At 36.2% G+C, this 288,358-nt stretch overlaps 1 protein-coding gene across 2 annotated transcripts; it reads left to right on the top strand.

Annotated features, from left to right (window-relative positions):
* The first annotated feature begins 61,684 nt into the window (after positions 1-61,684).
* Hs3st5 (heparan sulfate-glucosamine 3-sulfotransferase 5) lies at positions 61,685-223,650 on the top strand. Of its 2 annotated transcripts, none has more exons than XM_058573253.1 (4): positions 61,685-61,951; positions 109,904-110,012; positions 217,033-217,171; positions 221,063-223,650. In XM_058573253.1, exons 3-4 carry the CDS (start codon positions 217,065-217,067, stop codon positions 221,994-221,996), a joined length of 1,041 nt encoding a protein of 346 aa, XP_058429236.1. In that variant the 5' UTR covers positions 61,685-61,951; positions 109,904-110,012; positions 217,033-217,064; the 3' UTR covers positions 221,997-223,650. The 2 variants fall into 2 exon arrangements, with proteins under 2 accessions (XP_058429236.1, XP_046282401.1); XM_046426445.2 differs by having other exon boundaries at positions 109,904-110,016.
* Positions 223,651-288,358: the final 64,708 nt, after the last annotated feature.

Genomic DNA, 288,358 nt, shown 5'->3' with positions numbered 1-288,358 from the left:
CTTCTTTTTAGGCAGATGTGACAGTACTAACACAAATGTCACCTAGTAATTGTTAGGTTATAATTTTAGAAATAAAAAGTGCATTCCCAATGAGCCTATGTTTCAAAAGAAAAATTTAGCAGCCACTGTGATAGACCATCTGGTATTCAAATCACTTTGGAAAAAAAAGCATTTGTAGTAGTGTGAATTCTCCTAGGACAAGGCTGGTGAGAAACAGGAGACTGAATTGAACAACCTTGAAGGAAATGAAATCCCTTTTGGCGTTATCTCTTTCTGTGTGATCTCCTGTCAGTAGTCCAGTTTTAGTCTGATCTTGATCAGAAGGGCATAATTAATAGAAAAGATTTCAGAATGGGACTTCATCTTCTTAGTGTTTTTTTTTTCCCATGATATATTTAAAGAAGGTCTGAATTCTCCACTTAAATCTGGCCAACTACTGATTATTCTGAAGCTCCAAAAAAAACCATAGATCAAATCCTTTGTCTTCTTTCTGCACTCCTGAGAGCAATAGCCAATGCATTTATTAAAGTGTACACTTGTAAAGAAGCTGATTCGTGATGTATTTAATATCTTTCAAAATAGGGCTTTTAGCTTGTTAACTAGATTCTTAAAATGTAATTACAATAATTATAATAGAAATTTTTAAAACCTCATAGTATAATACTTTTATATTTATTAATCATTTTGAAATATTACACAAGTATGAAACTTACAAAAAAAATGTTGTTCATAACTATGCTGTTTTTCAGTGACTATTGAGGAAAGAATTATTACATAATAACTTGATATAGCCTTTTTGGCTTCTCAGAACTTATTATAATCATTATTATAAAAGAAACATCACTTTTCATTTTCATGAGAGGTACATACTCACTGTTATGTTACCCATGGCACATTTTGTTCTTAATTAAGAACTGTAGTCAAAGAGTATCAGGACCCAAAATGTTGAACTTGGATTACAAAGCTCCTAGAAAGATATAGTTTGTAAAATTTACCTTTTTTAACTTTTCTTATTTCAATTCTCTCTATCATTTTAGTAATGACTACAAAGTATAAAATTTGTACTTGTAGAACATGTTTCAATGAAAAATTCAAAGTGTGAGTGGTTCTGGAAAGCACTGTTTTTCACAGTCTTCTGAGGAAGACACCTAACAAGTATTATTACAATCTTCAGCTGAAACAAACTGCAATGCAGTGTGATGGGCTCAACCTTTCACATCTTCAGGTTTGTAAGACCACCAGCCACTTGGAATGGTTTCTCTGCCACCTTCCCAGGTGGGAACAAGGTGCTAAAAATAAGTAAGAGTATTTGGTGAATTAACTCCAAAGTGCTTGTTTACTTAGGACATTTTATTTTTTTTTATCTTTTTTTAAATTTTTTTATTGTTGGTTGTTCAAAACATTACAAATTTCTTGATATATCATATTTCACACTTTGATTCAAGTGGGTTATGAACTCCCATTTTTACCCCATATACAGATTGCAGAATCACATCAGTTACACATCCATTGATTTACATATTGCCATACTAGTGTCTGTTGTGTTCTGCTGCCTTTCCTATCTTCTACTATCCCCCCTCCCCTCCCCTCCCCTCCCCTCTTCTCTCTCTACCCCCTCTACTGTCATTCATTTCTCCCCCTTGTATTATTTTTCCCTTTCCCCTCACTTCCTCTTGTATGTACTTTTGTATAACCCTGAGGGTCTCCTTCCATTTCCATGCAATTTCCCTTCTCTCTCCCTTTCCCTCCCACCTCTCATCCCTATTTAATGTTAATCTTCTTCTCCTGCTCTTCGTCCCTACTCTGTTCTTAGTTACTCTCCTTATATCAAAGAAGACATTTGGCATTTGTTTTTTAGGGATTGGCTAGCTTCACTTAGCATAATCTGCTCTAATGCCATCCATTTCCCTGCAAATTCTATGATTTTGTCATTTTTTAATGCAGAGTAATACTCCATTGTGTATAAATGCCACATCTTTTTTATCCATTCGTCTATTGAAGGGCATCTAGGTTGGTTCCACAGTCTTGCTATTGTGAATTGTGCTGCTATGAACATCGATGTAGCAGTGTCCCTGTAGCATGCTCTTTTTAGGTCTTTAGGGAATAGACCAAGAAGGGGAATAGCTGGGTCAAATGGTGGCTCCATTCCCAGCTTTCCAAGAAATCTCCATACTGCTTTCCAAATTGGCTGCACCAATTTGCAGTCCCACCAGCAAAGTACAAGTGGACCCTTTTCCCCACATCCTCACCAGCACTTATTGTTGTTTGACTTCCTAATGGCTGCCAATCTTACTGGAGTGAGATGGTATCTTAGGGTGGTTTTGATTTGCATTTCTCTGACTGCTAGAGATGGTGAGCATTTTTTCATGTACTTGTTGATTGACTGTATGTCCTCCTCTGAGAAGTGTCTGTTCAGGTCCTTGGCCCATTTTTGATTAGGTTGTTTGTTATCTTATTGTCTAATTTTTGGAGTTCTTTGTATAGTCTGGATATTAGGGCTCTATCTGAAGTGTGAGGAGTAAAGATTTGTTCCCAGGATGTAGGCTCCCTATTTACCTCTCTTATTGTTTCTTTTGCTGAGAAAAAACTTTTTAGTTTGAGTAAGTCCCATTTGTTGATTCTAGTTATTAACTTTTGTGCTATGGGTGTCCTATTGAGGAATTTGGAGCCCGACCCCACCGTATGTAGATCGTAACCAACTTTTTCTTCTGTCAGACGGCGTGTCTCTGATTTGATATCAAGCTCCTTGATCCATTTTGAATTAACTTTTGTGCATGGCGAGAGAAAGGGATTCAGTTTCATTTTGTTGCATATGGATTTCCAGTTTTCCCAGCACCATTTGTTGAAGATGCTATCCTTCCTCCATTGCGTGCTTTTAGCCCCTTTATCAAATATAAGATAGTTGTAGTTTTGTGGATTGGTTTCTGTGTCCTCTATTCTGTACCATTGGTCCACCCGCCTGTTTTGGTACCAGTACCATGCTGTTTTTGTTACTATTGCTCTGTAGTATCGTTTGAAGTCTGGTATCGCTATACCGCCTGATTCACACTTCCTGCTTAGCATTGTTTTTGCTATTCTGGGTCTTTTATTTTTCCATATGAATTTCATGATTGCTTTCTGTATTTCTACAAGAAATGCCGTTGGGATTTTGATTGGCATTGCATTAAACCTATAGAGAACTTTTGGTAATATCGCCATTTTGATGATGTTAGTTCTGCCTATCCATGTACAGGGTATATTTTTCCATCTTCTAAGATCTTCTTCTATTTCTCTCTTTAGGGTTCTGTAGTTTTCATTGTATAAGTCTTTCACCTCTTTTGTTAGGTTGATTCTCAAGTATTTTATTTTTTTTGAAGATATTGTGAATGGAGTGGTTGTCCTCATTTCCATTTCAGAGGGTTTGTCTCTGATATACAGGAATGCCTTTGATTTATGCGTGTTGATTTTATATCCTGCCACTTTGCTGAATTCATTTATTAGCTCTAATAGTTTCTTTGTAGACCCTTTTGGGTCTGCTAGGTATAGAATCATGTCACCTGCAAATAGTGATAATTTAAGTTCTTCTTTTCCTATTTTTATGCCTTTAATTTCTTTCGTCTGTCTAATTGCTCTGGCCAGTGTTTCGAGAACTATGTTGAACAGAAGTGGAGAGAGAGGGCATCCCTGTCTTGTTCCAGATTTTAGAGGGAATGCCTTCAATTTTTCTCCATTCAGAATGATGCTAGCCTGAGGCTTAGCTTAGATTGCTTTTACAATATTGAGGTATGTTCCTGTTATCCCTAGTTTTTCTAGAGTTTTGAACATAAAGGGATGCTGTACTTTGTCGAATGCTTTTTCTGCATCTATCGAGATGATCATATGGTTCTTATTTTTAAGTCTATTGATGTGGTGAATAACATTTATTGATTTCCGTATATTGAACCAGCCTTGCATCCCAGGGATGAATCCTACTTGATCATGGTGCACAATTTTTTGGATATGTTTTTGTATCCGTTTCGCCAGAATTTTATTGAGGATTTTTGCATCTAGGTTCATTAGAGATATTGGTCTGTAGTTTTCTTTCTTTGAAGTGTCTTTGTCTGGTTTAGGTATCAGGGTGATGTTGTCCTTGTAGAATGAATTTGGAAGTTCTCCCTCATTTTCTATTTCCTGAAGTAGCTTGAAAAGTATTGGTATTAGTTCCTCTTTAAAGGTTTTGTAAAACTCTGCTGTATTTAGGACATTTTAAAGTAATAATAAGAGGAAGATAATTGTTAGAATGTCTTTAAATTTTGTATCTTCAAGTTAAAAGCATATATCCAGGCTGGGCATCGTGGTGCAAGCCTGTAATCTCAGCCATTCGGGAGACTGAGACAGGAGGATCAAGAGTTCAAAGCCAGCCTCAGCAAAAACAAGGCACTAAGCAACTCAGTGAGACCCTACCTCTAAATAAAATACAAAATAGGGGTGTGGATGTGGCTCAGTGGTTGAGTGCCCCTGAGTTCAATCCTCAGTAACCCCCCCCCAAAAAAGCCCAAATATCCAGAGTTATTTGCCCTCATAGGCCATATGATATCTCATGTTTCTTGAATTATTGGCTGTACGTGTTGTTGATTTGGAAACAGCTCCAACATCTCTGTTCTTACCAAGGAAAAATTTATATACAGTACTGATCAGTATCCAATGTGCATTAATTTTTAAAGCAGTGACTGAATTGTCTTTGACAGATGTATATTTGGTGTAAAAACTACAATGTGGTATCATATCTTTTGTGTCATAGATTTAAAAATCTATATATTCCAGATTGAAACATATAATATTGCTTAGAAACACAGTCACTGATTAAATGTATTTGTTAATTCTTTCAAATATTTCACCAGCCAGCATTTATTGACATCCTACTGTGTATCAGGCATTCTTCCAGAAAGAATGGCTTGAATGTCTTTCCTGTTACAGTAGTTTTGTGAGGCATTCAGAATGCAAAGTTCATAAAGCAGTCTGCTTTCTTAGGGACCTAGGGATCTTTGCTATGGGGCAATTAGAGACACTTAGTACCTGATTATATCAAGTAAAACAAAATTTAAAAATGCCGAGATTATGAAGCAGTGGTCCCATTATTGTTGAACTGACTTACCTTCATTCAATTCCTTGGGCTGACTACATCTTACATCCTGGTCATTTGGGGGTCAAAAAATGACAGGAGATTCTGGAAGGAGTTGGAACAGACATAGTATAAATGCTTTCTCGATGAAACCGTTAGTGCTCTGCCCAGATAATCAATCACTCAAACTCACAAAGCTTATGGCTCTTATAACTTCTATTTTTGTATCTGTGTCAATGTATCTGTCTGTCTGTCCTCTGTCTCTGCATGGCAGCTCTGGGCTCTAAGAGCAAGGGTAACAGAAAATAGGAAGTGAAAAGTATGAGTCATTTATGTTCCTTTGCCCTTTTTATTAATAAGGGCAAGATTTCAGAGAATTTTTAGGAGCCCTCTAAAATGTTGGTGTCTGCCTGGCTACCAAGCCAACATACTAGTGATATTTTTAGACCCATACTCAATTCCAAATATAATACAATATACCAGTGATTGGTGGAACTTTCAGTATATATATGAAACAGAGTAAAATGTGTCATTGTATTGATTTTCTGATTTATACTGCATAGAAACACACCTAGTGAATTTGGCCATTCAGTAATTGCCCTTTGGTTACCTCTCCTGAAGAGCACATTTCATAATACACTGTTAGGGGAAGAAAGGATTGCTTTATCAAATAGTGTTTACGTGTCTGTTTTATTGCTACTGAACATACTTGACAGAATTATTGCATAATTCTAATGGATTAATTATGTCTGTATATTCTATGTATTATGTATTTATAGAGATATCTATAATAATTCCTGACTTTCTAAAGTTACAGAGGACTAGAACTAATTTCTTCACATTTATATAGTACATCATGTGAGTATGTGTTGTGTGTGTGTGTGTGTTAAGATAACATTTTTCACACATTACTAGTTTCAAGGACTATTCCCTCTGAAGCTTTTAGGTGGGAGTCAATGAGACTTTGGGCAAAGGGGGAAATTTTCATCTTACTGCAGTGTAGCACACAATTAGGTGCTTTATGAGGGGTTTTATGTCTTCTACTAAAATAGCCAACATTGGCCATTTTCAGAAATAGGATACTGGAATGATCAGATCATTGGTCAGTTCTGCCATGGTAATTTCTGTTGTCTAAAGAGAGTGATATTTGCTTGATTAGAATACATGTCAGGAAGTAGAGAGTGTTTTTTGTGTAGGCTTCCTGAATCATGTTGTTAGCAACAGCCATCCTATAAGATTTCTGATTTATCAAAATGCTTCCTGAAATTTCAAGTGTGTGGCAGGAAATTACTTAATGACATGAGAAGGGGTTCCTAGGACGTTACCTGGCTTTGCAAAGGTTACAAATGGTATATCAGTTACTCCTGTATTATACCCACAGAGGAAGCTCTTTTGGAATAGGTTTGTGGTTACAATACCAGCAGTCTCTGACTTAGTTCAGAGGCCCAAATTCAAATCCCAGCCTCTCAACTTACTCACTATGTGAGGCCTGACCCTGAGCAAGTTACTAAACATCTCTGTGTGTTGATTTTCTCATTTTCAAAATGGAGACAGTATGAGGATTTGTACACTAATGATTAAGTATTCCCAAAGTATTAAGAGCAAAGACAGGTACAGAGCCAATGCTCAGTTATGTTAAAATTACATTTTATATTATATTTTATAATTTGCCGTTAATAAATAATACTGATAATGTTTATCTCTGGATAATAAGCTTAAAATTGTTTTCTATTTTCCTCTTCAATTTTCTATATTTTTTAAATTATCTAAAACACACATGAATTAAAGTTAAATGTTATTTAAATGAGAGAAGGAAGCTAATAACTCTAACTTATAACCAAAACCTTCAAGTACAGTCCAGTCATCTTTAACATCTTCTGCACAGAAATTGCTTTGTTTCACTCCATTTTTCTTTCTTTCTTTCTTTTTCTTTCTTTCTTTCTTTCTCTCTTTCTTTCTTTTTTACTTTTCTTCTTAAAGCATTAATGTTAGAATGTTACTAAGTTACTGAGATCACAACAGTTCCACAAAAGTAAGCAACATCTAATTTTTCAAACAAAAATTAGAGTAGCTTTTATCCTTAAAAAATTATTATTTAGAATAAATATTAAGACAGACTTGGGGCTTGGGTTGTGGCTCATTGGTAGAGTGCTCGACTAGCATGTATGAGGCACTGGGTTCGATCCTCAGCACCACATAAAAGTAAAATAAAGATATTGTGTCTACCTAAAACTAAAAAAAAAAAATTAAAAAAAAAGACAGACTTAAAAATGTGTTGTATTTTTTAAATTCTTTCATAAATTTAATTAGTGTTTATATAAATTAAAATAAATCAAAAGAAAATGTAAAAAGCAAAATTGTATACTAGAAGAAAAAAGAATTTAGGAAGTCATTCTTTGTTAATTCAAGGTTGGTCCATAAGAGGGAAGAATGGAAGTTGAAAATGATTTCATACATTTACTTGGGAAGAAAATTAAACTTCTTCATGGTAGAACATAAGCTTGCTATTTTAGTCAGCTTTTGTGTTGTTGTTAACAAAATACCTGACAAGAACAATGTGGAGGAGGATACGTTTATTTGGGGCTCCTTGTTTCAAAGGTTTCAGTCCATAGATGGCTGAGTCCATTGCTCTGGGCCTGAATTGAGGCAGGACATCAAGGGTGTGGTGGAGAAAACCTGTTCATTTCATGGTGGGGTCAGAAAGTGGGGGTGGGGCCCAGGGCAGATGCATCCTTCCAGGGCATGCCCCCAGTGACCCACCTTCTCCAGCCATACTCCACCTGCCTATAGTTACCACCCAATTCTTTCAAACTAAGATGGACTAATTAGGTTATAGCTCTAATAATCTAATCATTTACCTATGAATATTTCTGCATCAATATTCCACAGGAGCTTTGGGGAATACCTCATATCCAAATCATAACACTTGCCTATTTTATTAAACCAAATTTATCAATATAATATGATATATTTGGCTAATAACAATTTGAATCTTTTAACATATTAACACATTAAATCTATTTTTTTCAAAGAATTTTGTAGTGCACAGTACATATTGTAGACTAAAGTAAAATGTACATCAGATCTCTAAAGTGATTTATCTTATTTGAGTGAAACTATGCCTATCAATTAGTAACAATCCATTCCCTTCACTCCCTAGCTCCTGGTAACCATCTTTCCACTTTTATTCTAGGAATTTGACTATTTTAGATACATTAGTGGAATGGTGGTATTTATCTTTCTGTGATTAATTTATTTCACTTAGCATAATGTCCTTAAGGTTCATTCATGTTGTCACACATCATAGAATGTCCTTCTTTTTAAAGGCTGAATAGTATTTCACTGTGTAGATGATTATACCACATTATATTTACCCAATCACCTGTTATGTGGTTTCTGCATATTGCCTATCATGAATAGTGCTGCAGTTAATAATAGAGTGCTAATATCTATTTGAGATTTTAATATCAATTCTTTTGGGTAAATACTTAAAAGTGTGATCTAAAATTCAAATATTTACAAGTCAATCTATGATACTTTGAAAACTATTTGCGTGAAAACATTGTGTGTATATAATAGTGCTTTAGAGAACTTATCATATTAAATAAGAATGATCTTAAGAACAATTTGGATTTTAGTTTGGGTATTTTCTCTTTTTCCTCCTAATTTAATTTTATTAAATTTAGTAATCTCTCTCTCTCTCTTTTTTTTTTTTGCTGGGAGATGAACAATAATATATATATATATATATATATATATATATATATATATATATATATATATATATATATATTTTATTTATTTTTATTAGTTGTTCAAAGCATTACATAGCTCTTGATATATCATATTTCATACATTTGATTCAGGTGGGTTATGAACTCCCATTTTACCCCCGTATACAGATTGCAGAATCACATCGGTTACACATCCACATTTTTACATACTGCCATACTACCTTTTTTTAAATTTGAAGCTTATATACTCAGAGTAGATAACTGTACATACAGGTATCTACTCTGAGCTATATACCTTGAACTGTATATACACAAAATACTATCATAGTGTCACTTGATGACAGACATACATTCTGAGAAGTGCATTGTGAGACTAATTTGTCAATGTGTGAACATTATGGAGTGTACTACACCTACCTGTATTAGGTCAGTTGCTCCTCATCACCCTCTTAATGCAGACAAGAAACACGGCAAGCACAAGACCTTTGAGGCTGCTGCTGGTATAACATGGCACATGGTTTTGTAGTAAAAGGAAGCCTACATTCTGAAATGATTAAAATTATAGTATGGTAAATACATACATCAACACTATAGTTGTTATCATTATCTAGTATTATGTACTGTATATAATTTTAGGTGCTATACTTTTATAGCACCTTATTGCAATGCTTAACTGCAATAAGCTTGTTTATACCAGCATCACTACAAAAATGTGAATGATATGTTGCACTCCACCATTATGATAGTCACAGTGTCACCAGGTGATAGTAATTTCCAGCTCCATTATAGTCTTAGGGGACCACCATCATATATGTAGCCATAATTAAGGGAAACAACATTATGTGGTACATGATTATACATATGTGCATGTTGTTTACCTCAGAAAGAGAAGTTTAGAAATTCACTCTTTATCTCTATAAGTCTATTCTGGTTGAATACTCTTATGTTGCGATTTTATTTTCCATAAACTTTTGTGGAAAACATAAATATTTGCAATATTGATATTAAAGGAGGGTTTTGCTCTTGTTTTCCATGTGTTCTGTAGTTATAGGCCCAAATTTTTAGGGTCTAGAATATTCCATGCCCTTTGGATTGTTCTGGAAGTGATGCACAGCAGAGATCAAGTGCAGGGCTGTCTGGTGCCAAGTTGTGACTAAGACTAGGTCTCCTGGCTGGGACTTGCTTCTCAATTTTCAACACAATTATTTGAGAAAGAAAGCCCTCACAACTGGTTTCTTTAAAAAAAAAAAACAAAGAAGAAGGAAGAGGAGGAGGAAGAGGAAGAGAAGGAGGAAAGAAAGAAAGAAAAGAAAATACACTAAAAGGAAAAAAAAACATTTTTAAAAAGAGATAATTTTTAAATAAGCACTGAAAATAGACTATGTAAAACAATGGTTTAGTGTGGTTGAAAGCCTTCAAGTCCGTACATTATGAGTGGGTTTTTCAATGAAGAATGGATTGCTCAATTTGGAAAAATGAAGCCAATATAGGTTAATATTTAGCTTTGTAATACTTCAAAATGGGTTTTAAGTTTCTTCTGTAAAGTAGCTGAACATTTTCTAACTAATGGTGTATGATCACACATTTATTGTCACCTTTAAAGGAGAGTTTAGAAGTTTTCTTTTTTTTTTTTCTGCTTTCTTTTTCCTTGATGCTTGATGTTTAAGACTAGATTCCTGGTCAATAACAAATCAGAACTGTAATTAAAATCCAGTGATTAGACCTGCAACCTACGTAGAGGCAGGCTTGGCTGAGAGCATCAATTTTTCACCCAGAGATATATGCAGTGTTATTATAAATAAGTTCTTCCTGTCTGTATTTTTGGCCTGAATAACCCACCTACTTCTGGGAAAGTGTCATGGGGTTCATTTTGCAGATATATCACTTTTTGATATCCAGAGACAGTTTCCTATAGCATTTCTCATCACAAACAATAACATTCACAAATGCTCTAGCTTGTTAACAAGGAAATTTATACATCTCTTTAGGAATTTTCCAGGAATATGTTTTTCTTATGTCTTTTTCTTTCTCTTAAAAGAACAAATTCAATTTGTAGGAAGGAAAAAGAATTCCACTCTCTGCATTATAAATTCACTATTTTCAAAACTTTTTATTCAACTGAGTAAATTCAAATATAAACTAAAGATAGTGTTTATTTTATGACATGCAAAACGATAGCAAAATATTTTAATTTCTATTGATAATCTTGAAAAAATTATTAAATATACTCCTATTTGATTTTCTTGATAGTGTTTGTTCTGTTACTCCTATTTTATATGTAAGAATTAAGCCTCTGAAAGGCTTTGCAGATGATAAATGAAAAACCACACCCAGAAACAATGGCGACTCTTACCCACTGAAGCCATATTATCTTGACACTGATTTTCTTTACACAGAAATCACAATGACAACTCAAAATGTAGACTGGAAATTGGAATAAAGGAGAACTAAAATTGATATATCAACCAAATGCCTAAGGAACTAACAAAGATTGAACTCTAGAATTTTCTATTTAAATGACATTCAATTTAGAAATGATAAAAGTCATTTTTAAAGCCAGTATTCAAACGTATATTTTTTAGCTCTTTGTAACTTAAGTAGGAAAGATCAAGTTTTTGCCTATCAATTTTATTTTAGAAAGAAAATCATATTTGTAGTTCAGGTTTAGAGGAAACATATTTAAAAGTCCTAGACTGCTTACCAAAGTATTATAAATGATATCACCTCTTATGGAAAGAGTTGAGGGAAAAGAGGTTTATACTTGAAGAAGTTTAGTTGAGAGATTACTTTGCATAGATTTTACATAATTTCTATCAGAAATGAGCTGTACTAAAATCCATGAATCTCTCTGTGTTAAATGTTCCTTGGTTCCTGTTTTTAATAGCAGAACAAAAGACAAATGGAAAGGATAAGAAAAAGGAGGGAGAGAGAGAGAGGGGAAAAAAATAAAATCTGTTGAAAGAAAATAGTTCCAAATGCACCTCAGTGGGCCAAACAGAGCATTCAGTGTGGTATATTAGCATGGGCTTGAATAATTCAGATTTCCAAACCACAGGAAGAGGCTTTCCAGTGGGAGAAAAAGTCACCATAATTAAAGCTTCCCTGGCACATGGAGGCAGCTGTATCCTCCGATAGACTCAGAAAATTGGACGTGGCCTAATAGCCTAGAGAACAAGGATGCTGTGGTATAGCATTGTTTGAGAAGTGTTAGGTTTATTTTGGTGTTCTCCAATTATAAAGTCAATTCTCTGGATACCAGCTTCTTTTACATATTAATGCCCTAACCCCTGGCATATGGCAGGAATGCAGGATTCAACTCAGAGATTGCTGAGAAAGGAACAGTGGGTTCGAAAATGCCAGTGGCTGCAGATCACAATTTTGAAAGTTAGCCTTCAAAATAAACAAGGAGATGAGATGTTTTAAAAAATATGTAACTCATTTTAGAAAGAATTATTTCTTCACATATTAAACTTATGGGTTTCAAAACATTGAGATATATTACATATCTATAGATGTAGATATAGATATAATATATCTCACATTTACACACATTTGCTAAATATGTTGCTTAAGTTTTTACAATAAAGATTATATCATACCAAATCTAAAGTCCTACCTAAAATCATTCTTTTAAAGCATTTAAAAATCCCATTTGGTATTAATTTCCCAACAGCCAACACTCATCAGCACCTTGTTTTTTTGTTTGTTTGTTTGTTTTGGGGGTTTTTGGGTTTTTTTTTTTTTGTTGTTGTTGTTTTTTTTTTTTTTTTTTTTTGGTAAAAGGTGCTATCTTTCTAATTTCCTTCCATCTCCCAACATCTTCAGCAAGGATGCTAATTGTCATGCTTGTTTCCTGGGGGTTGGTAGCAGCAAAGGACCTATATGAAATAAACAATTCAGTGTTTTCCCAGAGGCCTTGGGACTGAGAGAAACTAAAACATACTGTGGTGTTCCCTGGGGGACTTCACACTAGGCCATGGCTAAGGAAAGTGGAAGAAAGAAGGTAGCGGCAGTATTTTTTCCTCCTCCTCCTCCTCCTCCTCCTCCTCCTCCTCCTCCTCCTCCTCCTCCTCCTCCTCCTCCTCCTCCTCCTCCTCCTCCTCCTCCTCCTCCTCCTCCTCCTCCTCCTCCTCCTCCTCCTCCTCCTCCTCCTCCTCCTCCTCCTCCTCCTCCTCCTCCTCCTCCTCCTCCTCCTCTTCTTCTTCTTCTTCTTTTTTAAACTACAGGGTTGACAGCTTACCTCCCATGACTTTGATTTTCCACTCTCCTTCCATTCCTAACGTCCGGCAGTGGTGAGATTTTTCCAAGTGGCCACAGGAGATTAGAAAATAGAAATGGAAAGCAAGGAATCTGATGTTTACTGCTCCAGGGAGAAAAGAATTTTATTGTTGTCAAGCTATTTAAAAGCTGACCAGAAAGCTTCTGTGGCCTTTCAAAGGAACTCTTCATTTCTTTTAGGGCAACTTTTCAAATTTTCTTGGTAAACCTCTGTTAGACAGGACTATTTTTCCAAGAAATAGTTCTACTATTTTAGGACCACACTGGTATACTTCACAAAGTATAACCTATTTTAAATTAGTTATTTTAATTAAGGGACTATAAGACATATCACTGCACCAGTCGTGCAACTCACTAAAGGATGCAGTAAAATAAAATGAAACACTGAGATACTTTAGATGAGACCACTGGGACAAAGATGTAATATGTTATTTGAGGAAACGATCGTCCATAAACAAAAATATTTTTCTGACTCTGAATTCAAAAATTAAATAATATCTCAACTCTGATTTTCAAGCTGAAAATTTACTGTTACTAAGGACTTTGCCAAGCTTAGGAGGCTACTTTCTTACTTAACAAAACAAAAATGCATGGCCTCCTTGGGTCCCACCAGCCCATTGACCTGAAACCCATATTTACAGATTGCACTGTTAGTCTAATGATAATTCAAGGTTTTATGATTTTATTACTTCTCAGTTTTTATAGTTCCTAAAGGCTCTGTCTACCGCTAAAGGCGCCCTACTTTAGTTTTAATGCTGAATTGTGAATAAGCAGGTCAGATTATCTTCAAAGGCATACAAATTGAAATCAGATCTCTGAAGGCTCATTCAAAAGGGAAGAGAGAGAATGTAATATTTCCTGCCTTCAAAAATATCATACTTTAGAACTTTTTTGAAAATAATTATACTGAATAAACTTTAAATATATCATTTACCATATGGAAGACAGGAGAATATCGTCAGAAATAATTGAATAGTTCAACTCTCAGAAGACTCAGTAACAATCAACTGTGCAACCAGAACAAGTCTGATCCTGAGATATTTTATTAAGTGTATTTGGATGACATCTTCTGTATTCTTCTTCCCCAGAAGATGTCTGGGTCCTCTTACCTCTGGTTGGTGAAGGGAGTCTACCTCCTGAATCAGCCTTGATTCAAAGCCCTCTCTTATCTGTGAAAGGCTCTGTGATGCTGGCCCATCACTGTTCAGGTTTTGCTAGCCATATCCCAGCTAAGCCTTTCTTAACATTCTTAGCTGCCAACAGCTGACCTGTATCAGCACTGGGGTCCTGCAGTGTAGTATTCCATCACCCTCAGGAACAAGTGAAGCCGGCTTCACCTGGCCAAGAATAGCCCTTCCTAAGCGGGCCTCTGTTTCTGTCGCCTCATCTTTCCATGTCCCACCACACATCACTCGCCTTGTATAACTCCCTCCTTCCCACACCTTTCTTTCCATGTTTTCTTTCCCTCTTTCTGAAATACTTTAACAACCCCCACCCCCGCGCCCCTACACACACACACCTCTATCCTACCCAACTCCCACTCTTCTCAGGTCTCAGTTAGATCGCACTTCTTTGGGCAGCCCTCCCAGGCTGGGTTGGCCTCCTTCCTATATTCTTGCCTAGTTCCAATACCATATACTTCTGCTTTGATCCTTTTTATTATTCTTCATTTAAATCTCTTGCCTTTCCTCTTTTGTGTAGGAACCCTTCCTAGCTGCTCCTAAGCTATCTGAGGCGAGGGACCAGGACTCACCCTGATGTTATAAGACCTGCCCTACTGTCTCTACATAATAATTTCTCAGTAAACACTCATTGAAGGAATCAGCAAACAGCTTGGAGCCAGCTCATCCAAACTCTCCCAACTCTCGAAAGACTGCCTTCTCCCTTCCATCAGGCCACTGCAAGAAACATGTCTACTATTCCCATTCTACCCCAACCCTTCAAGGTAAATCCTGTCATACTGAGCTATGTCCCAACCCTAATGAGGAGGTTTTCAGAAAGCAATAAAATGAGGACAGGCTTCAGGAACTAATAGATAGGTGCAAGCTGTCCAGAATAGAGAACATCCTTATTTAGTGTTTTATCATTTAGATCTCACTGCAATTGCAACAAAAATCTGGAACAGCTTTGTAATACACCCTCACCACATAGTCTACATTTAGAAACTTGTATAACACATAAAGCACAGATTCCACCTATTTTCTCCTAAATAGAAAGAATAGGTTATACAGTTAATGTTGAAATTATGCTTCCATTGCAGAAACCCAGGGTACAATTTGCTGCTCTTTATTTCTCTTGTACCATGTTAAGAACAAGCATAAATTATAGGGTATTTTCTGAAGGTGTAGTTTCACATTTAAATATTATTACATTTACATTCTTGCTTTCCATTGTGCAAACAGAAATGCATTGTTCCTTTCAAGTCAATGCAGGTAAATACAAACAGATACATTAAATATTGACTTAGGTGCTGATTTTTCTTTTAAAGAAATAGAATAAAACTTCAGAATAATCCTGAAGTTTTACCTTTCTTAAATAGCTCCAGATTTCTTTGTCTAATAGTCAACTAAAAAGAGAGGTTATTTCTTGCCATCAAAGTTTGTCTGATATTGATTAGCAATCCTATAGGAACTACCTGTTTTTCTATGTGGAATAGATGTAGTAGAGTAGAAACAGAATGGGAAAAAAATAGAAATTATTCTTCTTGGAGTGGTTGATAGGAATTTTCCTGAATGGGGACTTACTGATAAACTGAGCTAGTTAGCTGCATTCTGTCATGTGCTGTGGAGAACACATTTCCATCTGGTTTTCAAAATGAATCTTTTGAGAACTGCATGTGTGCATGAAATTTTATGCAGAGCAAAAAAAAAAAAAAGTATGTTCCCCTAGACATCGTCTTTTTTAATATAAATAACTCAGATGTTCTTATCATTGCCTGTTTGTTTAATCGCTACCTCAACTCTGTGCTTTCTCCCACCCTGCATCAGCCCCCAGCTTGCCCCTGGAAATTGGTATGCAGTGATTTGAATATAACTGACCAACAATTAAAACCTTGGAGATTTGTTATAAGAGTTTGTGTTCCCTCACTAATTTTTAAAAGAACATGAAAATATCCACATCTTAAGTGAATATAAAAAAAGCCTTGTATTGATTACTCACAATTTTCTAAATTCCCCTTGACGTTTATTTTATTTTGCTGTATTTTACTGTTTATTTGAGGGGAATTTGGGGGTTTATTTTTTTTTACTTGAATTTTTAAGACTTAAATTTGCAGGTAAAATTATACAGAAAATGTAACCCTTAATATAGATAAAGTAGTAATAGTAATAAGAAAAAGAATAATGCTTTAAATTGCTTACATTCAAATTCAAGAAGAAGAAAAATGGAACAGCAAGAATTTCTATTGATTTTGACATATTTTTTATTACAGCATGGTGTTCATTTATGGAGCTATATAAATCTCATAAGAATACTAGAAGAGCACATGTAAACCTGCTCCTTTGCCCCTTTTAGGTCTCCTTTCCTCATGATTTAACCCAAATGTCAAGAAGCAGCTGTCAGTCATGGGTGGCTGTGTTTAATCATCTATTGTTTTTCCCATTGACCCGTCCTTCTCAAATCCCATCCCAGGTGACTTCCCCAAAGGTAAGAAATACTCTCATCAATGATAATTAGGGTGACCTTTTCATGTTTGGAGAATTTTTAAATAAAATTTAAAAGAGCAGAGTAAAAAAAAAATGGTCATCTTTTCGTTCCTTTGTAATTACAACTATAACCTAGCATAGGCAACCTTTAATGAGAGCATTTTTGCCCAAGAAGAGATATGAGAATAAACCTCTGGAACTAACCTTCTAAAACATCCTTGAATAATATCTGCATATGACTTTTCCTGGAGTCAATTTCCACAAGTGTACTCAAGCATGGGGCAGTTTAGAATGAATTCCCTTATCAGGAACTGTTCACCACCTTTCTTTACCTAGGAAATGTTTTGTGCAACAAAATCATAACCCAAGAATGTATCTGTTTATTCAGCAGATAGAAATGATAAAGTTGCAACACCTAAAAGAAAAAAAATTGAGATTTGCATGTATATAAACTTTTATTGTTATAATTACTATTGCTGTTTATATAACTGCTTTTAAAAGCAGAAGTGTATTTCATATTGCAAAGAAGTAAAAGAAACAGGATTCATTTTTTTCCTTTTTCTAGTCCTGTTTATTTCTTATCCATCACTGACAGTCAATGCGCTATGGAAGATCTGTCTATTCTGTGCATTTCTTATAAATACAGTCGTACTGTGTGTGGCCTTTTTTTAATCTGTCTTCTTTCACTGGTCGTCATGTAAGTGTTAGTGACTTGGGAGTTTCTTTTTAAGGTGATGAAAATTTTCTTAAATTGGTATGACATTGGTTGTACAACTCTATGAATATATAAAAACCATTTAATTGTACATTTTAAATGGTTGAATTGAAAGGTACATAAATTATATCTCAATAAAGCTTTTTTAAAAATGCTCTATTAATACTATAAGCCAGAGGAGCCACCCATAAGTGACAGAATTCTAAAAAGGATTAAATCAAGAATTAAAAGAAAAAAAAACTTAGATGATATGTCATCTTTATTTTGGCTGGAAATGATTTTGCAAATATTTGAGACCTTCAGCTGTATAACTACGAACCTCTTGTATTTCATTATATCTTTCAGCATGGTTTTAAAAACAGCACAAATAAAACCCCAGACACTCTGAATATAGGCTTTCCATTGATGTAAAGGAAAGTCAAACTGGGGAAAGGGCAAAGCCAAAAGGTCACATTGACGTTCATTCTTTGCCAAATGCACCAATCACCTCATATTGCGGCTCTGTAACTGGAGATTTGTCCTAATGCAGCCAGAAGATCATGATGCCTCCCAACAGTATCTATGCTCATCTCATGCTGAGCAGCATCCCATTTCACTATTTCCTTACACAAACAGAATACAGGAAAGAAGGAAGACTTCATCCAAAGGGAGTTAGGTGGTTCAAGTAGGAACAAATGCATGTGCTTGGAAAAAAACGCTTATTTGTGTCCATTAGATCCAATCTTAGTTGTAGAGATAGTCTTATTTTATAAAGTGTAAGCTTGAAAAAAGAAACTTGAAAATGTTGTACTGAGGTAATTTAGTGTATTTCACCTGGGAACTTTTCACTGAAACCTGATATTTTTTTTTTCTGTCTATTCTCAGAGCTTTTGGAGACTTAGCTGCCTATAGCAGAACATGGGTTAATTTACCTAAATGGAATATGTACTCATACAAAAAGAGGCTTTTGTCCCCTTTAATGGCTAGTCAGAAGGTTACCCTTATCTTAAAGTACAGCATAAGTTACCTGTTGATTATAATCATTCAGAATACTTATTATCATGCCATGCCAATAAACCAGTGTTAGTTAATCCATTCTGTCAAATCCCAAACAAGAAGCATGAAAGCAAGAAGGATTTTCAGCTTGAGTTTCCATTGACATTGAAAACTGAGACCACAGCTGGGATCACAAAGACATTTCCTGTCATAGAAGTCAGCAAACTACAACCTCTGGGCCAGCTCCCTGCCACTAGTTTTATCTGACCCATGACTGAAAATGATTTTTATTCTTTCAAATGGTTGAAAATTTTTAGAAAGGAACAATATACTTTGACATGTAAAAACTATATGAAATCCAAATTAAATATCCTTAAAGTTTGATAACAGCCACACTAGTTTATGTATGGCATGTGGATAATTTCACACTATAATAAAAGAATTGAGAAATTGCAACATAGTCCAAATGGCAAAAAATCCTAAAATATTTACTAAATGGACTTTTACAGAAGTTTACTGGTTCTTAACCCATGCTATAACCTTAACTTGTTTCTGCTGGAAGACACACCCACCAACTAAATCCACCATGAATCACTTAAGCCATCCTCATTTCATGGTTTCTGTATATATAGTACAAGTATAAATAATCTACAAGATAGATGTTTTTAGTGACCTTGAAAGAGCCATCCCAGGAGAGTGGTGACTAATGCAAAATATATTGATATTATATGAATTGATAGGAAGAATGCTTAGAACAAAGAGACAATGTTACTTACCACTGTTGTTATTATTATTTACATAATTATGTACATGTTTATTTAATAACATGAATAAAATGTACATGTTCATTTAATAAACACATTGTTCTCTTATTTCGTAGAGTCACATAGAGTACTATTAGATACCAAAGAGCATGAAGGTAACTTTGACACCTTTGCAGAGGTCAAGACACTTATTCTCCAAAACATACCTCAGCAATAATACATGCAAAGTAGAATATCAAGTCATAAAGAAGTGTGGAGAAAGTTATTTTAAAATTCAGAAACCAAGAAGGGAGGAGAGATGAAATCAAGGAATGCCTTTACAGAAGGAATTTTTTCACCTTTCTACACTACTCTTAAGGTTGTAATATAAATCTTAACATTACCAATAGCTGTAGCCCCTTCAAACTCCCAGTTTCAAGTATTGCCTCTACAGCTGTCACTCGTCTTTCTATCCTGCACCAGTCCTAGAAATTCACAGGGACTGGCAATACATCCATCACTCCACCTTCTCACTGACCCTCTATTTTCTCATATCTTTGCTTCCCTCCTACCAGCTTAAGTGTGTCCTCCTTCATTGAAATTATTCCCTTGCTTACAATCTCACCTCCATCAATGATGCTAGCCAAGCCTGCTTCTTGGCAGCCCCACGTTTCCAGAGAAAAACACAACCATGCTGATGGTGCTTTGAATTTGTGATTTCTAACCTCAAGTGGTCCTTAGTGCTGCTATTTCCCTAGGACATCACCACCCTCTCTTCTCAAACCTTCACTTATCTCCCTACTGCCTTCCTAAGCTTATCATCTTACTTCTTATTTCATTAAAAATAAAGGAGAAGGTGTCCAGAGTACACCAACTGAGCCATGTGGCCCCAACCCTTTAGGCCACATTTTCTGCACCTCCCCCTTATTCCATATGAACCACCTGTGTTCTTATCAAAGGCCACTGTGTGGTCACTAGGCCCTTTTTCCCCCCCCCCCGCTTTCTCCTGGAGCATTTAAACAGACATTAGGAGTCAAGCTCCAGTTCCTCTTTTCAGCTTTCTCTTTCGAGGTCACCAGTAGTCTCACGCGGTGCATATATGGCCAATTCTCTCCCTTCATCCAACTTGACCTATTGGCATTTGACACAGTCAATTACTTCATTTTCCCTGAACTTCTCTTGGTTTGCACTGGCTTTCAGGGGGCCAACCTTGAAGCTTTCCACCTTTCTCACTTCCTCACTAGTATTCCTCTCGTATCCTTAGCCACTTGATTTAAGTACCATAAATCTCAGACCCTGGGTCTTTTCTCTTTTCTATTTTACTCCTTTTACAATTTAATCCAGTCTTACAACTTTAAACATCATCAGTGAGCCAATAATTCATACCTGAACTTTACCCTGGAGATCCAGACTCAAATACAACATATCACATCACTTAGATTTAATAAGCATCATAGATGTAAAGACCCACAACTGATTCCAATTTTCCACTTAATTCTTTTCCTGCACTTTGTCCCATGTCAGTAGATGACAAGGCTACCCTTCCAACGGCTCAGGATAGAAAGTTCCTCCTCTCATACTCCACATCTAATCCATAAAGATTACTTGTTGGCTCAATCTTCAAAAAAACCTCTGACCACTTCCCATCTTCCCTGACATTCATAACTATTTTATTCAGCTTTTTCACTGTTGTGACTAAAAGACCTAACAAGAACAATTAGAGGAGGAAAAGCGTATTTGAGGGGCTCACGGTTTCAGAGATCTAAGTCCAGAGACAGCCGACCCCATTCCTAGGGAGCAACATGAGGCAGAACCTCATGCCAGTAGGGTGTGATGAAAGGAAGTAGCTCCGGACATCACATCACTGCTTTCAGGAAGCAGAAAGAGAAAGAGAAAGAGAGCTTGGCTCATGAAGAACAAAATATATACCCCAAGAAATGCCTCCAGTCACCCACCTTCTTCAGCCACACCCTACCTGCCTTCAGTTACTACTCAGTTAGTCCCTATCAGGGGATTAATTCACTGATTGGGTTAAGGCTTTCATAGCCCAATCATTTCATCTCTAAACCTTATTTCATGGTCTCACACATGAGCTTTGGAGGACACCTAGTATTTAAACCCTAATAAAGCCCTGTTCATGCCACAGCAATCTGTCAACTGCTTTACTTTTGATATCTTTCTCACTGTCTCCCTTCCCCTGCTCTTGTTCCCCTGAGTTAATTTTCAACACAGCAGCCAGAATGATCCTTTTAAATTTTGAATTTCATCATATCACTCCTCGCAATCCTCCAGTGACTGGCCATTTATTCAGAGTAAAAGCCCAGTCCTTGCCGTGATCTGCATAACAGTTCTTAGTCTCTACACCTGCACCAATATGTCCCTGAATGCATCTTCTGTTATGCTTAGTTCACTCCAATCTAGTTATACACTGGCTACATTGTAGCTTCTCAAATTCACTTCATTCTGCTGATACTTACATAGCTTGCTCCATCACTTCATCGGTCAAATGTTATCTCAGTAATTGTACTTCCCCAATGTACAGCAACATAGGAGAAAGTTTGCAGAGGGAGCCTCAGAGGTCTTCGTGAGAGTCCATCTGAAACTGTGGCTCAGGAATGAACTCAGGGAGAAGTCCCCAAGGCTGACCTATAAGCTATTCTTATGGTGTTGAGAATTGAATGGAAGTGCTGGAAAACTATGATGTTCCATCCTAGCCAGATTAGCACCTTTTTCTCTCCTTCTTCTTACCCTCAATACTGATACAATTGTAAAAAGTTGGTGCCTTCCATTTAGGACCACGCCCTTCTCTGCAAAAGTTTAAAAACAGGTGTGAAAAGATTTGCAGAGAGATAACATTTCAAAGTTAAGTTTTCTCCAGTTAAAGGGGTTTGAGAAACACCTATGAGTGTTTCACTCATCTGCCCTACACAAATGTTAAGGTGATCATTCAGCAATTACCTACATACAAGAATAAAATCAACACTCCTCAGAGGGAGAAAACAAACTCCAATAATATATATCATCTACCAAATCTAGTGTTAATCCAAAATTATTATGCACTTAAAAGAATAGGAAGATGTATCCCATAGTAACAACAACAAAAAATAGGAGAGAGAGAGAGAGAGAGAGAGAGAGAGAGAGAGAGAGAGAGAGAATAGAAAGGGACTGTTGGATGATCCAAATGTAGGATTTAACAGACTTCAAAGAACCTGTAATAAGCCAAGCATGGTGGCACATGCTTATAATTCCAGCTACTCTGGAGGCTGAGGCAGGAAGATCACAAGTTTAAGGTCAGCCTGGTCTATTTAGCAAGACCCAGTCTAAATAAATAAATCTGTGATAAATACACTCAAAAAATTAAATAAAAAGTGTTCAAAGACTAAAATACGCTTGATTCAATGGTTCTCCAGTGTCACCCATTATTCATCTAACACTCTGTCATTTTTCTGCTTTGTTAATATATTGAGAACATATTTATAGGCTGCCAGGAAAGATGGAAGATTTGAGAGAAAGAAGGAGGTCTTAGTAGACCAATGTCCTGCAGGCAGGTGGGAGAGTAATTAAGTGTAGGATTCCTTTCCTTCAAAAGATGGGAAAGAATTCTTCCTCTCAGGTAGGAAAGATGGAGAAAATGAATCTAAGCTTATCTTAAGATAAATATTCAGCTTAAGGCAGAAAGATTAATTAGAACTCCATATTAGATGTGTTCAATCATACAGCAGGCAAGATTACAGACAATTATGGAGTAAAATTTAATGAAACTGGAAAAAAAAATAGGATGCAACTATAGGGCAAGAGATAATGAGTCAGCAATAAGTAAACGAGAGTTTTACTTTAACTCAAAGTATATTTGGCTTGTTAAAAATAATACATATGTGCTAAAGTTAAACTTCTCCAAGACTGGATTAATTGATTTATAATTTATATTATCTGTTCATGAATGGCTAGGAGATTACATTTCTTAAGATCTACTTTATTTCTCTTCTATAGCTTTTTACCAGTTTATCAACTCATTTATTCTAGTTATACATGATCTTATTTATTTTGTCTCAGAAGCTCCAAAATTTTTAGATGGTAATCGAGAAATGGCAAGATTTAATAAGAACAGGGAGAAGAACAAAGGGACTAGGCATCATGAGATGGAAAACTTTGGACTTCAGGGTCAATTCAGAATGCACACCAGAACTGAGTTGAATGGATAACTAAAGGTAACTGGGAGCCAGATTTTAATTACTATAAAGAACTCTCTAACAATGAGACCTGTCCAAGTAGACTTTCTCATATCATTAGTTAATAGAAATATTCAAGCAACAGATAAATATCATGTCTTTGTGAACTTTAGAGGAAAATTTTATTGCAATTGGTATCCAGTGAGAGCCTCTAAGATCCCCTCTGATCCCAAGATTACAATATGTCAACTTGAAGTATACCTCTACATCTGTACAATCATAACCAAAATACAAATACAGTGTTTTAATTTCTTTCTCTGTGACCATTGTTAATTCTTTACAATATTTCTTGGTCATCTAGCTTAAATGCCACTGGTATAGTTAACTTTTTTTTTTTTTAGAAGCATAAGCTTCTTGATTTCAAATTGAATATTATGCCAGTATCACACTTATAATTTTAGAGTTAGAGCAAGCCTTAAAAAGTCACACAGACAGATTTCAAGACTTTGCAGGAATCAAAACTAAGGCCCCAAAAGGACAAGCTCCCCACAGGCAACCTGCATAGAACTTTCTGGATACCCTTCCAGAGCAGCTTCTAGTATACATGTTGCCACCTGCCCCTTAAGTCATTTTAAATGAAACTGTCTGCAATGTTTTTATTTCAAATATGTAATTTATTTCAGTAATTTAGGACCGTGCCATATGACCAGGAGTATGAATCAAATTGTACCAAGATAAAATGCAGTCTAAAAATGCAATTTATTTTAGTACTTCCCTCTTATACAAAGTCTAAAGATTTTAAAATGCACTTTTTAAAAATATTTCTTTTTACATTTTCACTGCAATGGAAATCAATAGAATCATAATGCTTTCAAATAGTGTGGATGGAATGTTTTCATTTGCAAGAGACTAATTAAATTACTGATTTTATCATTATGACTTGGCTGATATTAGTACAATTGGCAAATTCTGCCTCATTAAGCTGCATTTGAGAAGGGCATTTTTTTTTCTGGTTTACTAATTCAGAATACAGGAATTCTCAGCATCATGTCAACATTTCCTAACATTGTCCACAGACCATTCTGGTGCCAGACAGCTGTGGTGCCACCATAGCTAATCTGATTAGAGCTCAAATGCTAAATAGTGTCTGGTTATGCTGGATCAATACAAGAACTGGAAGGGTCGATCTGAGCATGAGTTCAATGTTTTCTCTTTCCAATGCCTGACCATGGAGGCACAGATGATGGCCCAAAGTGACTGACTGCTGGGTAAATATAAAATCCATCATCAAGCCATGAAAGATTTTGTGGCAGTATGTGAGTCACTTTGGCCCTCTGGGTCTTGGTTTTGTCATCTATAAACTGAGGAGATTGGACAATATGATCTCCAAGGATCTTCCAGTCTAAAATTATATTAATGTGCCTACAACAGCCCCTTGGGTATGCTGATAGCCAGAAATTATGTGGGCAGCCGCCAAACAGCACACATAGCTAAATGGACCTTTGTATATTTCATTATTATTTAATCTCCTTCTTCTTTCTAAGGTTTCCACTCTTCCTCCAATTATTGGAGAAAATTGAGCATGTTGGGAATAAGCTTAGGATACCATATGGTGGAACTGAAGGGGAAGATGGCTGTTATTTTCTTAATACACTAAGTGCAGTGTCTTCAAATTTTATATGTTAACCCTTTGAGAATGTGATGAAAATTATAGACTGTTCCTTCACAGAAGAACATACAAACACCAAAAATTCTGTTTTAATTTCAGAGCGATCATGAGCCTTACTAGAGGTGTATTTCCCTTCAACTATGTCTGATATGATGGGTGGTATTATAATCTGGGCTTTTCATAATGGCACCATGAAGCAATAGAAGGAATGTCAGCTTTGAAATCAGACCTTCAAGCTTGTAATAGAGCTGTGAAATATCAGAAAAGATGGTTAATCACTGAATTAATTTTCTCACCCTTAAAATAGAACACTAACTCTTCATAGGACTGTGGGGTTGTGAGAGATGAAATATATACATTACCTAACACCATACTTGATGCATACTAGTCATGCAACAAATCTGTTTTCTACTTCCTTTCTAATAATGAGGCTACTTTACATTTCAGGCAAAGTTTTGAAAAGCAACTAATGAAATTTTAGAATCATATTGTGTTGAAAGTTACTAGCCCATAAAATTGGTAATCCTTATACCATAACCTCTACAACTTGAGATATGAAGAGCTGGCAGGTCTTCAGAACCGTGGGCAAGTCTGTCCAGTCCGGGGCTCTGTCCTGATCAGGAACTGTCCCTGGCACCAGCCTCTTGTCCTTTCTCATCAAAATCCATCTATCTTGTGTTTTTATCTCTCAATGTCTTGCTCCCTTCTAAGTTCTCCTCAACTACTTTGAACTCAATTAACCATGAGGGATAAAATATTCCTTACTATATGCCTTTACTACAGGTGTATTACAACTTTTTAACTGCTGTCTTCAGCACTTGTTACCCAAATAAATGACTAATAGAAGGAAATGAAATTGAGTGATTCACTTCTGAATCATTGCTTGTCAAGCAAGTAGCTTTGGGTATTCGTTAGTTTTGCTTTGGGAAAGGGAGACTGCTAGTGACCAGAGTAGGGCATAAATTGCATCAGATAAGCCACTTATTGTTTTGGTAAAATAAAAATTCAAAAGAAAATTGCCTATACAATATCTGGCATGTGCGTAAGGAATGGGTACTGTTTCCAGAAAAGCAACAATGGCAGAGAGACAATGAAATAGAGCAGAGTGGCTTTCCTCTTTTTTTTGTATTAGTACTTCTTTTTTTTTTTAGAGAGAGAGAGAGAGAGAGAATTTTTTAATATTTATTTTTCAGTTTTTGGTGGACACAACATCTTTATTTTGTTTTTATGTGGTGCTGAGGATCGAACCCAGCGCCCTGTGCATGCCAGGCAAGAGCTTTACTGCTTGAGCCACATCCCCAGCCCCATATATTAGTACTTCTTACTCCAAAAGTAGCAAAAATCCCTTCTCAGAGATTTGAGTGAACCCACAGACCTGATGCATTTACCCTGGGTTGAGGAGTAATGCAAATGTGCACATTCAGTGACATCAAAAGCTGCATAAGTATTTGGAGTGTGGTATGAGTGACTGAGCCACAGATAGAGCCATGAAACTGAGAAGCTAGAGAGGGAGATTTCTCACCCCAATCACAGTGGCTATGCTGAAGAAAGTAGATGTTCATGATTGATTATCTCACAGAAGTTGAAGACCTAGAGACAGTTATGGACACAAGGTTATATGCCTATACACAGCTAGAGATGGTAAAATTTGCAAGTAGGTAATTATTTCCTACTCATTAATCATGTCCATAGAACCTTGTATTATAAGACCTAAAAGATAGGTGGGTGGTAACCAAAGTTTTTCTAGGAAAAAATGTCCAAGAAATACACATTTTCTAAAACCAAAGACTTAGAACTCATGAAAAAGTATACTGACATAGTTAATATACTATGAATGAATGAATGAATGAATGAATAGCTTACTGCTTTTTTGGTCTGGCTTCTGTATCTCACGACTCTATCTCTCCCAGGCCCTCTAGAATTCTAAGGACCAATGGTAGCATGCCCTACGTGGTTGTTCAGTTGGTCCTGCTTTCTAAATCCAACAGCTGTATTTTTGCTCCAACCTTTGACTTATAAAATTAGATACATCAGAAGATACGCCAGTTTCAAAAACTGATATTACACCTGCTGCCATGATCATAGGGTTGCTGTGCCTTTTCCTCTCTTTATCTGAATCTCTGCTCAGTCCTCTGCAATCTGTTGTCACCCTCAAGATCCAGAGCACTACTCTAATTCCAGTGTACTGGGAAATTCTATTTTCAATATCCTGCATAATGGTGAGAAAGGGTAGGTGGTAGGTGAAAGATACAAGTTATTTATAGCTGTACGTTAATTTTTCTTTGATGCTGCCTTTCATGGAAAGTATAACCAACCCTGATCAAAGATTTTAACCTTTCTATTAAAAAGTCCAGCTTAAATGCAAATTGATTTCCTAAAAATAATGCTTTTCTTATTGAAGTAGATAACTGTATTATTGCAAAAACAATTTCATCACACTTCCTCATTTTGATCACTTTCATTCTTATTATTAAATTATGCAACAATGAATCTTTAATTATTTGATTTTTTTCATGGTTTTTGATTGACCAATTTATTCTGTGTCATGTTTGCCATGTCTGAGCTTCCACATCAAAACACAAGTGACTGTGTTTTGGTTAATGGCCAATACTTTTTATATAGAGACAAGACAATGAAGATGCAATAAAATGTGAGAGCCATTATTCTCTGTGGACATGAGAACAATAGGTAACCAACAGTGCATTTAGCAGACAACTAGAAGCACTCTTTGCAATTGAAACTGAATTTTCTTTCATGTATATTTGAATTCAAACTAATATTTATATATTGAGAATGGTCCAAAAGTTTAGCTTTGCCAGCCACTTTAATTTAAATCCAGATGTTTTGTATACTGTTTTAGTACCTTTTAATCAACAAAAGTTGGAATGAATATTTTTGCTTAAAAGAATTGGTGGTACATGTTACCTAACATATCTTGGTAATATGTCTATGATGTGGAAAAATACTGACATGAATACTAGTAAACTAATGTTCTCAAACCTGTATGATGATAATTATTAATGTTATTTTTAGTTCTTCATAAATTGATGCACTCTAGGATTTTGGGGAAAGAAACCTACACATTACATTTTAAAATAAAAAATGACTATTGGTAGTTGTTTTTCTTGCTTCTCTCATGAAAAGACCGTATACACACATACACACACACACACACACACACACACAGTTAGCTAATATCTCTTCATTTAGATTTAATATCTCTTCATTTGGTCCTGCTTTCTAAATCTAACAGCTATTTTTTGCTCCAACCTTTGACTTATAAAATTAGATACATCAGAAGATACGCCAGTTTCAATTAAAGGATAATATCAATTTCAAAGCAAAAAGAGAAATTTTTACTCTACTTGTATTTGAAAACTAACTTTTTTATGCTTTTATAAGTTCAAATTTTTCTAAATGTGCCCTAATTCTTAAATTCTATCTTTGAATTCAATCATTTTCCCTTCAAACAAATGTAGGGGACAAACAATCCTAAGAAAAGGGATACTTCAGGCAAGTAAACTCCTAATACTTGAGAAATCAAACTTCTTGATTTTCCCACAAATAGCATTGACATTGCCTCTGGGCAGGCTTTCTGCATTTGAGACTGACAACCTGAGCAACAAGGCAGAGCTCAGAGCTCCAGTATAATTGATCTCACCTATAACCCATTCTCAGAGTAAGTACCAGAGAGTGTCCAGTGCATTTTAGAAGGTACCAGAGGATAACATTCATTTTTAATTTTGTTATGAATTAAAGGATAATATGAATAAAAGTTCCTTCCACCACTGGTCCCAATATGATCTCAGCGTTAACTATCCTACTATGCTTTCCTACACAACTTTCTTTTAATTCTCTGTAACAATTCTCAAACCTATACTCCTCTTCAGCCATCACGTTCCAATTCTATTCCTCAACTCCACCTAAATGATGAATGATATTCATCTTTGGTTCTTCCTTTAAAAACACAATCAAATTTTCATTATTTTCACCTTTTTCTCTTTCATGATACCTTCAAGCCAGCAACAAAATATGGCTAAGCTTTGCATGTGAATAGTGGAAGCAGGTATTGTTAGGGTTTCTGAATATGGCATCTAGTAGTTGACAGTGTCATTAACTAAAATAACATAAAATAACAACTGAATCTTGAGAGAAAGAGAGAAATTAATTCAGTTTTAGGTTCTTGTGGGAAATTCAAGTAAAAATCTCTATTAAACCATTGGATGTAATATATATTTGCATACATTAGAACTAGAATTTAACCTGGGTGCCATTGACATATAAATGACAATTTATACATTAAGAAAAAAGATCACCTAGGGAGAACCTATACTTAGAAGTAAAATGAAGAAAGAAAATGGAATCTTGAAATTCAAGAATGGATGGGCAGGGAAGAAATGTCCCCAAAAGAAATGAAAGAAGAATAGAAAAGAGAGGTGTCATAGAAACCAAGAAGTAGAGAGTATAGTGATCAGTTGTTTTAGCTGTGTCTAGTAAAATGAGAATTGAAATGCTCATTAGATTTGGCATGAAGGCCATTGGTGATGACCCTGACCAGAGATTTTCATAGGGGTCAATCCTTTTACTAGAATGCATTGCCTCTTGGTTTTCTTAACTTACCTCCTTAGGTTTTCCCATCATACTCTTGCAACTGAGCCTATCTTCTATTGGATCATTTCCATCAAAGTGAACTGGCATTTCTAAACTTGACACAGAATCTCCCTCCAATAATGACTCAGTGTTTATGCTCTATCTTGCATCTACGTTATTTGAAAGAAATATTTGTTTATGTTGTCTCTGCCATTTGGAATGCAGTTTACTCACTAACTCATTGCAGGTCAACTTTTGCAACATTGTCTCCTGCAGCTTTCTACCAATAACCTCCTGACAGCTAAACCCAACAGACCTCTCAGGAGGATTGCATATTATCTACCATCTTGATAACATTCTTTTCTATTTTCATAACACCATACATTTTTGGCAAAATTTCTATTTTATTAACAATTCTTGTTTTTAGTCTTTGCTGAGTTCTTTTCTTCTTCCCCACTATTGAATGTCATGGTTTTCCTGATTTTGTCCTATACCCTCTCCTCTTTGTTTTCTAAGCTTTCTTCATGAGTCATCACATCCATTACTGGGCTTTGCATACCTCCCATACGTTACAATTCTCAGTTTTACATCTCCAGCCCAAGTTTTTCACTGGACATTTGATACACACATATGTACAGAATGAAATGAACTTGGAAAATGCTGACAAGTCTGTGTCAGAAGACAGAGAGAGAGAGAGAGAGAGAGAGAGAGAGAGAGAGAGAGAGAGAGAGAGAGAGAGCTTTAGGAAACTGAGAGGACAGGAAAATAGTGAAGAAGTGGATGAAAATATTTTCAACTTTGCTAGTAATCAAAAATCAAGTTAAAACTAAATTCTACTAAGCAAGATGAAGATGAATTATAATATCATAATGAGTAATGTTGAAGAAATGGACATTTCTATATAACATTGGAAGAATTTCTTGACACATTTAGAACTACAGTTTGTAAATACATATTAAACAGCAGCTTATAAACATTCTTTGACACATTACCACTTCCAGAAATGCATTCTGAAATAATTCCACAAATGTTCAGTATTTAGATGCTGTTTTCATCATAGATTTTTCTTAATAGCAAAAGTCTGGAAACCATCTAAATATTCAATAAAGAATGAGAAAAATGTATTATGTATCATCTGCATATGAGTATATCATGTGTATAATAATGTGACTCTGTATTTGTTTTTAGAAACAAGAGCAATATTATGCTAAAATTTTCAAAAAGAATGCATTATGGTTCTTAAAAAAAAAAAGGTGTTTGTTAGGGCTGAGGGTATAACTAAATGGGATAACACTCATGCCTAGCATACCTGAGGCCCTGGGTTCAATCCCTAGCACATTAAAAGCAATTAAATAATAAACATTTGTCTAGGCTTGCCCAGAAAAAGTCTGAAAACCATCAAAACACAATGTTGATATTGAATATTTTGTGAGGATGCTTTATGTACTTTATATATTTCAGATTCTTTCACCATGACCATGTTATTTGCTTTTACCCTATTGATCAGAGTGTCAATCAAAGTTTTGACACTGTGAACAAAATACCTGATAAGAATGATTTAAAGGAGGAAAAGGTAATTTAGATTCTTGGTTTCAATCCATGGTCAACAGATTCCATTGCACGAGGACCAAGGTGAGGCAGAACACCATGGTGGACAGGCATGGTGGAAGAAATCTCAGTTCATGGTAACCAGGAAGCAAAGAGAGAGAACATGAGAAACTGGGAACAAGATATAATTACCAAGGGCATGGCCCCAGTGACTTACTTCCTCTAGCCTTGCCCCATTTGCCTCTAGTTGCCACTCATTAGTTCATTCAAATTATTATTCCCTCAAGTGGTTTAATTCACTGATCATGTTACTTCTCTCATAATCTAATCCTTTCATCTCTCAACATTCCTGCATTTCCTAATACATGAGCTTTCCAGGGGACCCAAACTTTAACATTATAAAAAGCTATATTCCTGCAAATGAATATGGGTGTCACATTTTGGTTCTTAACTGATATTTATCCTTGACAACTTTGGGGTAGGGGGAGATTTGTCCCCATAATACATCTCCCCTAGGCACCAACACCAATTTGAAAGAAGATATGTAGACATGTAATGCTGTGTCAGCCATTCCTCAGTCTTTCCCAAGAGTGGTTAGGGTTCTACTGAGTACGTATTTTGTGGTCCACAAGGGAACACCTTCACACTACTTCATCTAGAAACTGATTACCAGCAAGCTTTCGATTTTGCTTTCAAGTCAGAAATCAGTAATAGAAACTTTAAAAGAAATGCACCTCCATCTAAAACTTGGTTGACAGAGAACTACCTGAAAATAACTAATTTCAAGGCTTTGAAGATTAGGAGATATGTTAGAAGTTCAAATAGCTTTTTTCTTATCTAGAGAATTGGATGATTCGCTGCTAACTAGCTAACGAGATTGTTTTTTTAATTTAACTAGACTCAAAGAGAAAAGATAATATATAAAATAATAGTGAAAAGCACAGAGAAGATCTTTGTTTTCCAAGCTTTTTTTTCTGTTTTTGAATAATAAGATGCATGCCATAATTGTCTAAGTGCAAGTGATTAATAGATTGATAAAGATCTTGAAGCATTTTACTAAAAAGTATGTATGATAGTCCCAAGTCCAGAAAGAAAATGACAATTTAGATAGTTATTAAATTCTTATCTGTGGAAAATAAAACAGTTTAATTATTTCAAGTCTTATTTTTTTTCAAATCTTAGTCTCTTAGAGTCCAACAAAGGTATTTATGCCTCTAACCCCTTATTTCCAGACTTACATTAAGAATAATTGAAAGAAAACAAGCTTAAATAAAAAATTTACTGAAAACAATAGAAACTTGATACCACTATATGTTCATTTTAATTTCCTATACAGTCCATATTTTCAAGTATACTGCTAATAATATTCTGATTATTTTCATAAAGATAATAAAATCCTTAATTATCAGAGAGATTAATTTGAAGACAAGTGTTTTTGAAGTAACATTTCCCCAACACAAACTTATTAAACAAAAGATTCCTGGATCACCATCAATTAATCAGGAATATAACAATTCAGTCTCTCATGTATGCATGCCAAATAATTGAGTTTTGAATTTCCTTTGACTTTTATCTTTATTGTTAAATAATATTGCTGTTTTACTATTTCATTAGTTTATTTTTAAAGTATATATATATATATATATATATGTATATATACACATATATGTGTGTGTGTGTGTACACACACACACACACATACATATATATAATGTAGAAAGTATTTGTAATATACTAAAACCTTTCCATTTCATTTTAAAGCAAGCGGAAGTATGTTAGTACAACTTCATCAATAATATGTGTTTTTTAGATATTTTTAAGATGATAATAGTCTTATCCAAAGACAAGACAGTGTTGACAGGTCTTAGAATAGATTTGCACAGTTTGATTCATTGATCACATCTTATTAGTCTAATTATACAGAGAAATAGTCTGTGAAATAGGACAATGCAAAATAGAGAAATTCCAGTGTTTTGCCATATTATATGAGGCAATAATGCATGAAACCCACTTAATGGGGGTTCATGGAAAAGAATACTAATTTTCCATTAAGAGTAGAGAAACTGTGTGAGGAGAGGGCCTGCTGAATAGGAGGATCCAGTGGACAGTGAGTCCTATAAGGGCAGAAACTGTCTTTCTCATTTTAGCGTCATGTCTGTACCATGTGTTCAGTGAATCGGTGAGGAAGCAGATAACGTCTCTTACAGGCCTTTGACATGGAGGGGCACGCTGGGAATGGGGCTGGCAAGGGGGGTTTTTTTCTGCTTAAGTGTTCCAAAAAAGCAAAAATGTTGGAAGGCCTATGTAATGCAAGAACATTAATCAGTAACTAAGACTTTATATTAATGATTTAATAACAGAATATACTATAAATGAATTTGGGAAAAATGTTAAGTAAGGCATATATTTATTTCCTCCATGCTGTGTTCATATTAAAAATAAAGAGAGAAATCAAATCTTGATTTTCCTGTCCCTTTGATAAACAATATGAAGGTTGACTTTTTTGCTCCTGTTTATAATGACTGATTATTGCCACACTCTCTTTAATACTGAGACTTTACATACAGAGAAAACAGAAACTGTCAGGTGTATACTCAGCCATCTGAAGTGACCTTCTTGCCTTCCCCTTAAAGAAGAATTGCTTGGTCTCCTGCCATGGTTAACTCCTCTAGTTGTGATTGTACCCAGCCCCTCAACTTCCCATGATAGCATCTCATTGGTTAATACTCCCCTCTTCTCCATTCGTTTTTGTTCTTTCACAAGGTTGTCCTTTCTCTTATCCCGCAGTGGAAATTTTCCCATCCTAAAGAATGACCAAATGACCTGTCTTGATGTTTTTGACTATTGCCCAGCTTCCCTCAGTTCCTTTACCATCCTGCTGCACACTTCTCAGGCATCACTTAAGCTGCTGAGTCCAACTTCTGTCCCAGCACACAAGTGAGATGCTGGGATAGCTGCCTTCCTCTCTGTCTGGACCTTTTGCCATCCTGTATCCCAGTCAAAGGAACCACTTTTGGTTTCTTGAACAGATCATGTTCTTTCAACTCTGGACTGTTACATGTGCTGGTCCTGTTTCTAGAACACCTATCTTCCCCAGGCCATTGGAGCCTTTAGAAGTTGAGATTGATGGAAAAGCAACAATATCATGGTTAAGAGCAGTTTTTTAGTCTTTTAGATTAAGAAAATATAGAATCTGTTCACTTATATTATCCTAAATTCAGGAAATGACACCAGTAGCTATGGCTGTCAAAAAGGTCATAGGATCCTATGACCTTTTCTCTATATCTCCCAAAGGAAACTATACACTCTAGTTATAATACACTGGGTTTTTTTTCCCTAAAAATCTATTAATACCTTTTGATATCTAATTACAGATGTCACATCTTTAAGTTAGTATATTAATAATAAAGAGCAACTTGAATTAAGAAAAATTCTTGATATAATAATTAGGCATATTTTTATAGATAAATATGACAAAAAATTTTAGTGATTTCAAAATTTTAACAGTAAACATTTATTTATCTCTGGAGAAAATGTGTGTTGAAGATTAGTTTCAACAGATTTAAAACATTTCTAAAGTTTTTATTACTTTGATTATGTATATTGAAGTTATATATGGTCTTATATATTATAATGGATGATATTTTAGAATAGATGATGGCAAAATAATGCTCAGTTTTGCTGTTTCCTATTTCTTTAGTGAGAAAAACATGATGATATTGAAATTATTAAGGTTCTTAGTATAAATACACAATTCAATGTTAACTTGTTTTGTGACACAAATTGTCATCATTAACCTAGATGTGACATTTTAAACTATTAATCCCGCATTTAATTTTATGTTATGACATTTTAAACTATTAATTCCACATTTAATTATTATGTTCATTATAAAAGGACATTTTAAACTATGTCCTTTTTATAATGAACATAATACACATAATAAAGTGTAATAAACAACTGAACTTATTTTTGAAAATTTTATCATGAAATATTGCTAGCATAAGTGATACATCAAAATAAGAAATTAAATTTTGAAAAAATTAAAACCGTTTATTAAAAGAATTTTTATTGCCATTGGTGCTTTTCAGTAAATTGATGCTAGCTTTCTGTTTGAGATGTTTATAGAAGGCTATGCATTGTGGATTAATGTTCTAAATCCTTCAGATATATATAAATGTCTATAGCTACATCTGTTCAGTGTCTTTGCATTTAAGGATTCCATCAACAAGGTCTAGAAATCATAGTGATATCCTTTCCAATAAGTAAAACACGTATCAAAGTATCACACTGGTTTTTTAACTTGAATGTTTAGCAGCTTAACCACTTGAATATTATCTATTTAAAAAAAAAACTATAGTGCCTAGTTTTAAAACAGGATAAATTTTACCCTGTGTATGGCACGCATGTCCTCTGGTTACTTAAAAGAGATCCATCAATGCTGTGGATATAGCTTAGTAGTAGGGCACTTGCCTACACTGTGTGAGGTTCTGGGCTCAATCCCTAGCACCACAAAGAAAAAGAAACAGGAAGACATTAACTTAGTTGCTACCATATGTAGAATATGAAGATGTGTGGAGACACAAAGCACCAAGAGAAACAGTCCTGTGTCCTTTATATAAGTGTATGAAGAAAAGCAAGATGTATATTTATGAAAGTCAAACTTTCAATGATGCCACATGACTATGAAAAGAATTATAAAAATGGTAACTAATATATGGAAGTTGAGATTGATGAAAAGACAACGATATCATTTTGTGAAAATAATGTCACAAAAATTCAGACATCTCATGTGGAATTATTAATTGCTCATGTTCTTTTTTTTATTATTTTGCCATAGTATTTTATTCTTGCCATAAATGCACTAATAATACAGAGGCATCTCTTTTCCATTCCACAGAGTTTGTTTCTTTTTTTTTTATTTTGATTAGTTATATACAACAACAGAATGCATTACAATTCATATTACACATATAGAGCACAGTTTTTCATATCTCTGGTTGTACACAAAGTAGAATCACATCCTTCGTGTCTTCTTACATGGACTTAGGGTAATGATGACCATCGAATTCCATCATCTTTCCTACCCCTGTGCCCCTTCCCTTCCCCTCCTTCCCCTTTTCCCCTTTGCCCTTTCTAGAGTTCATTTAATCCCCCGCCACCACCACAAACACAGCATATTATGGATCAGCATCCCTAAATCATTCAGCATTTGTTTTTTTTGTTTTTTTTTTGGGGGGGGGGTTGGCTAATTTCACTTAGTATTATATTCTTCAGCTTCATCCATTTACCTGTAAAAGCCATGATTTTATTCTCTTATTATTTAATGGTGAATAATATTCCATTGTGTATATACATGACATTTTATTTATCCATTCATCTACTGAAGGGTATCTAGGTTGGTTCCACAGTTTAAATTGCTCATGTTTTTACCGACTACCTAGAACTGATTTCTAATTAGTCAATAATATGCAATAGTTCACATTCTTTAAAGGGCATTGAGGAGACTGGAGAAAGGGAAGGTAATCTGAAGGTTCAAATCCATAACAACAGCAGCAACAATACTAGTAGCTAGATTTAACCCCCTACTGAGGCCAGATACTGTGGTGTGACACATGTATGGATTATACAATGAGAAACTTTTTCCAGCTGAGAATCTGAGCCACAGTGATAAAGTTCTCTGCCCAAAGCCTTGCTTCAAATATTTTTCTGCATCATCTGCACTTCAACCTCATCTTTATTTGCTTTATTGTTTCTTTGATTTTAAATAATCTGGACTTGGTAATTCAGCTGGAAAAAAAATTCTTATTAAATAGAAAACAACATGAGAACAGAACAGAGCTGAGAAGATCAAAACCAGGGGCTCTGGGTCATTAGAACTCAGGAAGAGGTCAGAATGGACCACGGTTTTTAAGTTGGGAGAAAATTACCTGCCAGCAAGGATCAAGAGCCAGGGCAAGGAGACAGGGCAAAAAGAGATTCACTTACAAGCGCAGGGGCACTGCTGAGGCATGCCCTGCCCCGGCATGCCCACTGATGCAGAAGCCTGAGGACAAGCCCATGAAGCTTACCCCACACCATGGTCACAGCAGCAAACACCTTCCTCATCTGCCTTTCCTGCCTTTAGCTCCTCCTACCCACAACCTATTCAGAGACTTTGGGCTGGCCCTGCTGTGTTTGTTACCACCCTGCTGTTTGTCAGGAATATGCTGCTGCTGTTGCTGTAGGGTTGGTATTTTCAATGGAGCCTTTTCTTTTTTTCAGAATTCAGATTTATGTGAGAACTGGTAGGGACACGGAATCCCAGCAGGGAAATCCTGAGGCTTCAAGAATCTGAAACAGGAGAGGAACTTTCATGCTCTCCCCAAAGGTCAGATCCTCACTCCAAAGGAAGGCACATGTAGATGAAGGCAAACACCCACATGCCATCACCATCTTTTATTTTGAATAAGGAAAGTCAGTTGGGAGCCTCTGCATTTAGTAATTCGGTTGCTAAATTTACAGGAAGAGAGACTCAAGAACATTTATATTTGAAGTCCATAATCACTTATTTAAAAGAGATTCATCTATAATACATATACAAATAAAAGGATAAAGACAAACATGGAGTATGAACAAATGTTATTGAATATCCTTGACCTACATAACAAAAATTCAGGGTTGCATTAACCAGGGTATTCTTATAGGTTTCTTGATAATGTTTTGTTATTATGTTTCTTTTTTCTTTCTTTTTTTTTTTTCTAGTGCTGGAGATTGAACCCAGGGGCAGGCTTTTCCACAGAGCTATATCCAAGCCTTTTTCATTCTTAATTTTGATACATTGTCTTATTAACTTTGTAGGCTGACCTCAAACTTGTGATCTTCGTGCCTCTGGCTTCCAAGTAGCTGGGGTTACACATGTGCACCACCATGCTGGCTTCTGTGAGTTTGAATCAGTCTCTCAGATGGGTTTAGCTTATTATCTGACAGGAATATAGATCTTTGAGCTAGATGAAGGACTCATCCAGTTTGGGTTCAAAATCATCCTAGCTCTGCTCTTCACAAGCTATGAATTTGGGTAAATTACCATGCCTCTCTGAACCTTGATGTCCTTTATCTATAAAAATAGGGATAAAAATAATTGTACCCACTGCGTTGGGTTATTGTATGGACTGAACGAGTTATTTGTCAAGAGCTAAGAACAGTATCTAGTATTTGGTTAAGAGTCTTGTAATTTTTCTTCTCTTTCCCCAATCCTATCTTTGAAAAATTCCCGCCAGTTCTACCCCCTCAGCAGAACTTGACACCATCTCCTCTTTTGGGAAGGGCTGATAAGACTTAACCTCTCTTCCTTGACTTCCAGTATCCTCTTCAGTGGACTCTGTAATCTCATTCTAGCACCCCTCCTGGAAGGAATCAAAATTCACAAACTTGGGTTTCTAAGCAGAAAATCATACTTTTTCCAGAGCCTGAACAATTGATTATTTTTGAATCCATGTTGAACCTGTTAGGATGGGCAGAAATTTGAAAACATTCATTTGGAAAATTCAGGGTCTCCCACAGTGTCAAATCATTAGGTGGGACAGAAAAAAAAGGCCATGTGATCTGTGATCCACACTGGCAGCCAGGAGGCATCCACCATTGCAATGCATGTGGTTCTGCCAGCTCCACTTCATCCACCACAATTTGGCACTAAAGTCTATTTGGAACTGCATATGGTCTTATCTACCTTTTTGCAGCAGGAAATCCTTTTCTTCTTGGGGTGTTCCCTCTCCTTCAGAGAACTGTTCAAAGGGAAGCTCTTCTTCAAGAAGCAGAGCTCTGAGATCCTGTGCACTGTAACTTCTTCATCTTCTCTCTGGCCTCTCCTCTCCCTGCCTGAAGGACTGCTATTCTTGCTTTGCATTTCTGTCCAAAACATTTTCCCTACACTTCCACATTTCTCTTCCTGTTCCTTATCTCACACAATTTCTAAAAGGCCCTAAGGCAATTTTGGATCAAAAGAGCTCAAAGGACATTTCTACTTTTCACCTTGCCGTATTCCTTTCCTGAGGCATTGAGCAGAAGAGGGTCTGTCCTCTGCTTAAATGCAGAAAGAATGACAGAACAAACTGATTAATATCTGAAAGAGCCTCTCACCACACATTCAGTGCACAAAAGTCAAGTTCACTGCTATGAGATCTAAAAACGCTAATTGAATCTCACCATTCCCATGTGTGGATATTTGTGGGCTCCTAATTGTGCTCAGTGACATATGGAAAAGGTCTGGACCTGGTTTACAAGCTTAGGCAAGTTCCTGTTAAGCTCACAGCCTCCTTCACTCTTGTTTCCTGCCATTCCCTCTGTCTTCCCCAGTGTCAGACCATATTAAATTTTATTCCTAGGGAGAAAAGATATTCTGGCTCTTCAGACATGAGCTATAGCCTTTGATAGTATCTGCATTTAAAAGACTCCAAACAAATTGAAACAAAAACCCCAAAGGATGCAACTATTCTCTGGATCTTTGTTGACCTACAGAGTACATGTGGCTATTAAACATTTGGAATGTACTTCAATTTCAGATTTTCAAGCTTAAAGCTGAAAAAGATACCAAATAGCTCATTAATATTTTTCTCTATTTATTTATTTACTTTAGTAGTGCTGGGGTTTGAACCCATGGCCTTGCACGTGCTGAGCAAGTACTCCACTACTGAGCTATAGCCCCAGTCCTCATTAATATTTTTATAATGTTTATATGATAATATTCTTATTATGATAGGCTGAAAAATAGAAGATTATTTTTAAAATTTCACCTATTTCTTGAAACCTTTAAAAATGAGCCATCAGAGTATAAAATTCTGTATGTGGCTCACATACATATATTTCTGTCAGACAGCCCTGCTCTAGGTTCTGATGACAAAAGAAAACAACCTTGACCATAGAAATGTGTAAAAGAAAGGCAGAGTTTCTGCTCCCATCTTGTCCTCAAGGTCAAAGATGGTGGTGCTTTGACAGCCTCAGACTGGGTCAGCCTTAAATTAGATCAACTCTATAGGTAGATCTTATTTTTTTCCAAAAGCAGTATTTTCCTCTTTTATTTTTGTATTTTTTACTTTCTTTTAAATTTTTATATATTTATTTGTTTCTTTATTTATTAATGTTTTCAGTACCGTGGTTGAACCCAGGAACACTCTACCACTAAACTATACCCCATCCCTTTTTATTTTATTTTGAGCCAGGGCCTTGATAAGTTTCTGAGGTTTGTCTGCCTCATCCTTCAGGTCCCTCAGATTATAGGTGTGTTCCACCATAACCCTTATTCCTTTCCATTTTAAAACTCATTCTTCTCAGAGTTTCATTAACATCCTGAAATTTTGACTCAAGAGTTCTAGGTACTCCCTAGAAAACAATTTTCTCTTGCACCCATCTAGTTGTTCAGGAAACTGTTAAATAGTGACAAGCCCACTTTATCTTCCACGAATTATTCATTCCCAGTGCTTCTTGTTCTTCAGTCTCCTCTGTCACTGTAATTTTATACTCAGGCCATCAGCTAAGGGAGGAATGTTGCTGCCTTAACCCTGGGCCAATGGCAAATTCTCATTGTGTACAGAATTCCTGTGCATCAAGCAACTCTCAAACTTCTGCATGTTGACTGAGATGCAAACACATGAACGATAATCTGCACAAAAGCATAGAGAGATTTACTGTGTTAGAGTAGGGATGGAGTTTGGAAATGAATCTGAGAAACTTTTGTTTTACAAATAAAGAAAATAAGAGTTGCCTTTTGGGCCAAATTTAAAATTAGAACCAGTACTCCCTACCTCTTGGTCATTGGATACTGAGCTACCCCTTATGTGCTGGGTACTCTTCCTCAATTCTAGTTCCATTCTTGTAAGCCTCTTCCCTTATTGTCACAATATAATAATCAGCAGCTCCTGGGGTTATGTGTTTTCAGAGACAAATCTAGAACAGAAGAGAGTGCGCAAACACCTTGGAATTGATTCTTGCAGCTCTGACCTGCAAGTTGAGTCCTATGTTCGACCCTGAACCAATTAGAGTGAGCTGGAGATGAGATTTGCTCTCTGGCTTAAGCCAATCAGGGCTACTCCCAGAGATAAAAAAAAAGGAGTCGATTCCACCAAAATCATGTGCTAGGTAGGAATTTGGAGGTACTGTTAGGAATGGAAGGGGGAAAATAAATGTGAAGGAAAAAATAAATAAATATAACGCATGTCCTCAAATGCTCACTGTTGAGAATTTTTAATACTTCATTTGATTTTTAAACTTTTTTCCATGGAGGCCCAGAAGTTCTTTAGGGATATCTCAAGGTCTGAGGGGCTAGAAAACATTATTTACCCCCAATTTATATCTCCAACATTAAAGAGCTAGTCCTTTTGTCTGACTCATCATCAGGATTCTGTATAACATTTCATCAGCAGAGAGTGCTTTGTTTCCAAAACGCAGTTTTAAAACCACTCTCTTATGTAATGTGATTGCAAAGCCAAAATTATTTACATTAGTTTTTATATATCATTTTTTCTTTATTCAGTAATTTATCCCTTTTTTCAAGGTGCCTCTTCCAGTACTAATTGGAATGTCAGAATGTTGTGGAGGCATTTCTCTGAATGTAGGTCTTAGTGCTGAAAATTCCATTTCATGGCCTCTTTTTTTCTTGCTTCTGATATTTTGCTGATGGTAGTCATTTGATAGATATTCCTCCAATTCCCTGCTCAATGTATTCACTCAAAATATTTAAGAACAGTTATTTTTCCTCTGTAAGACTTCTAAACACCTAACTTAGAGGCTATGACTTAGCAGTCAAAGTGCTGAACAAAGAAGTAAATCTGCCATGGGTTTCCTTAGTGAGGATGCTAAGCAAGCTTCATGCATCTCTCCTTCCAATAATCTTGCAGCTTACCTCCAATGGAGCTGTCATGGAATTTGAAAATTAACACTAAAATCAACAGAAAGCCAAACTGACCCAAAACGAAGCCAAAATGTCTCTTTCTTCATGTCATATTTGGCCATGCTTATTATAGTCATATATTTGGTAATTCTCTTTCTTTACCCATGTTTTTAATCTCCTTTATATAATAATAAATGAAAACATAAAATTTTCAAGGTGCCTTTGTTAACTCAAAGAATTCAAGTCTGCATTTGTATTCAATTTACTTTTATCCCATTTCATTATAATGATATATTTGGTCAACAAAAAATATCCCTAAAAATATTTTAAAAGATATTTATTTGGGAAATTCAAAACATTTCTTAAAATTTGGTCTTGAACAGTGAGTAATACTCATTTCATAACTTTATTTAGAGGATCTTTATTTTATAACTAATACTATTTCTTTACTCAAAAATTATGTGGTTAAAAAGAATGAAAATAGGATATACGAATATGTCAGATTCATAATGATTTATTTTAACATTAACTATCTTTGTCTTTAACTCCTGGAATATTCAACAGTTCCCTGGAAAACAGATTCCTTGGAAATATGTGTGCATGGAATTTTGCTCAATGTTGGGAACAACAACTGTAAAGAAACCAGGGAAGCAAGATTGGATAGAGAGAGAGCTTACCCTAACATGGTGGCAATGGAACCTCCAGGTCATCATGGGAGCCTTCGATCTAGATGGCTCCTCAGAGGTGTCCCAAATTGGTCTTCATGTCCCACATTGACTAATCTACTGGATGCAGAACACCACTGGAGAAGAGGTGGGACTTGGGATAGGCAGTTCCCTTCAGCCCAGGGCAATGCAGGGAGCCTGTGAGGCTCTGAGCTGCCTGCAGCCAACATGGCTAGCAGTTGGGGAATATTTCAGATCTGAGCAAAATGTCCATTACAGCACAGTGTCCCGGCCTCATCCCCAGAGAGGGGCTTGTAGAGGTAGTTTGACAGGTGTGTATTTGAAGAGTGACAAGGACTACTTAATGTTCTGTCTCACAATTCATTTGTCAGTCACACAAACTATTTCTAGTAATTTGGTACATGGTTGAATAAAGTAAAGAACGTTTGTTGATACAGTGAAAGTAAAAGTAGTGAATGTTGAAAGAATAAGAAAAACATGTAAGAGGTTTCCCTAAACCAAAAAGAGTAATTATTAATCAGTATGTGTAAAGCTTAATAAAAGAAGCACAGATATAGGCAGTTAATTTTTAGATTTTTTTACAATTTTAGGTATACAATACATTTCTTTATTTCATTTTTGATATCAGGGATTAAACCCAAGGGAAAGTAATTATTGAGCCACACCCTCAGCCCCTTTTTATTTTGCTGAGTTGCTGAGACTGGCTTCGAACTTGTGTTCCTCTTGCCTCAGCTTCCCAAACTGCTGGATTATAAGCACACCTGGCAATACATTTCTTAAGCAGGGAGAAAAAAAGAGGAAGTCATAGGAAATTACTTTGTTTTTCTTTTCTTTTTTCTTTTTTTTGAAAGAGAGAGAGAGAGTTTTTTTAATACTTATTTTTCGGTTTCCAGTGGACACAACATCTTTATTTTTTTTATTTTATGTGGTGCTGAGGATCGAACCCAGCGCCCTGCGCATGCCAGATGAGCTCGTTACCGCTTGAGCCACATCCCCAGCCCAAAATTACCTTGTTTTTCACTGGTGACCTACCAAAATTTTCAAAAGTTGGATAGCATCCTTTTTCATTAACAAGAACCACCCAACTATAGCACATGCCTTCAAAAACATACCCACAGAAAAAATATTAAAAAAAAGAAAAGAATAGACAAAAGATTAAAAAAAAAGAAGAAAAGAAAAAAAAAAAAAAAAAAAACCAATACCCAGAGCCTAAAGATTCTGCTATTGGACTGAAATGGCAAATGTTGTACCACAGACATTACTTGCTTTGCACAATGCCGTGTCAAACAAAACGAATACACATTGGAACCATGGAAGATAAATAGTGTCATACCCAATTTTTATTTCAAATATTGCAAATTTGATTTTCCCCTATCTTGAAAATTATTGAACTATTTTTTAATCATTAGACTTTAAGCTCCATGATTTTATGTGTTAATTTTAACCCTAGGGCCTAACATAGTGCCTGGCCCTATAGTAGACATTCAATAAATATTTGATTTGTGTATAGGTAAACCATCAGCCAAATAAAGAAATGTACAACAATCTAGTGACCATGCACTTTTTCCCCAGACTACTGGGGAAAAATGTCTTAATTATTTACAGGGTAAATCTCAAAAAGCTACAGAACTTTCTGTAGTAAATTGCTAGTGTGTGCTTCTTATACGGAGAAGCAAATTTTTATAGAATCCTTTATAATCTTGTACTCTAAACAAAGATATTAGTTACTCTCCTATTTTTAACAATTCTCCATAGGTCTAGCTCCAAAAATGATTGTCATCTATGTGTATGTGCTAATAGTGAATTCAATTTATTTATTAATAAAGCAAATGTAGGCTTTTAAATTCAGCCAGAGAAATAATTTGTCTGTAAACGTGAAAACAAAGAAGTTTCTAACTGTGCTCAGCATTATCCATACTTACCAAGTATTTGGAACTGGGGGAGAAAAAAATACTAAGTAAAGAATGCAAATTCTGAGATGTAGCGATGTTCAAGGGCACCAGAAGACTGAACAATGACTGGAAAACAAAGTACTGAATGAACCCCAAGGAGTTTCTCAAGTTTGTTTTTAACTAGAAGCTTTTTAAAAGGTGAGACAGTAACTTCTTTACCTTTATGAAAACTATGCCCTACTACTTTGGAATTGCCACATCTGCAAATTGCACACTGAATTATAGAAGCTCTGGTGTTTTCTTCCAAGTCACATTTCTGCCAAAAACCTGTTTTTTTGGACTAGACTCAATCCTCAAATCCACTCATTTTCTACTCTGTTGAAGTTTATCGATCATTCTTTCTTTTTCTCCTCTCATTTCTCATGAAGATACACAGTTAGGGGGTTTTATCACAAAGGTACAAATAAAAAACGGCCCAATATGTTGGTGGCCACATGGTTAACTCACTGCTTGAGTGGCTGGTATCCCTGATCCAATCTGACATCTCTGCAAAGTTCCAGAGCTCTCACCATGTGGTCCCTTGTATTAAATTCATGAAAGCTGAAGAACTTCTTGCTGAAGCAAGAGTAATGGCAGAAAGGACTTAGCTGAACATAGAAGGCTATTCCAAGAGATGAGAAACAAACATGCAGTCTGGTGAACCATCAATTCCACTGTGATGACAAAAGAAGCAAAATTAAGGAACATACAAAAAACAACTTCCTTAGGGATAGGAACTTTGTTTAAAAAGAAAATAAAATTAGAAAAGAGGAAATTTTTGTTTTAGTGTATCCTTACTATTCTTTTTCCCCCCATTATCAGAATAAATGAAACTAGACTGTAGTGGAAGAGTGAAGTTAATTTTTTCATTTAAAGTAGTGATGAGTTACTTTTTTGTATTGTTTTATCTGTAAAAATAAAGTGACAATTTAACCACAAGGGAAATCTTTTTCTGAAGGAGCTCCTATGATATGGGTAGAGCATACCCAAACAAAATTCTTTTCAGTGACTACAAGTTGTTAAACAATGCCAGTCATTAGTACAGTAGTCGTGTAAGGTCTAAACAAACTAACCAACATAAAACTCAATTTTGAGTGGGAAGATGGCTTTCCTAGGACTATTAAGAAGACAAGAAGAAGAGGAGAGATTTTGTCCCTTTGCTTTGGAAATGCTGCCTAACCTATTATTAAAGCTGCTTTTTTATTTGCCTTAGCTGAGAGACTGGCAAACTACATTATTGTCTTTTAAAGCTGAAATGAATAGAAGATTCAGTTGTAACTCTACTTTGAACATGGCTGTGGAAGCCCTCTTGGTTATACTTTCAGGCTTGCAGTGTGTGGATGGTGCTGTATGCTTTACAAATTATATCTATGTCTTTTACCAATTTCAATCCTCACAAAAACAGTGTAACTTAAACAGAGATGATAGCTGACAAATCATAAAACTCATATATGGCTCAGCCGTGCCTGCCTGTTTTCAGTAATTCCCCCTGGTAATTTCTTTCACGGAATATGGCTCTGTGACATGTTTCCCTGTGCCAGTAATCATGGAAATAATTAACGCTAGATAAGCACTCTTCCTACAAAGTTATAGCTAAATGTTTTATTAACAGGGAATATAATACAGCTCATAGATCAAACATTACATATATGTAGACTGCCAAACACTGGGTTATAGTTTTATTTTGCTGAGAATGTGTAGGCTAGGTAAGTTTGTAAAAAGTCTTACTGAGTTTGTCTACATAAAGCCTGAAGACCTATACTTCTCCATCATGTGAGCTTCAGTTTCTATGGGGTCAGGAGAAGTGACTGAATTTTTTTTTCCTGGGCCCTTTCCATAAAAACTTGCATCTTTGTATCAATATAAAGCACAGTGTTTTCCTGGGTATTTGGCTCTAGTGGAATTAATCTGCATGGACAACACAGATGCAGCTTTTCTTTCCCACCTATGTTTGTAACGATTGTTTTGCTTGTTGGAAGCATCTGCTGGTGTTGTTGGAGCCTGGCACTCTGGGAATCTGCTCTTCACATCAGGTTTGATTCATATTTTGCCCTGAAAATGAGGTCGCTCCTCCTGATCGCTACGTGTCAGATCCATCTATCAGGCTTTTTTGCTTCCCAGCAGTCTACTGCTCTCCACAGTGTCCGTCAAAATTGTGCTTCGGTGTCCTTGCAGGACTCTATCTGTCCTCACAGCTTGTGGCTGTCCCTACATTAGCTCACCAAACCACATCTGCTCAGTTGTCCTGTTGTCATCTATTCTTCTCACCTGTGGAACTCCAGTGTGACAATCTAGGCTGGCAGGCTGGCTGCATACCAAGACTTTATTGTTGATGATGATCCTGACTTGACATTTAATGTTAAGCATTATTCACAAACACATGGGAAGAATCAGGTAGGCTTTTCTAATCCATCTCTGTCTCATATCTATGGATGAGGATGCACATTATATATCTCTACACCTTATTTTGTGTAGGAAGAAGGGTGTTGTCTTGGTGTTTCCAATTTTTTTTAAGTATCCTGTTTGTCTTTTAATCTAATTTTCTCCTTTTATTAATTCTGGTCAACTTTAGGCAAAGTGCTACTTATGTAACATTAGCTATAAATTTTACATAGTAGTTCCAAACCTCATATGGAATTACTAATGCTTTTTCTATATAGCTCTTCTCTGCTGAATAGTATCTAAGACCTAAATGCCACCTTGTGAATCACTAGTCGTATTGCTAGTGAAAACTATAATCCTGTCAGGCCATAGTCAATACCCATGCAAAAACACCATGTGTTTTCACATTTCACTACTGAAAGAAATGTGTGAAAAGGAATTAAAATGATATTCCAATCATGGGTAGACCTGTGTTGTCTTCCCTTTGAAAGAAACACAGGATAATGATGGAACCACATATAAATATTGAGTTTTAATTTAAAAGTCCCCATATGTGGTGACTGTCTTTGTTGAGTTTTCCAGCATTTGCATCCTCTTGACCTTGGGAAGCTGCTTATCAATTATGACTGATAGGCAGAGTTTCTTTGGCCTTCTACAAACATAACTGTACAATAAAAAGCTCTGTCAATTAACTGCTGCTTAAGCAGTTAGCTACAGTTACAAACTTGAGCACAACTTGAGGGCACAGGTCAACCTTTAAAGTGATTATAGGCTAAACCTTTATTTTTCATACGGAAAATATGAAAAATAATGCTCTAATATTTCAATTAATATTTATGTCTAAGAAATGTGCTAAATATTTTTGTATTTACTGTCTTATCTAATCCTGAGGATAATCTATGAGCTTTTTTATTTTCTCCATTATATAAATCAAGAAATTGAGTCTTACAATGGTTTAGTTAACTGGATGGTTATATATCTAGTAAGTATTATGGAAAATTAATACCTCTGGAAGGTCCATGTTCCCTCTATTCATGATGCTGTGATTACATATTAAATTTTTTGTAAAAAAAATCATTATAATTGCTCCCCTCACCTTCAGGAGATACAGTCAGGGCTCCCAGTGGATGTCTAAAGCCACAGATAGTACTAAATGCTCAATAAACTTTATTTTTTTTCCTATACGCTCTGCAGCCACATGGTACCACATTAATCTGCCCTTCATGTTATATGTCCTGGTGCCACCTACTCCTATACTTTGTGGCCACTACTTAGTGAAATAAGTGTTACCTGAACATTAAGTACTATATTTTTGTGACAGTCAGTCTCATAACCAAAACAACTACTAAGTGACCTAAGGGTCACTGCATGGATGTGCTTAACTAAGGAATGGTTCACATCCCGGGTAGGACAGTATGAGAAGGTATGAGACTCTGATACTACCCAGAACAACATGCATTTTAAAGCATGTGTTATTTATTTCTAGAATTATCCATTTAATATTTCTGCACCACAATTGACTCTGGGTAACTGAGACCTCAGAAAGCAAAACCAAGGATGGGGTGGGGGACTACTGAACTGCAAAACTGTGCTTGACATAGACCAGTCTCAGAGAGGTGGAATTGTTTAAGAAGTAATATCAAATGAAGTAACTCAACTTTTCCATCTGAAGTTTTCAAATCTTATAAAGAGAATTTAAACACAAAGCCTTCTGGAGTGTTTGGTAAAATCCCCCTTTCCTCTTCTCACTGTAGCTCCTACAATCTCACTTTCTCTGGGTCTCACTTAGAAACTCCATGAGGAATCCCTACTCCTTTCCAGACTAGAGCCTGGGGTCTTATTCAAAAGGACACTGTTCTACTACTCTTGTCCTCCTACTTCTCTAGCCATAATTCCAGTTTTTTCTCATTCTCACTATTATGCAGCATCACAAAAGCCCATGGAATCAATAGACAGCAGAACACCTTCCCAGGAGGGTGTTGGGGACAAAGTAGGAGATAGCCCAAGTGAGTGAAAGCCAGTACCTTCTTCAAAATTCAGCATAAGAGGAAGCTGGAAGTAGGCAAGTCATATTAATTATTTTTTATAATTAAATTAATAAATCATATTAATGATTGTCCTCCAAAACAAAAAGAAATCTAGAAATATTTCTATAAATAAAGACTTTTTAACAAATCAGCACTTGCCTGGAAAAATAATTATGCTATGCATAATATATTATTATTATATATAATATATTATTATATATATTATTAACTTACATTTTACCATCCCCATTGATGGTTGTTTAACCCACCAATACTTGATGGGCTGGGGTGTAGCTCAGTGGTGGAGCACTCAAAGAGAATGTTTGAGCCCTTGGATTTAATCCCCAGCACCCCAAACTAAATAAAACATGGTACCTATGTGATGTACCTCTGGGATAAATTTGTCTAGCTCCTGGTAGAATATTTTTCCTATTTCTCATATTTTTCATCTTGGTCAAAAATAGTTTATCAGATACGGAAATTTTTAAGTACGACTACAAGGTCCCCAATGTTAATTGTAACACTAAAAAATGAAAGCTCAGTTCTGAAGATTTCACTTCCATATCAGAGATGTATTTTGAATGAAGCCCAAATAACAAACAACCACAAAATCTCTGCAGCATACAATAATGAGCATTTATCCAGCTCATGGGTCTGTGGGTCACTTGGGGTCGGCTGGTCTCAGCTGCTTTGCTTCTGTAGATGGGGATAAGCTGGAGATTAGGCAACTGGCTCCACAGCAGTTTAATTTTATTCTATATGTCACTCATCCTACTCCTTGGATAAGCTGGTAAACCTGGGCAAGTTGTCACAACCATTGTAAAAGTGATAGAGAGTAAATTCAGTGGTGCGAACATTGTTCAAACCTTTCATTGCATTATGTTCACGAATGTCTCATTGATCAAATAGGTCATGTGGTCAAACCATACAACCCTCATTTAAAAAAAAAAATAGAAGGATGGGGGAAAACTTTCTATTTCCTTATTGGGACAAACTACAAAGCCACATAGCAATGGGTATGGATAGTGGAGAAGTAATGGATAGTGGAGGAGAATTGGGGACATCAATAAAGTCTACTACAATTGATGACCTATTTTTCTTGATTATCACCACACCAGAAGTTAGTCAGTGTTCCTTTTCGTTATGGTTTGAATATGAGGTGTCCCCCAAAAGCTCACGGGTGAGACAATGCAAGAAGGTTCAGAGGAGAAATGATTGGGTGTAAGGGTCTTAACCTAATCAGTGAATTTACCCCCTGATAAGGATTAACTGAGTGGTAACTGAAGTGGTAGAGGGTGGCTGGAGGAGGTGGGGCACTTGGGGCAGGGTTTGAGGTATATATTTGTATCTGTCAAGTGGAAACCTCTTGCTTTCTAATCATCATGTGAGCTGCTTTCCTCTACCATATCTCCTACCATGTTGTTCTGCCTCACCTCAAGCCCCAAGGAATGGAGCCTGCTGTCTATGGATGGAGACCCCTGAAACCATGAACCCCTGAGTAAACCTTTCCTCCTATACAATTGTTCTGGTCAGATCTTTCAGTCTCTGTGGAGAAAAAGCTGAATAAAACACATTTGATAGTGTCAGCTCTAAGTGCCGGCACCATCCATCCATCCATCCATCCATCCAGTTATCCATTCATTTGTTAATCTTTTAACATAATACTTAGTCCCTAGACAAGTGCAATTTAGTAGAAATATATTGTGAATGACATGGAATTTTAAATTTTCTAGTAGCTGCATTTTGAAAAGGTAAAAGAGATAAAATTAAATATAATAATATATTTTATTTAACCAAGTCTAAAATAGTATCATTTCAAGGTGTAATCAATGTAAAAGTCACTAAGACATTTTACTTTTTTTTACACTAAGTCTTAAAAATCCAGTGAGATCAAGAATAACTCAGTTTGGACCATTTGTCTTTCAAGTGCAAAAACACACAGGTAAATAGAGATTGTTATATTAGTGAAATTTTCAATTGTATACTGAACTTGATGCTGAGCATACAAAACACCTGCCTTTATGGATCTTATAATCTAGTGATAAAGATAGGAAAAGAAAAACCCAAAGCAATAAATAATTGTAACTGATGCTATAACAGACCCAGGTAGAATGGTAAAATGGAAAATGATAAGAGCATCAGTTTAAATAGTACAATCATTATAAATCTGAGTCCACGTTTTAAACTGACTCTTTTTGGGGGAATATTTTGTGTCTATACATCTCAGATCTTGTCAGGGAACTGTGCAGGAGCTCCTCTCCTTATTCTAATAGCTCTCTCTTACATAACCCAACATGAAACTCATCAGATTCCCCAATCTCTCATCATGATTTAGTTAGAAACATTTCAACATGCCTTTTCAAAATCTCTTATAGAGAGCCGTCAGGGTGCTCCTGTCGGCCAACAAAGATGCAATTGGTTGCAAAACCAATATAGTAAGGGGATATTACATGAGATCTTATTACCAGGTGGATAAATTTCCACATTATGACTTTACCTGATAAGAACCTAACTTTTCATGATAGGAAAGTTGAATGGCAAAGTTGTTTTTCCTGGTGCTTATCTGCTTTAAAAAAAAAAAAAAATGTAGGTGGTTATAGAAAGAATGCATAATGAAATTAGATAAAAGGGAGACTATTGCTTCAGAGGTAGTAAAAGGAATAACAAAAACAGAGAATGGAGAAGGTAAGAAAAAAAGAAACATTAACAGTGTTTATCTATTCTTAACCTGATTAAGTTTGAAACCCTTCAAAAAAAGGTTCAACTTTTCCACACTAAACTCTCCAAGCAAGGTTGATCCAAGAGGGTAATTTTTAAAACGCAATTATTGTCTATTGAAGTTGCAGATAAAGTACACTGGCAAGAAGAGGGAGATAAGGTATTTTCTTTGTAGTCTAAAAAAAAAAATTCTGATGTTTCTTTAAATATATAGACTTAGCTTAAAGAACCGAAAGCACTTTTCTTTAAAAGCTGTGAATCACCTTGAGATTTCTTTTTCTTTTAAAATTCTGTTTTGCTTACTGCATGCCTTTTCAGTGGTGATACATTGCTTTGATTGTTTAGCCCACTGATATCAAAACTACTTTGAGCAAATGCACTCACGTGTCATTGTTCCTTGGGCAACAGGGCGTACCCCAGGAAAGGCTCTTGGAATAACATTCTCGGTGAACCCAGAGCTCCCCTGATTTTTCATCTCTGATATAATCAATATTTGCCTCTGAATAGTAAACAATTGAAGTGGCTTGGGGGTCTACAGTATAGAGAGCGTACTAGATTTTAAAAATCTGAGATGCTGTTTTCACAAGAAATTACTGAAAACTACGGTTGTAACTCTGTGTTTTCATACTAGACACTTTAGAAAATGACTATAATTATATAGAGAAGAGAGTCCAGATTACATGGTGGGCTTTTTACACTTTAATTACAAAAATATATTTGTGCATCTACTCCAGTTTTTCGTGAAGGATTTAAACTAGAACAGCAACACTGGTCTTGTGTTTAGCAACAAAGGATAGTTCAGAGTCAACCATTGTCAATAACATTTTTGTTGTTGTTGTTACCAGAAAATGCAGAACAGATACCTCTCTCCCCCCCAGCATTTGACGTTCTGGATTTTAACACTGAAATATTTTGGGTCATCTCATTTCATTGAGATGTTTCCAGAAGGGGATTAAAAAAATTGAGAAGGGTGAAGCCACAGTAAAACTAATGATAGATTAGTGCTTTCTAAATTGGTGTTCTTGAATGAAATAAAAACTGTGATAAGGCAAAACCATCAGGAGGTAGGGAGCCACCTCTTTCTCCTGGGATCGGGAAGTATGCAGGGAACTTTGATTATGATAATAATAGAAAGTTTGGCATTAGAAACATCATCATATACTCAAGGACAGGAATTGGCCCTGTGAACAGGGAGTGCCTCTGTTGATCTAGTTGCTTAGTGAAGAATGAGCAGAATAGCTGGCAAAATAAATAGTAAGGATGTGTGAAACCTTGTGTGTAAAACCTTGAGAAGTGACTTAAAGGAGTTTAAGCTGAAGTCATTAAATAAATCGTTGCTAAAAAAAAATAAGAATTTTATATCACCATCACTTAGGGAAAGGAAAGCATAATCCTAATAAGTTATACTCTGTATATGTATAATATGTCAAAATACACTGTACTGTCATGTATATCTAAAAAAGAACAAATTAAAACACACACACACACGCACATGCACACATATACTCACACATACACACACGCAAAGAAAGGAAGGCACATCATAAATAATCACTGGTGAACAAATGAAGGGATGTTATTTAATTAAACAAATTTTACTATGAGTTCACCTATTTCTGGATATATAAAAAAAGGGATGTTCTAAGAATCAGTCCTTCAAATACAACTATCTGTGCCCCACCTGCATGAGGTTACTTCTGTTCCTCCTGCTGGGTCTCATAACTCAGATGCAGCTAAAGCCAATGGCAGGAAAGTGACAAGAGCTAAATATAGGCAGCCAGATAGGAGCACAGTTCTCACATTCTAGTTTTGAACTAGAACTCTAGCCTTTTAACTGTGGCCTGACAGAGAAGTACAAGAAAAAGAGAGAGAGAGTTTTAATCCTAATATGCTTACGTGAACAGAGTGCAGAGCAGCAGGGCTGTTTCAATACATCTTGTTAACTGAAAATTAATGACAACAGAATCTAAATCAAGGAGGTTTTTTTCCCACATGTTCATTGAGAGCATGAATACTTTGCAAAAGTAAATCACCCAAGAGAGGAAAAAAACTCAGATTTAAAGATTATCATTGAAAGCTCACCTATGACTTCTTTTTATAATCTTAATTCTGATTGCCTTTGACATTTCTGAATTTCCAGTATATATAAAGTATTACAAAAAGAAAGGCATGTTATATGTCTTTGAAGACTAATAATGGAACAAGTTAAACATATTTTCAAATAAATGCACATTTGAAACAGACATCCAACCTAGATTTCATTTATTTACTCAGCAAAGCAGTGATACAGAGGAGCACTAGCAGAAGATAGAGTTGAAAAAAGATATTACATAGAATAATCTATTTATAAATATGGAGAGAGAAAACTTGGACTTTGCCTTTTCTTGAGGATATAGATCATCTAGACAAAAAAATACAAAAGTACAGCAGCTCTCTTCTCATGGTTTCTTTAAGCTCACTTATATTTTTAAAATTCTTTTTAATTTCTTGCATAGTGAAAGAGTGGTCATCCAGCTAAATGAGAAAACTATGCCAAGGCCGATCCTATATGCAGATGTTCTTCCCTTTGGTCAAACTATCAGAAGCTCTGCCAGCCTGAGTTTGTGTGGTCCACAGAAACCCTATTAAGCAAATTCTGGACCAAGCTCTAGTAAAGCAATAGCTACCAATATTTTGCTAGGAATCTTCTGTCCCAATAATCAGATCAATGTAAGATCTACATTTAGACATGGGAAAGTTTTATTCATTCAATAAATAACTAAGCAATTTCTTCATCAAAATATATTTTCCTCCTTTAATTAGACCAACCCTCAATATTTCTATAGTAGTTAACTTTATTTCCACTAATGATTATCATTTATTATCAGTAATGATTATAACTATTTCCACGAATGATTATCATTATGTTTTTGTATTTTTATATTAAAAGTAGAGTTTTTATAAGCTTAGAATTCTAAAGTGTTTTATATAAGTAAACACTCAACATTTTTATTAAAAACTGATAGGCCACTACAATATTGCTTTTAGAAAGTTTATATTTTCACTATGTCTTTATGTATTTCTTTGCTTCTCTGTATCTTGTCTGTTAATTAATACTTTATTTGATTTACAGCAGGGTGCCAGGGATTTTTTTTAGTTGAAAACATAGTTCTCACTTGTGTAGAAAACTGCTATCAGAGTAGAAATGAGAGTGCATATTAATAATAAACTTGGCCTTGGGTGTATGTGCATGCACACACAAATTGCACAAAGAAGGACTTTACCTAGAATTCCAGAATCATATACGCTTAGACATTAAAGGTGCTGGGAAAACATAGGGTCAGTGAATCTCAACCAGGATGAAGATTAAAACCACCTGTGCAACTTCTGGGGCTCAGTTTCTCTACCTCATATAAATTCAACTAGATCTTTGAGGATGGGACCCAAGTATTGGAGGGGTATTTGATTTTTTTTGTTTTGTTTTGTTTTGTTTTAAACCCAGATATATTCTCAAATGAAATGTCTAAAAACTTCTGTTTCAGTCCAAGATCTTTTTATATGGATGTATAATATAAGAATCCTTCAGGAAAAGAATTTATTTCAGGCCATAGGAGAACCTGGATTGGTAGCCACATCACCTGGCCCCAGTCAGAGCTATTTTAATAACAATCTAATACTCATATGCTTTTCATTTTTCATTTATATGAACTTTCCATTGATGAAATAATTAACAGAGAGAACCATGCATTTTTATTATAAATTTGACTGTGAACTAGAGAATTGCTGTCATGCAGTAAGTATATAAAGTAATGTATGAATTTCCTGCACTTTCTAGGATGGTTTACCTCCTTGCCTTCCACTGTAACTAAACAAGTCTTTGATTATTGTGAAGGACTTTTGAGACATATTTATAACCTGGATTTTATATAAAACAAGTAGATATCTTAAGTCAGTTTACCATATGTAAACCCACTTTTAAAGACATCCTATAAACTTTGTGTAACTCACTTTCTGAGAAACATTCTGAGAAGACAGCACCAATAACGTGGGCCCTGAGCCAGCAGAACTGAAGATATAGTTAAACATTTTCCTGTTCTTTGACATCTATCTTTTATGTGTATGTGAATCTGTTGAGCCCATCAAAGTCTAAAATATTTCAATTCAGCATAAAATTGCTGTACCAATTGTTATATGGCATATGTTTTATCTTGTGGAGAGATGGAAAAGCATATCTAAATGCATCGTGTCTAGGCTTAGAAGTAATGCAAATCTTCTGTCTTGCCTATGCCAGAAATAAATGAAAACGATAGCAGATAAAGGCTAGGAACATTTTTCTCTTTTGCACTCATGCAAAATGTTGTGTGAAGTGATCATCATCATGCATTCAGCATCCACTGTAAGCCAAACATTCTGTCATGGGCAGAGCATGCAGAAGTCATAGTCCTTGTACTCAGAAGACTCCCACAAAAAGACAGAAAAATTCAACCATTATTCATCAAAATCAAATAAACGAATATACTTTAGAATAGTTAGGAGTAAAGAACAGACATTACATTTTTTAAAAAACTCATAAGAATAGTCTATGAATTATGAATAGAGCTATGTACATTCACATAATTCTTCAACCAATTACAAGAATTCAATAAAGAATAATTTATCTAATTGCACAGTGTCTTCTCCCCAGAGGGTCTCTTTCTGGCCTACCAGTCACTGTTGAGTAAACACGGATGTTGTGAGGGATACACCAACCAAAGAGAAATCTTTGGAATCATCTGAATAAGTGACTTCTGCAATCACTAGCAGGATGTAGTATCCAAATCAACACAAATGACTTCTGACTCCAAGATTTCCTCTTCATTCTCAAAGCTCCATGTTGCACAGGTCTCTAGGTTTTCTGTAAGAACTGGTTTGTGGGAGACAGATCCTCAGAGAAATGCACATAGGTGAGAAATCATACTACTACTCACATCTATCCATACCTTCCCCTGCAAATTTAGTTTCTATAGTTATATTCCAGTCCTGTCTCCTTGTAATGACCTTATTTTCAGATCTTCTTAATGGAATATTGAGATTTTCCAAGCTCCTCAGTCTCTCACTGGTGGATAAAATCACAGAAGGCTGATCATCTAAGGGTAATTATGGATGTGAATTTTTCACTTGTTTGGTTCTTATCATATACTATTTCTTGTTTCCTTGGCGAATTTTCGAAATTTCAAGGTAAAGTTTACTTTTTATCAATAAGAATTGTCATAGTTGTTCAACATCTGTTAATTAGACTTAGCCAAAGGGGAAAAAATTCTTTCCATTGCCAGGGATGCAAGCCAGGGCCTTGAGCCTCTAGTCAAGCCCTCTGCCACTGACCTATTCCCCCCAGCTGAGCCAAAAGGAAAAAACAAAGCTTAGATTTTTAAATCAATATTGAGAGGTATACCTACACAAAGTAGAAATAAATGAGCAATCTCATACTCTTAACAAAAGAAACCACTAAATAAAAAACCACCAAAAGAAATACCAAAGATTTATACTATAACTATAGAATATATATCAATTTTTGTGCAAGAGGACAAACCCAATTCTGTCAATATATTCAGAAGTTAATAAATTTTTAAAAAGTGTTTACCAAGTGAAATACTCTACACATGAATATCAGTTATTCCCCTACATGAAAGATGCTTGTGTAAAGAAGTACAGCATGAGAATCTGTTCTTCCATCATCTAGTTAACTATTCTCCCTTTCTCTCTCTCTCTCTCTCTCTCTCTCTCTCTCTCTCTCTCTCTCTCTCTCTCTGAGTAGAAGAATATGAGCAAATAAATAGTGCCTCTTCAGCCTACCTTTCAGAATTTAAGTTATGGGGAAAATGAACTCATGACTAACATCCTGGTGGATTTTCTTATTTTGCTTGAAAATCAATTGAGTATTAAATCATGATTCACTGGCTTCCTAAAATATCTGTTAGTACTCTGGAGGGAAAAGTGTAAAATAGCCTGCTCTCTGCTTTTTTAAGAGAAGTATTTTTAGTCACTTTCAAAATGCATTTCACAGAGGATGGTTCCTTTTTATCTTTTATTCCTTCTTTTTTCTTTTAATTTTACAAACTCCTCAACAGATTCAATACCCTGAGAAAACTGGAAAGTATTTATAACTGAACAACAGTCTATGGAAACCCAAAGGCAATTATTTCATGTATAAATGTGTCTCAGGCAAATTTCAACTTGTTTTTAAGAACCAGAAGATGAAGCTTGCTCAAGAATTTTATACAAGTATAAAATTTGCATTCTTTTATTTCCTGGTTTCTCAATTTCTGGATCTCTGCTATCCTAATCATGTCTACCTTTTTCCAGTTTGGAAGCCATTATCTAGCCACAGCTAACATGGAAGCCCTGGAGAACCATGTATGCCTGGTCCTCCTGTGTAGCATAGCACACTCCCACCCCTCTGTCAGCTTGTCTGTAGGCTCCCTTTGCTATTAGACTCCCTTAGGAAATATTCCTCCTATTTTGAAGGTCTAATATCTAGAAATTAATTTGTATTGGGGGTAACTATTTTCTAAAAATAATTGATCCCTACTCAGAAAGGCTTTAGCTGTTAGCTGTTACACCTACTGAATTTTTGCTTCTATTTTGAATATAAATCATTTCTAAAGAGAAATGTAAAATATTTGAAAATATGACAGTGACAATAACAAATGTCATGCATGAGTATTTGTTCATCTAACAGCCCTGTGTATGAAGGTTTTCCATATCATGCAGAACAGCTCCTTTATAATTAATCTGTGCACATTATGTAGAATTGTGATCAGATACCTAGATCCTATTTCCCACAGTTCTGACGGCAATAATATATTTCCTTTTTTTCATTTCTAATCTTATAGAAAAATTGTATCCTAGCCATTGTGAGAGAAAACGAACTTCAACTTTTTAAAAAGGAATCGGAAATGAATTATCAGTATCAGTAAAGTCAGATACTCCTGAACCTCAATTACTTGCATAGCATTCTGCTATAGGATATAAAAGACATTTCTTGCCTTCAATATGCTTATAAGTAATTCAAAAAACAAAATATGAAGGGAAAATTAATAACATGAGCCAGTTCTTGGGTTATTGAAAGACAATAGTTCATTCATTCAACAAATATTTATTGAGTGCCTAGTATGTATTAAGCATGTTGTTAAATGCTGTGTATATAAAAATGAGTTAAACAAAACTGTTTTTGTCATATAGACCAATAAGGCTGAAAAATAATGAAAGGTTTGGATGGTGTCAAACCACTGTATCCTGAGACCAGTGGTAAAGCATTGAAGTTTTTTTTAAACAATTTAATTGACAGTGATTAAATTTGTGTTTTTAAAAGATCACTGTAGATGCTATGAGTAAAATATAATGCAGAGGAAAAATCTATAATGGGAGACTGAAAGAAATCCTACAGTGTTCTGGAAATTAAACATAGTCTTAGAGGTCGTGGTATAAGAGGAAGAAGGAAGAGAGGATGGAGAGAAAAGGATCAAAGTAGAGATTTAAAAATTATTCAGGAAGTAAAATCAAAAGGATTTGAAACTAGATACTGAGCCTCAGGGAGAAAAGAAGGTCAGATCTACTCTGATTCATTATTAAAAGTTTGAAGCCAACTTGGTTGTTGACTTTTCCAACTGACAGCTGATGGTTCTATTTACATGAACATGGAACATTGGAGGGAAGGTGTGTTTAAGGGGAAGGATTTATGGGCTCTATTATGGACAAACTCAGTTTAAAGAATCCTCAAAACATCCAACTTAAGATGTCATCTAGATGTCATCTAGTTAGAAATGACTGGAGACAAGAGGAAAAATATTAAGCTAAGGATAAAATTCAAGAGTCATCAAATGATATCATTATAGACCTTGATGAGTACTCTTATTAGCATATACAGTGGATAACATAGTGGTTTAGATTTGTATCATCTCATTATGAATTATAAGAATCTCAAAATGTTTCCTGAGAGGAGTGCTGAGTCATACTAAATAAATAAATAGAAAAAGATGAAATATGGATAAGAAAGCAGATGATTATTAAAGAATGAAATGTTATTACTGTTGTTTTGTTTGTTTGGGATGTTTGGTTGTTGTTTTTGTGCTGGGAATTGAACCCAGGGCCTTACCCATGCTCGGCTCTACCACTGAACTATGTATATCCCCAAACATTTTTAATTTTCTTTTAAAACTGGGTCTAAGTTGCCCAGGCTGGCCTAGAACTGCCAACCTCCAAGTAGCTGGGAATACATGTGTGTGTATACATAGCACCCAGCAGCTCTTGTGTTTTAAACAGAAGTAGGGTCCAGTGAAATATGTATTAAGAAGTCTTGAAGCAATTACAGGACATTTTGCAGTGTTTAGGAAAGTAGGAAATCTGTTAACAATAGACGAGGAAAAAGATAGTGAGAGCCTGGGGTACAACTGAAGAAGAAATGTTAATGAAAGGGAGATAGTGAAGCAACAAGTGTGAAAAGCATTTTATAGAAAAGAATCCAGGACACAGCAAGATAATAACAAAGAACTCTGGGGTGCTCCAATCTTTTCTACTGAGATTTCAAGTAATGTGATAGTTTGGCACCAAGGTAAAGATGAGATCCTGCTTCTCTCCTTTCTTAACACTGGACCCTCTTTCTTCAAAACTACCCTGACCTTGGCTTTTCACTCCATTTTGTTCTAATTAGTTACCAACACCTCGTGTCTCATTATTCTTCATTTGCACAACTTTTGGGAGAGTCAAAAGAAGGCAGATTCCCACCTCTGTCACATAAAGGCTGTCCTTGACTCTACAGAATGAGAACTTTCCTTATTGTAGATTATATGCCAAGGAGTTAAAAGATAGATGCCACAATAATCTTTGCAGTGACACTTGCTTTTTAGCAATTTTGGGGGGTGTTTTGTCAACCAGAAAATCTTCTCTCAAAAAAAAAAAAAAATAGAAAACTAAGTGGTTTAATTCCAGTAGAGTTCCCAAGTAACTGGTGTTGGTTTAGCTGCTTATCAATAACCAGGGCTGTAGCCTTATTTCTCTGGATATTTATTTACATCATGATGAAAAGACAATAGTTCTACCTATGGAAGAGAAGAGAGAAGGAAGCATCTTTCTGTTTATCTAAAAGCAATATTCTGTCAGGATTTCTTCCCAGCATATTTCACATAATTTATGGGCCAGAATACGACCACTTTGATGTCTCTTTGTGAAACACAGCAAGGAAGAAGGTTAGGAATGGTTTTATGATGGTCAGGAAATAGGTCTTACATGAGAACTATTGTCATACAATGTATTCTGTGCTTGTGTGTGTAGTACATTCTTGTCACTTTATATTTGACATTTTTATTTATTTCTATGTTTTGCTTTCTTCCTACTCTTCAGGAAAATAATTACATGATTGAATACCAATTTTTAAAATAGAAATGTTTTATTCTCTTTTTCTATTAACCACTAACAAATTTCAGCTCAACTCATTCAACAAAGATGCTAGAATTTCAATTTTCCTGAGTAGGCAACACATCTTGGGTAGAAAAAAAAATATTATTCTTGTATATGCCTAATTATCTTGGCAAGTGTTACCCATGTGAAAGACAATATAGCAAAACTACCAGATGATTCCACCGGGATTTAGTAGAGTATCCTATTTTATCTTTTACAGGGTATAATAGTTTCATATGAAGATGTATTTCCAAGAGACCTCATCAACCTTAACTTAGAGAGAAATTCAGCACCAAAATACAGCACCTGCACATCAAAAATAAGTAATCATATCACTTGATGCAATGTTTAGAAAAAAATAGTCAATTAAAGCAATAGGATTTCTACCAGTATTCTCTGCAGGCAGTATCATCATGAAATTCTGACTTCATAATGACATGAAATTTTAAATGACAACTGTGCTAAATCAGGGAGCAGCAAGCCCAGGCCAAGTTTAAATTTAGTAACAGTGCTAGTTTACTGAAAATAACCTTCTCCATGGATGATTCTCTGTGAATTACAGGTGACCTACTGTTGGTTTTTCTGTTCTGTTTAGAGATAATCAGTTATCTACTGGCTTAAGCCTTGGTGGCTTCTCTTCTCATCTGCATTTCTGGTGTCCACCTGAGGAGTCTCCTTGGCCAATCTTAACACCCTTGGAAATTGAAGAATCCACCACATATATTCTTCTTGATTGTCTCTATCGTATGTTCAAAACTTTCTGGATGAGCACAAGGATTTGAAGGTAAGTGAATTTTGGAGGTAACTCACATATCTATGTAACTTTACATCAAAAGTGAAAAACATTTAAAAAAAAAAACATATGAAAGTTAAAAGCAGTTGTTAAAGGTCAGAAATAGAGCTGCCTATGTGCAGTTCTACAGAAAAAAAAAGAGAAAATAAATGAAATATAATGTTTAAATTGTTGAATGTCATGAATACATAAGAAAGGCACAGTGGAAATCATGGAAATCCAATAATCATTCACACAAAGAAGCATGACATACAGTGGTTCTTGGACTTTAATATGCCTAACAGTCACATAAAGGTAAGAGAAAGGTCTTTAAAATGCTGATTTCTGGATATATTTCATGGAAACTTTAATTCACTAGGGCTGAATTATGGCCCAGGAATCTGCATTTTTACAGTTACTTAGCCTTAAGTGATCTTGGTGCATTTGGGTCTAGGACCTTAAAGAAACATGAAATTGGAATTCAGAGTAACATATTTTTCATTTTTAAACTTTATGTTAAATTGGACTTTTATAGTATTTGTTTCCTTTAGTCACAAGAATAAATAAGGAAGGAATGATTTTAGCACAGAAGCACTAAATTAGTGCTCCCTTTTAGCCCTCCAATTTGAAATATTAATTCTCTTTAATATTTCCTCTTTTCTTAGATTTTAGAACCAGTTTAACTTTTTTTATTTTTAAATTCATTTTTGGTGCCTTATAATTAATTATACATAATACAGGAATTCATTATACCATATTCACGTATGCACATAGCATAATTTGATCTATCTCATTTCCTGCACCTTGCCTTTCCCTTTTCTTCTCCCTCCCTAATTTGCTTGGTCTACTCTGCTGATCTCCCTCCTATTATTATGATTATTTTAATTAGTGCAATATATCATATATTTAATAGGACTCATTGTGGTATATTTATACATGGACCTAGCTTAGTTTGGTAGATTTCATTCCCCAGTACTTCCTCATGCCCACCCTCATTCCTCCCTCTACTCTACTGATGTCCCTTATATTTTCATGAGATCCTTTCTTTAAAAAAAATTTAATATTCTCTTTTACAATTCAACATGATGAGCTCATTCCCAATTGCCCCTGTCTTTCTTTCATAGTGATAACCCTGGTATTGTTCTCCTTAGGTATCACTCTGTCCTGTGTAATGTTTTGATTTATTTAGATGCTTAGGGTTATTGAATGTAATTATACGAAATGTCTAGAAGATAAAATACAATGAGTTAGTGCCGGGGTTGGCCAAATATTCTTACATTTTGAGGGTTGCATTTTTTCTCTTCAATTTGAAAACTCAGGCCTAGACTCAAAAAGAACAGATCTGCTTAACACATTTATCATTACTTTTAGTTGTTTGTAGACAAGAACTTAGAAATCATGTGGTATATTTATGACCAGTTACAAGTGCATTTAGTGAATATCACTTTCTTGTATTTCTACTTCCTATCTCAATTAGCAAATTTTTCATCATTGGTGTTTTAAGTTTTTAAAAGTTTTAATTATAATCTACATTCAGATTTTAAACTGTGATTGTTCCTTAAAGGTTCAATGTGATATTATTTTAGAGTAAAAAAATGAAATTTTTAATCCTTTTATTGAATTTCAGGCTTAATGACATTTTTTCTCTAACAGTCTTTGTATGCAGTTCTTCACATTGTGTCAAATTGCTTGGCCATAAACTATCAAAGGCAAAACCAAATCCCTTCATCAGAAGGAAGTGTATCCTTATAGTGTTAATTAAGCTACACATGTTAGCTATTATTATTAAACATAAAAATTGATTATAGTCATCTGCATAAAATAAAAGAGTTTTTGTCAAGTAACAAAAATTAAAGATTTACAAACTTGGATTAACAATACTAATAGTTTCACATGCATTTGTTATCAAAATTGTTCTGAATTACATGATAATTACATGTGAACATAAAATGCTAAAATTTATAGTACAAACATCATAAAAATCCTACAGAGCATAAGTTATGATTGAATAAGTTCCTCAAAGCTTTTAGTGCAACTCTTCTGTAATACTTTAATTTCAGAAAAACAAAGAAACTACTTTTTCTATTTCCTATCTCTCCATATTTCTCTCACACATGTTCTCTGTCTTTTTTTCTCTGTTTCTCTCTTTTTATTACCTTTTTTTCTTTTTTCTTTGCAGAGGAGCAGGTGGACAGAGAGTAGAATTGTGTCCTCAAGCAAGTCATGTTCATTATCACTGGTGTACTTACCAGTGTGTTTTTAAATCGTGGTTCCCTAAAGACACCTTACAACACAGTTTCAGGAATCTTGAGTGAGGCAGTCTAAATATGCAGCACATAAAGTCTACAACATATTACAGAACCTTTATAGAATCATAAAAGCATAAAGTTTTAGATTCGATGAGGATAATTGAGTTCTTGTAGTCTGATCCCCTCATGTATGATGGCATTCTTTTCTCCTTCAAACTTGTCATAAAAAAGTCTCACACAAAGAACAGTAAACAATCTGGTCAGATATGACTGAGCAAGGAAACCTAAGTGAGTATTTTTCAATAATGATTTCTTGGGTAAGAATGGTAGGAGAAAATTTCCCTCCACGACGAAAGTTAAACACATGAAGAAAATACATAAGTACTTATAAATGTAATTGAATTTAAAATTCTTAGTTATTTTCCTTGTCCCTGTGTAATATGTAATGTCATTAATCTAGAAATAGAAATAGCAAGTTTAGCTTTAATTCAGGCTTGGTCAACTTTACCTGAAAATCTGATATTGAAAGTGAAAAAGGACCCAAAGTAAGACACTGCTTTAGAACAGAAGAACTATCTGGGACCATCAGCACAAGAGAAAGTAGACTTACCTATCTAAAAAGCTCTTGGGAACATTGTGAAATTGAATAACAATAAAAATCTGTGGATTATACAAACAGATTAGAATTTGTTTATTATTTTCAATTTAAGTTGAAAAGTTATCAAAATTTATATAGTAAAAGTATAATTTATTACTAACACTGAAAAATAGTCATATTTTATATAAATAAATACAAGAAGCTACAAAAGCACATTATAGTATTGCCCTGTTTTCATTTAAAATGTTAGAAATGAAAAGGGAGAAAATCTAAAGGAATAAAAATTTATTTAATCACAATATTGATAGTTATCCTCAATTGATAAAATTATGGGTGACTTTTTAATCTCCTCTTGGGATTTGTAAAACTTGTTTTCCTAAAGCATAATGGATCCTTTTTTTTTTTTTTTTTTTTTTTTTGGTACCAGGAATCGAATCCAAGGTTGCTTAACCACTGAGCCACATCCCCCTTTTATTTTTTATTTTTTATTTTTTTATTTATTTTGAGAAAGGATCTCACTAAGTTGCTGAGGCTGGCTTTGAATTTGAGATCTTTCAACCTCAGCTTCCTGAGCTACTGGGATTACAGGTATGCAGCACCGTGCCTGGCTTAAAACATATATTCTTAAAATAAGTTTAAAATGTTTCTGAATATGTGGAACAATTCTCATTTATCTGGAAATTTTACTTCTTAGCACTATAAGGAAATCCTACTAGTGGTTGTTTAAAATAACACAGCAAGGCTCTCCTGCATCTTATATTAATATTATTTGAATATAAGAATAGTACTTCTAGTTAGAGCAAAATAATTTTTAGATATAATGTTTTATTTGTAGACTATTGCAGTAGAAAAAAAAGTTTTCTGTTTCCCTCTTCATTAAACACTGATAATATAGCAATTCATTCCTTGGAAATAATCTTTAGTTCGTGGATCTGATAATTCCAATGTGCTTCCAAGAATTTTCTAACCATGGTAGCTTGTTTCATTTGGAAGATAATTTTATGTGTTTGGTTATGTTAGTGTTAATATGTCTTTGTTCTTCAAATCTCTAGTGTAACATACGGTTAGTCTCACCATTATTACTACCAGCTGTGGTTGGCCTACGATTTTGTTCATTCTGTCTGATTCCAAAGTAATTAGCTCTTTAGTTTAATGACAATATTTGTTAATTGGCTTTTAGGGCCAAATTCTGCTGTTAGAGAGTGGGTGGTGTATTTCAAGATAGAATCTGGCTCTTATGTTTTAAGCATAAACTGTCTACTTTTATTTCAAAATAATGGTTGAGAGAGTTTGAGGTAAGAAAGCTAAGTCTGCATTTTCTGAAGTTTCTCCTTTCAAGAAATAGAACATAAAAGTGACAATTTATGTATTTAACAGCAAACCTACTGAAAGTTCTTTGATTCAGCTATCCCAAGTGTGTCATTCCACAGTTGGAATATGGAATGAAATGATAATTATCAGACTCTAGGTACTTTTTTTTTTTGTACTGAAGATTGAACCTAGGGATGCTCAACCATTGAGCCACATCCCCAGCCCTTTTTATATTTGTTTAGAGACAGGGTCTCACTGAGTTGCTAACTGCCTCACTAAATTGCTGAGGCTGGCTTTGAACTTGCATCCTCCTCTCTCAGCTTCCTGAGCCACTGGGATTACAGGCATGTGCCACTGCACCTGGCAAAGTACCTTTTTTAATGTGGGGCATAAACTGAGTCTTTTATGTGCAGAGAAACATTTTGATCTTTGTGTTTTGGGAAGTCCTAGTGAAGTGGACAGTCTTTGCCTGGAAGTCATTAGTGTTCTCAGTCTGACTCACCTTCCTGATGGTGGCCTGACCTTGAGGAAATCTCTTTATGTTTTTCTCTGCACCCCAGTTTCTTCAAACTCATTTGAGGCCCTTGTATCAGGTGATCCCAGGGGTCCTCTCTAGCCATGATATGATAACTACAGGGTGCTATGTGGGATGTGCAGGGATGGTAAGGAGACCACAATGATTTGTACTAACTGAAAGAACAAAACTTTAACAAAATGTTAAGTCTACTGGTAGGTACTTTGGAAATATTTTGTCCTTCTTCTTCAATGACTTGTTTAAATATTTTTTTCAATGACTTGTTATTTTATCCTGGAAAACAAAAAATATTTGAAACATTTTATATAGAAAAGACTACAGGCTACTCGGAAGTTTTCAAGGAGGCACATTTTATCAACTTAAAAAGAAGAGACATCCAACAAAGAATTGGGTGCCATGGTAGATTATAAATTTGCCATCATTATGGAAAAAAAGCATCAATGGCTGCACTTCAGGTATAAAGGATAGAGGCAAATACTCTGCATGCACAAGAATTCAGAAAGTATTCTCCTGAGCTCCTTTTGGAAACAGCTATTAGCCAGACAAACTTGGTCCAACCAAGAAATGACTGTAGAAACTACTACAAAAGAACTGTTCATAAGTGTTAAATGCATTTAACTCTAGAACTAAACATAAAATAAATATGGAGATGAAGGTGACAGACCAGAATGTAAAATCAGAATATCCTGACAATGAAGAACAAGAACAACTAACAAAAATCAGGAGGACACAATAGGAAGAATTTTCTGTAAGGAGAACATTAGCTGATTGCTTTTCAGTATCTGTGAATCACTAGATTTCACTTAAACTTGACAAATCAAATTACAGAAATGTTAAGTGTGCCTAAGAATATGAAAGAAGGTTCCTGGGAAGGTATAGTTATTGCCCAATATTCGCGGGTAAAGAATGGGAGGGAGGGAGAGGAAAATGTGTTACTTTTCCTATTTACTAGTAGGAAAATAATAAATATTCTGAAGATATAAAAGATCAGAGTTATTGTGTAAAGGTATAAATTTCCCACTCACTAAATGTTTCTAAAATCTACAAATGTTGAGAAAGAAAACAGACCCTATAATGAAGTACTATTTCAGAACCTTTTACAGAAAGCCTAAAATTTTGTGAGAGAATATCTTTGTCACCTTTCGTATTGATAAATGTAAAAAATACATTTATTTATTTAAATTTAAGTATTTTCAAACTAGATCACAGTATAAAACCCAATTTTAAATGTATACAAGAATACAACTAAGCCCAGTTATTTAAAATTTTTTTAAATGTAAAGATAGGCAAAGATGTACTCAAAAAAATGCAACCTCAAAATATTAGAACTAAGAATCCTAATATCCAAGAAGGTGAAATTCAGAGCCAAAAAGTATTAACTAAGACTAAAGAGGGACTCTAAAATCAATGCCTGTACATAATGAAGACATATCATAATTTTGTTGGTTACCGTAACAATTTATTCAACAAATAAATTTTACTCCTTAAAACAACACAAGAAATAGACCATTTTTAAGGTAGTGTACTAAGTCAAAATGTTATCTTCTGTATTAAAGCAAAGTATACTGAAATTTTATCTTCAAGACCAAGTATTTCTATATCAAAAATAATTAAAACTGCCTACTAACAAAAATTTCTTGCCTAGTCACTTCTTTTTAAAATTATCTGCAAAAAGGGGTTACAAGCCCCTTCTCTTTTTGAAAAGAAAGATAGCAGCCTTGCACTACTGCTGGAAATGGATACATAAAATTTATTTGATTTGAAGGCAAGTGAAATGTTCAGAATCCCCCCCCCACCCAAACAGGTATTCTTAACAGCAGGATATAATTTCAGAGTTTTTGCAGTCAAGAGTTTTCTGCTGAGCAAAAATTCTCATTCAATTTAGGAATGCAGATTATAATAATTTTCCTATCCTTCTCACAGCAGGTTTCCTGCCTTCATTTTGAAGACTCCTAAGTTCAGTAAGAAACAACTAGGTAACTTCAGGTCCAGGTAGCACATCCTTTACACACAGTCTATTAACTCAATTTACTTACAATGCAAAGCTGCTTGGCTTCACTAGTGAAATGGAATACAGTCAAATTGCTTTGCTAATGTAATACCTATTTGTAATAAATGCAAATTGGTTTATGATGGCAAACTTTGTAGAGCATGAAAAATTATGAAGGAAAAACCTTATTTTTTTCTGACCTAAAACTATGAAGAAATGTCATGTATGTTGGCATGTGACACTTCTATTAAAAGGAAAGGAAAATATATTCAAAAATGAAACCTTAATACATTGACCTTCACAATATATTACTTCAGAAAAAGAATTTAATGAACCTATAATATTTTATCATAGCATTTTTCCTAGATAGCATATTTTTTCTAACTTATATAAATTTTCTCCAGTTTAATTTCTTTCTTTCTATTAGATCTCAACCATGTGGATCAAAATTTCCTTACATTATTTGAGAAAGTAAAGATAGTTCAAATATCATCTTTTTTTGCTATTAGAATATTCATAGTTGTATAAATGCAATTGAATTTACATAAAATACGCAGTACTCTGGCATAGATCACTAAGACATTGGTCTTATCCTTTAGACAAGTAAATTTAAGATGGCTATTTTATCAAGTTGGCTAAAGTCAAATTGATAATATGGATGTCAGAGCCAACATTTTACAACCACAGATTGTTCTCTCCATGACCTTGCTGAGGTCGTTCACTTTGCTCTTCCATCATTCTCTCTTCCTCATGAGTACATCCACATTGTGTCACGACAGCTATGTGTTCACTGTGTCTAACCAATATGGCCAAATGTAATAATTTATTTTTATAGCAGAAAAAATGAATGTCTACCTAAGTTCAGTAGGAACTTTATGAACTATACTGACCTGACTGTGTGTGTGTGTGTGTGTTCCTGTGCAAAGAGCTGTACATATGTTATGCATTGTATAGTGACTTCAGCTAAGAATCAAAGCCCACAGATGGATACATTATAAGTCAATATGTACTTCATTTCTTCATTCATTCAGCAAATGGAACACAAATAGTTAATAACTGGTATGTGCCAGACTGTTCTAGAACTTGAGATTCATCATTGAACAAAACAGCCAAAAACATATCTGTTTTCATGGCATTCTGTTGGGGTTTGGCAGATAGTAAAAGATTATCATAACAAGTAAGTGAGTTGTAGAATATCATAAGGTATAAAATGTAAATAAGAGATAAATAGATAAGGAACAGCACAACAGGATGTGGGAAATGGGATCCACCCATCACGTTTGCACTAACTCTTCTAGCAAATGATTTTCTGTGTTCAGTCTGGTTGTCTTAAAATAAGAATATGTGGATTCAATTTGGAGGGCAGAGTCGTTACTAAATGACTATTGCACAAATTTTTTTTTTAGTGATAATCTTGATGCTCATATTTGAAATTGTTACTTTATAATTTCCCCAAGTTAAATCAGTTAACCACATGCATTTTCTAATGTTAATCTCTGTGTTTATTCATTTTTTTAATAAGTGGTCTATGAAGAATTATTCTCTAAGAAATTCTTTGGGACTTCCAAAGGGATCAGACAATGAAAAAATCATAAATTAATATTTCTTTCTTTTTTCTTATAGTCTATAACTCATGGAGTCATTTTTAATTACCATAGTGTCAGTAAAACTACAGTCCTTGTCAGTAATGTTAAGCTAAGCCCAATTAGTTCCAAATGACCCAAATGGCAGGTAAGAATATGTTATCTTATAGGATTAACTTGGATTTGCAGAAGTGGAACTATTGAATAAAACTCTCAAAAGTGAGGACTAATCTTTAAATTCGAAAACATAGCTTTAAAAAATAATTCCTAAGTTATTTCATTTTATGGTGCCACTTTAGGAAATATTTTCATGCTTGAGCAGGAATTCTAGTTCGATTCCACCCTTATCTTCCAGATGTGAAAACTGAGTCCCAGGGAGGATTATTTTGTGAAGGATCAGTGATGTATGCAGGTACAAGAAGCTAATTAATAGAACTGGGACAGAAACTTGTTTTTGTAAATCTCATTCTCGTCTGTTTTTCATCAGACGATTGAATCACCTTAACCTGAGATTTTCCATGTCCTGTTATCAAAATAACGACCTCCTGAGAAGTAGGAACGGTTGACGATTTCTTTGAATTTCACAAATTGATCTGCTTAGTGAATGTGCCTCATAGATTTAAAGACCTCTTTTGCACTACTGGAATGTTACTTTTTCTTTTTTAATAAGAATGATCTTTTGAGATTTTTTTTCTCTGAAAAATAAATGAAATTTTTAATAAGCCATGAAATGACTTACCCATTAATCAATATATATGGCACACAAATGAAATACAACTATATTATTTTTCAATGAATGATGGGAGGAGAAAATGGTTAATAAACTGCTGAGTTTAGGAAACACCTAAAGTACCATCTGTGCCCTGGATTCCTCAGAGTTCTTAGGAAATGATACAGAGTCATGTGAAAACTCTCTGAACCCTCATAAGGGAAAATTACATAACTCACTGGAAAATAATTTCGGTAGATTTAATAGACCAGAGGGGTAATATATTCAAAACACAAACACTGTCTGCTAAGCCTAGGGAGTTTCATATACAACAAAATTAAACAATTAAAGCAATATCAATTTATTTTCAAAGATGATTTTTAGCTTAAGCATTAAAATACATCTTAAAACATTGTACATTTCTTTCTTATAAATTCTTATAAACAGGTTCTAAATTCTCTTGTAATGAAGGATATAGCCATCGCATTATCTAATGAAATGATGGAGGTTTCTCCCTGCACAGAATAGAATTTTCATATGTATTTCCAGCCCTACCATTTATTAAACCAATAGAATTTAAATTTTTTAAGTAAATTAAAAAGTATGTATAACATTAGACACAGGGCTCCATCTGATTGATGAGGATGATTATAGAAAGCGGCAATGAACACCTAGGGTCCGGAAGACTTAATGAGCACTTTGTGAACTTTTCAAGGTTTTGATGGTTTTGTCCGATAGTGAGAAACAGGAAAATAATCCATCCAGCTTTTACTCCTGTTATTGTAAATCCTATAAGACAGTAAGACTAGAAGCTAAAAACCAGCTCTTCTATCTGTTCCTATATCCACAATGCTCTTTATTTAAAATTTTTTATTAATAGGTAAAGTCAATTGAAATTTATAATTTTAAACTGGAGCTGATTCTTATTAATGCTGTGGCTATTAGCATTCTAGCATTAGGAATGTTAGACAAAATGTTTCTTATTTTCAATAACCAAAAATAAGCTAATATATTTCAGATTACCAATGCAAGAAAAGCTATGAAAATAATTAATTTATGCTTATTTTTGATTGATTGAGTTCATTTTGTCTAAAGCCCTTAGTGATATCCTTGGAAAATTCTATTCTTCCTTTCTTTCTCCCTCTTCCCCTATGAATATGGATGTGATTTAGAAGGCAACAGCATTTTTTGCATATTTCTCCCCAAAGGAACATTGTTTTCCCATTTTCAGTCCCCTCATAGATGAATTGTCCTCTAATCAGCAAGGGGATTAGTGGGCCACTTGTCCCACTCTATCTAAACCTTTGTGGTCCAAGAGTGTTGTAATTTCCTCTTGGGAAGAGTAAAATTGAACATACCTTTGCATTTCACTGTCTTTTCACACATTATGTAAATTGCAAAGAATAAAAATAATGTGATTGGAAGTATGGTTTGACAGACAATATAATGCAATATAACATAAAAATACTTATGAGGTAGAAATAGTGCCTTGGGGCACCACATTTATTGTGAATGACTACTTGCATTTACACCTTTTTGTGTAGAGTTTATACTTGCATAATAAATCATGCACTATGGAGAGTAGAATTGTTTTTAAAACCATCTACTTACCACTTTATGGGTAACAAAGACATGTCAAATGCAGCTTCAATCTTTTTGGAGAAGTAAAACACAGAAGCGTTAGAAGTCAGATTGCACAGGAATTAATAATAACAGAAATTTCTATATAGTGTGACATACCATTATGAATTCTATTACCTTTTATATGTAAATAAATTCAGTGCACTCAGAAGATTAAGCAAAAAGGGAAAAAGAGAATGAAAAATAGAACCAAAAAAAAAGTCTTATTCATGTTTTGACAACAAGAATATATTTCCTAATGATTTGACTTTGGACACTGGAAAGTGAGGTGTTTGATTCTCATCAGTAATCAAACAATACAACCCTTATAGGCCTAACCAGGACACTGCATTTCCCATTTCTTCAGGCTTTTGAAATCTCAGCTCACCCTCAGCTCATCAGGAAAACGCATCTTTCCTCCAAAACTTCACCTACTGATGGGCTTAAGCATCCTTTCAACCAAGTTGTCCCCTTTTCCAAAAGAAACACAATTTTCAATGTTGAGGTTTTGAATATTTTTTAGTTTCTGAAAAAAAATATTCATACTAATGTATGTTTGAGTAAATATCAAAGACATTTGTCACTGAAACAAGAACTAATTAGTTTAGGTAATAAAATTAAAATATTCTTTTTAATTTCATTTTGTATTTTGACATCAAGAACTTCCACTTATAGGAAGTATAACATTTAAATATGTAGCTTAATGTTTGTTAGAAACCTACAGAAAGATAACTTGAATGTTTAGGCTAACCCTAAACTCATTTTAATGCAAAGGGATCAGGAAGTCCCATTTTTTTCTAGGTTGGTGGTACACCAATCCATGGTTGGATTTCCTGGTAACATGCAAGGTGGTATAGGACAGTAATTAAGGATGTAAGCTTTGATATCAGAATGCCTAAATTGAAATCCCCAATTTTGCTCTTTACTGTGTGACCTTGGGAACCCTCAATTTGCTAAGTCTAAATTTCTTCATATGGAAAATGCAGATGTTAATATGCCAATATCAAAAGACTATTGGAATTAGAGATGATTCATGTAAAGTCCTTTGTAAGGCTTAATAGGTCTACACTGCCTTCATTTTTACCACTCTACATGGCCTCTCTTATTTTCACCAAAATGAAGTCATATCATATAGCACTGTAAAATCTAATTTGTTTCATTTAATTGTTTCCATTAACTTGAAAATGAAATCACATAAATATATAACTTTATAAAATGACACATATATATAGTCTATATGTAGACATAGCATACAGATAGTGAAAATATTCAAATGATCTTATTTAATAGAATACTTTCACTCTGCAGACAATGGTTGCTTTATACCTGCAGCTTTGGAATATAATTTAAGTGGCAACCTAATGGTTTTGTCATAATAACCACATAAAAGGTCTGGCAAGAGGCGTAAATTTGCACATATGGGCATCTTTGGCAAGGCCTTCCAGTTGAAATTGAATCCACCCAACAAGTTGTTTCATCAAAACATTGCCTGGAAATGGCTGGGTCTTATTGCATGGTGGCTGGCTTTCCGGCTAAACCCACTAGTGAGTGGAGATTGTGGCCAAGCAGAATAGTGTACATCAGGAAACTCTCTCCCTCCAGATTGTTGAACAGCTGGAGTGAGTGAGTCATGCTTAACTGACACTGGACAGCTGTCCATCAGCTTGTAATCATGAAAAGGCTCTGGGAAGCAGTAGCTGGTTTTGGTACCAGAGCTCCACCAGAGAAAGACCATGCCTCTCTCCACCCTCCAGTGCTCTAAGATTATGTTCACTGCTTCTAGGTAACTAGGAAGTCTTTCTCCAACTAAAACCATGCAGACTTCCAAGTCCACAATAGTATTTCATACTATTGTGCTTTGGTTGTGTTTTTCAAGGGAGGATGATTCCTTTCTTTTCTTTTTTCTTTCTTTTTTTACTGGATACTCACAAAGTTTTTCTGCATCTATCTAACGCATTCATCAGAAGTTCCTTTGGTTAAATAAACCATGGTTGCTAAATAAACTAGCCTGCCTACATATACTAACATTCTCTAGATCATTCTTGACAAATTCCTATAGATAATAAGACAAAGGACATGAGCTGACAGGATATAAGTGTGTTTGTGAGTGTGTGGAATTCTTTTAGCAAAGATTAAAACTATCATTGGAATGTCTCTGGATCAGCATTGGTGAAGGTTTGTTTATTGGTTTGGATCCAGAGAGTGTTAAAAAATTTGACAGTCTGTATCATAACTGAAGGCACATGCATTTATGATATGCTTGTTTTATTTGTGTGCATTGTTGCATTGGGCTTTGCCCAATTGCTGAGAAGAGACTGCTGCAAGTTAACAAGTCACATGGCTACATGTATGATTTGATTTACTTCAAGGTCTAGCCAGTGCATTCAGCTTTATTTGTTAACCTAGCAGAACATTATTTATTAATGAGTTCTTCATGCTTTATTAAGCCTAATGTCAAAACACCTCTGTGGGACCCTAGTTGGCATGTTTTCTCTTTGTGGCGAGGCCTTCCAAAGAAGATGAAAAATTATGCAGCAGTGCTCCCATTAAAACACAGCAGATATCAGTTCAAGTGCTCTTGATCCTGTCAGAAGGTATTTCTGAATTTTTGTAAAAGCTCTAAATCTGATGCAGCATGTAGCTGAAATTATAGAATATCCTCTTTCTGATTCCAGTAATTAGATCCCTCCAAAACAAAGCAAAGCTGCTGTGGCCTCAGAAGACAGGTGTCTTGTTCAGAAGGTCAAAACTAACAAGTTCAGAGAAGGGAAGAGCACAGATCCAGCCTGTGTTACAGTCTGGACTTCAGCAGAATCACTGTGATTTGAGACTCAGAATAAAATAAGGAAGGACAGCTGCGTTGTGAGGGGAAAGGCCACAGTGCTGAAAAGTGCTGGGATACTGGAGTCGGGGGTGTGGGAAAGGAGAGGAAGTCTCAGTAACGCAACAGAATAAGGGTGGGTGGCAACCCACAAAATGCATGGACTTGCCAGCTAAGTCTTTTCCTGCTTCTCGGGGGAGTGTGGGCTTCAGTAGTGATGGAAGGGTCAGAACCAAGGGGACACCCAGGTGACAGAAAACATCATGGGTACAAGAGTGTTGGCATCATGGTTTAAAGCATCATGACACAGTCATCAGTCACTTGTAAGTGGAACCAGAAATTTAACCAACTGGGATTCAGGATTCCAGCCAAGACCAGAGTGCTCTGTTCTGAGTTTTCAACAGAAAGCTATGTTTCAAGGTGTGACATAGATAGGGATGATTACTTTTAGCCCAGTGGTTCGTTGTTAATGAGCAGGATCCATCCCTTTCACGGGATGCCTGAAGTTTGTTGATAATGAGCTCTAACAATTCAGGCCAGTTGCTGAGACTGAGGCTGCCCTTCCTCCATGCACCATGATTAGCTCACATGAGCATTATGATCACTATTCTGGAGATCTAGGGAAAACCTGTCTCAGATCTGCAAAGAGAGTTTTCTGTCTCACAACTTCTCAGTCTTGCTCTCTAATTTTTGTAACAACTTCAAGACTCTAATAACTCACAACTCGGCATTTAATTATGTAGATTTTCTTACTATCCTTTCTAATTGTTTCTGACATGTAGTTAAGTAGTAATTATTGAGCTTCTATCATTTGCTAGACACTTTGGGGAATAAAAACGTGTTGCAATGACAAATCTTACAAGAGACCTAGAGCAAAATGAGAGGAAATAGTCGTAGAAATGAAGTGATATTATAAGGTAAAAAGTCATCAAGGTCACAAAGGAGGAGAAAAGATAGAGCAATCATGGCAGTTTAGGAGAAACTAAGGAGACAATTAGATGCAATGTGGGATCTTAAAAGTGGGTCCTGGAATAGAGAGAGTACATTATTGGAAAAACCAGTGAGATCCAAATAAACTTGAGTTTAGTTTAAAGTATTGCACAGAATTTAATTGCTTAATTTTAAACACTGTGTTGTAGTTAAGCATGATATTAACATTAGAAAGGGTACAATAAGAACGATGTAACTTTTCTGTAATTCTAAATTTATTTCAAAATGAAAGAAGTGATAAATGCTATAGGAAGGTATGGATAAACATCTTTAAGTGTTCTGAAAAAGAAAAAAAAATTCCTTCGGTTGGTGAGATAAAGCTTCACAAAGAGGCAGTTAGATATTCAAGAATAAGATAGGAGGAAATGAGGCAAGCATGATAACAAGAAAATAGAGGACTTTCCCAGAAAAGAAAAACACATTGTGATCCCAGAAAGGACTTGGGATGCAATTCATAAGCAAAGAGAAGGGCAGGAAGGCATAGGGACATATAAGAAGATTAGCAAGCTATTTGATTTACTAGAGTTTACAGTACATAAACTGAGGCTGCTGTTGGGGGACAAAGGTGTATTACAGTGTTAGAGGTGAAATAAAAGATTTTGAATGACAGGTAAGTAGTTTGAGGTATCTCTCCTAAGAAATGAGGTAGCCCTGTATACATTTTGTCTTGTTTCCCAGGAGCCTATGAGAACTTAAAAGTTAGGATTATAACTCATGTTGAGATATCTGGGGACAGGTATACAGGACAAAATATACCAAATGTTCTGAAAAGGCAGGAAACTGCAGAAAATGTTTTAATATGAGAGTCAGAAGACAAATACCTGGGATAGAGACCAAAAAGGCACAAACTGGAATGAAAGCTACTAACCTACTACCATGAGCAACTTACTGTGTTGTAAATACAGGCACCTTTAAACACAGAGTCTCATTTAAAATTTGGGGTAGATATAAAGGGGAGAGAGATAGATTAAATTGCAGAAGTAAACATATCTAAGAAGACTTAAGATGCTAAATCATATAAAGAATTCTTTAAATAAGAAGGCATTTGCCATCAATTAGTGCACTTATTAGGAAGAAATAATTAACTACTTCTCACATTTTGTTTTCTTTATCGGGATTTGTAGAATATAAAGGCTTGTCTCCTAGTTTTAGGGTACAAAATGAGGAAGACAAAGGAATTCTTACTACTTTGAAGCAGCAAGTGAGAAAACACCAACAAAACATCAGCAGCATCATGTTTTCCCACATCTCTTAACTATATGACAGGAGCTCCCCATGGAGAAAATACATCAGGAGTTTGGAATGTCCTCCATCACCACAAGTACCATATTGCACAAGGCCCAATCAGCTCTCATTGGAAGCCACTCTGTATTTCCTAGAGGGGACATTCCTACTAGCTCCCAGTTGATGTCTACTAAGGAGCAGATTGCATGTAAACAGCTTATCTGTTAGCAAGCAGGAGAGACCATGAACAAAACCTCAATCTGGGGTCGTGAGACACAGTTACAGACCACACCCATAGCCATGCTTGAAATACTGTACTCTGACTGCCAATTCTCATATAATCACTCCTAATGACAATATGCCTTTCTATCATATTTCTTGTAAGGCTGCAAAACAGTGTGGAGCACATGTCACTTTAGGATCCTTTTTCACATTCATTATGTTCTAGTCATTAGCTATTACCTTATATGATCTTTCAACAATTCCAAAGCTTCTGAGTATTCAGAGTCTATTTTGAATTCTATTTGATTCTTCTAGCAGAGTCTGTTATGCCAAGTATTTTCTGCTAACTATAGTGTCATAAATAGAAATGGTTTTGAGTCCTACTGTGTAAGATCCAGGAATCTATTAATGAAAGCTGATTTTAACACATTTTTTCTGATATAAAGTTAAACATATCTTAGTAAATTAAGACCTTATTTTAAAGGAATTTGGAATAACTTTAAGTAGTATATTCATGAGACTCATAAAAAATTTCTGAAGTTGCTAGAAATAAAACTCATTTAAAAAGTCATTGTATTTCTATCTTTAATTTTAATACAAAAATGATTTTTGTTTTTAAATTATAGAATTGTTTCTAGAAAGAATCCTAGAAACCAGTGACTCCTGTAAATCAAACTTGCAGATGTCATACTGCTGAGAATTAGCTCACATCAAGGAAGCTAGGATCAAGACTCAGAAACATCTACATGAACTATAACACTGGGCCAAATATGGGGAAATAAATGTAAGGTTTTATCCACCTGTCAAAACCAAATATACAGTCAAAAAAGGTGCATTGGGAAGAACTTGAGAAAAACCACACGTGAAAGATTCTGGATGTTCATTTAATTATTAATTCATTGTTAGAGATGTTATATAATTGCCAAAAACACAAATGTTATATAATTGATCATGATGTTAGTTTATATTTGTAACAAAAACATGTCTAGAACAAAGAGAATGACTGCTTGTCTTACTCTAGGTTGGTTGTACCTGCAGCCATACCCAAAATAGACATCTCTTTTTAAGTGGCACTTAACCAAAGAAGATGCAATGTTCAGGGTAGCGCACCTAAGACCAGAAAAAGGGCAAAGGGGTACATCAAAGGAAGTAAGAATTTTTAGTCTGAATAAGGTAGGATACGGAAGAGGATTGAAAACTGCCCTCATTGTTAAAGGCTATCTTGGGGAAGAGAGAATTTAGACATAGGGTAGAGCACAGAGAACAGAGTGGAAGTACAGGTATGTAAATCTTGTCTCAATTAAAGTAGGATTTTATATTGACTGTAGATAAGATTTCCAGTAGTTACAGGTTGTTCCTGAATTGAGCAAAAACTAATCACTGCTCATTGTGAATACTGAGAGAGATCTAGCAAAATATTGATCTCATCCTAGCTACTACCTAAACCTGGATCTCAGTAACACAGAAGTGACTTTAGTCTTAACAAAGTACATACATATTCTTATGAATTTCATATGTTCTCTGGAAATGTAATGAAACATGTGTCTAGCTTCTACAGTGACTCATTTAATACAGCCCCTAATAATCCAGTTCTTGTCCTATTAGATGATATTCACATTGCCACTGCTTAAGCTGGAGAAGGACTAATAGTTTCCTTGTCCATCGGTTTTTTTTCTTTTTTTTTTTCAGAAATAAGAGCAGATGCTACAACAGCTAAAATAAGTTAAAATCCCTTAAGACATGAATTGTGATCACTATTCTTTTAACTGCATTTTTTGGTTCACATAATTGAAGTCCAAGACTACAACAGTCTTTCGCTTTCAAATTATGCAATGAAAATGTGGAATATACCTAGAGGGGCACACAGATGAATGGAGACACAAAATCACTTCTGCTCACATGGAATTTTTATTTTCTAATTTCAGTTTGTAATTACTACTAGTAATGAATATTTTATTCAAGCATTGTAGCAACCTTTCTATTTTATTCCATCCAGTCTATTCACAGTACAATATTTATGTTTTTGCCTTGTATGCTTTATCAAATTTGCCACCTTGGCTTTTGACAGAAGTGTCAAAGGCCATGAACAATCTGTGAATGATGTCAAAATTGTATTAAAATCATAAACTTCATGAATTAAAACACACACACACATACACACAAGGGTACCTTGAAAGTTCATCTTATACTAATGCCTGAGAAGTCTCTCTCTACATTATCTTGAGAGGGAAACAAACTTGAACTTGATGCCACTGTTGACCAACATTGACATTGCAACATTGACATTGATTGGTGTTTCTTTTCTCCATCTCTTTCTCCTTCATCTCTTGTTTTCTACTTTCATTCATTTACCCAGAACACTCAGTTATACTGTTCAACAGATATAGACAAATTCATTTCTAACCTATTTAAATTCATTCTTACAGGCCAATTCATGGTATAAGGGGTTTCAAAATAAAAACAGAAACAGGAACCAGCAATTTTCTTTTTCTGCTTAACAACTTTCTTCTTATTAAAATGAGTATTCAGAATTTGAATACCAAGTTGTTTATTCTAGGACCACTTAGTGAGTTGGTAAAAGAAAAACAATACTCTTCAATAGAAGAGTTGAAAGAATACAGGAAAGGAAAATGTAGGAAGAGAAGACTTTAGAAAGGAGAACATTAGGTCAGAGAAATAAATTTTGAAAATTATGCAGAGGGAAGTTTTTTTTTAAGTTATAAAAGAGAAGATAATTCTGCAGTAATGAAAAAGGAAACTAGAAATGAATATTTTTAAAAAGATTTAAAAATATATAATTAGTAATTCAAACTAGTGCCAAAATATAGCATGTGCTTAATGAAACTGCTTGATCAAATTGAATTCACCACAGAGTATGTTTGGTTTCACTGACAACACAAATGCGTTTCAGTGTGGTAATAATGAAGTGATTCTGAAAATCTCTATGGCCCAGATGCCCCTCCTATCCATAATTACAATTTACTGTTACTGAGCTAAAGTCTATCATTTCCATGCCAGTAATTTCAGTAGATTTTAACACCTATCCTCCCTATTTGGCTTTAGCTGGACTCTGCATTCGTTGCCCAGGAATATATAATGAAATTTATGGTGTATCCCTGGAACAATTATATTTGAGGATGAACCCCCAATTCAAGGCAATTCCTGATCTTTAAACACTAATAATATTAATAATACTTCTTTTGTTTTGTGATTTACATTTTGCAAAAAAACCTTGCATGAAATTATATAAAGACATTAAAATAAGCATAGTTTTCCTCTTCTTAAAACTGGACAGCAGTGGCTCACAGGTAGAGCCTGTGCTTAGTATTTGCAAAGACCTGGATTTAATTCTCAGCATAAAAAAGCCAAAGCTCAGAAAAAGACAAAAAAAAGTCATCTGGGTTATAAATAAGAGAGGCCAAACAGTTTATCTCCGATATCACCATGCTTAAGAAATTTGAATCTGTAGCTTGTATTAGAATGTGGATTTGTGGACTTGTCAGACTCAGTCAATGAGGACATTGGAGAGGATAGGATCCCCTGGTTGGACACACCACAAGCTTATCCTTTTTGGAATTCTTGTAAGCAGTGTGCTCTTGGCACTATCTCTCCTTACTTGGGAGAATTTGGCCTTGGTTTTCTTTTGGTTTTGCTTGTGTGTGTGTGTGTGCGCGCGCGCGCGGGCATGTGTATGTGTGTGTGCGCGCATGCACTGAGAATTGAACCCAGGGACACTTTAATACTGAACTCCTGTTCCAGCCCCTTTTTACAATATGTTAAGACAGGGTCTTGCTATGTTGCTGAGGCTGGACTTGAACTTTTAATCCTCTTGCCTCAGCCTCCTAAATTGCTGGGATTACAGGCATGCATCATCCTGCCTGGTTTATCCTTGGTCATCTTGATGGTCACAGAGATTAAGTGACATATTAGCATTTACTACTGGGGTGCAAAGGAAGACCATTTATCTAGAGGAGTGGCTTGTGCCACAAATAAAGAGTTCTCCATCCTCTAACATAGGCAAAGCCCTGTTGAAAAGCACTTGGGAGATCAATTACTAAGAGTGGGTGGTAAATATTTTTTATTCAGCACTCCTAACCTAAAGTTGATGAGTCTTAGCATTTACCAAGAACTTGACTAAGAACTTAACCACTGGGCAATGAACATTCAGATGCCTCCTATAAACCCTACACAATTGTGGAATTTTCCAGTGTCCATAAAGAGCAAGTTATCAGTCACACCACAGTATAGTATTTAGTTGGTCAGAGTTTTAATTGCTACAAGGACTGTTTTACTTTACTGTTTATTTTAGTTTATGTTCATCTACTTAGTTTATTATGAGCTATTAACATTGAAGTACTTAATTATAACTACATTCATGAACATTGTTTCTGGCCCATAAATCATACTAACTGTGTATTAAGATATGCTGTATATTGTGGTTCAAAGATGGACCACTCATATTTCTATCACTAAAATAGATATTTGCATAAGCTCCCCTTTAGGAATAGCACAGTATAGTATATAGTATAGTACAAGGTAGTACAGTGCAGTGCAGTAAAGACATTATAGACTATTCTATAATTAGCATATTATCCTATAGTAATACTACAGAACAGTACAATATACTAGAGTGACAGTGTAACATTATATAACATAATATGATATGATATTATCAACAAGATTTTTGGCCTATTTGAAAAGTACCAAAGCACTGTCTCAGAAAGCCACTGAGTTATAGCATAACATACCTTGAGCAGTCTGGAGTCTGGACTTTTAAGGATGTGCAGCTTTAGCAGGGGAGTGGATTATCTCCACTCATACTGTCCTTTGGGGAGCCTGCTAGGCTGCTCTAATGCAGCTCTTTATGCTTCTCTGTTTCTAATGAAGAGCACTGAGACCCTGTAGCAGAGATAGTACTACTTTTATATATTTTTCTGCTTTAATACAAACTAATATCTTCTGTCTACAAGGAAATACACTTTGTCTATAATATTTATCACTTTGTCTTTGGCTTTATTGTTGAAAACTACTTGACTTGTACTTTTTTGACTTTTTTTATTAAGAAAATATCAGGAAGAAAACTAAACTAAATTGCAGAATTACAAAAGGGAAGCCAGTACTGCTAAGTTCTAAGGGACTCTGAAGGAAGGAAAAATAAAGCCACAGATGTTGGATAAGAAAAATGTGTGATAATGGAAGTATGCAGTGTGATTTACTTGGCTGGCTACCATGTAGGAGAATAAATTCTATAATCTTGCCAAAACCTGAGGGAAAAGTGAATTGAATAGCATTAAATAACCTTATTGGAAAGAGTTGATTGTGATATACTGTATCCTTCAGACTTTACTCAGGAAATTCTCCCAATGATTACAGCATTAGACCCAAGTGGAATGAATATGTGGTCATATTTTAATGTACTTCACAAGGTCCTTTCTGCTCCTGTGCCACAGCCTTCTCAAACTTGAGTTGTAAGTTCAGGTTGAGATATGAACATTTTCCGACTCACTCAAGAGTAAATAAAATCTATAACTAATGTTTTTCTCTAAGCTTTTTCAATAATATTCATTTGCAGTTCAGAAGCCACTCTTATATGCTTATGAATATTGTATGTTTAATAACATCTTAATTATTCCTATTTGATAAATGTTTAAAGCTATAAGCACTTACATACATTATCTAACATTACAACATTGCTGTGTGATAAGTGAGGATATAACTTTTCCTTTGTGTTATGGTTGAGAACATTCTAGCTTAGGGTGTTATAGACTCACATGATTTTACATAACAAGTAAGTGGCCAATCTGGGGTTATATACCAAAATTTAGTTAATGAGAATTTTGTCATGTGAATTATCATAATTTACTATGATATTTTTATTTCTGCTGAAATACCTACTTATGTCATATTTTTATTACTGAGCAATGTTATAGACCAATAAAACTCAATTTTCACACTTCATTTCAGGTAATCACTCATTTATTAAAAATATTTTAGTATCATTTTGATGCATCAGGAATGGAAAAGAAAAGCAAATAGAGAAACTGTCCTGGAGAAGTTTAAAATCTAGAAGGGAAGGTAGATAAATATGTTAACTAAAATATCATGATTTGTGTTATAATATTTACTTGGTTTTTGTCCCCCCACCACACAAAGCTACTAAAACCATTGGATTTTGCTGAGTGGCAGAAGTGACTGTTCTCTGCTAATGAATCCTGGGGACTGAGGGAAGGAGGGGCTTGGAAAAGCCAATCATATGATCAGGGGGTTCAAACTTTAGCACCACCAATGATGTCTCAGGAAGGGACAGGGGATAAAGGTTAAGTAAAGCTAATGGCCAATAGTTTAGTCAGTCGTGTCTGTTTAATGAAACTTAAATTTAAAACTGAAACAATGAATCTAAAATCTTCTGATCAGTGAACATGTTGATATGCTGGAAGGGGGGCCCCCCGGAAGAGGATTCTGCCTTCCCCACCCCATACCTTGCTCTATGTGATTTCCATTTGGATACTCCTATGGTGCAGTCTTTATAATAAAATGGTAATCATAAGTATAGCATTGGGACTGTGGGTGTAGCTCAGTGTTAGAGCAACTCGTCTAGCATGCACAAGGTGCTTGCTTTAATAATAATAATAATAATAATAATAATAACATTTTCCTGAGTTCTGAGTTGTTCTAGTGAATTATTGAACTTGAGGAATAGGTTATGGGAACCCCTGAATTTGTAACCAAGTCAAACTTAAGTGCAGGTAGCAGGGCACATAGGACCTGAGATTGGCATCTAAAGTTATGGAAAGTCTTGCAGGCCTGAAACCTTAACTTGTGTGGTATGTGATAGTTCTGGAAAGTTAGTATCAAAATTGAGTTGTTAGACAGCCAGCTGGTGTAAAAGAATGAGAGAAATGGGAAAAGGAGAGACATAAACTAACAATAAACATAATAGATAAATTATCTAGTATATTTGAAGAAAATAAGTACTATGGAGGGAAAAACTGTAAGATGTGGGTGATCAGAGCACCAAGATCTCGGGAATGAGTTGCATTTTTGAGTAAGGTGGGCCATGTAGCCTCACTGAGATGCTGACATTTGGGCAAAGGGTTAAAGAAAGTGAGGAGGATGGCTACATGGGAGGATATTCTAGAGAGAGGGCAAGGAATGCTTTGACTCTAAGATTAGAGGAGTTAGGCACATTTGAACACTAAGAAGGATGAGGTCAGAGATACAACTGTTGAAAGTACCCTAACAGTTACCCTACTAAGGATGACTAGGTAGGACAGGGGAGTGGATGATAATGGCAAAAGCAGAGAGGCTACTAGAATAACCAGGCAAGAGATGACAATAACTTGTTTTTGAGTGGTATCAGTGGAGGGGGTAAGAAGTGGCCAGAGCTGGACATATTTAGATGGTAAAGCCAATGTATTTTCCTTTTTATAGGTAGAAGAGAGAGGTCAGGAATGTTTAAGGTGTTTTTGACCTGACAGCTACAACAGAGTGGCTATCAACTGAGAGAGAAGAGACATTTTGAGGATCCTGTTTATAAGAAAAGATCTAACATAGTACTGGACATATTGAGTTGAGATTTTTATTAAACATATGAACACAAATGTCAAGTCACAATCGCATTTGTAAGTCTAATCTTAGGAAGAAGAATCAGCAGATATATTGCTCTTTTCTTAGAGGAGACCAGAGATCTGCCATTCTCTGTCTCAACTGGAGTTTTATGACAGATGTTTTAATGGCTTAAAGCTTCTCTTCCATGGAATAAAGTTCTCCCCTATTAAATAGATTGGTATTCCTTATATAGCATCCTTGAGAAAATTAAGAAATAACTTTTGGTGTTTTGTGGTTCATAGAAGGATGACCAAAGAAGAAAGAAAGACTACTTGGATGAAAAAAAAAAAAAAAGCTTTTTGGTCTCTTTTTCAGGCATTTTTTAAAATTCCTAATTTTAAAGTTATTGAAATCCTAAGATATGTGGAGTCATTTTATAAAACTTTAAATGACACATTATAAACCAGTCTTTTTCAAAATATGCACAATTTGAATTTGTTTTCCACAAAAGGGAGATATCTCTGGCCTTAGGGATATATAGTTGAAATAATTTTTCCCCAGTCCAGAAATCATTTCCTCAAGCCAATAAAAGCACTTTTTTATTGAAGAAGCATTAAACCAAAAGGTGATGCACACCATAGGTAATCCGCTAAGAAACAACAAAGACAGAAATCTCCCCTTTTATATATTCTTGCATATACAAACCCTTGCATACTTATTTTCAAGATAAATAATAACTGGTCATCAAGTAAGGGAATTGACACCACCTTTTGTCACACATAGTGGTAATTGCAGTGACCGTATGTATTCATTTACTTGTTTTATCCAGAAGAAAAACAAACTTTATTATCTTTATAGCAGTAGGCTTTGCACATTGGAAGAAGATTCTCTCTGAAATTAGGCCCCTCCCTTCTCAGAAGAACTGGAATACAGGGGCACATATCTTTTATGACCTTTGTCTTTCAAAAAGATGGCGCCCAAGACCTTGAAGAAGACATTTTTGGATCATAAATCTGACAAAGGGTCTATCTATTTTTCAAAAGGATAAATATATTTTTTAAAAAAGAGAAATTATGTACAATTGTGCGTTTTCTCAAGTAAATGCCAAAAAGGAAGTCTGTTCCACTATTTTCAATAGGGAGAATTAGCCTCTTATTTTTAATTTTTACTTATTCTTACAATGGTTGACTCTGGATATAAAATAATAGTAAAAATTCCTTTACTATTGGACCTCTCAGAGCTTCTAATTTGCTTGTGTGCATTATCAGTTTGCAAGGGAGAAATGTTTTCCAAAATTTGCAAACTTGTTTGACCATAATTTTTTTACGAAGCATGTCATAGGGCCAATATTCCACAAATTCACATACTAGAAAATGCCACACTGATCTAATACATGTCTGACTAACTCCAGAAAGAGTGAGGACATTTATTTTGTTCCAATGTATTATCCTATGCCTGCATTCTTTATGTCATTGTCACAAAAATTCCTCATTTTTGTACTTGAACTTTTAGTTTATTACTTTCATGTATTTATTTTAGTGTATGACATACCATTTTATGTTTCTATTTGGGTTTTGTTAAAATATAAACATTCCATATTCCTATTTTATCACTTTGATAATAATGGCATGAATAACTTGTGATTTTAATATTTTTACTTCTACCATTATTCCCTCAGTTCCACTTTTGGACAGTTGCCGTATGTCCTAGAAGCACCTTGGTATCTATTTTAAATCACATGCAATAAATGACTCTTTATAGGCCAACTCACAGTTAAGAATTGAGTCTGTAGGTAGCTGCACTTGGGGAATGGAAGCATGAGTGTGTATATTACAGATTTGTGGGTGTGATTTTCCTAAGTCAGCAGCCACCATGAGAATTGGGTATACAACTTAAAATTATCTCATCAATGCATTGATTATTTTAAAAAATAAGTTGGACTAAGTAGAAAAATTTTCATTGATCTCTAATTTCTACTAATAACAGTGTGATTTACAATGTACAGCAAAGTCCATGATGAGTATAGAAAGATTCCCAAGTCAGTTCAACTGTTTCTTTAATTTACATAGTTACACATTAAACTTTGTGCACTTACAGAGTTGTCCTAGGATTTCTTCACACAACATGGCTTGTCACTTCCCATATTAGCTCTGCTGCTGTGCAGGAAAAAGGTGCTAATTTCTCCTTAAGTCCAGCTCTTACTTTTTCTACTAACTGAATGGAGAGGTCACTTTTCAATTCAACTAAAAATGGTTAATTTGGGCCAGCTGGTTGGAGCCCTAGGAACTCAGGATGGCTCTGTCCTAAAGCTAAAATTATCTTTTTTCAAGATAGCAACCCCTTCAAAAAAATTAAAAACAAAAAAACTTTGCATCTTTACTTCTTTTCACTTCAAAAGAACTTTTCCCTCAATTATCACTCCACCCTTCTCCTATTTAATGATTCTTTTTTATGTACAAATTTGTGAAGACTTTAGTTTCTCTTTACTAATGACATCAAATTCCTCTTTTAAAAAAAGTCAAAACTCCATTAAACAAATTAGTAATTTCAAAAAATAATCATATAGTAGTTTATCATCATACATACTAAATTCCATACCAAGTGACTGTCACTGTATAGATTTAGATTCAACTTCTGCAGAATTCTTGGTCTCTTTTTGTGGTGTCCCAGACTGGACGTAAAGTGCTTGGAATGATGCTAATATGGCAAGCTGAGTTTGGGGACCATAAGGGAGGAGACTTCCCAAGGGCAATTCTTTGACATTATCATTAGAATTTGGGCAATGTATCTTTTATTCACCATTTCAACGTAAAGAGTAAACATGAGAAAATAAAATAAGCAAAAAGAAGTCACTTAAAAGATTCAATGTCTCATTCTCCCATATAAGCCCCACTCAGTGGATAAACAGGTTGGAAAAATCTTTATATTCCTTTGTTCACCTTGTTCTACTCCCAGCTCATAGGTAAAAGAGGAGACCCTAAGAATAAACTGGCTGAAGTAGAAATTGTGGGTCCTGATGTTAAATTCATGTTAAATTTTCTAATTTAACATGAATCTCACCAATTCAATGTCACCCTTATCCTAGTTGAGGATATACAACTATAAATGCTATCCCTTCAGTTTTTCTATTATGTTTCATGGAATATTAACAAATGATCTAACCAATTCGGCCTCACAGTGTGGTTTCTACTCTCTTAGCATAGGCCAAAGACCACAAACCTGCAGAACCATGAAACAGAATACTGATCCTGCACACAAGTATGTTGAGTTTGACTCATACAATGCTTTACTTCCTTTTTTTTAGTTTGCATCTTTGATTGGATCAACACTCCAAGCCTGACCACATCACTCTCCATTGACTTTCAGCAGCTGAAATCATACACAACCCACTTTGTGATATGGGCAGTGGGCTTGTGTGTCTGCAGCCCCTCAGTTTGGCTCCTACTTGTAAAGAAAAACAAAAAAAGAGACAGAAGCAAGGTGCAGGGGCAAAGTAAAGAGTGCTGCTCTTCTGAGCTGCCAGCTTTATTTATATCCATAGATTACATTAGGTCACTGGCATCATTAGAACATATTGCTAAGTATAAAGTTACTGTTATGTGGACAGGTTTAGGTGCAGTGACACATTGGTGTTGTCTAAGAGAGTTCCTTTATTTCCAGAAGTTGAGTGTCTGAGGTCAAGGTCGAGGCTGATAAGACTCTAGCATAGAGCCTTCTCACAAAGGACATTACCCTAGCTGCTAGGCATTGAACATGTATTAGTCATCTTACTAGTTCCAGGGAGAAACTGCAGAATATTCCAAGTGTAGAAAACAGGGTGGCCTGTTACCCTCCAGAGTTTGTTCACCAGAGGAACACTGCCTTGTACATTTCCACAACCATAATCCTTACACCAACTTATCTTCAACCCAATTTTCCCTAATATACAGGGTTTCTTTGCCTTTGACTGCTACCTCCACCAAAAGGATCCTTTCTCCCTTTCTTGTATGACCTGGCCTAGGAAACTAGAAAAGATCTCTTAACTATGGAATTCGGTCTGGTATGTTGAATTTCAGCTTTGGAGAAATAAGTCTGTCTAACCCTTGCTGAGGTCACCCAGGTAGCAGATCTTCAGTGTCTCTCTGGACTTCACCATGACTTTAAACTCTGACAAGGAAGGAAAGTAGTGGGAGATGGAATCTAGTGTAAAGATTATGCATTTGCCAACTTCTGTTGTATTTTTAAAGGGTGTATAGTGAAAGTATTATAATTGTTTAATATTTAGCTAAAGTAAATCAGCTTTTAAAAATCAGTTCCTTTGGGTCTTACATATTTGGTTCATATAAAGATAAGATGACTGAGTATATTTAATTAAAATTAGAAGATCCAGTTCTGAGTCATCCAGTCCAAATGAGAACTTGTTTCTCTCAGTATGATTTCCCCCAAAAGACAAATCTCAAATAAGTTGATATAGTCCTTCTCCTAAAGAATGTGCATACGGTATCTAGTAACACTATGAATCTCTTATACTTATTTATCTTCGTAATTTAGGAGATCAGAATGCTCAGATGGGCTATGAACCAGCTGTTCAGATATCACACAGAGTATCTGGGGTGGGAAGTGGCTTTCCAGAATTAGATTTCTGATTTACAGAAGAGAGTAGCTGTGCAAAGGAATCTGGAAACATAATCTAATATAGCATACTGTTAGCATGAAGTAACATTGGGGGGGGATTTCACTCTTTTCTTTTTTCCTTTTTTTTGTAGATAGACACAATACATTTATTTTATTTATTTTTATGTGGTGCTGAGGATTGAACTCAGTGCTTCACATGTGCTAGGCAAGCGCTCTACCACTGAGCTACAACCCCAGCCCCTGGAAATTTCACTCTTAGTAGTCATATTGCTTACCTAAAAATTAGTTGTCTCTTTGGGGTAATAATTGCATTTATTGAGGGCTTTTTGTTGCCATTTACAATCTTATGCTAAGGGCTTTATAATACTACTTCACTTAACCTTTAAAAACCTTGTAGTTTACTGTTATTTTCTCTCTTGTATAGAAAGGGAAATTAAGGCTTAAAGAAGTAATAGGAAATCATCCACGGTCAGTGCCAGGATTCTAACCAGGCAGAATGATGCTAGAGTCAACCATCTAAACTGCCAATCAACCCTGCTTCACTCACATGATTATCCTGCAGCCACTGCCATACCCCCAAACACACCAAGCTCTTTATGTTCCATGAGGATTTTTCTTTACCAACACTTCTACTCACCAGGTACATCCTGTGACTTGCTATTTATCCTTCAAAATATGATTCACATATCACCTCCCTGATTTTTCCCATCAGAATTATAGTTTTATTTCCTCTAGGCTCCCATAGCACTGGGTGTGTGCATGTCTCTGTGCTGTGTGTATCTGTTTATTGCTCATTTGTTTGTCCCTAATACACGAGGACATAATTAAGTCAAGGAGCAGAATGAGGTAGCTTTGATCTCTGGCACATTAGTGACTGAAAGGAGCTTGCTGATTTAATGTGTTCCATGAATGGACAAACAAGGCATTAACCACTTATTCTTGTTCAAGAAAGACTACTGTACTAGTAACGTGACAGAATCTAAAACAAAACAAAACAAACAAACAACAACAACAACAAAAAAAAAACAGACACACATCCATGCTACTATTACATTTTTTAATGAGAGGAATAAAATAAAAAGACTTGAAGTATGATAAACTTTTATTTACTTTTTCAATTAAACTTTTATAGAAACTGTGGAAATAGAAGTTGGAGAAAAATAATACATGATATTCTGTGGCATAGAGGCTCCTGATATGATGTCTTTAAGAGAAATTGTGAGAAGCTACATTTTTCACTGATGTTGGTGTGCTTTATCTTATTTATTTATATACGTATGTTTGTATAAAAATTTTACTTTATATATATGTATATGTGTGTGTATATATGAGTTATATATATGTATGTGTGTATATGTGTGTGTGTGTGTGTGTGTTTGTACGTATTTTTTTAACTTTATAACCCAATGGTAAAAGCTATGACCCTTGGCCCAATTTTCCCAGAATTTTACAGTTCTGGGGTTTCCATCTGAGTAATCTCTAGCCTTCCCTCTGAATCTATAGGCAATCTCCTAAATTTTCAAAGTGGAATGTGTTCCTTGCTCTGGGTTTTGTGTTGTAATTACCACTTCAGAATTAAAAACAAAACAAAAAAACAGGAGTGTAGCTTTAAATGTATCACTATGCAAATTCTTCCCAAAATCCTATGTGGAAGAATTAAATAAAAAAAAAAAAAAGCAGGCCAAAAAAAGGAATGCATCTTAAATAAGTGCACCCTTGTGTCCTTGACACTTAATGTCAGTGTGATATTGGGCAAGATGCTAGCATCCTTAGGAATCAGCTCCCCCATCTGTAAAATGGGATGAAAATAGATGTCCACCTCTTACCATTACCTGGAGGATTTGGTGAGTTCACGAATATCGAGTGCTCACTATAGTGTCTGGCACATAATAAGGACCTTATGAGTGTTTACAATCAACATTAAATTACTTAGAAATCTAAAGGCATACATTCTAACTCAACCAGTATTTCAAAACTGTCACCACTGAAGATGGTGGAAAAATAACCATGAAAAACATTTATCCAGGTTGTTAAACCTTTGTCTGAAATAATATTATGTTACTTAATATTTAGTGTGTTTTTCTTAATATTTAGTGTGTTTTTCTGCATAATAAATTTAATTTTGAAGTTAGTACCAGAAACTATTTTCTATCTGGAAGAACAGGTAATTGTTTCTATAAGATATGAAAAAATCAGAAACCATTTTTCTCAATGGGGAAGAAATTACCAACAGAGTTCAAGATCACAACCTTTGGAAGAACCTGAATCGGAACAACAAGTGCCTATTTTGACAAGGTACATGCGTTTTTATGACCAATCAGATGAAAATAGAGCTAAATTTTGCTCGTAGACATTAGGGAGTCTAGTAAGGAAACAAAGTTAGTTACAGGAGCCAAAGTAGGGAGATGAAGCCAGGGGACCATGGTGGGCAGAGCCAAACTTTTCCTTAGAAAATAATGCTTTCCACACACATCCCAGAAAAATTGTGTAGCCCCATCTCTTGACATCGCAAGGCACCGAGTGAGGAGACATTTGATGGTGCCTGGGGATTGGCTTCACCTCACTTAGTGCTGCCAGTAAAATGGAGACCAATTCTCTACCTCTTAGCATTCATTATTTTATTTTTGAAGCCTGGACATTACCTGTTTCAACATTTATTCTCATAGAGTTTGATTCTCATGTCATTTCCCTTTGCCCCTAATGTGACATTATTTCAAGTTGGAGTTACCTGTTCAAGTATTTCTCCAATGCAGCAAAGACCCTGCTTCATATATTCTCTCTTTAAGAAGATTAAAAGATCTACTTGTATAGCATTGTGTATTAGTAGAAAATAAGGCAGTATTGAGTGACAATAATTATCAATTTTAAGTATGTTTTCATAGTAACTATTACTTTGTGATTGAAAATAACATAAGGAGAGAGAGAAGAGAGAATGCACAGGTGCCTGGATGCACATTTTGAAGTATTTCACAGAACAGGAAGAACTTTCAGGATACATGCCGTGAAACCCTTTTGTGAGTACATGTTTTCCTTTGTCCCTTATTTTCTATATTTAATGTTATTAGGCCACCATTAAGTCTGGACCAAGGGCATTTGTCAACAATTGAAGTCATTTTCTCTTTAGCCACAGCTGCAGTTCGAGGTTATTCATGATGACCCCATAGTTAAAGGGCTGAAATAAAGTGACCTTCACCATCCAAGAATCTATTCAAACAACTAATATACATGTTAAGTGGAAACCAGGACAGATGGCAATATCAGCCACAGAAAAGCCTTTTTTCATTATCAGAGACTGGTATTCTGTTCTAGGCTAGATGGTGCATTTGTACCAAGATATTTTCACAATACCTAAGTTTGAAGATACTGAAGAGCCCCTGCATGGCTTTAAATTAAGATGGCAAAGAACATTTAATTTTATAAAACCTTATAATATTTAACATATTATAATATTAATATCTTGTAATATTTTCGTAGAATCAATACAGCGACTTTGCTTAACTGGAAGATAGTTATTTGTATGGGGGAGACGAAAAGAATTGTCAGTGTGACAATTCCTTCCCTCAGTTAATAGGTACTTACTAGAGACCCTCTAAGTACAGGGCACTGCGTTATCTGTTGAGGATGCTGGTGAGCAAGTAGTCGTGGTATACAAAACCACCAGTGAAATGACTAAAAAACAAGATTTTTTTTAAAAAGAGGCACACACATTTAATGTCAAAAAGCATAGGATAGGAGACAATAATAACAAGTTATTTAAGCTGGAAGGCAGATGGAATCATGGAAACCAACTTAACAAACCCCAAGATACTGAATTCTAAAACCAACAGTGGGTAAAGCCAGAAGCAATCCAGGTTCCACAAAAACATTCCTAAAAGGCACAGGAAATAGCTTTATGGAGTCTCTCTGGAATCACAAAATACAGGTAAGCTAAGTAACAGGAAAAAAAATTGATTAGAGCAACTGGACACCTGCCAGACGCCCTCACTCATTCATACAGTTATGAAACTCAAATTTTATTTATGACTAGGGAAAACAGAGGCCATGGACTTGGGAACACCAGGCAGAAGAGATAACAGGGACACCACACTAAAAATAATAAATTTAGCTAAGCATTTATCTACAGAGTGATGGGAGTCACAGCTGCCTTCTCCACTGGACTCCGAGAATCCTGCAATCTATTTTCTCCAGGAAGGTTACTCAAAGAGTCATCTTAGGGACTATACTCAGACCAAAGTGAAAAACCTGAGAACACTGAGACCAGAGATTCTCTAAAGAAATAGTCTGGCTAGATCACCCTAGAAAGAGGGCACCGTTGATTCTTTTCTTATATACACACAAGCTCTTGGTTCAGAAATGAGTAGACAATAATGGATTCACAACATGTTCCAGAAAGGCATCTAATTTAACAGACACAGAAACAGTAACACCTTGTAGGAAAGAGAGACTAGGTAAAGAGAAAAGATGGAAGAAGAATACACTAAAAGTCAGGCACACTTAGAAAAGAAAAAAAAAGATATGTCTGGAAATTAAAAGTGTAATGTAGAAATGAAATTCAAAATAAAAGTGTATATAAAGGTAAAATCGAGGCATTGTCTCAGCAAATACCCCAAAAATGATAAAGAGATAGAAAATAGGAGAGATTTTAAAAAGTAGTCCAAGAATCTTACTTCTGAATAGTAAGTACCCCCAGTATGAGGAAAATTTTACAAGTGGAAGGGAAATCCATCAAAGAAATATTCTTGGAATTACAGAGCATGAATTTTCTAACTCAGGGTACTATGGAGTGACCAACAAAATGAATAAAAATAGACCATATTTATGAAGAAATTTTACATTACTAGGACCAAAGAAAAATCTTAAAGAACTCCAAAGTGAAAATATAGATTTCATAGTGGATATGAAGTATAAAAATGGTATCAGATTTTTCATTAGCAAAACTGAGTAGCTAAATGATCATAAGTACCTTGAAAATTCAGAAGGACAATTATTTCTAACCCAGAATCTGTACTAAATGACCCTATTAATTATTTGGGAAGGCAAACAGACCTTACAATATAATGTTTTCAGTTTAAAAAGATTAAAATTTTTCTATCTTATCTGTATCCTTTCTTAAGAAACCTTAGAGGATGTACTTCATCCACTAGGAGCAAAGAAAGTAGAAGTATTCTACATCATTTGTAACTACATGATGTAGAATACAGTTATTTTTCTCATTAAAAAAAAGAATACATAGGATTTAAACAAAATGGAATTTTATTCTAAGAGAAAGAAGGGGGCATCCCAGCATTGCACCTGTGCTAGATGAGAATGAACAGGCAAAGCAGTCCAAGAGACTTCTCCAACATAGGGAAATTGACAGAATACATATCATGCAACTCAGCTGAGAATGGTTCTACATAATGTACTAATAATATTTGTGGTGATCATTGTTGGTGTAAGTGTACCAAAAGAACAGGAGGACAGAAAGTATCTATGTGGAAAAGGGAGTACATGTGTGTGAAAAGAGAAGTAAAGCCCTCTCTTCGGAGAGGAAAATCAATAATCAAGGCCTCAAACCAAAAATTTAAGAAAAATTAATGTAAGTGTGGTATTTAAAAGGTAGTAAAAAATGTCAAAATAAAATATGCAGCTAGAAGAACTATAAGTAGTTACTTCTAGGGAGGTGAAAATGATGTTGGAGTAAACAGGTGATTCTAGTGAGGGCTCAGGAAGAAATAAAGAATAATGACATAATTTTGGCAGAAATAGGATAGTAAAGGCCATTACTATCAGATCTCAGATGGAAATGAGGAATATGTTGTTGGGCGATAGAGAATAAGCAAACGTCTTTAAAAGTGGCAAAGAACATGCTGAAATTGCATTCACATTTTAGCATTCTGTGGAAGGTAGAACTTACAAAGCAATTAAATCAGACATTTAACTGGAAATATTTCTAAGAAAAAAAAAACTATAAATAAATAAATAAATGTGTGTGTGTGTGTGTGTGTGTGTGTGTGTGTGTTGGTTCTGTTTGTCTGGGAAAATATGTCTAATATAGAAACTGGTCCTAAGAAATTCAGTGCTATTGTAACAAATAGCTAAAAATATGGAGGTGGCTTTAGAATTGGGCAATAGGTAGAGGTTGGAAGAATTTTGAAGCACTTGCTAGAAGTGCTAGAAATCATCAATCACTTGTCATCAATGGTGATTATATTTTTCAGGCAATTATGTGGTTTGAGAAATCCCACAGTTATTAAGGTAGAGGTATAGAAAGCTGATAGTGAAATTCTAATATGGGTCCAGAGAAGCATCTTCTAAACAGAAGATGATGGTATAAATCCAAATCTAAAAGCAGGAGAAAATCACTATCCCAGATCAAGTAAGCAGACAGGAAGGGAATAACCCTCCTCCCTGCCTTATTCTGAATTTTGTTCTACCCAGATCCTCAACTAATTGGATTATGCCACTGATGTGGGGGAAGGTAATTTACTGAGTTTATCAGTTCAAATGCTACTCTTATCTAAAATCCTCATAGATGCACCCAGAAATAGTATTTAATCTGGGTACCTTGAGGTCCTGTCAAGATGACACATAAAATTCACCACCACAGGCTGGAATAACTGGAGGGTGTCACTTGGGAGTGTGCTTTTTTAATAATGACAAAGTTAGCCACTGTAACCACATGAAGGATAATAGTCATCTGTAATAATCTTTACTGTCTGTTTTGCTCATGAAGAATAGTTCTGTTGACTCTGGTATAGGACTAGGCACTTAGTATCATAAATGGAGAGAGCCTCTAAGGACTTCAAAGATCACCTAATTTCATTTTATCCTCTTCTATTGAAGATGAGAAAACTCAAGCTCTGTGAGGGTAAGCCCAAGATCTCAGAGGTATTTAATGCCATAGCAAAATAAAATCTCAGATCTCCAAGTTCCTTATATAGGACTCTTTATAATATTCCCCTAACAATTCAGCCTTTGGGAGAAAATAAAAAAAATTAAACCAGGTATCACAGTATGTCCCAACAATATAATATTATCTTTACTCAATATTTAAATAAAAATTGCCAAAAATAATTATTTTTTACACTTGAATTTTACATTATTGTCTAGATGTAGTGCTTGATAGCTGTTTAGAATGACCCATCTCTTTTCGGGGGAGGCATAGGGGAAATACTGGGGAATGAAGTTAGGGTTGCTTAACCACTGAACCATATCCCCAACCTTTTTTATTTTTTGAGACAGGGTCTCATTAAGTTACTTAAGGTCTTGCTAAGTTGCTGAGGCTGGCCTCAAACTTGAGATTCTCCTGTCTCAGCCTCCCAAGTCAGTGGGATTGCAGACATGTGCCACCACACCCTTCTTGCCAATCTCTTCTTTTTAATATAAATAATTCATGTTATACTCCTAATTATATGAAAATCCAAAAATGATAACTTATTATAATATTTCCAAGAAATTTCCATTAATAGTGTGATGCATATTACTCCTGCATATTCTCAACTTGTTTTAAATAATAGTTTTGCATTTACTGTGGATATTTACATTTTAGCAATTTTAATCTTATATAAAATAAAATTCACTATTGCTTCTTAAAATTGAGAGCAGATTAAAAATATAGAGAAATATTTCTCCTCAAGAAGAACTTTGAAATTCAAGATAGCATGTATACACACACACATGCCTACACACACACACACACACACACACACGCACACACACGTACCCACATAATCAGACTTCCTTACGTTCCCTGAAGAAGGATTGATCATGAATCAGAAAGTTTATATTTGCCCAAAAAAAGAAAGCTCTTTTAAAATTTTCACATTGTGGTACCAGGACTCTTTGACATTTTAGTTATGTCTACAGTGATGACCAAATTCACATTTTGAAATGTTGGTACAGGTCATGCTGCCACGTTCCCTACCTTTCTACAAGGTTTACCACCATATCACTAGCAGCTTAATGCAAGTTTAGAGAACAAAGCCATTGTTACTAAAAAAAAATACTGTTCTGGGTTTCCTTTTCTTTTCCCGTGGCAAGAAAGCTTTGTAATAACTAGGTCAGAATATATTTCTGATTCTAAGATTCAACTGAAACATTTCAAGAAAAACTTATGAAATCCCAAGGAATACTTTTAGAGTTGTGCTAACTCTGTGCTCCATTGTCTGTTCAGATCAGGGATTCTCAAAGTTACATGTAAGTAACAGCATGTAGATGTGATAATCATTACAAACTATATCAGGCTACATGGTACCTATGAAATTTCCCTTTGGGAAGTAACAGGTATCTATTATTTGGCAGACTCAGGAAAACAATAATTCTAAAATATATTTTATGAATTCCACAATGTTCTCCAGATCACAAAAGTACAAAGAAATATAAGCTTCAAATCCATGACCCTAGTTCTGCAATGCTAACTCCAATCATGGAGTGCCAGAATGAAGGTTTTGAAAAGATCAAGCACCATCTGAAGGATTATTATTGTTTTCCACCATACGATGGCAGAACGACCTAGCTATTGAGAGAGTTTTAACAGTTCTTCAAATCTAATACACATTTATCCTAGGTATGCATACTTAATCTCTAAATTACCGAGGTCCAAACATTGCACAAAATCAAATGGTGAAAAGTTATTCTGGCATGTGTGACAATGACATGTGATTAAAGCTGATAAGTGGAATATATTTGTTACTTCCTAGACAAGTTAGCTCAGAAGGACACTTACTGTTGACTGAATATTGTCCCCCACTGTCAAATCGTATGTTGAAACCCTAGCTCCCCAACTATATCTGACTGTATTTGGAAATAGGGATTTCAAGAGGCTATTAAGATTACATTAAAACATATTGATGCAGTTCTAACCTGATAAATTAGTGACCTTATGAGAAGAGGAAGAGAGACATAGTATCTGTTAGCACATACCAGGGTTAGGCCCCATGAGTACACATGAGTAGATAGTTGTCTACAAGCCAGGAAAAGAATGTGCACCAGAACCCGGTCATGCTGACACTCTGATCTTAGACTTCCAAACCTCCAAAACCATGAAAAAAAAATAATAATATCTGTTCTTTCAGCTACCAAGTCTATGGTATTTTGTTAAAGCAAACTAAGATATCATCAGAAAGATGTCCTGGGGAGACTAAAAAGAGTTAAAGCAGAACTTGCATAGTATGCAGTACAGGATCTCCAAGTCCAGAGTTAGACTAGGGTTTAAATGAAAATATCAGAATCCAAAATGGTTCTGAGATGATGAATGGAGCAGGGTTACTGATTAACCAGGATCAAACCAGTGTTTAGCATAGTAAGAGTTAGGCTTTGGAATTAAACATGGTTACTAGTTACCTTCTACAAGTTCTAAGACTTTATGCACATTACTGACCTCCCTAATGCTATCTTGGATAATATTACTAATAAAATTAAGATACTAATGACTTTATCACATAGATTGAGTATTAATTGATTAATATTAAGTGATTAGCATTTGGCACAATGTTTGGCACATGCTAACATCTCAGTCAGTAACTACAAAGAGTTGCCAAAAGTAAAGAACTTGGGGTCTGCACTGAATTTATTTATTCTTACTCCAAATATTCATTGCACACTTACTAGTGCTAGGCAGGATTTTATGTGCTAAAGAGAGCAGTGAGCAAAACAGGGAAACAAACAAAAAACCAAAAATCTACTTTCATGGAGCTTACATTCTGGAGTACGAGGCTAACCAGGAAATGGCAGGCTCCCAGCCATGTCCCACATCCAAAGAGTTCTGTCCTGGACAACATATCCATCTCCTGGCTGGGAATAACTAAATATGTGGAGGGAAAAAGAGACAAAATGCATATTTGTCAAATATCAGATTGTCATATATGTGGTAAATATTATTTCTTTTTCCAAAAAAAATACATGAAGGACTCTTCTTTGACTGCCTTTTGACCAACTTGGTTTTTATAAAATCCTTTCTTCTTCCTTATCTTTAAAAATATAAGCTTTTCATAAAGACAACAGTCTTAGCTTGAAGGAATTTTTATTTTTTTAATTTAATTTTTTTATTAGCTACACACGACATTACAATGATCTTGGCAATTCACACATTTAAATCATTGGGGTATAATTTCTCATTTTTCTAATTGTACAGATTGCAGAATCACACTGGTCATAGAGTCACCTATATACATACAGCAATCATAATGTCTATTGGAATTTTTCTTTGATTTATCATTGTCTTATAATAATTTATTTGCTTTTTATGAACTTTGTCTCTAAAGAATTTCATTCTGTTCAAAAATTTAAAAAAAGAAGAAGAAGAAGAAGAAGATTCTAAATCACATGGAGCAATTACAGCTTCCCAGTGATTCACTTCTGAATAAGGCCCCGTTCCATTGCCTGCTCTCTTCCTTAATGTTTGTGGAAGCATGAGTAGGGCAGTTCAGGGAACCTTCTAGTGGGGTGTGTGTGTGTGTGTGTGTGTTTGTCTCTTTCTTTTCATCATTCCTGTTTTCCTTCTGTGTGAGAAAGCAAATTGAAATACTAGGTCCTTTCTACATAAATAATTGGAGAGATTTTACTTTGGTTCATGGCCATTCACCGTGTGTGTGAGTGTGTGTGTGTGTGTGTGTGTGTGTGTGTTGGTTATTTATCCCTCTTTTGTTAACACATGCAAAGCTAATTGATAAATGGATTTGGTTATGATTAATCATTTTTCACATCTAAATTATCCATTTCTTAGGAAATGTCTCCATACTGATTATGTGGTAAAACGGGTTGTTCTTTCATTGCTTTAGAAATATACTTTATATTCCTTTACTATTATCAGGCAGCTTATGTTCATGTATATAAAATCTGAAATTAAAACGTCTAAGGGAAGCACTGGTATCAGTTGCCTATGGTTGTACACGTAAACAAAAGAAAGAAAAAGTGTTTTTCTTTTTATATATCAATGAATAAGTAATTGGGTAAATAAATAACCACTAGAAACAATGTTGAAAGCAAATAGGGTTTATTCCAATTTTTTTTTCATGTTCCAACAAAGGTTTGGATGTCTCTCTGTCTTCCCACATAAATGCACCACCTTTGGCCAGTACAGAAAAGCATTCTTATTTCAGTAAGTTTCCTTCTTTGAGGATTCCCCTCCTGCTCATGGAAAAAGTAAGATTTTACAAATCTAATGCACATTTACAAACTTAAAGTGTTGAATAAATACACCTTTTAAAATAGAAAACTTACAAAAATAAATTCTTCTTTTGTAACTAGAACACCTCTCAGAGGACTAAGTTTTTTGTAGTAAAATAAATTCTAGAAATGGATTTCAGAGTAAGGACCTCAGTGTTTGTTTTTATTCTTTTGAAACCAATAAAGTGCTGACAAAGTACACCACCAGGTGCCACAGTAGTTTAGACATAAGGTACATTTAAGAATGTTCTTTATTGTTCTTTGAAGCTTGGATATTGCTAACCTTAGCCATAATATCATAGAATATAATGCTTTACATTAGTAGCAGCAGGGTGGTTGGATCCATTTGAGCCATATTTGAATACTGCACACACTTATAAAAACCTTTAGGAATACCTGAATGATCATAATGCTGTGTCATTACGTACGTTAACTTATGTTTAAGTCTGAAATAGAAGGAATTCAAAGGGATGCCTGGAGATGAGAGGATACATTTTTCCTTCACTAGCTATTTTCAGTAGTAGTCTTGTAAATAATAATCTGAGCCTTATTTTGATACATACTTGTTTCCTTGAACCTGAATGTTAAAATGTCTGATACTTCCATTCAAACTACAGTAAGATTGCATTACAGTTCTAAGGATAGGAGATGGAAATGGAATAGGGAAATTCAGCATAAGTATTGATCCCAGAGAAAGCATCAAGGTTGTGAGGGAAATGAGGTGGTGCCAAGAACAGAATGGAAAATGGGTAGGAGGTGATCACTAAATCATGGTGCAGAAGAAGGTTTTAGAGGAGAATTCTCAACTCTAGCAGCACAGTAGAATCACCTGGGAAGCCTACCACTTCTTGGGAGTGACTAGCATATAAGTTAAGACCACATTAAAGAATTGGTATATAGGATATAAAAATAGATTTATAACCCAGAGTCTTTCTCTATGCTTTTATATATATATATATATATTCAAAAATTATACTTTTTCTTGTTGGGGGGAGCTGGCATGGGGTGAGGGGATGAATGCTTTTCATCATTTACCTTAAGTAACATTCAATAAATGCTTTGCTGACAATCCAACTCCATTTCAAACCTCAGCCCTGTGAAGTTTAGTTGAATGATGTCTATACCTGTGAGTAGGCGTGCATGTACAAATCACTCTCTGTGTGAATGAAAAACAAGATTAGTTCTTTCAAAAATGTTCTCTTGGTTCTGATTAAAGATAAAAATAAAAACTGTAAGTTTCTGCAAATGATACGACTGACTTTTTCTTACAAGACATATATTTATATTTTTGACAGCATTTGTTTGTCTAGGAAAAGTCCTTCATTCAAGGACCACATTGCAAACATGGATCATTTATGTATGATTTGGTAGATGATAGACATTTGAAATTATTGCGACAGGTGTCTTCACATTGTTTCTGCTGATCTGATAAAAAGCATATTGCAGAAAAGACTGTGAAGAACTCGAATTCCTCAAAATCAGTTTGAAGCACTCTTTTGAAATGAGAATTTCAATAAAGAAGTATTCTGGACAGGTGTAGGGGATGGGGAGAACTGTTTTTAAAACAGAAATACAGTTCCATAAGACAAATGCCTTTCTTCAATGGAGACAATGTACTCTATGCTGTAATTTATTCATCATTATTATTGTCCTTGAAATTGTTTTCTGCTACCATCCACATGATTGCCCCCAGGAAGCCTAGAAGAGAGCCAGTGTAAACAACTCCGTGTGTATTCCTGGTGAAGTATTTCAATATATTATGAAATAAGAGTTCTTTTAAGAGACAAAGAAATACTGAAAGCTAAAGACTGAAAAATACCAAGAACGAATCTCTTTTATAGAGAATGGCCCATCCGTGCCAGCACTAATCTGGAAAACGAGGAGCAGCTGTGTTAAGTAATTTATATGGGAATAAAAATCGTTTTTTATATGACTTTTGCTGTGGAGAATAGCATTCTGTAAGCTCATCGTATTTTTAATCTTGACTTAAGAAAAGTACTGCTGAGGCAATTTTTAAAATAAGAGTTCTACTTATCTCCTTGCAAGGAGCTTCTTCCCTTTCTCCCTCCTTCCCCTCACATACCCTCCCCTGCCTGGCTCCATCCAACCTCCTCCTTAGCCAGAGGCACTCATGAAATATGGAAGCAGTTATGTCATGATGTTATTTTGGGTCGTCTTAATAAATGCCTCCTGTATTTCAAAGGTGGTCTGAGGGGGAGCTGATGTAATTTCATTTTGATTACTTATTTGAATTTTGGATGCAAAGAACTCTCAACCAATTCCCCGAATTTGTCATAGCCGTAATTTAGTTATGCACAGCCGCTTCATTAGATTTAAGGCCCTTTCAAGAGTATATTGATTATTACAGCCCTTCATTATGTAATAAAAATATTCATAGGATGGTCTATTCTCTAGCTCCAGTTCTCTGGCCCACTAATGGGTACTGATTTCAAATTTTCTCCTTTTCCAGTCACAGCCTTCCCCTAAAATTTCTCCAGCCATAATGTCATGGAAAGGCTTCAGTGACTTCAGGTGGTATGCCCTGTTCTCCATAAATCTTTTCTGCTCCCGTTCATCCTTGACACCATTGGAATTCTATGTCTCAAACTCAAATCCAAGCATGGCATTCCAGAACTTTACATCCTTCTATACCCAATATTTATATTGTCTACGTTGAGGTGTTCTTTGTAGACAGAGGTAGTATGAGAAAACTAATTTATGAAACTTGTTGTTCCAGTTAAATGCAATAGTCAAATGGGAGCATTAGCACATGTCAACTCAAATTATTTTAAAATGTGGTTAAATTTAACAGTTTTTATTATCACCAAAAGGAAAAAAAGTAAAGGCTTCTGTCATATATGAACTTTTCACCCAAGTGATTCATTTATGTATCTCTCTCTCCCTCTCCCCCTTCATTGTGTGTGTCTGTGTGTGTGTGTGTGTACCCAAATGCACATGCTGGGGATGGAACCCAGAGCCTCATGAATGCTGGACAAGTGGTCTACCACTGAGCTGTGCACCAGCCCTCATTAATCATTCTTAACAAAGTGAGAGTATCTAAAGTAGTCCAATAACTGGTCTAAGCAGTAGAGATTCAACAATAAACAAGAAATATGTGGCTGAGCCCTCAAGAGCTGATAGACTGCCCAGGTGAGTAAATATGCAATCACATCAAGGTGGGACAGGGACTTTGATTGGCAAGAATAGTGTACTAAGGATCTAGAGAAAGGACACAGAAACAAAACTGTCGGAGGAATCTTTCTGACGATAAGACATCCAAGTGAGACCAAGACAAAGAGGAGAAATTAGTCTGACTGAGTGGGTCAGTAATCTGGGCCAACGAGAAGTAGCTTGAATGTTGAAGGAATGAGACTAGGTTCTGGATGAATGAATGAACAAGGGTAGGGTAGAGAGTGGGCAGAAGAAACTCGAGAGCAACCTTCATTCTATAGCATTGCAATACGGGGGACACAGGAGGAGTGGCAATTTGGGGTAGCGGGAGAGGTTTTATAAGTGTTGTCTTGAGGTGCCTATGGGAATCCAAGTGGGGTTTCCAGTAGAGAGACACTGCATTGCCTGTAAACAGAGGATTTTATTTTGAAATTTTTAAGTTAGTAGGTAAATCTAAGTAAGAGGTGGCTGAACTTTTTGAGATTCCTTGGGTAGTTGATTAGAAATTTCTTTGCCTTATTTCCTGTTCCTCATTTATGATTTTCACTTAGGGCTGTATCTGTAGTTCTCTTTCCCAGTAAATTTCAGAATTATATGTTTAAAAGTATTTTATGCTGGGGTTGTAGCTCAGTGGTAGAATGTTTGCCTGGCACATGTCAGGCACTGGGTTCAATCCTCAGCACCACATAAAAATAAATAAATTAAAGTTTTTTATTGATGAGTTGACTTTTCCTGTTCTAATTATTCTTCAATTTTTTTTTCAACCACAATTTGGCATAATTGAAAATGTCATGAAGTGGTACAGAATAGGAAGTATAAAATAGACTACAGCATTACATGGAAAGAGTCAGTCCTATGGAAGTTTAAGCATCCCCATGCTTGTCAAAAGTTGTTCAAACATGACTTGTCTTTTTTTGAATATAAAATGTAGGCAGACATGTACTAATATATCAAAAACTGACACTTTGTCAAAGAGGGCTTTCATTGGAGAATGTTCTGAATAAAATGTTTTCTTTTAAAAAGAACCCAACCTGTTTAACATTCCAAAGGAAACAAAAAAGAACGCAAAATGCCTGAACTTCCTGCCAGTCACAACAGATAGTTTTTTATACCCTTTACTCCCCTTTTTTTTATATTCCAAAAATCATTTTCCCACAAGAATTATCAGTTTTATTCCATGATAACCCTGGTTTGAAGTAAAATAAAAGTAGCCCCGACTCTCCTCGAAATGGTTTCTTTTCAGACTTCCTGGCACTTCTAATAGTGTGACGATGAGATGGTTGGCTATGTCCACCGTCAGACTCAATGTAATTATATGTGAAGCGACAATTCCCTTATCTATTAGGAACACTTGCTGCGGCTAACTGCATTTCAGTGTCTGGCAGATGAAATACAGAATTAAAATCTCAAACTAGTTTCTCAAGAAGTTTTTTACACCCCCACGCCTGACCCCAAATAATTTTTAAAGCTTTTAGCCTAAGGGATGATGTTAGCCAGAGAGGAATGGGAAGACAGGTGGCATTTAAAGACCTTAGCAAGATTAACAAACCAGATGTGCCTCTTCTTATTCCTCAAATGGCCTCTCTTCATTTTGATTGCTCTATGATAGTTCACATCTTTTGGACCTTCTGAGGCTATCCAGAGTTAATATGACAGTGGATACTTCAAATTGTAAAGTAAAAATTAATAGATAATTAGCTTTGTCATAATGTTGTCTTATCTAAAGAGAAGGGATATTTGTATTTGCTACCCACATTCTTTACAGAGACTCACTTAGGTCTAGCTCTTGAATGGGAACCAAAGAGAATGTTTGGAAGAAACAGAAACAGATGGCAGTAGAGAAGATTGAGATACAGTATGACTTAGAGGCATCCAGGAGTGTTACAGATTAGTACTAGTGTGAAAATGAGAGAAGTATTCCACACCACTTTACTTATGGAAGCTGACTGATTTTACAGTCTGATCTCCATTAAAATACCTTATGGTGGGCTGGGGTGTAGCTCAGTGATAGAGCGCTTGCCTAGCATGTATGAGGCACTGGGTTTGATCCTCTGCATCACATATAATTAATTAATTAATTAATTAATTAAAGGTATTGTGTCCATCTACAACTAAAAAAAATTTAAAAATTAAAAAAATACCTAATTGCATATTGGGGGGATGTAAAAAGGTTTGAGCTAATGTCAGAGAATGAGGGAAACAAGTTCCCCCAACCTTTAAGGTTCTTTGGAGACTATAAAGCCCAGGTTTTAACACAATATTAGAAATTCTGCACATACTGGTATGAAAGGAAACATTGAAGCAAAAGAATTTAATTACTAGTGGTCAAACCAAATACGTTGCCTTTGCCTTTCAGTTAACTCACAATATTACTGCATGGAAGAACACTGTGCTGTTGATGTGCTGACAGTGGGGAGGAGGAAGTGGGTGTTTATAAACAACTCACAACAGAGAACGCCTTCCCCAGCCCTTTGGGATGGGAGCTAGGAACACTGAGGTGCAGAGCTGGGACCCAGGGTTTGTATCCATCCTCCATCACTTATGAATTATGTGAGACTGGAAAAGTACCTCAGCTGCTGCAAGCTTCCCTTCGTTCATGTGTAACACAGGCCTAATTCCACCTTATTAGGCATTCATCTCAGGACCAAGTAGTATTCAGTACCTGAACTATGATACCAATCATCATAAGTAGAGAAATGTGCAAAGCTAAGAAACTTTGCCCACTATGCCCACTAAGGATTATACTTAGTGCACCAGGAAACTCTCTTTGAAAGGCTACTGGAATAGCCTCAGATTTTATAGACTAGGAAAAGTTGTGCCTCACAACTTTTTTAGGTTCCTTGTATATAGACCATGCTGTGTTTTTAAGTAGACGTTAAAGTCATAACATGTCCTTGAAAACACTTTCTGGTTCACTTATTTGTCTGACTCACAAGAAATTACATTACACTGATTGTTGCATGTTTATGAATCATTGACTAAAACCAGCAGTTACTCTTAAATGTACTAAAGTCAAAATTAATTCCTAAAACTTAGATCCCTTTAAAATTCAACAATCATATTCTTAGCAATAGACTTAGCAATATTACCCAGAATGTCAAAGTGTACATTCTAAATGCAAAGGAACTGTCAAGGACATGTCAATATTTGAGTCTATTATATATTACCCATGCCAGAGACCCTGTAGTGATACCTAATGTGAACAACTCACTCTGAGTCACCACTGAATCTAACAAAAGGTGCAAATAATCCTGATATGTTGTGATATTTATTTTATAGCACTTTTGAACTATTTTTTATAAATTAATTTTATAAATTAATAAATTTCAAAATGAATGAAGCAATAACATTGAACTTTAGGTAATTATGTTTAAATTAAATATAGGCATTTAAAATAACCATTTTAATTAAGTACAGGGCTCAGGCAACAAATCATTAAAAGTGGAATTGGTAACTTGAGATTTCTCATTCTGAAACCTCTTGTACCACTTTCTAATGAGTTCTTTTCTCTACTTAACTGAAAGACTAAATATATCTTCCTGAAGTGGCAGCTGATAAGAGAAAACCCTTTCTCAGGTCATGGTTATCGATTTGATATTGAATCAGAGCAAAGAAATCTGTTTTACTATAGTCTTTTAGATCCAAAACTGTGTTTAGTGTTTTAGATCTACTTCTAATTTAGCATGTGATTTAGTCTATAAGCACTTAAGATAAACTTCAACAACTGAAACACCATTTAGTATTTTAGTTATAGTCTGTAAAAATGAAAAGCTATGTACTTTATAAAGAAGGCTCTGAGCAAGAAAAGTCTAAATAATTTTGCAATTCAATTAAAAAACTACAACTAGAGAATAATGAAGAATAACTCCAAAAATCTTTTCTTTCATGAAATGTGGATACATGTACCCCAAACTATATAGATTTTTTTTAAATCTTCCAGTTCTTACAGTGCAATGTTAACACTTAGCATAAACTCTGACTTGTAAGAAATATTTTAAGTTAAGTGAACAGCACGTTGATAAAATTTTACAAAATATATTAAAAAGGGCTTTCTTTTAAATCATTTACTGCTACTTCCTAGTTCAAACTACTCAATTAGAATACCTGGTAAAACTAAAGTACATCAACTCAAAGCTTTGAAGGAAGTGTATTTTTCCATTATCTGTTGTTTTCTTATATTCTGGAGTTAGTACCAATGTTAAGAATCTAAAAGAGAGCAGAAGCCTTGCTTCAGAAAGAAGGTAACTTGAAAACAAGTTAGCTTATTTTGTTACTTGATTACTGATTGTTACCTTTATCTTCTGCTGTAAAAGCTGAACTAATTGAAGGTACTACTACTACCCTTGGGGGTTCAAGCTCTATGTGTAACGAATTGTTGAGTGCCCTCTTGAGTTTAGCATTTTAATTACTCACAATTATAATATTTCCATTTATGTAGCGTCTTTGAAAACCATTCTACTTTATCCAACAGATTGAGGGGCAGAATAGTAGGGGCTTGTTTGGTATAATTTTATATTGAAGTCAGGTAGGCTGTGAGTGTACCAGGAGATTTCCACAAGCAATGGATCCAGTTTTCCGGCTAATAATTGGGCAAAGTTGACTTGTGTCATGTCCTGAAATGACTGGATGCGGTATTTTTCTCTCTGGAACCCCGGGTAATATTCGGTTTTGAGATAAAGAATGGACAGGGTCTAAAGTGAAAGAATTGTAAATAATTTATACAAATATATTAATCAGAGAACAGATACAGTAGATTCAGCTGGGTATTAGCCAAGCACACAATTTTTTTTAGGTCTTTTCTGTTTCTTGAAAAAGTGTGTGTATGTGTATGTGTTTCTGCACCACAAACATGTTTGCATCCAATGAACTTAAGCAAAAAGATGGATTTTTTGACTATTTTAGAACGAAAAGTCTTTGTGTCTACTTTTGTTGAATATATATTAGTGATAATGATGTATTAGGTTTCTATAATCTACTTATATGTCATATCTACTCTTAATAGTAGTCTGAAATAGTTTTTAAATATTACTTTTCAAAAAAGAGCTTGGCATTGCAATCTTTTCCATTTTTTCCCATATCCTTCTTGTTTTCTGTCCCTCTAATACAGCACTTCAGTTTTAGATTCAAACATGAACTCTGCAGCCAGAGAATGACTCAGGTCTTCTGAATGTTCTGTATATAACTTAGAAAGAATTAGCAATTGCTTAATATATTCAAATAGCATCCAACATAAGATGATTGATCATAAGATGATCGTCTACATTTGTTAGTTAGTCTGAAGATATGTAATACATAACATTTTAAAGAACACATTTAACCACTCTCACCTAAAAACCTCAGCAGTCAAATATGAAATGAAGTTCTGCAATGAGAACATTCTCTGAAAGTACATGTGCATAGTTCCCAATTTACAAGCTCATTCTTGATTAAGAGAATTAACAATTACATATTCTAGGGTTAAGCTCCAGTGTGATCTGTGTTCTTCGTCAACAATTGTCTAATAAAGGGACTGGAAGTACCATGAAAAAATGTTCTTATCATCTATAATAGGCTTCTTTCCACAATAAACATTTAACTTCAGCTACTAAGGGAAAACAAAAAGGCTAATTTGGAAAATCACTTTGCTTTCAGGTGCTAACAGACAGGGAGCAAACTGAAAAGACAGCCAGGAAGTGAGGAGAGGCCATGGAATGTCCACCAACCAGATAATCGCTGCTGGAATAATGAGAAGTGTCTGAATGTAGGTATGTGTATGGGAGATTTTCACACACTTCAGCAGTTCATTATCTAATTCCCCAACTTCCACTCAGCTCTTGCACCTGCTGTCTCATCAGCCCTTGGAAGCGCTGGTTGGCAGGAGTGAGCAAGCGCACACACACACATGTGCATACGACATGCTGATAACAATGAAATTTATTCTCCAGTGGGCCTCCAACAGGAGATCTTCCATCCTTTTGGACTTCTAAACATTCTACAAAATTGTTTTAAACCTTCTCCTCCCACTCTCAAGTCTCAGTACTCCCATATGGAAATTTTCCCCCGTCACTGAAACTGATGCTTACTCTCTGGATGCAGATATCTCTTGTCTATGCTGTTCCCATTATCTAAAACAACTTTCCCAACTTCTCTTTGCTGATTTTAGTTCTGTTTACCCTTGAAGGCCAAAGTCAAGTTCCACGTTCTAGAATCTTGCTGATTTCCCTCACCCCCATAATTTCCCTTCCTCCAAACTTCTATGTACCTTGTGTTATTACTCTCTTCCAGCATTGACAACTTCTATTACGTATTGTTTTTTTTTTTTTTTTTTTTTTTTTATTCTGCATGCGTGCATCCTATATCCTCAGTGTAACAACTGTTTACTTCCATTTCCAAGGGAAGAGGACACAGGCATGGACTAATCTCTGATGGTGGAGGGAGGCAACATAGGTGAGAGGTTCAGACAGAGCACACATACTCTGGAGCCAGCCTGCCTGAGCTTGAACTCCCTGCTCAGCCAATTACCAGTTGGGTGACCATGACAAAGATTTTTGTTAAAACTTTCTATGCCATAATCTTCTGATCTTCAAAATGAGGATAATAATATTATCTATCTCATTGGGTTATTGTGAAAGACTGAGTTGATAGATAAGAACACTTAAAAAACAATTATTGTAATCTCAATTTTCTCAATATATGCTAGACAGTAGATGGCATGATCTCCATTCTCAAGACAGGAACACGGCGGCCCTGCAATGTCAGGTCACTGCCTAAAAGCACCATAGGAGGTAGAATTAAGACCACAATATCTGACCTTAAACTTTAGGCTGTGTCATTCTGAACATTGCCTCACATGCAGGTGTGCAATAATTAGTTGTTACTGATAATGATGAAATTTATTCTCCTTTATTCAGAGTTTTTTATGTATATTTTTTTATTTATATATGACAGCAGAATGCATTACAATTCTTATTACACATATCAGAGTTTTAAAGTAAATTATGCTGATATTTCACTAGATTTGACCTCTTACAGGACACTTTAAATATGAAATGTTTTTAGTTGACTATAGGTAACTTTTTTAAAATGAGTTAGTCCAAATGGGATAGAATAGTAATTACTTTGTAGGGGTGGTGATTTAGAGGCTAAAATTGTACTCAAGTATTTCTTTTCTGAGGCACTGAAGAGAGAAGAAAATGCTGATGGCTGTTTCTACCCTGGGTTATTTTGTAAACTATGTGATTATAAAATAAGCAATGGAAACAGTAGAAGTACTTACAGGTACCCCTAATTCTTAAGTTCAATGTAAGATTGATCCTTCACCTTCCCTCTTTCACCCCATGTAATAGTTCAGGCTGGATAAAATGCCATTGCCTACAAAAATCGTATCTGGGAATTTTGTGGATTGTGTTATTTAAAAATAAACTATAAAATTGATATGAAGTAGATTTAAAATTGCTTTATTCTCTTTGACATAGTTTTGGAGAATTTGCCAGGGGCTCTGTGAAAAAGGCAGATTGGCCCCTCTTGGAATCTCTTCATTGTCTAGAAAGTCACCAGGTTTTATTGTCACCTGCAGCATTCCTTGGCTTCTACTTCTTTGTTTGTGCATCTGCAGCACTTGGATCTATGCTGGGATATAGTAGATACTTGACAAATCCTTGATTAATTTGGCTTCCCTACTGGCACATTAGGCATACCGTGACTTCCCTACCTACTACAGAATTCCAGGGTAACTTCTAAGATTCTCTGTTGACCTAACAGAACCACCCGTAGGCAAAGAATTGCCAAGGACGGGAACTGGAGATTCTAACATTTTGAACACTTGAATCATTTTAGGTTTTTTTACTTAACATACATCATTTCATTAATCCTTAAAATATCTCTATGAATTTAGTATTGGTATCCCTATTTACCAATAATGATGCTAGAACTCAGAGTTTTTAACATATTTAAAAATCAGACAGCTGGTGAAAAAGGATTCCTAGCACAAACCTAATCAAAGACCAAGCAAATGGTATAGTAGTTATGAGGATTATGAGGGCAAAGGGAGCCTTGATCCAGAGTCATGAAGCAGGTATTATATTTAGCATGAACTTCAAGTGACCTCAGGCATGTCAGATGACCACCTCAATTTCCTCATCTTACATGACATTACAATGAAGATCAAAATATTTTATTGTTAAAATGGCTTTGAAATGATCAGAGATACCATAAATATAAATTATAATTATGAGTCTAGTAAATAGAAATACTGAAATAGTTAAGAAGTTTGTAAATGGTTTAAAATTCCTAGAAGGTGATGGAAGCAATAAAGGAAGACCAAATAGGTAGAAAAGTCATGCCTCTGTAAGGGATTCTGGGAACAGATTTAGAAAAAGTTGCCCCAATTGTCTAGGACCAATGCTATTCCATTCTCAGTTACCAAGTGGCATTCTATGTTTTAAAATCTAGCTACAAGGCCATAATCACTAAACCAAGAACTCTATATAGAATGATCATTGGGAATTAGGACTATTGCACTTGTGTAAGGAATGGTTGTATAGCCAGTGGCTCATTAGGAACACTACCCTTAAATATATGGTTTAAAATTGCATGTGTGCTCCCCAGAGTCCCTGAGACACCCTGGGTGCCTGAGTAGGATCCAGCCTGATGCTTCTTGATAGTCTCTTGAACAGTTTTTCAAAAAGATCAATGGCACTTTAAGTTGTGGCTGATGTCTGGCTTTGACCTTGTAGATATTGAAGGGAAGTAAATGTATTATATGAGTTATTAAGCACATGCTTCAGTTATTATCATAGTAAAAACAGCTCAGTCTCATGAAACTGTGAGGTGCTTTCTGTTTCTTAGCACTTAATTGCTTTCCTACTGAGTTTAGATAACATGTCATTAATCTCACCATATCTCAGTGCATTGATTTAGATTTAAGAAAGTTACCCATGTTTCTTCATAAGCTTTTGTTTATGTGATAAATTTGAGACACCACCTACCAGATTTTTTTAAGCTGACTTTTAGCCTGAATGAGAATAGGAAAATTTGAACAGTATTCTAGAAATCAAAGAGAAATTAAGAAACCACTTTTGTGTGTCTTTTGTCAAAGCCAACCCAGAGGAGGCTTCTGTTTCCAAGATCTACTGCTGAGATGGAGAATCCATGATCAATTGTTCAATTTCATCTGGCCAATTTCAACTGTCAAGTATTTCTAAAAATATAGGCCTATGATAATAACACATTTGAGTTTTTAATAGCTTCCTTAGAATTTGCAGTTTATCATTATTGTTAATTATTAAGCATCTTGATGGTAGAGTGGGATGCAAGCATAATGACTGTAGGATTAGAGCCACCAATGGCTAAGATGGAACATATTTGGACATCTGGTTCTCAGTTATAAAGGTATTTTGTAACTGCAAATCACTATACAAATACCGTTTACAAGAACCATTTTTATAATATTAAATTAATTTTTTCTGAAGCGTTGTGAAACTTAATATAGAAAAAAATTCCTACCTCTTTCACTTAAAATTTATAAGCATGTGTTTACAACAATAGCAGGGTTGTATCTTTCTAATAAAATAGTCAGGAATTATAATATCTGCTATTGATGGAGTGCTTGTTCTATGCTAGACCAGTTATAACAGATCTGTCTTAAGTCTTTAAAGCATTTCTGCAATGACATTTTGTTATTTTCCCATACAGTTGAGGAAACTGAAGCTTGGATATGTTAATAAATAGATTAGTAAGTTAGTAAATGGTAGAGCCACAATTCACATTAGATCTATTTAGACTCTGATGCTCATACCCTTAACTTTTAGGGAAGCCAGAGGTAATGAGTGAAAAGAAACATTCTCAAAACCAAAACAGTAATAATAGCTGCCATTTATTAATGTGCCAGGTACTAGGCTAGGTGCCCTCAGGGATTTAAATCCATCATCCTAATAAACAGCTCAAAAAGGTTCATTTATCTCAGGTTTTTCAAATGAATTAGATATTAATACTATTCCTATTTGCCTTATGAGGAAATTTAAAGTTCAAAGATATTGAGTTCCTGATGCAAGCTATCAAACCTGGTAACAAGCAGAACTAAGTTGTCTGCTCTGGTCTTACTGAGTTCCAAAGCCCATATTCTTTCTATTATAGGGCATTATAAGCTAAAATATGTGTCTGAGTTATAAAATAAAGATTGTAGGCTATGTCATTCTCTTAAATTATTCTTGGAATGATTTTAGTTTTATTTAGAAATTAATGAGATTTATGGTAGTAAGGAACTTTCAGAAAGTAAGTATTAGTTCAATTAATGTGCACTAGTTTGTTTATTCTACTACTGCCCAAGTTTGCCTCAGTCAGATTTAACATTATAAATCCCATGTGCTCAGCTCATATATCATATTCCAGAATTTCACTAAGAACCAAATAGTGAAAGCAAAGCTATTAAACTCAGGAAACTGCATCACAGATCTAAATGGCTGCTCTAAAATACTGCAGGTTACAAACACAACTGAATAGTTTTCATCATCATCTTTCAAAAAGCCTAGAGTGGCACTTTGCCTTCATTCATTAAACAAGTGTCAATTGAGTGCCAAGAGCTTTCATGGCTCTGTGATAGGGACATTGGCAATTAATAAGAACTCAAAGCCCTGCCCTCCAAAAGCTTAATGGATTAATTAGGAAGGAAAGAGTAGCCCCTGAACAACAAAAACCAAAATTATGTAACATCACAATAGCAAAATAAATTCTGTTTAATAACAAACAACAAAAAAAGAGGCTCCCAGCTTCCTGATTGGAAATGCTATGTGCAGAAATGGTCAAAAAAAAAAAAAAAAAGGCCCCACAGAAAGAAGACAGCTCCTGGATGAGCAAAGATGGTGAGCACTGGCCAGGTCAGCACTTGTGGTGGAGGCTGTGAAGCAACAAATACATTTATTGTCCTGAAGGTTTGAGCAGGAAACTGGAGAAGACTAGGAAAGGAGGTGAGGGGGCCAAAGCCTTTCATTCTAGCTAAAGACTCTGGCCTTTGGCCTCCAAGTGATGGGCAGTCATTGAAAAATTTTGAGCGGAGGAGTGGCATAATTAAAATAGTGCTTTAAAAAAGATTAATTTGGCAGGACTAGGCAGGATGGATTGGTGGAAAGAGAACAGAGCAAAGAAAGTGCTGCAATAAGTCAGGTATAAAGTGATGAGGTTCTGGACAGAAGTGACAATGGGAACAGGAAGCAAGAAATGAATGTAAGAAATGGCATAAAGACAGGGGAGAAGGCGATGGCTCGATATGGGAGAGTAAAACAAAAAACATGCTAATTTTAAATTCCATAATAGGAACCTTTTCTACTTAATGATACAGAGTCCATGAAACATTATATGTCATATTCATAGTCAGCCAATGGATTCACGAAAGATCTTGCTTTTTTTATTCAATGCATCATTTCTCTTGACAAAATCTACAGTATGCTCCTGTATTTAAAAAGAAAGTAAATGCTATTATAAAATTGAGACAATAATTTTAGTTTTATGTAGCCATAATGATAATAATAAACTAGTAATCATAACTATAGTTACAGGATGGCAGCACAATAAAATGAGTAAAGAAAAGTCACTCGACAATGATGCTTCATTCACCACTGAATTTCTAATTTCTTAGTTTAGCTGTTATATTTTCTACCAAATTGACTTTTTAAAAACTGTGAATTGATTAAGTGCAGATTGTTTTTATAAATGTAATTGTATGATTCCCTAGTAATTTGGGTTTTGTAATACCTTCCTCCCAAGATTAATTTAATTGTCTTCAAAATGTCTTTGTGTGATTATTTTACTTGTATAGATGGAAAAAACAGAGCCTTAGAGAAAATGAATTAGTGATTTATCCAAGGTAGTGTGAGATTTCAAGAATCTATCTTCTTTCTGTAAGCCCAGGGGACTTTACAGATAAAATAAGATTAAATAGCAAGCATTATTATTTTTAGTTGTCTATGTTTACTAAAAATATTGATTTCCAGGCAAATGCAACCTTCTTCTCCACACACACACACACACACACACACACACACACACACGATTGCATTAGTATATGACATATACTGTCAGCTACTTCAGAAAACAAGTGACATTTTAGTACTACTTAGATGCTGGTTTTAATGCATCAGGTAAAACATATTGTGGCTTCTAATATTAATTCATTCCCCACTTTGCATTGTTCAAAATATTTATGATCTAATATAGAGCAAAACATATTGTTATCCATTTTCCCCAGCTTTGATATAAAAGCATTCTTCAGCTGTTTTCTATGGAGGGATGTTGTCAAAGTTTGATGGTAATTTATGTTGTCAGTCCATTAAGTTGATTTTATGGCAGCCAACACAACTATTGTCCATTTATGAGAAACCTGAGGACCACTCTAGGTCTCCACGAAGGCTCTTTGATACCTGCCCTCTCATATGGCTGACCTTGAGGGTAGTTGAGTTTGGTAATTTATGGCAAACACCATCTAGGAAGACCCATTTGCAAGATTCGCTGTCATTTAGTGCTAAATGATCATTGCTGAGTCCAGAGACAATCTGAGCTCCTGACAGAGCAATCCCATAAAAAATATTGCCTACCCACCCAGGTGTCCTTTCCAATTATCTGGAGTAGAAATTAATACTTTTAAAAGCTGCTAGTTTTTGAAAGGTTATTACAATTTATTCCAGCAGTTTCTTTTGCACATTATGATGAATTAGTTTATTACACCATTATTTTCCATGTCAGCTTTTTAGAAGATTGAACCATAATGTTGAAACATTAGTGTGAATGGCAAACATACTATTTTACAGCTGAGTAATATATTTCTTTGAGAAAAATGTGCTCAGTTTTTAATAACAGGTAATTTTATGTTTATGTTCTCTAATGCTGTTGTCAGGTATTATTTATTTCTGTTTGGTAAGAACTAGAGAACTTTCTTTTAAAATGTTAATGGTGGTTTAGACAGATTTTAGAGTCATAGTAAGAATATATTACTTAAAAGTAGAAAATGTGAATTGGAAGTGTTTTCCCCTAAAAGCTAATATTTTCTAAGGTTTTCCTGACACTGATTTAAAATATAGTTACTGCCAGAGGGAATAATATTTCTGTTTTAATATTTTCTATAAATGTAGTGGGGGAAGGGATATCTTTAATTCATTTTCTGTCTTTTGAATTTTTTAAAAAATGAAACACCATTTTCTTAAATGATTTGGTACTTCATAAGTCATTTAAGTATTCAATAATCTACAGGTATGTTATAAAATAATACTAATTAGAATTAAAGTATTTTTGATCATTATTCTTTATTGTATGCCTATTACGATAGTAAGAAAGCATAATTTTCTACTTAACCAGGTATAAAAAAATTCAATGTACTTCCATATGACAAAGATTGATAGAAAAACCCTTAAGAGTTCTAAACATTATATTCACTTATATAGCAGATTTGTGGTGGTGTTGTTATTGGTACCAGAGATTGAACCCAAGGGCACTTAACCACTGAGCCCGTTTTTTTGTTGTTGTTTTGAGACGGTGCCTCACTAAGTTGCTAAGGGTGGTTTGGAACTTTCAGCCCTCCTGCCTCAGTCTCCTGAGTCACTGGATTGTAACCTTATACCACCATACCCAGCTTAGCAGATGTGTTTTGAAAGCTGATTACATGCCAGACATTATAGAATTATGTGGAGTTGAGGCGTATCCATTGCAATACTTTTTAGAAATTTGTCTTTTTTTCTGTTATTTTTTAATTTTTAAAAAAATATTTTATTTTTTAGTTATAGTTTGACACAATACATTTATTTTATTTATTTATTTTCATGTGGTGTTGAAGATCTAACCTAGGGCCTTGCATGTGCTTGGCGAGCGCACTCTACCACTGAGCCACAACTCCAGCCCCTATCCCTCGGTTTTTAAAAAAGTCATGCAACTCTACCAAATTCTGCCTCTTGTGCAAACTGTGCTCAGAAGCAAAATCAGTGACAGTGAAGATGCTTTACATGTGCCATTTCCAATCTAGTAAATGCTTGCCAACGAAAAAATTATTTTTTGTTTTCTCATCAAACACATTTGTTTCTTGAGCAAACATTTTCAATATTGAAATATTTATTTTTGCTGATATGATTGGAGCAAATGTTAGTTTTAGTAAAATTAAGATTCAAAACATTCCACAAATTTTTCCCATTGTTCCAGACACTCTCTTGATGATGTATTAAGCTGATAATATTAGAGCCAAAGTTTCTTGTATGTAGAAGGAAAGGATAAAAATTTTACTGAAATATACCATACAGAATAATGTACACATCAGAAGTGTTGAAGCCCACTTGACTTTCACAAAGTGCTCACACCTGTGAGATCAGCCCCTGGATCACAAAACAAATCGTAAGTATCTCAGCAGACACACTTGTCCCCTCCAGTTGTTACTCCTGTCCCCCATAACCACACTCCCAATTTATGACAACATAGGTTATGTTTGGCTATACTTTGGACTTTATATAAATAAAACATGACTTCTTTTGCTCAGCACAGTATTTTTGAGGTTCACCCACACAGTTGTATGTTGTATTCGTTTGTTCTCAACAATGCATCATATACTCCATCACTTAAATACATATTTTATGTACCCAGTCCACTGTTGATAATCAATGGGTTGATCCCAGTATGGGGTCATTGCAAAATTAATGCCTCTATGAGCATCATACATATGTTTTGGTGAATGTAAAGCATTTCTATTGGGTCTATTCCTAGAAGTCCCAGGGCTGGGTCATAGGATCCATACAGATTCAACTTTCATAGATACATCCAGCCAATTTTTATAAGACTTGGTAATTCCTTATAGTTGTTAGTTATTTTTATTTAGACTCCAAGATTAAGAATAACTGGGAAGAACTGAATAATTTTTAGGTTTCTCTTGGGCCTAGAATTCTGTAATTCAGTACTTGTTTACAGTGAAGAACATTGGCAGATTTCAACAAAAAGCAAATGATAAGGATCTGCTGTTTGGTTTTCCATCACATTTCTCTATTTGCATTTGAATCTGGATTTGACTATTAATGAACATGAGCATTCACATTTTATGCCAAATAATGAAATTACAGTATCTGATGCAGAAGAGCTGGAAAATTTTTTGCTTTGCCCAATCATAAGCTTTCATGTAATTCAGAACATTTATTTACCATGCTGGTAGAAATAACTAGCCAAATGCAAAATGGGCCCTTTCTTTAATGTTCTGGTTATTTTTACTGGAGTAGAATAGAGACTGTGAATATACATTCTTCAATAGGTTTTCATTGAACATATTTATCCACTTTGATAATTTTTTATAGATTTGGAGGATTGCACAGAATCCTGGTTCTACCAAATTATTCATCTCCCTTAGCCATATTTTCTAAAAATAATAGACTCTGCCTTACAGTTCACTGTGAGAATGAAATAACATAACATGTGAAGCACTTTGCATGATAATAACGAATAAATAAAGGTACATGTGATAAGTGATTAACAAACCTTCAGCGATGTCATTTTTGTTTTTCAATTTTAAGTTGACTGTTCTTCCAATTTCAGTCTAAAGACAGTAAAGGCTCTGCTACTTATAATTACTTAATAGATAGACAGATATTCTTTAAAGTCAATTTGAACTTTGCAAATAGATTTTATTCTTTCTTTTACTTATGTTTCCATAAAATATTTATTTGGTACCTACTACCTACTAAGCACTAGGCAAGTCACTGAAATTCCACCACAAGTAACCCAGACGCTGTCCATGGGCCCATGAAGCTGTTGAGGCTTCCAGGTTTCACAGGCAGGTGGGACCAGACAAGGAGGGAGTGTTCAGTTGCTATGGGTTAGCACAGGAGAAGCTCCTCACTTCAGGAAGGCTTCCTGGAGGAATTGACAGCTCAACTGACAGATGCAAAGGATTAAACCAAGTAAGAGAGGAGTAAGGAAAGTACAGGGACAAGAGGACCTAATTGAGGAAAAGCAAAGGAAATGTGTCAAGAAGTCAGGACAGAGACCAGTCCATTAAGGCTTTATAGACTGGACTTTGCTCTTTATGGCCAGGATAATTAGAAGTCATTGAATGGTTTTTAATTTAATTAGTTGGCAAAAAATTGTGTATATTTGTGGTTCATACGTATGCATTGTGAAATGGTTAAACCATGTTAATCAACGTTTCTATCACCTCGTATTTGTGTTTTGTTGTTGTTGTTGTTGTGAGAAGAGTTAAGATCTTATTTTTTAGCAGTTTTCAAGTATGCAATACATGATTATTAATCATCATTGCCCTGCTATACTATGAATCTCCTGAACTTATTCCTTCTAATTGAAACTTTGTACTCTTTGAGTAACATCTTCCATTCCTCCACCACCATTCCTAAACCCTTTGGAAACTACCATTCTGCTCTGGGAAGCCACAGAATGATTTTAAACTTGAGTATTTTAATCTAATTTGTGTATTAGAAGGTCCAGTGTTGGTACAAGGTGAAAGATTGATTAGATGGAAATAAGACAGGGGGAAAGAAGGGCAGTTAGGCTGGTGTTGAAATCCAGGGATAATGTAACAGCAAGCTGAATGCAGGTTTCATAATGAGAATAGGGAGAAGAAGAGAGATAGATGGCGTTACCCTTGGAGACCTTGATCATATCTGTAATCCTGACTTGGAAAATGGGATGGACACTCACCATGGACACTGAAGGAAAGGATGCAGAAGAAAGAGGCCAAAAGTGGGAAGCATGCATGCCAATGAGGCAGGTGAAATATCAAGGCACCCTTTTTTATCTAAATGTGGAAAACCTTATATATTACCTGAGCAGCTCCAAGTTTAGAAGAGCAATCTTAGCTGAAGATATAAGTAACAGTAACTGGAGCAGCAATGGACATAGGCAAGTTACTTAAGCAGAGCTCAGAGTGGGAAAAGATAGAGCTAGAGCAGAGGAAAATCCTTTATAAGGTAGAGGGTGAAGAAGAGGAATGTCAAAGGGCATTGATAAGGAAAAGCCACAGTAGGAAAATGTGAAGGGCATTGTTATTGTGACGACTAGTGGAATAACATGTTTTAAAAGAAAGAAATGAATAGTCAGTAGTGCCACATGCTGCCAAGATACAAAATAATCTGGGTATTGAGAGTGTAACCACCAGATTTGGAAACAAGGTCTGTGGAAACTTTTCTAAGACGGGTTTAACTTTGAGCAAGCTAGGATACAAGAAATAAGTGGAAACACAAATACAAGTTAATGTAATTCCAGGTAAATGTGATTACTCAATAGCCATTACATGACCACATTATTAAGATAGTTGTACTATTTATGATCCATTAAAATGCACTTTTGCAACTTAACACAGGTACAAAATACATACTACTTTTGACCATAATAGATTTTTTATCACTAGACATTTTTTTACCTTTAAATGTTCTTTAAAATAATATGAATAGCTGGGCATGGTGGCACACATCTATAACCCCTGTGATTCAGGAGGCCGAGACAGGAGGATCACAAATTGGAAGCTAACTGCAGCAACTTAATAAAATCCTGTCTCAAAAAATATATACATTTAAGAAGGACTGGGTTAAAACTCAGTAACAGAGTGCTCCTGGGTTTGGTCCCTTGTACTGCAAATAATAATAATAATAATAATTCATTTAATTTTTAAAAGAATATGAATATATTCTATGAATATACTCTAATCTGGTTGTTGGAAACTTGACTTTTGGTGCACCTCAGTTGAGAATTCTGAGAAAACAGGAATAGAGTGGGGAAGAAGATTCTCTTTGGAGTAATTTTTTTGGAAGACTTTTTTTTTAATATTGGAAAGAACAGGATGCTGATGCATAGCATAAAGGAATTTCAGCAAGAGAAGGATTCCTGTCCTTGCGTATACTTATATGCAGAGTCAAACCCAGGGAATAAACTCTGTACAAGAAAAGACAGTGATTCATTATTGTGAGTTAAGACGGGACATGTTATAAATCACAAGCAGGAGAAGCCCAGTTCTGTTTTCCCTCTCCATTCCACTGAAAATTAATTTTCTTCAGGATTTTTTTCTTGGTAGCTGTTATTTACAGTATCGCCCTCCCAGACTAGCTCATTCATTTCTAAAAGCAGTTCCTGTTGGAACACCAGGGCAAAAACATAGCAAATTAGGGGAACTCTATGAAAGCTTTACCTCCACCTCGTCTATAAATGTTGGGTGTGTTTGTCATCCCATCTCACACCAAGCCTGAGCCCCATTTAACACATGACATTTGTATTCAGAAGAGATTTGAAATGGATAGTGTTTAGGGAATTTTCCTTTTAAAAATATAGAAGGTCACTTGAGTGGATGATAGAATGGGTCCTTTCATGAACTCTGCATCTTCACATAGTGGTTTGTTGCTTCAAGGGCAGACCTAAAAAGCAAGTGGTGTGGACTGTGGCTGAGCTGTACACAGCACCCCCTTGCCCTGCTTTCAACCACCCACAGCAGTGCCCCTCCATTCAGGATTGAGCCTGGGAGCCAGGCCTGGGGCTGAGGACCTACTTGCACATTATGTTCTCATCTGATCTGCATCAGAGACATGAGGCCAACACTCTAATGATATCCATTTGAAAAGCAGGGAAAGTCAGAATCTGAGAAATTAGGTAATTTCCCTTAGTATACAGCTAGTAAGACTTGGATTTAAACTCAGATTTTTCTCCAGTGGCCTGGTGGAACTAAAGAATAATGTGCTTGTATTTACTCTTTCTTTTCTTTCCTTTCCCCCCACCCCCGCCCAAGGTTTGACTAGAGTCCACTGGTTTGATGAACAAAAGAATCATATTTTTGTCGTATAATTCTACCACAAGCTTCACTTTACTAGCTTATTTTTTTTTCCTTTTTATTTATATCTTATTATTTATATCACTGCACACCACTTAAAATTGGGGGAGGGGTTGAAGAAAAGGCACTTAATATTTAGTCACGAGATAAAGCAGTCATTATCAAAATTTAGTATCATGATAAAATACGTTATATAATAAACACATCAGTGTTAAACATAAGAGATATCGTGCTACAAAATAATTAACATAAATTTGTTCCTCAAAGGAAAGGACAAGGCAAAGTCAAGAGGATAGACAGTGCCAAGGGCTTGGGAGGAGAGAGAGGAGCTGCATTCTTTACAGCAGTCATTGGAGATTTTTCTTGTGAGCTGACATTCAACAGAGGTTGCAGGGAGCAAAGCCCACCTACCCCCAGCCAAAGTGCATCTCAGAAAAAGGAAACAGGACCAGCAAATATGAGAGACAGGAACTTTCTATGTGTCTTCCTCAAGTGAGAAGACCAGATGGAGTAGATGAGGGAAAAGCAGAATGGCAAGAGACTAGTTCAGAGATAGTGACCCCGGGTGGTCTGAGTTGTAGGACCTTGTAAGCTGCCCAAAGGCTTTAGTCAAATGTAGTAAGCAAGTCACATTTACAATTGATATTGCTTTAATACATGCAGTCCAAGTTTTGACAGTTTTTGTCTCTTTGGGGGCCCCTTTTACTTATAAAAAGTGCCAACTGAATAATTTGACCTGAAACAAAGATGAAAAGTATCAGAAAATAAGCATGCTTCCACTCCCCCGTCCTCTCCACCACCTCCCAGGGCAGGCAGCAACAGTTGATCATAGATATCTCTAGACACATGGCAGTAGAGTTGTCCAAGAGATGAACAACTCCAGACATGGCCTGTAATACTCAAATAGCTCCATCTTCTTCCACTACTCCATCATTCCTTAATAGACTACCACTCAAAAGCCAAACCTCCACATCTGAATTTGCCTTTGCTTCTGTCCACCTGCCCAGGAACTAAAACTCCCTGGGATCAACACTGATGATCCTGCTCCCTACTGAGCCCTCATGACCCTCTTGCTTCCCCATTCCTCTAGGTAATTCCTCCCTACTCATTTTTTTGCCCATGTGGAAGGGCCTGAACACCCAAGAACACCAAAATAATCTTGATCTTTCCAGATCCTAGTGTCCAAATCTGCAAAATGAGTCTAACTTGACTCAAATTGCAGGATTATCTTAAGTACTGATACTAAAATGTCTATGGCTCATATTATATGAGTCCTTAATCTGATAGAATTTAAAAAAGAGGAAAAGAGGGATCAGGAACTTGAAATAGAAGAACAGAGGTGGAAATTACTTACATTTGGAACTAGTCTCATAGTTTTGCCATAGTGACACCTCTGTCATACCTGTCTAAGCATGGAAGAGTAAACTATATTAAAATAAAAGATAATGATGGACCAGAGCAAAAATTTGATCTCTCTACCAATATGGTGTGATGGGAATCTGCCTTGTTAACATGAAAATGAAGATAAACATCAGGCAGATTTTACTCTGCAGAGGGGACAGAATTTTTCAAGTCAGACAGAAAAGTATATCAATGAAAACATACAAACAGACAACATTTAAAATATTTGGGAGTATAATGGAATTCCAATAGAATGTCAACATTTCAACATATAGTTATTTAAAGGGGATTGCTGAAGATTATTCAGCTATCTGTAGTGAATCAGGAGGACTCAGACCAGGAACTGGCACTTCCCCACCAGCATGGAACATACAGGAGGATATCTACCAGCTATTAGTATTCTAAGAAAGTCTAAACCAGAAGATGGAGCCAGTATCCGAATGGCAGCAATGAAAACGTTCTCACTACCAAGGTTATCAGGGTAATAAAGGGATATATGAATAAACAAGTAAAATAGAGCAACTGGTAATATTCAAGCAGATGTGGAGGGTTCCAACCATGGCTGGGGTCAGAGACAAGATTTCAGTTCCTGGTAGAATCACAAGAGAGGAAAGAGATTGGAGAGACTGGGTTTAGGTGAGCTGGGATTCAATCACTATGACAGCTAGTATTAGGCAACCCAAAGAGCACGCATGTCATTAGGCAGATCTCCAAACAGATTCAGTTAACACAATTGGAAACCAATAAATCAACACTAGGCAAAAGGTTTGCTATCACAATTCAAAGCACAGGCTGAAGCTTCTTGCAGTGAAGGCTCCATGAGGCTTAATTTTTACCTCCCTCCCAAACGGAAGGAACTGACTGGCTAAGGGTACACTCAAGATTGCACCTACACTGGGAGAGTGGACTACAGGAAGAGAAAGTGTGTGGGTGCAGAGAACAGAGTTGGCACTGCTGACCCTCCAGCCTGACAAACTCTCAGCAAATCCATTATAGTCTCTGGATTTCCCTGGGCTACAAGATGTGATTCTGAGAAGAAAGATGAGAAAAATAAATTTGTAAGTTGCCTGGGGGTTCCAAACTCTTTCTTCTTTATAAAAACCAGTTCGTGCTTATCTCGGACAGCAAGAGAAATATTCCTAATCACCTAAAATTTTATCTGTGGCTAAATGTCCATGTAGAATGGTGTCCTCAAATGTTTAAAATTATGTAGTCCTGCTAGGTCGCATGCCTGTAATCCTAGCAACTCAGGAGGCTGAGGCAGGAGGACCAGCATCAGTAACTTAGCAAGCCCCTGTCTCAAAATAAAAAATAAAAAGGGCTGGGGATGTGGCTCAGTGATTAAGTGCCCCTGGGTTCAGTCTGCAGTACTAGAAAGAAAGAAGGAAGGAAGAAATAAAGGAAGAAAAGAAGGGAGGGAGGAAGGAAGGTAGAAGTAAATCGTGGAGTCAAAGTAAAAAAGAATAAATATGTGTTAATAGTAGTGCATTCTTAGAGAGGTGAATGTACAGGTACATTAAAAGAAACACAAGTTTCCACCATCTTCCAGTGAGATTCAAACCCTCATAAATCTTTATTCCCTTAAAAAAAGAAAGAAAGAAATACAAGTATGCACTAGTAAAGAAAATTGCACACTAGTGTTGAGAATTGAAACTGAAATTTTATCTTGAATAAGTCAAGGAAAGTAAATTTAGAATCGCCAGCATACAATTAACCCAACCAAACAGAATAGGATGGAAGAGTATTGGCTGAATGTATTGAATCAGAAAAGAATGACCTTATAAATACTGGCACAAGAACTTATGTTTTTCTATTTTAATTTACAGTTTACAAAGTGTTGATATAATTTTCTACATATTACATAATTTGATTGTGCCTTCTTTCGAAGGGGTTTTGACTATATTGGAATTTATAGGGCAAATGCTTATTCAGAAACAAATTGTTTATCTACTTACTACTGGCTTCCAGAGAGAGAGGTCGTGCAGTCCATTTAGGCAACTGGAATCCTGTCCACCAGAAAGCTAATCAACAAGATGGCTAGTTACATTTATGAGTATTTCTTTTAGAGGCATTTAGTTTCAATCCCACAGATGGTAGCTGCAGTCCATTAGTTTCTGAGCCAAGCTTTTCCGTTTCCTATTGTACTTAGCAAGATTGCTATTGCAGCAACACAATTATTCCAAATTCAGCCCGTCAGAGCGCCTAAAACAAAGCTGTGTCCTAACAATTTAATCCCAGCTCACCTTCCCTTTTACAGGGTAAACAATCAAACACCTGCTGAATTCTGTTCCACATAATGAGAACATCTGAGCAACAAAGATCAAAGAACACTGACATTTGATCTTAAAGCCAATATTGTAGAGCCCCATCACAGAAAAGATTTTTATTACAAGGTTTCGGATAGCTCTCCTGCAGGTCAAATCATGCCGCTCCAAATAAACAATACCAGAAAATTCTGACCTGACATGGTCAACTTGTAAGGCTCACACCAGTCCTTTGCCCAGACATCAACATTTTTTGATACTTTGCTCTATCAAAATCAGCCTTCTTTTGAATGACTTGAAAAATGGTCCTTTGAAATACATAGGGGCAAGAGAATATGTGCCTTCTGGTCTTTTTATTCATACTTTGAACAAGCTGTAAAAGTGTACAGTGAAAGGAAGTTAAGGATGTTTATCTTCCTAGTTAGACTGGCATTCCCACTTTCAAGAACAAGCCAAATATTTTGAGCTTTGAAAATGTCTGAGACACAATTTTCCAATGTAACTCACATAAGACACACCCACTGTCCCTACTGGGCTGTTTATCCTCTGCATTTATAATGAAATAAATGGGACCACAAATGACAATGTGGCAATGCTTTCTTTCAGGGTTCTATTATAATTACTGAATATGCCTCCTACACTATGCTATTACTCCTCTGAGCTTTTTATTTTAACATTGTTACACTATAGAATGAAAATCTCCTTTCCTCTGTCCCATCACATCCAAACTGCTCATGAACCCCCGTATTCTTCACTAAACTATGAGAAATAAAAATGACGTAGGATGTTCCACTTCAGTCTTATCGAGGCCCAATGGTAATAACAGTCCCCAGGATCTCTCTAAAAAGGGAACGTCTACAATTTCTTATTATATGGAGTAAATACTTGTTTGGATATACTTAGTCAAAGGGAAAGGTAGGTCTCTAGTAGTTTATCAGATTGCTTTTTTTGAAAACTTTGAGAAGTCAAACACTGAACACCAGTGCTTTTGTGTTGTGTACAACTGGTGCCTGATGAAGTTTAATAGTGTTTTTTATAATGAAACTCTATTGACAGAGTCTATGTGACATCTAGCTCTGGATGAAGATCACAGCGTACATGATAACAGCACAAGTTAAAACACACTCCTTGGGACATCCAAAGTAATTAATTTTATTGGGACCATTGTTAAATTCTTTCTCTTTGTGAAAATATTGAGCAAAAGACGAGTTTTTAGTAGGAATATTTGATGATAGCCATGAAAATATAGTTAGCCACCCCCACTCCTTATAGAATACAAATCCTTTTAACTAAAAGTAACACTAACCAAGGTACCAGAGCATCCTTCTAACACTAATCAACTCATTTCCCTTTGAGCTAAGGTGTTAATCTAATCAAAAGGAAACTGTATTTTAAGACTGTCACTTTTTAATACTGAAGGGTGTAAATTTGCTACAATTTTGGACAGTGTTTTAATTCATTCAGGGCTACTTTTGATTTAGTGATAAAAGTTAGACTTTCATATGTGTATATTGTGTTTTTATATGTGTGACTTTTTAGGTGTGGTGATAGAACCCAGATTTAAAACTCCTGCTGACCTAAGAATATATAATGTTTAGAAAAGTGACTTTAGGCAACTTAGCACTGAAATTTCAAATTCAAATTATTCTATAGGTAATATCATATTTGTCCTTGTATCAAAGAATAATCATGCTTCGATGCATTGGGATAAAGGAGAATGTATTTGCTATAACAAAGAGACCCAAAAGTAACAGAAGCTTAAATAGAGGTAGAGTAGCCTCTACTATCTGAAACGCTTGAGACCAGAAGTGTTTTTGATTTCAGGTGTTTGGGGATTTTTAAATATTTGCATATATTGAGTGATATATCTTCGAAATGGAACCCAAGTCTAAGCATGAAATCCATTTATATTTCATATATAACTTAGACAAGAATAACAGATAATCACATAATAATTTTGATAATTTTGTGCATGGCACAAAAAGTTTTGTGGCATCAAATTTTCCACTTGTGGCAGCATATGGCATCTAAAACTCAGAAAGTTTCAGATTTTGGAGCATTTTGAATTTTAGATTGTCAGGTTAGGGTGCTCAACCTATAGAAGTTTATTTCTCACTGACCTAACAATTAGGAGAAGCAGAAGTCCAGGTTGGTAGCATAACTGCTATCATTTCAAGAGCCAGAATCTTTCTATGATATTTTCAATCATCTTCATCTTCATGGTTAAAGCTAGGTCACTGCCATACCAATGTTCCTGCCCATGGAGAAGCAGAGATGAAAGGAAAGCAACATTCTTTTCTTATTATTTTAATTATATACATTTAATGATACATCATCATAATTCAATAAATGCATATAATGTGTAATGATCAAATCAGGGTAGTTATATTTCCATTTCCTTAAATATTTTTATTAACATGTATTAATTATACATATTCATGAGGTACAGCATTAAGTGATGTGTAAGTTGCACACAACACTTCAGCTCACATTCTGTTAGTGAGAATTCAGTTATTTGGCTACGTCTTGCTGCAAGTAGGGTCTGGAAAGGAGTTTGTGCCAATTCCCATCTAAGTCTGTGCTTCTGGATAGTAAAATAACTATGTGCTGTCAAAGTCCTACCCAGTCTTTGAATCTTGCAAAAAGGCTCAAACAAGCTTTTCCATCAATGCAGAGATTGCCCTGTGTGCTGGTGACATAAAAGCAGTCGGGTTGTCTGGCTCTAACCGTGTAGACCCAGTGTATACTGTTACTGTGGGAATAGAATAACTGCTAAAATCTCCCATTCAGAAAAGAAAGATGGGAAACACATAGCAGTCCCTGATCCACACCAGTGATGACACCCTGTTGCTCAGGAACTTTAAAAACTCCTGCCCTTCCATGTGGTTCCTCTGCTTAGATCTTGAAGGACCTCCTTGGCCATCGGCCTCAATGGCCTCTAACATTACCATCTGGGATATTCTTCCTTGCCCATTATTCTCCTCAGCTGCATGTGAGGTGTGATAGAATATTCTCCTGTGAGGTCTAACACAGGAGCTGAACAATCACAACTTTTATGAACCAGACTTTTGCTTCCTTTAAAAACATTCTGTCAGCTTAGGCCAGCCAGCAGTCTCTCTGTAAGGGGCAAAGTTAGTTAATTATCTTATTTTCTTTGTAAAGGAATTACTATTCAACAATATTCTGATTTCCACATTAGATATCCTACTTAGCTGTCTTTGTGATTGATCAGTAGGATAGAGCTCTCTACTGTCAAAGACTGCTTCTTGTAAACCATGGTTTAAAGAGGCATAAAGGGAGGCAAGTGAATTAATTTTTTTCAATTTTATGAAAATGCTGAAATAAATCTTATTTCCAAATCAGACTAATTATTTCCCCAAAAAACAGTGAGGCTTTGCACTCAACTCAGTTACCCAGCCTCTAATGACAATCCACCTCAATGCACTGTAGGAGGGCATCTCTTTCTTTCAGGTGGTTAAAGATAAGGAGGCATAAGGTTTCTTTCCACAAATTGTTTTAAATTCAGCTGAGGTAGGTACAACACAATAGTCAGAAATGACCACCCTGGAACAAAAGTATATACCTTGATTGCAGACAGCCTTATCCTGGCTGTGTGAACCTTTCTATGGCACAGCCCACACAATCACTTCCTCTAATATGCAGTTCCCCAAACACCCACGGTTTGGACTCTTACTTCTTAGTTTGTTTGGCATCCTTGACTCTGTATGGTCCACCTAGTCAGCTCTTCCCATTTAACCTTTTCTTAGCATCTCTCATTTCCGACCCATATAAACTACCTTGACAGAAGTAGAACAGAAGAGACTGGACACCTGAGGAATTTTTAGGAAGCAGGTTTATTGACTGCAGGGTTCAAAGGTGGCTCTTCCTCTGAACAAGGATTTTGGAAATTTTTTGAACTTCATACCCAGTGGGGGTGGCTGTGGGAGGCTTGGAGGTTCACATGACAAGTGCTCTCTGTTCCATCCTCTAGACCAGACACAGACCAAGAAAACAGAGATGATGTCTCTGTGCACAAGAAGCTTGTAGACTAACTCACACCTTTTGTGTGCAAACCTGTCATTTACAAAAAAAGAGGAAACTACCAACCACAATAACCTCTGCAGACATCCTGCAGATCTGACAAGAGGAGAAGCTTAATTATGGCAAGGGTCTTTCGGGTGGGGGTATCTGGTCTGCTTCATTGTATGGTCCACCTAGTTAGTTCTTCTCATGTAACTTTTCTTTAGCATCTCACATTTCCTATCCATATAAACCACCATCACCACTCTTTACAGATTCCCTCCTTCTACACCAGAAGCTCTGTGTCCCCACGGTGAGCATTCCCATCATTGCTGTTCTCTGATTTGGGGATCTGACTTTCCAAACCCAACACTGTCATTTTGTTTCAGCCTCTCCTTCATACGGGGCCCAGATAACCCAGGCATACCACTAGGATCATTAGAATATCACATGAGATAAAGCTTGAACTACTAAGCCATTTTAAGAAAGAATCTTCCATAATAAAGAAATTTTTCTTGAAAAAATGATCAAGAATCATTATGAGTTGTTTATTTTTGTTTCAATGAGGCAGCCTTTGAGCCAAATATGAGATAGGACAGGAACGTGCTATTACAACTATTCTTTTTTTATTTTAACTTGGATTTCTTTGTTTTTATTTAATTTTATTTTTTTATTTGTATCTGACAGAAGAATGCATTACAATTCTTATTACACATATAGAGCACAACTTTTCATATCTCTGGTTGTATACAAAGTATATTCACACCAATTTGTGTCTTCATACATTTACTTTGGATAATAATGTTCATCACATTCCACCATAATTTCTAACCCCCTGCCCCTTCCCTTCCCCTCCCACCCTTCTGCTCTATCTATCATTCATCTATTTCTCCCATGCTCCCCCTCCCTACCCCACTATGAATCAGCCTCCTTATATCAGAGAAAACATTCAGCATTTGGTTTTGGGGGGATTGGCTAACTTCACTTAGCATTATCTTTCTAACTCTACCCATTTACCTAAAAATGCCATGATTTTATTCTCTTTTATTGCTGAGTAATATTCCATTGTGTATATATGCCACATTTTTTAATCCATTCATCTATTGAAAGGCATCTAGGTTGGTTCCACAGTTTAGCTATTGTGAATTGTGCTGCTATAAACATTGATGTGGCTGTGTCCCTGTAGTATGCTGTTTTTAAGTCCTTCAGGTATAGACTGAGGAGAGGGATAGCTGGGTCAAATGGTGGTTCCATTCCCAATTTTCCAAGAAATCTCCATACTGCTTTCCATGTTGGCTGCAAGTCCCACCAGCAGTATATGAGTGTGTGTTTTTCCCCACATCGTCACCAACACTTCTTGTTGTTTGTCTTCATAATAGTTGCCATTCTGACTAGAATGAGATGAAATCTTAGACTAGTTTTGATTTGCATTTCTCTAATTGCTAGAGACGATGAACATTTTTTCATATATTTGTTGATTGATTGTATATCATCTTCTGAGAAGTGTCTTTTCAGGTCCTTGGCCCATTTATTGATTGGGCTATTTGTTTTTTGGGTGCTTAGCTCTTTGAGTTCTTTATATACCCTAGAAATTGTGCTCTATCTGATGTGTGAAGGGTACAGATGTGCTCCCAAGATGTAGGCTTTCTATTCACCTCAAAGATTGTTTCTTTTGCTGAGAAGAAACTTTTTAGTTTTAATCCATTCCATTATTGATTCTTGATTTTAATTTTTGTGCTATAGGTGTCTTATTAAGGAAGTTGGGGCCTAATCCCACATGATGAAGATTAGGGCCTACTTTTTCTTCTATTAGATGCGGGGTCCCTGGTTGTATTCCTAGGTCCTTGATCCATTTTGAGTTGATTTTTGTGCATGGTGAGAGATAGGGGTTTAACCTCATTTTGTTGCACATGAATTTCCAGTTTTCCCAGAACTATGTGTTGAAGAGGCTATCTTTTCTCCAATGCATGTTTTTGGCACCTTTGTCTAATATAAGATAATTGTAATTTTGTAGGTTAGTCTCTGTTTCCTCTATTCTGTGCCATTGATCTACCAGTCTGTTTTAGTGCCAATACCATGCTATTTTGTTACTATTGCTCTGTAGTATAGTTTAAGTTCTGGTATAGTGATGCTTGACCCTTCCTTCTAAGGATTGCTTTAACTATTCTGGGTCTCTTATTTTTCCAAATGAATTTCATGACTTATTTTTCTATTTTTATGAGGAATGTCATTGGGATTTTGATCAGAATTGCATTAAATCTGTATAGTGCTTTTGGTAGTATGGTCACTTTGATGATATTAATTCTGCCTATCCAAGAGCAAGGTAGATTTTTCCATCTTCTAAGGTCTTCTTTGATTTTTTTTCTTTAGGATTCTGTAGTTTTTATCAATAAATCTTTCACCTCTTTCATTAAACTGCTTCCCAAGTTTTTGTTTTGTTTGGTTTGGTTTGGGTTTTGGTTTCTTTTTTTTTAACTATTGTAAATGGGATAGTTTTCCTCATTTCCTTTTCTGAGGATTTGTCACTGATATATGGAAATGGATTTGATTTATGGGTGCTGATTTTATATTCTGCTACTTTGCTGAATTTGTTTACTAGTTCTAGAAGTTTTCTGGTCAAACTTTTTGGATCTTCTTGGTATAGAATCATATCATCAGCAAATAGTGCCAATTTGAGTTATTCTTTTCATATGAGTATCCCCTTAATTTCTTTCATTTGTCTAATTACTTGGGCCAGTGTTTCAAGAACTATGTTAAATAGAATTGCCAAAAAAGAGCATCCCTGTCTTGTTCCAGTGTTTAGAGGAAATGCCTTCGATTTTTCTCCATTTAGATTGATGTTGGCCTGAGGCTTAGCATATAGCCTTTATGATGTTGAGATATGTTCCTATTATCCCTAATTTTTCTAGTGTTTTGAACATGAACCATTCTAAAAGTGCAGAGCCAAACACTGGGCTCAGGAATTTGAACATAATACCAAAACCTAGTTTATATAAGTGGTTAGGGTTAGTTCAAAGTTAAAACTTGTAGGGTAAACAATGGGAGCTGTCTACAAGGGAGGATCGGATAAGGGACCAAAAAACAACAAAGAAGTTGGGTAAAAAAGAGGTGGGCAGGTGAGATTCATTTCTATGAGCATCAGTAATCTCCACCAGCATGCTGGGAATTAACTTTGCCTGGTAAAGGCTCCCAACATTCAGATCCTGACTAAGGGTAGAGCAGAGCTAGGCAGACACAAATATTTTCTGAGTAGTTTTCATATGTCAGGAACTGTCACAAGGATACACAAAGATTGCTCATTTAATGCTAAGAACTCCACTTTGAAATAAGTGCCAATTGTTAGCATTTTACAGATGAGGAAACTAAAATGTGGTTCAAGTAAATAAATATTAAAGTGAAGATGTGTACCCAGTCCTACCTGACATCCAAATCTTTGCCTTTTCCATCTACAGGGATTTGCTATGTTTAAAATTATCCACGGATTTTCTGGGATTGCCACCTCCCATTTCCATTTATCAGATTATGGATAGTAAATCCATTTATTTGAGGATTAATCTTTGAATAGAGATTTCTCTCATCATTCAATAACCATGTTTGGTCACAGAGTAGGAAATTTTGGAGAGTTTAATTTTACATCCTTCTATGAGACCATCTGCAGCTTATCAAAGACACTCCCATGGCTGAAACAGATTTTTTTCTTAGTACAATAAACAAGAAGGCCTTCATCAGAGTTTGATTTCATCTGTGCCATTTAAATATTTGAACAGTGACTGGTGGGAAATCCAGTTAGTAATGTGATCATGTCATTAAATATATTGGTCATAGGTCATCCCAAGTGGTGAGACTGTCAGTGTCTGAGAGCGCTGCATGCTGCCTTTGGCTAGCTGAGAACAAAAAGTCTTTCAGTCCACAAATACTGGAGAGTTCTCCTGATGCTCAAGTCATCAATCTCATCAGGAGCAGTTTTGTGCCAGTCTGCTCAGGCTACAGAGCAGAGGGTGGTAAACACAGCTGCCATGGCGAACTACTGGCGTACATGTACATTGCCTGCTGGTTTTACTTTTCTCTTAATAACCTTATGCCCTAAACTTTAGTGTTGGAATAGCAACTATCCAACATATCCGATTGTCTCATATTCTGCAACGGACATGGACAAGTTCCTAAAAGAAACACAATCCAAAAGAAAAAATTCAGCTATGGTTCTATACAGTGATCTCCCATTCAAAGTGACACGTATGTTTATAATGGTGATGATTATTATTACATCAGGCATTTATAGACTGCTTAGTAGGTGCCAGGCATTGTTCTATATGCTTCAAGGATATTAACTCATTTAACCTCTCTAATAATCTTATTAAGTAATTATGATAATTATTCCACTGTTATAGATGAGAAAATGAGGCATAGACCAGTTAAGTAACTTGCCCAAGGCCACATATCTGATGAGAAGCAACCACTGAAATTATTCCCCCTGCTCGAAGGAGCTGCTGATGAAACATTCGAATAACAAGCACTCTACCTGGGAGTCAGTAAAGGGAGAACAGAAACTCAGTCTCTCACACATGGAACTTACTCTGTTTAAGTCACCACTCTCCTCTGTGTAGCCGACATCACTAGAGGAAATGACAGTGTTCTTTACAGCACTCCTTTGCCATTCCTATCCCCTGGGAATGGATGAAGGACATTGGCAGAGGATGTTCCTTGACTGGAGCTCATAAAGTCTAAACCAATTCTGTTCTCTAACCTCTCATCTAGTCTAGAATTATTGTCTCATGCAAAATACTTTCTGTAACAGCATTTACCAGATTAGGATTTTACCTATAAGGGGGAAAAGATGATCATACTTACTGGTGACATAATTATTCATTTTTACACATACCTTTCAGATTGGGTTCCATTTAAATTCTCTTTAGCTCACAAGTTTACCATCCTGCTCCCTTCCCCTCACAGTTTCTGTGCCCTCCTCCCTGCCTGCTGTCCTCACTCCCATGACTGGTGTGCCTGCCTCATGACCACATTGAGAGTTGCCACATGGAATAGAGTATGAATAAAGACAGAGCAAATTGATGGCCTTCCTTTTGAATGTTCCTACATTCTGCTCATTCCTTTCATAGCTTTGCCCATCCTAAACTTTAGACCTCATTTGACCCAGGCCTTTTCCAGTTTTTTTTTTTTTGTTTTTAACCTTAATTATAATGGCACAGCTCCTATAAGTGACTTAAGGTTGTCACCCCTGAAAAAACAAGAGATGCTTCAATAAGAAATGCTTGGAAAATAAGGACGACATCTTATAGAAGCAGTATGACTTAACAATTAATTAGTAAGGTTTTAATTTGTGAGAACAAAAAAAGAAAAAGTGAAAACTAACAAATACCACAATTATTACACACAATCAGCTAAAAGAAATGAAGAAGAAAACATGGGATGGAAAATAAAGTAGGAAAGCATCCATTTTAATCAAATAACATAAGGATCTGAATCACTGAAATATTCTGGCCATCATTGGCATGCATGAATCTTGTGTGCAAAGAACTACATGAACCATCATCTTAGGTGGAGCACAGGGATGGCAAAGTGGCAATATACTGGGAATACTGGACATCCCTGACTGGGGTCCACAGGACAGGAGCCAATAAGCAGGAAGAGGAATCTCACCTTCTCAGCCTCATCTTACCATATCCTCTGCTGCTTTATCATCTTCCTACTGAGTTTCATGCATTTGGAATTGTACATATGGTTAAAATGAAAATTAAAGCTGTCATCCTTGGGTGGCTCAGGCACATTTATAATTTATCACCTTCCTTTATGGTTAGAAAGAACAACCAGGGAAATGCAGCTTAGCTCTCACTCACAAACTCTCAGCACTGCATAAAGCATGCTTGAGCCGCATAGGACAGATATACTGCACACATTTAGCATATTTATTTCTCTCCTTATGGAACTTTTTCTTATCCCTGGTATGCGTAGCTTTAAATATATTCAGAGGCTATAAATATTACATGGAATTTTGAGATCTGAAAAATAACTTCTTCATCACTGATTTACTGATATACTGAAGAACAAATTTAGTGTCTTTATGTACATGATAAAAATTGTCAATTAATACTGGACTGTTTCTAGCCATCTATGGCAGTACTGTGATTACAGTTCAATTCTTGAATGACCAGGAGATAAAGAAGCAACTTAAAATGAACCCAGGTTTCTGTCCATAGTTTCTGGTAAATGGAGATTAACTGAGATTGAGGAGGCAGGGAGAGACAGTTTTCCAGTGATAAAGTTGCTAAGTGCATTTTAATGAGGTAGTGAAGCCAGATGTGTTCATTTGATTGGGAATTGTGTGTGGTGCATTCCTTAGAAAAATGCCATTATGTTTCCATGTGAATAAGAGCTACTGTTTATTGAGAAGCACTTGGTTTATTCCAGACATTGTTGCTCACCCAATTTTATTTAATCCATATAACAACCTTGTGGATTTACAGATGAGGAAATTAAAACAGAGAAATTTTAAAACTTACTAAAAAAATAAAAATCACACAGCTAGTGAATGCAAAGAGTTTCCTAACTCAAAAACCCTTGACTTTGGGGCTGGGGATGTGGCTCAAGCGGTAGCGGGCATGCATGCAGCCCTGGTTTGATCCTCAGCACCACATACAAACAAAGATGTTGTGTCCGCAGAGAACTGAAAAATAAATATTTAAAAATTCTCTCTCTAAAAAAAATTAAAATAAAATAAAAACCTTGACTTTGCTTCTGCCCTATACTGCTTCCCAGTTGGAAAGCAAGATCTAGCCATGTCCTTTCAAAAAAGCCCTTTTTCTTTTTAGTGACCCAAACCCAAAGTAACCCCCATCCACATCCCTCATTGTGCTCTGCATTCCGAGATGCCCTTTGAGCTGATCCAAACATGATATAAACACTCGATGTTGGATTCACAGCCAAGACCATGGTTCAAAATGTTGAAAAGCGAGGGTGGGTGGACATTAGAGGTTTTCTAGTTCATCTCAAACATCTAGTGCATCTCAATTTCCAGCCTGCCACACACCAACTTCATGATTTCAACCAGATCTACCCACCAACAACAATTATACATCATTTAAATAAACTTTTTCTGTAAATTCATGCATTACGAAAGGATTTTTTACATCACCATTATACATGAAAAATCTTTCTATGGATTCAATGTAGCCTTAAAAAATAAAGATCAAGCAGAGTAATGTTATTAAATTCTAGTCTAATGTTATCAGAACTCTTTGAAGTTGAAAGCCACATCTTGCTGTTGTACATATTAAAAAATGTTTGAGAAGTGTTAAAGACATATAATACATCATGGAGACAACCCCCCTTATTAAGTAAATCGAATTAAAAAGATGTTTTTCCTAAGGTAGCTTAGTGTGACTTGATGTCATGTCTGTGCACGTACAGTTTCCAGTAGTTTGCATCTCAGGGTGATTCCAGTCTTGTCTATTCCTCTCCATTACCTAAAGAAAAATACCCAGTGTTTTGTTAGCACTGGAACATGGGACTTAGCCACATGAGGGATCATATCTTCTTTCCTTAACATCCACTCTGATTGCTAAAGCATCATAAATGGAGGAGTTTTGAATGATCACCCGAGAAAAGTTTTATTTTCTGCCACTATTTTGTATGGCTAACAATATTTACTCTATCAATGTAGCAGATACTGTATTTATGGAGCAACACCAAGTCCAAAACCCAGTACCTGGCACTCTAACAATAAGGTATTTGATATTTAAAACTTAGTGCTACAGATCTTATCTCTGTGACATTCATAGGTGTGTATTTCTCTTTTCACTTTAACAAAAGTGGTATTCTTCCATGCTATGGATGTTTCCCAGTACCCAAGAGTTTAAGTCAGCATCCTGTCACTCTTGTACTTTGAAACTGTAAATGGAATATTTGGGAGTGGGGGAAAAGTAGATATTATTTTTATTAGTTTGAAGTAAAAAAATATTTTCCAGATCATCTATTCAAGAAGAGATAATTCTCAGGTTTCTACTTTGAATACTGCCATTATTTAGAAAGCCACTGAAATAAGATTGTATGATGCATTTTATATTGTCATATTCACATATCCATTTAGGAAAAAAATACCTTGGTTATAGTTCCTCAGCAGAATTGTATTCTCAGAATGAATAAGAAGTATCAGAGAATAATATTCTCTCCAAAAGTAACTTTTCATAAAAATACCAGGACTTTTGGCACTCCGTAAATATCATTTTTGTAGCAATTACAATTCAAAAAAATCAAAAAAGCACATCATAAAGCTGTTGAGCCCAGTATAAAAAAAAATGTCTCTATGCCTTACTCTATGAAAACGTCCAGAATGGTTCTAAGTATTTGGATTATGCAAATGAAATGAGCAATAGTCTATAGTGACCTCCTCTTGAACTAAACAAAGCTTTTAAATTACCATAAATTTCTTGAATTATATTCTAAAGTGAGTCAGTGCTGAAAGCATAAAGCAAGGCAGTACACATCATAGTAGCCAAAGATGAAACAAAAAAAGAAAGAAAAAAAAACCAGGTTCCTAAGAAGAAGCTGAAGGATTTCAGGTTAATGCCCAATTCACTTCAATACAATGAAAACTTGTTAACTTTTCAGATGGTATGAGAGACACAAGGGAGACACAGCACAGTGCAGAGCTTTATAATACGATAAGCTACACAGACAAATACTCTACTAATCATAAGGCAAGACGAGATTCATTATTCGTTCAGCCACTATGCACTGAGCACCTGCTATGTGTTGGTCTCTATCCCAGGTGCTGGAGATAAAGCAGAGAACAAAATTCTCTGTCTTCCTGGTGTGGGATTCTGGTATATGGGATTGTAAAATGATGCAGAATGACATGGAGAAAAACAAAGCACAGAAGGGAGATGCAGTGCTGGCTCCAGTGATAAATCAGGTGTCCAGGGGAGTCCTCACTGAGAAGGTGGCATTTGAATAAAGATGAAGGAATAAGTTATTAGGATATCTGGAAAGAACTTTCCAGGCAGTGGAAGAGCAAGGTCAAAGTAAAGAGTATGTCTGGCGTGTGCAGGAAAAAGCAATAAATACGTGTTCCAAAGATGAAAGTCATTTTGACGGTGGAATAGGAGAAAACATCAAAACAAAATGGCATCTGACCTAAACTCTGAAGCCATGCCGTGGGTGGAGAGAGGGAGGAGAGTGGGCATGCCAAGGGCCACATGAGAACTGGAGAGCAGCTTCGGCATGTCATCCCTGCCTGCCTGCCTGTGCCAGCTCAGATTCCAGTGGATTCTTGGTGTTCATTACTTTAGCAACAGCTTCCTGTTGTTTCTTTCTGCCATTCGCATTGTTGTCGATTTCATCTTGATTTTTCTCTACCTGGAGAGTGCCATGGGACTTCCCAGACAGATAAATGCCTTGGCACTATCCCTGTACCAGATAACCCATGTTTTCTCACCTGACTTTTTTTTTTTTGATGTTTGAAAAATAAATAAAATGAACAAAAATGATTTTCTCTTGGGTGTCCCATATTAGAATCTGAACATCATCAAGTCTAGAATCTATATTGCTGTGAAATATGGAAAGAATGGCTGCAATATAGGACACAGTTATCAGGACTCTACAGGAAGCACAGCTGGAAATGGATAGGCCACTGCAGGCTGTACACTTCTTCAGGAGCTCTGAAGAAAGAGCTCATGGTGTCCTTACACCTTTGACTTTCCATCAGTGTAGGCTTTCTTTTTGTTCATGTCTCTCCCAACCTGGTTTTCCAATATTATGGTGAAAAGTACTACCAATTTCAAACATGTCTGTCCCCAACTGCCTCCTGAGGTTTCTGAGCTTCTCACTCTGGACAGCCCTTGAACCTCTACACCTGGATGCCTGGGTGGTTTGCCTGAGAGTAAGCATGGTGTCAGAATTATAAGCAAGGTCTGGCCATGATATGTGCTTAAGGTCACACAAATGTGCACAAAAATCCAAGACTGGAGGAAAAGAAAGAGATTGATGGGGGTCAAGAAGAAAAAGGAACATATATAATACAGAGACCTCATACCCCAGCAGTCCCAGCAAAGAAGCAGCTAGAGCAATGATATCCAATAGCCCTGTCTACTCACCAGAATCATATGAGGCACTTTTTGAAAGCTGATGCTCTGACCCAATTAACTCGGAATCTGCGAGTGAGGTCCAGGTAAATGTTTCCTTGGCGATTTCATGTACAGCCTGGGATGAGAAATACTGAGTTAGAATTAAAGCTGCTTTCTTCCCATTGTGGATTCTTCCCTCCTGCTGTTGAAGGAAGGATTCTACCTACTTGACTGGGTTCAACTCCCTCCATGGCTTCCCTACTGGGCTTCCCAAATGGAACTCCAACCAGATGCCACTTTCCATAAAAAGAAAGGAGGTGACTAAGTGATAACAATGTTCATGTGAGAACCTTGGTCAAATCTTGGGTCAGATCAGCAGTGCAAGATTATGTAACTCCTGGCCTCAGTTACTTCACGTGCAAATAGATGGCACTAACACCCATGGCACAGTGTTGTGATGATTGCATGATATTATATACACAGAGCTTGCCTAGCTGGCCTGCAGCAGGAGGCTGTCCTCACTGTCAGTGTTGCATGTCAGCCTGGCTTGTGTAGGATCTTACCCAGCCCAGTAGCCTTACAATTTGTCAGTTTCTTGACTCAAGGCATTCTCAAATATGAGCTGTTTTCAATTGCTCTTTCCTCCTTTTCTTTTCCTCTCTCATGGTCCAACATACACACATTCTTGATGTCTCTCACATCCATTTCTTGTTCCTTTGCCTCACCTGTCCTCTTTATGCTAGCTTCAGTCAATAGGGACTCCTATGCCCACTTGAGAGTCATTCTTAATCATTTTCCCTCGCAACTTTCTCTGAGGACCCCCCCAACCCTGCTCCAAGCAGAATGATTCCCTCTGTGCTATTGAAATATTTATTTATTTATGTACATGTATGTGTTATAGATTACATATAATTATATATACAATATGTAATATATATATATATATAATATATATGTGTATATGTAATATATAGTGTTATATCTGTCCTATTGTATTTTAACTGTGTATGCACCTCTTGCGTCCACTAGAATTTAGTTCCTTAAAATGCATTATATTGCAACTTTGATGCCTAAAGCAGTGACCAATAGACAATAAGTACTCAATAAATATTGACTGAGTGAGTGAATGTTCTAAAATATCTTTCCTAGTGGCCTAATAAGACACTTATACCCTTCTGCTCTGCTTAAAATTTCTTCCATTGGAGTCATTTCTTGGGACAGAGTCTTTACAGCAATAACAGTTCAAATTCAGCTGTGCTTACACTTACACTTGCACACACACACACACACACACACACACACACACATACATATAATGCATACATATGCATACAAACAAATTCATAGGACTGAAGGGCAGGTCTGGATATAGGGCCTAGAGGAAACCAGAGAGGGTGTGAGAAACAGGGCTGGTAAGAAGGTGGGGTGTCTCCCACCCAGAGTAAGCATGGTGAGTGGATTTGAAGGAGATAGATGAAATAAGAGGGTTGGTTGAAGATTACAGTGACCAAAAAAAAAAAAAAAAAAAAACAGCCCATGGATAAAAGAGCAAAAAGGACAGAATAGTTGAAAATGTCATGTAAGGAAGGCATGGTCTGCATAGACCAGAAAATGTCCTGGAAGAAAGTCAAGCCCAACTCTGAATTCAGATTGGCTTGGAAGAGTACCTGGGCTTCTGGGGGGTGAGTGGGATGGGAGACCAGAGGTGTAGCATTAGCCTGTCTTTCAGAACTACCAGAACTAGCCTTCCTTCACAGAAGATCACATTGTGCCTGAGTGCAGGCCTTATTTAATATTTACAGAGCCTGTACCTATTCAGAAATCTGCCTTCTTCCCTAGAACATGGCCAAACCCTTCCTTAAACTGGGCTGGACCATCTCCATTGCTCTGGGTCCTAACATTGCTCTGTGTACTGTTGGTTTTAGATTTTAGGAGGACAGCATGGAAAATGCTCCATTTGTGACCACAAGCACATTCCTGGAAAATGCTTACCCTGCTGGGTGTTTGGCTGGATTTTGAATAGCTGTCTTTCTAACTACCTTGGCTAACCAGCTACTGTACAAACAAGAGGGTGGTTGTTTCCCTTTCCAGCACCTCTATTCCGTAATGAAATGCAACGAGCATCACGGTGAACACTATTCTCGGTTGGTATCAAAAATTGATATATTGAGTACCTGAAAACAAAATCACATTTGCCAATAAATTTCAACTCATTGTAAGAGCGAGAGAGAAAATGAAGGGTTTGTTTTTGTTTTGTTTTTGGTTTTTGGTTGGCAAAGTTTTACTGGGAATTCATAAAATCATTCAAGTATATTGGTTACAAGTCATCTTTCTATACTATACCACCCACATGTGTGATCATTGCATAATCCTTATTTTCTTATTTTGTTACTTTTAGTACCTGTTCATAGATGGTTATTTGAGAACTTCTTCACAAGGATATAAGTCATAAGAATATTGGAAAGTGATTTATTAATATGCAAGAAGATATCGAGGCATAGAGTACAAATAGGATAAAAATACAAAACATTTATGAGGCAAAATATTTTAAAAATTAAACCTAAGGAGAAAATACTCTAATGTTATAGGACAGGAATCTCCATATGGAAACCATATTACAGTTACTCCCTTGGCATTACTGAAAGGGCATATTGGAATATTAAATGCCCACATGATTATGGTCAAGGCTTATGTTGACCACTGATAATGAATTTTACTAATCAGAAAAAGAAATATAGAGGGAAACCTAGCAAGGAGTAATTTTGAAAAAGTGCAATTCATAAATTTGATTTTTAACATGAAAAGAGAGAATATCAGCTCAAGATATTTGGTAGCTAAGACCCATGAGCAAACCATAAAATAAAATATTTGAGATTTTTCAAAAGTCAACTTCCAGAAAGAATTTAAAAAAATTTTAACCTCAAATTTCCCCCTCCCAGTTTTTAATCATCAGATACATACCATATTCTGGGAAAAGTTGAAGAATATTTGTTTCTCCATGTTATATACTCTTTTAAAACATCTCTTAAGATCTAATATATTGTGTATTTTTAAACAGTGAAAATTATTATCAAAAGAGGAAAAATTATTTGCAATATTTTTACTTCTTATCAAAAAAGTCACTTTTTTAAAGTTTACTTTTGCAACATTTTAATAAAACCTACACTCCCTACTTTGTTTCCTGTTTTACAAATTCATCCTCAAATATGACCTACTTAAATTTTATTTGCTTCCTTGTTCTTCCTTTTGATAATCTATGTAGTAGATATTTGCATTTGATTATTCCTGAAATGTAGGACAACTGGAACATGAAAGTGGTTTTCATTCACATTTCCAAAATTACACACACAACTTTGATGCATCTTTAAAACTATAAATTCTATGATAACATACGCCAATTTTTCCTGTGAAATGTTTGTGTGCTGACTTAGATTTTTCTATAGGCTAGCAATTACATGGGCAAATTTAGAAGTGCATTTGAGAAACCCGGTCACAAAGTTAAATAAGTTTTTTTTATTCATTGTGAACTGTTTTTAATATCAACTGAAAGCTACTTTTCTCTCACTGCATAAGTTAACAATACAATTCAACAGAATGTTGTAGGGTGAGAATGTTCTGTGTGTGTATACTGTTTGGTGAGGGAGCTATATCTGCTAATCACATTGAGCACTTGCAATGTAGTTATTTCAAGGAATGGGGTTTCCAATTTTATTTAATTGCAATCCTTTTAAATTTGAAATTTTCCTAGTGGCCACCATACTGGACAATATAGAACAAACAGGTGGGGACTGTTACCTATGTCCCCTGTTTCATTAAGACAGATTCAGTTTGTGTTCTCACTTATGCTTTGTGCACCTCAGTTTTCTTATTTAGAATGAGAGTGTAAAGTATGTGATTTCTAATGTTCTCGGCAACTCAAAGTTGTCTGACTCTCCATCTCAAAATGTCAACCTCTTTACAAACAGTTTTATTTCTATCAAAGGCCTAGACAGAAAATCTAATCCTATGAGCCTTTAATTATATCTGTGAGAATAATCCTATGCATTTGAGTTTTATACAAAATTTTGATGAGTAATGACAACTTCTCACAAAATGACTGGAAAAAAAAGATTTTTTTTTTTTTTTTTGCTCTGAAACTGCCTGTGTACAATGGCAGTTACGTTGAAAATACCAGCCAAGCCTCCTCCTTAAAGGTTTGACATTCCTCCTTCCCTTCTCTCCACCCTTTTTAGTGATGCTGCTCAGCCCTCTTTCATAGCAGGAATCATGCATCATTCCTTTGGCATCTCTCCCTTGGCTAGATGTTAAGATTCTTGCTGCAGTGGCCTGTCTCAATTGTCTTTGTGTCTCTATGTCCTGGAGAAATGACTGGCCAATGCCAAGACCAATATTCCAATGATGCTGGTTAACATTTCCTGAGAGTTTATTATGCACAGGGCATCATGCTAAGGGATTTATATTCTCATTTGCCCCTCACAAATCCTAAGAGGTAGATATTCTTAAATGGCCCCTGTGTAATAAACATAGGATAAATGGGCAAAGAAACAAGTCAGAGACTTGGCTTCTCCTTCCCTGGAGTTGGTCTTACACGTTACAGACAAAAAGGATTTATCAACAGCTTTTTCTATAATGACAAGGACTTAGCAGCAATTTTTCTTCCCTGGAAAACACATGTGACTGCCTGATATTTGTAACAACTAAGGGTTGAGAGATCAGGGTTGGGAAGCTGTAAAGGGCCCACATTCAATGGTTGGCACCCACGCTGGACTAGAGCTAATTGCTTACTCTATTTTCCGTTATTTTTTTACTCTCAGCAGTTATCTTGCTCAACCAATGCTAAACTTTGGTTCAGCACTCTCAGTTAAACTGTGGGATAAAAATACAAATTAAGCTGTACAGGTTGTTTTAGTTTGTTCTGCTACTTTTATTCTACTGGCCAGAGTCCTTTGAAAAGCTTTTATTTTTTTTAATGAAAACCTGTTTTCAAGGTTTGCACATCATTGGCTTTTCTCTGAGGACCTCCTACTAGAGTATAGGCTTCCTGGGGCAGGGATTATTTCTGGTTGGTCATCTCTTCACATGTCCTCAGATCTTAGAACAGTGCCTGATTTATAGGCATATGACCAACCTTTGTTACATCAACAGCTGTGACCAGAGTTCTCAACACTCATTTGATTGCACTTTGTTTCTCTGCCCCACTAATTTTTTGGCACGATTTTACCTCATTTATAAAATATTCTTGTATTTATACAAAATACCTAGAAAATGCAACAGAAAGGTATGCACACAAAATTTGAAGTGTTTAAAAACCATTTTTTTCTTTTCTTTTTTTTTCCCCCTTTGTACTGAGGATTGGACCCAAGGGAGCTTTACCACTGATCAACTGATCCACATCCCCAGAACTTTTTTTTTTTTAGACAGAGTCTCACTAAGTTGCTTAGGACCTCGATAGATTGCTGAGGCTGGCTTTGAGCTTGTGACCATCATGCCCCCAGCCTCTCAAGTTGCTGAGATTACAGGCATGTACCACCATGCCCAGCTCTTAATAATCTTAAAATTTTTTAACTGGTTCAAGATGTTATTACAGAACCTTTCCTAGTTCTAGAGGTCTGCATCAAAATTATCTGGAAGAGCTTTTTAAAACTACACAAGCTAAGTCTTACCTTAGAGATTCTGATTCAATAAGCCTAGAGTGTGCTCTAAGAATCTAGAGTTTCATAGAGAATCTCAGGTATCTTTCCTTACTCTTTCCTTTATCAATCAACTTTATGGCTATATTAGTTAGGATATTCAGAGAAATAGAACTCTAATAAGAGGTACCCATGTGTATGTGTGTGTGCATGTGCACGCACATGTGCAAAGAGAAAGAGATTTTAAGGAATTGGCTTATGCAATTGTGGGGCCTGACAAGTCTTAAATCAGAAGGGCAGACCATCAAGTTGCAAATTCCAGCAAAAGTTGCCATTGCATCTTGATGCCAAAGGAAAGATTTCTGCCTCTTGAGGAAACCTATTCTTTCCTTTTAAGACCTTCAACTGATTACATGAGCAAATTTACCATTCGTTTTATAGAGGGCATATAAGTCAGGGTTCCTAGAAAAATAGAACCAATAGGATGTATGGGGGGATTTATATATATATGTATGTATATTAGGGGGGAGGGTGTGAATGAAGGATTGATTTTAAAGATTGGATTATGCAGTTATGGACCTGAGAAGTTTCAATAAGCTGGAGACCCAGAGTAGCTGATCTGAAGTTCCAGTCCAAGTCCAAAGGTCTGAGAACCAGGAGAGCCAATGATGTAAGTTCCAGTGTGAAAGCTGGTCCACTTAAGACCCAACAAAAGTCAAGTGCACAGTCCAAATGCCGAGGCTACCAAAGCCTACACAGTCTCATGCAGTCAGGGAGAAGGGTATTCCTCTTCTCAGCCTTCTGTCCTATTCAAGTCTTCAGTTGATTAGAAAAGTCCCACCCACATTAGGGAGGACAATCTGCTTGACTAATCTACTAATTCAAATGTCCTTCTCACCCAGAAAGCACCCTCACTGAAACACTCCAAATAATATTTGGCCAAATGTCTGGATGCTTCAAAGCCTGATGAAGTTGACATATAAAATTAACCATCACAGAGGTAATTCACTTTGCTCAAAGTATACTGATTGAAAAGTGGACTGCAACTAAAAAGTGTCTTTGCAGTTACATCTAGACTGGTGTTTGACCAACTGTGCACTGTAGTCCATAGACAAGTTGTCACAAAATTAACCATCACAAGCAAGTATGATGTATATACAATAAAATACACCCATGTTGAGTATACAGTTAGATGAGTTTTGAACAGTGCTTCAAGATATAAGAAATGTTTCAATATGTAGAATTTTTTTTTAACCTCAGAAAGTTCTCTTTTGGTCCTTTTCAAGAACTGATCTACTTTCTATGACTATGTTTTCCTGCTAGAACTTTCCATAAACTGAGTCTTTACTGGGCCTAACTCTTTTGGGTTTTGTTGTGATAAAATAAGCATAACATAAAGTTTGCCACTTTAACTATTTTTAAGCATGCACTTACATGATTTTAGGCACATTCATACTGTCCTACAACTATCCTCACTGCTCATCTTCAGAACATTTATTCTCCTAACTGAAACTCTGTACCCATTGAACACTAATCTGTATTTTTCCCTCCCCTCAGCCCCTGACAAGTACCATTCTACTTTCTTGTCACAGCCCGGCTGGCTGGGCAAAATAACCGGGGGTGGGGGGGGGGCGGGTGACGAACGACTTGTACAGCACTTTCTGTCTTTATGAATCTAACTACTCTAGGTATCTATAATAATATTTGTCCATTGTGTCTGACTAATTTCTCTTAGCATGATGTCCTCAAGGTCAACTAGTGTTGTAATGTGTGTCAGAATTCCCTTCCTTTTTTAAGGTTGAATGATATTCCATTGCATTTATGTAACACAATTTGTTTATCTGTTAATGTATTGGGCATTCATAAGCCTGTCTTCTTTCACGTGGCACAGTGCTTTTGAGATTCACTCATTTTATCTCATGTATTTTCCCAGAGAATTATGATGATTTTCAAAGTTTGCTAACCAAATGAATGTTGAATACCCGATCAAGATTGTTTTGTGTTCTATTGTGCATGTATTTTTTCTTTCTTTTTCTGACTTATTATTGGCCAAGTGAATTATTATTTGTTTCTCAAAGCTAAAAAATTTCTATCACTCTTGGAGCATGTTTCATGGCAATGGCAAAGAATAGATTATAGCAATTATTTATAGTTGTACAGTACTGACCGTTGACAGAACCCATTTTCATGCCTTGTATCATGTAATCCTCTTAATAACTCTTTGATATATCATTGCCCCACTTCAGTAAGAAAGCCTGAACAATGAAGGATTAAGTAGTAATGTGCCGGAGATAAGTAACACAGTTGGCAAGTGGCAAAACCATCATTTGAACCTAATTCTTCTGGTGCAGGTTCAGTGCTCACAGCTTCCTGTACATTTATTTGAAAGGCACAAAGAATTATCCCATGACAAATAACTTACCCACTAGCCTATCAGGATTTCTGAAATACCAGAAATAAATTGACTTCCTTGAGTCCTGAGAGTTCTTCAGTCCTCTAGAAACCCCTTTTGAAATGAAAGCACTCTAGGGATGAGTTACAGTTACAGCCAGTTTACCCAAGGGAATCAGTTTATAGCAAGAAAAACAACTGCCATTCATTGAATCCAGGACACACCCAGGGTGTGGTGCTTGACCTCTACCTACATTGGATACCTCACATCATTTTCAGAAAAGTCTTAGTTGATACTATCACCATGTTACAGATGAATAATGTGGGTCAGAGAATGCTTAAATGAGTTCTCCAAAGTTATACAACAATTAATTAAGGAGCCTGTTTTCTAATCCCAAAGTTCCTGGCTGTGTAGACAGTGCTCTTTATTGCTGTATTACACTGCCACTTGCAGACCCTCTGCCAAGAAGACACTGGACAGAGAGGATGAGAGGTAGGGACCCCCCAAGACAAATGACTGGAGAAAGAGTCAAGTTGTACTTCTTACCTAAGTTTTCCAAGGCCAACTTGAGTTACAATTTATGAATGCCTTGCTATGAAGGACATATGAAGGCCTCTCTGTGTTTTATTTTTACTCATTTTTTTTAAAAACATATCTCCCTCTACACTAAATGCTTGTGCAGAATGTTTATTTGGCATTTTTTGCTTGGTCTATCCAGGGAATGTTTTTGAAATGTTGTTCCTTAGGGGTGCCCTAAGGAACTGATGTTATTAATTGTGGTGAAGAAAGAACAAGACTATAAGATTCATGCTGCTCTTTGATTAAAGCTTCTTAGATAGAATTTTACCTCAAGAGCTTTGTTGTTTTAATGGCCTCCTATAGGTATTTTTCTGAGCAGTCTCAGAGGGTTTTCTTTCCTAGTTCCTTGTAATACTGCTGTCAGCTTCCAGGCTGTGTGTGTTTTACTTCAAAAGAGAGCTTGGGTAATTTGCCTATTTCTGCATTTTAAGGCAGAGTCAAACAATGCCAAGCAGGCTATCGTGTGTTGACAGGAGTCAGCGGGAAAGGCTATTCAGGTAATCATCAGATTGATATATTTGAGATGCTGTGCAGTGATTTCACCTTTGCATCAACTAAGTACTCTCGCTGCACTGTGTGAATCGGTTAATCAGGAGGAGTTCCATTTAGGGTCCCGGTTATGCCGCTCATTGTGTTAGTGCTGTAAATAGGAATATGTGATATAAAGCTCTAGTATTGGAATAAAATTCCACCTAATTACTAATTTCTGAAGAATTGCTTTAATGCCGATGATGCTGGAAATAGAGTGCCCTTTGATCTTGCTGAATACTTAACAACCTTCGTAAAAAGGTAAAAATTCAGAAAACTGGTTTTCTTGATTTCATTGAATCTTTTGCTGATGCAAAAATCAAGTTATATATATTTAAAATCATTTATGATATATTGCCCTAAACTTTGCAGCTCAATTTCTCAGGATATGCAAATACATCTTTAGAATTTCCCGTGTTGGTAAAGGAAATACTACTGAAAAACATTAAGTTTCCAAATTGTATGTTCTTTTCCCAAATGAAAGAGATATGTTATATTTCTCTTGATATGTGATGTTAGAAAGCTAAAATAGTAATTCTTTCAAAGACATTTCAACTTCAGAAATGTTTGCACTTTAAAAAATAAAATAAAATCATATAATTTGTTGACTGTATTTCCTATTATATATTTCAGTTGAATATCTCATCTTTCAGAGAAAAAGATTACATTGTATATAATGGCGATTTGACATATATAAACTTGTATCTTGGCTCATTTAACAAAATTTCCAGCAAAAGTAGCCACCACAGGGAATCACTTATGCCACACAACTAGACTCACCACATGGTCCAGACTGTGAAATAGTCCAACTTGCTCATTTTGTAAAACATTTTCTGTATTACCAATAAATGATTTTCTGGAGAATAATGTGCCAGAAGGCCCAAGGCAATATAAACATGAAAATTGATAACTGATTATTAATCCTATTACCTTCAAAAAGAGAGATATTTCAGTTACATTGTCTCAAATGTACCAAGAAAGAAGGATAATGAAGTGAAATCTTTTGTGTGATTTTCCCCCCTATATCAAGATTTATTTTCATCAGCACATATCATTTTTAAAAGTCTGCTCTTGGACAGGTTTGCTCACCAGACAACTGAACCATCATAGTGAAAACATGATCTCGAATATTTTCAGAGCTTATTTATCTATAGGTCAGTCAGTTGTAGGCAAAAACAAAAATGAAACAAAACACCTTGGTATTATTATAGTCCCAGGGAATTAGATCACCAGGGAATGAGTACAGTGAGCTGAAGTGCCTACTGAATAAGGACCTATGGAGTTAGAGAAATGAAAGATGCTGTCAATCCAGCCCCAGCAGATTTAGTCTGGCCAAAATATATTCTTGGTATCACCTGCCTTCCTATGTTTCTCATTTCCTCCAGGTGGAGGGGCGGTCTGAGCTGGGCTGGGTCTCAGGATCTGGGATTATAAGGTGTTGTCAGTCCAGTAATAGGAAACGCATCAGGAAGGACTGGGTCCTTAGATAAGAGGTCCACAGTGGACAAGACAATCACAGCAAGAATGAAAAGATTGGGACAGCAATGGGAAAAATCAAAGGACTTCAGAAAGCATTCCAGGGGAAATATGAAGCCATAGGAAAAAGCTCTTTATGGCGGGCTATCTCATTTGGTGGGAAGAAGTTGCTAAGGGCACTTCCAACTTTGATCTCTACTTTAGAGAATGAATGTGACAGTGACCATGGTAAAGATAAGGGAAGCAGCTGGTATCCTCATATAATGCTTGAAAAAAGAAATACAGAAAGCAGTATCAACTTCTCCCTGGTGCATCCTTGCAAGTTCATTAACTTGCATTAACATATGCAAACAGTTAACTAACCTTCCAATGTAAGGTTTTGTACTTGTAAATGAATTTACAACCCTTACAGAGTACATGTGAACCAATGATGCAGAGCCAAGAATATACCCATTTATCTGTAGAAAATTGGGGCTGGATTTCTGAGTTAGGTCTGAAGGAGATCAAGCCTTGAATTAGCAGACTGAATGGTATGATGTATCTACATACTCAGAGCAAAATGTTAATTGTGCTAAAATTTCATTTGGCTGTAAAGAGACAGGGTGATAAGTAGAAAAAAGAGAGAAAGAAAGGAAGGAAGGAACGAAGGAAGGGAGGGAGGGATGGAGGGTGGGAGGGACCTTGAATTTCAGGCAAAAGAATTTGGTCTTTATTTAGTTGGACAAAACTATTAATTTTTATTTTCATTTTCTTGACACTCTTTGAAGAATATTTCTGTTGGATATAGATTTTCTGTTCATGTTTTAGTCAAACAGACTCTGAATTGCTTTTAGATGAACAAAATCTAAAATGAAGGAGCCTTAGGCCATTTAACCTTGACTCAGTTTTCTCATTTCTATAATGAATATTATGAGATAAAAGACTTTCGAGGCCTGGGTTGTATAAATACAATGCTACAATGCTGTCCATCCACACTTGACATTGATGTAGAAATGGGAACAGTTGTTTTCATTGCTTAACGACTCAGTACCTAAAAATATGTATCACTGCCGATTGGGAGTTCAGTGCATCAAATGTTACAATCTTGTGTAAATAATGATAATATTATGACCTTGGTGTCATCCCCATGCTTTTTGCTTCTGTGCCTTCCACTTGGCCTTTGACACACACTCTCCCACATTTAGGAATATGGGCATAGGAGTGGCTTAGTTGCTCCTTCATATTGTAATATTTGTAACATATGTGAACAGAGGTTCAGTTTCAACAGCCTAGGTGATTTATGTTCTTCCAATCTTGAGTTAGTAAGGATCTTCACACATTTTAAAGTAGCACATAGGACTAAAGGCATAAGACATACCTAAACACCAGAACATTCTAATCAGCCACCTGTTGAAAGGAAATCCAGACAAGGTTCTCCAGAGGTCTGCAATAAACGCCTTCTCACCTGGAATTGCCCAGTGGTTCTGAAATACAGACCTGCTCCATGAAGACAGAGTTGGTGTTATGGAAAATTGTATCTCCTGACACATGCGAAATCTAAAGAATAGGACTATATCATGTGATGAGGGAAGAAATAAATGTGCAAATGTGAAATGTTCTCATTTCATTTGAAGCACATCCCCAAACATCAGCCTCAGAGGATGGATGGCTTCTGATGAGCAGCTCCTGAGGGCTCCCAAGTCATGGGATGAGGCCTCCTTTCTAGAAACTGTCATTAGAGAAGCAGGATGAGAAAAATGACAGGGGAACGTGGAAATTTTTTTCACCCTTACAAAAGCCAGGCTCATCCCCAAGAAGAACAGGGATTGATACCTAGAGTGGACAGGGAAAAGCCCCAGTCTCAATAAGGAGAGAAGCGAGGGTGCAGAAGGTAATAAGCCCTGGCATCTGGCCCTGGGCAGCCAGGCTGCCAGCAGGTGGAAGCAGCCATGCTGTCAGTACTGAGATCTGTACTGACTCTCTCATCACCCACCTCCAAAAGGGTATTTTTTTAATATTTTTTAGTTGTTGATAAACCTTTATTTTATTCATTTACTTATATGTAGTGCTGAGAATCGAACCCAGTACCTCATACATATCTGGCAAGTGCTCTACCACTGAGCCACTATCCCAACACCCAAATGGGTATTTTTAACAATAAACATGCAAACAGAAAAACAGATATTACAATATGAATAACTTTGAAATTTCATTTATTTTTAACACAAAAATATTGTGGGGTGCCTTATGATGTTTAATATATGTATACATTGTATAATGAATAACTTTTTAAAAATACATAATTACTTTCCAAAGATCAAGTCAAATATTTTTGAGGAATGATGTTATAGTAGCTAAATTAGGGATGACTCAAATATTTAAATACAATAACTGATTTAAAAACTGTGAGATAGTCATGCATTAAAACTACACGGCTATTTTAACTGACTTGTAAATATTCTTTTAATATGTTAATAAGTGAAAAAAATAAGGTAGTACATCGAAAGTATTTCTTTTTTCTAAAAAGAAAATTTATAAATTTATTTATCTACAAAGAAAAAAGTTTAGAATGTATAAACCAAGATCTTACCACTGCTTTTGGTTAGGTAATTATATTGTTTATTTTTATTATATTTTATTATATATTATATTATTATATTTAATGTATATTTTATTATTTTCATTACATTATTTATGTTTTGGGAAGTTTTAAATTTTTTGTAGTGCAAAAAAATTGAATTAACAAGCAATAAACTTTTCCTTGAAGCACTGGTAGTCAGAGAAAATTCTCTGAGTGGAATGGGAAGAAACACTTGACTCTCTCATGTGCACTTGAGTGAGCATTGTCTCAGAAAACTCCCGCCTGGACATTTGATTGTATCTGAAGAGCACCTGCATTGTATATTACCAGTATGTAAACTGTGGGTCAGAGCAGTAATACAAAAATAACAAGAGTTGTTTTGCTTCAAGGAATCCAACTTATTTTAAAATGACTGAATTCCAATTTATAAGCCTGAGTACATTAGAGTTTGAACACTTTTTGTTTCCTTTTAATTCTACATTAATATTTGGCTCAGTGTTCACAGGGAAGCAATTCAGAACCAAAATGCAATTTCTCTTCCAACGCTAAAATCAATTTAGGTCTTTAGCTTATAGTAAGTAGTGAGTTATATTCTCAGATGCCAAAATTCCTCAAATTTTAGGTGTATAATACTGGGATTTCCAGGAAAAAAAAAATGTAATACCTCTCTTAATTCTTGGAATTCAAGTCCTAAAGAAGAAGAACAAGATGTTCTTTTTAAATTTTTTTTTTTGTAATTTAATTAGTTATACATGACAGTAGAATGCATTTATGCACTTTGATATACACAGATGGGTTATAATTTCATTTTTGTGAGGGTGCATGTTGCAGAATTATATTGGTCATGTAGTCACATATATACATAAAGTAATAATGTCTGTTTCATTCTACTATCTTTCCTATCCCCACATCTTCTCCCCTCCCTCCTATCACTTCCGTCTACCTAATCTAAGGTAATGCTATTCTTCCTTAGTGCCCCCTGCCTTAATGTGAATTAGCATCCACATATTAGAGAAAAAATTTGGCTTTTGGTTTTGTGGGATTAGCTTATTTCAGCTTACCATAATATTCTCCAACTCCAAACATTTAATGGAAAATGCCATAATTTCACTCTTCTTTAAAACTGAGTAATATTCCATTGAGTATATATACTACATTTTCTTTATCCATTCATCTATTGAGGGACACCTAGGTTGGTTCCATAGTCTAGTTATTGTGAATTGAGCTGCTATAAACATTGATGTGGCTGCATCACACAAGATGTTCTTAAAATCAGAAAATGCCTACCCTCCACTATAAATTTGTAAAATTTCATCATTGCTTATATTTTTAGAGAAGAGTTTGTCATTTTCTGAGCATCCTTTTTCTGTACTAAATGAACATTTCTAAACTCTTTACTAAAAGCATAATTTACATGTTGCAAATAACTTATAGAACTCTTTAAGATGTGGCTTATAAATCGTTAATATCCAGTAACTTTCTAAAACCAACCTTTATCTAAACTAAAAAATTATCAAATTATAATCACATAAAGAGGTAATTTTTCCCATGAAATACAACCATTATCCATGTAAACACACACACACACACACACACACACATACACACACACACCCGTACAAACATACACAAACACATATGCACAAAATTAACATTTCAAAAATATAAAAAATATATCACATATCTAAGAGTCAGATATTAAAGGCATAAAAGTATAGATAAAAGAATACAAATGTTGAAATCATACAAAATTGATTTCAACTCCTACTTTGGTCTTTGGTATAAATATAGGGCCATATATTTTTATTTCTCTGGGCCTCACAGTCTCCTATTCACAATAAGGACAATTACCCTTACATAGTTGTTGTGTAATATTAGGGGAGAAGTTATGTAAAGGCCCTGTTATAATCACTAACACTCAATATATAATAAATGCTAGCTAGAGTCCTTTTTCTTATTGTTTACTTGTTTGTTTGACTCAATATATTGTAAGCTCCATGAGTTGGTCAAGAGATATATCCTGTTTACCCTGAACATTTATGTACAATTCCTAACTCTCAGTAGTAACTCAACAAATATTTGTTGAAAGAATGAATGAAGAGATATATAGTTTTCTGCAAGGACTAAGGGTTCTCTGAGTTATTTTTGACTTTATGATAATATACTATACTGTGTCTTCCCATCCTACCAGAGTTCCAGACTCTTAAATTTTATAATTATGGTATAAAATATCTTTTGTATTCACTTCTCTAAAATTCAGAATACATTTTTATGTCCAGTGTTTCCTATTTTGGTTGCTTTTTAATCTCCCATGTTCTCCACGATGTTCTTGACATTAAACAGTTCTTCTTTACTGAGCCAATTGAATTCTGATTTGCAGTTACCCCCACTGCCTCCCCAGTTTCTGAAAGACCACATTGTCACTTTTGAAAGAAAGATCACATTATTTGAGGGTGAGTGAAAAAGTTGTCATATTCTGCCATTTTATCAGGAAAAAAAAAAACTTTTGACATTCATCAGATGGACAGTCTCCCAATAGTGGTCTGTCATAGCAGTTTTGCCACCTGTGTTAGGAAGGCATTTGTCTGATACACTCCAATGCAACCACTTCTCTATGGTCTCATTTCTCTTTTCTCAGACATTTTATGTTTTACTTTTCCCTTTAGGTTTGTGGGCATCCATTCAATATGTACTTCTTCATATGTTTTGCCATTCTCTTCCTTAATGAATCTGATTTTTTTCTGAATGAGGAGAAAAAATTCAAATTAATTCTTTTATGTTTGAATCGTTTTAGTTGGTACAGCGTATGTTATGCTTTGATTATAAACAAACCTCAAGTCAAAGTGGTTTAAAGTATAATTTTTTTCTATTTCAAGCTACGTGTCCATAATAGATTGGCTGCTTTCTCTGTTCCACTTAGCCTCTGTCCAGGACAAGGCAAACTGAACAGCCACATCAGATGCTATGGGAGAGGGAAAGGGACCCCTTACACATTTTGCACTAGTTCTTAAAACTTCCACCTGAAAGTGACATGTGTCATTTATGCTCATATTTCATTGACCAGCGCACGTCATATTCTATTCCTGTCTTTAAAGGGGATGGGGAAGAACCCTCCTACCATCTTTCTAAAAAAAGAACCAGATATATCTGAGGAAAAGATCAATGCCTGAGACATAGATTTCTACCAATTCGTTCTAGTCATGAGTCCTCTCCCACCCAGAGGAGCTTATATGTATTTCATGATTTAAAAATTCAAGTTTACTTACTTTATTAACCATAGACTTTAGAGTAGAAAAATGGGAACCAGTGGCCAAGGTAACTGTCAACCATGTTAATAACCCCTGTACAATTATTTGCTTGTATATAGATTGTTATTAATGCAGTTAACTTTCATTCCTAACAAACACAGAAACTGTATATTATATCCATGTATGAAATGTCACAATGAAACCCATTATTTTCTACAATTAATATCTACTGCTAATTATAATAAACACATCCATACACACAAAGAAATTCAGAAACTCTTAGAAAAATCATTAATCTATTAGAGAGAACATGAAACTTATACAGCAAAACACAGATTTGCCCTCCTGTCTCTTCTTTGTATTTCCTGCCTGACTAGATGAGCTATACATCACTTTTTCCACTGAAAATTGTGCCTCAAGGTCACTGGCCTTGAAGACTTGTTAATATGGTCATAACCTGGACAACCCATAGCTGAAGGAATAAAGGAGTTCTTGCTACACAGAGAAGACCTTCTGAATGTTAAAGGCATCATTAATTCCCTCTGTGACCTGAGGCAAATCACTTAATTGCTAGCTGTCTTTCTTTTCCTATCCAAGGATAATATTAACATCCTTCTCTAGGTCCTTGTGAGGCAACACATGCAGACTCGACTGCAGAGACATTTTCAGAATATGAGACACTGTAGAGACATGTGATGTACTCCAAATTCACTGGTTTGCCTTCAGTGATGTTCTTTGTGGTGGATGTCTGAGTAGAGAGAAATGTATGAGCCAGTAGATGGTTCTGTAGCACAGAAACATATAGTCCTAAATTCCCAACTAGCTGGAGTCATTTTTTCCAGGTGTGGATTACATCTGGCCTGGGCTACTTGATGCACAGATCTTCCTCTTTTCTTGAGGCATTTTTCTGGTTTCTATCCTATCCACTTTCCAGAGAAGATAAAATTTAAATTAATTCTTTTATTCTTGATATAGTAGCTTTTAGAAAAATTTAGATTATGGAGCCATTATAAATAATGCTGACACTTTTGGTTTAGAGTTAGAGTAAATGTTTGTTTAACATTTGGCTGTTTCAAAGTACTTTCACATCACATACCACCTTATTTGAGCATTATCATTCTTTTGTAAGGAGAGTATCATCCTAATTTGTGGAAGACTGAGGCCCAAAAGATAGTATGCTGCCCAAAACTGCCACACTAAGAAACCCATATTTTCTGATTCTTCATGGAGTAATATTTCATTCCATTATTCCAGGTTGCCTCTGTGTTTTCTGTAGAGATAGGTGACACTTATCTGTAAACCATGATCATATGACACTAAGATGGCAGAGGAAAGGGAAAAAATGATTGAAAAAGCAAACATAAAAAAACATGTATCATTTGAAACAAAATTCAAGATTCTTTTGCTTAAGCAGCAAAAGAAACTATTCTTTCAAAATTAATTTCAGTATTCTAATGAATTAAAATTGATTCAGTTAATTAATCAGTTATTCTCCACCAGAGCATTCAGAAGAGGTATTTTTAATTCCCAGTAAAGGTGAGGACTTGATTTTTTGATGACGGTACTGGCCAACCACTCAACTCCATCTTCCCTTCACCCAAAATAATGGGAACACCCAAAATAATGAGAGTTGATTTTCATTCATTCACTATGCAGCCATTCACTACCACCGACAAGAAGCTTTAGTCTAATGGGTAGAAGGGAGAGAACAGAGAAGTAAACCGATGGTTATAATACAATACATATTCAGATATAACAAAAAAAGGGTATCAAACCCAGAAGGAAAGGCAGCCATGAAGGTAAAGTAAACCATTACTTGGACTCCATAAGTAAGATTTAGGTGCTTGGTGAGGGAAACTGAGTTCTGGCAAGTAAGCAGAAATAGAAAGAGATAAGCAAGGTAAGAGGTAAGCAAGGACTAGACTCTGAAAGACCTCTAGGTCTGGTAAGAAAGCTTTATTTTTGCTGCTGTTGGAGCTGGTGACATAACTGACCAAATTAGAAAGGTCCATGAAGATAGATTTGAGGAGGTGCTAGATCTGTCAGCTGACTCAGAAACATTTGAGAAGGTTGTTAGTGAAATCCAAGCAAGAAAAGATCAGGTAAGGAGAAGTCATGGTCTTTGCTGCACACCATTTATCTCATAGTTGGGCAAACTAGAATGCAATCTCCTAGATCCTTGGCTGGCAATGCTTTATTTTTTTCCCCCATCCTACAGTGTCTTCCTGTTTCTTTGGCCTTTTCTTTAGAGAATTTTATTACTTTTGGAATGTGTGCTGAGATGTTAAAACATTTCTTAAGATAATTTTATTCTCCACAAGAACAACTATTTATCATGGTGATGTTAGCGTGGAGACATTCCTCACTAGCAGATCCGTCCATGTGATCTCATTAGGTTTTCCGCTGAGAATGCTAACGTTCTTTTTCCTCCTATGGGCAAAAATAAGGATGTCCTAAATTTCTCTAGTTAAATACGTTAACATTCAAAGTTTGACTTTTCTTTATGTTACAGTTTGGAGAATAAAGCGCTTGTTCTATTCTTTAGTATCAAAAGATAACAACTCATTTTAAATGAGAATTGTGGGAGCAGTTCCAGTGCAGTGATAAGTTCAGAGCATAAAAGATCATATATCAACATGACCTCACTAACCTTCCCTGTACTAAATGACAAACCGCTAGAAATAGCCTTTGGATCAGGTCACAGAGACACTAAAATACACACCCTTTGCTGCAGACTCTATTGAACCCTATCTATCATTTACCACCTTCAAGCACAGAGGTTTGCTTCAATGCTTAACAGATTTTCAAACAAAAAAAAAAAGGAGAGAGAACTTCCTTCTAATAGTTCAACTTCCTGTTTTATTTAACTTTCCTTTGGACATTTGGAATCAGGTGGGGAGAGATGGCACATGTTGAACCTTGTTCCCTGAACGTGTAGGAAGACTGTGGTTTAAGGGGAAATGCAGGGCTTTGGAGCCACTGATTTCCAGCTGGTTCTGTGCCTCTCTTTCCCCATCCATAAAAGGTTAACATCAGATCATTACTATCATGATGGGACAGATAGAGGGAATTCTCTTTTATTTACAACAGAATTAGACTAAGAAATAGTTGCTTAGCTTTTTAAGAGCCAGAGAATACTGGGATAGAGCCAAGGGGTTCTACAATCAGTTTCGTGTTATACATACTTGCTTCCAACACTTATTCCAAAACTTCAAGTAAGTGACATTGTTCCTGGTTTTGAATGTGTATGTGAGAGACTTTTCTGCTTAGAAAGTTAGAATTTAAAAAAAAAAAAAATACCTTTAGAGAAATGAGTACAGCCTTCACTGACATAAAACACATTAACACTCGGGTTATTTTCATGTCTTTTTCAGGTGAGAGAAATATTTGGGAGAGCATAAAAATAAATAAATCCTTGTATGTATGTTATCAAACTTCTTGTTTGCAATTTGATTATCATTGAGATTTTACATTGTACATAGTATATATGCATTTGGGAAAGGCACAGTGACTTACTTGTTATATAAACAAAATAAAGCTATATAGACACTCCCCTTGCATTTATAAAGCTTTACAAGGATAATAGCAAAAATAATTTGCAGAATGAATGAACGGCCTGCATCTTCACATATCCTTTTAACAAAAAAGTAGTGTGTTTTCCTATGGCTACAACTGAATTACAACAAAATGATTTATTAATAAGGTCTTTAAGGGGCTGGGGCTCAGTACTTACTGAGCTGTAGCTCAGTAGTAGTGTGCTTGCCTAGAGTGTGCAAGGCAAGTTGCTATTTTAACTGTAGCTGTTTGTTTAAATTTTTTGTCATCTCAATAATCTCTATCAATTCATTTGCATAGTCTACTATGACTAATTTGTCAAGAAAAGAAAAATCACAACATGAAAATTGTTTCAATTAGAAAAACAGATGTGATAACAAAATGGACCTATTGCTTGCATACAAACAGATTTTAAAAGAGCAGCTTTCTAGGTGTGACAACGCATGCTGTTAATGCCAGTGACATACTGCAGCCTCATGGCATTCCTCACAGCAGCCCATGCTGTGGGCCATCACTTCATTATGTGGTCCCATTGGATCTTCAACAGCTAAGTCTCTGTTGAAAAGCTCTTATAGTTTATGCCATTACCATCAAAGAAACTTCAGTGACATCCTGCTCTGTAAATCAGAAATGGCAATGATTATTCCCCTGTTCACTGCTAACACTTCAAAGTCACAATGTGATGGATAAGGTAGAAGGCAGGTGTGTGGATAGGCATGGAGGAAAAGAAGCCCCAATAAGGCAAGAAATATTCATGACCATAGAAAATCCATCAGTGAATCAGACTATTCATACAGAACCTGCCACATGCTTGGAGTGATGGCGATTTAAAGAACTATAAATTGTTTCCACCATCAAGACATTCAATTTTAGTCTGAGAAACCAAATGAATGCATGTACAACAAACACAGAGAAAGCCCAACAGCCTGTCACTGTAATGGCAGGACAAAAGTTAAAATACAGGTGCTCTCAGTTAGGTATACGCTGTTTATTTGCGGTACATATTACTGTCATTAGTCCTGTCACAGAATCAGTGTAGAAACAAAACAAAAGTGGGTGCTGCTGATGCCCAGCCCAGCCTGATTTCTAACAATGTCTACTTTGGACAGAACTGGTAGGAATCACAAGGATCCTATTTTCATACTGCTTCCAAGGACAAGTAAATGATCACTTAAAAACAAAAAAGCTTTAACAGCAATCTTTCTCAAATTTTGTTTCAACAAAGCTGACTCTGGAGAATTAACTTAGTGACTGAAAGAAGAGTTAGCCTTAAAAATGAATTGAAAGAGTATATTCCATATATGCAGTCTTTTGGGGGCAAGCAGACAATAAATGGATGGATGGATGGATGGATGGATGGATGGATGGATGGATGGATGAATAAGAAATGAGAATTTGATCACTGATAAATGCTATGAAGAAGGTTTTTTTTATAGGTAATGTAATTGAACCACTTCAGGCTTATATAGCTACCATCAAAAAAGCCTTCTTAGAGGAGAAGACATTTGAATTAAAACATCAGTAAAGAGAGAAGCACCCATACATTGATGTGGAGGAAAATCATTCCAAGCAGAAGGAATAGCAAATGCATGGTCTTGAGTTATCTAATGTGTAGGACAGAAAGACAGCCAGCATGGATAGAGTAAATGAAGGGAAGAGTTATAGAAGGCAAGGATAAACTAGACAGGGTTCTGACTATGTAGATTTTTATAGTCCATATTAGAGACTAGATTTTTTGCTGTTTGCAGTGGACAGATTCCAATATTATAGATGAGAGAATGTTTAAATCTTATCTTCACTTTAGGAAAAAAATTACTAATGCTATAGAATAGTGGCGAGTAATGATAGGAAGTTTATTCCATCATCCAAGTGAGAAATAAAGGAGAACTAAACTAAACTCTAGCAACCTTTTCTCTGCAGGATAGAAGTAATTGGATTCAAGGCATATTTTGGTGTAAAGACAATAGGAGATACTGGTGCATTTGGATGTGGTATGTAGCACTAATGCAAAAGTGAAATTAAGACTTCCAGGCATTTTGTCTGAGCTACTGAGTTACTGCCATTAGGAAGCCCCTGAGGTATCAGTCAAGATCCAGGACTCCATGGAAGGGAATGGCTTTCAAATGGTTCATAGACAGTACATTCATTGTAATATGGGGAAGGCAGGGCACATATATAACAATGGAAGTCAACTAGAGAAATAGTAAGAACATGTGGCATTTCCCAACTATGTGTAATTCTTTTCTAAGGTAATAAGCATAAATTCAGAGCAAATTGAGGAAAGTCAATGAAGGAGATTTGAGGAAAGAGAATTTGTGAAATGATCATCTTGAAGAGAAAGAAGCTGACCATTGGGAATATGTCAAGATTACCTGAAAATGTCAAAAGACCAATTTTTATATGAACTCCTCTTTGAAGTGAGGCCAATTTGCATGATTGTATGGTTTCTCCAATGAGAATCTCTGTGGGTGCTGGCATAGCATAAGTAGATAGTTGTGCTATGGACATTAATGCTATGGGCATTCGTTTCTTATACTCCTAAAACATACCCCAAATGAAGTAGCATTAAACAACACAAATTTATTATTTTACACTGCTGGAGATCAGAAGTTCAAAGTGAATATCACTGTGCTAAACTCAGGATGTCGGCAGGGGTACATTCCTTCAGGAAGCCCTAAATAAGAATCTGTTTCTTTGCATTTTCCAGTTTCTAGAGCTCATTTGCTTGCCTGTTTCTCCCACTGATCTTCAAAGCTAGCAAAGGTTGCCATACCTCTACTTCTTCTGCCTCCCATGTTAGTACTCTGGGGCCAGCTGGATAATACAAGATAATCTCTCCATCTCAAGGCCAACTGATAGGTACCATTAATTCCATGTGCATCTTTAATTCCTCTTCACCAAAAAACCAACAAATTCGTATAAGGATTGGTTGCAGATATCTTTGGAGAGCTATCGTTCTGCCTATTGCATCACACTTGGGGTTTTGCTTTTTGCTAGTGAGGTAGAATAGAGAGATTGAAGGACAGTGAGGAAGTTAAGAGTGTGTTCAAGGAATGGTTATGAAGCTGAACCATACACTTCAAGCAATGAGTAGAGATGAGGGTATGAGAAGAACGATTAGGAGGGAGCACACTGGCAATGTCAAGGAGTGATAGGTCTCCATGGAAATTTCTAGAGTGGGAATATTGCAATTAGTGAGCTGAAAGAATAGGAGGTGAAGGTCAGAGGACAGATTTAAAAATGAGATTTCAGAAGTTTGCGAATTATTGGAGATGGCAAGGTTTATGACTTTTGAAATTTAAAAACTCAAAGAAATGATTAATACATTATTTTCCCCTAAAATAATTCAGGAACCCAGAATTGGCTCCAAACTTTTAGTAAGGTATTTTTTTCCCAGGGTACTTATATTTTTAAGACAGTAAGTGCAGATTATCAGTTTCAGAAAGTATACTGAGTTCTTCCCTCTGTTTCTTGCCCCTGGCGGTCTTGGGAGGAAGCCCTCCTCCAGCCTGAGCCCTGTGGAGCTGAGCTACATCAGTGCATGAAGGGAGCTCTGTCACCCAGGGAAGCAGAAGCCAGCAGAGCTGGTCAAGCCATCTGATGATCTTGTGAGGAGGACAGACCATTCTATTTAGAGTCTAGTAAATGGCTTAGAAAATTAAGTGTAAATGATTGCACTAAAGTGTGGAAGAGTGATCTTGGATGTCTTTATAGTACCCAAGGAACATTTTGTATATGATTTGCTAAAGATGTTTCTATTTTGAATTTAAAACTATTTCATGCTTTATTTTGCAATACAAATATGGGTCATCTCATTGCACTGTTCATTGAAAGATCTCTCTTTAGTGTACTATGCCCAAAAAGCATTGAATTTGTTCTGCTCTATTGAAACCAGTACAGAATTGCCTGAAAAGTGCATAGTTTCTATGCGACATTATTAAAATGTCATAATTTTCTTCCAAGTTCATGCATATAGTTTATTTTCAAGACAGTAGAAAATGATAGTTTACTGAAAATGAGAAGCCAGGTTTGCATGTTCTCCATAACATAGGGGTTGCATATGAGCCAGATGAGGAATTTGCTGAGTAAAACTAGAAAAATAAACAAAAAATGGCAAATTACATGTTTCAAGGTCATTAATTGATTCAATGTAATTACTGAAATGATAGTGTCAGAAAATAAGGATTAGCCTTGTGCCTTTTGAAGAGAATTTAGCAATAATGCTCAGTTAGCAACTTGTAAACATATATCTTCTAAATGTTTTATGAAAATAATGGAAGCTGCAACATTGTAGAATATGCAAATTAAAGTGGCAGTTTTAAAAAGATTATATTACTTCCTGAAATTTTGAATAGTTTTATATGTCCTCACCACATCATGCCCTTTAGTCACATTTTCATATCCACCTTCCCAGATTCCTTCTTTCTTTCAACTTTTCAATTTTCTAAACAACCTGTGAAAGCCAACAGAGGTTTCATTAACCATGAGACTCACATATTTCATTTCTTACTTCATTTTTGCCTGGAGATTAGTAATACTGTTCCAAAGCCAAATGGTTTCTATTGGCCAGTTAAAAGTTTAAGGTCTAGAAGGACAAATGAAATTCTTACATCTCTACAGAACCAGCCTGGTGTTGGACAGAGAGACATGTTCAAAAACACATTTTATGGATCAATTGAACGGACAATTGATGCATGCCTCAACTCAACCACCCTACCTCTGTCGACCCCAGCCATAGACAAAATAATGACCATATCCATCACTCTGCTTCCTCCCCAAAATTTTTTTGTACTTCTGTCGTCTCTGTGCCAGTTATTGATTCAATCTCTTCATTCTTTTTGTCTGCTCCATGAAACTGGACCTGGGCCCTTAAAGATTTTTCCTTTGTATCATGTTCAACTTTCTCAGTAAGAGATGCTGGAGAGATATTACCAGAGGAAAGGGTTTTGCTTCTGGGTTCTTGTGTATGCACTGGACAGATACTCTCAGCCTATGTTGCTTTCCAAGTTCCAGGATCCAGCAGCTCCAGGTGGCCAGAGGCATTTTCACGGATGAGTGCCTCTGGGGAAACTCTTTCTAAAGTCAGCTCCCCCATAGCCCTGGGGGTGGATTTTAGGCAATTTGTAGCAGTGCTGTACCAGTGCAACATCCTTTACTGTCCAGCAAGCCAAGGCTATGCCCTCTCCAACAAGGTCTATATTTCAGCTTCATTGGATATAAGGGACAAAGACAGTGAGGCTTTTCCTCGGGTGATCTTTCTCAACTTTCAGGGTAATAGCTGTTTTTTATATCTGTTATTCCTGTAGACTTCTCCTTACCTCTTATTAACCAATTCCTGGTTACTGCAGCCCACTATTGTAGTTAGTAATTCTTCATATTAAAAATTTTCTCTGTTTAAGTTACTGTGATTTTTCTCTGTCTTAATTGGACCTAGACTATGAATCTATACTCTCTCTTATATCTAAATCTATATACACATATATGTATGACACAGAGAGAGATACAAGCATATTTCCATATACCTACATATATACATACCTTCCCACCTCTTCTTGCTCCTCTTCTCTCCCATCCTTCAAACTAGCATTGATCTGATTTCCCCTCACTATGGATTAGAATGCGTTTTCTATAAAGAGAAAATTTCTTCTACGTTTTTTTCTACAGGTTTAGAACTTAAGGTTGTGCATTTGGTCTATGATCCGTTTTGAGATAATATTTGCATATGGCACAAGCTACAGTGCACATTTCTGTTTGTTTTTGCATATCGATATCCAAGTTGTTCCATCACTACCTGATGAAAAGACAATCATTTCTCCACCATACTACCTTTGTATCTTTGTCAAAAAGCAATTGCCCATATAGATGTGTGTTTATTTCTGGACTCTTCTGCTCCATCAATCTATTTGCCCATCCTTATAAAGATGCCACACTCTTACAGCTTTATAATACATCTTGAAGTCAAGTAGTTTAATTCTCCAACTTCATTCTTTTTTAAAAAAAATTCTTTGGTTATTGCAGGTCCTATGAGTTTTCGTATGAATTTTAGAATCCCCTTCTCAATTTCCACCAAAAAAGAAAAAAAAAAGCCTGCTGAGAGTTTAATTGAGATTACATTGAATCTTTGAATGAAATTAAGTACAAATGAAAGCTGAACAATATTCAGTTTTCCAACACACAGACAAGGTATATTACTTCATTTATTATTGGGTCTTCTTAAATTTGACTCAACACGGTTTTGTGATATTTGGTATACAAGTTTTCCATATGATTTGTCAAATTTATCTCCTAAATATTCCATACTTCTATGCTATTATAAAGGCATGAACTTCATATTGATCATTGCTAGTATTGCATATAGAATTTCAGCTGAGTTTCAGGTATTGAACTTGTAACAATTCTGCAACATTATTAAAGTCTTTATTCTAATAGCACTTTTATAGATTCCATCAGTCTTTCTGTAAAGATAATCACATCATCTGCAAATAAAGATAATTTTACTTCTACCTTTCCAATCCATCCTTTCTCTTTCTTGCCTATTACACTGGTTAGAACTTCCAGCACAGTGCTGCTATGTAGATGTGCCAAGAACAGACAATTTTGTCTTGTTCCTGATTTTAGGAGATAAGCATTAAGTCTTTAATCCATATGTATAATGTTAACTGTAGGCTTTTAGGATATGAACTTTATCAGGTCAAAAAAATTGCCTTAATTCCTCATTTGTTTAGTTTCCAATGAAATCAATGCTAGATTTTGTCAAATTCTTTCCTAGTGTCTATTGAAGTGATCATTTGGTTTCTCTCTTTTAGCGTTACTCTGGTGGTGTGGTTTGTATTTGGACTGTTCTCAAAAAGCTCATGTTCCCCATTGCAGCAATGTTCAGAAGGAAGGCTTTGGGGAATTAACTGAATCATGAGGGTTCCAACCTCATCACTGGATTATTCCATTGACAGCTGACTGGACTATTGGAAGTTGGTATAAACTATAAGCAGGTGGAGAACTGTTGGAAAAAATATGTTTCAGGGGCATGACCTTGGAGACTGTATCTTGTCTTTGGCCCCTTTCTCATCACCCTGCCCTCCCTTTCAGTGCCTCTTGGCTGCCATGAGCTGAGCAGCTTTCTTCTTCCATATCTTTCCATCATGATATTGTGACTTTGAGGCCCAAATCAATGAAGCCAGCCAACCATGGACTAAAACCTCTAAAACCATGAGCCAAAATCAGTCTTAAGTTGTTTCTGTCAGGTATTTTGGTCACAGTGAAAAAAGGCTGATTAACAAATCTGGTAAGTTACATTATTTGATTTTAAAATGTGAAAACATCCTTGGGATAAACCTCTTCTGCTCATGGTGTATTATTTTTAAGTGTCTTCCCATTTTTCTGTTTAAAAAAGCAGAAATCGAAACTCAGTAGAAGAAAAAACAGCCAGAAAAATATGACGATGCTTCCTTAATTCCTTATTTAATAAGTAATTTGGGCTTTGGGGAAGAATAAAACCTATGTTTGTTTCCCATTACTTCTCAGTATCATTTCCAACAAGTCTTTTGTGCAATTTCTGAGATGGATTTAATGGAATTTTTTTTAATATGCCATCTGCTGGTCTTCTGATTTTAGTAGCAGTAAAAAATGCTGGATTTGGTAAAGTGCATAACAACTTTATAGAATTTATATATTACATGTTAACTTTTCTACAGATGGAAATAATGTTTAAGTATTTTTTTCATTAATCATTTTCTAGGAATATATTATTATGTACTTTCTCAGAACTTTATCTTGGTTTTAACTTTTGCATTGTTCCTGAAACTTTATAATGGCCACGAACAAGTGATTTCAGTAGTGGTATTATCGTTAACTCTCAAACAGTAAGGGATTTTTCAAAATGAAAAGTTTTAATTCCATCCTAAATGTTTCTCCATGTTCTTAAGACATTAGCTTCTGGATAGCCATTTTACTATACTGCCACAAATTGGTACATCATTTTTACATACTGAATAAAAGAGATAGTTGTAGACATATATGGCTTATGTGCCCATTATATATAGTTTCTTTTTTTAAGAATAATTTTTTAATTTATATATGACAGCAGAATGCATTACAATTCTTACTACACATTCACAGCACAATTTTTCATGTCTCTGGTTGTATACAATGTATATTTACACCAATTTGTGTATTCATACCTGTACTTTGGATAACAATGATCCTCACATTCCACCATCATTAATAACCCCATGCCTCCTCCTTTCCCCTCCAACCCCTCTGCCCTATCTAGAGTTCATCTGTTCCTCCCATGTTCCCTCTCCCTTTCCCACTATGAATCAGCCTCCTTATATCAAAGAAAACATTTGGCATTTGTTTTGGGGGGATTGGTTAACTTCACTTAGCATCATCTTCTCCATCTATTAACCTGCAAATGCGTGATTTTATTCTTTTATTGCTGAGTAATACTCCATTGTGTATATATGCCACATTTTTTTATCCATTCATCTATTGAAGAGCAACTAGGTTGGTTCCACAGTTTAGCTATTGTTTCTATTCTGTACTGTTAATTACAGAAAAGTGTAAATAGAGGATATTATTAGTGGTGAAGGGAGATTCTCTTTGATGCTGGTCTTTTTTATTCATTCAGTTCAAGGAAAGTTTATGGAAAGCCAAGTCTACATAGGGTTTTTTTGTTAATAGTATTTCTTAATTTGTTATCCTTCTTCTAAATGATGGTATTTTATCATTTCATTTGATAGGCCTATTTTAACAAGGAGATGGCTACTCTTTGATTAGTCATATGATAAATGATAATGTAATTTATTTTGTTCAAGTAGGGACAGTTCTTGCATTTCTGGGAATCCCATTATCCTGAAAACTTTGCCCTATTCTCTTCTTTTCACGAAATTACCTCCTTAGCTTAATTACAACTGTAGTGTTTTCCCACAGGCAATATAATATCTACTTACCCTAAACACCTCAAAGTCAAGAAAACTTAAGAGTGTTAAGTAAAATTGATTTGTTCAGACCAGATCGAAAACAACATTACAGCTTACTGGTTAATCAATGTAAATTTCGCTAATGCCATAAGGAGTCAAATCCTTTGTAAAAGAACATGTGGGCAACCTATTTCATAAATCTGTATCTTCCCTGCAATGATAATTTGCTCTTATGAAGATAGTTTTGTGAGACAAAAATAGTATTTTCTCAATATACTCTATTTAATTGCTTTACATGAGTTAAGTTCCAGGAAATGTATACAAAATTATAAAGAAAATTTTGTTGATATAGAAAATCACAAGGCCTATTTGTAAATTTCAAATCTGATCAGCTAGTTATGCTAGCTGATTTATAGCTGCATTCATTTTCCTAAAGAAAGTCTATTCAATAGTAATTACAAGAATAAAAATTTCTTAGTTTTCATCAAATTTCATTCTTGAAAATTTGTTCTAAGGTGACAACAATATTTCTGAATCAGGGGAAAATGTTATTTATGATTACATTTCTTGATCAAGTGACTATTCAATATCAAATAAGTAAAAAAACATAATCAATATTCTATCATGGTAACAAAGATGTGATAAATATAAACTTCTCTGATGAGTTAAAATAGTAAAATTATGCTGTCAATCTTATAAAACAGCACAAATAGACTGATTACTTATTCTTAATTACTTATACACATAACCATACCACTTTGCTAGTGGTCACCTAAGGTAACATATTAGTTAAAACATACTTTGGTTAAAGTCTTACTGATGTTTCCATGGCTCAGATTTTAGGAGGAATTTTGAGGGATTATCGTGCTTTTCAGCTCTCCTGAAGCTGTCCATATATATTTGAGCTGTTTCCTTCTGTTTCCTAGTGTATTCCCCACACCCCTAGCAAGCAAAATCTTTCACTCATAATTATTCTGTTGACCTTAAAATCGCCTCAAAATAATGTAGCCCCTGGTTCCTGGATGGTTCTGTTGACAGCTATGAGAGTAGTTCACACTTCACTGGGAAACCATTAAAAAAAAATCACCAGGTCATTATCGCAAACTCTTTTTTTCTTGTTCTATGGAGCTTTGAAAGTGCTCTTGGGAATTGGTAAGATGAGTAGTAGCCCAGAGTACTTGCTCCAAAATCTGTCAAAGTTTTAAGTGAATGAATAAAAGATGGCAAAAGCTGAGGTTTGGGTATAAACTAAGCCTGAATTGAGGGAGATAATATTCAAAGCCACAAAAGTGAGTCTTGTGACATAATCCTGAATCTATTGGTAACTTAAACCAAAAGTATGCATCTCTCTCTCTCTCTCTCTCTCTCTCTCTCTCTCTCTCTCTCTCGTATTTAGTCCCATATCTCAGTCTTCAAAACTTTTTAAGTAAATAAGTATAAAGCACTCAGGATGACTTTTAGAGAAGCTACATTAACTTTCCAAGGCCACACCTGCATATTTCATACCTAACGTGTAGCTGAACAAAATCCAGTACAGTGTTAATGTAGAAATCAGCCCTGCCCAGGAGTGGCTATTGAGATGAGGTTAAAATGTAGGATTTTGCAGGATCCAGGAAATTGGGGCCAATCCTAGGAAACCCCAAAGCTCAACAGATTTGAGAAACTATCAAGAATACAATGACCATTGGGAGCCTGGACTTAAGGTAACAAGCTCCACTGATATAAACATATACTGATGCTCAGTGAAGGAGAAGGGTGGATTTGTATACTTCTAACATTAGCCTGTAAATTAGTCACCACAGGTAAAAGGCAAGGTATGTCTATTTGCCAGATACCTGAATGTGCACAATTCTCTAGCTGTTAGTATTTTTAACAAATACACCACTCAGAGTAGGGGTCAGAGGAATTGAGTTCAATTGCAGTTCCTGTCACTTGCTTGTCATATGATTTTTATAATTTATAAAAATCTCTCAACTTTAAACATTTTTAAAAACAAAAAATCAAATATTCCTCCTTTTAGATAATATCATTGTTCATATATCAAAAAGAATATAGTATTTGGGGATGCTTTGGAAATGACAACACTAGATATTAAGGATAGTCTATCAATAAGCAATGAATCACTGTATTCTCCAAAATCACCAAGCTGTGATTTTCAACTGTTAAGTCAACCGCTCTCAGTTTTCAAGAGCCTTTCCATATCTTCTTATCATCTCTGCTGCGATTTAGTTTATATTTTTTCTTTAAATCAACTCATTTGTTTTTTTTTCTTTTCAATATTCAAAAAACCAGAGATTAGTATGTGTATTATATAATTTCTTTCTCTCTTTCCTTTCTTTTTCTTTTTTTTTTTTTTTTTTTTTTTGATACCAGGGATTGAATCCAAGGATGCTTAACCACTGAGATACATCCCCAGACCTTTTTAATTTTTTATTTAGAGACAGGTTCTCACTAAGTTTCTTAGGGCCTCGCTGAGTTGCTGAGGCTTGCTTTGAACTCATGATCCTCCTGCTTCACCCTCCTGAGCCTCTGGGATTACAGGCCTGTGCCACTGCATATGGCTTGTAAAAATTAAATACAAATTAAAATGAATTTATATTTATGAAAAGTTTTAAAAGTTCTCTATCTCATTCAGTATACACAGAGAAGAAGGAAGCCTTAAAATATAGGTAAGCAGTTGAAACAGAATGGGACAAGGAATGAAAGCATTCAAAAGTTTTGGCAAACATTTTGATTCTTTTTCAAATACATCACACTTCCTATAAAGTGCAGTATTGTTACTTAATGTGAATTAGAAATTCATTTTGAAAACTCTTCACAATAACAAGTCATCTTGAAGTGTACAGTCACAAGAAAAAAATTTATGTAGGACTTAAAAATATCTATCCAGTCCAGTAACTGGTGTTTTCCAGAGGAAAGAGACACTGTCACATTCTGCAGTTCATACTTTTTTTCTGAAATGTCTATTTAGGAAGCCAGATTTTAAATTTATACACAACCCTAGGTGTGGCTCATCATGTTGGATCATGATGTAATTTCAATGACTCAGTTTAAATAAGAGTATATTGTGTATTTGGGGGCACAAGCATCCAATTCAGTCAAGTATTCTAAAAGGGAAAACAAAGACCACCTTCTGATTCCTGGGGTATAGTTATTATGGCTAATGTTTATTACCTTGAGTCACCCTGGTCTGTATCCCCTTCCATCAAGGCAAAATTCTTCCTAGGCATCAAGTTATAAGGGATCTATCATGTTCATGTCCAAAATCCCTGTAACACCAGATCACATGCTCTGAAGTGGAGGAGATAGACAAATATAGCAGCAGACCCTTCCTCATTTATTCCTCATGCTATTTCAATGCTGAGTGTCAAACCCAGCTTATATTCTGGGAATATCCAAAACCTGAGGCAGCATGCAACTATTCCTAAACTGATAGTGCAATAACATGTAGTAGAATGGGTAGGCAGTGGAAGAAACACTACAGTGAATCCAATTTTCTTTACTAAAGGTATTTTGAGACTTTGGTACAAGCCTGTAAATCTCAAAGAGGAGCTCTCTGAATGCATCATTCCTCAGACTTTTTTATCCATACAGTATTTTTCCAAGGCACATCCGAGCAGATTGGCATCCCAGGGGAGCACTACTCTAAAAAGATATTAATACTATTTAGGAATAATATAAATATAATGCAATATAATATAGAAGGTTGCCTTTTCATATATTTTTAAAACATTTACTTTTGTGCTTTGGAATTGCCCTAGATAAATGTGTTGTATATCTTTCCAAGTCTCTGCTTATTTGGCTTAATAACTCCTTTGTGACTTTTGAATAATGTAAGAATTTGATTCATTATTTAGAAATCTGGGTTGCTACAGTAATGAACTAGATGATACATTTAATTGAGACTGCCTATACTGCAGAGGTTGTCAGTCTCAGCATCAGAACTAACTGAATTTCCATGCCAACTTAAAAATCAAAAGAAGGAAAAAGAATTTATTTGCAAAAATTAGAGAAAACACTTTGGCATTTACTAGTGACCCTTGATGTGACTTTTAGTTTATAGAAAGGAACAGACTATTTTTAAACCAAATGCTGTGATTCTTGGCTAGCACTGTCATTTTAAGCAACCTTGTTTTCCATCATCTGTGACTTCTTACCTACAAGTGATAAGGCTCCTAATGCCTACATGGCACAGAGTCAACTTCAGAAGTCATATACTATATATGTTTAAGAACTAAATATTTATTTTCCCATTGACTCTTGACCCCCTTAGAATAACTGTCACCTTCTGCAAATGCTTTCACTAAGTAAAAAGTCAATTGGTTGTAAGTGGTGATGAGGAAAATGTCATGTGATTAATGCTATAGTTTAGGCTGTTGTGATTAGTCACAGGAAAAACAGTTAAACTTCCTCCCCAAGAAACATGGTATGTTAACGGCAAATGGCCTGCCTGGAGCCCAGTAGGAAGAAATAGTTGGGCAGTGTTAAAAGCTGCCTATTGATTTGTGCCCCAACTGAAAGCCATGTGCTGATGTAAATGAAAATGTGTCAAGAGTTGATATCGATTTTTTTTTAAATCAGGCCATCTCTGGGGAAATACTGCTAGCCATACTACTGCTCTTGTCTATGAGCGAAATAAGTTTCCTTTCCACAAGACTACACATGTCCAGACATCAAATTTTTCTCTTTAAGTGAGGTGTGGTAGGATGCCAGTCCATCGTCTACAATCTCTACCTCAAGAAAATGGCCAAGAGTACCTATTTCCAGGAATAAAATAAGAAAGAGAATGTAAAGTTTGTGTTTAAGAAGAATGTGTATGTATGTTTGAGAGAGTATGGGTCCACGCCCGCTTACCTATATATTGACCTGCTGGTAACCAGCTCATAGTACACATGTAGTCCTAACCTGGGAATTTTCATCCCATGTTTTCCAAAATAAGACATTCTAGAAAAATAACTTTATTTTTAAAAATTCTATCAAAGACAACTATAATACAGGATAAAAAGTGACATATATTAAGATGTGAACCATGAAGTTGGGGCCCTTCTTCTCCTCAACTTATAGAAAAATTACCATGTTTTCCTCCTCTCTCAGGACTATTTTCCAGAATGGTGCTTTATTCATAGACCACAGTGCTTGTAAATATTGACTAACAATATAAGAAAAGGCCAAGAGTCGTAATAATCATGCAGCTTTGGGTCAAATCTGTGGGGATTTCAATGCCTAGGTAAGGCTGCATTTTATGACTCAGCTGGGGTAAGTCCTGGACTCTAATATAAGGCAATCAGAATAGAAAATTAATGTGGAAGAAGAGAGAGGTCACCATCTGCCAATATAGGTGGATTATTTGGAATCAACTATTGTGATTAGAGAAAACCCTAATAAACTGATAAGGAAGTGAATCATTCCCTCCTTGATAGTTTAGAGACCTAAATCCACTTGGTTTGGTTCATTGGCCTTAGCCACAAAAACATGATAAAAACTTCACTTTGCAAATTGCTTAATTTTTTGGTTGATTACTCAACTATGTTTGTTATACTCCAGATTTTATTATATGTATACCTTGTATTTAAATCTAAAGAAAAAACAATGAAAATAGAACTTCAGGGAGTGGGAACTATTATGATGCAGTAACTCTATACTGCATGTCCTGCATTAAAATTTTGGAATATACAGCAGAAACTTCCAGAAGATTATTCATCACTCATAATTGGCAAGACAAATGAGGTAACAAACAATCTATGTAGATGGAACGTTTCAATTAGGGCCACTGCCTTAAAATACTTACAATTCATCTACAACTCTTAAAATGGGAGTAGCTTGCTGGCCCTGTAGCTTGACTAATAAGCCAAGGTTTATGGATGATCCTCTAGGGTATCCCAGAGGCCAAACAAGAGCAGCCCTTCCTGCAGCCCAGAAAAACCAGGACAGACCCAGAGACCTTGATTGCTCTGCTTCCTGTCATTCCTTAGAAGTTGTCCCATGTTGTTATTTAACTTTGAATATATATTGATTAAGCATTTCCAAAGAACAGTAAGCTAAAATTTAATAAATGCTCAAGGAAAAAAATACACAAATATACCTATACCCGTATATATGTACATGTGTGTGTATGAAAGTAGGGATATATGTGTATGTATGTGTGTGTGTGTGTGTGTGTGTGTGTATACAAAATGAGCTAGCCTCTCTATGACACCAAATCATGTAGTCTCTTTTCAGACTGAAATATATACCAATGGCCTTACACAGTTATTCTTTCTAGGACAAGCTCCAAATAACTCAAAAATATCTTACAAAATAAGAGTAAATGATTTTCCTTTTTACTTATGGTTTGTACAGGTGCATAATATATCTATTCATCAAACTAATTCTTAGTTACTCTTCTCTCATACTCAGGCATATAAATGTCATGTTCATATGGGTGTGTATATACACATATACTTGAAACAATAAGAGAAAATCATTTGAAAAAGGACATAAAATCTGAAAACATAGATAATATTAACTTACCATCTATATGTAATATATTACTAAATCATTTGTTAAACCTTTGCCTGTGCCTCCATATTTGGTGGCCATCTAGTTTTTGAAAGATATTATCTAAAAGGCATGCATTTAGCAAACTCACCGATCTTCTGATTTTGATTTGAGTTACCAAATTGAAGGCTTCTATTTGGCTGGAGTTTTATCTTATTGGCTTTAAATAAAAATAAAATAAAAATTTCAACAAAGGAATTGTAACAAAAGTTCTAGTTTAAATTAAAGATTATAACAACTTCATCATGCTGACTACTTACTTGAATGTTTAACAGTTTCTTCACTTGCTTGGTAAAAAGTCTGAGTTAGAAAGTATTGATTACAACTTAATTTCCAGCCTTTTCTTCCAGAACTACCTTTATTTTGTAAAATACCAGAGAAAGAGGCAGACAAGAAAACGACTGTATATGAGTCATTCATTGGCTTTTGTGTGTAAGGAAGAAGCAGAAAAAAAAAACATACACATATATAAGCCTAAAAATATGAATGAATTATTTCCCAGCCCATGGAATTTGTCTGTACTCTTCTATGTCCATTGGATATAAATTCTCAATTTTAGTTGAGAATTAATAGTCTGAGAAAAGCATGAGAATGTAGGCTATACTCTGATTTTTTAAAAAATGGAGAAAGAAAAGAAAAAAATACGAAAGAAAGCAATGGAAAATTCCCTTTGCTTTCTCATATCCCATTCCCAAAATAATTCTGATTATTACAATTCAAAGATTCATATTTTTCAGAGAACAAAATATACTTCAAATATAGCTCTATGTAGAATTTTCAAGCATTTATGCCACAACGTTTGATAAGAATAGAAACAAACAAGAAATATGAAATACAGTACTCTTTATAGTTTGAGCCTGCGTTTGTGAGAATGAACATAGATCACAATATACAATATAAAGGATGCTAAATATCCAATATTTCCTTCCCTAGTAATAATGCTTTTGTTGTAGGGCAAAAGTTTTCAAACAAGTTTTTCATTTTATATGTCTTAGAACAATAAATGAAAATCATCCTAATAACATGTTATTTCTATTAGGACTGAACTTTTCATGAATACATTAATAATCACAATTTAAAATTTTAACTCCATACATACTGCTGAAAAGAGATAAACAATCTAACATCCAATTATAGATATATTTATATGTATCTAAATATAGATGTATTTCTTATACATAAATGTTTCTTTGATATAATAGAATAATTCATGTTGTGAAAAATTTAATCTTTTTGCTTTGTGTTTCTTAGGAAGAAAAGTAATCAAGAAACTATATGAAGTTTTTTTTTTCCCCCTCTTTTATTACACTAAAGAAATTGAGTGCAATGAAGCACATTACGTCTTTCTCTATCAGGTGCTTATTTACATTTGCATTGCTAAATTATTTACCACAAATACATTTTTAACTCAAGCAAACCTTAAAATAATAAAGTTCCATTTCAGGCTTTATACAAATATGCAAATTTTAATGTGAATAAGGCATACTTTATATTACAGAGCATTTTTATTCATTATTCTCTTACCCCTGAGGTGTTACTCGGGTCTCTCAACAATTGTGGAATATTAGGGAGACCTCTAGTGGCACTTACATTCCCAGTAAATTAAAAAAATAAAGAATAGGTGGTTCCTTTTCTTTACTATTTGGACAAGTTTTGATACCTAAACATATTTTATTTGACATTTTTTCTATTTTTTCCATCCAAAGTTTTCTTCCTCTCATATCCCCCATATCTTATGCAAGTTTGGGACATCAAATATGTAATAATAATATCTCCAGTTATTCAAATGCTCAGTTGCTAAACTCTTCATTCTTATGATGTTTCCAGTCATCTCAGAAACCATATTAAAATTCACTATAAAAACCATTTCATGGAAAATGGAATTACTATATTAAATTTTAAAAACCATATACCTAAATAGATATTAATTGTAATAGTATTACAGTAAAGGAGCATATTTTATTATGCTTTCATCTAGCAAAAGAATGGATATATAAATAAGGACTTACTGAAGCATCTCTGTAACATTTAGAACTTTCTAATTTAGTATTAGTTATGGTCAATATTTGAAGACAAGCCTAAGAGAGATGCGTCCCTAGATTAAATGTGCAATTTATCATAGTTCTGATCTTTTTCCAACTGGATCCTCACAAAATCTGTGCCTCAGCCTGGAACTTTCCTCCTTAATTGGTGAGTGAAGACTTCATGGGGATTGTAATACATCGATTGAATCATAAAGGATGTAGTGTAGTTAATCTAAGAAATGGTGAACAACATTCCTCACAGGGTGAACAGCTTCAGCAAGAATATAGATGAAAATAGCATGAATTTGCCCTGGAAAATATACAACAAACTCTGAGTCTTATTGAAATAGAGTGGTAAGCAAGTTCACAGAATGGATGCATCCAGAGATATATCAAAAGGGCAAGCCAGACTATGCAAGGCTTTGGAAGGATTTTAATTTATCCTGAACCCAAGTGGAAAATGTGAGATCAGTCAGATTTGTGTTTTAGGAATCAGTTTGGGAACAGGGTAGAGGATAAATTTGACAGCAAATAAGATCCAAGCCTGAGTGAACATTTAGTTTAGGCAGGAAATGATGAGAGCAGGCATAGAAAGTTATAAAAACTTCCTCTACTATAAAGTGAGGTCATTTATGTGCCCCTGCTGCCCTGAGCAGCAGTGGAATTAACTATAGTCTAAGAAAAGGCCCTGGCACTGCCCTACCTCAGCTCAGCACCCCATCAGGTTATGATGTTCTTTGGGTATTTGACCCTTGCCCTTGGCAATACCACTTCCTTTCTTCCCAGTCCCTAAGAGTGACCTCATGAAAGCATGTAGCCTTCAGCCCTGTAGAAAGGCCTGGGTTGTATAGTCTGAATTTCACTTCTTTGGAAGATATAAAACATGTAAAAGAAGGGGTGGGTAAGAAGTATGATCTTGGACTATGCTAAGTGCTTAGATGATAGCTGTTGGTCATAAGGGACAGGGATTAGCCCGGAATTACCCAGGCTAATTAATCTGTTTATAGAGCCAATAAAAGAAGAGGAGCACAGGCGAGCTGTATTAGTTTTCTATGCCCACAACAAATTCCTACAAATTTAGCAGCTTAAAACAACACACATTTATGATCTCATCATTCCTATGGGTCACAAGTCTGGGCATTGTTTAGCTGGATTCTCCGCTTTGGGGTCTCACAAAGCTGTCATCAAGGTATCAGCCAACACATAGTTTTCATCTGGAAGCCCAACTAAGGGAAAGGCTTGCTTCTCTGCTCAGGGAGTTTTGACAGCATTCAGTTTCTAGCAGCTGAGGATTCTTGTCAGTTTTCTTCTTCAAAGCCAGCAAGAGGGAAAAATACTCTAGAGCAAGTCTACTAGAAAGACAATTTATATAACAGAATAAAATGACAAGCGTGGCATCCAGTCACCTTTGCCATATTCTATTGACTAGTTACAAGTCACAATCTTGCCCATGATCAAAGGAAGGGGCTCACACAAAAGCATGAACATCAGTGGTCAAGGATCATGAGAGCCATTCTAACTGTCCATAGGTCTTTCTACAATGTTTACAAAATGTACAACTTCTGACTGTCTTTATCACCATCGCAAGGAAATTCCATTATACTATAACTTGAACCACTATTGCATCCATATACAGTTATTAGAATAAGAATACATATCCTAAAAACTATATACCATATATGGAGGAGAAAAGGAGTAATTCCCTCCTTTGTAATCTTCAACATCTGTTCAGAAAGGATTGTATTATGTATTTTTAATAATTTTTTTTCTTCAGCATATCATATGCCTCTGAGAAATATTAGCTCATGGTTTGAAAACTATAAAGAGCAAAATACAAAAATATTTAATCCTAAATAGCATTATCATTACATTGTATTGTTGCTGGTTACTTTCTTATCCATTTTGTGTTTTGATTTGTTTCAGTATATTTAGAGAAATATTGGGACTTACTTTAATTCTTCCCTTGTGAAGCTCTTCTTGTATTCCACTCCCCACAAAAATACAATTTTTTTGAAAACTAGAGATAATCCTAAAATGGAATATATTTTATCCATTCTTCTTCCAGGTTCTAATAATATTTTTTAAATATACTTCTATACTCACACTTTTTACTACATTCACACAACTTTTCTTCACTTGTGCAAGCTGTTGCTGTCTCGTGTCTAGATAAATTAGCATTAGTTTCTTCCCTGAGACCCTTATTCCATCTTCCCATCCCTCTGTCATGCTATTTGGGATTGAATTTTTCTTCTACATAAAAAGTATTTAACAGTTCCTTTCTTCAGTCACTTGGGCCTATGCTCCATTCCTTACACTATCATCTCAAATCCATGTTTGCCTTTTTAGGAAATCTATTATCTAATGTTCTTGCATATTTGATCTGATTTCCATTGTTTAGTACAAACCAAGCCATCTTTCCCTCTTCCAAAGAATCCTCTCCTTGTCCGTACATAAGCAGGCTTTGATCTCAACTCAGACTGTACACACAGTTTGGATTGCCCATGCCCCTGTCATCATGCATGGCCTGTCATCATGCAAGGATATTGCAAGATGGGGAGTCCAGGCAAAGAGTGAGAGGAAGCCAGGTGCATGAATATAAAGGGGAAAAGACAAGTGAATCCATAACAGGACTCAGAAAGCAGCTGTCAAGGCCAAGTCAGAAGATTGGCAGAAGACGGGAAAAATGAACAATGATGTTTTCACCTTCTACAAATCAAAACCAATCCAAGTCAGGTAGGTTAGATGGGACAAATGTAAAAACAAAGGGTAAAAGAAAAAAAAAAGGCAGACAGACAAACAGAGAATGTGTATGAAGACAAAATCCTAGAGGACAAAGTGGCATAACATCATGTGTGAGAATGTTTTCAGGCTCTATAAGGATGAGCAAGCAAAGAGGGAATGTGTATTCATCAAGAGCAGCTCAATAGGAGAAGCAGCATTCTACCTGAGACTCAGTTTCTTCAATGACCCAGTGTATTTCCAATTGAAGCAGCATATGGCAGATCATAGCATTTGAGGACACTAAAATTAAGTTCTCATTCCTCTTTCACCATGCTAACTGTGTTACCTTAGACTTGTTATTGAGCTTCCCAAAACCTCAGTTCATTTATCTATAAATTGCAGATAATCATATCAATGTCATAAAATTAAATGTGATCACATATAAATGAAATATCTGGCAGCTGGCAAGTATTATATTTTTTCTTATAATTTTATTTGTATTTTTATTTTTCTGTTTGCCAAAACCAAAATGACTACAAAGGTATATCTATACCTGTGTCTCACCAGGTCTGCATGACCTTCTCTAAATTCATAATCTCCCAAATTTGTGATAAACTTATCACAGAATGTAGTCATGATAAGTTTTGTGTTATTTAAGCTAATTTCCCCAGTGATATTATGAACTCCTTGAGGAGAGACTTTCCAATGCAGAGTTTATCAGAAAAACTCAGCTGGCACTTGTAATTACATAGCATTTCAAGGTCTACCTTTTATTCACTCATTCAACAAGTGCATATTGAACACCGACCACATGAGATGCACTGGGGATCCAGTGAAGAAAGCTTGACTTTCTGCAGTGAATGGACAATTTATTTTTTTTTTTTACCAGAGATAAAGATATTTTATAATAATGAAAATATCAAATTATAAAGAAGACATATAATCATCATAAAAAGGTATGCTTTTAACACATAACATTAAAATTGATAAAGCAAAAATAGAACATAGAGAAATAAACAAATATTCAATATAGTTGGGGATTTCAGTTGGTAGAACAACTAGACATAAAATCAATGAATAGAACAAATCAATAGACATATGGAAAATTTGAAACATCCTATCAATCAACACAACCTAATCCCATATTTATAAAATGCTTCTTCCAATAGGAGAAACGACTTTCTTTTCAAATTATCATAAAATATTCACCAAGATAAATTCTGTGCTGGGCCATAAATGTAAAGTAGTTAAAATAATTGGAATATATTTTTTGACCACAATAGAATTAGAAACAAATTTTTAAAAAATTTGGAAATTCTCATAATATTTGGAAATTAGTTAAAATACTTATTAAACCATATGTCAAAGATAATTTTTTTTTAATTTTTATTGTTGGTTGTTCAAAACATTACATAGTTCTTGATATATCATATTTCACACTTTGATTCAAGTGGGTTATGAACTCCCATTTTTCCCCGTATACAGATTGCAGAATCACATCAGTTACACATCCATTGATTTACATATTGCCATACTAGTGTCTGTTGTGTGAATGGACAATTTCACTAAAGTACATTGTGAATCCACAAAGGGTAAGGACTCTAAGAGATTTTGTGCTCCAGGGCTTTAATTTCAAAAGATTAAGGATCAAAGAACTAACATTGGCTTTTAGTTTTCTTCTTCATTGACCAATTTTTTGGCTATTGAAAAATAAAAGTAAAAAAGTCTAGAATGTTTTTAACTGAGTGGAAGTTTGGAAGTGAATTTTTTATGCTCTCTGCCATGTCACTGTGAAACCAAGCCCACTCAAAGAATGCTGCCAGCAAATATGCATGGCACCACCTCCTGCCAGTCTGTACCAGAGAGCTGACAAGAGTCCTGTATGTCTGCTGTGCTCTGGCCTCTTTTTCTTTCCCCGTGTGAGAAGGGTTAAGTCCATGTTAGGAAGAAAGCAAAGATGCTCTCTGCCTTCTTTGCTGGAGAGAAGAAGATGATGGTTTCCCCCAATGGACATCATAGTGCAATGCTTAGTACATTCAAAAGGACACATCTAAGCATTTGTGTATAGAGCTGCATTTGTCAATAATATGAGATTGACATTAGAAGGCTCACTGGCTTAAATCAAACTGTTTGTTCAACACCCTTCAGTACTTGATCCACAAACTTATTTCAAGATCAGCATGCCAAGGTGAAGATAAACACCTCTAATTCAGTGGAGCTAATGAGACATGACTTATTAATCCTACATGAAAATCCTAATTAGACATTGGAGCATTGCTTGTTTCATTGTTAAAACTACCCAATCCCTGAAGAATTGGAAAATGAATAGGGACTGAAATAGAAAGTGGTGTTATAATTAAGCCCCCTGAAATGAAAGCAATAATTTTTCCCCTGCATGGAAAGCATTTGTTACTTTTTTCCCCCCAAATAACTAAGCATTAGCATTTGTAATAAAAGTTTGGTACAAACATTCTAGAAATAGTTGGTCATGTGGACAGGAGAGAAATAGAACATTATGATTCACCAAAAGATAATTTTATTGTTGAGTTGCAGTTACAGCAATGTTAGTCATGGTGCAAGTTAATTAGGCAGATGACTTCATTACTCTTTAGTACTTATTCACTTAGTAGGTTCGTTTTATAAAGATACACTCATTTTCAGAACTGAGATTTCATGTTGGTAGTCCAAATATTTGGGGCAATCATCAAGAATACAAGTAATTGCGGGACGCAGTGGTGCATGCCTGTAATCTCAGTGACTCAGGAGGCTGAGGCAGGATATTAAAAGCTCAAAGCCAGCCTCAGCAACTTAGTGAGACCCTGTCTCTAAATAAAATGTTAAAAATGTCTGGGAACATTGCTCAGTGGTTGAGCACCCCCTGGGTTCAATCTCCAGTACTAAAAAAAAAAAAAAAAAGAATACAAGTAATAATAAATGGTGGCAAAGATGTAGCAGAAAAAGAACACTTTTGGTGGGATTGTAAAGTAGTAAAACCATAATAGAAATCAGTATGGTGATTCCTCAGAAGACTAAGACTGGAATTACCATATGATCCATCTGTACCACTCTTTGATATTTATTCAAAAGAATTAAAATCAGCGTACTTCAGTGAACCGTGCATACCCATGTTTATACAACATAATTCACAATAATCAAGTTATGAAACCAGCCTAGATGTCTGTCAACAGATGAATGGATAAGGAAAATGTGTTATTTATACACAATGGATTTTTATTCAGCCATAAATAAAAATAAAATTGTGTCATTTGCAGGAAAATTGATGGAACTGGAGAACATGTTAAGCAAAATAAGCCATTCTCAGAAAATCAAGGGTGATGTGTTCTCTCTCATATGCAGAAGCTAGATAGGCAAAAATTTTTAAAAAAAGGTGGGGGGCATGTCATGAAAATACAAAGGAGACCAATAGAGTTGAGGAAAGGGATTTAGGGAGGAGGTGGTGGGGAATTAAATTGATCAAATTATTTTGTGCATGTACAAATATGTCACAATGAATCACACTGTTACATATAACCATAGTACACCAATAGAAAGTCCAAATCATTTGGAAGTCCCTTATTTTATCTCCTTGGCATATATTTTTAATCTGCCCATTATACCCAAAAAGAAAATGAGGAAAGAAGGAACAAAGCTACAGAACAAAGAAAAGTAGACATTTCCTCAAGCTTTCTAACTAAAAGATAGAATATAGCATACTCATGGTAATATGCATGGTCAACAATTTTTCCAACAATATTTGATGTTCTAAACTTTGTTTTCATTAGTGAGTTAAAGATAGGTGTAGAAGAAAGGAAGAAGGAAGGGAAGAAGAGAATCTTTGTGACATTTGTTTGATACTTCAGAGTAAGTCCCCTTGCTAAGATACAGCTGGGAAAATATTGTTAGCATTTTACATATAATTAGTTACCAAGTATACTAATAAACCAGATTGTCAAATTATGTTAATCACATATAAATAACATGAAAATGGCCTTGTACAGATGGAAAATGTGTAAGATAAATAGATCTCCCATGTAAGCAACCTCAACTAAGACTTATTGATTAATTTTGTCCTACTTATTTATTCTGTTTAAAGCATAGACTGCTTTTCTTTCACTTTTTTTTTTTTTAGAAAAATCATTAAAGCCTAAACCTCACGTTTCAAAATCATGAAGATTTTGAAAGTCTCTTAATCTTTGGCAGAGAGGGAATTCCATGTGTAAGAGTTCTCAAAGAAATACCAATGGGTTACTACTTCAGTTACTATTCAGTTAATTCCTATCAGGGAATTCACCATCCCTGGAATTTCATAAATGTATCAAGTATACCCCTGAAATAAAGTTTTAGGGACTCAATTTAGCAGTTATTATAGTTATTATTATATTGGATAAAATTATTAAGTGAAAGGTTGTTTTTTACCATACATACTGAACCTCAAAGTTGTGTTTAAAGAGACTATTAAGAGGAATAAGGGAATTAACTGGTGAAATTAGGATTGTACCATCTACCAGTGGCTTCCCTTTCTTCAGTGGCCACATTATACTCATTGCCTGAGTTATAACAAATGTGCATTCTTATTCACAAGGCATGATTGGAAATAATACAGGCAACAATGCAAATATTTGGAAATGATGAAGAAGACACCTACAGCTCCAATATTTCTTAGCTATTTGATATTGGATAAGTTAACTTCTTTGAATTCTTTTATTTCATAGTTCAAAGTAAGGGAGCTAATACATCCAATATGTTTGCTTTGAAAATTTGATAATTTATGTGGGAGTAGTGTTCTACAAAAGATCAGGCAACAAATAAATATATGAAAGGGACCAGAAAATGAAAGAATGGGGGAACTAATGAAAATTCATTGTTGCTGTGAAGAAGATGACTAAAAGCACACACATACTTTGTTCTGCATAAATGAAGAGTAGCAAGATAAGCACTATCCAACTTGGAGAGGGCCATCTGAATAGGAAATAAAAGTATAATTTGTTCTTATATATCCATATAGGCCTAGATTCTATTGCTAGAAAAATGTTAAATGACTAATTTAATGGTTAGTCATTATTTAAAATGCAGTTTTAAATATGCTATTAATTTTTCCCAACTCTCCTTTCCCTCTTTTTGAGGTAGATAGAAAATATCATCATTGCAGGAACCAGGAGATAAGTGATCTAGTCTTAGTTTACTATGTGTGCTTATTTTTTCATTGTTCATTCATTCATACATACATTCAGCCAATGGTTATTGACTTCTTAAGTCCCGTCCCTGTACTGAGCACAGGATATAGGTAGCACACTCTTATGGGGTTTCCCCCCTAGCAGGGTCACTGAACTTCTCAAGCCTTGCCTCCATCATCTGTAAAAACAGAGAAAAGGGTATAATATTCTCTACAGTCTCTTCCTGTTGCAATGTTCTAGGTCTTTTTCCTCTCTGAAGATTTTCATTTTTTTTCTCTTGTAGAATCTTGCTGAGTCTTTCATTAAGTCATAAACTATTTATGTGAGACTTTCTATATCTTTATATGTATATTTACATACTTGAACATGCTGTTTTAGTCAGCTTTCTCACTGCTGTGACTAAAGTATCTGACCAGAACAACTATAGAGGAGGAAAAGTTTATTTGCGGGCTCATGGTTTCAGGGATCTAAGTCCATAGAAGGCTGGCTCTATTTCTCAGGACTGGAGGTGAGGCTGAACATCATGGCAGGAGAAGGTGCACAGGGAAGCAGCTAACATGATGATCAAGAGGCAGAGAGACACTTGCCAGATATAAATATATACCCAAAGTCACACCTCAATTCCCACCTCCTTCAGCCACACCCTACCACTTCAGTTACTACTCAGTTAATCCCTATCAGGGAATTAAATCACTGATTGAGTTAAGACTATAACCCAATCATTCTCCTCCAAACTTTCTTGCATTGTCTCACATGTGAGCTTTTGGGGGTCACCTCACATCCAAACCATAATGTATCTCCTAAATTAAGCTTATGCATTATTATTTCTGAGAGTCATTGAAAGAAGTCACTTTGCTATTTATAGAGGTACATACAGATGGACGTATTAAACAGACTCTGGCCTCTAAATACTTAGAATGCAACAGAAGAGACAAAATATATTCACAAATAAGTATACATTAGAATTCTTTGTTTAGAAGAAATAAACTCCTTTCAATTGATGAGATCAAAAAAAAATTCTTACAAGCAGTGGAGCTCTCATGGGCCTAGAAGAAGAGACAAGATATTGGTAAACAAAATGAAAAGAGAAAAGATCATCTAGGAAATAGTATGTATAGAAGACAAGAAAAAGAATGCACTGGTTTCTGAGAAAATACTGGCCATTGTGGACATGGTATATGGGACATGAAAGCAGGGGCTAGTAGAGGAGATTATAGTGAGATATGGATCACAGTACCAAATTCAGGTGCTGGACTTTATGCTTTAGGCTAGCACAACCCAATAGATTATAGTGCCAGCCACACATGCAAATCACTTATGTAGCTTAAAAGTTAGGAGCCTCAATGAGAAAAAGGAAAAAGAAACAGATGAAATTAATTTTAGTAATATATTTCTTTTATCCAGTATGGAAAAATTCTATTCCAACATAAAATCAATATATTTGGCATCCTTCACTTTTCTCCAGTACTATGTCTTTGAAATCCAGTGGGTATTTAACACTGTTGGCACATCTTGACTTGTGCTAATGGGTAGTAGCTAGTGACTACCATATTGGACTATGCAGCTCTATGTTATGGAGAAATAGTGCCAGGTTGTAGGTGGACAGTGACTCATAAAAAGCAATTGTTAAGCAGCTGAATGAGGCCTTGGTATTAAGATGTGTATCAGATTGTGAGGATGTTATGGACATAAGACAGAGATGATCTTTTTGAAATAACCTGGATTTGAAATAATGGGAAGTGAACAATGGTGGTTGAAACAAATCATAAAAACTTAGGAGAAACACTGAAACTATATAACCCAATTGAAGGAAAAATTAAGGAGCAATATTCTGACTTGTACTGTATAGTACAAGTACTGTATTGTTGCATCATTCTTTTGTATCCCCAGTTATCTTGCTTATTTCACTGGGTCTGGGCCACAATAGGTTCACTCAATTCCACAAACATGGATCAAACGTCTACTAATGAACTGTTGCCAAGCTTTGGAGCTTTTCTAAGTATGGATAGTTGGTCTTAATAACAATGCCATGGTCTTTACACAACAGAAGGCAAAAAGCTGCTTTTGAAGGCTTTAGAAACACAAAAGAGGAAAAATCCAATTTATCCTGGAAGAAAGGATTCTTGGGGCAAGTGGCATGATCTACATATTGAAGGATAAGTACAGTTTCTACAGGTGGAAATAAAAAAAAATTGGTATCATGAATAGAAAGAATTGAATGGAAATTTGGAAAGTATCTGGCATATTTGGGAAACTGAAAATTTGCTGAATTTAGAGTTCATGTGGACCTATCTTAAGAAATGAAACTGTAAAGGCAATTAAGGAAAAATTGAAGGTTAAGGGAGATAAACACTTATTAGATGCACAGTAACTCGACTTAACTGCAGAGGCCTAGGAGAGAGGCACTTTCAGAGCACTGGAGAAGTTTGGCTGAAGAAAAGATGAAGGAGTCAAGTTCTGAGACAGTAATAATAAAGGCAATGGCCTGCAGATGATAATGCAGGGTGCTGACTTGGTGTCAGATGTAATGATCTGCCTTTCCATTGAAAAGTATTTGACATTTCACTGAATTGACCTTTGCCTGCCAATAGCACAGTCAATTGCATTATCTTCTCTGTTCAAAGTTTAAGCAGAAGAGCTAGTATTGTTATGGGTACAATGTAGTTCTTGAAGGTGAGCTTTTGCTACTGGGCACTTATTATTTGTGAACAAAAAGCTTCAGGGAAAAAAAATCACCTGCATTCATTTTCTACTGATACATAAATGATTACAAACATAACAACTTAAAGCAGCACCCAAGATTCTGCAGTTCATGGTTCTGTAGGTCAGAAATCCAGGCAGGCTGCACTGGATTCTCTGCTGAGGGTCTTACTAGGCTGACATCCAGCTGTCGAGTGGACTGGGCTCTTTCTTTGCTGGAGAAACTAGAGAAGAATCTGCTTCCAAGTTCATTCTTACAGTTGGCAGAATCCAGTTCCTTGTGGTTGTAGCAGTGAGGTTTTCTTGCTGGCTGTTGGCCAGGGATCACTGTCAATTCCTAGAGGCTGCTCTCCAAACCTTTGCATCTTCAAGCTAGCAGTAGTATGTCTTGCTTGAAATCTCTCAAACACACTTGCTGCCAGCTAGAGAAAACACTTTGCCGTTAAAGGGGTCATCTGATCAGATTAGGCCCCCTGGATGATCTCACTGCCTTAAGGTCACTGGTTAGTAACCTTAATTGCAATTTGCAAAATCCTTTTGTCAAGTGACATAATATAATATAACATAGTAATACCAATAGTAACATTTGATATATCAGAATTATTTCAAATAGAACCATTTAATTTTTCCTGGTAAATCAAAAGAAGTTGTTGCTGCTCTATTAACTGCAACAAAAATCAACAGAATTTTTTGAATGTCCATAAAAGCACAAATTCTCTCCTGGCCAAGAAGCTGATTAAATATGGGGATGGGTGAGGGGAGAAATTTATATCAACTTAAGAGTAAAGGAATAATATAAAAGAAACTCTTTTCTGGCTCTATGGTAAATAGTTGGTATACATCACTCTCATTGTTGAAATAACTAAAATGTTTGGTGAATTAACTTAAATGTATCTATGTATCTATAAATACATAACTATATATATAAGGATGTTTGAAAATAAAGAAACAACATAGCCTCCAAATGAAATCAAATTATGGAACTCAGTAAGCCAATTCCAAAATAGGTATTGCTCTGAGAATTTCTGACAAATCTTAGAATCATTTGCTTCTGAGTGGGCCAACCTGTCAGATAAAGCCTCAGATCTGGTTAATGCAAGGAATCTAATAGGAAACCCTCATAAAACCAATCTAGAAGGCTATACCATTGATGCAAGAATAAATTAGAAATAAACCCTGATATTTCAACTACATATAGTGGTGCACACCTTAATACCAGTGACCCAGGAGGCCGAAGCAGAAGGATCACAAGTTTGAGGCCAGCCTCAGCAATTTAGCAAAACCCTATTCCAGAATAAAAATTAAAAGGGCTGGGGAATGTGGCTTAGTGGTAGAGAGCCCCCGGGTTCAATCCCCAGTACTGAGGTGGGGAGAAAAAACACTAACAAATTAACCATGATATTCCATAAGGCAATCAATTTTAGTACAGAATGAGAGGACAAAATTCTCAGAGGATCTCTAATGATAAATTGATTCTCACTTGAGTTTGAGGTTCTAATTCATGCCACAACTGTGATCCAAAAATTTCAAACATGATCCCCTAAGACCATGTCCTAAGGCAACTGGCAGAAGACAATGTATAGCTCCTTTGGAAGAATTCATCTTCAGCCAGGCCTCAAGGAAGACCAACAAAGAAAGTTTATTACAAAATGAACTGTCCCAAGTGGTGGATCACAAAACAAACAATAAAGCAGGTAGTATGAATAGAATAACAGACAACAAAACACACACATAACAACAATTTTTTTAAAAACTCAGAACACAAAGCTTTCAAATACAGAATTTTAAAAATATAAAATAGCTATGTTTAAACAAATTTTTAAAAGCTTGAAAATATGAAGGGGGATCATGAAACCATAAAAAATGACCTAGTATATTAGCACAATGTTATGTGTCATTAAATATTATATGTGTGTGTAGGTAAAGTAAAATGCAATGATATAAAACATTGTGCTAATATACTATTAATATAGCATAGTAGATATAATGAAGATAGTAAACTGTAGGAAAATCATTCCTACAAAACAAATTGGAATGCAATCCATATAGACAATAGATAAAGAACATAAAACATAGTTAAGCATTGTAGAGAATGATATAAGAGTCAGAATATCAGCAGGAGATAGTAGAGAGAATGGAGAAGAGGAACACTCAACTAGGTAATGAGAATGTCCCCCAATTTTCAAAAGATAATAATCCTGAGAACCAGGGAAACTAGTGAATCACAAGCAAAATAAATGAAAAGATGCACACCGAGACCAATTACAGAAAAGCTATAATGCCAAAGTGAGAGACAAGATCTTAAAAGCAGAATGATGAAAAGAAATTCCTTCAAAGGACCAATAGTTAGCTCATCAACTTCTGATCAGCAACAATGGAAGCCAGAAGACTGTGTTGTCACATGTTTAATAGAACATGATGAAAGAAAAAATAAAAACCACTTTCTTTGAATTCCATACCCAGACTATTAAATGAATATGAAAAAAGAAATTTGCTCAAAGATTTTAGTAAAAGATATTATTCTATTCTGAGAGATAAAAGATCCAAACACTTAAATAATAGTAATACTACTATCTAATCAGTAGAGGAAAAGTTTAGGCTAAAGTGAAAATCCGGCCAAAACTAAACAGGCCATAACATAACTGTTAAGAGCCTGGGTTTTGAAATAATAAGATCCTAACTCTTCCACCTATAGTTTCATAGACTTGGGTGTGTTTCCTCATGACTGATGAGTATGGCAATAACTAAACTAAATAAGTTATTAACTGGGATCATATAAGTTAAGCCCTTAATACAAAAACTGTAAATGCCCAATAAATGGTATCTGCCACTATTACTTTAGCACTGTCTACGATAATTTTGGAAACTGTCAGGATTTGCTGGTCAACAAATGCGCCTGGGGTTTACAACAAATGCAGGGTGCAATACCCATTAACTACTCCCTGTTAACCATGACAGTGACTCTCCTTGACCCAACTCTAGTCAGGCTCTGAGGAGCCCTCTTCTCTATGAGGCCTTGACTACAAATTCTGAGCACAAACGTTTCATCCAACAGCCCAAAACACACACTAAGAGATTGGAACAAATTCTAACAATGTTTGCAGAAGGGGTAGACAAAGCCCATGTCCCTAAATGAATGTAGTCCTGCTTAAAATGCCCGCTTGAGGCAGCAAAGTACTGCCAAAGGAGTTGCTCTTTGTTCCAGTCAAAGGCCCACTATAGATTCCTAAACCTTGTCTTAGACCAGTTACTTTAAGAAACTTGCAATTATTTTAATTCTTTCTCTGCATTTCTTCTGTGACCCAAAACTGTGTCCTTCTGGATATGGAACTGTGTGGTGGTGCCTTCTGCACCTGGAACTGTATCTTTGAACTGCGGGAACTTCGGGGAGGAAGTCTCTCCCTCCCTGCCCCAAGTAGGCTGATGAGCCCCTCTCCTCTCACACTTTCACTGGCTCTCCTGTCTTCCTGTATCTGTGGAAGGGTAAAAACCTGATTGCCATAGGTGCCTTGTTCCAATTTTCAAAGCTTCTTTCTATCCTGAAGATAACTTATTTACCCTCCAGATAAGTCCCAGTTAGTATAATAAGTTAGCCTTATTGCACTTTTTGACTGCTAGGGGATCCATTTGGTTCCATAGTATCTCCTTTATTTTCTCTTCAAAACATCTATACACAATAGGAGCAGAGCCCCATTCTATATCAAAGTCCCTCTCTCCCCTACTCTAGTTGTACTACTCAATAAAATATGTGCTTACCACTTTTAACTAGTGTTCAGCTTTGTTTTTCTTCAACACCACTCAATAAATGAGAGCTCTATGATGACAATTCAACACATTTCACTGGTCCCGGTGACACTGTTTTGCCTCCTGGATTCTGTTCCTCTTTACAAACTCTTGTTCTTCTTAGAGTTGTTTGCTAGCTTAAGAAAGTTTTACTGAACACTAAGCATCTTAAAAGCAATTGAAGAAACAGAGTGAGACTAATTTTCTGAGGAGGAAATTTTAGTAACCTTTTTCATTTGAAACAGGTTTCAACTCACTACTGGTCTCAAAAGCTAACAAAACCTTCATGAATTAGATCATATATTGGAGAAAACAGTTCAAAGAAGCCCTACAATTTTTTTTTTCTTCAGGAAAAAGAAGAAATACTTGGTTTGAAATTTTAGAACTTTGGTTTGCTGAGTGGGAAATGGAAGGACTGAGACAGAAATTTTTGGCAGGGGGAAAGTGGAAGGACTGAGCTATAAGAAAGAATAGTGAAACAGAGAAAAGATTAGAGGTAGCCTGGGACTGAGAGAGCAGGATGGAGAAATGGGGTTAGACTGCTAACAGGTACTGCATTAGTTTTGTAATGAAAATGTTCAGAAACTGATTATGGTTATGGTTGCATAATTCCATGAATATATTAATCTATTGAATTGTACATTTTAAATGGGTGAGGTCCCTGTAAATTGTACTTCAATAAAGCTGACATCAATAAAAAGGGATAGTGAAGAATATTGATAAATGTGCAAAAATCTAAACAAGCAATTATTGTGTAAAATAATAACAATAATGTCTAATTTATGGGAGTTTAGAAAATCAGTCTCTAATGAAAATGCTGATCAACATTTGTACATATTAATTGGGAGAGGATATTAGAGTTAATGTTCTGACTTCACAACTGTCATAACAATTGCTGTTCTCAGAAATTATTCAATTAACTGGTTTGTTTCCTCTTTTGCTACCCTTGATGAGTCTATTATAATCCTTGTCATCCTACCAGGATATTTTTCTGAGAGAAACTGATGATCCAGCCAGAGTGAGCAGGAAAATATTAACACTTGTTAATTCCAAATTATTTTACACCTCTTTTGTCTCTTCCATGTTCCATACTTTAACAAAAATTAATTTAGCATTCTTTCAAAGCCTATACTACCCAAGGATTAGATATGTACTAATGAACATGTATCAAGTCCAATAACTAAAAATAATACCAAATCTTCATAGAAGGAGGATGGATTTTTCTGGCACAAACACAGAGGGCAAAAATATCCAGATTGCATTTTGAACTCTGTGGTTATTATCTGTGTAGACTTGGGTACCACAACCAGACCAAGTCTTAGCTGCCCCATCTAAGGGATGGAGAGCCAAATAGGTTCCTCATATCTTTATTGTGAAAGTTCAGTAAAATGTTTAAATTGGAGCTTTAAAACTGTGAATTGCCACACAAATGGCATACTATTATAAAATGTGTTTCTAGAATTAAGTGGGCAAAAAAATATATCTTTCTTTACAGTTTTCAGGAAGTTGTACCTATACAAATTTGCTTGAATTTTATATTTTCACATCAAACTTTCTGGGTCTAATTTGATCATTTAAACATGATATCTTTCTGTGTAGTCAATTTACTAGTGGTTTAATTCTTCACTTAAAATGTTTCACATCTAAATCTGCATTCATCTTCAGTCATTATTAAAATATATATAGCATAGTGTTATGGACATTAAATGAGAGGAAAAAAAGTCACTGCTGAGAATTAATATTGAGAACCACAATCAAATAATTTAATGGAAAAATAAATTAGTGATAAAACACCACCCTACTTTTAATCCATTTGCAGTATTGAGCTATTTTTATATACATTGTTTCTTTCATCCTCACCAAAAACAAACCAAAATAAACTTGTAAAATAGGAAATAAGATTTGAAAGCTGACTTTCTTCCTGGTACTTAATACCATAATTGATTTTAAAATATGTGGATACATTTTTACTGAATGTGGCAAGTAGAATTTATATTACTATAAAATTGACTTTAGAGTAATTTTGTGCAGAACAGACAACTGAGCTGCTGCAGTTTTCTTGACCTCTTTATCTGCATGAGCCTGAGTCACTCAAATGAACTGTTGGCTCATGTTTATTAAGTTAATTACCTGTATAATTGTTATGGTTTCCTATATAAACACAAGACTAGGGTAGGAAAAATTCTGCTTCTGAATCTACCAGCAGGACAAATCTACTAAACTCCAACAACTATTTAATGAAGTGAAAAAGAAATCTTGAAGAGGGATGGGAGGAACACCCTTCGATAACATTAGTCACATATGCCAGTGAGATACTGAGATGAAGAGTAATTGGGATTCCAGGCCAAGACGAAATTCAGTCCCTGTATCTTTCCTTGAGACATCATTCTACTAAATGAGACCCCTGAACAGAAGCAGAATTAACTGGCTCCTTTTAAGTTTGGTAATTACAAATGCAAAATGAGTATGTTCCTGCAGATAGAGCCAGCGGACTACTCAGGCTAACGCAATAATGGAAGCTGTGATAAATAATGTATGCATGATATCAAAAGCTGAATGGCAGGGAAGAAATGGGGAACCATTTGAAAATTTGGAATTCGCTCAAAGCCATTCCTGCAATAACTCCCAGGAGGATAAGGCACAGAGCAGTACTCAACTCTGAAGTTCTGTATAATTTATCAACCCTTTTCTTTTCATTTCTAACATTGTTGACCCTTCATGGTTAACTGAAGAAACAAAGAGCTAAATAGCTTCGTTAGCCATTTGATAGAGCAATTATGAGCATCCTCACTGATGCATTTTCTGTTTAATCTTCTAACAAATGGTGTCTATTTTCCTCTTCTTCTGGATCCCATCTCCACATGTGCCCAACACTCCTGTTCATGCCTGCTCTTATGCTCCTCTGCATTTGTTTCTTTCTCGTTACAGGTTTCTTATGCAATCATAGAACAGAAGAAAAGCGAATTCCTTATGACAATTTTCCTCAGCTGCCCTTGGTTAATTTCTTCAAAATGTGATTCCAATGGGCTCCCTGACAGCAGGGCAGATTGAAAGCTAATCAGTAGAATCTTTTTCAAGTGTCTTTTTTGAAGAAATTTCCTGTCTCAGGAGGAGAGGACTGTTTTTCACAGTAATAGGCAGTATCATGCGGTACAGTCATCTTTAAAGAGGTCAGGACTGTTTAAAACTGGGGGATAATAAGATATTAAATATTAAAATCGACCTCAGGCACTAATTTCTTCCCCACTGCAGTTGTCTTTACTTCCTCGTGGATTGATCTCTCATTATAGGAACATTTGTTTCACACCGATCTGGTAGAATCCCTTAGAACAAGAGAAAATTTTAGGTCCAGAAGCCAACTTACTCCTTCTACGGCCTTTATTTGTTGGGTGAAAAACCAAGTGATTTACTTGGTCACACAGCAGCTGAGTAACATATTCTGAGCTTTATGTTTGGTTTTGCCTTAAAGGGAACAGGGAGTGGGGAGATGGAGTGTTTTGTCCCACAGTAGGAGCACATACTTGTTGTCCTTGGTCTCTGCAGTTTCTTATGTTTGTTAGAGATGCTTCTCTCTTTACTACCCAGTATCCCTTTCTATCACAGCAAATCTCCTGCTGTCCTGTATGTCTGGCAGCACTAACCTGTGTGGCACATGCTGTACCATGGTTATGTACGTAGGACTCTGAGGCTTTGAGGATAGCCATTGTGTTCCTGATAGTAGGCACCATTCTCCTGTTGGGTACCCAGAAAAGAGATGGGACTCAGGAAAGACTGCAGAAGGAAAAGGGAAAAGTAAACAACGGGAGTGGGATTCCCAGTTCTATAAAAGGAAGTGTGCTCCTTTGTGTTGGGGGTAGGGCAGTATCTGTCTCTTAAAGTGTCTAGAAAAGGAAGGGACTACCACTATGAAGAGCCACAACCCACAATGAATAATCCATTCTCAGAAGGCAGGACCTTCTGGCTGCAGGACTGTACCTAATTTGTGGAGCCTAGAGCAAAATAAAAACGTAGAGGCCCTTGTTCTGAAACTCTTTAAGAAATTCAAAACAGTGCCTACTAAGCATTAAGCCAACTCTAGGATTTTCTGAGTACAGAACCCACTGTGAAGGCACAGGTCACCAGCCAAGATCTAGCCACTGTGCTGAACATCTGTCTAAAAGTCTTCACATGGGGTGGGGGGGGGGGTGTGAAGAAAAAAGTCTTGTTGAAGGAATAGTGCTTTTTGGAAAATGGTTTGATTGTGTCTACTTAGGTACGAGTGTTGTAGGGGACAGATGAGGCAAGACACAGAAGACAGCAGGAAACAGTTTTATTTGGCTGCAGCTAGGTTCACAGAGCACAGCTTTTACTGTAATCAATTAATCCCCTGAACCCCAAGTTCAGGTAGTTTCAGAACTTTATACCCAGCATGTAAGAGGAGGGGCTTAGAAGTTCACAGTCTGCAGAAGTTCACATAAAAGCAGCTTTTTCTTTCACTGTTTTGAGCAAGTAAATCCTTCAAGGACAGTGCCTGGGAAGGGGAGAGCTTCTTCTCCCCTTTCTTTCCTCCCCCTGCCAGCTGTTACCATGGAGCCCAATTGGTGACTTCTCTTATCTTAGAAATGTAGACATTTGGGCTGGGGATGTGGCTCAAGCGGTAGCGCGCTCGCCTGGCATGCGTGCGGCCCGGGTTCGATCCTCAGGACCACATACAAACAAAGATGTTGTGTCCGCCGAAAACTAAAAAATAAATATTTAAAAAAATTAAAAAAAAAAAAAAGAAATGTAGACATTTCTGTGAAGCTCCAGCTCAAGGCTAGAGGCCTTGTTAAAGGATCTGTCTTTTTTTTTTTTCAATCATATTTTGCATTTGCAAATGCACTTTTACAAACTACTATACTGGATGTTTGTGAAAAAATAGTAAAGGGGCATTCAGCACCTGGACTGCTGATTTCTTCCAGGACAGTGACCAAATAAGATAGAGTAACAGGAAAATAGGAAGTTTATCTACAGTGAACTCTTTTGTAGCGACTCTTTTGCTGATAGTCCTAGAATCAATTATGGTGAAGATTTCTAGAGAAGCTTAGTTAAGATTTTTCTGTGGAGGAGGGAGCGCCACTACAGGAGGACTCTCTAAGACTGTGTATTTGGGCCAGAGGGCGAGATTCTGAGGTCCAACAGACCCTACCCATGTGGAGCTTCTTTCTGTTCTGACAATATAAGAGGGTCAAGGCTCTTTGTACAGCAGAAGATACTGTTTCTTCACACATCTCTCAAGAGTTGACCTTGAAATGTAGAAGATACAAAAATTATGGGGTAGAATCCGGGTCTCTTGTTCTCCATATTATTTCTCACATTTGCAATGCATGTCCTCTGACATGTGAGAGGAACTCAGTAATAGTACTGGGGTGGTGACTGGTAACATGAGGCACAAAATTTGGAGAAACCCTTCTGGCCCCCAAAAGATCAGAGATTCAGAGAAGAAAGTGGTCTCTGGTAACAAAAACAGAAAACTTTTGAAGCATGTTTACAATACTGACTTTAAAACTATAGTTTAAGAAAATGTTAGCCTGCCTTTGCAAGAACTGAACATTTTTAGCATCATTTTGCATACCAATTAATTATCAACTACTTTATAGATTTATTAAATACTTACAAGCTTTTCTAAGATACTTAGCTGCACTTTTTTTTATCAGTATTACTTAAGAACAGTAGCTCTTCATTCTTATCTTTTTAAGCTCTTTTGTTTAGGAAAATTAATTAGTAGCAGGTTGTAGGAAAAACTGGAGACAGGAAAAAAAAACTGGGAAGAAAGGGACCTAGAAAAGTCAAAACAGAAAGACAGAAAAGGATCACAGGAACCTCAGAAATGAAAGTGAGGCTCTGTGAAAAGTCAGGAGAATGGGAGAGGAAACTAAAAGGAGAAGGAAATGTGAAGGGTAAGCCCATCCTCATTTTTATACAAACACATGGCACCACCTTGCAAACTTGGTGGGCTCTTGGAAAGACCTAGTTAGTGAATGTACAAAAGACAGTTTAACAAGGCGTAATCAGTGGCATGCTGGAGAATGCTTAGCCAGATTTTGGTGAGGGAGGAGAATGGTTTATAACATCGGTTTATTGCACAATATAATAAACATTTTCTGGCCACTTTTAAGCTACCAACATGAATTGGCTGAATGTTAAGCTACCCAGATGAATTCACTGCATGAGGAATTGGAAGAGATGTGTATTATCTCCACAGTACACAGTACAGATACATTAGACTTGATAACCTCAAGAGCATAAATAATTGTAAAATATAGTAAGATAATTAAGAAATCATGAGTTTTTAATATTTATTGCCTTTGTTTTAATTTATTTAATTATAAATGTATCTAATTGAATTTTTAATAATAACTGGATCGCAAAATAGGAGACAACTCTAATACTCTGGATTGTATCACTCATGATCCCATCATTCATGTTAGAATGTAGAGGTTCTCCAATTTTCTTTCTTTAAAGGAATTAAGAAAATAAAGTGGGAGACAAGAAATCTCATAAAACTATTTCCTCCTTCACAATTTTGCTAAAGGTTTGGTTTTCTGTTTTATTGATACTCAGCTCATCCAAATTTACGAGTTGGAAGTTTAAGAAAAGGTAAGGTATACATCTATTTCTACCAATAAAATTCATAGCATCTGCAACTTTATGTGAACTTAAGAGAAAAGCAGGGGAGTACAATGTAGAAAGTCTAAAACTAGTACTCTACAATTCCAGATTTAGTGATTTGAAGCTTTGAGCAGGTCATTTCATCTCCCTAGTCCCCTGGAGCAAGAATGCCACATTCTCCACTAATGTCACAGGCTGTGTGGGCTTCAGCTGGGGGCCTTGTAGGATACTGCCATGCTGATATCTGCCACTTATTTTCAAATGACTTGGTAAAAATAATATGTGTTTATATAGAGATAAATAGATATCTGTAAAGAGAGAAAGCAAATATGGTAAAACATCAATCTAGGTGAAGGATATATGAATATTCAACTTTAAAAAAAAAGATGGAAACGTGAGGCTGCTTATAGACATATAGCACATGGTAAACCTGCAAAGTACTACACAACGGTAAAGTACTACTACTTAGTTAAAGACAGGTGGTGTCCAGATGTTATAGCCATTCCATCTAACTAATTTTTCTATTCAGCAGTTATTTGGTGAACATCTGTGACTCTAAATGCTTGTGATAATTCAATAAGGAAAACACATATTCCTTAATCTCATGGAAGTTATAATTAAATTAGAGGTACACACAAGTAAGCAGAAAATTGCATTTTGGTTTAAGTAAAATTAAATAGAAGATGCTGGGGTGATACAGAAGAGGAACATGTGAGCCAGCCCTAGATGATCAAGAAAGGCCTTCCCAAGGAACCTAAGATGAGACCCTAGGATATACCAAGATAAGATAAATCAAGGCCTGGGAGAAGGAGAAAGGAAAGATTAGTGGACATGGCTAGCTGCTTTAGTCAGCTTTGCATTGCTGTGAACTGCCAAGAATGACATAGAGGAGGACAAGTTTATTTTGACTCATAGTTTCAGAGATTTCAAGCCACAGACAGCCAACTCCATAGCTCTTGGCCCAAGGTGAGGCAGAACATCATGGTGGAAGGGCATGGGGGAGTAAAGCAGCTCAGGACATGACAATAGGAAGCATAGAGAGAGAGCTGCTCACCAGGAACAAAATATAAACCCGAAAGGCACACCCCTAGTGATCTACATTTTCCAGCCACAGTCTACTTCCCTACAATTACTGCCCAGTTAATTAATATCAGCGGATTAATGCACTGCTTAGGTTAAGGTTCTCATAACCCAACATTTCATCTCTAAACTTTCTTGCATTTTCTCAAACATGAGCTTTCAGAGGATACATAATATATAAACTGTAACATTTCATCCCTGGCCCCCAAAAGCTCTTGCCAATCTCACAATTCAAAATACATTTAGTCCATTTCTATATAAGTCCCTATAGTCTTAACAGTACAAGCATTACCAAAAGTCCAACCCAAAATCTTTTCTGAGACTCAAGGCAAACTCATGTATGATTTCCCCCTGTAAATATCAAAAGCAAGTTACATAAATCAAATATGTAATGCACAGAGTAAACATTTCCATTTTCCCTATGTCTTCATATATAGAAGACATGTATAGAAAGAAGGGATGTGACCAAAGCAAGACCAGGATTCAGCTGGGCAAACAAATCCTATAGCTCCTTGTTTAGCATCTGGAGCACATGACATGATGAAATTCTTTTCAATGTACTTACGTAGCTTCACCCCTATGACCTTGCTGATTGCAGCTCACATGGCTTCTCCCTTGGCTTGTTTCTGCTCAATTCTTGCAAGTTCCCTCACCAGACATTCCACATTACTGACATTTCTTAATCTTGGGAGTCTCCAACACAGCTTCTGTTTCCTTCTCACACCTTCAGGCGTCAATTTCTTGGTGCAGTCTATAGGGATTCTTTTTGTTTTGGAGGGGTGTGGCGGGGGTACTGGAGATTGAACTCAGGGGCACTCAACCACTGAGACACATCCCTCATCCTATTTTGTATTTTTTATTTAGAGACAGGGTCTCACTGAGTAGCTTAGCACCTTACTTTTTTGCTGAAGCTAGCTTTAAACTCGAGATCCTCCTGCTTCTGCCTCCCTATCCGCTGAGATTACATGCATTTGCCATGATGCCTGACACAGTCTTTAGAGATTTTCACTTCACTGCACTTTTCCTGGCTTCCCAGACCTTCCTTTAAAATCTTGGTGGAAGCCTCTATGATTACCTAACTCTTGTATCCTACATTCCTCCAGAACAGCACCACGTAGTTGATGCAAAAATCTACCACCATCTCAAACAGTAGTCAAGTCTCTTAGAATCATGACTATAGCAGTCTCTGAGTGTCTGAAAGGCTGAGCATGGTGTAACAATTTACTAGACATTCCTCTGCAGGCAAAGCATTCCAATGTTCTCTTAATTTTTACTTTTAATACCCTTGAGTCTGAAATGGATGTGGTCTTGCTAATTCCTGAGATGCCCTCAATCCATCTTTCTTATTGCTTCTGGGTAAAGTATTTAGCATTTTTTTAATGGCTGTAATCTCTTTAATTCCTTCGTTAGCCCCAATTTTACTCACTTTTCTAGCCAAACTGCAAGTTTTCAAAATATTTCTGCTTTGCTTTCTGCTCCTGATTATCACAGTAAACTTTGCTAAAAGCTACCAGAAATATCCACACCATTACTTGAATGTTGTGCTGCCTTGAATTTTCCTTCACCAGATTAATTAGTCCATCATCTTTAAATTCCCTCTCACAAAAATAAAGTCTCAGAACATGGGCAAAATATGGACAACTTCTTTGCCAGAATATAACATGAATGGCCTCAAATAGAGTCCTTCTCTTCTGAAATCTCATGAGCCCGGTCTTACTGTCTGCAGTCCTATTGACTTCTGAGCTCACACCAGAATTGCCCATTAAGCTCTGCTTAAAACATAGTGATGCTTTTCCAGCTTTCATATCTAAACTTTACAAAATTTCATACCCAAATTCCAAAAAACTCCAAAAGCTCTGAACCACATGGTTAGGTTAGTCACAGCAATGACCCCACTTCTGGTACCAATTTCTGTTTTAGTCAGCTTTGTGTCATTATAATGAAAAGACCGGACAAGTACAATATAGAGGAGGAAAAGTTTATTTTGGCTCATGGTTTCAGAGGTCTCAGTCCATAAACAGCTGATGCCATAGCTCTGGGTCCAAGGTGAGGTAGAACATCATAGCAGAAGGTGATGTCAGAGTAAAACATTAGTTCAAGACATGGCAACAGAAAAAAAGAGAGAGTGCTTCTCACTAGAGACAAAATATAAACCCTAAAGTAATGCCCCCAATGACCTACTTCCAGCTACACTCTATGTACTTGCAATTACCTTCTGTTAATCAATATCAGTGGATTAATATACTGAATATATTAAGGTTATCATAACTCAATAATTTCATATATAAACTTCCCTGCATTGGCTTACATATGAGATTTTTGGAGACACCTCCTATCTAAATGATAACACTAGCATTTATTGAGCATTATTATGTGCTTAACAGTACATGTTCATTTATTCCTCTTTATAGCACTATGGGGCAGGCTGTTGGTCTCATTTTACAGACCTTATTTATCAATGAGGCACAGAGTTAGTATTTTGATACTACAGGATCCTTATGAAGAAAAACCTTGAAGCAAAACTGACCATAGCTCTTCAAAAGAACTGCAAATTGTTTTGCATACTGAAGTTTGTTTATGTAGATATTGAGGGGTATGTGGAATGGCAATGGAAAGGGACAAACGGTGTTTTAAAACCATGTGGCTGAAAGGAACTCATTAAAGGATATTAAACCTGGAGAAAATGTGATCAAATTTTCATTTGGAAACAATACGTTATTGCAATGAAGAATAAATTAAGGTTTGAACAAAACTAATAGTTGAGAGACCACTTAGAAGCCCATAAACATTAAGATAAACAGGGATCTGCATCTATATAGTCACAAATGACAGTGCAGAGAAATGGGTGGATTCTAACAGAACTTTGCAGGTGAAGTCTTACTAGCTGACTGGACATGGGGTGGGAGATGAGGGGAAGTGGAGTCAAGAATGATGAATCCAAGGTTCCTGGATAGGGCAAGTGGATGGTTGGATGGGGAGCCATTTACTGAGATACTAAGGGAAAACCTGTGGGGAGGGGAGGAAGTGATAATAGAAAGGCAATATACAGGTTTAACAAAGATCTTATAGAAAACAGCTCATAAGAACTTAAGTGAGTGACAGGTGGCAGTCGAAATCAATGTTATTTTGATCATCTACTATAAAATCTTCCAAAGGGAAAGTAGTTATTGAACTATGGGTAAAAGAAATGAGATTATCATGATTCTGATCAGTTCTAAGATTAAATGGTATAGTGAATATGAAAAATCACTTTGTCAACTATGAAAACATTACCTTTTATGGTTATTATTACCATTACTTTTTAATATTTCCCCTATTCCCCACCCCTTTATTAGACTGAACCTATTCAAATTGTTCCTTTTGCCTGTCCTTCCATGAATGTTTTTTCCTCTTACTTTTTTGCACCTCCCCATTCTCTACCTCAAGGCTCAAAGACAAGTTATCTGGATGGAGTTAAGTGGGTTTTGTTTGCTCTTATCAATCAAACAAGTATTTGTTAAGTGCCTCTTAAGTGAGCATCCAAAGCTCTACGAATATCATTGTAATCAAGGGTCGATCAAGGAACCATATCCTTTGGGGTCAGATAGTTTTGAATTTAAATCTTCCTCTGCATTTACTAGCCACTTGTTCATCTCTCTGTTCCTTAGTTTCCATAAGAAAAAATATATATATAATAGATAATACAAGTCAGTTTATTATATCAACTAGTAAATGTGAAGGAACAGACATTAGTATGTAGTTTCTGTCCATCTCATAAGGCTAATGTCTGGAATAAGTGAGCTAATTCTCCTAAGAAGGTTACTATTTTCTGGAATAATTTTGCTGTACAAGTTCAGTCATTTTTAATAAATTTTGTATCTATTGTTCCTGCTGCTGTTTTTACTGGTACTGGGGGCTTGCAGTAATAGTGTCTACAAGCCTGTGAGAAGCACTTGAACATATCTTTATTATTATTTTTTAATCCCTTTATTTCTTTGTTTCAGCTTGGGAATCATTTCTTTTGTTTGCTTAGTGCTGTTTCATTGAAATAGCCAGATGTCTTTACACCTTGTTTCTGGCCATTTACTCTGTTTTCTTCAGCTAAGATAGCATGTCTGTTAAAGTTTTACCAGTCTGGAGAAACTGTAATTGTGCTGTTCTTGGCACATGACATGAAAGGCACTGGAAGATTAAAAACCAGAGAACTGGAGGTGAGGGAGGGCTTAAATGTCACTGTAGGTCTTTAACCTTTTTATATCTAAAAATAAATTACAGACTTTTCAAAAACTATATCTAAATTGCCTATTACCCATATGACTGTTCTAATGAAAGATTATTAAAATATCCATTAAAGTTGGCACAGCTGAAGGGAAGGGACTCTGGGGTTGAAGAGGCAGTTAACCTTCCAACCAATTTGACTGCACTGTGCCTGAGGATTGAATCGCGTGCTTCTTTCTCTGACATACCCAGAACAAAAGTGAGAACTTCCAACTTTTGAGGTTCCATCCTGGCAAGCTCTTAAACACTTTATGATGCTATAGAAAAAAACAAAGAGTCATCTTGAATCTTACTTAACCCATTACCTTTGGTTTTCTCTGAGGAAGGTTTATGCAGAAGCTGCTCTGGTCTTGTATCTTAGCATATAGTTAGAGACTGTACAAAGCAGAGTGATATTTCACTTCCTGTCTCAAAGGAGCCTCGTTAGAAACTGCTGGCATGTCCTCCTCATTTATCAAAAGTTTCAAGAGATTTCAGCTCAAAAAGAGAAGCATTGCATCTATCTGTGTGTGCATGTACACACATGCATGCACCTGCCTAGCATCTTGCTTTGAACAGAAATTATGGTGTTAGTATATTATTGTTTAACAAGAGTTTCCATTAAAAATGATTTATACTTAAAAATGGACTTCTATTTTTTCACAATCCAATTACATTATTCATGAGAATTGCACTTATTTTATTCTTTACCTCTTTAAAATGCATTGCATGAATTAATTCATCTGCCTCCTGAAGATATTAATTACACTTCATTTTTGTAAAGTACTCAGCTGTTCATGAAGTTCTATCCTGCAGTGACTTAGTGTTCATGTCATGACAACCCTGTGAGATGGGCACTGTTATCTTCACTTCACAGATGAGGAACAAAATTCAGATGGTCCCCATAACAAGACTAAACCAAAATATGACATGAGTTCTTTTGACTCCTTGTAGAGTAGTCTTGGAACTTCACCATGGGCAACTTACTAATATTAATTTAATTCTCCTCAGCACCACAGTAGACATGAAGTACATCAGAGGGTGCAATAAGAATGAGCCAGACACAGCATAAGAGAAAGCAATGGAAGGAGCTAGGTCAACTCTACAAATAAAAGGCTGGATAAATTAGGTTTCCAAAGAAAGAAAACCCCAGTGAGCATATTTAAGATATCTCCAGCACAGGGCAGCTGAACCCATAGTAGCAGCTTATCCTACAGGGCAAAACCTCTATGGGAATAGCTGAGCTAATCAGAAAGAGTCTATAAGGACAATATTGGAGTATTGGAGTCTAAAAATTCTCAGTGGCAATAGAAAAAATTACGACCTCATATTCAGCCCAGTTTAATAGCCAACTGTATACAGATGACGTGAGCATTGAAATAGGAGGCCGATAGTATTACCATGATAGACCCCTAAATCTTGGACTACTTCAGCAATCTTCACACTATCACTTTTCCTTCCTCACTCTGCCCGCTAAGCAGAGTACAACCATGAGGACACTTCATCACTTTACTCACTCAATCCTAGGATGCAATTTTCTTCCAAACTTTATTTCCAGGCCCACACTTTGGCCTTATAATTATCTACATGGCAGACCTGATCCACTTCTAGCTACCAATCTGAAGTATATTGGGCATGTTTTCCCTCAAATTCCACATCCAGTAGAATCACCCTTCCTAGGAAGATATCAGTAGGATCTGGGAGCGCTGAAGGAGGGGACATACACTGTCTAGGCCAGAGAGGAAGCTGACAAAAGCATGGAGATGAGACTGAAGACATTAGGAGGAGCGGTAAAGAGGTTGAGCTGACAGGCACAGATGCGAGTGTGGTTGACTCTAAGAGAGAGCGAAGCTGACTACCATGCTGGGACCATGGAAGGAAGGGCCTATGCTCTCAAGGGGAAGGAACTGGACTTGGTCCAGTGAACAACTAAAACAGACAAAATAACTCACATTAAGAAGATTAATCCAACTACACAGACCTATAGGAAACCAACACAAAGAATATACCCAAATGTTAAGAAATAAGGGAGGCACTAAGTACCAGACAGAACAAGGCAAAAAGAAATTAACAGAGAAATAGTTTACTGGCATGGGTGACAAAGAGAAAAATAACGGTAGAACATGATATTAATTTTTTTAACTTTCTTCTAGTATTACAAGGTTAATGCAGACCCATTGAATTAGAATCTCTGAGGATAGTATGAAAGCCTACCATAGAGAACCCCAGACCTTTGCATCGTGACAGACAGATTGTGGGCTCAATGCCTTCAGGTTGCTTTCTAATACTTCTGAACCAGCCAGCAGGCTTAGCCTATTGCCAGGAGGTGGTAGTAACAGACACAGAAGGCAGCAACAAGCACAGATGTGGTGCTGGCTGATGGGAACAAGAGTTTAGTGGAGGTGAGCAAGACTGAGGACCAGAGCATCAGCTGGAGAACACTTCATGGAGGAACTTGGATGTCGCCTAGACCTTGAAGGATGAGTGGTCTCTAACTAAAGAAAAATGGGTGGACCAATGAGCGGATGAAGTGGATAGAAAACTGTAGCACAGTTTTAAGCAGGAGGGTATGAACCCTGCTTTTCAATAGCTGAGAAAGCCAAATGACTTGTCTCCAACTTGGTCCTCTGTATGAGGCTGGTGATTTTTGTCAAACCCACATTTTACCTTTGTCTACCCATCATCCCCATTTCCATTGCCTTTCCTCAGCCATAGAAGACCTTTATTCTCGCATGCCATTTGTCTGTAAATGCACATTAAATTCATTCACATTAAGATACAAAGAACAGAGGAGGGAAGATGGCGGCGAGGGGAGTGCATTACCCCCGTGTGCTGCTTCACTGTGTGGGAGTATGACAAGTCAGGACGGCTAAAGGATATCTTGTTAGGAATTTCCAGCAATAGTGGGGTGCGCCGGAACCTGGAGGAAGGATTTCCATCGCATGAGGATCGGCTACGGGGACTCAAACGCGAGAGGTTTGTCGCACGGAGGGTAATACTGCTTATTCAGCAAATCGCCCCGTGGCTAGAGTCTGCAAGGCGCGCTGGGATAGAGACGCAGGGTTACAGCGCTGCAGTTTCTGCCAGACGCGCAAGCACCGCACTCAGGGCTGAATTCTGGGTTCGAGACGGGGAAGGAAGCGGTCCATCTCGGTTCTCCACACGGGTCAGACCACAGAGGAGGCCAGCAGCCACCATGTTGGTAAACTGACGTCACCACACCTGTTTTTGACTGACCGCAGCTCATTCAGCCATAGAACAGGTAATTTCAGGCTGCAATTCGCCTGCGGCTTGCAGACAGATTGCTAGGGTTCAGCGCCTGGGTGCTTCTTAAAATCTGATCTTATCGGAGTGAACACGGAGCGCGGGGCGGCCAAGTCCCGGCTCCCGGAACCGTCCCGGAACCGCCCTGGCTCCGGGCTGCGGAGCCTGCGGAGGCTGCTTCTTGGACCCTGCTAATATCAGAGCAAACACGAAACACCAAGAAGCCGAATTCCAGCTCCCGGAACTGAGCCCGCGGGGACTGCTTCTTGGAGCTTACACTTATAGGAGCTTACACCGAGCACAGAGCGGCCGAGTTCCGGCTCCCGGAACCGTCCCGGAACCGCCCTGGCTCAGGGCTGCGGAGCCCGCGGAGGCTGCTTCTTGGACCCTGCTACTATCAGAGCATACACCAAACACTAAGCGGCCGAATTCCGGCTCCCGGAACTGAGCCCGCGGGGGCTGCTTCTTGGAGCCTACACTTATAGGAGCTTACACCGAGCACGGAGCGGCCGAGTTCCGGCTCCCGGAACTTCCCTGGACCGGGGCTAGGAGCCCGCGGAAACTGTGTCTCGGTCCGGGTCCTGCTGAGGGCAGGTCAGGACTCACCCATTGCTTGGGTTGCCTGGCAAGGGGAACGAAATGCTGCCATTCGCATAGGATACCAACATGGCAGAGATCTGATGTCAGCAGAAAGCGGTGGAGGAGAGATCTTCATCAATACCAGCGGTGACATAAGCAGTTGGTCTTCTGGTAAGGGGGGTGAGGCTCAGTCACCCGAGTCTCCTCAATTTGTCCTCGAGCCGGAGGGAAGGAGCCGGGCCGCCGCCAGCCCCCGGAGCAGGCCCAGCGGCTCGCCAGCGTGGTGACCGCGTGACCCCAATTGGAGAGGGGGCGGAGCGGAGCCGCCACCCACACCCGCCAGGTGGGCAGACCCACGACCCAGTAGTACATGGGCGTGGTAGGAGGGGCAGGGCAGAGCCGCCCTTCGCGCTTGCAAGGTAAACAGACCTGTGACAGCCTGGCGGGTCAGGCCCAGTGGCCTGCCAGTGTGGTACACACGTCACCCCAACTCGAGTAGGGGCAGAGCAGATCCTTATCCCACGCCCGGATCAGGCCCTGCCGGTGTGGTGGTCACGTGACCCCAATTGGAGTGGGGGTGGAGCGGAACCGCCACCCGTGCCCGCAGGGTGAGCAGACCAGTGATCAACCTGCAGATCAGGCCCAGGGGTCCGCAGGCGTGGTAGGAGGGGCAGGGCAGATCCGCCGCCAGCGCCTTCAAGGTAGGCAGACCTACAACAGACCGGCGGATCAGGCCCAGGAGCCTGCCGGCGGGGTACAAACACCACCCTAATTGGAGTAGGGACAGAGCAGAGTCGCCTCCCTTGCCAGGAACAGACCCAGCATCCTGCAGGCGGGGTAGTCACGACACCCCAATTGGAGTAGGGGCAAAGCAGAGCCTCCACTCGTGCCCGAAAGGTGGGCAGATCTGCGACCGACCAGCAGGACAGGCCCAGTGGCCTGCTGGTACGACAGACACGACACCCCAATTGGAGTAGGGGCAGAACAGAGCCGCCACCAGCTCCCAGAACAGGCCCAGTGACCTGCCGGCGTGGTAGCCACGACACCCCAATTGGAATAAGGAGAGAGCAGAGCCGCCGCCCGCACCTGCAGGAAAGATACGCAAGCAGTATGAAAAGACAAGGAAAGAAAGGACCACAAGCAATGCAGGTCAACGCAACTTTAGAAGAGGTAACAGCTGCAGCAGATGGAATGTCAGATAAAGAATTCAGGATATACATGCTTCAGATGATCTGGAGTATCAAGGAAGACATTAAACAGCAAAATCAGACAATGAAAGATCACTTCGACAACGAATTACGCAAACAAATCCAGGAAGCAAAGGATCAACTATACAGGGAGATAGAGGTTATAAAAAACAAGCAATCAGAAATCCTAGAAATGCAGGAAGCAATAAACCAACTTAAAAACTCAATGGAGAATACTACCAACAGAGTAGAACACTTAGAAGATAGAACATCAGACAATGAAGACAAAGTATTTCAACTGGAAAAGAACATAGACAGCTCAGCAAGACTGTTAAGAAACCATGAGCAGAACATCCAAGAAATATGGGATAACATTAAGAGACCAAACTTAAGAGTCATTGGGATACAGGAAGGTACAGAGCTCCAAACCAAAGGAATGAGCAGTCTATTCCATGAAATAATACAAGAAAACTTCCCAGACTTGAAGAATGAGACAGAATCCCAAATCCTAGAAGCCTACAGGACGCCGAATGTGCAAAATCATAAGAGATCCACACCTAGACACATTATAATGAAGATGCCCAACATACAGAATAAGGAGAGAATTTTAAAAGCTACAAGAGAAAGGAAGCAGATTACATTTAGGGGCAAGCCAATCAGGATAACAGCTGATCTTTCAACACAGACTCTGAAAGCTAGAAGATCCTGGAATAACATATTTCAAACACTGAAAGATAATGGGTTCCAACCAAGAATTGTGTATCCAGCGAAATTAAGCTTCAGGATGGAGAATGAAATTAAAACCTTCCACGATAAACAAAAGTTTAAAGAATTCGCAGCTAGAAAACCATCTCTTCAAAACATCCTAGCCAAAGTATTACAGGAAGAGGAAATGGAAAATAACAATGAAAACCAACAGTGGGAGGTAGGACAGTAAAGGGGGGGGGGAAACAATCAAAGAGGAAAACAAACAATGTTTAGTAACAGAAATAAACAAATATGGCTGGAAGAACAACCCATATCTCAATAATAACCCTAAATGTTAATGGCTTAAACTCACCAATTAAGAGACACAGGCTAGTAGAATGGATCACAAAACAAGACCCAACAATATGCTGCCTACAGGAGACGCATTTGATAGGAAAAGACATACATAGGCTGAAGGTGAAAGGTTGGGAAAAATCATATCACTCATATGGACTTCGGAAACAAGCAGGCGTGTCCATACTCATATCAAATAAAATAGATTTCAAGCCAAAGTTAATCAAAAGAGATAAAGAGGGACACTACATACTGCTTAAGGGAACCATACACCAACAAGACATAACAATCATAAATATTTATGCCCCAAACAATGGTGCAGCTATGTTCGTCAAACAAACTCTTCTCAAGTTCAAGAGTCTAATAGACCACCACACCATAATCATGGGAGACTTCAACACACCTCTCTCGCCACTGGACAGATCTTCCAAACAAAAGTTGAATAAGGAAACTATAGAACTCAATAACACTATTAATAACCTAGACCTAATTGACATATATAGAGTATACCACCCAACATCAAGCAGTTACACTTTTTTCTCAGCAGCACATGGATCCTTCTCAAAAATAGATCATATATTATGTCACAGGGCAACTCTTAGACAATATAAAGGAGTAGAGATATTACCATGCATCTTATCTGATCATAATGGAATGAAACTGAAAATCAACGATAAAAGAAGGAAGGAAAAAGCATACATCAATTGGAGAATGAACAATAGGTTACTGAATGATCAATGGGTTATAGAAGACATCAAGGAGGAAATTAAAAAATTCTTAGAGATAAATGAAAACACAGACACAACATATCGGAATCTATGGGACACATTGAAAGCAGTTCTAAGAGGAAAATTCATTGCTTGGAGTTCATTCCTTAAAAAAAGAAAAAACCAACAAATAAATGATCTCATACTTCATCTCAAAATCCTTGAAAAAGAAGAGCAAAACAACAGCAAAAGAAGTAGAAGGCAAGAAATAATTAAAATCAGAGCTGAAATTAATGAAATCGAAACAAAAGAAACAATTGAAAAAATTGACAAAACTAAAAGTTGGTTCTTTGAAAAAATAAACAAAATCGACAGACCCTTAGCGATGCTAGTGAAGAGAAGAAGAGAGAGAACTCAAATTACTAGCATACGGGATGAAAAAGGCAATATCACAACAGACACTTCAGAAATACAGAAGATAATCAAAAACTATTTTGAATCCTTATACTCCAATAAATTAGAAGATAGTGAAGGCATAGATAAATTTCTTAAGTCATATGATCTGCCCAGATTGAGTCAGGAGGATATAGAAAACCTAAACAGACCAATATCAATTGAGGAGATAGAAGAAACCATCAAAAGACTACCAACTAAGAAAAGCCCAGGTCCCGATGGGTATACAGCAGAATTTTACAAAACCTTTAAAGAAGAACTAATACCAATACTTTTCAAGCTACTTCAGGAAATAGAAAAGGAGGGAGAACTTCCAAATTCATTCTATGAGGCCAACATCACCCTGATACCTAAACCAGACAAAGACACTTCAAAGAAAGAAAACTACAGACCAATATCTCTAATGAACCTAGATGCAAAAATCCTCAATAAAATTCTGGCGAATCGGATACAAAAACATATAAAAAAAATTGTACACCATGATCAAGTAGGATTCATCCCTGGGATGCAAGGCTGGTTCAATATACGGAAATCAATAAATGTTATTCACCACATCAATAGACTTAAAAATAAGAACCATATGATCATCTCGATAGATGCGGAAAAAGCATTTGACAAAGTACAGCATCCCTTTATGTTCAAAACTCTAGAAAAACTAGGGATAACAGGAACATACCTCAATATTGTAAAAGCAATCTATGCTAAGCCTCAGGCTAGCATTATTCTGAATGGAGAAAAACTGAAGGCATTCCCTCTAAAATCTGGAACAAGACAGGGATGCCCTCTCTCTCCACTTCTCTTCAACATAGTTCTCGAAACACTGGCCAGAGCAATTAGACAGACGAAAGAAATTAAAGGCATAAAAATAGGAAAAGAAGAAATTAAATTATCACTATTTGCAGATGATATGATTCTATATCTAGCAGACCCAAAAGGCTCTACAAAGAAACTATTAGAGCTAATAAATGAATTCAGCAAAGTGGCAGGATTTAAAATCAACACGCATAAATCAAAGGCATTCCTGTATATCAGCGACAAATCCTCTGAAATGGAAATGAGGACAACCACTCCATTCAAAATATCTTCAAAAAAAATAAAATACTTGGGAATCAACCTAACAAAAGAGGTGAAAGACTTATACAATGAAAACTACAGAACCCTAAAGAGAGAAATAGAAGAAGATCTTAGAAGATGGAAAAATATACCCTGTTCATGGATAGGCAGAACTAACATCATCAAAATGGCGATATTACCAAAAGTTCTCTATAGGTTTAATGCAATGCCAATCAAAATCCCAATGGCATTTCTTGTAGAAATAGAGAAAGCAATCATGAAATTCATATGGAAAAATAAAAGACCCAGAATAGCAAAAACAATGCTAAGCAAGAAGTGTGAATCAGGCGGTATAGCGATACCAGACTTCAAACTATACTACAGAGCAATAGTAACAAAAACAGCATGGTACTGGTACCAAAACAGGCGTGTGGACCAATGGTACAGAATAGAGGACACAGAAACCAATCCACAAAACTACAACTATCTTATATTTGATAAAGGGGCTAAAAGCATGCAATGGAGGAAGGATAGCATCTTCAACAAATGGTGCTGGGAAAACTGGAAATCCATATGCAACAAAATGAAACTGAATCCCTTTCTCTCGCCATGCACAAAAGTGAATTCAAAATGGATCAAGGAACTTGATATCAAATCAGAGACGCGCCGTCTGATAGAAGAAAAAGTTGGCTACGATCTACAGTCGGTGGGGTCGGGCTCCAAATTCCTCAATAGGACACCCATAGCACAAAAGTTAATAACTAGAATCAACAAATGGGACTTACTCAAACTAAGAAGTTTTTTCTCAGCAAAAGAAACAATAAGAGAGGTAAATAGGGAGCCTACATCCTGGGAACAAATCTTTACTCCTCACACTTCAGATAGAGCCCTAATATCCAGAGTATACAAAGAACTCAAAAAATTAGACAATAAGAGAACAAACAACCCAATCAACAAATGGGCCAAGGACCTGAACAGACACTTCACAGAGGAGGACATACAGTCAATCAACAAGTACATGAAAAAATGCTCAACATCTCTAGCTGTCAGAGAAATGCAAATCAAAACCACCCTAAGATACCATCTCACTCCAGTAAGATTGGCAGCCATTAGGAAGTCAAACAACAACAAGTGCTGGCGAGGATGTGGGGAAAAGGGTACACTTGTACATTGCTGGTGGGACTGCAGATTGGTGCAGCCAATTTGGAAAGCAGTATGGAGATTTCTTGGAAAGCTGGGAATGGAGCCACCATTTGACCCAGCTATTCCCCTTCTTGGTCTATTCCCTAAAGACCTAAAAAGAGCATGCTACAGGGACACTGCTACATCCATGTTCATAGCAGCACAGTTCACAATAGCAAGACTGTGGAACCAACCTAGATGCCCTTCAATAGACGAATGGATAAAAAAAATGTGGCATTTATACACAATGGAGTATTACTCTGCATTAAAAAATGACAAAATCATAGAATTTACAGGGAAATGGATGGCATTAGAGCAGATTATGCTAAGTGAAGCTAGCCAATCCCTAAAAAACAAATGCCAAATGTCTTCTTTGATATAAGGAAAGTAACGAAGAACAGAGTAGGGACGAAGAACAGGAGAAGAAGATTAACATTTAACAGGGATGAGAGGTGGGAGGGAAAGGGAGAGAGAAGGTAAATTGCACGGTAATGGAAGGAGACCCTCAGGGTTATACAGTGGAGGGGGTAGAGAGAGAGGAGGGGAGGGGAGGGGAGAGGTGGGGAGGGGGGAGGGTGGATGATGGGAAAGGCAGCGGAGCACAACAGACACTAGTATGGCAATTTGTAAATCAATGAATGTGTAACTGATGTGAATCTGCAATCTGTGTATGGGGTGAAGGTGGGAGTTCATAACCCACTAGAATCAAAGTGTGGAATATGATATGTCAAGAAATTTGTAATGTTTTGAACAACCCACAATAAAAAATTAAAAAAAAAAAAAAAAAAAAGATACAAAGAACACATAATCCTTTAGTCTGGAAAGCTATAAAGCTCTGTAGAGTGATGTTACGTGTAGAATTGTATTTCATTCTGACAGCATTTCAACAGGGATCAAAGCCCCATGCTAAAAGCATGTGGTCCTAACTGAGGACCTTGGACATCAACCTAGAGTAAGGAGATTGATTCTCCATGAAGCTTGAATCACATTCCAGAGGTTTCTGACTTTGCCTTCACCTTACCTGCCAGTTGTGTGAACACAGGCAAATGAGAAAATTGTGAGCTTCCCTTTACCCATCGACAAAATGGAAATAACACTTTCTACTTCATAGATGTTTTTGAGAATTTCCTGAAATACCACCTGAATAATGTGCTTACCACATAGTGGACCTCAATATGCCTCACTCTCTCTCTCTTCTTTCTGCCCCCTTTTACTGCCCCTAGGGAAAACCCTGCTAAGTTGAAAACACGGGCCCACCCAGACCCCTGAAATACTTCTTTACTACTTGCTCTTTGCTTTTACACTTCACCTTTTTTCTTTCCCCTTTAGTCCCTGTGTACAAATGCACCTGCCATATTAGGCAAAAGTTATCCCTCCTCAGTCTCTTTGTGCATCATCATGCACCACTGCCCTAAATCCACTGTGTCCTACTCCTGCCTCCTGCTTTTCCTCCAAGTATGAGTCCTGGGGTCACTTCTTCAGGGAGAACTGAGGTGGACTCCCAGTTATTCTTTCTCTTATGTAATTATCCTCTGTTACATTTCATACCATTTGTAAGTGTACATATTAATCCTCTATATAGAATACACTGGCTCACACTTGTTACGATGTGTCATGTATTAATCCTATATAGGTTTTCTGGCTTCATGTCTGTCTTTTATATTAGATTGTGGATTCCCATGGGGCAAGAACCATGTCTGTTTACTTGATGGAGGAAAACTAGTGGAGAGATTTCAAGTTATAGCCTAAGGAAGTTTAAATTAAAAGACACTTAAAGTCTCTGAAGCAACCAATATAGAATCCAGCTCATAGGACATGTTCCATAAATGTTTTCTGACTATGTGTTAGATTAATACTGCTCTTGTATCCCCCTCTTCAGATGCCCTCCTATATTCCACAATCAACAACACCACCAAGGAACTCTCCAGGAGCCTGTATTCTTTGATCTTTTCCATAATTTTCTTCCCCCACATTTATTCACACACTATTGCCAATTGGATTTTGTTCTTTTGCACAAAGAAAATCTTCACATAACAAATATGGAGATACACTGCAGCAAAACAATTTCTAACCACGTCTCTCAGCTTCCTTCTTCTTAGCTTACTATTTTGAGCTTCAATAAGAAGCAAACAATCTTATCTTGAAAGAGATTGGATTTATTTTTAATAAAAAAGACTGAATTGGGAGCTTGCATTTTTTTCCTCAAGTTTAATATCAGCACAAGAAAAGCCCTTCTCTCTTCCACTGGCCTTATTTCAGATACAAGAGAACAAAGCTTCCAAGTAAACTTCTTTTGTGATGTAAGAGCAAGACTGATATCACCAAAAACTATTCCAATTCACTGAGTGTCAGAGGAGGTCACATATTAGGAGCCCCTAGTCAGAGCATGTTTTCAGAATCCAAGACCTGGAAGAGGACATAAAGAGAAACAGCAGGTTCCTCAGAGCCACTATTCCAAATATGCAAGGTCCTGAAAGTTATCACTGATAGCCTCAGCAGGTAAAGAAATCACTTTTTCCTTCACTCCCTTCCTCCATTCACAACTAAAACAAAAGATGTATAAATGTTATACATCATTTCATATGCCCAAAATTATGGTTAACTGAACTGGAATTTCAACATTTCACTCTGGTGAACCTGCCATTACCAGTAAACCTCATGTTGCTCGTTTTTTCAAAATTCTTTGAATTATTTAGATATACATATGATATGTTATAATCTATGCATATTAATTTGTTTTGGCAATTGTCTGGCAGGCACTATCTAGTAAATGTCTTCCTCCTAAACCTAGTAGATGATTTTTTAGCACCAGCCAGGTTGAAAAAAAAAGGTAAGTTTGGCTAAATACCTGTTGCACCTCAAAAATTGACAAGGTTGCTATAGGCACTGTTCTGCATGCGACATCTCTTTGTCCCCAGTCCCCTCTGGTTGACTTGGTAAAACTCAACAGAGCCTGTAAGCAACAACTACTAATGAATGCCTTCTCTCCCCTCTCTTAGGCTGCAGCAGTTCTGAAGGTTGATGGAGGGCCATGCTATTCAAACAGCAGGCGTGGCTGAGACAGAAGCTCCTGGTGCTGGGAAGCCTTGCTGTTGGGAGTCTCTTGTATCTAGTTGCCAGAGTTGGGAGCTTGGATAGGTGGGTGATTAAACATATACATATGCCCATATGACTTTAGGTGTCTTTTAATTTAAATTCCTTAGGATATAACTTTAAGTCTCTCCATTAGTTTTCCTCCTTCAAAATTCCCAAGAAAAATACTTTTCTGCATCAATTTTGATTTATTAAGACTTTAAAAGGAGGCGATCCAAGTTGCTCAAACCAAGGTATTCTGTCAAGATCCATTTGTATTCTGTGTGCACTGACACTTGTTTTCAGAGAAGGGATAAAGCTGTGTACAGTTAAAAAAAAATGTCATTTACTAGAGCACACTCTGGTCTATGAGTATCTGGTGTTGACCCCTAGCTATAGCAAACAGTGATGATATAGTTAGGCCTCTTCATTTTGAAATTTATGAGTGGACAATTAATGTGTTATCAGGAGCATTAAAATTATGTATGAGCCTGTAAAGGATCTCATCAAGTTTGCAATCCATTGCCCTGGAAAGATGGCTGCAGGCGTAGATTTTTAACTATGTTAATTAGCTCTGGTTTTCAGGAACTGAACAGGCCAGACAAGGAGGCTGTCACTCAGAGTAATTGCCCAGAAGGCAATGGAAAATCCATGGAGAGGAAATTACACAACTAGTGTTTGGCTCCAAATAGGCAAACAGTTAAGAGGTACTGGACCTTCAGAAGTCCCAGAATATCAGCTGACTAAACAATAAATGCTTCTGGACAGGTCTACATCCAGGATGATTGGCAAGTACAGAGGAGTTGATTTCTGAAATGTGAAACTTCTTTTTTTGCCCTTTAAAATTAATTCTTATAATGGGAAGAGTGAAATACTTTTCTAAGTTCAATTCACACTGCAAATGCAGCCACACTTAAAAATAAAAATACCTTCTTTTGAGTTCTATTTCCAAAATTTAAGCGTATCAGTAGAACTTATCATTTGGTGGCCCTTGTTTTTCTTCGGCTAGTCTTATTTTTTTTTGCGGGGGGGGGGGGGGAGTGGGTACCAGGGATTGAACTCAGGGGCACTCAACCACTGAGCCACATCCCAGCCCTACTTTTCATTTTATTTAGAGACAGGGTCTCACTAAGTTGCTTAGCATCTTGCTTTTGCTGAGACTGGCTTTGAACTTGAGATCCTTCTGCCTCAGCCTCCTAAGCCACTGGGATTATAGGCATGTGCAACCACACCTTGCAGCTAGTATCATTTTTGACTGATAAAAACACATCCCTTTGAGGATTTTCAATTCAAAATTCCTGAGTAAACTTTTTACTCACTAGTCATTACCTATAAGAAAAGTGCAATTAAGAGCTTATCACTTAAAGGTCAGCACTTCAAGATATTTTACTTGGTTATTAGTGAAAATCCTTGAGGTGGTACCATTTTCCCATGTCCATATTATAACTTTTGTAACAAGTTTTTCCTAGCACCTTTAATTAACTTCTAATCATTTTTTAATTGAGTAACAGATACTAGAACATTCATTATTTGGTTTATGATTTTATCATTTTTAACCTGTTCTTTACTCTCTAATAGGATATCTTTTATAAGGAATTGGATGTTTTAGTAGGCTTTCTCAAAACCCCTCACTTGAAAGTTTGAACAAATTTTGTCTGAAATTGATATGACTTACTTAGGCTTCTGCTTTACTAACCTAAGACCCTGCTATCTGGAAAAGAGACTGAAGTGACTGATTACTGTTCCTTCCAGTCTTAGAATTCTATCTTTTTTGGTCAGAACCCATGATCAGAATCTGCTCTTCAAGAAGTGGAAAAAAGTGTAATATGTTCTCCTATCTTTACATATTCTCTTGAGTTAGAGTATCCTAAAAGCAATTATTTGGAAAAGTATGATGTCCCAGGTGAGAAAGTAGAAAGAAAGGAAGTAAAGGAGGAAAATGGCCCTTTCTAAAGGTAGGGAAATTTTATTCTAGTTCAGTCAAGGCAAAGATACTTGTGTCATGCTCTTAGCCAGATTTCTGTGAGAGAATTAAATACCACAGAAAAAGACAGGATGACTATCCTCATCCCAAGTACAGAGTGTCATTCTAAATGATCAAGAGAGAAGTCCACCAATGGATATTGTGAATTAGGGCTTAATTCTTAACCAGAACCAAAGAAGAACCAAAACATGAAATTATTATATCCCAATCAATGTCACAATTAAAAATATCTCTATATATCTCTTAATAATTCTATTTGTTCTCTTAATAATTCTATTTCTTCCATTAGAACACTAGTATATTAATCCCATTAACAAATTTATAAAAATAAAATTCATATTTTTCTAAAACATTAACTATGGTAAATCCTGTGTTTCTAATAGTTTTATTTTTTGTTGTTCTAAATTAGTTATACATGACAGTAGAATGCAACGTGATACATCATACATAAATGGAGTATAACTTCTCATTCTTCTGGTTGTACATAGCATAGGATCAATCATGTAGGGTATTATTGTCCAACTGATTCTACTATCCTTCCTACCCCTCTAATTATTTTCTATATTTTCATACTTTCAATAAGCATGGACTGTTTTAAAGATAATAAAAAACAAATACTATGAAAAAATAACATGTTTATATTGTTCCTTAGGCATTATGATAGAAAACTGTTAGAGCATTCACCAAGATCATTCTCCTCAGTACCACAGAGCAAACTGGCATGACTCTGAGATGTAACAAGGTCTTTTGGGAAAAGCAAGTGATATCTCATTGCCAGAGAGAGAGAGATGGATTCCAGATTACTGGGATAACCAAAATTTTTCAGTTGGAGGAATTGGTTTGATAGCCATTTTAACCACTATCTGCCCTTTTCCCAAGTAGGCTAAAATGCCTTCCCCAACCAGCTTAAGAAAATTATAATTAATTTCAGTTAAGTTTCAGTCTATATGTACAAGGAAACTGTATTTGTTAATCACATATATTGACCATGCCAAATTAAACAGCCATTCCTGTCTAATATTATCGTGACTATTGCCACATCTTTCTATCTGAGAAAAATAGAAGTGCTTACTCATTATTCAGGGTAATATTAAAGTGGAAATCCTCCTTTCTGGCTCTGTCCATTGCATTCCTTCCCTCATGAACTCCAGTCTTTTACTTAAATGTACTTAGCAGTGAGGAGCTGAGGTTTCTGGCCCCATCAAGGTCTTGTTGATTTCTGGTCACAGTTGTGGTAGATGATATACAGCACTCGCTGATGGTAGGTAATTGGGTTTGTTCCCACATTCAGCAAAGTGAAAACATACTCCTGACCTCTTTAAATAGAAAGAGAAAGAGAGGCAGAAGAAATATAGTACTCTTCTGGTTATCAAGGCCAAGGGCAGAAATTCCTCATAGAATGAAAAGCCCAGCAAGTACCAAGACTGGAATTTTGCAGGTTGATGATGCAGACAGCCAAGGATAGAGAGTGAGACTTCTTTTCAGATTCTATCTCAAAGATTTTTAAGAGCCATGTAAGTGTTGCTAAGCTGCAAGAAAATAACACCATGTGAAACCAGAAACAAATGGCCTCCTCTCTGCCCTTCAGCCTCCCAACTGAAGATTATAATCTTCTCCCTTTCACATTTTCTAAATGATTTTAACTGGTGAGCTGTTGAAAAGCTATTAGTATGGCTGGTGTCACTTATCTGTCCTGTACTATGAGCATAAGTACATGCTGGAGTCAATTAAGTGCTTGGTGAATAAAAATTTTAAGGAGTGCTAATAAAAAAAATCCCATCAATTATATATGCTCCATTTAATACAGGGTTATTTAAAATAAAATTTTCCAAACATATGTTCATTATGGATTGCAGCAGGCTGGGCACCAGTGATTTTATTTATGCATTGAAAGTCTTAGTCTGACTGGTGAAGTAGAAAAATGAGAAGTTAGTTACAATGAGCTTCTTACAGTGTGTCTCTGTTGCTTGCAGGCTACAACCTCTTTGCCCCGTTGAAGGCCGATTTGGTGGAGCCCGCAGTCAGGTTGAACTGCCACTCCGCGCCCTACAGTTTAAGCGTGGCCTGCTCCATGAGTTCCGGAAGGGCAACACTTCCAAGGAGCAGGTTCGCCTCCATGACCTGGTCCAGCAGCTCCCGAAGGCCATTATCATTGGGGTGAGGAAAGGGGGCACAAGGGCCCTGCTAGAGATGCTGAACCTCCATCCAGCAGTGGTCAAAGCCTCTCAAGAAATCCACTTTTTTGACAATGATGAGAACTATGCCAAGGGCATTGAGTGGTATAGGAAAAAGATGCCTTTTTCCTACCCTCAGCAGATCACAATTGAAAAAAGCCCAGCATATTTTATCACGGAGGAGGTTCCAGAAAGGATTTACAAAATGAACTCATCCATCAAATTGTTGATCATTGTCAGGGAGCCAACCACAAGAGCTATTTCTGATTACACTCAGGTGCTAGAAGGGAAGGAGAGGAAGAACAAAACCTATTACAAGTTTGAGAAGCTGGCCATAGACCCTAATACCTGTGAAGTGAACACAAAATATAAGGCAGTAAGAACCAGCATCTACACCAAACATCTAGAAAGGTGGTTGAAATATTTTCCAATTGAACAATTTCACATTGTGGATGGAGACCGCCTCATCACGGAACCTCTGCCAGAACTTCAGCTCGTGGAGAAGTTCCTAAATCTTCCTCCAAGGATAAGCCAATACAACTTGTATTTCAATGCTACCAGAGGGTTTTACTGCTTACGATTTAACATTATCTTTAATAAGTGCCTGGCGGGCAGCAAGGGGCGCATTCATCCAGAGGTGGACCCCTCTGTCATTACCAAATTGCGCAAATTCTTTCACCCTTTTAATCAAAAATTTTACCAGATCACTGGGAGGACATTGAACTGGCCCTAAAACAATACCCTACAACACTATGTGTTGTGCCTGGGGACACACAATGTCTCCTCTAGATTAAAATATGCACTTTTCTTAGACACAACTATCCAAGTCATTTTTCCGTGTATACTTGTACATAATACAGTGTGTGACCAAATATGATATCAATTTTTTTCTACTGAAAATTTACAAAAATAAATAAGTAAGTTGATGTCTGCAAAGTTGCATCTTTTAAGCTATTTACAAAAAAAAAAAAAAAGAAGAAGAGGTGGTGGTAAAGGAAAAAGTGACTTCAGCTATTCTCAAAGAGTTAGTCTTCCTTTGATTCAGAATTTGTCACCTGCCATTTTCATAGATTAAGCCAAAAGATGAATGTGTGAAAATGTACCAATAGCTGTGAAGCTTCAGGAAGTAGAGGATTCAGTTATGCATTCTTTTTCCTAAGGGAAAGCCGGCTTTATTCAGACACTGAATTGGTGCCATGAAAACAAAACAAAACAAAAATGCTATTTTCTTATTATTTAAAAAAAAAAAAATGTCTTATCTCATAAAATTGACATTGTTCCAAAGTTCTTGTGGTGATTTTGCACTATTGTTTTCTTGTATGGGCCATGGTGTCACTTGTAGCATGTCAATCACACATTGGAAACTCAAGTCCTTTACTTCCATGTTGTATGTCAAGAAAGAGAAATGTCATGTATATAGTGTATAATGCTGTAAATACCGGTTTCACACTAAGTAATTCTATTTTGTAAACTGAATATGGCTATTTAATTTATTGTGAAAATTAAATTTATTGTGGTATTTAAAAATGGAATGGATTAAAATTACTCTATGTGCACATTTTTTAAAACTCATTTTGTCTTATGTGCCCCCTGCTGGCTTCCAGAATGGAAGCTATTTATGTGCATCCAGGGCACTTGGAAAGGATGCTTCTCTATTGGATTCCTATACCCTTGTGAAAAGATATTACCAAGTGAGGCTGAGTATATATTTTTAAAAATCTCAACAGTCTGAAAATCAAGTAATAATAGCCACCTCAAAGAACCCTAATGCTGCTATGCTACAACTTTGTAACAGTTAATCTACTTGCAGTTACTGCCTTGCCAGAGTGAGATGAGGAATATATTAACAGAACTGAGGCACAGAAGAATCACAATTTTACCTGAGACTCAAATCAGAATCAAAAAGGTAGAGAAATGAAATAAAATAAGATTAGAAAACTTGTGTGGCCTCTATACTGAAAAGCTGCTGGTGCTCCAAAATGAATATGAGTTCTCAGAATTCTCTTGGAGATGAAAATATATCAATCTGCTCAGAAATGATCGAATTGCTTAATGTCGCTATGACTAACATAAACATATGGCTCCTATTTCCACCCAGAGAAATTAATGCTAAATTAGGTGTCTCCCTAATATCAGGTACACTATTATTATGCTTAGATGTAATTCAGAGAAATGTAGAAAGAAGTGTAACAGGCACAACAAAATGATTGGTTTTTCACCATCAAATTTGCTTATCCAGTGGAAAACATCTGGGAGGGCTTTGTTCAAAACCATTTAGAGAGTGCTAGAGAAATCAGCCAATTATAATGGATCCCCCTTTGTTGTAAGAAGTGTTGATTTTCTCTATGAGTTGTTTCTCTTGTCCAGTGATTTGAAGGTGGACTTTTCTAAATAAATAGCCCTTTCCCCTCCAGTGTCAGTGTATTTTGCTTCTCAAGCCACAGCCTTGGTAATTATCTCTTCTGTTTGAGTTAGCAATGATGCTGTGCTCTCAGCATGATACAGGCATGACACCAACAGGCACTGGCAGGTGGCTGCTCATTCAGTGCAGTGACTCCAGAGGGGGAGCCTTAGGTCTAAGGATCAGTCGCTTTTTTCCTAAGCCAAGAATGATGTCAACAGGAGCCTGGTTCCTCAATTCCCTCATCTCACAGATAACCATCAGAGTACTCTTTGAATACCACATTTCATGACATAAACACAGTCCTATCATTAACTTCATAAAAATATTCCTAGAGCTCTGCACAGCTAACACAGTTTCCTACCAGTGACTGTCAAAGTATGGCCCATTGGAATACTGATGCTTCAAAAATTCAACCAAGTTAATGAGTTGAAACTTCTCAGTCATTTTTATATTCCAAATTTTTCTTTTTTTATTTCTAAGTTTTATAGTTGATTATATTTATGAAGTAATTTTATAATATAAAGTGTAAAAGTTCATTAATATATATATCACCTCAAACATTTAACATTTTTGTGATCAAAACCTTAGAGATTTTCTTTGTGATATTGAAATGTATAGTACTCAATTATCAGCTTAGTCGGCAGACATCCTTGATTAAAAAAAAAAATCAGACTTATTTCTCCTACCTAATGAAGGCTTTGTACTGTTATGAACAATGCATATTAGAGTTTATCCAAGATTTTATTTAACTATGTCAACAACTATAATTTGTTATTTTCAGTTCAATAAGCCAGTATTTCCTCATCATATCCAGGAAAACAGAAAGTATTGTGATTTCCAGGTGTTCTCTTTCCTAAATAAGTTTGAGAATTGTTTCAAATCTTGAAACCTCTGCACAGAAACCCAAAACAAGAGACCTCATGTGGGAGAATTTGGGGTGGCATGTTTCATTTCAATGGAAAAACAGTTACCACCTCTGCTGATTAAGCCAGATAGGGGGAAATAAAAATCCTACAATTTAATAGCACACCTCCACTGTAGATTGTAAACCTCCTGGTTTAGAAAAATGTTTCCTGTTGTCATCAGACAGGCAACAGGCCTCTGGAGAAATCTTCAGTTCATTACAAGTGCTCCACTGGGGATCTCTTTAATAAGTTTACCCCTTGCTTTCCTTCCAGGCCCTTGACAGCACCATACAGTTTTGTCAAGCAGTTCCAACTGCAAAAAGAAAAACTGTTTAAGCAGTGGTGACATTTCTGAGGAATGATAAAGCTGAAACAACACCATCTTGGTAGTCAAGAAATTCAAACTGTGCTTGTATAAACCGCTCAAGTTAGAGAAAAAGACTAGGAAACAGAGAGAAAAGGGACAAACCTATACAGATGAACATCCTCAAACTCCAAATCCATCATGTACCCAACCTGAAACCACCATATATACATAAACCATAAATTAATTAAGGTACTGACTTTTTCCACTAATTATAACATGGCATAGGAGAAGTCTAAGATATTTTGATCCGTTGTTAATACATGATAAGTCAAAGGCTTTTAATCTTGTCTGACCTTAGATTTGGCACATTTTGTGTTGATGGGCTACCAAAAATAGCCACCTGCCTACCCAGGTCCTACTGACAAAGCTGAGGCAGCCTTGTGAGAGCTTGTGCACCTGGCACAAGGGCCTTCCTGGAGGGCAATCTCAAGGACCCAATGAGAGGATTACCTGGGACACTGAAGACATATTGCTGCTAAGAGAATGTGGGAACAAGTGCAGTCCAAATCCAGGCTTGCTGATAAGCTTTTGCTTTGTTCAATTAGCTGTTTGCTAAATCCAATTGCTTTCATAAGCCTAATTTGAGAATTTTGCAGAGATGGAGAATTTCAAATGATCCAGCATCTTTATGCTAAAATCTTTTGTACTGTTTTCGCACACTCAGCAGCCATTTTCCACGAAGGAGAACAGTCTACAGTTTAAGGAAACAGAAAACTTTGCAGAACGGTTATTCCTCCTAAAATGACTAAGTGCAGCAAAATCCTCAATTTGAGCTAACAAGGTGGAAATATAGAACATTTTAAAGCAAATCCATTGCAATTATTGCCAAGTAGACAAAGTGACAAACAATAGTAACAATATGATAAAAAGCAAATACTCAGTTGCACCTCTTTCACTAAATAAACACCTATTAATTGGCTTGTTGGATTTCTTTTCCAAGTTGGTATTTATCAAGTATTTCACAATAATGTCTTTTTAAGTTGGTTATTCAAGCTCCCTAGCATCTGCTTATTAATTTGTGTAGTAAACTTTTATAGCTAATGCAAGAATAAAATCTAGGCCAAAATATCATTGTTGGGTAAAGTTCCAATTACAGCACTTTACTACACATCTTACAAAAACAATTCCCCCACATTTTAAGATTCCTTTCCAAGTAAATTTTATTGCCCCTTTTATTAGTAAGAGTGTTATGGCATAACAATTAGAAGTGGATTGGGGGAGTTGAAAGGCAGAATCAAACTGATAGCAATATGCATTTCCAATAGAAATTATCTGATTGATATTCCAAGAGCAAGTGTCTCTTATTTAAAGGCAGCTAAGTTGAAAGGCAAGTCTCATCCAGACATATCAAGTAGGCAGGAGCACGCTTGGTACCTTATCAGGCAGGTTCTATCGTGAATTTGTGAACCATATCAGTCTGCTAGATTTGGGGAAGCTGTTGGTGAAAAGATTTATTATTTCTAAACATATGTGTCATCCCCCTTCAAAAAACAATCTGTCAACAAGCTTGTGAGTCACTCCCTATAGACTAGAACCACTTCAGAGAACTAGCTTACCTTGTGCATTCCTAAATGCACACACCTCTGCTTTGCATTTCCTTTCTCCTAAAGAGAAAGAGAACCATCTTTAAGACCAACTGCAAAACTGCTCGTTTCTTTGGGAAGAACAAATAAAATTCACCTAAAGATTTATACCATACAGTATCAAGGGACTTAGGATTGCTGCATGTCAGGTAAGCTAACAACACTAGGTCTTAAAATTAACTTTAATTCAACTGTTTAAAAGTGAAACTTTCTGCAACCCAAGATGACAGTGTGGCCAAACCAATCAGAATTAGTAGTGTGAGAAGGTGAGTCAAAATTCAGAAGTTGCAAAGGAAAACAAACTGGTCAGCCTGGAGATGGGAAGGAAGGCTTCAGTGGGGCCATGCGGGAAGCTCACAGCTTTTCTCCAGTGTCTGGATAAGCAAGCTTCTCACCAAGCAGGAAAAATGCACTTGGAGGATAAGGGAAACAACAGAGGAAAAGCATAGGTGTGAGGAAAGACTGGCAAATCAAGGGAAGCTGGAAGGCAGATCATATGTAAGAAAAGGTAGAGAACAAGATAGAAGACGGTGCTAGAGGTCCCCAGGACCTAGGGAGTCCACGTACCACATCCTTGAAGGGATCCTGCCAGTAAGCCTGGATATCCTGCCTCCTGAGGTCTGTGCCCAGCTGATCCTCAGAAACTAAGGACTTAACAATGGAAAAATTTATCTCCAAAGTTTTCTTTAGAAGAGAAAATGATCAAATAATCAGTGTACCATAGAATAACTATTTTCCTTTCCACCTTTCTTTAATTTGGTTCTCTCACTTGTCATCACAGACAGTAGCTTGGTTGAAGTTGATGGTATCTTCATATCTGACTCATTTCCCCTCCAGGACTGAGGAAAAGTGTCTTTTCAAAGTCAACTCTAGGTGTATTGACCATGGGAGGGACATATTTTCTTCTTACCACTGAGCCTCTTTCTATAGCTCTACCCACTTTGAGATTCAATTCAAGAAACACAGGAATGAAAAGAAAACTAAAGATTCTTCTGCAAGGGAGTTAAAATCGTGTTTTCAAAACTCATCAGGAAATTTATTAATTTCATTAAAAACAAAGAAAATATGAGCTAAATTTCTGGGTGAATTGAACAAGCCAATTTGTCTCCCATTTAATGGGAGGATTAGACTGGGACATTTAAGTTCTTTCATACAACATTGGGCCACTCCATGAAAGTGATTACCGAGGCATTCCTTGTGACCCTGAACATTCAGAATCAGGGAGATGAAAGTAGAGGGGAAAGGAGGTGTTGACTCTAGGAACTTTACCACCCTTGTGCACACAAGTTCTCCAAAAACCTATATGTCTGAATTCTGTCTTTGAGAGATATTATTTATTGTCATTCCCTTACAACTGAATTTCCTTCAACTCAAACTTACTCTCAACTTTGCCTTTCATTTTTCCTCTCCCTTCCTGCATTAATCAACTTTTGCACAAGGACAAACCACCCTCAAAACTATTGCTCAGCAGAACAATTCTGTTCTGACCCAGCTTAACTCCTCTCTGCTGGCCTCTTGCTTACTTGTGGTTTGTCATCAGTTAGTGACCAGATGATCAAAAATGGTATCTCTTAAATATCTGGTATCTTGAGCTTCTTGATTGGTGCTGTGTTCCAGTGCTGGCTATTGGTTTGGTGACAAAGGTTCCTGGGCTGTTGTGTTTCTTATCCCAGAGCAGACTCACTCACCTGGGCTTCTTCTCATGGTACTCGGAATGAATGAGAACAGCAACAGAGAGAAAGTCCCAATGCACAAGCTCTTTTTAAGAATCTATTTTAATCATGTTTGCAATTGTCCCATTGGCCAAAGTATGTTACAGGACCAAGTCCAAAGTTGGCATGAAAGGAGATTCTATAAAGGTATGAATATGGAAAAGGAATTAATCTCTTTAAAATAATATACCACATCACTCAACCTTGACTTTATCTTGATGAAAATTGTAGTAATTTTAGTTATGATTTACTGAACTTCATTTGTATTAATTCCTAAAGAAACATATAATGGATATAAGAATAATGGCAGAATGATACCCTTGTTTTAGTCAGTTTTTCCATCACTGTGACCAAAATTTTAGAAGAGGAAAAGTTTATTTGGTACTCAAAATTTCAGAGGTCTCTGTTCATAGATGGCCAACTCCATTGCTCTGTGCCTGAGCTGAGTCAGAACATCATGGCAGAAAGGTGTAAAGTAGGAAAGTAGCTCAAAACATGAGTTCAAGAAGCAGAGAGATACTTCTCTTCTCACCAGGACAAAATATAAACCCCAAAGGAAAGCCCTAGTGGCCCACCTACTCCAGCCACACCCTGCCTTTCTACAGTAAATACCCAATCCTATCAGGGGATCAATGCACTGATTAGGTTAAGACTCTGATAACCCAATCTTTTCACCTCTAAATCTTCTTATGTTAGCTCATACATGAGCTTTTGGGTGACACCTAATGTCTAAACCATAACACCCTTCTTCCAAATATATATTTCAGGCACATATAAATATATTACCTACACATTCTGGAAGGCTGAAGAGCTTCATGAATGCAGACAGTGAAACTCCAAGAGACAAAGCCGCAGTGATAAAAACTCAAAGCAAGCCTTTTTTCTTCTGAACATCTCCACTGAAGCTCAAAGTATGTTTAAAAAATAGCTTTAATGATAAGTTATACATAAGTGTATGGCAAAGTATAGATTATATGACATTTCAAAATGTCTTTAACATATGGTTTTTATGCTGAAAAAAAAAATCCTGACTTCTTTCAAGACCATAGAATCTAGCTTTTTTGTTCGTTCCTTTGTTTGTTTTGCTTTTGGAACTAAGGATTGAACCCAGGAATGCTTTACCACTGAGCTATAACCAGTTCACTTTTATTTATTTATTTATTTTAATTTTGAGTCAGAGTCTTGCTAAATTACTGAAGATGCCCTCCAACTTGAGATCTTCCTGCCTCAGCCTCCCAAGTCACTGAGATTACAGGCATGCAACACCACACTGTCTAGAATCTAGTTTTGATTTAGAAAATCTGAAGTCCCCAGGAGTCTCTGTTTTGTCTCAGATTTGTCTCAGGTTCTCCTTCAAAAGCCTCAAATACCATTCTTCAGGAAAACAAAGATTTGAAATTCTTTTTTCTAGGCTTGAAGGAATTCCAAGGCACTTATTGATCATCTAATATGTTCCTAGCTCCTAAAGGATCTATAAAGCAATTACTAAAGGTCACTAGGAAAGCCAGAGTTGAGGATATGAGCCGAATACAGCTCTCCAGAATTCCAGCCCAAGGCCACTTGTCAAGAAAAGCCTCTAAATGGTTCTATTTATTATTTATATCTGCCTACTTACTAAAAGGGTTTGAGGCAGCCATTTTCTAATTAAAATTGGTTTCTAATCTCTTTCTAATCTTGTTTTATTGGATTCATTTCAACCTCTTGAATTTAATCAACCTTGAATAGTAACATGTATTGAGTTTGTATAAAAATGTGAATTAGCATTATAATTAAAATATGCATACATTTAATACACATGTAATATGTATTGACATATGTATTTGTGTTTCTAATCCTGTTGAAAGAAGCTAATGATAATGGTTCATTATGGGTCTAATCCAAAGCATTCTTTTACTAGTGATTATCTGCCAAATTTGCACAGCTGCCCTTTAAAAATTACATTCCAAAGCTGTCACAGTCTTGCCAAAAAAAGTGAGCACATACAGAAAGAAAAAGAAAAAACTCAACAAGTTAATATTTTGAAACCACAGTAACCAATCAAGAAGCAAATATTTTGATAAGAGAACACAGCCTGCCTACAGTTTCACTCCATATGGTACAAGAAATTTCAATAGTAAAAGGATACGTGTTTTGTAATCCAAGGATATTGAATTGAAGCCACTTTTATATGAACATGCAACCACTGTGTACATATACATGTGGATGCATGTTCTTCTGTTGTCCATGTGGTGATTCTCAGCAATCCCATAATGGTGGCTCGCCACCTTGTGATGGTCACATCATCTTTCATTTTGGCCATCACTAGGAGTCTTCCACCTTGGAAGGTATCAGGTTTCTCTGAAAACACAATTAAATTTAAAGATCAGTTTAAGAACAAAGTGTTCACCCGGCATAATTATCATCATTTATTGTGTTTGAGATTTCCCTCTGTCAATAATGAAAAAATAGTGTTAAAATAATAATAAAATAATAAGTACACAAACCCAAATCTAAAGTTCCAAAAGGATGGAACTGATCATTCTTTTCTGGGATACTGAAATGGCTTTAGGAACTATAACCATTACTGAAAACATAAGGTATTTGAAGTGAGCATTCAAAATCATAGTGACAGAAGATTCCCAACACAGACACCCACTGAACATTAGCCATGTCTATACCCACAGACTAAACTGATAATTCAATCACACAAATTATTTTTTGTGTGGAGTTTGTTGAAGTTTGTCCAAGCATTGATTACTATGTGAGTGTGATTGTCCTCCAAAAATTATTTGAATCTTTCCAATTTCTCCTTCAAACAATGTCTTTGAAACATTTGGAGAAAGAATTGAAAATTCTTTATTTGAAATTAATTCTTTTTCAGTCTCTTCTGCTGGCTCATACCCCCACATAAGCCCAGTCCCTGAAGCATGCTCCCAAGGCATTCCCAAAAGTTCTCGGAGCTTCTTAGCTCTGCTGACACCCAAGCCTCCAATTCCCAGGGGCTGGTAGTTGTGTTCACACACATGGAGGACAGCCAGAAATCACTTCTCTCCTTGTGTTATGCTCTATTTTGGAAAGCACCAAAGCCATCTAAAGAAAAAAAAAAAAGCATTTTTTTAGAGCTTCATTTTTCTTATTTGTTCTTTTTAATTATACATGACAGTAGAATCTATTTTTGATATATTTATACAAACATGGGATATATATATAGTTGCCAAGACTACATTGAATTTGCTATCCTGCTTAGCCTCCCAAGTCTCTAGGATTATAGATGTTTGCCACACAGGCAAATCTTTAGGAAAGTATTTGGATGCATGTGTGGTTTTGGGATATTCACTGAAGAAGAATTAGCTGCTGTGATTAGATGAAAAATTCTTGGCCTCAAGATCCACCTAAACCAACAGAGCTACATGTATTAAGACATGATGGATGATAAGGTTAACATCTACTCACTGAATCATTATTTCAACATTTCATAGGTAATACTAGAAGAAACTCAAAACAAATGTTTATGTCAGTTCCTGCCTCTCATACAACAGAGGAGAAAACTTGAGATTCCCAGAGGCTCAACAATGTGCCTTTTGTACCCACAAAAGGAAACAGTGGAGTTAGAGCCAGATCTCAGAATTTGGATCCCCACCACTCCTGGAACCCAGCTCTTCTTATTGTGTTTAGCTCATTGTTGGGATAATATTCAGAAAGGGCTGCTTCATGGCAGCTTACAGTGAAGAAAGATAGAGAGCAGGAAGGAGGGCCATATTCATAACCCAGAAGGACTAAGTAGAATACACCAAAGTCTGGGTTCACAAAGGCAAGAATCAGGACTTCTCATGCTTTTTAATATCAATAACACACATATAAAATGATAACATTTGTTTGGTATCCTGGAGTGCATATCAAAACTCTTATTACTGGCCCTGAGACTCATTGTCTGCCTGACACTGCCCAGCGGCTCCAAGGGCATCGATTTATCTTCTGAGGAAAACAATTTATCTTGGTAAGTCGCTAACCCATTTACAAATCATCCGGGCACTTTGGCCAATAGATGGGACAGTCTACTTTTTTGTAAGTTTCCTTTTTAGTTATTGAAATTGAATGTGAAAATTGAAATTACCATAGCTTTTTCACTTAATGTCCTTTACTGTAAAGGTAAAAAGTAAAGAGAAAAAAATACAGATACTAAAAATATAAGGGTGTACTTGATTTACACAGAATTAGGAAATGAGAGCTTTAAGTTGCTCAAGGGTAAGTCTTTTTTCTTCCAACCCATGCCAGTTAAAATTGTTCTAAAACTCAGGCTACATGTGAAAATCACCTGTGGAGTATTGAAAAATTGATGCCTCAATTTCATCTCCAGAGGTCCTGATTTAATTATCTAGGGAGTAGTCTAGATATTTGGATTTTTATTTTTTAAAGTTTCTACGATGATTCTGATATGAAGTCTGGGCTGAGATACACTACTCTAAAATGAATGTGTTCACATTATTGCTTTGGTAAATGTAGTATAGTTAAGAGAATGATATCTTTGACATTTCTTCTGTATAGCAAGCAACTTAAGAAAACTATGTTATCTATACCTTCCTATCCCTTGAAACCTCTAGTTGCATACTTCACATCATAGAAAATTATTAAAAAACTGCAAATGAAAAAATTTATTTATTAAATATCAAGAACCTCTAAAGTTCATTATTTACTAAAAAATAACTTCTGATGTACAATAACACTCACAGACCACCAATTATGAATGATCTTACGTATATGCATTTAGTGCAGGGCCCACCGTAATGAGGACCATTTGCTCCAAGCATCACATTGACAAAGAGGCCAAACTTAGACTACTGACATTACCTCCAAGTGGGATTAGATTGCTGTCCCCAAAACATACCACACATCTTGACATCTCATTTTTGTAACACACAGAACCTCAGAAAATAGTCATTTGCCCCATGATCTCTGAGAATCAACAATCTCACATGTGGTCCAAAGCTCACTCAGAACAGGATTGCTAGGTTGGGGGGTGGGGGGTTCCCCTTTAGTGTATTTACTTTGTCCATCCTTGTCAATTCTATTGAAAAACAAGTATGGGATCCCCAGGTCTGCAGGAGAATTCACTTTTTAACAGAGCAAGTGCAAGCAAGAGAAAAAGCTCAAGAACACTAATCCATATTCCCATGGAGATGCTCTAGTTTCAATATTCCTTTTGAAAAAAATGTAGCTTCTCTAGTAAGTTGGTCACACTCCAAGAGGAATTAAGCTTGAAAGATAACAGAACTTCAAAAGTCAATTTGAAAAGACCAGACCTGAGGCTGCAAAGGGCATTCAGAAGAGAGAAGGGTTTTAACTAAGCTTTCAAAGCATGTTCTCCTTTCTCTTTGAAAGTTTCTGACAGGTTGGGGGTTGCTGAAGATTTTCCCACCTGCGACATCTTTCATCAGAAAACCATGAAATAACAAAAATCTCTCTCAGGGTAGAATAGGGAGAAAAATGTGAAATAAGTTCAAGTAAGGTGTTTCTGTACTACTTCTTCCTGAGTCTATGAAGTCATCTTTGAGAAAGTTGCTTGAACCTTATCTCACTGCAAATTAACACGAAATACATTCTCCTGGAAGGCAACTTGAGGTCCTACAATGGTTTGGATGAAATCTATCCCCCAAATGTTTCTGTATTAAGGCTCAATCCTCAATGTAGTGATGCTAGGAGGTGGTGAATCTTTAAGAGCTGGGGCCAAGTGGGAGGTCTCCTTAGGTCATGAGGGCATCAATCACAATGATTGCAGCTGTAACTAGCATATTAAACACAGTGACTTCAAACACCCCAAACCAGTGCCACTAATGACAACACAGATCTGTGTGACAGTGGACCAGATTACTAAATTTCTGCTCAAAAACCTCAATGAAGTTTTAGGAAAGCATTTTCTTTGCTAATATTCTATTTAGTACATTCACATCATTGTTCATAAGTGATCTTGGTCTGTGATATTCTTCCTTTGTGCTATCCTTATCTGGCTTCAATATAAGTTTTATACTTGTTCCATAAAAGGAGTTAGAAAGTTTTCCTTCCTTTTCAGTGCTCCAGAACAGGTGAAATTACATTTTTTTCTGTAATGGACCAGATAGTAATTATTTCAGTCTTTGTGGGCCACATGATCTCTGTTGCAATGATTCAACTTGGTCTGAAAGCAGTTATAGTCAATGAAGTATGGCTGTGTTCCAACTAAACTTAATGAAAAAAAAAAAAACTCGTGGTTGGAGCTGAACTATAATATGGTTTAGTTTGCTAACACCTGCTCTGGAATAATTTGTATTGCATGTGGGCTGAGTGGTCTTTGAAGAGTTGAAAAGTGCTAGAGACTACGTGTATAGGTTCACCCCAAATTCATCTACTGAAACCTAATCCCCAAGGTGATTGTGTTAGAAGAGTTAGCCCCTGGGAGATGATTAAGGATTAGAATCTGTATAAGTGACACCCCAAAGAGCTCCTTGCTGCATCTGCAATGTAAGGGTGCAGAACCGCATAGAGCCAGGAAGTCGATTTCTCCCCAGACACCTAATACACTAGGATATTGATCTTGAACTTCTCAGCCTCCAGAACTGTGACAAAGAGATTTGTATTGTTCATAAGCCACCCAGTGAGTAATTCTATTGTAGAAGACTGAATGCATGCCTGGTCTTGATGGAGAAGCCTCTGGTATTTCAACATTAAGAAAGACCATAATATATGCTGGGTGTGATGGTACACGCCTGTAATCCCAGCAGTTCAGGAGGCTGAAGCAGGAGGATTGCAAATTCAAAGTCAGCCTCAGCAATTTAGCAAGGCCCTAAATAAATCAGTGAGATCCCATCTCTAAATAAAATACCAAAACAAAAAGGGGATGGGGATGTGGCTCAGTCATTGAGTGCCCCTGAGTTCAATCCCTAGTACCAAAACAAAACCGTAATACATGATAATTTTAGCTTGTGTTTTCCCTGCCCGTCCTGGAATGAGCCTTATCTCCTAGGAGTCAGTACCACACAGTTTTACTTATAGAGGCTTTGTAGTAGGTTTTAATGACTGGTCGAGGTATTACCACCTTGTACTTTCACTTTTGTGGGAGGATCTTCCTTGATTGAGCCATTCATCCAAGGACAGAGAAGTCCAAGATGGTGCATGACCGAGAACCTACAGTAAGACTTGCTCAGAGGGACAGAGAATGAGAGAATAAAGCCCAATTCATCAGGCCACATGAGGGAGCTAGTAGCTGAGTGTGACATTATTGTACCCATGAGTCCTGGCATGTCTTCAATTCAGCCTTAGAAGCTGAGACATGACATATGGATCTAGCATACATCACTGGTGTTAGAATTCAGCTGCAAGGGAAGTTCTGAGATTCACTCATGCTAGATGGCAGCTGGTAGCAATTATCTCTACAGAAGAAGGTTGACCTAGTAAGATCTAGGCAAAACCCTAACTGTAGAGGCTCAGGCTCCGGAGACAGCAGTCCCAGGAGAAGAAACAAGCGAGAGCCCTTCAGCATACTTACCAGGTATCTGAGGAGACTACAATGCCAGAATAAGGATCAAGATGAGTTACCAGAGCTGGAGTACAGAGCAGAGGTGGACGTGAACCATGGAGAATCGAAACTGAACTCCAGATCTTACACCAGAGCTCCTAAATCCTCCTGGTTAATGTTCCAATTACTCCCAAAGCCTAAGAAGTGATTACTCTGGCTTTGAAGAAAAGAAGGAGAGTGATCTTGGAAACATCAAGGTCAGAAACTAGACTTTGAGTTTGGGGGTTGTTATTAATTAGCCAAAATGATCTTGGGCAGGCTACTTTACCTCTCTGGGCCATTGAAGGAATTGAATCTAAGGCTTCTTCCACTCTTAAGAGTCTAATGAACTTATCAAAGAACAAGAGGATCTTATATCTAACCAGCATATTCTGTGTGTCATACTTTTTTTGACATACTTTACCAGATACTTTGCATACATTAAAAGGAAGGAAACTGGTTTTGTTACCAGTAACATGATGGTAAATGTCAAAAAAACCAGCTAACTTAGTGGAGAGGTTTGATTTGCAACTTTTGCTGGCATCAATGGTGTAAATACTTCCACCATAGTTTCAAGTTACTACCATGTAGTCAGTGAATGGAGTTGGGATGAAATGTACAATGAAGCAGCATTACTTCTGTCACACAGACAACAGACATAAGTAACCTCAGAGTGTAGCTAATAGTAAAATGTGTTAAAATTATTAAAAAGTGACAAACTTTTGGTCTTTATTTTATTTTAATAATTTACTTAATTATAAGTATGTACAATTTAATGGCAATATGTAAAACAGTGGATGTGTAACCGATGTGATTCTGCAATCTGTATACGGGGTAAAAATGGGAGTTCATAACCCACTTGAATCAAATGTATGAAATATGATATGTCAAGAATTATGTAATGTTTTGAACAACCAATAATAAAAATTAAAAAATTAAAAATAATAAATAAAAAAAATAATGGCTGAATTTAACAACTGCTCACAGAATTTCTCATTTGTTAGCCAGTTCTTGTGAGCTTATACTGGGAAAAACACACCATTGATTCTTGCCTATTGTCTCCCAGGTGCCACTATTAACGTGTTAGACGTATTCTTATAGTGATCCTCATTATGCCCTTTTGAAAGTTATTATTTTGCAGATAAATAAAAGGATCTCAGAAAGATTAAATAACTTGCTTGGAATCACAAAGCTAAACTATGGTATATACCCTAAGTCCCTTTATTCTACTATACCACAGTCATGCATAACAGAAATTTGATTTTAAATTGTTTAATTCTCTAAGAGAGTTGATTATGTTCCATATAAGCTGAGAAACTCTGAATTCATTGAGCTTATAAACAATGATGTGTCTTTGCATTTGCTGACATTGAGTTTGGTTATAGAAAGTACTATTAATCTGGATAAGATGCCAACACTAGGCAGGACAGAAGTTTTCAACTAATTTATAATATTTGTCATTGTTGTTGTAAATTTTATGTTTCAGGATTATTATTTCCTTTTACATCATAAATTTATATTGTTTTCTTTCTAATTAGCAGCATCACTGCAAAATTAGAATAGAAACCACTAGGAACAAAATATTTTTAAATTAATAATATATTTTCCATGTAATAGAAAGAGCTTACAGAATAAATTTGTATAAACATGTACATATTTGAACATATATTATAATTGAAGTATTTGGTGTGTATGTAAAAGGTAATATTTAAGTCTTGAGTTCAAGAGTTCAAGGGAAATTGTTTGCAATCATGAACGATCAGTCTTACCAATACTAAGATTGGTTACTGTCATCTACTTTGAACAACAGCACATTAAAAAAAATATATTGGTGCTGCTATGAAAAATCATTTTCTCTATCACTGGTTGGTTAAATTATTCTCATATGCCTTTACTATAAAGTCATTTTAGATTTGGGAAAAGAATGTAACATATTACTTTTAATTATGGCAGCAATTCAGAATGCAATTTTTCCTTTTGTGTTTGCTTCAGGAACCACACAGCAAGCATCACAGAACTATGTGCAGCTTGAAAACCTGATTTAATATTGAATGTGCTTTCTCTTATCTTCCTATTTCTGTTACTCTGTTTGGTACCTTCAGTTATACCCTTCTTTTATTTTCTCATGGATTCTCTCATTTCCTCCCTGGTCTTCTCCTTTTCTCTCCTGGCATTCAGTAAGTCAATAGATGGGATACCAGAAAGGAAATTGGTTATGTGTCTGATCTCAGCCCAGAGCCTTGACAGTGCCTAACAGATCATAGGATGAGTGACTGAAGAAACAGAAAGGACATGTTGAGCAGCAGCCAGAGATCCCTTATTCTGTACTCATGTCTTTCAAGATGCACTTTTATATACAAGGTGTTTTTGTTGTTGTTGCTATATTGAAATAAAGAAAATAATGGTGGGATAGAGTAAGGAAAAATATAAAATACAGTAACAGAACCAGTTGGGGCGAGAATATCTAAACACTCTGTTTACTTCCCTTTTGTTTTCAGCTCCAAACCAAAATTTTAATACTTTGGGTGTAATCAGGCAAAACGATTTTCTGTTGGTGTCACTGATACTACTAAAAATGGAGTAAGATTTACTAAGCTAAGTCATAACCCAGGACAAAAAGGGAATGCTGGATAATGAGAAAGGATCTTCCATTTTATTGACGTATTTATTTTCTTTAAAATATCCATAAAGAAGTATTTATCAATTTGGAAATAATTTTCCTGTATCCTGCTATGGGTATTGGATGCCTTTCAGCATCTTCATAATATTCTTTCCTACTCAGTAATACTACTACTAATAACAGTCATTTAAAATAATAATCATTAACATTGATTGAGTACTTATGTGACAAAAGTGTTCTAAGACTTTACATGCATTCACTAATCAATCAATTTATCAATAAGAACTATTGATTTCTCAATAGAAACTTTATGCAATAAGAACAAGTGTTATCCTAACTTTATAATAAACTGAAATAAAGGGGGAAAATAATATTTCTAATAGCTACATATTATTCTAAAGATAAATTCCCATTTCCTTAGACTTTTGATACAGGTTCAATGATCTGGCTCCAAGTATCTTTTCAAAATTAAATCCCATGCCAATTTTAAGTTGGTACAACCAAAATGGAAATCAGTAAGGAGGTTCGTAAAAGACTAGGCATGGAACCACCATATAAATAAGCTATATGACTCCTCAGTATTTATCCTAAAGAATAAAAGTCATCTTACTACAGTGATACATGCATACCCATGTTTACAGCAGCACAATTCACGATACCAAACTATGGAACTAGCCTAGGTGTTCACCAACAAATGAACGAATAAGAAAATGTGGTATATATACACAATGGAGTTTTATTCAGTCATAAAGAAAAACAAAATTATGCTATTTGCAGAAAAATATATGGAACTTGAGAGCATTATGTTAAGCAAAATAAGCCAAACTCAGAAGGTCAAGTGTCATCTGTTTTCTCTCATATGTAGAAGCTATCGAGGAAAAAGGAAAAGAAAGATGGGGGTACATCTCATGAAAAATCAAAGGGAGATCAGCAGAAGAAAAAGACAAAGAGGTAGGAGGAGAGAAGGGAGGGGAAAGTAGTAGGAAGTGATATTGGCCAAATTATATTGTTATACCGTATGCATGTAACAACAAATTCCATCATATGTACAAAAAATAAGTGGAAACAGGAAGAAAAAAAAACAAACTTCATTCCCACCACTGTTTCCACCCAACATGGCTTCTTCCTTGTCCATTGATGACTTGGTCTTCTTCATCATTCAAAACTGCTATATTTCAAGTCTTTCACAAAGACAGCTCTGACAGTTCTCACCCAATGACTCCATTCACTCCTCTGAATTCACAACCACTCTTTCTAATACTATCTAGTAACTTCTCTCCTCTTGTTTCACATTGTTGTTTTTTTTTTTTCAAAATTTTTTTTTTTTTAATATTTATTTTTTAGTTTTTGATGGACACAACATCTTTGTATGTGGTGCTGAGGATCGAACCCGGGCCGCACGCATGCCAGGCGAGCGCGCTACCGCTTGAGCCACATCCCCAGCCCCCACATTGTTGTTTAAATATCTATATTGAAGTCTTGTTTCCCCAACTAGAATGCTAACTTTGTATAAATCATTTTTCAAGATTGCATCCACAGCACCTAGCACATTTCTAAGTACATAGTTACCCTCAACATCCCTTTTGTTAAATCAGTACATTCAGTAGTTTATGCAGAGATTATTTGTGTCAGTGAAACGAAATCTGCTCTTGGAGCCATACCATCCCCCCACCCCGACACACCCCTTCAGCCTGAAAAATATTCATGTGATCAAAGATTACATTCATTCCAGTAAAAAGAATTGATGAGATTTTATCTATTAATCAGAATATTTGTTGCCCCAAACCCAGAATTTTTAGTGAATTCTCATATTCTCCAAAAAACAAGAATACTAGAGAAATATTTGACAATTTAAGAAAACTAGTTAAAATGTCATTGAAAAAATTCACAGCGAAGGCAAAAAATAGGAAATTAGGTAATTTTTCTTTTAACAACATAGACAACCAAAGATCCTCGAAGATGGGAAAGTAACATTTCAATAAGGAAATCAGAATTTGTAAAATGACAGGTGAGTTTTTAAAGTGGCAGGAAGTTTGGGAAAGTTTCAAGACATAGTTCACAGCTCTCTGAATGTAGAAACTGACAGATCTAAATTGTTTTGGAAAACTTGACAAATGCAGACAAGGAGCAGATGGGTGGATTATGCCAGTGAACATATCACATACTACTTAATTCCAGTTTGGGGATGGACCATTAGGCTAAAGATATGAAAGAAAAAGAAACATTTAACTCAAAATGAAGAAATAAACAAGATAGCTGCTTTCCATGTACTCTGCCTAATTTTATTTCCAACTGCTCCTTAGGAATCAGAAGTACATCAGTTTCTACAAGAGGGCTGTGAAAACTATCTTTGTGTCCTTCGGAAGGTTCATTTTCTCATAAAACAAGAGAATGAACAAGGCTACAGGGTCGATGTTTACTGGTCACATTATCAAATTTTAAAAATGTTGTCATTTTTAAAATTCCTGATTGGATAAATTTTTAGCACAACATTTAAGCACCTAGGTGATTTAATTGGAGTAACCTCAGTCAAGAATTCAGGAAAATTCTTGAGGCATTAAAATTAGATAACAATGATAAAGGACAGGGATGCTCTAGATTCAGAATATTGTAGAGTGGCTGGTTTATCTTCTGGCCTAAAGAAAGTATTAAGTTTTATTTTTGGAACCCATTTGGGAATACTAATGGACAAAGTTTCCCTTCATTACAGGGAACTAGCCTGGTTGCAGGAAGAATGTGGTTGTTCTCACTAACAGAGGTAATAAGAGATGTCATTTTACAATATTAGAGCTGAGGCACACAGAAAGGAAAAGTCAACATCATAATTAGGTTTCCACCAGGAGTATGAGAACATTTCACACTCTGAGTAAAAAAAATATAAGGGGTGAATTCAGAGAAATGCTGCTAATGGCACTCTATGCATTCAGTGTTAACACAGGCAGGATAGAAAGTTGCTATAACCTTGGACTCTTAGGAGGTTAGAATGGCTATACCCTAAGTGTGAAGCTATTATGTACTAAGAAGCAGTTTTATTAAATATGAATAATAGATTGCAACTTGCCTCAAAAATATGTTCCAGTATAATAGACAACATGATATTGAGAACCTCGACTGAAGAAGGAAAATTCAATCCAACGCAAAACTTGGTAAGTTAGGGCTGTTTCTTATCCATACACTTTATGAAGAAGGTATAAGCAGATAAAAAAACTTATCTAGAATCTTCTGCACAATGATAGAAGTCATATTCTTGTCACAGACTTTCACTCTAAAAATAGACATTTGTTATCAGCAAATGATTCAGTCTAAAGCTCCATCAGTTGTAGAAATGCTCCCAGGGAGTTGTATGAACAAACTTTTTAATGAATTGACTCTCCATCTTGGTGCTATGGGATTATTCAAGGGCTTAAGTGACTTCTTTAAGAAAGCAGTTTATTTGATGTGCATGGTAACTCCTTTTTTCCCCCTAGACTTTAAAGCAACATATACTACTCTATATTTTTCACCATCACCAAACATTTATTGAGACAAAGCAAACACCCTTAAAAATATGCATTAAAATAACCAAGTGGCATGAACTACATGTCAAATGGATCCTAAGGACAACAAATACCAAAGAAAGAGGTAAGAGCAGTCTAGAGAGGTCAAGGGAATTTACAAAGGAGGCAGACATGAAGTGAGTTTGAAATTATTAGAAGAATTGGATGAAAGAAATGAGGAAATAGCTATCCAGGCTAAGGAAAACTTATCACAAAGACCCAAAGATGGAAGTCACCTGTTTTGTCTAATTTGCAGGATTGCTGTAACATACGTAATGGAAAATAAAGGTGAGAAGATCATTAAGATCAAAGTGAGGTCATTTCTTGAATATTAGGCTTAGCAGTTTGTATTTTATTCAACCTACAAATAGGCTGATGGTTTAGAAAGATAAAGGAGAGGACTGTGACCCAGATGGGTCCCAGGAATGAAGATGCAGAAACTAGCAAGGAGACTATTCCAATAATCCAAACCAATCATGTCAAATGCACTCACTGGTGGCCCCTGGGCCCAAGCTAGCCCACAGCAAGTTTTATTTGACCTACATATATAAATTTCCAGCATTTAACACGGCCATGTTTTACACTAAAATCAGAATTTTCATTTCTCCAGCAGGGCTGTCTCAAGAACTTCATTGTCCATGGGGTCCACAGACTGGGTCAGGAGGCTCCATCCCACTTTCTATCAAACTAATTAACATGAACACAAATCCCATATCAAATGTGATTGATATAGAACTCTATAGAACTTGATTTGTATTTGATCAGTAAACATCATTGTAGATATTCAGATTAAATTAAAACGTTCATTTATTTTAACTCTCACTTTTGCTTTTAAGGATAAAAGACTTTCCCTCTAGATTAGACATACTTTGTCAGCTTTTGAAAAGCTTTAGACTGCAGTCACCATGTCTATAGTGCCTAACAAACAAAACAAAGTTATTTACTTGAAAAATCCAAAGGCGACAGCACTGGGCCCAGATTCCTACATGGGTAATGTCCTTGTAAGGTAGGACTTTTGTTTTATGATTGCTGATTGCTACTGACACCACTAGACTGCTTCACTCGTTTATATTACTTTCAGGACACTGAGCATTTCCATCTGGGGCCTCTGCCTTGGATTCACTGCTACTAACGTGTGGTCTGTGCACCTGCAAAATTCCCAGCATCTGGGAGCTGGACAGAGATGTAAAATCCTAGACCCTGCCATTAACCTGCAATTGAACATGCCATAGAACATTTTAATATATATGAACATTAAAGTGTGACAAGCACTCTTAATTAACATGTGATCCCCAACCAACATCATCAGCATCACCGGCATCACCTGGGGAATATAAATTCTTGAGTCTTGCCCAAGAAATATCAAATTAGAAACTCCGAGACTGAGCGTCAAGCAACCCATGTATTAAAAAGTCCTCTAGGCAATATTGATGAACAGAGCTACTGTTTTAGATAATGGTTTCCTAAGCAAGGGTAGTAGTAGTGGAAAAGAAGATCTAGACTTAAATACATAAATAGCTGCAAAGGAGAGATTAACATAATTTGTGACTTCTTGGAGCTGAAAAGCAGAGAAAGAAAATTCAAGGATGACAAAAAAATTTGAACCCATGTGTTTTCAGTTGTGCACAAGATGTAAAATTTTATTTGCTAGAACATCTCTGAAAGTACTTGTCATTAGTAAAATGGCAGAGATATTTCTCAGAAGTCGGGAGAAGTGCTAGGCTTCAAAATTAAATGGGAATGTGGGGTGTAGAGAAAATTGCCTAGAGAAAGAGTAAATAAGGGGAAGGAAAATTTCTTCTGTGCATCCATGAGGTCAATTTTTAGCCCATGTAGAATTATGCTAAGTAATTTGGCAATTTCAGTATCAAGATCATTCATTCTAAAAGAATTCCATGTTTGCCTTCTTCTCAGTTCTATGCTAAATCTTAATACAAAGAGCAACCTTATATGAACCTCAGACAACTCACAGCTACTTAAAAGGGAATACATGTGAAAACAAGTGTGTATAGATGTTTGAAGGTGAATGGATAGAATTCATAAGGATATTGAGGATACAATTGCATATGAGAAAGGAGATTGCTGGTAGTCTAGAATAAAAAAAAATCCAGTGAAACTAGCTTAAAAAAAGTAATTTTGTATGGGTAGCTAATAAATTCCTAATTTACTGATAATGATGGATTTTAAGGACAGGAACAAGAAAGGTGGGCAGGAGTTGAAGCCAGAATCTCGTTATACAATACAAATGCTAAAATCCTACTGCTGAAAGGAAAAACTTCATTGAAAAAAAAAATGATTCTTAAAACTAGTCACAAGGAGAAAGAATTGCCCTGCTGATGAGTTGCAAAAAGGGCCTTCTGTGCAAGGAAGTCACATGAGCAAACAGGGAGGCCTGTGTCAGCTTGGAGTATGTTAAGATCACAACAACAAGCAGTTTGGCATGAACTGAGGTCAGCCAGGGAAGCAGTCAGTTGTTTTTTTTGTTGTTGTTTGGGTTTTTGTTTGTTTTTTTAATATTTATTTTTTACTTGTAATTGGACACAATACCTTTATTTATTTATTTTTATGTGGTACTAAGGATCGGACCCAGGGCCTCGAATGTGCTAGGCAAACACTCTACTGCTGAACCACAATCCCAGCCCAAGGGGTTAGTTTTGAAGAACAGAAATAAAGAAACTGGCAATGTAGGCAAGAGGTGGATTAAAGAGCTAGTGGAGGTGGGAGTACTGAAGAGTTTCAAGCATGGAAATACCTTCATAAGATATTCCTTTTATAAAGCTGACCCTGGCAATAGTCTAGAGAAGAGATTTAAGTAGGACAAGCAGCAAGCAAAATGTTGGAAGGACACTAATGGTGTCCAAGAAGAGTGTAACTTAGGAGAGGAGCAAGCTGACCAATCATGGTATGTAAAAGAAGTATTAGAAATTGTGTTAATATGTATTAGTTATCACAAAAAATAAGGTTTACTAGCATCTAATATACACACTAATCCCAAAGCCTTCATCTTCTCTATGTGCCCAAGGGCCACATGCTACTGATCCCAGTGGAACAATGGAGAGGGGTCTATGTGGTGAAACCGGTGAGTGACATTCCTATTCCATGTATTTTGGAATGCAGTTTAGTTAGATGTACCCAGTTAAGGGGGGTTGTGGTTTATATTATCTAACTAACTCTAAATGAACCCTCCTAAAATGAACACATGATTTTTTTAAAGATTTCCTGCAAAGAGATATTAGGTTGTATATAATATAAATAAGCACAAGGAAATGACTGAGTGAATCTCCTCCATCTCTCAGCCCAAACTTCCTCAACCATGCCATAAGTTTAGGCAATGGCTACATCCATCCAACAAGAAAATGGCCAAAGCAGTAAGTCTCTTCAAAATATTGCTTTACATCTGTGAAGATAAGTCTTAGCCATACTGTATACTGTGTTTACAGATGTTAGCTATTGGCATTAAAAAAAATCATCAAAATTAGCAAAATATTTCAGCAACGAAAAGATGCATATATTGCTTCTCCCAAAATAGGAATGTATCTCAAAACCTTCACATTGAGCAAGAGGCCAGGTACAAGGAAGATTTGCTATTTGTATAATAAAACTCATCTCTGGAGTCAGAGGTCAAGTTAGTAGTTACCCTTGGTGACGGGTAGTGACTGGGAATGGGCATGAAGTAGCCTCTGTGTACTGGTAATATTCTTTTTCCTGGTCCTAGTTTAAATTACACATCTACTTTGTGATAATTCATTAAGCTGAACACAACTTGCTGTCTTTTGTATATATACTATCATTGAATAAAACTTGATTTACAATACTTTTGGGGGGCGGGGGGAGTTTAGCCTTGCACATGCAAAGCACTCAGCAATACCCCTAGTCCACAGGCTTTCAAAAACATAATATATGTAACTATTTTAGGTACCACATATAAGTAGAATTATGCAGTATTTGTCTTTCTGTAATTAGACTGCTTTATTTAGCCTCACATCCTCCAGGTTCATCCATGTTGTTGGAATAGTAAGAATGAAGGAGCAGTGCAAGTATTTTATTCTCTCTATATAAATGAAAATAATAGTGAATTATGGCCATGTACTCTGGTCTAAATGTTTGCATCTCCCCCAAATTCATTTTGAAACCTCAGCACCCATGTGATAGTATTAGCAGGTGAGGACCTGGGGAAACTGATTAGTTCAAAAGGAAAGAGACCTCAAGAATGGATTTGTTGCCCTTATAAAACATTGCCATTTCCGAGGGAGCTCATTCATCCCTACTATTATTTGGTGATGCAGCAAAAAGTCACCTCTATGAACCAGAAAATGAGTCCCCCATAGGTACTGCCATGGCTGGCACTTTGATCTTGGATTTCCCAGCATACAGATCTATGAGAAATAAACTTTTGTTTATAAGCTAACCAGTTTATTATATTTTGTTACAGCAGCTAGAAAGGATGGAAATTCCATTATAAGTCAGTAATATCACATGGAAGAGTCCCTTCTTTTTAAAGGTTGAATAATATTTCACTATATATATTTACCAGTTTTTTCTTTATCCATTTATCTGTCAGTGGACATTTGGATTATTTTCATAACTTAGCTATTGAATCCTAAAGTCATCAAATTCACAGAAGTGGGAAATAGATAGTGGCTAACAGAGGACAGTAGAGGGGAAATGGAAAGTTTTGTTCTATGACTATAAATTTATAGTCTTATAAGATGAATTAGTTCTAGGGATCTGCTATACAACATAGTGCCTATAGTCAATAATAATCATTTACTTAAAACTTGGGGGTGAGGGATAGCTTTCAAGTGTCCTTACCACCAAACACACATTCATACACACACACACACACACACACACACACAGAGAAAGACTCAAGGAAACTTATGGAAGTGAAGCATATTTCTATTATCTTGAGACAGGTGATGGTTTCATAGGTATAGGCAAATGTCCAAACTAAAAATGTACACATTAAATTTGTGCAGTTTTGGGGTATCACTTATACTTCAGGAAGGCTGTTTTTTTTAAAAATGAAAATTTCAAAAATAGCCAGGTGCAGTGACTCACACCTCTAATCCCAACAACTCAAGAGACTGAGGCAGGAGAATTGCAAATTCAAAGTCAGCTTCTGCAATTTAGCAAGGACCTAAGCAACTTAGTGAGACCCTGTCTCAAAATTAAATTTTTTTTAAAAAGTCTGGGCATGTGGCTCAGTGGTTAAATGCCTGTGGGTTCAATCCCCAGCACCAAAAATAAACATAAAAATAAAGTAAAAAATTAAATGTTTTTTTACCTTCTTAAAAAATAACATCTTTACTACTACAGTATTCCATATATTGATCAATTTCTATAATTTGTGAGAAAACTATATTTGTACTATTAGTAAAAACAATTTTTAAAAAAATATTGGTTTGTTCATCTTCATCTCAACTTCTGAAAATGTATAATGTATAAAATGTTAAGCAAATAATACATTATTTAATTTCATTGAATGTAAAAACAATATATTAAGGAACTAGAGCTCATCAGTTTGCTAAAGGGGAGGTGCCATAAAAAAGAAATTACCACTTGACCAAGTAAGTGTTAGTAAGAGTCTGAACTATGTCTGTCAAAGTACTGGAGATGAGAAGAACAGATGCACAGAAGAGATAACAAGAAGAAAGAATTCACAGGACCTGATAACTGATGCGTGGATGAGTAACATGGAAGAAAAGGCCCTGGTAGTTCCCAGGTTTCCATGTGTGCTCTGAGAGGCTGGTGATGCCCTTCACCAAGAGAGGAAAGCTGGGAAGGCAATGGTGTGAGGAAGATGGAGGCATTTAGAATTTGGAAACCACACCTTCTTGTTTTCAATCCTTATATATGGAAATATATATATATATATATACTTAAAAATGAATAATTTTGTCCTAAAGCCACACAAAGAAGTGTCAATTCTTAGAGAAAATCCATTTTAAAAATGCATGCCAATTTTTATACTATAAGTGTAAGGCACACCTAGCAATGAAACACATTTTTTAAAAAATAATGTCTAGGAAAAGATATTCTAAAATTGAGTACTCTAATTATTTTTGTAAGTATAGAAAAAATTACAGTGTTTCATTATCAGGTCTAGTGAAAAAGGGCAGTGTAATTAATCACCAATTATATTCTTAAAATTAGGCTTCTTTTAAAATGTAAAAGTCAAAGAAATACATTTACTTTTAATTGAGGCACTAAGAAAAATTTTTAAATTAGCATCATGAAAATGTTATTAGGACAAAAATCATTTGCAGTGCACACAAAAGACCCCATTTTCAGTAATGTGCATTAAGTGTATCAACTCTAATAAGATTTTGTGCTTGGTTGGCTTTTTTTTTTTTTTTCACTTAGAAAGCTTTAATTTCTTTACAAATATTTATCCAACTTCCATGTGCCTCCTGAGGACAATTCCCTGGGAAATTATACCACAAATAGATGCTTGCCCTTTTCCCCAAGTGCCATTGTGGTGGGCTCAGGCATGAGAGGAGAACCCAGGCGAGACTTCCTGACAATCCATTCATGCTGCTCTCTTTGACTCCAGTAATAATTATTCTATGACAGTATGAAATTCAGATGGGAGCTCCTAAAAATGTGTTAACAGATGAGAAAAACACCCCAAAGAAGAAAGGAACATATTAGAGGAAGAAAGAGCAACTCCAACATTTAAAAGACCACTCTGCCAGCATCTCTCACTCTTGTTTAAAGTGTTTCCTTCTATTGCATTTATTCTGTGTAACAGAAGTTTCCCTTCCTTTCTTTTCTCTTCCTTTTTCTTTCCTTCTTTCTTACATTCTCAACCTTCCTTTCCTCATTAGTTTTTTGTTGCTTTCTGGCTGTTGATTGACGTTGGGTTTGGCATCAGGGAAGCCAACATGACTGGGACATGATGACTAAATTCAGCAAATAACATGATATAAAAATACTCTGCTCAATATTCTTTCAAGAATATAATATATTATTATTAATGATAGTCATCAAGTTGTACAATGCATCTCTTGAACTTATTCCTTGTGTGTAACTGGAATTTTGTATCCTTTGACTGACATTTCTCCAATTCTCCACCCTCAGCTGCTCCAGTTTCCCAGGAACCACTATTATGCCCTCTATCTCTATCAGATCAACTCTTTCAACTTCTACATGTGAGTAAGATCTTGTAGTTTTTGTATTTCTGCACCTGGTTTATTCTGTTTAACATAATGGCCTCCAGGTGTTGTTGTAAATAACAGGATTTCCTTCTTTTTTCTTTTTTTGACTGAATAGTATTCCATTGTGTGTATGCATCACATTTTCTTTACCCATTCATGCTGATGGATGCTTAGATTAATCCTGTATCTAGGTTATGATGAATAATGCTGCTGCAATAAATATGGATTGCAGTTATATAGCCAGTAGTAGGAGTTCTTGATCAAATGGCAGAATTATTTTTAACTTTTGAGGAACCTCTATAGTTCTTCATGGCTACACTAATTTATATTCCTAACAATAGTATGCAATGGTTTCCCTTCATTATCCTTACCAACAATTATTATCTTTTGTTTGTCTGATAATAGACATTCTGATAGGCATGAAATATATTTAATTTGCTCTTATACATTTTTGTTGTTATTATTATTTGGCTCACAGAGTATTTGAACTTTTTTATTTGGCAAGAAAACTACCAATATTTACACTTTAATTTGTAATTCACCTCATAAATAGAGTTAAGAATGTTATACTGATACTGAGACCCTCAAATAACTCTCAAACCACACATTGACATTCCAATTAAGCCTTTATTGCTGGCCAGCGGTGGACACTCTACTTCCTAAAAGCGAGATGATCAGCAGGGTGATGCGTCCGCCTTCAGTTGGCCTCATATTTAAGCCAAAAAAAAAAAAAAAACACATAAAAAAGACATTTGGGAGTTTATCCAATGTAAGCAAGCAAATACAGAAGCTGAATTTGGCAGTTAATGAAACAATGCAATGGGTATATTGGTATTTCTCACAAGACTTTCCAGGTTGGCATAGCAGCAAGCAAGCAGAAAGGAAGTAGGTCAAAATGACCCTACTTAAGTACAAGTTAGAGAATGGTTACTAACATCTAGACAATTAATCTCTGACAAGGTACATTGCCCAAGAAATATGGAAAGCAAAGAGAACAATTTTACATTGTATAAGAATTGCTAGGGAACTATTAATGGGTACAGAGGTGGAGCTTTCCCACAGGGAAGCATTTCTTACATGATGTGGAGTCTCAGGGTAAAATGGAGTCTGTTTGGTTATTGCCTAACAAGAACAAAAATCACATGATTATTTCAAAACAGATGCAGAAAGGGCACTTAATAAAGTCCACCGTCCATTCATGTTTAAAACACTGGAGAAACTAGATAGAAGGAACTTCTCTCAACATTGTAAAGTCTCTATATGAGAAATCCAAGGCCAACATCCTAGTGAATGGAGAAAAACTTAAAGCATTTCCTCTAAAAACAGGAACAAGGCAAGAATGTCCTCTCTTCACCACTTCTATTCAACATAGTCCTTGAAACTCTAATCAATTCTATAATGTAGAATTCATATAATTGAAATGGCCATACTACCAAAATACAAATTCAATGCAATTTCCATCAAAATACCAATGACATTCATCAGAGAACTAGGAAAAAAACAGCTTTACATTCATTTGGAAGATTAGGAGACCCAAAATAGCCAAAGCAATACTGACCAATAAGAGCAATGCTGGAAGCATCACAATAGCGGATCTCAAACTATTCTACAGAGATATAGGAAGAAAAACAGCACTGTATTGGCATCAAAACAGGTATGAAGGCCAATAAAATAGAAGACACAGGGACACACCCACATAGATACAGTTCTCTGATATACTTTGAAATCTTAAAATACAGGTAGATTTGCATCTTTAAAAAAGACTGATCTTTTATTTCATAAATTCCTTTAGTAAAGGTCTATAGGGCAAAGAAAGTTTATTTCACCTGTGGGTTATGCTGTCCATGGCTGGAAGCGACTTTTGAGTATAAATTTTTTAGTGATACTGATGTAAAGTATAAATATTTCAGAATGCCATCCCAGGCTCACAAGATTATAGATTTAAAACCCCTAGTTATTCTTCTCCTCCCATTTTTTTTTCCTTTGGTCATTAAAGACTAATTCAGATAACAAATAAGATGCACATCACACATGCTTTACTTCCCACAGGCACTATAGTGTTCCTGGATTACAGTTTCCCCCCTTATTCTTCAGCTTCCTATTAAGGTTGAAAGATAGGGGTTTTTCCCATAAGGATGAGGTGTTTCCTAGAGATTTCCTTCAGGATCTGGAGTCTGTAACTGCTGCTCTCTTACTGCAGTGACCACCCTGTTGTTTGTGGACCTGCAGCTGACGTCGGATGTGATAAAATAGAACACAAGCCAGTGCACACAAGAGCCCTCCCTTGGGTCTCTGTGGTGTTCAAAGTGCTGCTGTGGCTGGCAGAATGGGGTACCCTTGGGGCTGCTTCTGCTCCCAGCAGTCTTCCAGCAAACACAGTCAAATGAAAAGTAACCACATTCATTGTGCAGATAGAGCAGATTTTTTGCCTAGTGACCTGCTATCAATTGTAATCAGAGCTCTCCTTTAATGGACTGAAAATCCAAACCAATTAGAAAACTGTCTGACCCAAACTGTAGTTCAGTTCAGACTATGAGGAAGGCTATTGTCTATAATGTACTTCACCTTTCCCCCGAAACAAGCTCTGTTGCTTTTGAAAAGGTTAAAATTATGTCCATGCAGCAAAACTATAAATGGTCTGCCTTAAAATGATATCCTGAATCCTTAACCTTGGCAGGATGAAGCAGCAGATGCTGGAGAAGCATGGCAGCTGTATTTTGAGGTGAAATATCTGGAGAAGTTATGAAAGAGAATAAATTGATATTTATTAAAATCACAATGAAAGGATATTTAGATGTTATTGGTTGCCTTATTTCAGAAGGACAGCACAAACCTCTGTTTGTCCGTGCATAGAGGAAAGGATTTTACTTCCCCATAGGAGATGCATAAATATAATGTGAATATTCATGAATTCAGATTCAAGGGCTATAAAATTAAACTGAAGGTCCATGTATGTGAACAATAGGGATAACAGTACAATTGCTCTTTCAAATACATGATAAGACTAAGAAGCAATTAATTTCAAAGAGAGAGACAGACAGACAGACAGACAGACCAAGAAGCAAACATTTCTTTCTTCAGCTTAATCATCCACCATTCCATCTGGTTCCATGAAAATCTTGAGCAGAAGAGCAAATGAAATTAAGATATTGCTTTAAGACTTCATGCAGGAGAGTGGCTGGAGTACAGTACATGAGGGTGAGAATTCTAGGGAACAAGGTCACTCCTGATAGCAGGAAACACAGTTGTGAAACATGGAAAACACAATTCAGCGCCTCAGACACGCTCCCTTACTGGTGACTATAACAGCTGCATTTGGAGACCATAAGCTCCTAATAGAGAGAAGTCCTTGGAGCTGAAACATAGGCTATTCACTCTGTTGCTTCTAGCACCTATCACAGTGCCCAGCACAAAGAAAATGCTGAGTGAGTGATGAACAAATTATTTACTCTAATTACACTCACGAGACTGCTATGAGAGATCAGGACATAAAGTTATTAATTTATAACATGTGATACACCTCTCTAATGTACTAATTATGCCAATGGGCTCTACAGGGCACTTCCTATCAGATATCAAGGTAGTTAGGTAGCCTACTAAATCAAAAGAAAACTGCTTAATAAATGTGGAATAAGGTCAAAGAAATCTGGGTAACATTTTTACTTTTAATTTTTTATTCATTTTAATTAGTTATACATGACAGTGGAATGAATTTTGATTCTTTGTACACAAACCATGGCTTTTTATTTCTCTGGTTGTACATGTTGTAGAGTCACAACATCCAATGTACATATGCCTCGTGTAATGGTGTCCGTCTCATTCCACCATCTTTCTTACCCCCTGCCTCATCCCCTCCCCACACTTCCCTTTGCCTTATCCAAAGTTCCTCAATTATTCCCATGCCCCCCCACCCCCCATTATGGTTCAGCATCCACTTATCAGAGAAAACATTTGGCCTTTGGTCTGGTAATCTTAAGGGATGTTACTCTCCATCCTCCATTCCTGGCCGTGTACTTTTTCAGATTGGAAGACGTACCAGGTCAGTAAATCACATCAAAGCAGGACATAGAACACTCGGAGAAGAAGTTCACTGGTTGGCTGTTCAAGACTGCATCCCCTCTCCCTATCCTGTGATTGCTGACTGATAGATTTCAGGGGGTTACTTGCTTCAGTGGATGTTGAGACCTGCTTCAGCCCCAGGCGGAGGATCACAAATGATCTAATGTAATCACAAAGAATCCCATTCTCCCATAGGAATGCTGAGGAAAAATCATGTGACACAATTTTGGTAATAAAACATGTGGGGAGGCCTATCGGGGGTGGGGGACTTCTGAGGTTTTTGGTTTTTTGTTTTCATTCCTACACATGAGAAGCTGGTTATTCTGCTTAATGCAGTCATGTGTCAAAGTAATGCTTGAAACTGGTATAGCTTTCTTCCATGCACAGAAAAACCCAAGGTTAAAAAGTCAATCAGCTATGGACAGTGGAGCAGAAAAATGGAAAAAAACCTAGATCCTTGTTTACATTATCAAGCTATTAATTAATGAACCCTTGAAATGTTCCCTCAATGTTATATGATAAATTGCTTATTTTTTAAGCAATTTTGTTCAGATCTCATATTAGTCTGCTTGGGTTGCATAACAAAATATCATGGACTACCTGGCTTAAATAACAGGAATTTATTTGATTACATTTCTGGAAACTAAAAATCCAAGGTTTGCTTTCTAGTAAGGCCTCTCTCCCTATCTTACAGACAGTTTTTTACTTTGTTCTCCACCTGGCCTTTTCTCTGCATGCAGGAAACCCTAGGGTCTCTATCTCTTTTTATAAGGACACCAGTTCTATTGACTTAATATCTCATCCTTACGGCCTCATTTAACCTTAATTACCTCCTTAAAAGCCCTATATCCAAATTATTCAAATACCAAACTATCTCCTATCTCCATAAAAGCCCTATCATATTAAGGGTTAGAAATTCAGCATATGAACTCAGAGGAACACAATTCAGTCAATAACACGTTGCCTTATATATAATATACCATTTATTTGGTCATTCTGACAGAATTTCAGGATATCTGTGTAGGTCTGATATCTTCCAAGAGTGATTATCGGTTGTCCATCAAATTTTCAATTTGCATAGCATAATCAGGTTGGTTAGACTAGATGACCCTATGCTCTCTCCTAACTCTGAGATTTCATGAGTGCATTTTTTATTGCTAATATTTTCAAAATCTTAATTGCTTATGCCATACCATTTGAATTACTTTTAGCTGCAAGAGTCAGAAATATCAAGGAAAAAAAAAACTAGCTAAAAGTAACTTACGTCACATGTGGACAAAAGAAATTTAGTTAGAGAAGTTCCAGGATTAGTTAATATACTCACTTAACAAATCATCAAGGTTAAGATTCTTGGCATTTTTTCAGCCTGCCAGTTGTCAATGGCAACAATTCCTCAATGGTCACAAAATGACTGCAGTAGCTCCAGGTACATCATTACACAGCACCTCCACAGGCAAGACAAAGGGAAGGTAAAGCACTGCTGTTTCCCTCTATTTGTTAAGAACAGAGAAAGTATTCTATAGGTCTCCCCTGTCAGGCTTCTCATTGGTCAGATTTTTGTTACTTAACATGATTGATTTAAGTTAGCTGATTTCCCTTCGTTTCTCATTGCTAGAACTGGGTAACATACACACTAAATCAATAAAAGACAAGGGGAGGGGCACAAGCCAATCCCAGGTCTTCTCTTGCTGTCATTAAGGGGTCAGTCTACCCTTTACTGTCAATGGATGCCCCCTTGACAAGAAGTGACCAAATCCAGGTTGTGTTAGCAATGAAGAAGGACAGGAAGATCTGTTAGCTGCAGATATAACATTCACACTATCAAAACCCTGAATCAGTCTTGGCAGTGAAAATGAGCATTATTGATATCAAGACTGCCCCCCAAAATTCAAAAGTCCACAGAGATGGTGACTACAGTAGTTCCCACTCTATTGTCCCCTAGAAATATCAGAATGCATTTATGGAATTTCTGGGCTATTTCTGATATCTTGAAAACCCTAAGAGAAAAGTGAGCACAACTAATTAATAAATTTCTTTGATCTCAACTGAAATTCTAAAAACTATTCCCTCATGCAAATCATGAGCTCATATTGGCTGTTAAATATATATTGAATTAACAGAATGCCTTCAATAAGTAGATGTATAACTTTATTTGAAAGATGTATTTCAAACATAAAGTACTGTTAAAATAAGAAAAACATGGGGAAAATAATTTTTAAAGAGTTATTGGTAGAGAAAAAGCAGAAATCATTGATTTTTCAAACCATTTCCTTCTTCAGAAAAATGTAAATAATTTCAGCTTCTTGAGATTCAGGAGTGCTAACCTCTAACTCTGGTCAGGCAGTGACCATTCACAAACCTTAAACCATTCAGTTTCAGTGTTCTGTGTCTGTACTGGTACCTTTTGCACTAACCATACACTAAAACATCACTCTTCCATAACATAAACTCATGACCACCAGAATTTCTTGAATAAGTCCAGTAATTAATTTAAGTTGGAGGTAATAAGTACCCCCTTATCTCTTCTCCACCCATGGGAAAAGGACCAATCAATAATGAACATTAAATTCTACCAGCAAAATGTACTTATTTGATGTCATGGACATTTTCATTGTATACACTGCAATTACCATCTACTAATAGTTCTTTAATTGTTGAATAAATAATTCCAAGGAGAGTAAACATCAATGAAAATGGAAAACATTTTAATATGAGCCCTTTCAGTTTTATTTTTCAATAGTGACAAGCATATTTAGTAATTTAAAAAACAGCATTAATCAAAGCCAGAGAATGATAATGAAAAATGGTTGCATGATTCTTGAATATTAGAGGGCTAAAGGAAACAGCTAATTTCTAGCAGTGTTTGGAAAGGAGAATAGAATGCAGCATAAATTGTCAGGTCTTCTGAATAAGTGTTGTGATACCAGTGGGAATGGCAACATAATTGGGTAGGACAAAACAACTGGCTAGAAAGAGAATGCACTAAGATTCCACAAATACTCCCATCACTGTGGGATTTTTATTAGGATAACATCTAATCTTGCTCAGAAGCCAAAAGATGCAATTAGCCTGTTAAAAAGCAAAGCATCTACAAGAGCAAACACTTATCTTGAAGGTTATTGGAAGATATCCTAGGAAGAAATTTTTTTTTTTTTTTTGGTGGATGGGGTGTATTGTTTTGCTTTTAAGCAAATGACTGTAGCTTGCATTCACAACTAGTAAAACAGACACTGAGCAATGAATTTATCTGATATGCCATGTCTAAGGCTAGTAAAGACACTTCTGGGTCTTTTGGTTTCCAGGTACTAAAATCCAAAACTTAATCACGGCAGTATATTGTGAATATACAAGGATGATAGAAGAAATGTCACAACTACAATATACAGAAATAGGAGCAGGGTAGGATCAAGACTCATGCCTGGGGAAGAATAAACCAAAGGGTGGTCTCACTCCAAGACTTCTCTGGAAAGCTCAGCGGTGGTATGTCTTTTCTGCAGTGCTTCACAGTTTACAGGGCACCCGCTCTTCTCCATATACCTTCTGTATTTTTTTCTGCCTGTAAACTGGCATTTTCATCTTTTACTCTATTATTCTCTCCTCCATAATAGGTATATGCTTATGTATATAACTCACTCATGACTATAACTCACTCATACCTGGTCCAATCTATCTCTACCCCACTCCTGTTCTCTCTCCATGCTTAACTTTTTTATTCTCCTGGAACATCATGTTTAAAAAGACCAAGAGAGACCATCTGATTGATTTAAACCATCTTCCATACTTGGGTTACTAACCAGCTCATATATTGACAGCCCTTGTGTCAGGTGCCCATCCCTATCTGACTAGGTAGGGACACATGGTACCAAATATGATTGCTCAAAGCTTTTCTTCATAGGGCATAAGGAAGATGCCACTTTGTTCAGGAGCATCAGTAGGTCATCCAAGTCGTGTCATTGACTAGCAACTAAATCAAGGGTACTTTGTGGAAAGATGGACCAGTGGATAGCTTCATTGTCTGGTTTGTAGATATGCAGTGAGTCATTAAGTTTGATAATTGTTTCATATTTACATAATGTCTATATACATTTTCCATACTTCTTTTAATTTAAAAGTAAATATTAGTCATTGTGAGAGTCACTTTTCAAGTACACTGGAGTTGCTCTGATGTATTAGCTTCTTGAATCAAAGCAACACCAGTAGGTAGAAACTCACAGAAATGTGCCATCTTCTCTAACTCCCATGAAATCAACTCCCTTTAAAATCCATGAATCATGACTGTCCAGTTCATTGTTAATAGCTTCCGTAAGAAACATTTCAAAATAAAGGGCAGTTATTATTTATTGTTTGCAATGAAGACTTCTCAGCCCAGAGGGACATTATGAGGATCACTGTCAGATTTTGTAAAGTGCCTCTGGCTTTTCAATGGAAAGGTACTATATATGATAATAAAAAGAATAGCAATAATATTCTTGCACAACCTTGACACTGAGTTCATCTTTGTCTTAAGAAATAAGTTCATCTTCAGGCCTTGTGGGGATTACTGAATTCAATTTGTCCTGAGAATGCTGAGGCTGATGAAAAAAGATGCTCATTATAAAAGCGCTTTCTTTGTTTCCTGTTCTGTTCAATAAGTGTTGCTTTTAACTTTTGTGTATCTTGAAGACTCTAGTCTCATTTACAAATGTATGAGAGTACTGACTGGAATATAAACTTTATCAAAATTTTAGGATGGCACAGAAAATTTTTTTCTAATGAAACAACAAATATGCTTACTCAGACTCACATGTTCATGCAGTTATATTTACACACATGAGAAAGAGAATCAAGAAAGAACATGTGCAGTGAAACTTGCACTTTTGTCTATATGATTTCATTTAGTTCTTACTAGAAAGCTTGGAGCCAGGTGATAAGATGAGGTTTGCTCTGGACACCATAAGATTCAAAGGCAAACTTTCCAGAGAACCATAGGACTGGGGATGAAGGAGCAGGTGGACACAGATTCATGCTGGGCACAATGGGAAAATCATGAGGGAAACCCAGAAATCCAGTGAGCCTAACACCTGTGAACTCCATCAGATCCCCATGTTGATTTCCAATGGCTTTTCCTAGTCAATGGCTAGGTTAAGGAAGAGGAGGAAGCAACTTAAGGTAGGGAGATTTGAAGGGGGTGGATCATTCAGATAATTTCTTTCTAAGCAATTCTTGGGAGCCAGCAGAAAGCAAGGCAGTTAACTCAAGCCACAGAAATAAAAGTAAGACCTGAGCATGCCAACAGTGAGGGGTCTTGAGATCTCAGATAAAAGTCCTCTTGTGGTGAGTTCTCAATGACTTTAACTCTGACTCACATAGTTAATGTATTACTAATTCTTTGTAACAAACAGACTGTTTTCCCCAAATCACAGCACAGTCAATGCCCCCAGAGAACGCCACCCTGGGCTTGTCTCTGCAGGTACCTTTAACAATTCCTGTCTCTTGTGGAATGATCACACTGCTCTAGCTTTTCTGAAATCCCACTTTTCAACATTTTTAGGCTGTTTCAGATGTAGCCGCCTAGCAACTTTCTACAGAAAATTTCACCTTGTCAGTCTGCCATTTCTAAATCCAATTTAGAATTGCTTTTCTGGTTTTTACAACTCTTCATCGGTTTGCTCCTCCTTCCTCTTCCAAATTCATTTCTCCTTATCTTCATCAATCTGTCACCTTCAACTCCGCCCCCTCACTCCAATTCTTGGCTTTCTAGGCAGTTACTGTGTGAATGAGAAAATGAAAAATCTCATTTATCACGTGTGAGAAGTCTCACAGGAACATATTGCAAAGCCTCCCTCACACCCTGGAGAGGGGAAGAGAGAGCAAGCAAGACACCTAAAAATGAATCTCTAAAGAGGGAGTAGCCCGGAAACAGCATCAAAATAAACTGATGCTGCCGCTGCAGTGCTGTCTAAAAAAAAAAAAAAAAAGAACAAAATCCACAATAGAACTTCTCTTTTATAAATGAGCTATTGTAAGAGCATTCAATACTGGAGAAAAATCCACACATTGTTAAATTCCCTTAAAAAAGTAAAACCTGTGATGTTCAAAGCACTGCAACAAGAGACAGTGGAAAAGGGTTCAGAAACAAAACCCCATTCTCACTGGGTACCCACACTGCCCTCCTACATGTTACACCTCCCACAAGACTTGGCAATTCAAACATCTGTTGTAAGTCACACTTCATCATCAGAATTGGTACCTTAAGTCAGACTCCTTCTTTCCACAGGCCTGACAGATGGATGAATTCCTAATGGCTGCAGGTTACATACAAAGGTGCCACAACCAGCCCCTCCTTAGGGAATACTGCTTTTCCCTCAGGCAACCCATCTAAGATGATATTGAAGGGGTGCCCTTTAACATAAATTGGGAACCTAGGCTCAAAATCTAACATAATTCCTCCTAGCAGGGTATCTTGATCCTGTTACACATATATATTCTATGAGTGATAAAAGACCATATAGTCAGATGGAAAGGAAAAAAGAAAGAAATGCCCACCATGTTCTTCCCAGATGGCAGCCAAGTGTTTTGTTTGAGTTACCTTGCAGATTATTGGAGATGAACTGCAAGTTCAGTAGAAAGCTGCCTCTTACAATGTTAGGATCTTTTCTGATCATCACCTAGGGTCCTTTGTTTTCAAAATGCAATGAAACATAACTCCCATAAAGGAAGGTGGTAGAAGCAGAGAAATGCAGACTACTGCATCAGAGTTGGGTAGCTGGGTCTGTTCTGCTAGCAAGGTTCCATTTTACTCTATAACTGGGAAGAAAATAGATGAAATTTCCAGCAAAAAGAAATGAAAGTGGCCACAAATGAATAAAAATTCTACCATCAGGTCAAGTGAACTGCAGTCTCCACTTGCAGATAGTGACTAACACAAACTGTGGATTAAATTGTCTGCAGAAGTGCATCAGACATCTCTATAAGTCTTTCTGTGAACTTTATTTGGTCATCTCTTCTCATGTTTTTTTTTTTTATTATACTATGATTTTTCCAATTTTGCTATTTGCTGTAACTTGGCCCAAGATTCAGGTTTCTAAGGGTATCTGATTGTGATTACAGAAATTAATTTCATCCTAATTTATTTTTGTGTGTGAAATGTAATGTAGGGTGAAGTGTGTGTATATAATCTGTGAGTGAGGCTAAGAAGAAATGTCTTCTAGTGACAAATCTCTATCCTGTAGTTTTGTGGTCTCCGGTATTATAATAGAGGCTAATCCACTTCTATTTTCATTAAAATGGATTAATAGCCTTGACATGACCCCTTTCATAGTGGCCAATATTCATGTCCTATCTACTGTAAAATGAACTTAAACATTTGTTTATTAAAAGATCCCTGTTTTAGTCAGATTTTTTTGTTGTTGCTGTTGTTATGACAAAAAGACCTGACAAAAATGATTAGAAGAGGCAAAGTTTATTTGGGTGCTTACGGTTTCAGAGATCTTAGTCCATAGACAACTGATTTCATTCTTTGGGGCCAAGTGGAGGCTCAGGACATCACACCAGGAAGCAGAGAGCCTCTCCACTAACCTATGTACCCCAATGACCCACCTCCTCCAGCCCCACCCTACCCACCTACATTTACCACCCAGTTAATCCCTATTAGGGGATTAGTGCACTGATTAGGTTAAGGCTTTCACAATCCAATCATTTCCCCTCTAAGCTTTCTTGCATGTTTCAGAGGTGAGATTTGGGGGGACACCTGAAAACAATTGCATTCTCTTCCATTTATGTGCTGTCTAGTGATTTGTCCTCACTGGCACCTTTTCCCCGCTTTACAATTGCTGATTCACATTTGGCTTTTCATTACACTTTCCCAATTCCAATATTCCCATTTGCTTTCTTCCCTCTCTCATTTCTCTGATAATTTTCTGGAGGCAATATTTTTGCCTATTTATTATTGATATTCTATTGTTATTGTTCTTTTCTTTTCCCTTCTAAACATTGAGAAAATGAAGCTGAAATATTTGGGAAATGACTAGTTTTATAAATATTAAGTAGAGATGATAAGCAGAGGCTAGCCTAGGAACCCTAACTCCTAAGATAGTCTATTTTTAAGAGACCACATAAGATACGGGTAGAGACTTGAAATCCAAGTGCTCTTAATATTTTTAATTCTGGTTGTTTTGTTGGCAAATCAGGTTTCTCCATCATAAATTTATCCTGAAGTAATTCTGTTCACAAAGACAAATAAATTGACAAATCAATTTGAGGAATATGTTATTAACTCACTTTTACAATTGAGAAAGAAGCTCTTAATAGATTTCTGTAAATGCTACAAAAGCAAACTCCAGGAAAAGAAATAGTTTAATTTGGTTTAAAAAACCCATAGTTCTCATTTTTTTAAACTGAAAAAATAAAATAAAATTGGTACCTCAGCTTAGTGAATTTCACCATGAGAAAGCTCTGTGGCATGGGACCCATCTGTGCCAACCTTTTTGTTGTCTGAAGCAGTAAATGAAAATGTTGAATAAAACCCACTATGGTATAGTATAGTGGTGGATGATGTTTTTTTCCTTTTTGTTTAAGGCTGAGATTTGCAACAGTTGCCTTGCCTTAAGAAAGGGGGTTTGCTTGTAAACTGTGAATGGAAATCAAACTCTGGATCTCAAAGGAGAGGAAGTTGAGCAGAAGGGAGGCCGCAGCTCCTCTCCCCACTGTGTTTCAGGACAGTACAGAGAAAGCAGGCAGTCAGGCAGGAAGTCAGCGCTTAGAAGTAGCAGGCCAAGGGTGACCTCGGCTGGGAGAAAGGGGAAGAGCCTCTGAGTGGAGAGCTGTGATGGGGTTCATAAACACAATGTCGCTTTTTCTGAATGGGCAGAGAGAAGGGGTCCTCAAAGGTCAGTAGAGGGACCAATCAGGTAAGCTGCTTAAAAGTGAAAATCTCATCCCACTCCCAGAGTGCATCTCAGAAATCTTTGTTTTAAACCATCATCTCTGGTGATTCTGATGCAGCTCTTCCAGAAACCACTTTAAAATCCCAGGACTGAGCAACAGCATCTGTAACTGTAAACACAAAGATCCGTGACAATTATGCTGGTGATGGGACTACAGATTTTCACTTTGGGATTTGGCTTCAGTTCAACCCTTTCTAAAAACCTTGCTTATTCATGATACTAAATTACACAGGGCTGTATAATGAAGACATATCCGTATTCAGGTATTCAGATTGCTTTGTCAGGTGACATGATCCTATTAGGGGTGTTCTGAATATGATCCTCATTTTAGAAGAAAGTATGCTGTCTGCCCTTGCAGCTACTGTTTATATTTGTTGATTTCGTTCTTCAGAAATAAAACCCACACAGAGATGTCCAATTCCTGTTTCTTTCAGTTACCTACCTAGAAGTAAAATAATCCTAAATATAATTGAGCCCAAACTGTGCTGAGTCTCCCTGGCAGGCACTGTCTAAAATGCCTGCACCAGGCCTAGAAGGAATTGATTGTTCTTTAAAGGACCAACTGTGTGCATAATGCCATTTCCCACATGGCTTGTGCACTTGGTAATGTTGTATCCTAGTGGAGATATAAATTTTATATATATCAGTGCACTTGCTGTGAAGAGGAGGGTCATTGGAGAAGGGAGACATCACTGATGCTTCCAAGGGAAGCCACATGGTCAGCGAGACCTTTTCCCATCCTAGCACAAATGGCACTAGAAGAGCCAAGAAGCTGCTCTCAAGTTCCCCCAAGTGACCCCTGTGGGAACTCAGCTGACTCTTAATAATAGAAACAAAGTCAATTTTGACCATCTTGATCTTAAAACACCTAGCAAAAACAGTTAAACCAAAACACAGCCATTCCTGGGCATTAAAAAGAAGAAGAAGAAGAAAAAAAAAAAAAAGAAACAGTAGTTAAATGTAGCTTAAGGTATACACCTTGTGTTAGCCCCCAAGAATAAGTAAAACTGGAGGCTACAAAAGAGAGATTCTTAGGCAGGAATGCCTGATAAGTATCAAGAGAAACTGCCAGAGACAGAAGATTTTAGTTAGTTTAAGGCCTACAGATCTTCCTAACCTATACAGATAGGCTTAATATTCACTAGTATGATTATCTAGCCCTATGTAACAGAAATAAAGGGATATCTACTAGACTCAGATTATATCAATAAAAAGATATTTTATAAAATCAGATGACATTAAATAGCTTAACTACATCTTATGGGGATGGACATCTGTGACATTAAAAGTTAAATGTTGTACTTACATCCCTGATAACTCTGGCAATGTTAAAGATTTAGTTTCCCAAGTAAAGTCCTTATTCTCTCCAGCCTTGTTATGAGGATAACTTCTCAGCCCTCACACCTCCTGGTGAGAGATTATTGGCTTCTATCATCTTCATGATATTCATTGACATGTTCCAGATGCTGCAACATTTATTTTATACTCGTGTCTTTTTGTTTATCTCTCATAGAAGTAACCATCCCCAGATGACTTTACAACCTGTTCTTCCCCAACCAGACTTCAATCTGACCCAGATTCTAAAAGGGAACTCTAAATTGCTCACTCCACCTCAAGTCGCCCCCTCTCAGCTCAAAGGAGCCAGAATGATCGTGTGTGTGTGTATACATATATATGTATATATTATGTTATATATGTAACATATTTATAACATATCATATAATATATATGTTATATATAGTATATGTATATATAATATGATAAATATGTGAGTATATGTATATATGTATATATTATATATGTGTGTGTATATATATACATATATATTATGTTTTTATTGGAGTCCTTGTTCTCTGTTACGTCACTATGTATGCAGAGTGTCAGTCTGATAATGAGTTTCACCACAGCTCAAAAATATTATCCTGAGTTGTACATTTTTGTGATCAGATGGAGGATTTGAATATCATAGGATACAATAACCCCTAGAGGCAAACGCAGTAAACCTAACAAGAGGAAGTGAAAAAGAAAGGAGGAAGGAAAAGGAAGGGAATAAGAGTGATAGGGAAGTTACTTTAACCACCTGTGTTGGTTTAGCACCTTTTCTTAGAGTTGTTTCTGGTAGAAATCACAGACTTTGCTCCAGAAAGACAGTTCTACCACCTTCCAAAAAAAATCATGTTCTGCTATTTTTGTCTGCAGGTCAAGGTTACAGTCAGCTTTGAAAGAATCAGCTGAAAATCTAATAAGTGGCAAAGAAACTTTGAAGACTTTATGGAAAAAAGAGGCTCTTTTTAGACAGCCTGCAAAAATGTGCTGACTTTAGATCATAAATTACATTGCAATATTTGAGATATTCAAGATAATTAAATTTTAGGACTGTTTTCAGAAATAAAAAAAAAAATCAAAAGTGCTTTTTTTGCAAAGTTCTAAAGTAAATCATCAGTAAATTATCATATAATTTCTTAAAGGTGTAACAAACTGGAGCATTGCACCTTGGGTATAGGTAAGCATTAGAAATTCTTTTGGGATCTCATTTAGCTTTTTGTTTTTCTGTGATGTGTTTTGTAGCACTGATGTCTTCTGCTGAATCTCCCTTACCTACCCGCACATTCTGCAAGAATGAAATAAATGCAGCAATTGGTGGGTGGAGAAAGGCATAGTGAGACAATAAGAGGTATCAGACTGGGAAAGAATTAGTATTTTCCTTCATGGTGTAGAGAACTGAATGTACACAGAACTTAATACATTTCTTATGGTTGACATAGATATTAACCGGATGTTGATATTCCCTTTCATCCTCAAAATCTGTCCAAAAGCACAGGCAGACAAAATAATAATGTCAATGCCAGCTGGGCAAGATGAAGCATACCTGTAATCCTATAAGTTCTGGAGGCTGAGGCAGGAGGATCACAAGTTCAAAGTCAGCCTTCGCAACTTAGAGAGGCCCTAAACCACTTAGTGAAAACCTGTCTCAAAAAAAAATTAAAAAATTAAAAAAGGGCTGGGAATGTGGCTCAGTAGTTAAGTGCTAAAGTCTCCTGTGTTCAACCCTTGGTACGATTGATCAATCGATCGATAGATAGATAGATAGGTAGATAGATAGATAGATAATGTCAGTGCCAAAGCTGTGCACTGAGTAGTGGCTAAGAAAAGTTGGATGGTATTAATTGCAAAGGTGATGTGGTCTGAAAGATGCAATGAGGAGTTAAGAAATGTCAATACCATCTCCCAGTGCCAGGGAGTCTGGGCTGTCGTGGAAGAAGAAGCAGCCTATTATCCAGAGGCCAGAGGAGAACTGGACCGCAGCAAGAAATTTAAAGCAAGAAGGCCAAGGAGGTTTTTAAACAATAATAAAAAAGTCTATTAGGAATCATGGAAATGCTAGACAAATGCAGTAACCTCAAAATTTTAGTGGCTTTCCTCTCATCCAGCTTAGTGGTCTCTTGCAGGTATTCTTTGTGGGATGTAGCTTTTCTCCATGGCATAACTACCATCCCCTTAAGCTACAGAAACCTTTCCATTTAGACAGGGTAAGAGAACAGGGTAAACACAGAAGCTTTTTTAAAACTCCACCTGATATGTGACGTCAATCTCTTCCTCATTCCGTTGATAAGAACTAGTCACATGTGGATGCAGGAAGGGCTGGAGAGTGCAGTCTTTGGGTGACCAGCCATCCCCAGTGATTTTTCTACCTTATGAAAGGGGACCAAATTTTGTGGAGCAGCTGATCATAAAGATTTGTTAGGGCAACAATGAGTATGACCAGGAAGGAAACCATCAACAGAAGAAGCAGAGAATTTTATGGGACTGGACAAGATACAAGATAGTTTACTAAAAAAATTGCATTTGCCTGGTGACCTTGCATGATAAAAATAAACTGCATGAATGAATTAATTATCACTGATGTTTAGAGGTAAAGCAGACTAAAAATTCAAGTATAATGAGGCTAGGCGGCCTTGCTCAGTGTTCAAATGGGATTTAATTAAGCACTAGTTCTGGGGGTCTCCAGAGAAATTCTTTCCAGATTATTAGAGGAAAGGTTTAAATTCTTTCTTGTAGCAAAGAAACTTGTTGTTTCCGTAGTTGGAACGCTTGAGGTTTTCTTTTGATAGTACCAAAAATTTCTAAAATCTAGATAAGAGCCATTCAACAATTTTGCAATGATGGAAATGTTCTGCATTGCCTGATGCAGCCACCAATAGCCATGTGTGACTATGGAGTACTTGAAATGATGCTAACACAGCCAGGGAACTCAATATTTTATTTTAAGAAGTTCACATTTACAGTTTAAAAACCACATGTGGCCTGGGTTTATCTACCATATTAGGCAATGCAGCTCTAGAGAGATATAATGGGCAGCTCTTATACTCTTTGCCAGACCTCCTCTTTCTCTGTAAATTGCCCCTCCACAAGTTTCCTCACCTAACTGTACACAGCCAGGCTCATATAATTTTCCTCTTCATTGACCATGGTTGCTTAACCCTGAACTGAACCCAAATTAGTCAGTGAGTCTTTTCACATACACTGGAGGAATGACAGAGAGGTCTGATTCTCTGTAGGTGGATCCAGGAGCTGTTAGTAGCCATGTTTTCTCCATAGGACTGAAGGAGAAGAAGCCAGTCTGCAAAGAGAGATGAATAAAGTGGATGGAAAAGGAAGAATTTGGTGAGAGAGAACTCAGAAGGCTGGCTCTTAGTCCAGTCATTGATTCCAAGATATTCCTAAGACAGGGCTGCAGCTTGCCCTAGGTTCTATGACTGCAAATTCTTTTTTTTTAGAGAGAGGGAGGGACGGATGGAGAGAGAGAGAGAGAGAGAGAGAATTTTTTAATATTTATTTTTCAGTTTTTGGTGGACACAACATCTTTATTTCATTTATATGTGGTGCTGAGGATCGAACCCAACGCCCCGCGCATGCCAGGAGAGCGCATTACCACTTGAGCCACATCCCCAGCCCACTCCAAATTCTTTCAATAAGAATTTATTAAAATAAACTCTCTTTTGAGCTCCTGTTACTTCGGTAAATAAGCTCTAGCTATTAAAAAGGACTTGGGGAAAATATTCTTTGACCAAAATTAATCAGATGAGGAGGGGATGGGTTGGGATGCTTGGCTGATGGGCTTGCAGCAGACTCCCATGAGAATAAGACACAGAAGGCTCACAGCTAGTCCCTGAGGTTCCCATAAATACTCTGACTCAGCCTCACAGGGGAGATTTTTGCTCTTTATAGCTCATCCAGAGGTGGTCAGGCTTCGAGATGAGTATAATCTTCCAAATTTATAATGACTGTTTGATGAGCAAGAATGCCAATTCATGCCAATTTATTATTTGACTAATAAGAACAATGATGTTCAAAGATAGTGATGACCTGATTCTAATTCTTAAAAAATTATCTTCCGATTTTAATACAGCCTCTTCCACACATGGCATACATTTTTTTATTACACATACGTGACATAAATTATTTTCCCTTTATCATTTTCTTCTCTTCTACCATTAACATTAAAACATACAAATCCTTAAAGCTATAATTCTTGAGGATTTAACCCAGAGCATGCTAGGACCTCATTGGAGGCTGGTGAGGAAGTATGGCAAGGGGACTCCAATGGCAATGAACAGAGGAGCCAAGCATAGGGACTTTATCATTCTGGCAGTATTAAGTGGATTGACAAGTGCTAATGGTTTGTTAAAGAGTTGACACTTCATGTAGTAACATCCTAAATTCCTTGATTAACTATTCTTGCGTTGATGTTTCTAACACTATTTGCCTAAGTACAGAATCACTTTTCTTAGTTAAAAAAAACAAAACAAAAAAACCTGGATTGATTTAGGTGAGAAGAGAATTGCAGAGGTATTTCTGGGCAGGCCCAATAGCTGATCTCTTGGCTAACCACTTTGTGGTTCAAAGCCCATGACCAATAGGGTATGAGAAATTAACTCCAAGTTTGGACACCTGAGAAAAGTTGGTTGAAGGCAGGATGGGCCGTTTTTGGCAGAAGAGACAGGTAAGTCATATAGGAGAACCCTGTTCAGAGACAGACAGACCCAGGTTCTTCTCCTGGCTTTACCATTTGACAAGTGTGAAACTTGGCACAAGTCACTTTGCTTCACCTTATCATCTTATCTATAAAATAAAGGCAAATATCTTGTTTTTTCAAGAACTGTTAAGAGATTCCCTGAGCGGGGAGATATACACCCACCTAGCTCACAGTAGACATTACATATATATTAATTTCCTTCAGAAGCAGGGGCTTAGCACTAGGGCATATTTCTCTAAGCCCAGGCTGGATTTAAAGCAGAACCATTCGTATTAGAGGTCCCAGAGGCTTGTAAGAATCATAGACAGTCAGGTTTGAAGTCTAAAGCAGCAGAAGTTATAAGCCCAGATAGAAAACTTAGGGTAATGGGTGAATGGAGATTCCCACCAGCTGTTCAACTGAATCATAAACACAGCTCCAGTGGAGACTTCTCAGCACCTTGGATATGTAATTGTTCTGTAGCATCTAACATTGTCAATCTCGCTAACCTCTGTTGGTTTCCTAGCTCCTCTGGCACACGCTGCCTTATGGCCTTCTCTTTCTCCATCACTCCTGCACAGTCCTTTCTCAGTGTGCTTCTTCACCTCCTCTGATAAAACTTTGGTGCTCACAGTTCTGTCCCCAGTTCTTCTCTTCTCACTTCAAATATTCTTATCCAGTGATCTCATCCATATGGTTTCAATTTGTTTTCAACTATTGCTACTGACTCCCAGTTCATCATCCTTTCTAATCGCTCACAACTCAAAGTCCTTAAAAGTTATCTTGGAACCTTCAGATTAATTTGCATTTACCCTTCTGCCAGTTGCTTCCTTGTTTTTCCTGAAACTGGAAGCTTTGGTCAGAAAATGATATTGCTTTGGTGTGAATGTAAAATCCTAATGTATGGGATTCCTGCCTTCATAAAAGAAGCCCCAGAGAGAATCTCACCCCTTCACCATGTGAAGACACAACAAGAATCAGAAAACTGGATCTCACCAGTCACCAAATATGCTAATACCTTGATCTTAGACTTCCCAGACTCCAGAATTGCAAGAAATAAATTTCTGTTTACAAGCTACCCAATTTATGGTAAATACCATATAGCAGCCCAAACAGACCAAGACAACTATTGAGCATATAATGTTATCACTGTAATCAATTCTATTATATTACCAGAGTGTTTAAAATGGATTACAACCCATTATTTGAACTACAATTAATATTGTGATTCACAACTAGATATTTAAATATAGAACATAGAATAGCATGGAATGGAATAGAAATAGCACAATACTTGCTTCCATAGTAAGAATAATATTGTTCTAAGATTTTTTTTTATTTTCAGTATATATGCCTTAGATTATTTTATTAAGTTTACTATACTGTGACTCAAAAAGTTTAACAGCTATTGGATTAAACCACTACCTTTTCCAGAGCATCCTGAAAGAAACTGTAAGAAGTAGGATTTGGAAATAAAATTATCTAGGTTTGATCACAGGAAAGCACTGGTGATTATTTGTGCCCTGTGGTTCATAACACCAATTACTAAAGTTGCATGTAATATCTTATATTTCATAGTACAATATAATTCTGTGCATTATAGTGTTGAAAAATCTATAAAAGAGAACAAGACACTGAATCATGTTCAATGTTTTGGACCAAATCACAGTGTGGGGGCTTAATATCTGTGTTTTCTTAGGTTAATGAAGATCAGAGAAGAACCTAAAATCTCAAATATAAACACTTCTTTTCCATTTCTCAATTTTCTCATGTGTAAAATGAATATTAAAAATAGCACTTCTTCATGGTCCTATTGTGAAGAGTAAATCAATGAATATAGTTACTGCCTGACATAAATGAGTGCTTTCTAGGTATTATCTACATTTAAACAACAAAATATATTCATGTTCTATTAAAGATATTAAAATCATTGAAGTACATGAGACATTCATGTAAATCTAGACTGTGCATAATAGGAAGAGAAAATTCATTAGAATGCTTTACCTAAAACTTAATCCTACTTTGACAGACTGCACTTATTCAGTGTCCTTTCTTGGGTTTGAAGTCTTTATCATTTTAAGAATTTTTCAACCCATTCTTTTTAAGTGATTTGACTGAATTTTTACATGTCTAATAAATGATTATCAGATTTGGATTTTATTTACATCCTGTTGGTCTGTGGTGGATGCTGAGTTCTCCCATCCATCATCCACATTCCCTTCTTCCTTACTACCTTGATTTTAGTAAGAGGCACACCTTTGTTGTACACAGCCCCCTGCTGCTGGGAAGCCACTGTATCCCTTACTTGGAGGGTCTGGTGGTTCTGATTATTCTAAGCTGCTCAGGGTTTTTTCTTGATGTGACAAATACAGAAAACCACAAATAGAACTTTGCAGTAAAAGAAGAAGGTCACTCTAGCTATAGATGACTAGCTAGATGCAATAGTGGCTTCTGGGCAGGAACAAATGACAAGTCCAAGTCTTGAAGGGAATAACCCTAAACTTGTAACCCATTTTCAGCATAAGGTGGAGTATAATCTACTCTAAACCAAAGAGTGTCTAACTTTTCCACGGCCACAATTACCACTTCAGACTGCACCTGTGATCCAGGCTGGCCAGGAGACCGATGAGAAATCTTAGACCCATTGTGTCTATATCTCCCCTACTAGACACAAGTTGATACAAGCCTTAGAATGGGGCTGACTCTGGGTCATAGAAAAAGTTATCTGAGGAACCTGGTCTCTGATAAAATTGCTGAGGTACTGAACTTACCCTCTAAATCCCTCTTAGAAATATACTAAATATCTTTACTAAGCAATTTTGAGTAATGATTTGAGTTTCATTCAGGCCAAAAAACCCTACCGGATTCAGAATCTTGCTCAATTTTACAGATTTTCCAACACTGTAATTCACAGAATTATTCTGCACTATGAAATACAAAGTATTACACACAACTTTAGTAGTCAGTGTCATAAATCACAAAACACAGATAATCACAAATATTTACATTTGGGGTTTTATGTCTTTCTTCTCAGATCCTTATTGCCCTTTCATTGCAAAGTTTTCCTCTAAATAGAGATTGCTCCATTTGTACCTTATCTATATTTCTCTGCTTTTTGGTGAAATCAAAAAAGGTAATTTTGGTAGAAGCCAAATACTACCCTTCCATGTAATTACCTTTCTAAAAAGTGGGAGCATGTGGGGAATTCTGAATAGAAATTCTATGCTTGCTATAAAAAGATTTAAGTTCATGGAACTAGCTATGGGGACGCATAATTTTGCTACCCACAAAATGGCCCATGACCAATTGTGCTGACTTTGATGATGTGATCATTCTGAAAGTGTTAAAACTATGTAGCTGCTGCAGATGAGGAAAAGCCAAGGGCAGTCACCATGATAGCATTGTTGTAAGATTGCCATTATTACTCTCTTGGCTTTTCTACTGCCTATGTAGCATCATCCTCCAAATGTATCTGCAGAAATCAAAGATGCAGCCATGGCAGAGGCAGCCTGGGAATTCATGAAAATTCTTTTTATCACCACCATTCAAAGGGTGGGCAATGGGTTCCAGCTCTTGCACATGCATCAGCAGGTAAGTGCCCAAGGAAGGACAGACTCCATTTACACAAAGCCATAAACAGTGGTTGGAACAGTTAACAAAGCAGTTTTGAAGATCCCAGTCACACAGCAGAATTTGCATATTCCCAACATTCTTAGGCACTTTTTAATGAGAAAGCGGGTAAACATATCTTTAGCCCTATAACAGCTTGAAAGAAACTCTGATTCTTCTCTGCCACCTGAATTCATCTAAAAGCAGCATGCCTGGGCATGAGTAAATCTACTGGATTAACTAGCTTATTCTGATCAACTCCCTGTATTGCTTTGTTTGGTTCAATATTAGAAACATTAAGGAGCTGAAGAGCTTTGCTGCTGACCCCTGGACTTCCCTTATGCATTAATTGTCCTCCATGCCTAACTCAGCTGCTGAAATTCCTCATTCACAGTGACTTCCCCTGGGAAAGGAGGACTGGGTTGGGGGAGGCACTGGGGAATCTTCATGGACTTGTGGGGTTCTAATTACTTAAAGATACAGAGTCCAATCTTGTACCCATCCCAAAAACAATTCCAAATTCCCATCCCTGGAGTCTATGATGTTTCTTTGAGGAAAACTAACATTACTTTTTCCAACCATGGAATTACCTTTTGTACAGTTAGTGGCAGTTTCATTCCCTAGAAATGAAGACATTACTATATTTAGATGATGCCCTTCATTTTGAAATATGTAATGGAATTATTTATAAAAAGAAAATTAGTAACCATACATTGTTCTCAGAGATTAATTTGAGGTCATCTTAAATGTGTGCTAGAATGTACAACCTAAGATTCTAAGGACAATGGAGAACAATATACATTTATTAAACATAGTTCTCCCCACAACAATCACAATAAAAGATAAGTGTGTTTATTTGTTTGTTTGTTTTGGTACTGGGCATTTAACCTGGGGTGCTTAACCATTTAGCCACATCCCCAGCTCTTTTTTTTTTTTTTTTATTCTGAGACAGGGTCTCACTAAGTTGCTTAGGCCTTGTTTAGTTGCTGAGGCTGGCTTTGAACTTGCTATCTTCCTGCCTCAGCTTCTCAAGCCACTAGGATTACAAGTATGTACCACTGCACCTGACAAGATAAGGTTTTTAATAGAAAGAAATTTAGGTGGTGACCTGTTGAGAGCCACAGCCGAAGGGGCCCCAGCAAACTTCCAGCTGGAAGTTTGCTGGGGCCCCTTCGGCTGTGGCTCTCAACAGTGACCCTCTTATGGGAATATTTCATATTGAAAAATCTAAACTTGAGAATTATACTATAATTCACCAGCATTGCTCTTCTAGGTATGCTTGGTTATTTATATGGAGCAAATAATCTGTGTGGAGTTAAGGGAAATAGACTGTGTGCATGTTTGGATGTAAACTGAAATAAGTCACATGCTATGTTCTGGGCATAGCATGTGACTGATGCCAGAACCTCTTCTCCCCTGGCTTCTTGAAGGGCCACTGATGGAAACAGCAGAGACAGCAGCAGGCTGCCTCAGTGGACAACCTGGTTTCCTGAAAATGGTAACTGTGGCCCTTTGGGACAAAGAACCCCCAGTATTTTCAAGTTTATCCCCATGGAATCCTGAAGGGACCAAAGATTAAATGGAATGGACTCTCTTAAAAAAGTAATATGATCTCATTTTTATCCCCCAATTTGTGAATTGAAATCTTCCTATTATAAGTGTGTATAATAGATATCTATGTTAGACTACACAGTAGTCTTAATTTTCCATTTATTTGAGGAATAACTCAAGTACAGCAAACTGCACATATTTAAAGTATACATTTGATAAGTTTTGACCTATGTACACACTTATAAAATCATCACAATCAAGATAATGAACATATCCATAACTTCCAAGTTTCCTTTTGGCCGATTGTAATACTTCCCTCCCTTCAGCATCTCTCCACTGTTCCTCCCATCTCTAGGCAACAAATGATTTGCATTCTGTCCTTATCCTTTGCATTTTCAAGGATTTCACATAAATAGAGTCATACAGTATGTCTAGCAATACATTCATGTTTTTTCAACTTATCAACTGTTCATTATTTTTTAAGTAGGATGATATTGCATTGTATAGACATATCACAATGTTTTTTTTTCCATTCATCCATTAATAAATGTTAGTGAGCATTTCAAATTTTTGGCTATTATAAATGAAGCCCCTATGACCATTCATGTACAGATCTTTTTATGTTTATATGTTCTCATTTCCCTTGGATAAATATTTAGGTGTAGAATGGCTTAATTATAAGACAAATGTATGTAAATTTCAATGAAACTGTCAAATAATTTTCCATAGTAGCTTTACCATTTTACATTTCCACCAATTATGTATGAGAGTTCTAATTGCCGACACTTGAGGTGGTCAGTCTTGTTAATCCTGGCCATTCTAATAGGTGTGTATGGGAATCTTATTGTGGCTTAGATGTGCATTTCCCTAATGACTGAGTTGCTCATATTTTTAAATGCTTACTTAACATCTGAATATATTCTTTGATGAGGTATCTGTTCAAATATTTTGTCCTTTTTTATGTGTGGGTACATATAATATTCTCCCATAAAAGTATGATTTTTTTTAGCTAATTCATACTAGATGAATATGTTGAGGCAGATTACTATATCCACAAACCCCTCATTCCCACAGCTACTAAATATACCTAACAAGTAGAAAATTTGAAGCATATCAATCCATTCAAGGAGTAGAACAAAAAGTTCTATGTTTGAAACACAGAGTTCCAAAAGTTTCCACCACCTCAGGAATCTGATAGTATAAAATTCAAATTCTCGTTGGGCAATGAGTAGAAGCCAATTGTTAGCTGTGCACAGATTCTAGGACCAATATATAAACACAGTAGCCGAAGGGAACTGGAGAACAAAGAGGGCAGAAAGTCAACCACTGTTTATAAGTAGTCTCCTCTGAGAGAGAGGACAACATGTGGGTCCTTTTTGCCTATGTTCTCTTCTTTGTCAACATGACTCACAGGAGTGTGGCATCTTTCATCTTCCAGATGTCTACACTGCATAGTGGCAGCAAGAGTCATACGAGATGATTGGGTCCCAAAAAATCCACAAGAGGTTAAAACCAGGGCTCCTCTGAAAACCATCATCTTAAGAGGGTTCACAGAGGCCTACAATTAAACAGACTGAACACATAGAGTAGTGGCATAGCTGGAGGAAAAGGTCAGTGACTCGGTATACATGTTGTCCCTTATGTGGCAGACACAGTTTTTCAGATAGCTGTAATGGCATTTTCAATCTATAATGGTTTTCTTAAATGTGATCTTGCCATTCCACTCATGGAACAGTGGGCTGTATGTCCCCTTGCCTTGAATGTGATTGCACCTTTGTAATTGCCTCATCCAAGATAATGCTATAGAAATAAATTTATGTGATTTCTGAGGCAAAATTGTAGAAATGCCATCTTCAAACTGCAATCCCATTGACTTGGGAGGCCGAAGCAAGAGGATCACAAGTTCAAGGACAGCCACAGCAATTTAGCAAGATCCTGTCTGAAAATTTAAAGAGGACTAGGATGGGGGATGTAACTCAGCTCCCCTGGGTTCAGTCCCCAGTACAATAAATAAGTAAATATTTTTTGAAATGCCACATTCTTCAATTTTATTCTTTAGGTATGTTCATTCTTAGAATTCATCTAATCACATTGTGAGAAACACTAAGCAACCACATAGGAAGCCTCAAAGTGTCTTCCCACAAATAACCTATTATATATCAAGGTAAAAATAAAAAACATACAATTAAGAAACTTGAGGGATACTGTCTAAAATTCTCAGGTTGACATGACTAATAATTGGGAAAATAGATATCATGCATCTTCTGTTTTGATGCACTAAGAAGGATAAACACCACTGCTTGTGGTATTTCTACCAAAAATGCAATGTAATAAGAAAGATCAGACCAACATGAAAAGAAAGACTTTCTACAAAGCAAACAAAAAACAATAACTAAAAATCAACCTGGCGTAGACTCTAAATGGTAAGCTCAAGAAGGAAAAAAAAAAAAAAAGGTTGAGGAACTATTCCTAAATAGAGGAGACTAAACAAATATCACAGCTAAACATAATACATGATCCTGGAGTGATTCTGAAACTAGCAGAAAAAGAAGATATAAAAAACATGATTGAGAGAGTGTGGAAGTTCTAATGTGAACTCTGGATTAGAAAACAGGATTGTAAGACATGCTATTTCTTAATTTTGGTAATTCTATTTTGTTATATGAATGCATGTCTTAGTTCTTAGAAAATATACATCAAAATGTTTCCAACCTACTCTGAAATGGTTCACTTAAAAAAAGGTATAAATTATTGGTGAATCTGGGGAGACAATATATGGAAGAATTTCATACTATGCTTTCAACTGATGTTACATTTTAATTACATTAAAATAAGAAGCTCTCCATTCTTTTAAATGAAATAAACTAAACTCAGAAAGTCATACATTTTCTCTCATGTATGGAAGTGAGAGGAAAAGGGAAAAGAAAGGTAGTTGGTAGTGATCTCATGAAAATTTAAGGGAGACTCTGCTGTCGTGTATTTAAAAAAATAAAATCAATTAAAAAATAAAGATTGGTAGTTCTTTAAAAAATAAATGAATGAATGAATGAATAAAATGCTTCCTTTAAAAAAAGAAAAATTAAGGGAGACTAATAGCGAAAAAGGACCAGGGGGGAGGACAGAGGAGAGAGGAGGGGGAAATTTTGGGGAACTATCTTGACCAAATTATATTATTGTATAGTATGCATGTACAAATATATAATAATGAATCCTATTATGATATATAGTTATAATATACCAAAAGATATGGAAAAAATAAAATAAAAAAATGAAAAAAATAAAAATGTTATAAAACATGTAAAAACATTATCTATAACTGTAATGAAAAGGCAAATTAAGGGGCTGGGGTTGTGGCCCAGCGGTAGAGCACTCGCCTAGCATGTGCAAGGCCCTGGGTTCGATCCTAACACCACATAAAAATAAATAAATAAATAAAATAAAGGCATGTGTCCAACAAAAAAAAAAAAAAGAAGAAAAAAAAGAAAAGGCAAATTAAAGGAAATAGCAGGACTCTCAACAATCCTTTAAAAAAGGGGAAGAGACTAAGCATTCATTGGATAGGGCTGGTTTAGGCACTGGAAGTACTCCTAGAAACTTCTCAGGATCCAGCAATGCTCATAGGCTGGTTGTGTTTTGGAAAACAGTGGATGATCCTCAGGGAATGGGAATAAACTAGAGAGGATATCATGAATATCTTGTCAGGTCTCCATCCCTGTAGCAGAGAGTGGAAAGACACTGCAAATTCTTCCTTCCATGACATCTTGTGGCAATGAAGAGCTATTGCGGACTTTAAGGACATTTCTGCCAGGACTGATCTCCTTTGAACTCAGTCATGTCCAGGACTTCCTGGACAATTTAGGACAAAAAATTTAAAGAGGAGACACTATACTTCTTAATAATATGGTGCATTAGTTTTCAAACAAAAAATAAAGGAAAAAGAATATATGTAACAGTGTTTTTGCCCTGCATTTTATGAAGTAATGCTAATCATATACCCTTCACTTAACATGCTCTTGTATGTTCCAAACTATGTGTTAAGAAAAGATGATGCAAATATAACTGCATAATTTTTTATGAATTGAAACCATGCAACTGCAAAACAAACTGTATAGTAGTATAGTATGTGTTCTTGAAAAGTAATAAGTAAATTGAACTTCTATATTTGATACCATATTTTCATTGTACTGTCAGAAGGATTTAAAAGAATATTATATAATAGTGTTCTTAAATGTGAAAAATTTAAAACTTTTAGTCTTAATACAAATTTTCAGGCTCTGATATTAATCAAGACTCCTTTGTTTATAAGTGACATCGATCCAGATAAACTAAGATCAACTAGTTTATAAAAAAGGAATTTATTGGCCAGTATGACTGAGGAATCTAGAGGTAGTACTAGCTTTCAGGCAAGGGTAGATCCAGAGTCTCAAATGTTTTTATAGCTAGCTAGCTAGTTATCAATCATCTATCATTTCTCTACTTCCCTCTATATTAATCTCAGTTGCTCTTTGTACAAACATGTTTCTCCTTAAGGCTATGGAAGACAGCCAAGAGCTCACAGCATAAGTCTCTCCAATTAGCTCAATCTGCAATGTCTGGGGGGAATAATCTGGTCCAATTTGGATCACAAGTGCACGCCTGAAATGGAAGGATGGAAGCCACACAATCCTAGCAGGATCCTGGCCCAGCGAGGGGTGAAGAGCAGGAGTTTGGAGAAGTTTACCTAGTAAAGAGCCAGAAGAAGAAAGGAAGAAAAGGGTAGGGAGAGACAAAAGCTATAGCCACAAGCATCCCTTATGCTTCATAAAGAAACAATTTTATAGTGCTAGTGGACCTAAGTATAAGCATAGATAACTATATATCAAAAACCCTTAAGGCAAATTCTAGACAAATATACAGATGCATAAAGATCTATGGTATTAGATTTGAAGAAAGCCTTGTTTATAAGTGACAAAATAGCTTTTTCTTAAATTTAATATGGCTTTGTTAAACAAAATTTACTTTATTCATGAAATGATTTGGCATTTATTTATATAGAAATTTACTGAAAAGGGATAGGCAAAGTTCAAAACATTGTATATTTATTATAAGACAACACATAAAACACAAGACCCTATTTTTGTTTCAAAATGTATTTTCTTACCTGTTTACATAGATATATGTTTATTTATAAAGAAAGAAAGTATTTTCCAATATATGCATTAAAATGTTAAGAGCTGGGAAGAGATGGAAGACATGTTTTTTTTTCTTTTTGTCTATTTATATTTTCTTATGTTTCTATTAAATGATATATAAAACAAAACTAAAATTCTATGCAACTCAGTTTTATGCATTCAAACCTAGTTTCAAGTACTAATCCATTCCAAATGAGCATGGTCCTGGGAGGCAGTTAACTTTCAAAATGGTGGCAACAGGTTGATTGCCACTAGTTAAACTAGTTAACATAGACTATGCGACTTGATTTTTAAAATGCTTTGTCCAGGAATCTCAATGGGCCACACCGACTTGCAGGAAATGTTTGGGTACAAAGCATTAGCAATGTTTCTCAACATGCAGATCTTGCGCCATCTATATTACATTCCCTTGAGGAGCTTGTTAAAATGCAGATTTCCTGATCTCATTATAGACATTCTGATTTAGAAATTTTGGAAGTAGGTTAAGGAACTGGCATTTTCAATAAGTTCCCAGGGGATTTTTCTGTACACTGAAGTGTGAGAACACTTGTTTCAGAAAGTGTAAAGTTGGATCAGTACGAGAGGGACGTGATCAGGCTGCCAATAGAAACTGCTAGTGTCCCAGTGCCTTTATGTTACAATCATCATTAATAACACAATGCTTTTGTCTTTTGTCTATGGTCACTAATCATAAAAGTATAAGCTTATCATCAAATATTTGAAAATGGAATAATTTACTACATGTGGGGCTCGATACTCTTTTCCCAGTAAAACACCCTCTAAATTGTCAGTCATCAAATTCATGTTATATAATCTATTCTAGGGTCATATCTGTGTTGCTAAAACAACAGACTTGAAAGTATAGATAGTTCTGAAAGAAATAGGAAAGGACAATAAAGAAGCAGGGAGAGAAGGGAAAGAAAAATTCATAAATATTTTGCTAGGTACCAACTAAGTACTAACTGCAAGCACTTTTTATTTTTAATTTTTTTTAGTTTTAGTTGGACACAATACCTTCACTTCATTCATTTGCTTTCTTATGTGGTGCTGAGGATCGAACTCAGTGCCTTGCATGTGCTAGGCAAGCTTTCTACCTCTATGCCACAACCCCAGCCCTGGCAGGAACTTTTATAATCAGAAAATTCCATCAAGGTTATTCTCTAAATGCTTTAAAACATGATTTTAATATACCATAGTTCAATTCACAAATTACTTTTTAGGAAATCTACTTGAGGTGTTTTCTATTATTCTAAAATATTAGTAGAATAATTATTAAATTAAGAAATGAAAGTAAGGTGAATCCCCCCTTCAACTCTTTACTTAGACAATGAGTGATTAGAAGTATGTAATGGAAAACAGTGAGTAATAAAGAAAATAATAGAAAAGTGTTAATGGAATAAAATGAGTCAAGCTGAATTCTGATAAATCTTTATTATAAAGATACTGAATAGTTTCTTATTGGGAAAAGCAAAAATCTTGACTGCCTGCTATTAGTACTTTTAAAGTACTTGAAAATATGGAGAAAGAAACTCAGCAAAACATATAAATTAACTTACCTATTCAGTTATTTCCTTCGTTATTTTCTGTGGTATCCTGTTATTTAAAAGAAAGCTGTAATACAGGAGAGCTATAGTATACCTGATTTCAGTTCTATAGAATATAACTTACATCAGCTTGAGGCATAATTTACAAACAAACAAATTATCCTTATTAGTTGTATTGTTCTATGAATTCTGACAAACATGTACAGACAAACATCATCATCACAATCAAGACATAGAATATTTCCATCACCCTAAAAATTCTCTAGCCCTTTTCAGATATTACCCCACTCTCAGCACCAGCCCTAGACAAACAATGGTCTGATTAATGTTATATTTATCAGAAGTTCATGCATTTTTATGGCTGGTCAGCTTTCCATACAGAGAATGTGTTTTGCTTGTATATGTTTATACCCAATATCTGGGTACCTCAGGCCCAGACCAAATGACACCTAAAAATGACAATCACACAGAAACATCCAGAACAATGTTTTACTACATGTTTTGGCACCGTGGCCCTGTCAAGTTGAAACATAAAATTAACCCTCACAATGACCTAAACTGAATCTGATATCAGTAAGTTTTCTTTATTTCATCCAAGAATTTTTTTGTTGTTGAAAATTTTATGATAGGAATTGTACTTTTCAAGTTATTTTAGAAAAAGATGAGTCTTTGAGTCTAATAACAAAATCATCAGAATTGATCAAAATTAGCCATATGAATCCAGAGGCTGGATGTTATTGAACTTTCCAGCATCACAACCCTCTTGTGTTTGGGCAGTCTGCCATTGATGAATTTAGATGTGAGCCATTGTCTCATCTCCCACCAAAAAGATGAGGCACTTTCTCCGTTATTCTTGGCAGCTGGATATAACCTAAAAGCTGTTTATTGGATGCTCCTGTTCAGTACTTTTACCCTGAAGTAAATGACACAGAGAAGAAAATTTAGAATTTATCTTGACAATTGATGGCTGAAGCTCATTACAGGATCTGGAACTGAGGATGATGGTAGTAACAATGGTAGATGATATCTACTGTAGAAATGACATCATAACCAGGTTTCTTACATGAAGACATTCAACAATGGATCTACCCATCTTACATCAGTTGATTCCTGTCAATTTCCCAGGCCTATTCCTCTGGCTTTCCCACCAATTCTTTCCCACCAATTCCCTTCTAATGCATTCATTTTATGCTTATGATAACCAGAATTGGCCACCAAGAACACTTTCCAGGCAATAATCTTGCCTAGAAAGTTTTATGGGAAGGTATTTTGATACATTTCATAAAGTAATTATAGCATAAGTAGGGTCATTTTGATGTCAGAAAGTTTGGATTAATCTTGGGACAAACTTACTTGTGTACACTCACATCAGTTATCCACAATCCAGACAGATATTCCCTACTATTATGGGCTGAATTATTCTCCCTCAAAACTCATATATTTAGCCCTAATATCCAATACTATAAAACATGATTGAATTTGGTGATAGGTACTTTAAATAGGAAGTTATATTAAAATGGCATTGGTAAGAGACAATAGACAACACAGAGAAATGACCATGTGAGGACACAGTGAGAAAGGGTCTATCTGCAAGCCTAAGAGAGACCTCAGAAGAAACTAACCTTATCAACACTTTAATCTTGGACTTTAAGCCAATAAATTTCTGTTATTTAAGTTTCTCAAACCATGGTATTTTGTTGTGGCAACACTAGAAAACTAATGCACTTGCCTAATAGTTTTGTAAAAGGAGATATTTGTATGTGAACAAATACAGGTAAAAATAGAGAGGTAAGCTTTAAGTTAAAGATGACAGAGGAGAAATGTAGAGTTACATCAGAGGAGTTAGGAAAATGCTATATAAATTTAGATATTATTTATATCATATTTTTAAGCAACTGGGTGAATTGATTAAGGAGAAATGAAAATGAGTTTGACTAATTAAGCTACTATTATGAATAAAAAGGTCTTTACACAGGATAAAAGCAAACTATAAAGCAACTAATAGGGGAGTAAACAAGACTCAATGTCCTGTCTTTTTTTAACGTTTTGTCTGGAAAAAAGTTTTCTAATCTACCAACAAATGTAAACACATTTGTTGTTTATTATTATTATTATAGCAATTGGATATACAACTAATGTCAAACTATTCTCACAAAGCAAGGTGGCCAATCCCAATGACCCCAGGTCATTATACCAAACATCCAGTGAAAAAGAATTGCTACCCAGCACAAATCAGGCCAGAGTTCGTTGTGAAAAGGTCAATGCCCTAGAAAATGTGAAAACTTTACTTCAGAAAACAAGAGTTAGTAGCACTAAAAAAAAAATGCAGTCTCTTTGGTTGTACAAACCCAGATGGAAGTTATTATTATCTTAAGGAGGATACAGTAATCTCTTGGCACACAGTAGTGAAAAATTTGGATAAGGAAAACAAGTTCAATTTAAAAAGAGAAAAAGAAGGCAATAGCAAAAGATCACTTAGCACAATCTAACCTCCACTACTGCGGAGTAATAGCTATCCTGAACTATTAGCATTTCCTGTCCATGTTCATATGAAAAAGATGAATTACCAACCATTTATGATTGTGTTCAAGTCCTTTCAATTAATACTTCAACATTTGCACATTAACATAAGAACAACAGATTACAGTATTTAAATTTGTTAACTACAAATTCAATAGTTTACCAATTAAACCTTTCCAAAGTGTATGTGTCATTTCCAAGGAATGTTCTCATTTTTCCATCTATGGTCTGAAATAAGAATCTAGGATTCACACAAAATTGAATATCAATTATCTGTGGGGTCATGTTATAGAGGAAAATTTCTCCTTGCTAATAGGGCTTTAATGTTATATACTGTAATGAACTTTGAAGCATTTAAAATTTCATCCTTCTTGCAAGTTAATAAGTTAAACTGCTGTAGATTCATGGTTGCTGGCAGAAGTCACTAGAATCCTGGGTCAGAGACCAAGTGCTTTATTACTTACAGCATAACAAACAGCATAAGCATCTACATATTTTCATCAGTTTCTTTTGTCCTCATATCCCATGGATTCAGATGATGCTTGCATGATTGGTGGGTTGCATTGTGAAAAAGAAACCTAGAACCAAGGACAAAAACTTGTAGAGTAAGCAGCAAACAAGTCAGTCTCCGTTACCCCAATAGTGAGTGGTTACACAATAGCGTGTGGCATGGGCACCTTGACCTACTTAGTTGTCTATGTGTTTAGCTAAAGATGCTGCTCAGTCTCAGGAGATAGATAAGGCTTGCAATCTGGCATTTGTAGCAAGAACGTGCAGGAACTCTCAAGGCCAAGATAGATCTGACTCTTGTAACAATCCACTCCTAAATGTTCTTGGCAGAACTTAAATGTTCACTTGAATATGTGACTCCATTTAACCATTCTGATGAATCTAACAGAGGCTTTATTCCATCTGTCTTATATAGCATTTGGTTACTGCACTGTCAAAAACATCTAAGCAGCAGGATAAGGCTAATCTGTAAAGTTGACCTCAATGATGACCTTCAAACTTCTAAAATCCAATAAACCATCACATTGTACTTAAGAAAGCTGGAGGCTTCCTCTTTATGGCTCTTATTTATCCTTTCTATTTACAGCTGGATGTATTAGAGATCCTTAGGAATCTGCCTTCTAGTTCCATTTTATCAACTAAGATAAATTGGTCATTGAGTTAAGGCAGATCTGACTGTATTCTAAAGTTCAAGGGATATCTCTGATCACTTAAGCTATGCTAAACTCAGGGACAAATTCTTTTTTTTTTTTTTAATGTGGTGCTAGGGTTCAAACCCAGTACTTAAACATGCTAGGCAAGCACTCTACCACTGAGCCACAACCCTAGCCCAAATTCTTATCACCTTTTCTACCTAACTGACTCCCATCATTAGGACTAATCACCAAGTGAACATACATGAGTTAGATATTCCTTTGGATAGTTTCTCCAAGTAACTGAAGTGGCCCTCCATCTTAGTCAGTTTTTTCATTGCTTTGACTAAAGGATCTTACCAGAAGAAGAGTTTATTTGAGGGAGGTTTTAGTCCATAGAAGGCTGGTTCCATTCCTCAGGGCTCAAGGTGAGGCTGAACATTATGGTAGAAGCGGGTGGCAGAGGATAGCAGCTCGCATCATGGTGACCAGGAGGCAGAGAGAGAGACTCTACTTTCCAGATACAAATATGTGTGTGTGTGTATGTGTGTGTATAGATAGATAGATAGATAGATTTATAGATTTATATACATACCAAAGCCACACCCTAATTCCAAACTCCTCCAGCCATACCCTACCACTTCAGTTACCACTCTCAAGTGATTAACTCACTGATTGGGTTAAGACTCTCACAACCCAATCATTTCTCCTGACTCTTCTTGCATTGTTTCACATGTGGGCTTGCGGAAGACACATCACATCCAAACCATAACACTCTCTTTCAGAAGCTCTCCACAGTTGTGTGAGGGCTATGTGATCTACTCCAGCTCCCATATACACTTGACAATCTCTTATGACCACACCAAAGGTTCAATCACTATGATATTGGAAGTAGAAAAACCAATGTCTCGCTTCCACATATAGTCCTAGATGCAAATAGGGTATCCCTAGAAAGAAAATGCTGGTTAAGATTTGGGGGTCCCTAATTGGATCAACATGAGCAAGTCTGAGGGAACAAGGCTGACACTGTCTACGTGGTGAGGAAAGTTAAAACAATCAGGACAGCCTCTAAAGCTATTTCCTGGTATTTGCCTCAACCCCCTCCCTAATTTCTCATTAACAGGCAATACTGTAGAGGAGGACCATTTATTTTCTAACTGACTATACAATCTGGTCAATGTGTTTACTACTAGTTCATACAGCCCTTCCTCAAATTCTGTTAGTTGGCTAACAAAGCCTTCATCTTTCCTTTTCCAAATAGCCATGTCTCTGCCTATCTCCATAACCAAAAACTTCCAAGAAACAAAGAGTTTGAAAGTAGTTCCAACCACAATGTCATCATTCAAGTATTAGACACAGATACCTTCGTTAAATACAACAGATAATTTATTACTCAGAGCAATAGTAGTGACTAGTAGTATCAGTTAATATTTTTTTCCACCACTGCCCTATACTCTCATTATTAAATGAAGAGGGCCAGATAATACAAATATTTAGGTTGGATTCTATTATAGGAAAGGACCCCTAAATTTAGAGAACCTGACTCTTCAGTAATTAATACTAAGCATACCTGCTCTTTTTTCCAAGGAAAGTCATTTTCTCTAGCTTCTAAAGTTGTTCAATGTACAGTCATCCATGAAAAAAAGGTTTAGAACAAAAGGCAGTCAGTACTTTCAACTTCAAGATATTCAGAAATCTATGAAGAATTATCTTCCAACAAATACCTATAGTTTATTAGTAGAAATGGCCAGAAACCCCTGATATTTATGAATTAACATCTACTTCATAGTTCACATGAATTAGGATTGTTTTCAGCTGCATATAAAAACCTGTACAGTGGTTTAACTGAATTTTTGTTTGTTTCTTCTTCTTTTTTCTCTCATATAACCAGAAGTCCAGAGATAAGAGATCCAGGTCTGTTACAACTAAAAATGAGAAATGAGGTCATCAAGGACCCAGGTCTCTTTCATCATTTTCCACTGTCCTCATCTTTACACTTTATATCTTATGGCCACAACATAAATACTCTAATTCCATCTGTATCGTTCTGGTAGTAAGTAGAGAGGAATGATGATCAGATTTGAAAGGAGTTAAAAAATATTGAGATAGGAAAGAAGAATTAAAATACATACATAAGATGTTAAGGAGACACAAGTTGATATTTTCAACAGTGTGGGTGTAGAAATTTTGTAGAAAATTTGGGCAAATAGGTAGGAAGATCAGAGTGAGAATGTGTATTGAAGGTCATAGGCAAAGCATTAATCAATCAGCTAACAGGAATGTCTTAAAAGGTGTAATGTAACTGAGTAAGTTAGCAGATAAACTATGGTTCAAAAATACATTTTTAATATCATAAGTAATTTTGAATCTTACAAAAAAGCATAGTTCAGGGCTGGGGTTGTAGCTCAGCGGTAGTGCGCTCGCCTCGCACGTGTGAGACCCTGGGTTCAATCCTCAGCACCACAAAAAAAAAAAAAAAAGCATAATTCAAATAACACTATAACCTATAACCTTTCATTGTTGTAGTGTTCTTATTCAGATTTTTGAATTATAATTTGTAGTACTGCATAAAAATAGGCACCATGCTTACATGGAAGTCAGAATTCAACTTGAGGCCAGTTTCGTTTGTCGTTACCATAGTGCGTGCGTCACTATACTTTTCTACCTTTTCCTTAAAATTGCTAAATAGAATTTCATACCAAGAATATAAATTTTCTTAGAGCACAAATAAACTTAATGAATAATTATTTTTTACCAGCTAAAAATTAAACTTCTGTTGTGGTTGTCAGCAGGGTGTAATTTTTAGCATAAGATGAAGCAATCAGTTTCTAAAGAGCACTGTTTCTAAATAGTCTTATTAATATACCATTTTATTGAATAATTTCAAAGTAAACAGCTTCAAAATTAAAAAGAACACATTACTATGAACAGATTAGGAATGATATAAAATATTTTAAGGAAAGGACAATCTTCAACTATGTATCCTAAGAATTATCTCTGCTTTCAGCCTCTTTTCTTTTGCATATGGTCTAAAAATCATTATTTAAAAAGGGCTGATAGAGATGAGTTTGAATATGGTAAATGATGTTTGCAGTTTGTGGGTGGATTTTAATAGCTGAATATACTTTTAATTCTGACAACCTAAGGTCCATTATAGATGGTTAGGAACATAAATCTTATGGCCAACTCTCCACACTTCTTGTCCAATCCCAGTTTCTAAGGTTAAAATAATGTACTTCCACTCATCTAAAATGCCTAAATAATAAATAATATAGCAAGTTCCTCAACCAACCAAAAGATTTGTTATTAGGTGCTATGATGCAAACAATAATAATATCTATTATTACTATTATTAAAAGCAATCAAAACCATTTCTTACATTCATATACTTGTTTAAAAAACACTCCGTAATGATTTTAATGAGTTTTCTAATATTCATGTGAGAAATTACTCTCCATTTTACAGATAAAGCAATTCAGAAACAAAGTGTGACTTGCTGGAAGTTACAGGCACTAAGAAACAATTATATATGACAGACTTAGCTCCTGCTTTTATGAAACACTGTTGTAGTGGGTCATTCAGTCAAGTTGTGGACAACTGTATAATTCTAAGTGCTGAGCTGCTAAAGCATAATGCTTTACTTCCATGGAAGGGTACAGAGAACAGCCTCACTGGGAGGAAAGAAGGGAGGTCTCCTGAAGGAAATAAGTTTTCTTTCAGACTTTACTTTGTCAGCTCTGAGGGAAAAAAAAAATGAGTTTTAACTAAATTAACTTATTCTATTCTCTGAATCTTCCAGGTTGACTTTGGAATTGGTAAGAAAAAAACTTAGGAAGTCAATACCATGTAATTAACTTTTACCTCTAAGCCAATGTTTCTTTCTGTGGTCCCTGTACCAAATGCAACAGTCACACAGGGTCTCATTAAAGCTACAAACTTCGGGGAAGAAGGATGCAGCAAGAGCCACCTTGGACTGACTTATTCTAAATCTCTTGGGTTAAAGTCTATAAAAATTACAGCCTTAAGTATGAACATTTGGGGATTCAGAAATCGAAGAAAAAAATAAGTTGTTTTTTTTTTTCCTACTAGTGGCTCCAAATGGTTCTTGCTTCAAAAAGGCCTCTTTGCAGGGTGAGGGGATGGAGAGTGGGAGAATGTGCAGGTAGGAAGAACTGTTTAGTGATAGGATAAGAGTGTAGCATCTCAGATTGTCAGCCTCCACTTCTCACCTTAAGGTGACTGGCTTAGGGGTGGAGCTTGATAAATGACTTACTGAACACCAGGACACAGGTATTTGTAACTTCCAGGAGTTTTCAAAGTTCTTTCTCTTAGATTTCTATATTCCAGCGTCAATCTAGCTGCAGAAGCAGTTACGGGGAGTAGCTAAGGTGTGTGGAGTTGGAAGAATGAGTTCAAACTTCCCAGACCACTATTTAGCATTTAAAAGGACCAAGTTCTTCCAAGGGTCCCCACCTACAAAGAAGGAATAGAAATAGCACATTACAGCATTGTTGGGTGCCTTAAATATGTATTTATTATAAATGGATATATCAATGAAACATTATAAATGCAAATGCTTAGAACCAAGCCTAATGCAAGAGTTCCATAAATGCTTATTCAAACCCAGGCAGTTCACTATTCCCTTAATATCTGTAATAAGTCAGTAACTCGGAGCAATTATCAGCAAAAAAGAAAAAATAAATGAGAAAAGTAGGCAACCAGGTACTATGGCCATGGGCTACACCCCCACCGTTGGAGCGGGACG

This window comes from Marmota monax, unplaced genomic scaffold (genome assembly GCF_021218885.2).
Source record: "Marmota monax isolate L192 unplaced genomic scaffold, Marmota_monax_Labrador192_F-V1.1 WCK01_AAM20220418_F8-fsc00174, whole genome shotgun sequence".
Taxonomy (NCBI): domain Eukaryota; kingdom Metazoa; phylum Chordata; class Mammalia; order Rodentia; family Sciuridae; genus Marmota; species Marmota monax.
This window is presented reverse-complemented; position numbering and strand designations above follow the sequence as displayed.

Coding starts and splice junctions, on each gene's coding strand:
- Hs3st5 (XM_058573253.1), top strand. CDS start 217,065: ATGCTATTCAAACAGCAGGCGTGGCTGAGACAGAAGCTCCTGGTGCTG. Junction 217,172..221,062: donor AGAGTTGGGAGCTTGGATAG/GTGGGTGATTAA, acceptor TGTTGCTTGCAG/GCTACAACCTCTTTGCCCCG.